The sequence below is a fragment of the Dasypus novemcinctus genome, chromosome 2, assembly GCF_030445035.2.
Source record: "Dasypus novemcinctus isolate mDasNov1 chromosome 2, mDasNov1.1.hap2, whole genome shotgun sequence".
NCBI lineage: Eukaryota > Metazoa > Chordata > Mammalia > Cingulata > Dasypodidae > Dasypus > Dasypus novemcinctus.
This window is the reverse complement of record NC_080674.1, coordinates 120,633,488-120,863,545: the sequence shown is the minus strand read 5'-3', so window position 1 is coordinate 120,863,545 and position 230,058 is coordinate 120,633,488. Positions and strand designations below refer to the sequence as shown.

At 38.3% G+C, this 230,058-nt stretch overlaps 2 protein-coding genes, 2 long non-coding RNA genes and 1 other non-coding gene across 8 annotated transcripts; 2 read left to right on the top strand and 3 right to left on the bottom strand.

Annotated features, from left to right (window-relative positions):
* Positions 1-13,732: 13,732 nt before the first annotated feature.
* On the bottom strand, positions 13,733-24,743 carry LOC139440179 (uncharacterized). The gene is made up of 4 exons (XR_011650310.1): positions 24,544-24,743; positions 19,429-19,652; positions 15,259-15,336; positions 13,733-13,921 (listed from the first exon to the last, which is right to left on the bottom strand). It is a non-coding gene; the product is annotated as an uncharacterized lncRNA (long non-coding RNA).
* Positions 24,744-49,893: 25,150 nt separating this feature from the next.
* Positions 49,894-105,025, top strand: CCDC112 (coiled-coil domain containing 112). 2 transcript variants are annotated; one of them, XM_004485125.5, is made up of 10 exons: positions 49,894-50,122; positions 72,424-72,545; positions 80,117-80,238; positions 83,457-83,546; positions 85,778-85,853; positions 89,599-89,989; positions 102,246-102,656; positions 103,312-103,407; positions 104,099-104,217; positions 104,458-105,025. In XM_004485125.5, the coding sequence occupies exons 1-10, from the start codon at positions 50,006-50,008 to the stop codon at positions 104,486-104,488; spliced, it is 1,575 nt and encodes a 524-aa protein (XP_004485182.2). In that variant the 5' UTR covers positions 49,894-50,005; the 3' UTR covers positions 104,489-105,025. The 2 variants fall into 2 exon arrangements, with proteins under 2 accessions (XP_004485182.2, XP_058133207.1); XM_058277224.2 differs by lacking the exon at positions 103,312-103,407.
* Positions 103,396-107,562, bottom strand: LOC105746976 (uncharacterized). Its single transcript, XR_001119171.3, has 4 exons — positions 107,249-107,562; positions 106,284-106,360; positions 105,199-105,261; positions 103,396-104,469 (listed from the first exon to the last, which is right to left on the bottom strand). It is a non-coding gene; the product is annotated as an uncharacterized lncRNA (long non-coding RNA).
* A 66-nt stretch (positions 107,563-107,628) lies between these two features.
* On the top strand, positions 107,629-171,918 carry PGGT1B (protein geranylgeranyltransferase type I subunit beta). 3 transcript variants are annotated; one of them, XM_058277230.1, is made up of 10 exons: positions 107,660-107,799; positions 121,982-122,100; positions 128,418-128,462; positions 138,051-138,118; positions 142,222-142,373; positions 143,754-143,886; positions 154,835-154,880; positions 162,609-162,793; positions 166,120-166,228; positions 168,055-171,918. In XM_058277230.1, the coding sequence occupies exons 1-10, from the start codon at positions 107,660-107,662 to the stop codon at positions 168,144-168,146; spliced, it is 1,089 nt and encodes a 362-aa protein (XP_058133213.1). In that variant the 3' UTR covers positions 168,147-171,918. The 3 variants fall into 3 exon arrangements, with proteins under 3 accessions (XP_012383960.1, XP_058133213.1, XP_012383961.1); XM_012528506.3 differs by lacking the exon at positions 128,418-128,462 and having other exon boundaries at positions 107,629-107,799; positions 169,717-171,918; XM_012528507.3 differs by lacking the exon at positions 128,418-128,462.
* Positions 145,689-145,791, bottom strand: LOC111766271 (U6 spliceosomal RNA). Its single transcript, XR_002798363.1, has one exon. It is a non-coding gene; the product is annotated as a U6 spliceosomal RNA (small nuclear RNA).
* Positions 171,919-230,058: the final 58,140 nt, after the last annotated feature.

The window sequence follows — 230,058 nt, the reverse complement described above, 5'->3', positions numbered from 1 at the left end:
ATGAGGGTTACTCTACCAGGCTCAGGTATCTTCTTTGGGAATGTAAACCAACTCTGTCCTGAGCCAGGGAGAGTTGGGGGAAGAGTCGGCCAAGTCAACATTGGATCCTGCTGCTATTCAGAAGCCTTTTTCATGATCCAGCACTTGCCCTGTTACTACAGTCTTTTATCTGTTTTCTGGAGCTTAGATAAAGATGTTTCTGCCCGTTCTTCTCATTGTTTAAAACTTTTATGGGGGGATTGATCCCTGAAGTATTATACTCTGCTGTCTTGGTTGATGTGTGCCAGCAATATAGTTGTTAAAAGTCAAAAGTGCCCCTCCCTAAGGGATAATATTTATTCCCCATAGATAAATATACAGAGGTATGGTTTATAAAGGAAGGTGTTAACATCTCAGTGGAGAGACAACCGTTCATACCAAGTCCTATCTCTATTTTTTGACTAAGAATGCAGTACAATTTGGGAACCTGTTAGAGAGTCTTAAAATCTTAGAGGAGAGTTCTTTCCCAGTTATTGGCACTTCTTTTTTATATTACTTGGGAAAATCTACTAAGTAAAGAAATTTATAAACATTGCCCTAGCCAGCAAGGCTTTGGAAGTGAATATTAAAAAATAAGTACATTTTTAAAAGAGTGTAAATGGCTGAGCTCCAGGCATTTCCCTGATTTACATGATACATGGAAGTGCCATCAGGGAAGTGGGGCAACACTTCTGAATTTCATTTTAGAGGTTAAGAACTGGTATATGTCAGAACTCAACTAATTTAACATACTGGTGCCCAAATTATAACCTGTATCCTTCACCTTAAGCAATGCTTCCTTGTGGCTATACTTCAGGGATGCAAGAAAGTACAACTGTCTCTGATCTCCAATGCCTCAGACTCATAAGGACCTTTTGTTATTTATCATTCTGGCATTATTTCTTTAAGAATATTACACTCCATAGCAAATACCCAACAGAAATGCCCCTATTGGTTGCACAAAGAAAGTTTGAATCTTCCTTTTTTTTTTTCTTCTTTTTAAACTTTTTATTCTATAGGGTCTCCCAGGTGGACCAGGAATGTGTCCTGCTCTTCTGTGGCCCAAGAAGTTTAGTTACTTTTGTATGTTTTTAGTTTCATGTGTCCCATTGGGGCCATATTGATTCTATTTGGTTATTAGAGGAAGCCAAAAGATCTAAATGGCCTTTTCTGAATGTCAAGGCAAGGTTCCTACAAAATCTGTAGGGTCTTGATCTTTAATATTATCCTCCCTTTACATAAACTATTGTCTCCCCCACATACACTACCTTTGTATTATTGTTATTATCAACATTATCATTTATATGAATTAATTCTTTCATTGTTTCAAGTGACATAAAACCAAACTCAAACTGGCTTAAATCAAAATGTGAATTTATTGGCTCGGGAAGCTGAAAAGTCCAGGAGCTGGGCTGGCTTCAGACCTGGCTGGATTTAATGCTGTCAACAATAAACTGAAGCATTTTTAAAAATTGTTAAAGTTTATTTGAGCAACAAATGACTCACAAACTGGGCAGCACCAAACCAAAAGTGGTAAGGAGCTCCTCCAAGGGAGTGGAAAGGGGAAGCTGTAAGGAAATGTTCTGACTGGCTGATGTTAAGTTTCCAGTTTACATAATGGGGGCATATTACAAAGTGGGAAGCACATATACATTGATTAGTATGGTATGCTTGTCCATTCTTACCAGCTCTCTCCACTGGATCCAAATTGGTCTATCATCAGGTGTTGGTTATCTGCAATTCTGTAGGGAGAGTTCCATTGTTCCATTTTCTTGAAAGGTCCCTGGAAGTCAATTGTTTTTGTCCTTTGGAAAATCCTTTTATTTTACTTAACAGCTAAGTAAAATAATACCAGGTCCTCGGCACTCAGTTTCTCTCTCTTTTTACTTTTGCTGCCTACTATTTTAACTTCATTTTCACTCTACATTTGATTTCCTTCATTGGTGACAATTATCATTGGAGGGCTCTGGCCTTATCTTTTTTCTCAAGTTCCAACTCAAAATGAAGAGGTTCTTTTCTAGTTGCTTCTGAAAATGTCTTGAAATTGACTCTGATTGGACCTGTTTAGCTCATGTGCCTGACCATGAAGCAATCATTTGGACCAAGGAATATGCAACACATTCATTGACTTAGGCTTAAGTCGCATATTTGGGCCTTAGAACAAGTGGGAGGAACTTCCAGTGGGAGGAGCTGTGAATCTGCAATGGGAATCAGGAGTTGTTGGAGAAGGGAAAATGAATGCTAGGGAGGTAAACAGCAACTATTAATGTTTTTTATTATCATCGTAATTCTTTTCAGCTACGATTATGTTTATGATTCCACTTAATCTGTAGTCCCTGATATATAGTAGTCATACTGTATGTGTTGAAGAAATTTTTTTTTACTAATGATAAACATGATTAATTCCATTTTCTGAATTGCTAGTCAGACAAGATTACCAAGCATCAGATGCATAAAAGAAAACATTACTCCCTTGAAACATAAATAATTCATCAAATTTTAAACCAGCTCTTCTTCAGACCTTTATTATTAGGCTGTTCTGATTCCATGGGCAGCATTTGCAAGTTATAAAGTAAGGCATAGTTTATATTACTACATAAATAGATCATTTTAAATATTTCCCCAGGCGAATGAATCTGACATACTTCATTTGCAGCCAAATTGGAATGCTTCCAAAATGCATTTTCGGATGCTGCAAATGCACCTCCATTTTGGTGCCTCATTCATTGTCTTCTCACTCTCAGGAAGTCAGAGCAGAGGTGAGAGGGAAGAGGGGAAGAAGCTGTTAAGTCAGCTCCAGCAATGCTCGGGTGGTATGTTCTTTCTTTTGCTTTTCCATTGCTTAATTTCCACCACTCTGAATGTGAAAAGAGACAACTCATCACAATCTAGGGCCACAACTTTTAGTAAAGGATGTAAGAGCGCACAGAATATCTTGTCAATAGTAGTATCTCAAGTCTCCCAAGGGTAGTACAAAGGATGGTGTGTACCTAGTACTATCTAAATTCATGGAGACAAATTAATGCATAGCTAGCATATAAATGCAGAGCAGAGTTAACTCATTATGTACAATGAAGGCCTTAGGGCATTAGATAATAGTTCTCTCAGAGAACCCTAAGTAGAAAGTCTGAGTTAGATGTTTGTGTACCATCATTTTGTTTGATTTGAGTACCTTACTCTCTGTTGAAAAAAAGGTTAATTATTTCTCAGACTATGAACAGAGAATCTGCCAAATGTATATTAAATCAAGATCTGCCAAATGTATATATCAAATATATATTAAAAAATAACATGAACGTTCATGTCCTATGTATTGTATATGTTCAATATATATCTATGTATACATGTGTATATATGCAAATATATAGAAATGCTTATATGTGTGCATACATACACACACACTCGGGAAGGAACAAGCAGTAGCCTTCCTTGGAGATGGCAGAAACTGCTAATGAACAGCAAGATAGCAGTACAGTGTTAGCCCAAATAATGGTATAGTCAGCTTCATCCTCAGGCCCTGCCTCCACCATTGAGTGCCCCATCACTTTAAGTCTGCATGGATAAGGACAGGTGTTTTCCTCCTTGGAAAGCATCTTGTGGATGCCCTCTGCTTTTGTGGCTATGGTGGTTTCTCCACATTGTCCTGAGTCTAATGAATAGTTGTATAAAATGGCAGCTTCCCACTGAACTAAGAGGGATTTGTCAAACCAAAGAATGACTCAGACAAGTCCAGCTTGGTGAGTAAATGAGTGTTTATTGAGGGGCTTACATGGGCTCCTCATCCTTGGCAGCAGAAGATAGACAACAGTTCTGAGCTACATTGTCCTTGCCTACCAAGAAGTTGGTGGTTCTTTTATCGTGGTTGCTAAATGCAAGTGAGGCATAAGCGTAACTCTAAAATAATGCAGAATTTTGCTCAAGATTGAAGGCACCTAACATTTAAAGATGTTTATCAAGGCATGCAAGGGTGTGTGTGACTTCTACAGAATGCTTCTTTGATTACAACCAATGAAGCAGATGCTTGTATTGTTTATGAAAGGAGGTAAAGGTTAGATAGTTACAGTTTTACTGACTTTAAGATCTACTTATTCTTAGGCAATTGTTTCCTGAGCCATGCCTCATGATTAGTTGAATCTAGCTTACAGTTTAATTTAAGGAAAGGGCAGTAAGACTTGGGGGATGCTAAGTTACTTTTGCCACAACACTTCAGAGAGGAAAGTCAGAGGAAATCTCAGAGAAACCCCATATTTGCCACCTTCTGCCAGCCCAAAACGGCAGTCCTGCTAGTTGGGAAAAGGCTCTTTCCAACCTATAAGAGGCTAAACATGTGTAATTGCTTTGTCATTTTTACTACCTTGTTCCTTGGCCATGCAATAACTGAAAATACTCCCACTATGTCTCTATCTACAGTGTCTTGGAATGAGAGCTCTGGAGAAGTGTATAGATCATGGAATATTCTAGCAAAGTTATAGAAGGTGTCAGAATTACTGGGCCTTCTCTGCACTTGGCCACTATATAAAAGAGCTGCCAAAACCCCACAGTTACAAATGCAGGTTTAGGTAAGGATTCTCTTCTCTTCTCTATGAAGCCCACAGAATAACCCATGCTCTCCCTTATGCACAGGTCAGAGGTGAGTTGGACAAACTGAGTTTATATAATGCCTTTTGTCTGGATACTTTAAAATACTTCCTTGGGAAGAATTCTGGAAGGAAGGGTCAGAGAGATGGGAGGGAAAAATCAAAGCTCGGACCTACAGTCTCAACCTGATTTTATAACAACACACTGAGAAGAAATGGTCTATCATGTCAGTTAATATGTGTGCATTTTTTTCTTCTCTTAAAACTGGCAAAATACTTCCCTGGGGTAACTTAGCAAAATACAGCATTCAAAGGACTTAATAAATTAGTGCTGCAGAAGGAGATTATGACTCACTGAAGGCAGTTTGATTGGTTAGCAACTTTTCAAAGCTGATTTTTCATTAGAAAGATGCTAGGAAGCTGGGAATTAATTGGGAACAAAACAAACTGGCAAGGATAAGTGAGTACAACTGCTAAATCAAACAAATAATGACTCATCTGATTTCACTGCAGCCCCTCTCTGTTAAAGCTGCCTGGACCTCACTGCCTGTTTGCATTTGTGAAATACAAATAGGTTTAGAAGCATTCTTAAATGGTAGATTCACTTTATGCCTGTTCCCAACCCCTAAGTCTGCCCTAAGAGTTGGATTTAGGAGAATTAATAAAACCTGCTCAAACATTCTATGGTTAAAATACATATTTAATTCTTCTTCCTTTTTAAATTAAAATTAAACTGACCTATTTCATAGTCCTGGCCTAGAAAAAGATAGTGTACCTGCTATTCTGGTGATATCGGTACGAAATATTTGCTAACGCACAAAACAAACACATAGAGCAATTTGAAATGAGATTTTTAAAAAATCACCGATCAGGATAAGAGTCTCTTCCTTTACTCTTGCATCTTTTTTCTCCAGTCCTAAATTTTCCATAGGAAAAAAATATAAAACAACAGAGAAAAATAACAAGAAAAATAGTAGTGTGTGAAAATATGGAAAACCTTCCTTGACCAAACAGTGGCAATTCTATCTGTGTGGAAACTATAGCATTTATTCCTGCACTAATTCACTATTTATTAAGCATTCAATGTGCAACTGCTATTGAAGAGATCCAAGCAAAATGACTTAAGAAGGTCATGGGTCAAAAACGTAAATGGTTACAGGACCTAAGCAGGTGTCATGAATAAGTGATTGTGACCAACGTATTGGGGGGGATCAAGGTAAATAGGAGCGTCGCTCTGTCTAGGGCATTTTAATTTAATTTTAAAACTCCAGGGTCATGTTGTGGGCTTCCAGTTTTCCACTCTAGATCATAGAGAGAGAAGTTAATTCTTATGGAAGTGATAGACAAAATGAACCTCGAAGAGTGAGTAGGATTTCAATAAGAGGAAGAGCAGGAAAGGACATTCTAGCCTGAGAAAATTTCTTGAACAGAAATCTAGGATGCAATGGGAAAGAGGCTATGTGAGTAGGGTGATGTCTTGAGTTCCAGTGTGAGAAATTTAGAGCTTTAGAAAAAGACTATAAGAATAAGTATAAAAGTGAATATTTATTTTGAATAGGATGGTCCAAGTAGGCAGGCCTTGAAGCTAAGCTTCACAAAACCCACTACTGCAGACCCTACATTAAAACCATCACTGGAATCTGCGGCCTCTATGTTCAAAAATATATCCAAAATCCAACCACTCCTTGTGATATCCACCACTTGTCCTTCAGACCTAGGCACCGTCAGCTCTACCTGTGTCCCTGTGGTGGTCTCCTAACGGGTCTCTCTACTGACACTCTTGCCCTGCTGCAGTCCATTCCACAAACTTCTGGCAGAATGATCTATTTAAAATCTATATCACATCATTGTGCATTCCCTTCCTCAAAATCCTTCAATGACTCCCCATCGCATTTAGAATAAGATCCAAAATCTTTCCTATTGCCTCCAAGGTCCTAATATACACACCCTACTTACTTCTCAGGCATAATTTTCTGCCACCCACCCTACTGACCATTCAGCTGTAGCTACATTGACTTCCTTGATATTCCTTTACCAAGTAAAGCATTCTACTGCATTCAGGCCTTTGCATTTCTTTTTCCTCCACCTGGAACGCTTTCCCCCTAAATATTTACATGTCCTCCCACCCCCTTTTTATTCAATCTTAACTCAAATCCAACCTCCTTACTATCCTATCTTAATGCACCATCCTTTAATCTCTATACCCTAACTTCATTTACTTCTTCTTCATAGCAGTTATAGCTACTTATTTTATGATTTATTCACTTGTTGTTGTTTAGTGCCCCTCCTAGAATGTAAACTCCATGAAGTTAAGGATTTTGCCTGTTTTATTTACTTCTATTTTCCCAAGACCTAGAATAGTACCTGGCAGAGAATAGGGTGAATCTTCTTGGGAGGAAAACTACAACATCCAAGACCTCTACATGTTTTCAAACACAATGTCTAGAATTTAATATAAAAATTTTTTCCAGGCACACCAACAACCAGGACCAAAAGAAAAAAGAGACAATAAAAACTAATCCACAGATGATCTAGTTATTGGAGTGATCATATACTAACTTTATGTTGTGTACTTAAGATGTTCAAGATAACAGATGAGAAGATAGAGAATTTAACTAAGAACTCAAAGGAGAAGCAGTAAGACTGATAGATTAATTCTCAGGAGATATAATGGAATCCAGAAAGTTATTGCTTTAAAGTGCTGAAAGAAAAAACACCTGCCAATCTAGAAATCTATAGCTAAAAAAAAAAATTCTACAAATCAAGGCTAAATAAGAGTAATTTTTGGACAAGAAAATCTAAGAGAATCTGTTATCAACAGACCTGCTTTAAAACAAATACTAAACAAAGGTACAAGGAAAATGATTTCAGACTCATGCAAACACAAAAAGGGCAATAAGCAATGAAAGAATTTGTATAAATGAATACCGTCTACTAAAAAAAAATAGTCTTGTGAAATCTAAAATATATATGAAGAACTGAAATTCTTCCAATGATAACTCAAAAGGTGGGAGAAGGATAAATGAATTTAATGTGTTCCACTATCCTATCATCATCTGGAAGTACTGGAAATAGTAAAAGAATGAATCTATACTAGACTAGAATATAAATAATTCAAGGATACATGTTGTAATCACTCTACCTGTCTCTCTCTCACTCACTCTCTCTCTGTATATCTAGAGAGTTGCACCCACACACAGACAATGTACACACTAACAAGCTTAAAGAATGGGAAAAATAGAGTAATAAAAATTTTACTCAATCCAAGCAAGGCAAGAAGAGGAGAAAAAGAAATATCAAACAAGTGGGATAAATTAAACAAACAAACAAACAAAGTAAGACTGCTGATCCAAAACAAATATTTCAATAATTATATTGAATGCAGAATCTACCATATGCTACTTATAAAAGACATACTTTAAATATAAGGAACCAAAAACCTTGAAAATAGAAGAATGAAAAAGGATATATAGTGCATACGGTAACCAAAAACTGGTTAACTATATTAATATTAGATAAAGTAGGGACTTTTAGGCAAAGATGGTATGCCAGTTGTCAATTTATTGTCAGTTTAATTAATTTATTGCAGTTTATTGACTGTTTATCTTTTTATTTCCAATTTATTGACACTTAGCTCCAGATTCAACCTTTGATACATACTCTGCCATAGGACAGAATTCCTTTAAGCATCTCTCCTTTCCAGTGAGCACGATGTTAAGCTTTCTCAGCAGAAGGTGCCAGAAGGACATGGCAGGAGGAAAGACCTCTCCTGCTTCTGGTTGCTGCCTGGTAGGTCAGTGGTGTGGGGGTGAGGACATCCAGTGGTGCTCTGTCCCAGCTGTGTACCCAGAATACGCAGTCCCTTGAGTAGCTTACTGTCTCAGCCTAACCTTTCAACAACCCTCTCAACAGGGAGGGCTTCCTGCCTGGCGAGTGCATCCTGACTCTTTCAGCAGAGCCACACAGCTTGCCCTCTAGCCTGGAGGGTTCCCCTAGAGTAGGGGTTCTTAACAAGGGATCCATGAGCTTGAATTGAAATTCAAAAAAAGGGAAACGGACTTTGGCCTAGTGGTTAGGGCGTCCGTCTACCACATGGGAGGCCCGCGGTTCAAGCCCCGGGCCTCCTTGACCCGTGTGGAGCTGGCCATGTGCAGTGCTGATGCGCGCAAGGAGTGCCGTGCCACGCAAGGGTGTCCCCCGCATGGGGGAGCCCCACGCGCAAGGAGTGCGCCCGTGAGGAAAGCCGCCCAGTGTGAAAAGAAAGAGCAGCCTGCCCAGGAATGGCGCCGCCCACACTTCCCGTGCTGCTGATGACTACAGAAGTGGACAAAGAAACAAGACACAGCAAATAGACACCAAGAACAGACAACCAGGGGAGGGAGGGAGGGAGGGAGGGAGGGAGGGAGGGAGGGAATTAAATAAATAAATAAATCTTTAAAAAAAAAAAAAAAGAAATTAAAAAAAAACATTATTCTTGTAAGGACATGTTGGTGAGGGTGCGATATATTTATTAAAGAATACACAGTATAGCGTGGACTTAGTAAGGGGTCCGTGCTTTTCACCTGACCAGCAAAGGGGTCTGTGGAACAAAATAAGTTAAGACCCCTGCCCTAGAGGCCCTGCTCCTTCTTTATGCCCACAGCACCCATTGCTGAACCCCAGCTCTTGCTTGCACCCTGGAGCACTGTTTCCTACTTTCTTAATGGCTGCAGACCAGCTCTGGTTGGGAAAACCGCCAGTGAACTTTGCTTTCCATTGGGCTGAAATATACTCCAGTGAATGTGCAAACCCCTTCCAAATTTGTCCTTCCTTAGATACTCTCTCTCTCTCAACCCTTGGGTACCATATAAAGTTTTCTTATACCTTATAATCATTATTATGTCAGAGTTTAATCAGTCTTTATATTAAACTTCTACTGTTTAATCCATGGTATTTTTATCTCTTCATTGGACCCAGACAGATACCAGAGGATCATGCATATTGGTAAAGGGTCATTCCAACAGAAAGATAAAAATTCTAAATTTGTATTTAGGTAATAACATAACTTGAAATTACACAAAGCAAAAATTAATAGAACTAAAAAAAGAAATGAAAAATTACCTAATTGACAATCATTGTGAGAATTTTTAAATACCTCTCTCAAAATCTCATTGAATAAGCAGAAATCTATAATGAAAAGATAACGAGAAAAATCCCCAAATATTTGGAAATATACTTCCAAAATAGGTATAACCTTGTGAGACTTTAAACTTGTTTTAAATGATGCTGCCTTTTTCAGTGTGTTTGAAAAGATTCCCTTTAAGTTATCTTCTGATCTACTTATGGGTCATACCGAAAAAATGGACTCATTACTCAATTTTTACCATCTCATATATTATTAAAATCGATGTATGGCCCACTTCAAGTCCCTTATTCACAATATTTGATGCTAAATGACTTTTGGATAGGTCTGAAAATCAGATATACATCTGAAGGAGGATGGTTTGCTAGGCAAAAATGCTAGGGAATTTTTAAGTGGCCTGCCTTCACCACTTATTTATCTATGCCTCAGTTTCCACACATATAAAATGAGAGAGTTTGATTTGAAAGCCTCAAAGAGCTTTTGAACTCTTAACATTTTATGAGAGTGAGTTCTGAAAATGTACAAATATTCTATATTTTTAGTGCATTTATTATTTTGGACTACCAGAAAATACTGTCAAAGACCTTCCACTAAACTAAATGCAAATGTATAGTCTTCATTTACATTGATTATTAGTTGAACAAAGAGGTATGAAGAATCTATGTCATCTGTTTCTGAGACAGTGGCTAATGCTTGGATTTGAGAGTGACAGTGGGATGAATAGAAAGTATGTTTTCCTTGTACAGATCCCTAGGAAGTGTTGGGATAATGTAAAAATGCCAATGACAATGTTTAAAATATTCCTGAGATGAATTCAAAACATGGTCATATATATTTTCACAATGTTAAGAAAGTGAGGGACCTCTCTTTAAACAGGTTTCTGGTCATGTAATCTGATTTCAGCTGTCCAACTTACCACCAGCTATCTTAATAAATGATTTTATCAGCTATATTCTATTTTTCTTTCTCTATATTAATATCATCATTATTAAGCTAGATGGGTATGTTCTTAGTAAGAGTGGGGAGAATTCTCAATGAATGGACAGAAAAATAACACAGACCTATGTAAATTTTTCTTTGAAATTCTTAGGCTATTTATTATTTCTAATAAAATAATTACTAAAATTTAAATATAACCTTTTACAGTTTGCAAAGAAAAAATTTTTTTTTCATATTTATTTCGTTCTTGGGAGCACTATGATGCATAAGAAAATGTAGGGACAACCTGACTTTCAGTTCTAGTGTGGCTGTTTACCTGCTCTGAGTCCTTGAACTAGTGTAATGCTTTAGTGGATGCTTTTGATGGTGAGTAATGGAAATCCAGACCTAAGCAAGCTTAAACAAGAGGGAGATTTGCAGTTCATTAACTGAAAAAGTCCAAAGGGCAGGCAACTGTCAGGGTCATCTCAGTCCAACAGCTCTCTCTCCATCTCCCTGTGATTGTCTTGACTCTGCCCTCCTCTCTGTGTCAGATTCTTCCTCTGCCTGATGGTGAGATGGATTGGCAATTCTAGGCATCATACTTGCACACCCTAGTATAACTGTAGCAGTTATTAAAATACTAAAATACTTTAGTATCCGTTGATAAGTAGTCTTTGTTCTGAGCCCGCTTAGTGCCCCCAACATGCAGCTGCTGGGCATCTCCCCCAGGACTTTCCCACAATCCAGCACCTACGGGGTGATATATGGCATAACACAGAACTACCAACCTTGCTTTGATTTTATGTCCAGCACTCATAAACAGTATATATCAATTAAACACCTCACTATTACCCCTGCTGACACACATCAACATTTGAATGAAGAGAGTCTATCTTCTTCTATGTCTTTATGTAAGAGCAAAAAACCTTCTTTCTCAAAAATCCCTAGTACACTGATCCTCAAGTCCCTTTGCCCAAACTGGATGACATATTCATTTCTGGGCCAGTTCCCATGGTCATGAAAATATCATGCCTTATTAGCTTAGAATAAATTTCTAAAATTGATCATATGCAAAGGAGATAGGCTCACCCCTAAAGCTAGAAGAATGGATGACTTCCTTGCTGGGTACAAGAGAAGAGGATACTGGAGCAAAATCAGTGTTCAACTGAAAAGTGAGAAATGGATGCTATGAATGCAACCAACAATGCCCACTCTTTTAATTCCCATATCATCTGTTATAAAATGGGGAACATGTTATTTGAATAACAATGTTGTTGCAGGGATTAAGTAATGTCATCTGTCATATAACTTAGAACAGAGTCATTATTGGTTCTTATAGGTACTCAGTAAATGGTGGCTAACAACAATAAAAACAGTCATGATGATATTGCTATTGTCAAGAATTGTGAAGGGTCAGAGATTTTACACTACTTGGAAGCTTAGCTGGTTAGCCACAATTTAATGGAACCTAGTAGAGGACACAAGACTACTGGGTCACAGGCAAAGAACTTTATTACTTATAGCAGTAGCAAGAGTATCAGCATCTTCTTGTGCTCGTTCCTTGAAGATGCATGGTGTGTTAGTAGGGGACCAAATATTCCTGTGACCACATCTGAGAAGTCTCAATAGATGAAGTGAAACTTATTATTTATAACTGTTATCCATGCCGCATTCACATTTTAATGTTCACTGATAATGGGCAGCACTAGGTGGAATGTCTTAAGGATGACACAGGTTAGTATAGATTCTATCACATAGACGTATAACCCAACAGAGCTCTCAACAGAAACTAGATCATGTTTCCTCACCTTAAATTGAATGTGCTTTTAAAGGCATGAAGGAATATGGAGAAAGGGGGATGGGTGTATCCAGGAAGAGAGAAAAATGTATAGAATGTATAACAGGAAGAGATCTATAACTACCAAACCCTATTTACTTAACAGTAAACAAAATTTTAAAGTTTCTCTAAATGTACAACAGTACTGGATCTCTACTTAAGTACCATGGCATAATCTGAACTTTGCTTTACTAATTCCAGCGCGTGCAACTCCAATGGACTTTGGAGTCAAACAGATATTCCAGAATCGGCTGTTTATTAGTTGTGTGAGTTTGCACAAGTTTCACAACATTTCTATTCCTTAACTGAGAAAGTAGAGATAATAATAACATCTGCCTCATAGGGTCTATATGAAGAGTAAATGGTCAGTTCTGAAAAGTACTTAGCATAGAGTCAAGTAAATATTGTCAGCAAATGTTAGCTGCTATGCTTGTTAAAAACATTGGTGATGATAGTCTTGATATATGGAAACAAATACGTCCTGTCTTTCATCTTTATTTCTCACCGGACACATATGGGACATAGGGCCACTCCAAAAACCATCTCTATATGGTAAGCTTAGACTGATCATCAAAGTGATGAGGCATCCCCAAGACTCAGTGCCGCCTCTATTCCACCGTAAGGCCTCTCTAAGTAATGCATCTGTCCATTTCCTGGACTCTGTGCAACCACAGAACCAGTTCCCAGCTCCAGGAGATAGGTGAAGACTGCAATAAACAACTTACAGTAAGTTGGATATGCATCCTTGTTTCACCTCTTATGAGTCTATAAACAACAACTTCTCAACAAGAAATTATAATATTTAAATAAACCATGTAAACACATTTTCTAACTAGCAGTGTTTCTGGCCCACATTAAGCCCTCAATAATTATTTATTCTTTTCTTTCTGTCTCTATTGTATTAAGGTGAAACAAATGTTTTCCCCAAGTGGTAATCAAGCTGTCACTTCTGGGGAGCTGGAGAGAAGCAACTATTTAAGCTAATCTTAAGCTTTTTAAACCTAAATGACCAAAGAATCACCCAGGGAGCCTGTTAAAAATGCTTGCTCCCCTAAAACTAAAAAAACAACAAAAAAGTTAAGGTAGTTCTTGAAAAAGAAAATGATGGATCCCAGGTCCCTCCCATACAAATTTTGATTGTATAAATCCAGGGTGGTGCCCTGAATCTGTACTTTTAACAAACTCTACAGGGGGTTCTTTTGATGTAGGCTGGCCATAATTTTGACTATGTACCAAATGTTTTTGTCTTAACTGTTTAATATTTTTTCCGTTTTCCCATTTTAGACAATAAGAATTTTCTTTTCAAAATAATATGTAGAACAATGGCAGAAAGGAAGGCAACACTTCTGTTTCCACTTCGAGTCCATATTTGGTTATCAAGGTCTAGAGTTGACATTTTTTGAATAAAAAGTAAATTTTCCAGTGCTCAGAAGGTTCAATCTTGGTCTGAGAAGAGAGAAATGGAAGGATTGTTCTGATCTTAAGACACAGATACACATGAGAGGAAAAGGCTATCAAAGAATAATGAAAAGGATTTCACCAACTATAAAGAACACAAGCCATTAATGTGGTCAGTAAGAATTCAAGTTCTTATACAGGTAAATATAGAAGTGATAGTTATATATTTAGAAGAATGAAAATAGACCCTCAAGTTCTAATTATTTTAAACTGAAACAATAAGTTATCTTCTAGATTTGGGAAAAGAAAAATCAAATTTAGATAAAATTATATTGGTCCACCCTCTTTCGTGGTATAATATGGCACATCACTGCCTGATGGCAGTGGCTGTCAGTTCTTCCCTACAATACAGGACTTGGAACAAACGGGGGTATTATGGCCTATTCCCAGCTGGCTACTTCTAAGAAATGAGGGAATACTTTGACAGAGACTCTGTGTTCATAAGGAAGTTCCCTGTTCTTTATTCAGACTCATGCACATCTCTGGAACTGTTTCAACAACAGAAGTTCCCATTGCTTAAGGATGGTAAGGTATAAACAGTTTGCTGAATGCCCAGATCATCTTATAATATTGAAAAAAATTGTAATGTAGCTGTGAATCAAGTTTCAAGCTGTTGTACCATTTATTGGAAAAAAAAGTATGCTTCTTTAATTCATCCCTCAAAGGTCTAATGAATTTATTTGCTCCTATTTTGAGCCTAGCTTCAAACAACATACCCATTAACCTTGCTATCTTTAAACAAGGGGGAAATCATTAAATTAAATGAGGAGGAAACACTCAGAAATATAAGAATGAACAAGTTGTTACTTTTTCTGAAGTCAGCTTTTGAGGGAAGTGACCTAGAGGGCTGAAATCTCCAAGCCATCACACATTTGCGGGTGAACATGGAAACCGTGATATGAAATTAGTGACTTCCTTAACCAGGAGGAAGGAAACTGATTTACAGCGCAGAGAAGGGAGAACAGCCTATGTGCACTTCCACAGGTAACCACCTTCTCTACTCTGTCTTCCACAGCTCCTAATAGGAGAAAAATCTTCCTCCAAAAACTTCTTGAATTCTATCACAGATGACAGTTTGTGTAAGTTGCTGGTTCAAAAGCTTCCAGTAATATATTTTTTTATATAAAATAGAACACTGTTTGCCAAACATTTTCAATCTATAAAACAAGTGTGAATTTTCTGGGACCTAATTTCCATACATACCTCTTCTCCCTTGCCCTCAATTAGCCGTAGCCATCCAACCATCTGCCCATCCCCTCCTTCTCACTCTCAGACTCATTATTCAGATCGACACTCTCCCAGCCCTTTCCGCCATGATTACTTACATGTCTAACTTCTTTCTCCCTCTGTCCAGAGATTATCCAAGGAAAGTGATGAAAGTCCAAAGCTGTGGGTAACTGCATCTTCAAGATATATTACAATTACTCTATGCATTCATGAAAATTATTGGGTATGAGGAAAAAAACAGATGGTAATGATACATTTAGTAGTGCTTGTCTTGTGTCCTGTCATGTTTTAATTAATTTAATCCTCAAATCAGCCCTATGTTTATTATACCCATTTTACTTAGAAGTAAGTGGAGAAGGAGAAAGGGTTAGTAACTTGCCCAAACAGGTTTGGAGCCAGGATTGGAAGCCAGGCTACAGAAGCATGCTACAGGAGCCAGGATTGGAAGCATGGCTACAGAGTCTATGCTTTTAGCCATTACCTGAACGGGAAGATTAACCAGCCGTGTACAAGGTTTGCATTTAACCCCCATCCTTCTGGCCAGACCTTAAATGGATCGTGTGACTTGAATTGAATGGGGAATGAATAAAACACAGAGGCTGTTACTCAGAATCAAGAAAACTAGACTCCTTCAACTGAGAGTCCTCAGAGGATGCAGACAATAATGTTAAGTGTGATGCTCCTTTGACCTGGGTCCTGGAAAATATGCCTCTTTATTTCCTGAAAAACAGGGCTCTATAAAAGAGTGATTGTCATTGTGCTGAGCAGACCTGCCACTAAGAAAAGAGAAAAGCTTCATACCACTTTTAGGTGTCAAGAACAGCCCACCCCCGACCCCCACCTCCCCCATTATACATGTGTTGATTCAGAGGGCATGTGCTGTTTTCTACCCAGCTCTGCAGTCTTGAACTTGCTCAGATTCTTTCCCTAAGTCAGAGGTACCAGAAGTCCATCTCATCCACCCCTGTTCTCAGCATGTGGACTGCTGAGTGCCTGGTTGGGTAGTGATCCTTCTGAACTGTGAGGAAATTATGCAGATGGAGGGATTTTCTTCATTTAAGAAACTGGATTCTCAAGGCACTGAGTTTAGCAATGGGAGATGTTCACTTGAAAGAAGGAAGACACATTTCTATTGGAACCTGGTCCAGCATGGCACTTGGGCACTCATACAATGACATTCACAGTCATCTTTCTTGTAGTCCACTCACTGGGTACCTCATGGACAGCAGTCTCCCCTTTTTTAATGTGTTCCAGGATCAGACTCCAAGTACTAACTATAAGTTATATCTGTTTTAATCACTTCTGATATATATAACTTCACAGAAAAATCACTAGCTGTTGTTATTTTCCTTTCTGCTTTTTCTATCCCTTCTCTGTCTTTTGGTCTCTTATATAATGAAAGCTCAGGGTAACTTCTGGTGTTTGAGGCAGCAATTCACTCCCCTCCACTGTGTTTTAATAACAGTACTGCTGATAATTTCTATACTTAAACACAATGCAGAGTCTGTTTATCTTTGACAAGTATAAAACCTATTTCGTGAAAACCAAATCAAATAAAAACATATATTTATGTTTACATATGTGTATTAACAAGGAGAAGAGATGACAAGATATACCCGAGGCCCTGAAAATTGGTTATCTCAGAAAGGGAAATAAAAGTTGGGGGTCAGGGAAGGTAGAGATTATAATATTATTATCTTTACACATCCTTTTATTATTTCACATGTCACAGTAAGCATATATTATTTTGTAAATTAAGTAAAAATAAACATTTTAAAATGAAAAAGTGGACTTCCAGTAAGATGGAGTGGACATGCTTTTCCCTATTCCTCTCACTACGTACAACTAAAAAACCCTCAATACTATATATAAAAGAAACATAAGATGACGTTGAAAGGTGGAGAGAAGAAGGCAGATTAGCTAGACACAACAGGAATGCGGGGAACAACTCAGTGTTTTGTTCCCTGGCTATTCCTTTTGCCTCATATATCCAGACTTGGAGCTGAAGAAGCTGGGAACATGGAAATGACAACAGAAGCAGACAGAAAAAAAAGTCTAACAAAATTCTCCCTCTAGCCAAAGGACTAGGAAAGGGGCAGCCTAAAGTGACAGAAAACTTGTTAACTGCTCTACTTCAGCCAAGCACCAAAGAAAACCGGTGTCCCCACCTCAACCCATGCCAGCAAATTTCAAATAGAGAGCCTAGACAGTTCCCTCACCAGACTGTAGCTTGGTATCCCATGCCCCTCCCCTGGAGTGGTTTTGAAGAAAACCAAGTAGGGAGCCAGGACTTTAATCCCTGCCAGGCTGTAATGAGCCCCTCCCTCCATGGTGTCAGTGGAGAGCCTAAACTCCAACCACCGCTGGGAGTTATGAGACACCCTTGCCTCTCCCCACTGGGTTCCTGTCAGAGGAGGCCTAGTGAAGGGTTAGCATTTTCACCACCACCCAGGGGTAACATGGATACCTCCAAGCATTAGTGGAGGAATAATGAGGGATCCCAGTCTTTTCCAGTCAGGGAGGCATCAGTAGAGGTTTAGTGAGTGAGTTGGAACACCCACACATACCCAGCATCAATGAAGAGCACCAGCCCTCTGCCAGATGTCTATGAAAGTTGAGTGGGGAATCTGGATTTCTAATTCCATCAGGGAGAAACAAGACAGTGATCCCCTTTTCCCTTCCTCAGTAGTATCAGAGGAAGCTAGTTAAAGTAGAGGTTTAAATGAAATCAAGAACCTCATAACATTATACCCCAAATGTCCAAGTTTCAATCAAACCAGGAAATCTCAAACTGAATGACAAAGGTCAACATCGAGACAACAGACATGATAGAAATAGATGATAAATATTTTTAAACCAGGCATCATAAAATTTTTCTGGATTTTTCTTTAATTCGAGAAATCATGGGTTATAGAACAATCATGTATAAAATACAAGATTCCTATATACCACCCTATGATTAGCACCTTGCATTGGTGTAGAACATTTGTTATAATTGAGGAAAGCACATTTTTATAATTGTACTATTAATTATAGGCCATAGTTTAACTTAGGGTTCACTGTGTTCTACAGTGCCATGGATATTTTTTATTCTAGTAACATAGATGCAACTAAAAATTTCCCTTTTAACTATTTTCAAATATATTTTAGTGCTGTTAATTGTGTTCACAATATCATCCTACCATCCCCACCATCCACTACCAAATTTTCCATCATCTCAAATACAAACTCGTACATTATCAGTCCTAATTCCCTATTTCCTATTCCCAATCTATCCCTTGGTAACCTATTTCTAAATTCTGACTCTATGAGTTTCCTTATTCTAATTAGTTCATATCAATGAAATCATACACTATTTGTCATTTTGTGTCTGGCTTATTTCACTCAACCTGATCTCTTCAAGATTCATCCATGTTGTCCCATGTATCAGGATTTCATTCATTTTTATGGCTGAACAATATTCAAAATGTGTCTATGCTACATTTTGTTTATCCAGTCATCTATTCATGGACACTTGAGATGCTTCCATCTTTGGGCAATTGTGAATAATGCTGTTGTGAATATTGGTGTGCAAATATCGGTTCAAGCTCTCACTCCCATTTATTTAGGGTATATACCTAAAAGAAATGGGATTGCTGGGTCAAATGGTAATTCTATATTTAACTTTCTGAAGAACTGCCATACTGTCTTTCAGAGAAGCTATACCATTTTATATTCCTAACAACAAGGAATGATTGTTCCTATTTCTCCACATCCTCTCCAACACTTGTAATTTTCTATTTTTTAAAAATAGTAGCCTTTCTAATGAGAGTGAAATGGTATCTCATCATGGTTTTGATTTACATTTCCCTAAGAGCTAATGCTGTTGAGCATTTTTTCATGTGTTTTCCAGTCATTTGTATATCTTCTTTGGAAAATGTCTATGCAAGTCTTTTGACTATTTTCTCATTGGGTTGTCTTTTTGTTATTGAGTTGAAGGATTTATTTATATAGTCTAGATATTAAACCTTTATCATATTTGTGGTTTCCAAATATTTTTCTCTCACTGCATAAGTTGTTCTATTGCTATCATGATAAAGTCTTTTGAGGTGCATTAAAAACATTAAAATTAATGTTTTTAATTTTGATGAGGTCCCTGTATTAGTCAGCCAAAGAAGTACTGAAGCAAAGTACCAGAAATCTGCAGGTTTTTATAAAGGATATTTATTTGTGGTAGAAACTTACAGTCACAAGGCCCTAAAGAATCCAAATCAAGGTTAATTCCTTACCAAACTCTATTGCCATATGTTGAAGCAAGATGGCAGGCAATATCTGTGAGGGTTCAGCCTTCCTTCTTCCTCTTAAGGCTCTGTGGTTCCAGCTTCTTCGGGTCTCAGCTGTAAGCTGGCAAAAGGCTCATCTCTCTCCTCAGGGCTCTTTTCTTTCCAGGCTCAGCTGCTCTGTTCTCATCACAAGGTCAGCTGTAGACTATCAGGCTCATCTCTGTAGAAAACTATAGACCAATAAATCTCATGAATATAGAAGCAAAAGTTCTTGGAAAAATATTAGCAAATAGAATTCAGCAATATATTAAAAGAATTATACACCATGACAAAGTAGAGTTGATTCCAGGGATGCAAAGTCTCATTTAATATTTGAAAATATCAGATGGCCCCTCTTTGGAAATGGTGTTTATGTGTGATGAATCTGGACTCAGATGGGATCTCTCTTCATAAGACTTTCATGCTAATGTGCTGAAGGTGCAGTTAGTGTTGGGGTTTAAGATATATTTAGGGGATTTGAATCTCTGGACTGACAATGTGATAGCCAGGTCCTGAGCCTCAACAGACTCCAGCACCTACAATCTGATTCATTTTCTCACCACACTCAGCTAAGATGGAGTTGAAGAAGGACAACCACCACACCATGGAGCCTAGAGTGATTACAACTGAAAGTGGGAGGATTGCATCCAGCATCCATGTGGAATCTGAGCCTCCTCTTGACATAGAGGTGCAATGGACACAACCAATCCAATGTCCACATAGAAAAGGTGGCATTGGATTGGGAAAAGTGGACATGGTGGCTGATGGGTATGGGGAAAGGCAGGAAGAGATGAGAGGTGGAGGCGTCTTGGGGACATGGAGCTGCCCTGGATGGGGCTTCAGGGGCAATCACCGGACATTGTAAATCCTCACAGGGCCCACTGGATGGAATGGGGGAGAGTATGGGCCATGATGTGGACCATTGACCATGAGGTGCAGAGGTGCCCAAAGATGTACTTACAAAATGCAATGGATGTGTCATGATGATGGGAATGAGTGTTGCTGGGGCGGGGGGGGAGAGGTGGGGTGGGGGTGGTGGGGTTGAATGGGACCTCATATATATATATTTTTTTAATGTAATATTATTACAAAGTCAATAAAAAAATAATAAAAAAACAATAAAAAATATTTGAAAATAAATCATATTAACATATTAATCATATTAACAGGTGAAGAAGAAAAATCAGAATCCTATCAATTGATGCAGTAAAGACATGTGACAAAACTCAACCCTTATTGATAAACAATTTTCAGAAAAATAGTATTAGAGGGGAAAATCCTCAACTTTATAAGAGCATCTACTAAAATCCTACAGCTAGTATCATGTTGAGAAACTGAACACTTTCCTGTTAAAATTGGGAACAAGGCAAAGTCATCTGCTCTTTCCACTGTTATTCACATAATGATGGAAGTTCTAACCAGTGTAATAAAGCAAGAAAAGGAAATAAAAGGCTTACAGATAGGAAAGGAAGAAATAAAGTCTCATTTGCAGGTGACATAATTGTCTAAATAGAAAATCCAAGGAATATACAAAAAAAAAGAATCTCTAAGAAGTAATAAGTGAGTTCAGTAAAGTCATGGGATACAAGACAAACATACAAATTCAACTGTATTTCTGTATACTAGAAATAAACACATGAACACTGAAATTAAGTGTTTACAATTACAATTTACAATCCACAAAATAATGAAACACATATTTATAATTAGAACATACACAGGATTTGTGTGCTGAAAACTACACAATGCTGATTTTTAAAAATCAAAGAAAATGTAAATAAGTGCAGAGACATACTGCGTTAATGGATTGGAAGTCTCAACATAATAAAAATGTCAATTCTCTCCAAAGTGATATACAGGTTTAATGTGATTACTATGAAAATCCCTTTTTTAATTTTCATAAAAACTAAGGGCTGCAAAAGGCAATATACCAGAAATGGGTTGGCTTTTACAATGGGGATTTATTAACTCATAAGTTTACAGTTCTAAGGCCATGAAAGTTTCCAAATAAAGGCATCATCAGGGAAGCAAATTTGGCTCAACTGAGAGTGCATCTGCCTACCATATAGGAGGTCCAGGGTTCAAACCCAGGGCCTCCTGACCTGTGCGGTAAGCTGGCCCACGTGCAGTGTTGATATGCGCAAGGAGCACCATGCCACACAGGGGTGTCCCCCACATAGGGGAGCCCAGGCGCAAAGAATGTGCCCCTGCAAGGAGAGCCACCCTGTGCAAAAAGAAAGTGCAGCCTGTCCAGGAATGGCACTGCACACACGGAGAGCTGACCCAGCAAGATGATGCAACAAAAAGAGACACAGATTCCTGATGCTGCTGACAAGAATACAAGCAGACACAGAAGAACACACAGCAAATGGACACAGAGAGAAGACAATGGAGGAGGGGGTGAGAAGGGGAGAGAAATTTTTTTTAAAAAGGCATTATCAAAGGTGCTTTCTCCTTGTGCTGCAGGTGTGATCAGTCAGGCTTGTGGACGCATCATCAGAAGATGTGCAGTTATGGGTGATCATCCCTCCCCTCTCCTCTGGAATGTATTGGTTTCAGCTTCTGGCTAAAATAGTTCTTCTCAGCCTCTGTGTTCCATTTGATTCCAGCTTCTGGTTCACAAGGCCTTCTGCTCAGCTTCTGGTTTCCTCTCTGTCTCTGCAGCTCTTTTCTGTGTCTATAGCTTTTAATGCCTTCATTTATAAAGGGTTTTAGTGAGAGGAATAAGACCCACTCTGGGCCATGCAATCTAATCAAAGGCCCTTAACTGAAGTAATTTAATCAAAAGGTTCCAACTAAAATAGATTTACATGCACAGGAATAGATTAGCTTTATTTATTTAGTTATTTTTCTTTATTTTTGCCCCCCTCATTTGTACTCTCTGTCTGATCATCTTCTTTTGAGGAGGTACCAGGAACCAAACCCAGAGCCTCTCATGTGGGAGTGACCTACCTCCGCTCCCTGTTTGTTTTGTCTCTCATTGTATTTCCTCGCTGTGCCTCTTGGTTGTGCCACTTCACTACATCATCTTGTTGTGTTGGCTCGCCATGCCAGCCTGTTGCATCAGCTCACTATCTTGCTCATCTTCTTTAGGAGGCACCAGGAACTGAACCCAGGACCTCCCATGTGGTAGGTGGAAGTCCAGCTTTTTAAGCCATATCCACTTCCCTAGATTAGCTTTAAGAACAGAATTTTCTGGTGTCCACCAAAGACTCAAATTGCCACAAACCCAATAAAATATTTTATATAGACAAGATTATTTTAAAAGGTATATGAAAATGCAAAGTAACCAGAACAGCTAAAACACTTTTGAAAAAGAATGAAGTAGGAAAAATTAGTCTACTCCATTCTACAACTTATATAGCTACGTAATCAGGACTGTGTGGTATTGACAGAGGGATATACTTACTGATCAATGAAACAGAACAGAGTACCCAGAAATGGATTCCCACAAATACGCCCAACTTATTTTTGACAAAGGAGCAAAAAACAGTTCAATGGCAAAAAGATAGCCTTTTCAACAGATGGTCCTGGGCAACTGGATGTCCATAGATTTTTAAAAAAAGAACTTCAACCTAAGTCTCATACCATATAAAAATATTAACTTAAAATTGATCATGGACTTAAATGTAAAATATAAATCTATGAAACTATTAGGAGAAAACATTCAAGATCTAGGACTAGTCAAAGAATTTTTAGATTTGACACCAAAAGCACAATCCGTAGAAGTAAAAAATTGATAAATTGAACCTCATCAAAAAAAAAAATTTTTTTTTTTCTGCAAAAGACCCTGCTGAGAGAATGAAAAGACAAGCTACAGACTGGGAGAAAATGTTCGCCAACTACACATCCAACAAAGGACTAGTATCTAGAATATATAAAGGACTTTCAACAATAAAAATTAAATAAATGAATTAGAAAATGTGTGAAAACATGGAGGCATTTTACCAGAGTATAAAAAATGACAAATGAGCACACAAAAGGATTTCAACATCATTAGCCATAAGGAAATGCAAATTAAAACTTCCATGAGATATTACTGATATTACTTATCAGAATGGCTAAAATCTTAAAATAGTTATAACACCAAAGACTGGTAAGAAATGAACTTACTAATATGTGCAACAGCCTGGATTATGCAACAGAGTATTATCCTGGACGAAAAAAGGCAATCCCAAAAGGCTCACACTTTATATATTTATGTAACATTATTGAAATGAAAAAATTACAGAAATGGAGAAAAGATTAGTGGGGATAAAGAGGGAGTGGGGCAAGAGTGAAGTGACCATGGCTGTAACAGGGAAATGAGGGATCCTTGTGGTGAAGGAAGTATCTTGTATCAATATCAATATCAATATCCTGGTTGTGATATTGTATTATAGTTTTGCAAGATGTTTCCATTGGAAGAAACTGGGTAAAGGGCACACAGGATCTGCATGTGAATCAGCAATACTCTCAAAATAAAAATTCAATTAAGGAAAAGGTTAAAAAGTAAATACAGTCAATAGTTAAGTTCAACATTTACTGGAAAACTGCACTCAATCTACTTATAAAGAATTAGTACATAATTTATCTACTTTCCTTTGAATTTTTCTACCTGTTAGACATATAATCAACTACTCCTTATCCTTTCTCCCTAAATAAATTTTGGGTCCAAGGTGAGGAAAAGAAGAAATTTATCTTGAGATCTATTATGATCCTACTAAAGTATTTCCCATATCTCCCTCATGGAAGCTAGGATCAAATCAAAAGGACCAATGCCTGCCAACCTTCCTCAAAATAGATGACATTAATAGATAGGGGAGAGAAAGAGAGAGAGAGAGAGAATGGATGGAAGGGAGGGAGGGAGGGAAGGAAAAGAAACAACAGAAAGGAGATCAAAATGAATCTTATGTCAGAAACAGCATAAGCTAATCAATCACGTTGTAACTTTTCTGGTGAGATAAGGTTGTTTTCAGGGAAAAGGGACAAGTTAAGCACCAATCCCAGAGTCTACAGTACCATTTCCTAGTTCCTTAGGCATAAACATCCCCAGAGTGGAGGAGGATAATTCATCAAGCAGCTAGGTCTTTATCAACATACCTCTTAAGAAAATTCAGCTTTCTTTGTTTTCATTTTCTACTTGATTGTGAGTTAGTCTACTATGTGGCCTGGGAGAGTGGTGTGTGCCCTGTGCAGGCAACCAGTTGTAGCTCTCAAATCAGTTACATTTCACATTTTAAGCTATCAAAATTCTTTAAAAAAAAATAATCTCCTTGTCTTGTATGACGAGGTAATATGAAGTAGCCACCCAGATGTGACTGCTTTTGAAAGAATCAGTAAATACAATTTTGGATCCAGAAATTCAGAAAAATGGACTCTGACCCTGAGGTGACTTTAGCTATGAGGTCCTGCATGAGGAATGAGCAGTCTTACTTCCAGTAACTCTTAGCCACAGATGCTACTTACATTTTCATATTTGAAGGGTGGATGTCCTAGTTGACACCATCAAAGCCCAGCTGAAATCCTCCAAGGAGACATGATGGAGTTTCAGAATCAAAGAACAGCAGCATATGGAGCAGCAGCTCTGAAAAGCATAGAGATCTCATTGCATTATCTTTTCAAACTCTACTAATGTTTTAGGGAATTTTTTCACTAAACAACAGGGGAGGTTCTTTTCTTGACAGGCTTGAATAATTGTTTTTAATCAGTTAGTGAAAGATTCAAGAATCCAAAAGAAAACACCAGCTCAAAGGATTTTTCAACAAAGTTCTTTTTGTTTGTTCTACACATTCACTGCTTTCTCAGTCCTCTGCTGGCAGTCTCCTTTTTGTTGTTTCAAGGGTCTGAGCAACAGAAATACCCTGTTTCAGGAAAGGTAGAAATGAGAAGGTTAGCCACAAAATCTGTGGACAAAACCCAGTTGCTGCTTTTTAAGCGTGGTGTCTGCTTCACATTTTTATAATGGTGTTGGTTGACCGATGACATCTAGTTATAGCTTTTCCTAAGGCAGGGTCCAGGGTGAAGTGAGTGAGGTGTTTATGGCACACAATTTAAGGAGGCACTCTCACTTTCAGGACCATGCAAGTCAGAATAAATGTCTCCTTAAATTTTCACCCCAGGTGCCTGACTCACCTCACCTTAGTTCCAGCCCTGGATTTTTTAATTCCCTGAGTCTGGTTGTTCTTCTTCCTGATAGAAATATCACAAAATAGCAGGATTGCATAATTTCTTAAGACACAAACTGGAACATCATTTTTCTCAGAAGCAAATGGCCAACGCTTATATATTGGTCTCTAGGAACACTAGTGATATGTGATCAAACAATCACATATCAGTTAGTGAAGGAAGGACAGATGAAGGAAGGACAATTGCATGGTAAATGCCAAGAAGCGGGAAACGGACTTTGGCCCAGTGGTTAGGGCGTCCGTCTACCATATGGGAGGTCCGCGGTTCAAACCCCAGGCCTCCTTGACTCCGTGTGGAGCTGGCCATGTGCAGCGCTGATGCGCGCAAGGAGTGCCGTGCCACGCAAGGGTGTCCCCCGCGTGGGGGAAGCCCCACGGGCAAGGAGTGCGCCCGTGAGGAAAGCCGCCCAGCGTGAAAAGAAAGAGCAGCCTGCCCAGGAATGGCGCCGCCCACACTTCCCGTGCAGCTGACCGCTGACGACAACAGACGCGGACAAAGAAACAAGATGCAGCAAATAGACACCCAGAACAGACAACCAGGGGAGGGGGGGAAATTAAATAAATAAATAAATCTTTTAAAAAAAAAAAAATGCCAAGAAGCCCCCAGACTTGTGAGGGTAGGATTCCTTGTACATCCAGTAGAACTTAGGTAAGTCCAGATGGAGCATGGGCAGAATCCAGAATCTCTGTTGCTGAAATGGAAAATAGGAAGTTGGGATAGCTCTCATCACAGAGAAGGAAATGGGCACCAGGGAGGAAAATTTTGCCTCAGCATTCTGTGGACCAGTACTTGGGAAAACTTATCAAAAAGACTACAAGATCATTGAAATGAGTCTTCCTGAATTTTCCTTTATCTCTTCCACCTTGCCCAAGAAGACTATTATTTAGAATAATTATAAATGATTTTGTCTCACATGTCATATTAGTGTCCTGAGTCTAAAGTTTTACAGATGAATCCTGAAGACCCAGAGGCTTCAAGTACAATCCTTAGCTGGCTCTTAAAACTGATTCTACTTTTATGGAAAATTCCACTCTTCGGTTATTACCTTAAACTGATGTCTGAGTCTTGTCTCTTCAGCAAAGACAATGGTGGCCACCATCAACCATCAGCTCTGTCAATATCCAGCTGTTAACATCTGTAAATGTCCAGCTTCTTACCTGCAAATACTAGAATCCATTCTAGTTAGGTTAAACAGAAAAGGAATGTATTAAACAATATGAGGACCAGAAAACCAGGCTTGGATGCCAGAGAGCCAAAAACAACAGAGCAAGGAAAACAAAGCCCAGCCACGCTCATCACTGTTCCAGCTAAAACGGCCCATCTGCCACTCGTTGGCACCGACTCTGCTTAGGGCTGGACACCTGAAGCTGTCAATGTTTCTGAAGAAGCACATGCCTCAGCCATCACGCAGTTCCCACATACAGATTCAGGGCTCATGTGGGCATGTCTGATACAAGAAACCCTTGCCAGAAGTCAGCATTCTGGCCACAAGGGAGTCTGGGAATGAGAGATTTGGGGCTTCTATTTTGGAAAGGCAGAACATTTCATATCGGAAATTACCAAAATGAAGTTTTCTCAAGGTTCTAGGACAGGTCAACTGATAAATGTCCACCATAATCTAGAATGGACTGGTTTACATTGAGTATAGTGAAATTATACCAAAGCTGACTAAGAATACCAGAGGAGTTTTGAAAAATGCTCACTCCTTTCTCTTCTTTGACTCAGAATCTCCAGGGCCAAAGTCTGAGCACATTTATTTTTCAAAAGCTCTACAGTTGTTTTAAAATGAAACTAGAGTTGAAGACCACTGGTTAAGACTCTGTCATTATGGTTTGTAATCTCAAATTGTTTAAATTTACAAATAGAGATCAATAGCTACAAAAGAAGAAAAAAAGACAACTTGCCATATTTAATTATCCTTTATTTTACATTGTTTACAAGGGAAAATAATTTTCACTGTATATGGAATTATGAATATTCACATTAAAGGAAGACAATCTATTGACTTGAGGAAAAATATTCTTAGGCCTAGAAAAGTCATAACTGGCTTCACTTTAAACACTGCCTCTCCATGAAGCTCATCCAATTCTCCCTGAGAGTTTGTGGGTCTAGAGAACTCTAAGGAGTATCACCTAGCAAGAAGTTTATTATAATTATTTCTTTCACTTCTCTAAATCCAGTAAACTCTTAAATCCTTAAGTTCATTGTCTTTTTTTTATCTTTGTATCTCAAGCAGATGAAACTGTAGCACTGAAATATTGGGATGAACTTAGGCCAAATTCTGAGGATTTGGGCCATGACTTCTAAACTTAAATATTCATTTCTAATATCCTATAAATCTCTAGCATAGAACCATATTGGTTATTTTACCAAGTGCCAGGTGAAAAAATAAAGCTAAGAGGTTGTTCTCAATTTTCTACTCTTAATCAAAACGTTCATCAAGTAACTTTACCTTATTGTAACTCTACTTAAGTGATACCTTTTCAATTCTAGACCAATCTGTTCCAAATGATACTCAAGTCAAAGTATGATTTATAATGCAAATGTTTAAAACTATAAGTTATAAGACTCAGAAGAGGTACAGTAAGAAGTACTGTTCATCCAAACTCCATTAATTATAAGTTCATGAAATCTAGTACTTCAGATTTTTGAGATGTCTGGTTTCCTCTATTTCTTAAAGTTTTTAAATTAAAAACTCACACAATATGCAAATATATTCTAAGTGTTGTAAAAGTTCAAGCTATAAGTAGATAGAGGAAGAAGATAACGACTGCTAACAGTTTGATATCTGTCCTTCCCGATAATGTTCTATGTATTCATATAAATATACATACACATATATATTTACATATATATATAGAAATAAATAGCCATTGGATTTGTTTTTACATAAGTGCAATCGGGTTTTATGGGTTCTGCTATTTTTCTTTTAAAACTTAACACATTATCATGGAGATATTTACATGTTAGTACATGATACTTACATGTCAGTCCAGATTCTTTTTCATTGTTGTGAATATATTACATAAATATATCAAAATTCAACCACTCCCCTAATGAGCATCTTGTTCATATTCTTTGTGCATGTATACAGGTATTTTTCTAGAGAAAATGTCAAGAAATTATTGAAAACTATGCACATTTAAAAGTTTGATCCATACTGTCACAATGTAAAGCCTGTATCAATAAACACTTCCAATAGTGTATGTGTCTCATTTCCCCACACCCAGAATACAGCGTCTCTAACTTGGAGAACTCACCAGAGTTGCTCCCACTTCTGCAGCAATGCTCTCCGAGAGGGTTATGAGCTATAGTTTCCTCCAGCAAAACAATCCAGTATTCTTTCTGTCCTTCAGGGAATTCTTCAAAATTTCTGGTCCAATAAAGGCAATGATTCCTTTTTCCTGTGTTTATTACACACTTTTTAAATTTTAAAAATATGTATCCTATATATGCTACAACATGGATGAACCTTGAAAACATGCTAACTGAAATAAGTCAAACATAAAAGGACAAATAGTGTATGATTCCATTTATAAATATCTGGGGCCAAGGGAAGGGAATGGGAGAGTAATTGTTTAATGGGTACAGAATTTCTGTTCCGGCTGATGAGAAAGTCTTAGTAATGGACAGTGTACAATTCAGTGGCATTAATTACGTTCACAAGGTTGGTGAATTGTACACTTAGAAATAGTAAAAGTGGCAAATTTTATGTTCCACATATTTGTTACCACAATAGAATTTTTTAAAAACTATACATATCCTGTTAATTGTAGGGATCTAGGGAAGTAGGCACATGTATTCAATCTGTCCTCTAGTTCTAATCTCTATGCTTTTTTTCGCTCTACAAACAGGGACAATAAGTAGTAGTCGAATGAGAAAAACTTCCTAAGACTTTACATAAAACTCTCTAGGAAAGTTTCCTCTTTTGAAAATCTCCGACCCTGAAATCTGCCAGTGGGCTCTGTGAAACATCATCGGTAGTACTAGTTCTGTTGAATGCCTCTAGCTGTGGGCCATGGGGTAGAGGATGAGATTATAGTCATTAGAAACTCCTAATGGATAAAAGGCTTGAAATTGAATCCTGGCCAAGTATCAAAGATGCCCTTACAGCAAGGGCGAAAGTTCTCTCTCTTGACAATGTATAACTTTCCATTTGTTTTTTTTTTTTTCTTTTTAATGTTGAATATATTTATTATATTCCTTTCATCTAAGAAGCTAAAAAAAACAGAACAGAACAAAATAAAACAAAAACTCACACGATGCCAAAGTAAGAAAGAAAGAATACAGAATGATTTTGTAGTCTCTCTCTCTCTCTCTCTCTCTCTCTCTCTCTCTCTCTCTCTATCTATCTATCTATCTATCTATCTATCTATATATATATATATATAATGATTTTGGGAGCAATAAAATCTACTTTCAAATATTTGCCCATTTTAAAAAGTGGCTAGATGACCTCACGTTCCATATCAAACTCTCAACTCTAGACATGATCATTCTGTTTTCTATTTTAAGCCCTGAAAAAGAATCTAAGCAACTACTTTGTCCAGCTGGTTTATGCCTTGAATTGCCTCTGTTATGACATGGTTTTCACCTGCTTCAATCAGGCATTAGGATTTCTGGTCACAAGCTCCACACTTAAGGCTGGATCTCAACAAATTTGTGACACCTAGGGATTTTTTTTAAGTCCCCTGGTTTCCCGGTTCGGTCAATCTTTTCCTTCCTCTGTGCTTTCTTCTCTCTCTCAGCTTTTAAAAAATTTCAGACTCTTTATTTAGATTTAGGCACAAATGACTAGTAACAGCTTAAACTCTTACCCCTTTAAAAACACCTGCAGTGTAACATGAATGCCAAAACGATGGGGTCCTGGTGTCAGCTGGCAGTCGAGGCAGGACTGCCAAGTAGGTACGGTGTAGCCTCCTTTATCTGCCCACCTAAGTACCACTTCCATCTTTGCAGCAGGACTCTCATCCCACTGAGGTCAACAGGATAACGGTTTGAGCTTCCTAGGATCAGAGAAGAGGCAAGAGCCAGTGGGTCTTTGTACAGTAACTGCAGGGGCCTCTGCAGGAGGGAAGTGGTGAGAGCAGGTCCCTCTCCACCCCTGTGCTTCAACCAAAAACAATTGTGGTTTTGTGGTTTTTTCAGTGTAAAATGTTTGAAAAAGGAGCTCTCAGGAGAAAATAAGGACTGAAAACAATGGTGAAAGAGATTAAGTCTCTCTAGAATGGAAAAGATCTGGATTCTAATTCTTGCTTCCTGGAGGTCAGGTAAGTTCACAGGGCAGTATGAATTAAGTTACTCAGTGCCACACCTGAAATCTTTACCCTACAGTTGCCTTCCAAATCAGGCTACATATCTGTAGGGGAAGGAACCAGTCTAATTCCATCCTAGTGGCAGGAAAGATAATGCATAGATGGAAATGTATAGATAGGAAAGATAACAGTATGGAAAACATTTAACTTCTTTTCAAAGTTTCCTCAGTTTCTTCATCTGTAAAATGGGAATGAAGAGACTGACTTCACAGGGTTGTTGTGCAGACTGGGTAAACAACGTATGCAAAGATCTCTGCCCAGTGTTTAGCCCACAAGTCTATATGTGTTGGCTTGTCATAAAACATATACTTTCTGTACCACTCTCCAATCTCTTTACGTGTGATCCCCTTGTCTCCCAACTGGACAGAAAGTGCTTGGATGGAATTATATGGCTTATCCTATCCCACTAAACTCTCAGCTCTTTCACAGCACCCAGTACACTGGCAAATAATGGGTTCTCAACAAATAATTGTCGACAGTCAAAAACATTGCAACTGCGACCGTGGGCTCTTTTTTCACATTTGACCTTTTGCACTCTATGAAATAGTGCCACCCTGTTGTCCCATTTTCCACTTGTTCTTTATATATAGATGCTACCTTTACTTCTAAGCACTTTTGATTTTATTTTTTAAAAGAAGTTTCTTGGAGTTGATGCTTTGGTCTATCTACATGAAAACTTATGGGAAAAGAAGGAATAAAAATCAAGTGCTTTTGTGGTTTCTTTTATTTACTTTTGAGCCTACCCAATAAGAGCTTATATTCTCAGCTCTGAAACTATAGGGTATTAGAAGAATCTTTTAGTTTCACTTTGCTTTATATAAAAGAGGAGAAAAACACATAATGGGTATCCCTTGAGTACTGTGGAGACTGTCTTGTTTTTATAAGATTAGAGAGATAAAGATCAACAAAGATCAACTACATAGAGTACATACAATCATAGAGGGACAAAAAGAAGACTACATTCTCTTCCACCATTGGATGGATTTTAAGTTAAAAATAGATCAGATGTAACATTAATTTTTAAATTTACCATACGGTAAGTTAAATGATTTAATAAAATTTTAAAATATGTGTAATAAGTATGTATAAATAAATTGCAGTTACTATTGAATAACAAAGGAGTTCTCTTCTTTAACATTGCCTTAAAATAAATAAAATGGGACAGTCCTAATGGAATATAGCTTGGCAGTTTCTTATGAAATTAAACATGTGCTTTCTATACAAACCCAGCAATTTCACTTTTGGGCATTTATCCCAGAGAAAAGGAAGTTTATGTCAAACAAAAGCAAATACATTAATATTCATAGTAGATTTATTCATGATATCAAAAAACTGGAAACAACCCAGATGTCCTTCAATGAGTAAGTGATTAAGAAAACTGTGGTACATCCATACCATGGAACACTATTCAGCAATAAAAAGGACAAATTATTGATACTCACAAGTTGGATGGAGCTCATGGGAACTATGTGAGTGAAAAAAAGCCAATCTTAAAAATTATATATCTTATGACCCCATTTATATAACATTCTTGAAATAACAAAATTATTGAGACAGATAACAAATTAGTGGTTCCCAGGGTTTAGGAAGGGAGGGAGTGGCTATAAAAGGGTAGGAGCCTTGTGGTGAAGAAACAATTCTGTATCTTGATTGTGGTGGTGTTTTCCACTAATCTACCCATGTGATAAAATTGCACACACGGAGCATGCACACAAGTATGGGCATGTAAAACTGGTGAAATCTGAATAAGCTCTGTGGATTCTAACAATGTCAATTTCCAAGTTTTGATACTGTATTGTAGTTATATAAGATGATACCATTGGAGGAAATTGGGTGAAGGGTACATGAGACCTTTCTGTGTATGATATTTTTGCAACTTCTTATAAATCTATAATTATTTCAAGTAAAATTTTTTTAAAAACATAAATATAAAAGCCCTACACAAAATTCCTATTGCATACATTCGTTCTTCAATAGATATATATAAACAGGGAGCCCTATGACATTACAATTTATGTAAAGAGAGTGAGTTTTGGGATTAAAAAAGTAACCCAAAGGACTATGTCTTTGGCTTAGTCTGTTAACACAGGTGGAATAGATTTTATAATAAAAACTTGGCTCTCCAAAATAATAATTAAACTTTAACGCTAAATATTTTTATTACTCTCTTAAAAATCCAAGAGGGCTTCCCAGAACGACTATTAAAGAACACATAAATTTACCCATATTTTCAGAGAAGAAAATGAAGCATAAATGAAGCGTAAAGTTTCTCACTATATGCATATTATATACTACAGAATTTTTGCTATCCCAGAAATTCCTTATTCTTCACAATTACCTGTGTTTCTTTCCCTATCCATGTGATCCTCATCATAATCACATGACATATGTAGAGGAAAACACAGAAGCAGAGAAATCTTGGGCTGACAATACTGATTTTGTCTATGAACTGCCAAGATCGTCACCCATACCCAGTCACAGATCTCCCCAGAATCATCGGTATCCTTCAAATACTATTCCAAAAAGACACAAAAATATTGAGTGACTTGTCAGTTTCTCCAGAGCACTGTGTTGGCACCAGCAGTGAACTGTTGGTTCATTATACTACATTCCCCAACATTTTATTCTTCAGCAATCCTATGAGGTAGGCCTTTTATAGATAAAGAAACCAAATAAATCATACATCTGTCAATGAAGTCTGTAAATGATGAACCCTGAGAATTAGTCCTGGCCCAGCCGTACTCACAGTGATTCAGGCTCAATCTCCGGAGACACTGCATTTGAGTGAATCTGAGTTCTAACAAGATATGAGCCATGTGATCCAAGCCAATCATGCAAGCTCTCTGTGCCACAGATTCACATCTGTAAATAATAATATTGGTTATTATTGAGGATCCAATAAGTTAATATATGTAAATAATTTAGATCACAGGTCAGCAAATTACCTCCTCTGGCCAAATCCAGTCCATTGCCTGCTCTTGGAAATAAAGTTTTGTTGGAACATAGCCACACTCGTTCCTTTATGTATTTTCTATGACTGCTTTTGCACTACAGTGGCAAAGCTGAGTATTTGCAACAGAGATTGGATGGCCCACAAAGTCAAAAATATTTACTATCTGGTCCTTTACCTAGAAAAAGTTTGCTGACTCCTGATTTAGATGAATACTTAGCAAAAACTAAGTGCTCTGTAAGTGTTGACTATTGCTATTGTTATTGAAGTCCACCTCTCCATTGAAGGCCTGGCCACAGTTCATCTTCAAATGATTTATACTTCTGTCCAATTCCCAGGCTTCTCACTTAGAAAATTCTAACTGGTCATGTAGCCTGGTAGAACAAGGTTTCTACTTCCAGGAAAAGCCAGAGAGTCACTTTAATTACTCAAATATAGCTGACCTATCAAAAATGTCTTAGTCTTTGCCCTGGTTGCAGTATGGCTTTTTCAGATCAGATAAGCAAACAAATGTATTTGCTAAGAAATCCTGAGGCAAAGGACTGATGTTCCCCTCTATTAGGTCATTATGGTTAATGTTCTCTGTGGGTCAGAAAGATTGTAACCTAAAATGCCTTGTTAGTTTTGGAGGTCAAGTCTAAAGATGAGGAAGAATAAGATTAGCAAAAAATAGAAAACAAAATAAAAGTAATAATTCTTTCACAGATACAGATAAAACTCTTGGATTAGTTGGTTTCAGCCCAAACTTCCAGCCCATTCTCCACACAGGATGCAGAGTGATCTTTGAAAACACAACTCAGATTATGTTTCTTCCTTGACTAAAATCTTCCAGCTTCTCATTTTAGCATAAAATCCAATTCCATGATCCTACTCTATCTGCTTCTCTGACTTTGACCTGCCACCATTCTCCCTGTTGCTCAGTAGGACCAGCTGCACTGGCCTTCCTTTGTTTTAGCACTTGTCAAGCAGGCGCCTGCCATAGAACTTCTGCACTGGCTTTCCTATATTTTTCCCTGTCTGAACATTGTGTCCTCACCTTGTCATAGAACTGGTTCCTGCTCATCTCTTGGTCTTTGCTCAAATGGCTCTGAGAGCCCTTCCCCAACCACTTTCTTTCAAGACCACTCACTCACATTCTTCATCACATCCTCCAGTTCCATTTCCCCTGTCACCCTCATTGCTAACTGAACTTTGTTGTCTTACTTGATAATTGTCTGAAAGTCTCAGCTAGAATGTTAGGTCTGGAAAACCATGGAATTTCACCAAGATCTAGCAGGGTCTCAAGAGGTCAGTGTTGAGTGAATGAATTATGAATGAATGAATAACCAGCAAGGATTTTATGCCAGAATTGAAAAATAATGTCTGAGGTAGGAAATAAGACATCTTTAGGGAAAGTTAATTCAGGTCAAGGAGCAGTACATAGTTAGAGTGCAATAAGGTGACAGAAAGACGGTGTCAAAGACAATAGAACTCTTCAGAATACGCTTTAGAAATGCCTTTTCCTACATGCCTCCTATCTTCTACCATTCCAGGCAACATGCGGAAGGCCTGTGAAGGTGTGTTTTAACTAGCAATTACATTCATCCTTATTCATCAACCTACTCTTAAGACAAACAGACAAATGGAATTAGCCTAAATGCTGAATTCACCAAAGGCCTAGGGGAAATGTTTCCCTTTGCTGTCTCTGGAATCATGGTAAAAAATAAGCCTTAAAAAATCAAGTCCTTTTTTTCAGAAAAGCAAAAATCACTTAAAATACTCTTTGAAATCTTTGTTTGTGTTTCCATCTCCAGTCTCTTAAAACAAATGGAAATTTCACTGGGGTGCTAAGGCTACTGTGAAAACAGGCATTGGGTTTTTCAGGAACATCTCCTTGGATCAAACCTGTAGTTCATTTGGAAACACACAGGAATATTATAATTGAAAATGTATTTAAATTTGCATACGATGCAATATGTTCACAACTGAGATGTGTGAAAGTTTCTAGATTAACCTTAGTAATAAAAAGAGGGGAGAATTAATATAATTTGTTGTGAATTTAGAGAAAAACTACATACAATACATGATACATTTAGATGAAAGAAAAGCTTAGCCTGATTACAAACCACATGATTTAAATCTGGAAGTTTTAAATGTTAAAGAAAATATGTGAAATAATTACAGTCTCGACCAATTTTTAATAGTTTTCATGTAAATTATTTACTGTCTATATGGACAGACCTAGGAAACATTAACTCTAGCAAGAATTCAGAATTTCACATAGACATAGAGTTGAGTGAGAATTTCCAAGTGGGGCAGATAAGAAGTATGGCTTCCAGTAGGATTATATTTTCATTGAACTGAAAGTGAATTGGGCCCAGATTTTATTGAAGAAAATTAAATATTGAACATATATGCAACATAATGCATTTTCCAAATGGAGTTTATAAATAAAATAGGTTTTTTAAAATCTATTTGATGGATTGGGAAGATTAGTCTTCCACAAGATAACACATTTTTTTTTACAGAGAACATATCCTGAGACAAATCTCTGAAAGACAAAACAGAAGTACAGGAAGGATTGGGGTCTTCTTTGCCAGCAACTTGTTATGCACTGGGTGTCAGACACTGCGCAAAAAGCTTTATACACCTGATCTCATTTGAACCGTACCAAAAGGGGAGTGAGTGTAGCACAGTGGTCGAGTGTCTGCTTCGTTCAATCCCCGGTACCTCCTAAAAATAAATAAATAATGTCCTGTACAAATAACCATGCCAGCCAGTTTGGTGAAGAAACAAAGCTCAGAGAGTTCGACAATGTACCTTAGGTTCATACTGCTAGTGCAGATGGAGGAAGAACCTAGACTCTAGAGCCCACTAGCTCTCAACCACCTCACTGGGGCCTCTCTCAATCAGAAATGATTGAAATCAGACATTTCAATCAGAAATGTCAATAAAATTTGAATCTGACAAGATGTTGTGGTCCATTTGGCTGTTTTCCTAAAGCTAATTGCTCAGATTCACTGGACAAACTTCAGGTGATTTGAAGGGCTCATTTTGATCACAGCAGAGAGATTTCTTTCTGTTTTTTACTATGAGGCTTAACACAGATGAACCATTGCCATTGAAGAAGGCTTTCTGGATCCGTGGGCACTATGACGAAAGGGAGGGCTTTTGGGGACAGGTACAAGACATCTACATTAAAGATTCTTTTCATTTAAAGTTATGAAATATTTCAAATAGACAGGAAACAATATGAAATAATACAATAGGTGCCTGTGTATCCACCTCTAAGATTAAGCAGATGTTAACTGTTGGGGCAGGGGTAGAGGTATATTTCTTTCCAATTCTGAGATTTCCTTTTCTGTGCAGGGAGCTCAACTATTAACCTACTCTTGGATTCTTGCTGATGTCTCAGTTACTACTGCTCATGGGAGTTGGGGGGTTCCTTCCTGAATGGCAAGTTTGGGAATAGGATCTACTTATGCTGAATGCTAACCCTTGCTCCCATCTTCTTTTTTTTTTTTTAATTAATTAATTAATTTTACTTTATTTATTATTTTTCACTCTTTATTTTGAAATACTTTCAAATTTAAAGAACAGTTACAAAAATAATACAAAGCTCATTCAGAGAATACCGATATATCCCTATCTCGCCAGATACACAATCTACCAATTTTAACATTTTGCTACATTTGTTGTATCCTTCTATTTATTAATTCATTTTCTGCACACTTGAGTGTAGGTTGCATATGTCATACTCCTTGAGCACTTAATACTGCTATGTATACTTCCTAAGAACAAGGACATTCAATTGCATGACCACTTTGACCCAGAAATGACAAATTTACCTTCCATCGGTGAGAACCAGTGCTTCTAAATGGAAACCCAGGAAATGTAGATGGTAGTTGGGCAGCCTCATCACAGAGATTACTTTACCCATGGAAGGGGAACATAAAATTTTGGAAGACAATTGACCATTTCTGCCAAAACACCTAAAAGTGATGTTGCTGGTTCTTTTAAATAAGAGTTATTTACCCTGAGATTTTATATCCTGGTGTCTTTTTCATAGTAAGCATGGTGTTACAGGCTTGTGAGGTTTGGTAGCAGCAGAAATATGTAGAATAACTACTGGCTTCGATCTTGCCATAGTATATGGTGGTATGTAGAATGAAAACCATCATTTTGGCTATAAATTATTGGCAGTGGGGCAATGGGAGGACAAGACAGCAGATTCTCACTGTCACTTTCCAAGACTTTGACTGAGGCTTTGACAGAGTCCTCAATTGCTACAATGACCAGCCACCCCGCCAGAAAATATCTGATCAACTTTAAGGAATGGAACAGAAGATCTAATTGATTTTACCAAAAAGTTATTCCAACAGAAGTTTCAAGGGTAGGGATCAGGGGATTGGGTATTAGGGGTGGAGGTAAACTAACATTCCCTTCCTAGATGTTTGAATTTGCTATGTGAATGTGTGTGTTTTTAACTGTAAGAAAGAGAAAGGTACAGTAGTCAGTCCTACTGCCTACTGAGACTATCTACTGAGAATGCAGTTCCAAACCAAGGATTAAAATCTAGTGAAATCATAAATTGAAAGTAAGGGAAAGCCAGATATTACCGACTTAATACTGTTGTTGCTTTTTTAAAGGAGTCCTTCTTAACCTGGTTTGGGATACAGCCCACCTCATCAAAATCAGCCAGTCCTTATGAAGGTGGTTCTCAGGTGGGGGCCACATACCAGGACCAGGATGAGAAGCCTGAAACTTGAGCAAGGGGCCTTGAGCAGAGAGGGATGAGAGGAGTAATAGGGGGAGCAGAATATTCCCAGGAATGCAGTCACAGAGTGGTTTGCTTTAGACAAACATATCTTTATAAAACTATTAAATGTGGTTTTGCAATCATGATTGGTGACTAGTCCCTTTTGTGCCCAGGAGAAAATATAAAACAGTTTAGTTTCATGTGTTCTGTTTGGAGTAGTGTTCTCCAAACTACTTAGGACCTTCTTGCCAGTTAATGCATTCTGCATTAAAATGTCTCTGCCCTAAACCTGCCCTAAACCTGACCCAGAGCTCCCTTTCTTTCACATCCTTGCCCAAAGGGTAGCCTAAGAGACCACTGAGGGAGAGGAGCGGTGATATTATCCCTTGTTGGTTCTGATATGAACCCAACCCACACTCCCTCATTTACTCTGTCATCCTCGGGGGATAGTAGTGCTGAATCAAAGAGCGAACTGGCAGCCAATTTGTGCCATTATAATCTTCCACTCAAGAGGAAAATTAAAGGAAACCAAAAGAAAGGTTTGCCAGCATCTTCCTAACATGCTTAAAGGAATAAGAATTCCATAACAATTTTAATAACTTGTGATCTTTGCATAATACTGCTGAGACACACCTGGGGCATAAACAGAGACTTTATGGAGTGATACTTTCCAAAGATTGCTGTGGGTTGTAACTTCAGTTTTTGTTTTTCTTACAAATTCACTAAGTTGTCTAATCAAAAGGAAATTCTTGACATCGCTCAAGGCTAAGAGACCAGGGAACAAAGTCAGGGCTGGGAATAATGACCTGGTTTCACTAGCTGTTACAGGAAAAGAACTGATTTATAGGTCACTGTTTTTTCTATCAGAAGTGTCTAACTAAATTAGGTTACAGCCTGCAGGTCCTTCACCTGTCTTTCGTATAAATAAAATTCCCCAAGAGTACCTCTCAGCCCTATTCATTGGATGACTGACACAAAGTCATTTGAATTATATAAATTATCTTTTTTTTTTTTTCTGGTTTCAGGATAGACTTAGTTCCTTCAAAAGGGTCTGATATGAAAATTTGATCAAGGCTAAAGGTGATACATAAAATGGTCTCTGAAAGTATCCTTCTATGTCTAAGATTCCAGCACTCTATAATTCTAGGATATAGGATAGAAATAAATGAGATATACTCCACATAAATGAGCAGATCTAGGATTAGAAGCGATGACATAATTTGAGGACAATTCAAAATTTATTTTTTGACCACATGTATATTTTAGAGTTCTTAGATTCAAATAACAAAACCTTTTCTCTCAGTGGGGGCCAGAACATCAATCATGGATGCTATAAAACCAGGAGCCCCATGCAAGTTACACAGCAGATGGTTTCGGGGAACTGCACCGCTGCTGCCCTGGGCAAAGGTGGTCCAGCTCTCGCCCCACGGTGGACACTAGAAGCTACTGCTAGAACCTCTGCCCCTGCTCTCTGGAAGATGCTCTGTCTCCCTTTACCTAACATGTTGGATTCTGGGATGCACCTCAGTCATCTCTGCATTGGAGTTCTTGATTAGGTAGGGCCAATTGGTGGCGCCTAGGCTCTATATCCACAAATTGAAGAGGTTAAGAGAGTTTCTGACTTCTTTGGAAAGGCCAAAACTCAGAAATTAGGTCATTCTCCAAATACAGGACAAAATAAGTTTTTGGGTGGCCAAAAGACATGACAGATGACTACTTCAGTGAAGTAGTATGACCTCAGCTTCCCTAGCTGCCTGGAGAAGCCTGGTCACACCTAATGCCCCATGGAGCAGAACTTTGACCATTGGAGATGGGGAATGGCAGAGAGCTGGCAGATATTCCTTTCCTTTCCCGTCTCCTGACGGGCTATCCTGAGGTACAAAAGCTCATTTGGTCTCATTGAACACATCCTCATAAGAGGGAGAATTAACTATACTTCCTACTAACTAGTGGCTGACTGAAACCTCTTTCACTTTGCCCTGGCCTTACTCCCCTTTTCCCTCACTCTTGCTTTTCTGGAGTTACACTTCCCAAAAAAGTGGAAGCTCATAAGCTTTGCCCTAAGACTCCGGTTTCTAAGGGAACCCAGCCTACATAAGTATCATATTGTAGATGCACTGTATACTTACTAGGGTCTTTGCTTGATCTCTCTGACCAGCTTCAATGATTTTCCTTAGCAAACTAATAATAAAGCTCATAATAATTTATAAGCCTGCATTTGGCACAACTGTCACTCATGCTGAAAACATTCTACTACCTCTAATTTCTTTTTGCCTGATGTGCAAATTAAGAATATTCATTGGGGGATTGGTATGTGAGGGAGGGGGCGGAGAAGTCTATCAGATTCACTGAGCGTCTCCTCACTTCTAGTTCAGCTGCTTCATTCTTTGCTATAGCCATGCTGAATTTCTTGTAGTCTACTAACCAAGCCGTGGTGTCATTTCTCTGTGCCTTTCTTTGGGTTATTTTCTCTTCTAAGATGCCATTTGCCATTCTTTCATTAGTAGTATTAACTGTTTATTGTCCTTGAAAATTAAACTTGGGTGTCATCTCCTTAAGCAAGTCCCCCTGAGGACCCTACCACAACTCTAATTTATGTCAAACTGTGTGTTTCTGTAATACCCTGTGCATCGTATTTACATGGGCCTCACTGGAATTGAGCTCTTGGTCCATTAGCCTATCTTCACTAAGAAGAGGAAAGTTTCTTGAAGGCACAAACAATGTCCCATTTGACTTTGTAGCCCTAGCATTGAGCATTGTAACTAGCACAAAATGATCCTACAGTATTAAGTTATTGAATGAATGAATGATGTTTGTGTGGAATAACTGATTGCACTGACTGAATAGTTTCAATCAGGGTCCCTGTGCCATGTTGTGGCAGTGCCTGGAAAACTCCCCTAACCCCAGCCTTTCTCTGGGTGGAAGTGCCACACCACTTTTCCACCCACCTGTGAGATAGTAACTGCACTGTATATTCCAGTTGAAAAATCTCTTTAATTCCCCTAAAGGAAGAAAAGTCGATGAAAGAGCTCTGTCACATATTTTGTTGGTTCATGAGGGAGTAAGCGAGGAAGATTTAAAAATTGAATAGCTACTCACGAAAACAAGGAAAGTATAATTTCACCTAGGACTCATCTCATAGATACTAGGGGTTTTGTCATTCTTGGTGAACAAAAAACGTTGTTAAGGAGAGACATTTAACTCTTCCTATCTCTACAACCCTCTGTCCCTGAGGTCTAAAACCTTCATTTCAAATACTTGTCCAAATATGTCCTGACTTTTGGTTTATAAAATATGTGTTTATTCATTTATCCATGCATCCAATTAACAAATATTTATTGATGCCTTTGATGGGCCTGTTCTAGGCATAGGGATGTAGCAACAAACAGAACAAAGATTATCTCACATGGGCACTTGCATTCCAGTAGGGGGAGGAGTACAAATATTGTAATCTGTATTCAGTAATTCTTTCTTTCAACAAATATTTATTAAGTGCTGATGGGCTCAGTGCTAGATGGTGGAGGTACAGGAGTGCCGCATGGAGGTTACTCTTTAGAAGAGAAAAAGGATTTAACCAAATCATCACACAGATAGATAATAACAAATGGTGATGAGTGTTATGAAGGAAAAGTCCTGAGTCCTGCAGGATCAGTACTAAGAAGAAAAGCAGGGAAGGGGTTGTTGAAGCGCCTTCATTCTAGACAAAGTCACCAACATACTCAAAGCAAGGGATACTGGCACATTCAGTTTGCTGAAAGAAGCCCAGGGGACCTGGAAAACCAGGGGAGAAGGAGAGTGAAGCAGGAAAGGTGTTCAGAGGTCAGATCATGCAGAATTTTGTAGGTTATTTAAGGAGTCTGGTCATATCACACATATTAGGGAATGATGGATCGTAGAAGATGGAATGAGGTTGTTGGTAAAAAATTAGTTCATGAGCTTCAAAGTTGCTAGTCTCTATTCTTTTGGCTAATATTTTAGTGGATGTAGCTGAGGTATTTTTTTTTTTAAGATTTATTTATTTCTCTCCCCATCCCCCTGCCCCCATTGTCTGTTCTCTGTATCCATTCACTTTTCTTGTACGGGATGGCTCTCCTTATGGGGCACGCTCCTTGCATGTGGGGCTCCCCTATGCTGGGGATAGCCCTGCATGGTACGGCACTCCTTGTGCTCATCATCACTGCACGTGGGCCAGCTCACCACACAGATCAGGAGGCCCTTTGTTTGAACCCTGGGCCTCCCATGTGGTAAGTGGATGCTCTATCAGTTGAGCCAAACGTGCTTCCCATTGAGGTATTTTTTTGTTTTAACTATTTATATCATAGAAATTGGTAATATTGAAAAAAACTATTGTAACAATTTTCCCTAAAAAGAATTCTTAGATGTTCTGTAAAATGTCAGAAATTGAATCTATTCCTAAGACTAAATGTGTTCTGGCTGTGTTTGAGAGTCTGAACGTGAGAGGAAATATGTTTTTTATTTTGTCAGTGGTTCATCTAATATGCTCCTTCCTACCCCTACTACTGATATTATCATAACAAGAACATTTTAATTTTCACGAATAAATAATGAAAATATTTTTCTTTTTAGAATCAAATATAGCCTCTATTCTGTGGCTGACTGTTTCTCAGGTGACATCTGGTGGATAAAAACTGAAATGCAGTGTTACATAGTTCAAGAAAGGTGAGGATCTCAAATTCCATGGGTAGGAAATCATTAAGGAATTCGAGTTGAATTGGTTAAAGATCAATTTTGTTTGTGTATTTGGCCTTCTATTATTCACAGTAGGTAGACTTCATGGTATAAGATGTGATGGAGAGAACTCTAGAGTGGGATTTGACAGGCTTTACATCTTACTCAAACAAATGGCTTCACTAAACAGCTTAATGACTTGATTTTGTCATTGCTTCCAAAGTGAAGAAACAGGTTACCCATAGAAGAACAAGAATCAGATTGATATCACACTTCTCAGTGGCAAACTGGATAGAAAAGACAATAGAACAATATTGTCAAAGTTCTGAAGGAAATTTTCTTTATAACTCAAGTTCTCTAAGGACCCAAACTTTCCTTTAAGTGTGAGCAAAATCAAAGCATTTTCAGACATGCCTGAAAAAGCTAACCTTCTACTAGTCCTCTTGAAAAAGATACTCATTTAAAAAGCCATCTTTATCATAACTAAATTCTCATATGTTTCCATTCTGGCCTTTACACACTCTATTCCAACAAACATTTGGTAGAGCATATCCCCCACCATTGTTTTTTTTTTTTTCTTTCTGAAATTTTCTGAATATTTTTGTTTGTTTCTTTCCTTATATGCTTTAGAACAAGCTTATCCATTTGAAATTTCTATTTATATGTTTGTTATGCTAATAAATTTATTAACATATTCTCTCATAATTCACAAATGTAACAGTGATCAGGCAAAATGATTACTTACTAGAATGGAGCTTTCATTTCAGTTTATTTTTTAGGTATTTTCTTTCTTTTTTTTTTAAGATTTATTTATTTATTTCTCTCCCCTCCCCCCTCCACCCCAGTTGTCTGTTCTCTGTGTCTATTTGCTGCATCTTTCTTCTTTGTCCGCTTCTGTTGTCGGCGGCACAGGAAACTGTTTCTTTTGGCTGCGTCATCTTGTGTCAGCTCTCCGTGTGTGCGGCACCATTCCTGGGCAGGCTGCACTTTCTTTTGCGCTGGGCGGCTCTCCTCACGGGGCGCACTCCTTGCACGTGGGGCTCCCCTATGCAGGGGACACCCCTGCGTGGCAGGGCACTCCTTGCGTGCATCAGCACTGCGCATGGGCCAGCTCCACGCGGGTCAAGGAGGCCAGGGGTTTGAACCGCAGACCTCCCATGTGGTAGATGGATGCCCTAATCACTGGGCCAAGTCCGACTCCTAGGTATTTTCTTTTTTGCTATTGTAAACTGGATCTTTACTCTCATTATGTTTTCCAACTGGTTATTGTTTGTATAGATGAAGGTAATTATTTTTGCACACTATATTTAGTACCAACCTCTTCAGAGTTATCATATTGTTTGCCAGAGATTTATAATTGAGTCTCTTACATTTTCCAGATATACAGTTAAATGTAAATAGTAATTGTACCTGTCTTCCAATGTTGTTTATACCTCTTATGACTTTCTTTTGTCTAATTGCATTGCTTAAGCCTCCAGAACTATGTTACATAATAGAGGTGATCATAAACATCCTTGTCTTATTCTTGTTTTAATGGGAATCTGCCTAGTATTTCCTCATCAAGCATTGTGCTGGCTTTGGGAAAATATGCATCTTTCCTGCATTATTAAGATTTCTAAAAATCAAGTGTGCATATTGAATTATAAAATGCTTTTTCAACATATTTGGAGAAAACCAAGTAATTTTTCTCTCTTTTAATCTATTTTTGTCAGTCAGAGTTCAGTTGCAAAAAGCAAAAAGAGACAATACAAAAATCAACTACTAATAAATAACTGGAGAACTGGAGGAGGAGCAGGTTCTCTAGGTGTAACTCCCCAAACCCTATTGAAAAACTGGCCCACCAAAGGACCTAAAACCTCTATCACAGTCAGAAAGTCACTCTCCCATCCTTTAGCTCCAGCAGCATACCACCTTGTAAACTGGAAACAAGAAGCTGACACCAGAATTCTTAGCTCCAGGAACACACCTTCTTATCGCTCACCTCTGGATCAAGAAATTGATGCTAGACCCGTTAACTCTAGAATCTCACCATGTCTGCCACAATCTATAAAATATGGATGCCTTAGGCGCAACCACTTACCCTATTTTATTGAGTTCTGAAATCAAGGTTCATGCAAGTGCATCTGATTGTCCAAACATAAATCACCTTGTGGACTCTAGCTGCAAGGAAAGTGAGGACTCTTTCCTTTCTGGTCTCTATAGTATAGAATGGCAGACGATAAAGATGCTGAGTGAGTCAATTGACACCTTATGAATACAGTGAGTAATATCGAATCATTCTTGCAATCCTGAGGAAAAACTGTTTTTCTTTTATTTATTTATTTTAAAGATTTATTTTTAATTTTATTTCTCTCCCCCCACCCCCACCCCATTGTCTGCTCTCTGTGTCCATTCGCTGTGTGTTCTGTGTCTGCTTGTATTCTCGGCGGCACTGGGAATCTGTGTCTCTTTTTGGTTGCATCATCTTGCTGTGTCAGCTGTTTGTGTGTGTGGTGCCACTCCAGGGCAGGCTGTGCTTTTCTCATGCAGGGCGGCTCAATGCAGGGCACACTTCTTGTGCATGGGGCTCCCCTACTTGGGGGACACCCTTGCATGTCATGGCACTCCTTGCACGCGGCAGTGCTGCGTGTGGGCCAGCTCACCACATGGGCCAGGAGGCCCTGGGTTTGAACCCTGGTACACATGTGGTAGGCGGATGCTCTATCAGTTGAGCCACGTTTGCTTCCCTGTTTTTCTTTTAATTCTTCTATGATGCTGTTAGATTCAGTTTGCTAAAATTTTGGTTAATGATTTTACATCAATATTCATAAGTGGTTTTTGTCAGTAGTTTTCTTTTTTGTGCTCTTGCTCTCAGCTTTTGGTTACAAGCTTACCCTAGTTTCATTACTAGAATTTGGAAGATTTCCTCTTTTATCTCTGCTCCGGAACAATTTTAAAAGCTCATCTAGGGAAGCGGATTTGGGTCAACTGACATACTGTCCGCCTGCCATATACAAGGTCCATGGTTCAAACCCAGGGCTTCCTGACCCATATGGTGAGCTGGCCCACGTGCAGTGCTGATGCACACAAGGAGTGCCGTGCCACGCAGGGGTGTCCCCCACATAGGGGAGCCCCGTGCACAAGGAGTGCACCCCACAAGGAGAGCCAACCCACATGAAAAAAGCACAGCCTGCCCAGGAGTGGTGCCACACACATGGAGAGCTGATGCAGAAGATGACACAACAAAAAGAGACACCAATTCCTGGTAAGATTGGCCTATAAAACCATCTGGGCCTGGTGGTCTTTGACAAAATTTTATCAGTCTAATTCCTCTCATGGTCTTTTGCAGGATTTTCCTAGTTTTCTTGGCTTGTTCATTTTTGCATAGGAACTTTAGACTCATTAGTCTACATTGGTGGAAAATTTGATATTTTTACTGGAATCACATCAAATTTATTTGTTAAGTTGGGGAGACCTAACATATATGACAGCATTGTCCTGTCTGTGAACAAGTTATGCATTTACATTCATTAAGGTATACTTTTGCATCTTTCAACACTAGAGACATTTTCTCTTTTAAGCCTTTTCCTAAGTTTTAAAAATCTTTTTTATTGAATCTCTAGATCAGATTTCCCCTGCTTTTATATCTACCAGTTGGTTATTGTTTGAATAGCTATGAAGACAAGTGATTTTTATTTGCTAAATTGTTGTATTATTACTTTAATCAATTCCCTTATTTGTGATATTTTTAGAATATTTTTAGGATCTCCATTTATACTATCATATTAGCTGCAAATGGAGTTCATTATCTCTTTCTTTTTAATTTTTATACCAAATATTCCAGACAGGAAGAAGGAAGAAGATTGTCATAGTTTGGGTTCCACTGGAATCAGACTGTGAGGCATGGTTTGAGAAGAGAGATTATTTGGAAATGATTCCCGGTAACTCCTTTGATCCAGCAACACTACTGAAGATATACTTTCCCGAATATGAAATATTTAGGCATCATTACTTGCAAGACTGGAGATCACCCAAATGTCTATCAGTACATGACTGATTGAATAAATTCTAGTATATCTAAACAATAGAGTGTTATGCATCTATTTAAAAAGAACAAGATTTCCATGATATGTTCTGAGGATATGTTTGGCAGCAAGACTTCTCAAATCATACTTTGTCATATAGCTTTTACTTTACATATGTTATAAATATTTTATATATTTTTTAAAAATTAAATCAAGAAGAAAAAAGAGGAAATACTGAAATTGAACACAAATATGAAATGTATATATTAAATTGATTCCATAACCACACAGAAAAAAGTCTGATTTAAGAAAGCTTTTGAAAAAAAATACTCTGTATAACTGTATATCCTGCACTAAGGAGCAAAAATAACCCACAAAAATCTTGCAAAACAGTCTACAATTTTGCTCAGTAGGTTTACTGTTAGTGGTAATAACAGTTAACTACATCATTGTTACAAGATAAAACATTAAGTAAATATATTAATATTTTAAGAACCCAAGATTTTCATTGTAAGAGAAAAGACGTTAAGGAAAGAAAAACCTATGATGTTAAGTTAGAATTGGAACAAATTGTAAAAAAATGAAACTATATTAAAAAAAATATGTTTCATAGCTCTTACCACTGAAGGGGCCTAGAAAAGAAGACACAGGCAGTTACCCAATCTGCATGTAGAAGACCAGTCTTGGTTTTCTGTTAATGAGATTCTTAACCCTTTAGAGGGATTTTCCATCCTTATACATCATAAAAACAAAACAAAATACAACAACCACTTTAAACACAGGCGGCATCTTGCTTATTTTCCCCACAATCACTTACAATGTCTGTTCCAGCGGTCTGCCGTACAGAAACCACTTAATTTCAATTGTTGACTGACTGATTTTCTTCTTTGACTGCACAAGAGCTCATGTAGTGCTGTATCAAAAGGCATCTTCTCAGATGAGAGATAAGTACACAAGTTACAGGGATTTTACCTTCCTAATACACCCAAACTACCCATTTCCTCCTACTTCTCAGGGGAAAAGGAACATCTTCTCCGTCCAGATCTACCAACCAACCATCTTGTGCTGCAATTTACCTGAGCCGCACTCTCACCCTTCCCTCTTCTCGTCAGGAAGAGTCTGTGTCCCTGTCAAAGGCTGAACTTTCTGCTCGTGTCTTGGACTCTTCCCTTTCTTGCCTTCATGAGGGCTTTGACTCCCTCTTTTTTCAAACTATCCCTCTCCACTCTATCATTCCCATCAGTAGTGTACAAACACCCTCTACTAGTTCTCACCTTGAAACACAACAAAAAAGATCCTCCTTTGATACTACATCTTCCTCCAGCTACCTCCTCATTTCTCCCATCAGTAAGACTGCAAACTTTATCAAGAGATGTCTAAAGACGCTATCACTAGTTCCTCATCTCCATTCTCTGCAACCCACCCAGCCAGGCTTCTGTCCTCACCACCCTACCGAAAATCTTCTTGTCAGAATGGCAATGGCCTCCCTATTGCCAAATCCAACCATCGTGGGTTTTTTTTAGATTTATTTATTTATTTATTTATTTATTTATTTATTTATTTATTTATCTCCCCTCCCCCCACCCCAGTTGTCTGTTCTCTGTGTCTATTTGCTGCGTGTTCTTTTTTGTCCTCTTCTGTCGTTGTCAGCCGCAGGGGAATTCGTGTTTCTTTTTGTCGTGTCATCTTGTTGTGTCAGCTCTCCCTGTGTGTGGCACCATTACTGGGCAGGCTGCACTTTCTTTCATGCTGGGCAGCTCTCCTTATGGGGCGCACTCCTTGCGCATGGGGTTCCCCTACACGGGGGACACCCTTGAGTGGCAGTGCACTCCTTGCCCGCATCAGCACTGTGCATGGGCCAGCTCCACACGGGTCAAGGAGGCCGGGGGTTTGAACCACGGACCTCCCCATGTGGTAGACGGGCGCCCTAACCACTGGGCCAAGTCTACTCCCCAACCATAGTTTTCTTGTTCTCATCCCACTTAATTTCCCAGCAGTGGACCACACAATTGCTCATTCTCTCCTTCTCGAAACACTTTCTTCAGTAGACTTCTGCTTTTCCTCCTTTCTCACACACCTCTACTTCTCAGTCTCCTCCTCGTGTCCTCACCTCTTTTGGGGAGTCCCAGGACTCAGTGCTCAGACTTCAATTTACGCTCTTCCTGCGTGATCTCATTCATTCTTATTTTAATATCTTCTACATGGGGCTGAAGGCCATATTCACACCTTTAGCTTCAACCTCTTTCCTGGGCTCCAGAAATATATTTCTCCAGCTGCCTGTTTAAAATCGCTACCAGGACAGTCTTTGGGGACAGACCACCTAAGTTTGTACCCCAGCCCCAACCTGTGTGATCGGTGTTTCTTCATCTTATCCGTGCAATAGAGGTGATAATAGAACCTACCTCAAACGGTTATTTTAAGGATTAAATGGGAAGCGGGACATAAAGCACTTTGAACAGAGCTGGCACAAAGTAAATGTACAATAGATCTGCCCTCGCCCCGCCCAGCCCCACCCCACAGCCCGGCCCCGCCCCTCCCGCGACGCATCTTGGTCCCGCCCCGCCCCGCCTCCGGGACGAGCCCCGCGGCGGAGCGAGCCCCGGCGAGGTCGGGGACTGTGGGAGCCTGGAACCCGCAGATCCTGGTGGCCGGAGCGGTCCGAACGCATCGGCGAGGAAAGATGGCTGCCCTGACGACAGTCGTGGTGGCGGCGGCGGCCACCGCGGTAGCCGGGGCTGTGGCGGGGGCGGGAGCGGCCACCGGGACCGGCGTGAGAAGAGCGCCGGCGTCGCAACAGGTAAACCGAGAAAATGGCCTAGGGCCGCCCAGGTGACGGGCGTGGGGCCAACTGGGCTGCAGGATCGAGAGGCCGTACGAGGTTCCCCCCCCCCCCCCCCCCCACTTCCCTGAACAGGTGTCCCCTGGAGCTCTCCTCAGACGACCGGGGACGCGGGAGGCGCGGTGGTACCCTACCTTTGTTTGGGGCCTTGCACACATCGGGCGTTGGGCTTTGTTGACTTGTGCGTTTAACAGGTTTTAAAGGGGCACCTCCATGTGGTGGAAGGAGGTTTTGGACCCAAGGAAGACCTGGGTAAAATAGTTATTCTCTCAGCGACTCAGCTTCTTGTTTTAACATTGAAACTAATTATATATGCCTCCCCAAGTCTTGAAAATTAGAGATGCCTAGAAAGCCACTGGACTGTGTTTGGTTGGAGAAAGACTGGGGGCCCATTCATTGGTGGCTGCTTTTATTACTGTAGCAGGTGCTGGGCATACAATGAGAAATAAAATGTGGGATGGTCAGGGGCAGAGGTGTTTCCAAATATCAACTTGGGACAGACCACATTCTTCACTGCCAGGACTAGTGGGACCCACAGGAAGAATTGTTGAATCTTTTTGCTCTGACCAAGACCTTGACTCATTTCATTCTTTCACTGCCTACATCCAAAGCATAGCAATTCCTGTCTGCTCTACCATCAGAATAAATCCAGAATCCCAAACCATCATTTCTTCCCAGCTGATATAATTTCTAAATTAATTTGTCCTTCCATCCTTGCCTCCCAAGAATCTATTCTCAACAACCAGGGTAATTTTCTTCAATAATGACTCTTTTCTGCTGAGAACCCTCTGGGGAATTCTTATCTCACTCAAAGAAAAAGCCAAAATTCACATGGCCTTCAAGGCCTCTGCACTGCCCCCACCACCTCCCTGACACCTCATCTCCAATCCTCTACTCTGACTTTGCTGCAGTCATACCCATCTCTGTATGGTCCTTCAGACATGCCAGACACTCTTACTTCAGAAGCTCTGCAATTGCTGTTGCCTTTGCTTGGAATGCTTTTCCTCCATGGTCCCATGTCTTGCTTCATCACCACCTTCAGATCTCTTTGTTCAAATGTTGTCAGCCCTGTCATATATCCCACAACCTCTCCCTAAACTGAATCCTCCACCCAGCATACCTTGTCCCTTTTTCTGGTTTTATGTATTTTTTCCATCACTTTCTTCCAGATGGCATGTTAAATATTTTACTTATCAATATTTTTTATTGTCTTTCTTTCCCCATGAGAATGTAAGCTCCATGAGGGCAAAAATTGTTGGAAGTTTTATTAACTTCTATTCCCAGTGCCAAGAACTGGTTAAGTGCCTTCACTAAATATTCATGGATCAGTCTAAACCTGAAGGAAGGCTGTCATGAGCTGAGGACAGTTTCCATCTTTTTCCTCCTCCAAGGAAATACAGTATCTTTACTTGTGTATAGTTCAGGCAATTCTACCTCAGGCAGATTTTCTCACACATTCTTTTTTATTTTTTATGTTTATTTTTAAAATTTATATTAATATATTTTTATTACATAAGTTGGGAACCCACAAAACAATCATGTATGTGTGTGAAACTCCCATACAATACCCCCTCCCCAACATGCCACACCATTGTGGAACATTTGTTACAGATTATGAGAAAATATCATCAGGCTATTACCACTAACTATGGTTCATAGCATACAGTTGGCATATTCTTCCATACCCGCCCTATTAACATAGTACATCTTTGGCATTGATGCAGGAATATTACAGTACTGCTGTTAGCTATAGTCCATAGGTTACATTAATGGTATTTTTCCCCTGCTTCTCCACCTTCCCACAGCCCTGCAATAGTGATGTACATCAGTTCTAGTTCACAGAAGGACATTCTTGCATTTGTACTGTTAACCACAATTCTCATAAATGTCTGGGTTCTTCTATGTTATTCATTCCTAGATTATTTGCTAGCTTTTTTCTTTTTCTTTTTTTTTAGCAATTGAAAATACTTCATTTATTAATTTTTTTGATACTTAGATTACAAAAATGTTACATAAAAAATAAAGGGCATTCCATATGCCCTGGTCCCCACACATCCCTCATTTTCCCTTATCATCAACATCCTTAATTAATGTGGTACATTCATTGCAATTGATGAACACATTTTTGAGCATTGTCACTTAGTGTGGATTAGAGTTTACATTGATGATTATACTCTCTACCATCCGATTCTGTAGGTTATGGCAAGATATGTAATGGCCTATATCTGTCATTGTAGTGTCATTCAGGACAATTCCCAAGTTCTGAAAATGCCCCTGTATTATACCTGTTTTTCTCTCTCCCTGCCCTCAGAACTTCCAATGGCCACTGCCTCCACATCAATGATATAATTTCTTTCATTGCTAGAATCATAGTAAGTCTATAGTAGAATACCAGTAAGTCTACTTTAGTCCATAGTTCATTCCCCAATACTGAAGATTCTGGGATGGTGAATTCTCTTGGTTGCTTGGTATGGTAATTGCCCATTATCACCTCCTCATAGTTGTCCTGGGTGAGACCAATGACTTAGAGAGTAGGTGTTGCAACTCTTTTGAGCTTCAGCACCTAGCTAGCACATGAACAACCCACAGATTTAAGTCTCTTGGATGTACACCTAACAACTCTAGTACTAATAGGTTCAAAGAGAAGTATAGAAGAGCCATGTGTAGGGAAACCACAAGTGAGTCCAAGTCTGCCACACTGGGGAGCATAAATTCCAAAGTTGGGCCCACTGGCAAGGCACCAAACTCCTGAGCTATTTGCCCTGACTGTACTGTCTGGATGTCTCCAGTGCCCTGAGGAGCCCAGCTGTTTGGGGGTATTATCTACTTTGGCAGTCAGTGAGATCCTGCTGAGATGTGCATAAGCATAACCTCTTAAATGACCTCCCGGCTCACTTTGAGGTCTCTTAGCCATATAAACTCATTTTATTTTTACCTTTTCCCCCTTTGGCCAGGGTCTTTTTCCAGTTGCATTGCTAGTTGGTCCTTGGTAGTAATCCCTCAGTGCCAGGGAGGCTTATCCCTGGGAGTCATGTCCCATGCTGAGGGGAAGGTCATGTATTTATATGCTGAGTTCAACTTAGAGAGAGGCCACATTTGAGCAACAAGAAGTCTCCCAGGAGGCAACTATTAGGTACCCTGTAATACTAGGCTAAGTTTCAATTTCAAGAGTAAAGGTTCATGAGCACAGTCCTCAATATCAAGGGCCTGTCACTGGATTATCTTTCTTCATTAGTCATTGCCCTTGTATTCAGGGGATTCTAGCTGTTTCATCAGAGAATGTGGCAGAGCTCCCCAGGATGGGAATTGGATATTCCTTTAGTTATTGTGTGAATTTCCATCCACCCTGACAATGCCCCATCAACATTTGACACACATTTATATGCCTTATATGTATGCTCAGATGAGCTTCTTCCCATGAATCCCACATCGCTGATCACACATTCTCTTTAACTACCATCTTCATTCTTACACTGGGCCATGTAGCTCAGGAAAATCTTAAAATATATAAAGATATATAAAATATCTTTAAGGTATTAAAAAATATTTTTAAAAGCTTATGACTCCTGTGGTCTAATCATCCTCCTGAATTCCTCCATGAAATTTTTTGGCTTATCCTAGTTCAAGGTGATTTGTCCTCTAAATTCTTAGAACCATGTTTTGCCACCTAGTTTATGATTTTTACAAGTTGCCTGGTATTTTTATTGGTACAAATATTTATCGCTCCGCTATGGTGATTCTTGAGGTGCTTGCCCTCCCAGGGATTGGATGAGGACTACCTGTGGAGTGGTTCTCAACTGGAGTGAATTTTGCCTCCCAGAGGATATTTAGCATTGTCTGCAGACATTTTTGATTATCCCAACGGGGGGCGAGTGGGGGGGTGGGGTTGGGGCAGGAGTAGTATTACTGGCACCTGGTGGGTAGAAGCGGTCAGGGATACTGCAAAATATCCTACAATGCAGAGGAGAGTCTCCCACAACAAAGAATTATCTGGTTCAAAATGTCAATGGTGCCAAGGTTGAGAAACCCTGCTTTTTATTCTCTTTCAACTCTTTAGAGAAGGCAGAACCTCATAGTTGATAGTCACAGCAATAAATGGGGAGAAATTCCTCAAATGTGTTTGGGCTTTAAAAAGAGAATGAAATCACTCTGTACCATATTTTGAGATTCTTTGGGAGTTTAAGTATGTATCTTCCATCTTTGTACTGCCCCCAACACACCACACTTGAATACACATATAAATTCTTATGGTCTAACACTGAGCTTGAATATTTGTCATATGATTAAATAATTCGTTGTACATACTAACTCTGACAATGAAATCAAAGAATATTTTTTTGAGAAGAGACCATTTTCCTAACCATGACCTCAAGGAGTCTGTCTCCTGGCCAAAAACCTATGTGTGATCTTTCAAAGCCCCCACAGGTAATTACAAAGGCTTTACCTAGCAGGCCTCACATGGGAAACCTGCCCACTCCAAATCAGACTTGGTATACAGCCAATGCAACAACAGAGGGTTGCAGTCAAGGGCTTAGGTAACCATGGCAGCAGTGCTCTTATGCTTATCTTGTATTTGTAGCACAGGTACCTCTGCATAGACTTCTTTGTGGTGGGTTGAGGGTGGTTTGAAGACATTTTTCTCCATTCTGTCTCAGTACCAGTACTTTTCTACTCCTAGCTCCTGTCTACCCTCCAGCTCTACAAAACAGTAGGAAGCTTTTGTTCAGGGCTCTCTTGGTAGTAAGATGATACCCATATCTGTGCTGATCCATCTGACCCTTCCCTAGTGCTCTTCTTTGGGGAAAATGTAATAGTGAGGGGAACTGCATTTTCTGCCTTTTGCTTTTGCTGTTGCAATGAGTGATTTAAAGACTTGGCTGTTTATTTTTTCCTTGTTGTTTTAACCAGATACTTTGACACCTGGTAGCTCAGCTCAGTTCTTAGCTCAGTACAGCTTTTTAAAAATTATTATTTATTTTTTAAAATTTCTTTGTCTTTATTTTTTTTAATGTTACATTCAAAGAATATGAGGTCCCCATATACTCCCCCATCCCCCTTACCCCACTCCTTCCATAACAACAACCTCCTCCATCATCATGGGACATTCATTGCACTTGGCGAATACATCTCAGAGCACTGCTGCACCACGTGGTCAATGGTCCACATTATAGTTTACACTCTCCCCTAGTCCACCCAGTGGGCCATGGGAGGACATACAATGTCCAGTAACTGTCCCTGCATGGGACCACCGCAACTCCTAGTCCTGAAAATGCCCCCACATCACATCTCTTCTTCTCACTCCCCACCCGCAGCAGCTACCATGACCACTTTCTCCATCTCAATGCTACATTTACTTCCATTACTAATCGCAATAGTTCCAGAATAGAATATCAGTAAGTCCACTCTAATCCATACTCTATTCCTCCATTCTGTGGACCCTGGGATGGTTATGTCCACTCCACGTCTATCTCGAGAGGGTGCTTAGATTCCACTTGGATGATGGATGCAATTCTCCTGTTTGCAGTTGTAGGCACTCTTGGCTCCCTGGTGTGGTGGTTGAACTTCTTCACCTCCCTTATAGCTGGCTGGGGTAAGTCTATTGAGGCTCAGGGTCTGACTATCACATGGACAGTCCAGAGATTCAGGTCCCCTGAGTATACACTAAACCTCAGCGCCAACCACAGGTCTGGTAAAAGTAACAGGAGAGGCTTGTGAACAAAGATCACATCTGAGTCCAACTCCATCCCACTCAGGAACACAAACTCCAAAGTAGGACCAACTGACATGGCACTGAAATCCATCTACCATGACCATAGAACCTGTGAGTCTCTGTAGCCCTCAGAAGAACTAATACCTGGGGTTGTATCTACTTTAGCTGTCTCTGGGACTCTGCTAAGGGTACATAAGGGCAACCCCTCTGATGACCTCCCAGCTCTTTTTTGGAGACTCATAGCCATATAAACTCATTTGTCCTTTCATTTCCCCCTTTTATTCAAGGTCAAAAAGCATTTTTAACTCCTGATATTACATATAGACTGAGATATTCTGCTGGTCTGAGTTGACCCTTTTATTCAAGGTTGTTCTCTGGCCACATCATCCACTGGTACTTGGTAGTAATCCCTCAGCACCAGGGAGGCTTATCCCTGGGAGTCATGTCCCACACTGGGGGGAAGGCAATGCATTTACATGCTGAGTTTGGCTTCAAGACTGGCCACATTTGAGCAACATGGAGGCTCCCAGAAGGTAATTCTTAGGCTCCCTGCAGCCCTAGGCCTAGTTCTTATTTCAGGCACACAGACTCACAAGCATAGTCATTAGCATCAAGGGCTCATTGTTGGACCATCCTTCCTTATTGCTCTTAGCCATTGCACTCGGGGGATTGTTGCTGTCCATTCGGGAATGCGACAGAGCTCCCCCAGCCAGGAACTCAGCACTCCCCCAGCTGTCATTCCCAACTGTAACCACTATGAAAATATCCAAACATTTTTATGCACCCTGCATATATACTCTGGAGAACTCCCTCCCAACCATGAGCCCCCTACCAATAACACCCCACACTAATATTCCTCCCCTGCCACTAACGAACCTCTCTGTGGTCCAAAACCTCCCTGAAAATGAATCCCAATATATTGCCGGGTTCCATTAATAGTAAAATGGAATATAGTGATGGGTTTAAAGGTTAGATATAGAATACATACTAATTTAGAAAAATTAAAGTAAAAATAAATTGGGATATCAAAAAATTAAAAAGTGAAAAGCTTTGTTTTTGATGTTTTGCCTTCCGTCACTGCAATAAGTGTTGCTCTGTATGCCCATTGGCAAGGCAACTTCATCCATCTCTTTCTGTGCCTACGTCCTTTTTCTTTTTCTAATTATTAAGCTTGTCTTCACAAAAGTTTTAGACCACAGTAATTCATATATGCAATATATGGTACTCCCACATAAATTCAACATCAGACACTTTGTCCCTTCCTCAGCAATAATCTTTTTACATGTTCATACTATATTTACTGCAACTGATGTACAGATATTGAGACAATAGCTTTCAAACAAAGTTACACTTGGGTTTACGTTGTGGTTTATATTTTAGACTATACAATTTTCTAAATTTTTAGTTATGTTTTACATTATGATTTACATTTTAGCCTATAGGCCCCTATACATTTTTGGAGTAATTTAACATGTCCTGTATCCATCCTTGCATAATCTTGTGGAACATTTCCATTGTGTCTCAGTTACACTGATTCCACCTATTCAACTCCTCTTTCCTCCTCCCCTCAGGGCCCACCGTGACAATCACTCTTCATTGCTTGAAGGACCATTTTCAGAGATACTTGCAACAATGCTGAGGGCTTCACATGCTCGACTGCCCTAATGCATTGGGAGCCACCATTTCTCTCAAGAGATGCAATTCCCTCTATTTGAGAACATCAGTTCTCCCCAGGATATGGGTATACCTTCACTCTCATTGTATGGATCTCCATCCAATGATATAACCACTATGACAAAATGAGCTCTCACACACCCCCTAGAAGCCTGTCCTGTGTCAGATTCTCCCCTTTAAGCATCTTAAACAGGTAACCTTCCTTATTATATTTTTGAAAAAGTTTTCTCAACATTATACTCTCAACCACATACCTGACAATCTCCTATGTTCATATGTTCCCCCAACCTCCCCCCAATTTCTTGGGACATATTACCCATTCTTCCAACCCTAGCCCCCTCAAGCCCACAAAGCCCCACCCAATGCCCCCATTTTATCCCTTCCCTGTACAAATACTTACCTCCAGCTTATCATAGATTTCACCCAGGTAGGTGTCAGCTCACAACCTTCCTCTACCCCCAAATTCCTTTAAGCATATCACCCGGTCTCTAGTTCTCTGAGGCAGCTTGGTTTACTTATTTCGTATCATTGAGGTTATGTAGTATTTGTCCTTCAATGCCTGGGTTGCTTCACTCAACATAAGGTTCTCAAGATTCATCCATGTTATCACATGTGTTTGTACTGTATTCCTTCTTATAGCTGAGTAGTATTCCATTGTATGTATATACCACTTTTTATTTATCCATTCATCTGTTGATGGACATTTGGGTTGATTCCAACTTTTGGCAATAGTGAACAATGCTGCTATGAACATTGGTGTGCATATATTGGTTTGTGTCCTTGTTTTTAGTTCTGCTGGGTATATACCCAGCAGTGGAATTGCTGGGTCATATGGCAGATCTGTAGCCAGTTTTTTGAGAAACCGCCAAACTGTCCTCCAGAATGGCTGGATCCTTCTGCATTCCCACCAGCAGTGGATGAGTGTTCCCATTCCTCCACATCCTCTCCAGCATTTGTAGTCTTCTGTTGTTTTCATAGCTGCCAATCTTATGGAAGTAAGATGATATGTCATTGTAGTTTTGATTTACATGCCACTAATCATAGAGATTTGGAGCATTTTTTCATGTGATTTTTAGCCATTTGTATTTCTTCTTTGGAGAAGTGCCTGTTTAAATTTTTTCCCATTTTTTAAATGGTTTGTCTTTTTATTTTCAAGATATAGGAGTTCTTTATATATGCAGGATAGAAGTCTTCTATCAGATATATGGTTACCAAATATTTTCTCCCATTGTGTATGTTCTCTTTTCACTTTTGTGACAAACTCCTTTGAGGTGCAGAGGGCTTTAATTTTGAGAAGTCCCATTTATCTATTTGTTCTTTTGCTGCTTGTGCTTTGGGTATGAAGTTCATGAAGCCATTTCCTATTACAAGGTCCTGTAGATGGTTCCCTACATTGCTTTCCAAAGTCTTTATGGTCTTAGCTCTTATATTTAGGTCTTTGATCCATCTTGAGTTGGTTTTTGTATAAGGTGTGAGTTGGTAATCCTCTTTCATTCTTTTACATATGGATATCCAGTTCTCCAGGCACCATTTGTTGAAGAGGCCATTCTCTCCTAGTTGTGAGGGTTTGGTGGCCTTATCGAATATTATATGACTGTATATATGAGGATCTATATCAGAACTCTCAATTCGGTTCCATTGGTCAGTGTGCCTATCCCTGTGCCAATACCATGCTCTTTTCACTACTGTAGCTTTGTAGTATGTTTTGAAGTCAGGTAGTGTGATTCTTCCAATATTACTTATCTTTTTCAAAATGTCTTTGGCTATTTGGGGCATCTTTCCAAATAAATTTCATAGCTAGTTTTTCTAGTTCTTTAAAGAATGCTGCGTTGATTTTTATTGGAATTGCATTGAATGTGTAGATCAGCTTTGGTAGGATGGACATCTGAATAATATTTAGTCTTCCTATCCATGAACAGGGAATATTCTTCCATTTATTTAGGTCTTCTTTGATTTCCTTGAACAGTGTTGTGTAGTTCTCTGTGTATAAGTCTTTTACATCTTTAAATTTATTCCTAGGTATTTGATTTTTTTCTTTACTATTGTGAATGATATTTGTTTCTTGATTTCATCTGAGATTGCTCATTATTGGTGTACAGAAATGCTACTGATTTTTGCACACTGATCTTATAACCTGCGACTGTACTGAACTCATTTATGAGTTCCAGAAGCTTTCTTGTAGACTTCTCAGGGTTTTCTATGTATAGGATCATGTCATCTGCAAATAATGAAATTCTGACTTCTTCCTTTCCAATTAGGATGCCTTTTATATCTGGTTCTTGCCTCAGTGCTCGAGCAAGTACTTCTAAGACAATGTTAAATAGAAGGGGTGATAGTGGGCATCCTTGTCTTGTTCCTGATCTTAGAGGGAAAGATTTTAGGATTTCACCATTGTAAATGATGTTGGCTGTGGGTTTTTCATATATACCCTTTATTGTGTTAAGAAAATTTCCTTGTATTCTGATCTTTTGCAGTGTTTTTATCAAGAAAGGGTGCTGTATTTTTACAAATGCTTTTTCTGCATCTATAGATATGATCATGTGATTTTTTTCCTTCAATCTGTTTATATGGTATATTACATTGATCGATTTTCTTATATTGAACGATCTTTGCATACCCAGAATGAATCCCACTTTGTCATGGTGTATGATTCATTTAATGTGTTGTTGAATACTATTAGCAAGTATTTTGTTGAGAATTTTTGCATCTAGGTTCATTAGGAAAATTGGTCTGTAATTTTTCTTTCTTGTGGTGTCTTTGTTTGGCTTTGATACTAGGGTAATGTTGGCATCATAGAATGAGTTAGGCAATGTTCCTTCTGTTTCAATTTTTTAGAAGAGTTTCGGCAAGATTGGCGTTAGTTCTTTCTGGAATGTTTTGTAGAATTCACCTGTGAAGCCATCTGGCCCAGGGCTCTTTTTAGTTGGGAGGTTTTTAATGACTGATTCTATTTCTTTACTTGTGATTGGTTTGTTGAGATTGTCAATTTCTTCATCAATAGAGACTGCTTATTTCTAGGAATTTCTGCTTGTTTCTAGGAATTTGTCCATTTCCTCTAAATTGTCCTTCTTGTTGGAATATAGTTTTTCAAAGTATCCTCTTATGATAGTCTATTTCTGTGGGTTCAGTGGTGATATCTCCTTTCTCATTTCTTATTTTGTGTATTTGCATCTTCTCTTCCTTTTTCTTTGTTAGTCTAGCTAAGGGTTTGTCAATTTTGTCAATTTTATTGATCTCAAAGAATCAGCTCTTGGTTTTGGTTATCTTTTCAAGTGCTTTCTTATTTTCTATTTCATTTAGTTTTGCTCTTATCTTTGTTCTTTCTTTCTTTCTTCTTCCTTTGGGGTTACTTTGTTGTTTTTTTCACTAATTCCTCCAAGTGTGCAGTTCTTCAGTTTTAGCTCTTCTTTTTTGATGTATGAATTTATGGCTATAAATTTCCCTCTCAGTACTGCTTTTGCTGCATCCCATAAGTTTTGTTATGTTGTGTTATCATTTTCATTAGTTTCAAGGTAGTACTAATTTCTTTTGAGATTTCCTTCTTGACCCACTGTTTTTCTAAGAGTGTGCTGCTTAATTTCCATATCTTGTTGCAAAATCTGGGCCTCTGCCCCTTGCAGATTTCCAGCTTCACTCCACTGTGGTCAGAGAAAGTATTTTATATGATTTTGATCTTTCTGAAATCATTGAGACTTTCTTTGTGGCCTAGCATATGGTCTATCTTGGAGAATGATCCATGTGCACTTGAGAAAAATGTATATCCTGCTGTATTTGGGTGTAATGTTCTGTATATGTCTATTAGGTCCAACTCCTCTAATATACTGTTCAAAGTTTTTGTTTCTTTATTGATTCTCTTTTGAGATGTTCTGTCCAAAGTTGATAGTGGCGTATTAAAATCTCCCACTATGATTGTAGATGCATCTATTCTTTCACTTAGTTTTTCCAGTGTTTGCCTCATGTATTTGGTGGAACCCATGTTAGGAGCATAAATGTTTATGATTGTTCTTTCTTCTTGCAAGATTATCCCTTTCACTAATATGTAGTTTCCATCTTTGTCTCTCACAATTGTTTTGCATTTAAAGTCTATTTTGTCTGATATTACTATAGCTACTCCTGCCCTTTTTTGGTTATTGTTTGCTTGTAAGATTGTTTTCCAGCCATTCACTTTCAACATCCTTGAATCTCTGGGTCTAAGATTAGTTTCTTGTAGATAACATATAGATGGGTCATATTTCCTTATCCAATCTTCCAGTCTGAGTCTCTTAACAGGTGAGTTTAATCCATTGACATTTAGTGTTATTACTTTCAAGGGATTACTTTTATTAGCCATATTTTCTTTGGATTTGTGTTTGTCTTATGTTATTTGATTTTTTTTTTCTCTTTTTGTCATTTTAGTTGATCTTACACTCTCCTCCAACTCTGTCTCTCCTGTTTGTTTCTTTCCTCCTGCAGAACTCCTTTTAGTATTTCTTGAAGGGCAGGTTTCTTGTTGGCAGACTCTCTTTAGTTTCTGTTTATCTGTGAATATTTTGAACTGTCCATCATTTTTGAATGCTAGTTTTGCTGGATAGAGTATTCTTGATTGGAAATTCTTTTCTTTTAGAACTTGACTATGTCATACCACTGCCTTCTTGCCTCCATGGTTCCAGATGAGAGATCCACATTTAATCTTATGGAGCCTCCCTTGTATGTGATGGTTTTCTTTTCTCTTGCTGCTTTTAATATTTTCTCTTTGTCTTTTGCATTGGATAATTTGACAAATATATGTCTTGGGGTAGGCCTGTTGGGATTTGTGCTATTCAGGGTGTGCTGTGCTTCCTGGTCATGTACATTCATGTCCCTCAATAGATTTGGGAAGTTTTCAGCCATTATTTCCTCCAACACCCCTTCTGTCCCCTTTCCCTTCTCTTCTCCTTCTGGGATGCCTAGAATATGTATGTTTTTGCATTTTGCATTGTCATTCAGGTCCCTAAGTCCCTGCTGGATTTTTCCTATCTTTTTATTGATTAATTCTACTATCTGTTTGATTTCATACGTACTGTCTTCCACATCACTAATTCTTTCCTCTGCCTCTTCAAATCTGCTGTTATTTGCTGAGAGTGTATTTTTGATTTCTTGGATTGTGCTATTGATCCCCATCATCTCTGTGATCTCTTTGTGCATGATCACAATTTCTTCTGTATGCTCTCCAATTGTTTTTTAAATATGCTTAATTTCTTCCTTCACTTCATTGAATTGGTTCATGACACATTTTGAGAGCTTTAATTACTTGTTCGGTGTTCCACTTCTCTTCCTGGTTTTTAGTTTGTTCATTGTATTGGGCCATGTTTTCCTGATTATTGGTATGGTCTGTAGTTTTTTGTTGCTGTCTGGTCATCATTTTATCTTGTTGGGTTTATTCTGTTGATTATCTTCTTCTTCTAGCCATGGAGTTTAATTAGTTGTTGTTTCTGTGTGCAAGTTAAGTCTTCTCTTTGTCACTTTTTTCTTCTTACTCTGTTTCCTTGTTGTTGACTGAGTTCCCTCAAAGGAAAATATTAGGTCCAGAGAAAGCCAAAAGGGTAAGAAAAGAAAAGTATCATAGTATTTATAGTGAATGTTATCAGAAGAACCATGTGAGATCTAGGAGAATGGATATAGAACTCATGGAAGCTGTGTATAGTTATAACCGTAAAAAAGTAGAGTATCTATAATGAGGTATTAAACTTAATATGGGGAGAAATATATTATGAATTTAGAGGTCAGTGTGGTCAGGACAGAGGGAAAAAGAAAAAAGAGGACAATAACATAAAGAGTGAATAAATGATAGAAAACAGATTAGAGGTATTAGAGATAAAAAGTCCGAAATATTGGGGGCTAAACAGAGAGAGGTGGAATGTAAGAGACAATAAATGATGGAGGAGAGAGTGATGTAAAGGAAAGGGGATAGTGTTGGTAGCCAAAATCAGTACACAGAGAAAAGAGAAAATTGAGGATGAGGAAGCACAGCAAATAAGAACTGTTGCCTGCAGCACTAATATGAAAAAGGGGGGGGGGGGGGGGGGAAGGAGAAAGAAAGAGAGAAGGAAAAAACAAGCAGAGAGAGGGGAGAAAAAAGAAATAAAAGGGCAGTGGGGGGATACAGAGAAAGAGAAAACAGACCAAAAATGATCAGACAAGGCCTCAGGCATAGAATCCTCTTTGCAATTGAAGAAACTGCTGAGGAGTCTGACCTTCCCCCTTTCTCCCTTCCTCAATTCCTTCTCTCCCAGGGCAGCAGGAAGGCTGCGTGTGGGCTCCTGTAGGAAATTCAAATGGGTCCCTGGTGAACCAACTCACCTGAGAAAATAATGACTTAATTTCTCAAGAGAGCACCCACCCCTTGCCAGGAACCCTAAATATGCTATTGGAAGCCTGTAAAGCACGTCCTACTGTCCCTCTCCCTTAGGTGTGCTACAAGGGGGCTGGTTAATTTTCTGACTCCACCTTCTCCCAGACCAAGTTTCCTATCCCAGGGCATTTAGGTAAATTGGGCTCTCACCAGATTTGCCTCTTCTCTATTCCTAGGCTCTCCCCAAGTCAGCTAATATCTCCTCCAAACTCTATAAAAGGGGGGACCAGAAAATTGAACCTGCACTCCTTGGCCCCTCTGCACCTCCCACCTAAATTCTCCCACTTCCGGAGTTAGTCCGCATCCAGAGTGGCAGGGCAATGCCGGATTTCCGGCAGTGCTGGGTTCAGGAAACAGAGGCCCCGGAGAATGTGGACTCAGGGTATTTAGCATGGGCCACGGGGGTTCAGGGGACAAAGGCTTGGGGTTCACACATTTGGGGGACACGGGGCTTGGAAACTCCGCCCCACAACTGTCAGTTCTCAGTGAATGCCGTGGCTCTTAGCCCTAGGGGGAAAGGGATTTACCGTCCCACGGCTTCCGCATTCAATGTTAGAAACCTGCATTTCTACCTTGAGCAAACACCAATTCTGCTGCAGTCTTTCCAGATCCATGTCCAGATACCTCCTGCCCTGCAGGTTCCCAAAACAGCCTGCTCTGGTAGGACTCCGTCACCACACAGCCGGTCTTTTTTTTTTCAGCACAGCTTTTGAGAAACTCGTGATATTAGAAGTGTCCACTAAAATATCCAAGTTGCCCTTAAACTATTAATATTTTGGAGTAATTATCTCTGTATTTTTAGAACTATTTTTTATTGTCAGTTTCTACAAACTCCTGGAAGTAAAGAATTCCATAAATTTTCCACCAATTATCAGAAGTAATTCTGTATGCTATTTATGCTTTTTACTCTGTGTGTGTGTATGTGCCTGTGGATACATACATACATATATATACATATTTTAAGAAGTACCAGGGATTGAACCTGGGACCACGTACATGCAAAGCAGGTGCTTAACCACTGAGCTACACCCACTCCCCTGTTCGAATGTTATTTGTTCATAACTCCCTTAGCCATTATCTTTCAAGACTGAAGACTACTATTCTCTTTGCTCTGCTCTCAAATGCCATTTCCCTCTTGATCTCAACTCACCATTCTCTTGATCATTTTCTCTGTTAAATTATGAATTTCTTAAAGTATCTGTAACAGCATCACACTACTATACATACGGGTTCTGTGTATGGATAAGGCTATGTATTGTGTTTTGTGTCTAGTGACCTTACCTCTCTTGCCTTGAATTTTGTGACCTTTGACTGCCTGGAGTATCCCTTCTGTGATAATCACATTTCTTCTCTAACTCTAAATGATTACTTGAGACATATTCCTCTAAAAGTCCATGCAAATGCAGAGGACTCTGTGTATGCCCAGGTATGATAGGCTGAATAATGCTTTCCACCACCACTACCAAAAAAATGTCCATGTCCTAATCTCTGGAACCTCTAATGTTGCCCTAATGGTAAAGGGGATTTTGCAGTGTGTTTAAGTTAAGGGTCTTGAGGTGGAGACATTATCTTGGATTATCCATGTGTACCATTGTAATCACAAGTGTCATAAGAAGGAGGCAGGAGGACCAAAGTCTGTAGTAGGGGTAGGACGACGGAAGCAAGATGCACCAAGAAAAGCAGATGGCCTCTAGAAACTGAAAAAAAAAAAAAGTCAGGAAAATGTATTCTCCTTTGAAGCTCCATTTTTTTAGTTTCTGACATTTAGAACTATAGAACTATAAAGAAAAAAAATGTGTTGCATAAGCCACTAAGTTTAGGGTAAACTAAGTTGTGTGAGTTTGTTACAGGGGCAATAGGAAACATGCCAGGAAAAGACCTGAGAATGTACTAGGCTTGTAGCTCACTTTGAGGCTCTGCACAAACAGGAAGTGAAGGCTAAGGAAGAATCGTAAGCTGCCCACCAGAGTGTTGAAGGCATGCCACAATGTGAAAACACACTCCCCCAGAAAAGAGTAGGAGACTTATTGGTTCAGGGCATTTGAGGAAATCTCTGACCAGTCATTAGCTGGCCATTAAGCTAACCAAGAAGCGACTTCTGTGACCACACATAAAGATTACAGAAATTATGGGATTAGCACAGGAAAAGCAATAAAAGAACAAACAGTAACAACAAACAGCAACAATAACAAACTGAGAGAGAGAAGAGTTTCATTTCTAGAATTAAATTACAAGACATGCAAAGAAACAATAAAGTATGGCATATACACAGAAACAAAGGAATCAATAGAAACTCTCCCTGAGGAAGAATAGCCCTTGGATATTATGACGGTTTGATGCTGTGTGGTCCCTGGAAAATCATGGTCTTAAAGCTAATCTATTCCTGTGGGTGCAAACCTAATGTAAGTAGGACATTTTGATTAGGTTGCTTCAGTTAAGAGCTTTTTGACTAGGTTATTTCAGTAAAGCAAGGCCCAATGTGGGTCTTAATCTGCTTACTGGGGACCATATGTCAGAGGAGTCTGGGATCACTGACAGCTGGTCTTCAAGGAGAAAGCATCTCCTCATGATGCCTTGATTTGGACACTTTCATAGCCTCAGAAATGTATGCTTGTAAGTTAATAAATCCTCACTAAATGCTAACCCATTTCTGGTATATTGCATATTGGCAGCCTAGCAAACTAAAGCAGATATAATAGAAAAAGTATTTATATCAGATATTTTTAAAATGTTCAAAGAACTTAAGGGAATTATGAGAAATATGTCTTACCAAATTGAGAATTTCTATAAAGAAATGGGAATTATTTTTTTAAAGTGCACATTAATGCAAATGAAAAATTCAGTAGAGGTTTTCAACAGCACATTTGAACTGGCAGAACAAAGAACATCAAACTGAAAGATGGGTCAATTGAGAGTATCCACACTGAGAAAAAGAAAAGAAAAAAATTAAGAAAAATTAACAGAGCCTTGGAGACCTATGGGATACCATCAGGTATACCAACATGTGCATAATGAGAATACAGGAGAAAAGGAGAAATAGAAAGGGGCAGAAAGAATTTTTGAAGAAATAATAGACCCATACTCCCCAAATTTGGTGTGAAACAGTCTATATACTGTTGGAGCACAGTGAATTCCAATTAGGATAAACTCAAGAAATCTATACCTAAGTACATCATATTCAAATTGTCGAAAGAGAAAGAACTTGAAAGCACCAGGAGAAAAAAGACTCATCAAATACAAGAGAGCCTCAACAAAATTAACAACTGATTATTTTTCAGAAGCCTTGGAGGCCAAAAGGCAGTGGGATCACATATTCAAAGTACTGAAAGGAAGACTGTCAACCAAGAATTCTATATCCAGCAATACTGTCATTCAAAAAACTGAAGGAGAAATTACATTCCCAGATAAACAAAAATGAAGAGAATCCAGTGCTAGCAGACCCACCCTACAAGAGTTACTAAAGAGAGTTCTGTAGGCTGAATTAAAAGGACACTAGACAGTAACTCAAAACTATATGATTAAAAAGCACTGATAAAGATAAATACATAGGTAAATGTAAAAGTCAGTATAAATTTATTGTTTGTAATGAATTGGGTTTTTTTCCATAAAATAAAGGAGGGAACATTCTCAACTCCTTCTATGAGGCCAGTATTACCCTAATACAAAAATCAGATAAAAACACAAGAAAAGAAAACTACAGGTGAAGATTCCTCATGAATAAAGACACAAAAGTCCTTAACAAAATTCTAGCAAATGACATCCAACAGTATTTTGAAATGAGTATGCACATGATCATTTGGGAGTTAGCCCAGACATGCAAGGTTGGTTCAGCATATGAAAATTAATGATATAAAACATTTAAATAGAATAAATAACAAAAATCATATGATCATTTCAGTTAAGCACAGATAAAACAATTGACAAATTCCAACATTCTTTCATGATAAGAATTTTTAAAGTCTTAAACTAGGAGTAGAAGGGAACATCCTCAACCTGATAAAGACATCTAAGAAAAGCCCACTGCTAACATTGTACTTGAAAATCAAAGATTGAAAGCTTTCCTCCTAAGATTAGGAACAAGCCAAGAATGTCTGCTTTTACACTTTTACACTTCTTTTCAATGGAGGTTCTAACCAGAGCAACTAGACCAAGAAAAAAAAAAAAAAAATGAAGTAATGAAGGGAGGGAGGCGGGGCAGGAGGAAGAAACAGAGGGGAAGAGAGAGAGAAAGAAAGAAGGGAGGGAGGGAGAGAGGGAGGAAAGGAGGGAAGGAAGGGCATCCAGATTGGAAAGGAAGAAGTAAAACTATTCACAGGTAACATAATCTTATATATAGAAAATCCTAAGGAATCCACAAACATACTATTAGAGCTAATTATAATAGCATTCAGCAAGATTGCAGAATACAGATCAGTATACAAAAATCAGTGGCTTTTTCTGTACACTAGCAATAAACAATTTGAAATGAAATAAAAAAACAAATCCATTGACAATAGCTTGAAAAAGAATTCAAACATAGAAATAAATTTTATAAAGGGGATTGGAAAACATAAAATTGTTAAGACAGCATTACTTCCCAAATTAACTTACAGATTCATTAGAATCCCAGTTGAAATCCCATTTGCCTTTTTTGCAGAAATAGACAAGCTGATCCTTAAAATCATGAAGAAAAGCAAGGGACAATGAACAAAGTTGGAGGACTTACATTTTCTCCCCCACCCCCACCCTCCGATGATTCCCTCTTTTGCTCATTTTTTGCTTGTTGTCTGCTCATTGTTTTTTTTTGCTCATTGTCTACTTGTTTCTTCTTTAGGAGGCACCAGGAATCAAACCCTTGACCTCCCATGTGGGAGGCAGGCCTCCAACTGCTTGAGCCACATCCTCTCCCTGCTCATTTTGTTTTTGCTTGCTGTCTGCTCATTGTTTTTTGCTCATTGTCTGCTTGTTTTTTGCTTGTTGTTTTTGTTTGATGTTTGCTTGTTGTTTGTTTTCTTTAGGAAGCACAGGGAACCGAACCCAGGACCTCACGTGTGGGAGGCAGGCACCCACCTGCTTGAGCCATATCTACTCCTGACTTTCTGATTTCAAAAATTACTAACAAAGCTTTTGTAATCAAACAATGTGGTACTGGCATGAGGATGGACGTATAGGTCCAGAATTGGTAGTCCAGAAATAAACCCTTAACATAGGAAATTGGTTTTCAACAAGGGTACTAAGACAGTTCATTGAGGGAAAGAAAAATCTTTTGTATGAATGATACCCACATCCAAAAGAGTGATATTGAAATCTTACCTCATACCATATACAAAAATTAATTCAAAATAGATCAAAGATCTAAATGAAAATGGCTCAAAGATCTAAATGTAGGTAGGAGGTAAACTCTAAAGCTCTTAGAAGAAAACTTAGGCATAAATCTTCATGACTTTGAATTAAACAGTGGTTTCTTAGCTATGACCTAAGGCATAAGCAACCAAAGATAAAACAGATAAATGGGACTCCATCAAAATGAAAAACTTTTTTGCTTGAAAAGACGCTATCAAGAAAATGAAAACAACTGAGAAGATGAGAGAAATTTTTGCAAATCATGTTTCTGGCAAAGGGCTTATATCCAGAATACATACAGAAGTCTAACACCTCAACAAAAAAAGATAAATAATCCAATTTAAAAATGGGAAATAGAAAAGGAAGTGAGTAGACATTCCTCTAAAAAATGTCCAATAAACAAAAGATTCCTGACATCATTAGTCATTAAAGAAATGTGAATCAAAATAAGATACCACTTCATACCCACTATGGTGACTTTAATAAAAAAGATGGACAATAGCAAGTGTTTGTGAGGAAGTAGAGACTTTGGAACCCCCGTAATTTCTTGAATGTAAAATAGTGTAGCTGCTGTGGAAAACAATTTGGCAACATAGTGTTACCATATACCCAGCAATTCCACTCCTCAGTATATACCCGAGTCCATAGCAGCATTATTCAATAACCAAATAGTAGAAATAATCCAAATATTCATCAACTGAAGAATGGATAAACAAATTGTGGTATATCCAAACAATGGGATATTATTCAACCATAAAAAGGTATTGTCTTAATTTGTCAGACTAATATGACAAATACCACAAAGTGGTTTGAATTAAACACAAGAATTTTTGGCTTATGGATTTGGAAGTTAAAGTCCCAGATCAAGGCCATGTTTTCCCCTGAAGTCTGTAATATTCTGGTGCTGGCTTGCTCCAATCACTGGGTTTCCTTTGTTTGTATCTCTAATCTCCCATCACATGGCAATCTCCCTTTCCTTGTTGTCTGCTCTTCTGGTTTTCTGCTTACTTCTAGTTTCTGGCTGTTCTCTGTCTGACTCCATATGAATTTCTTCTGCTTATGAAGGACTTGACTAATATGCATTGAGGTCCATCCTGATTCAGTTGGACCAAACTTAAACAGGATATTAGAAGATTTTTCACAAGTGAGTCCATGCCTTAACTGATAATACATCTTGATAGGGTCCTGTTTACAAATGGGTTCACACCCACAGGAACACAGATTGCAATTAAGAACATGTCTGTGGTTGGGGTACATAATTCAGTGTACCAGAAGAAAGTAGTATCATACCTGCTTTTGTGTCCATTCTAGCTGATCAAAGAACCCCTCCTTCCATTATATCCATTTCAGCACTATTTATCCCTTAATAGCACTTATCATTGTTGATGATTTTTTTTCTTTTTTAATCTGCTTTTCCCCACTAGATTTTAAGGCAGGGTCCATGTTAGTGTGGGTCATCATTGTTTCCCTTGTGTCTAGTGCAGCACTTGTCACTTTGTAAATTTTCAATATGTTTAGTAAATGACTGAATAAAACAAAGAGATTTTTTTTGGTAACTAGTCCTTGGACACTTAATATTTCCTACTCAATAATATAGCATTTTAAGATAGATGTGCCTTCTTCCACAAAATATATATATTTTTCTTATACTAAGCATTTTGTTGTATACTGTTGCCAGTGTTAAAAAATAATTACCCTTGTGAAACAGAAGCTCATGAAAATTCAGAGAGGTAGATGATAAAGACTGACAAAAGTAGAAATTTGTATAGTATGGCACATGTGGTACAGGGTTAAGCTTTTGTACAGACTTCAAATTTAGCCCTCCTTTGAATCCTGGTTCATGAAAAGTGGTTCAGAAAACCTTTGAAAGATTCATTTTACTACAAAGAGGAACAAACTTCCTGGGGTCTAAAAGGGTTTGTACTTGAAGATACTCCAGTCAGCAGGCCATCATGTTGAGGATTCTGCAGACAAAATTGTTTCAAGTCTGCAGCAGTCTGGGAAACCTTCACGTGGTTGAGCCCAGCCTCCAGCTGGAGCTGCTGAACCACTTTCTTCATAGTGGTTACGCTTGAGGAACCAGACAAGGCGCACATAAGAACAAGGAAACTAGTCGGGCCTAGGATGTCTTTTTTAAAGTAAATAAGATTGGTGACAAAATTATCCCCAAGAACGCTATTATTGACATTTTTAGCTCTCTGAAAAACATTCCACATTTATTTAACCCTTACCATTTCCCCTCTGCCTAAGCCTTTTCTCCCCTTCAACAAAATGGCTCACCCAATTGCATGGGGATTTCATTTTGTAAATATATGTTAAAATATATTACATGATTTGAGCTCAGGGCAGTGAATTTACTTGGTGATGATATTTTCCCCAATGTTATTAAAATTAAATTGCATTTCCCAACTACTTTTCAATCTAGGAGATGCACCCTAGAAGCATGCAGAAGTCAATGAACGCTGGACTTGATTTCAAAGAAATGATAATAGATAAATTCAGTGTTGTATATATCCGATTAGTTATTTGGTTTATTTGTAGTCTTGGTAGATGATTTGCTTCTAGCCTGTATCCATCATTGCATTATCATGCAGAACAATTCCAGTATCCCAAAAATGCCCCATGTATGCCTATTCTTCCCTCTCCCTCCCCTCAGAATCTCTGATAACCACTGTCTATATCAGTGTAAAAGTTCTTGCGTTACTAGAATAATAAGTCTTCCTTAGTCCATAGTTGCATTCCCTGCTTGTAATTGTTCATTCCTCAATCTTGAGGATTTTAGGATGGTGATGCCTATTCTGTTTCTGATTGAGAGGGAGCTTAGATCTCATGGGGCAGATGGATGGAACTGTCTTGCTTGCAGTAGTAGATTCTCTCTGTGTTTTTTTTTAAAATGGGCATTGTCCATCACGATTCTTTTTTTGGTTGTCCTGGGTGAATCCGATGAATTGCACAGTAGGTGTTGGCTACAACTCTGCTATGATTCAGGGCTCCACCAACGTACAAACAGCCAAAACATTTAAGTCTCTGGGACATATATTTAATAGAAAATTTGGTTTTCAAGTTTTGAAGTGGAATAATTCTTCTAAGTGACAGTTTGCTTTAGATGAGTACATCATTTCATAAGTGTAGGAATGGCTATTTTTATTATTGATGATAAATTTCTTTTTGTTCTTTATACAGAATGATGGCTGTTTTAGTACTCCATGTGGAATTCGAACTTTTCAACTTCAAAACTGGAAGCAGAAAGCTAGTCGGACTAAGAAAGCAGAATTCATACGGACAGCAGAAAAATTTAAAAATCAGTAAGTATGTCTTAATTTCTTAGGAATGCTGTTAAAACCACAAATTGAATGGTGAAGACAACAGAAATTTAATGTCTCATCATCCTGGAGGATAGAAGTAAAAATCAAGGTGTCAGCAGGGCCTTCTCCATCTGAAACCTGTAAGGCAGAATCTTTCATTGCCTCATCTAGTTCTGTTATTTATTGGCAGTTCTTGGTGTTCTTGACTTTGTAGATGTGTCACTCCAATCTCTGTTTCCTTCTTCTTCACATGGCCTTCTCCTTAGTGTCTGTCTCCATGTATCCAAATTTTCCCTCCTTATAAGGACACGAGTAATATTGGATTAGTGCCCACCCTAATCCGGTTTAATCTCATTTTAACTAATTTTGTTTTCAAAGACCCTGTTTCCACATAAAGGTACATTAACAGGGCTAGGGGTTAGGACTTGAGCCTACCTTTTGGTGGACACAGTTCAACCCATAACAAAATGTAAGAACATTATCTTCAAATAACATTACTAGCCACTTTATAATAGATGTTGTAAGGTGAATTTGATTCTATCCTGTCCAATTCCACATTGTTACAAAATTCTAGTCACTCATTAAAGATGGTGGGTATGAAATGAACAAATGAAAATAGACTAATTTATGGTTGATTATTATTATTATTATTATTTTTTTTTTAAAGATTTATTTATTTATTTAATTTCCCCCCCTCCCCTGGTTGTCTGTTCTTGGTGTCTATTTGCTGCGTCTTGTTTCTTTGTCCGCTTCTGTTGTCATCAGTGGCACGGGAAGTGTGGGCGGCGCCATTCCTGGGCAGGCTGCACTTTCTTTTCACGCTGGGCGGCTTTCCTCACGGGCGCACTCCTTGCGCGTGGGGCTCCCCCACGCGGGGGACACCCTTGCGTGGCAGGGCACTCCTTGCGCGCATCAGCGCTGCGCATGGGCCAGCTCCACACGGGTCAAGGAGGCCCGGGGTTTGAACCGCGGACCTCCCATATGGTAGACGGACGCCCTAACCACTGGGCCAAAGTCCGTTTCCCTATGGTTGATTATTAAGTAGAGTTATTTCCAATTTATTTATTTATTTTATCATTTTGAATTGGCATATTTCAAGGGAAACAAAATAGCTCTTTCTTTTGGTCTCATGTAGTAAATAACAGATTGGATACATTTTTAACTTTTCAACTATGGCTCATCTACTCAGTAAATATTTTTCAGTGAGTTGGTTTAATGAAGAGTTTATAGCCTTGAGTTGTTCTTTTTTTGTTTTTTATTTTGTAATGAGTGGCTTTAGTTAGTCTTCCTCCCTTGGTCTCTGCCCCACTCAGATCCATCCTTTATATTATGGCCAGAGTAATTGGAAATTTTCCATTTATTTTACTTTTTAATGTGAATATGTATATATTTAAGTGATATTTGTTGAATGTTTAATATTTTCACCAGCACCATGAGAAATGATAAAAAAAAATACTAGAATTCAGAGCTTTATTAAAGCGCTGCTTTGATTTTATGCAGTATTGATTTGCCAGAGAACTCAAGAGAAAAGGACCCTATTGTTAAGAATAGTTTTTGTACTGGAATTACTGGCGGTTCTCTGTTCAGAAATTCTACCAACAAAAAAGCATACTGTTTGAATTTTGAAAAGTTGTTCTATATTTTGGCCTTGGGAAATTTGTGTTCTCCTTGCATTTATATAATACTTAAGTCTTTAATACCCAGAATATGAAAACATTCAGTTTCGTTTTCCTTGGTTTCCAAAATGCATTACCATAGAGAGAACTGAGGAGGTTAGGAGGCCTGGTTTGTGTTTCTCTCTAAATGAGGTAATATTCACCAAATAGCTAATGTCTGTAGATATCAGCAAACTAGTAGGTTATGCCCACATAGACACATTGTCTACCAATAGTCCTAATTAGGATTTCTTCATCTGCTTTAAGGTTTGGCAAAAATCACATTGAAGAATGTTATTTTTTCCCCAAATGATTTCATTGAATACAAAGATTAAAAATGCATAATTTGTAATAATAATCCTGTTTTATTTTTAGAAGAGGTAATACATTCACATAGTTCAGAAATCATGATATATCAAAGGGTATACACAGAAGTTCTCTGTATCACCCCTAACCCTAGCTACCCAGTTTCCCTCCTCTCAGAAAACCACTGTTGTTAGTTTCTTGTCTCTCTTTCTACAGATATTTCATACTTTTAAGGAAATAGAAATACGTATTCAGAGTATATAGCATGCTATATACTCTGTTCTGTATCTTGCTCTTTTTTTTTTAAAAATAAACTTAGTATATCATGGATACCAAGGAATTATTGATTTTGTCAGACATGATAATATTATGGATATGTAAGTCACATATCAAAAACCTTTAGAGATGCATGCTGAAGTATGTTGGGGTGAAATGCAATGACATAATGGGATTTACTTTAAAATACTTAAGCTGGAAAAAAAAAAGTCTAGATGAACCAAGAGAGGTAAAATTGTTGAATCAGGAGGATGGATATATGAAGGGATCTGTTTACCATTTTCTACTTTTGAGTTTATCTGAAGATTTTCATATAAAAACATTTTTTTAAATTAAAAAAAAGCATATCTTGGAGATCTTTGCCTTTCAATAAATAGAACACTTTACAGCTGCATTGTATTCCATCATATGAATGCACCCTAATTTATTCAACTTGTCTCCTGTTGATGGACACTTAGGTTATATTCAATCTTTTATTATAAACAATGCTGCAGTTAATTTCAGGATCCACATATATCCACATTATTTTGCACATGTATGAGCATATCTTCAGGATAAATTCCTAGAAGTAGAAATACTGGGTCAAAGGTATATGCATTTTCCTCCAAAGACAATTATACAATTCCACCAATAGTATATGAGAAGGACTGCTTCCCAACAGTCTTGTCAACAGAATATATTATTCAAACTTGTGATTCTTTGCCAATCTGATAGGTGTAAATGTTACTTTAGGATAGTTTCCATTTGCATTTCTCTTATAATGAATAAGGTTGAATATCTTTTCATAGAATGGAAATTTGGTTCTATTAGTACTTTTTTAAAATAATTAATTTATTGACATATAGCACTCAGACATAAACATACATAAACAATAAGTATATAATAATAGTTGTGAACTTACAAAACAAACATATATAACAACATACAGGACTTTCATAACTCACCCTACCACCAATAACTTGCATTGTTGTTAAACCTTTTTAACTAATGATTAAAGAGCATTGTCAAAATATTACTACTAACCAAAGTATTTTCCCCTGACTAACCCTATTATTATTACCTTTATGTCATTTATATATGAACATACATAAACAATTAAGTGTATAGTAAAGGTTGTGAGCTTACAAAGCAAACATGCATAACATCATAGAGGTCTCATACATCAGCCTTCCACCAACACCTTGCATTGTCATGAGATGTTTGTTACAAATTTTGAAAGAATATTGTCAAAATCTTACTACTAATCATAGGCCTTATCTTACATTTGGTGTGTTTTTCCCCCAACCCCCACTATTATATTTTTTAAATATACTTTTTATGACAGAAGTTGTAAACTTATAAAATAATCATGGACATGTGCAGAATTCCCAAACAATAACCTTCCATCAACACACCACACTGTGGTGGAACATTTGCTATAGATAAGATAATATCATCTATTGTTACCATGTCCATAGTGTACATTTGGCTCACATTTTCCATACTGCCTCATTATCAACACAGTACATCTTTCGCATAGATGCAAGAATATTATATTATTACTACTAACCACAGTCCATAGGTCACTCCACATGTATTTTCCCCATGCTTCTCCACATTGCCAGCACCCTGCAGTAGTGATATACATTTGCTGTAGTTCACAATGGATACTCTCGCATCTGTATCATCAACCATAATTCTCATCCACCTCTTAGTTTACTGTGCTATTCATTTCCTAGATTATTCTCTAGCATTCTGTCAATTGGCATTTATAGACCTACATAACCATTTTCAGTCAGATCCCCATTTATAAACTAGCTGTTACTCACTGTGTATTACCATCAACTCTATACATTTCTACACTTTTACAGTAAAGCTAATTAAAACTTCTACATACATTAAACATCAGTAGTCCACTCAGTCCTCTTATTTCCTTAAAGAATCCACCACCTACCACCAGGTCTTGAAGACATTTTATTATAATTTCTAGAAGTTTTATGGTTCTGCTTTTTAGGTTTTTGATCCATTTTGAGTTAATTTTTGGATAAGGTGTGAGATAGGAGTCCTATTTCCTTCTTTCGGCTATGGATATCCAGTTCTTTCAGCACCATATGTTGAATGGATTGTTCTGCCTGAACTGTGTCTATTAGTACTTCTGAATGTCTTTTAGGTTAATATTTCTTATCGAGCGCTTATTACTCTGTCAGGAACTGTAGCACACAACTTACTGTCACTATACATCCTGCGTCCATGACAGGGATTACTATTTGATAACAGTAATTCCCCCATCCTTCAACCAGAGCCTAGATGGGTCTCCCAGGCCTCAACAGAAGATTCCAGTAGCTACTCTATATCCTTTAGAGTTGATGCCTCTATCTTAGATAGTTGCCCCTCAGGCTGTGTGAAGGCCAGTTGGCAGAGATATTGCACCTCTCATTAAATCCAGGATTAGTGAAGAAAAAAAAATATTCAAATTATTTCCACCTTATGAGAAAGAAAACAGGTATTGATTAAATTAATTTATTTGCCCAATCAAAAAATTCCCTTGGTAGTATTTGTTTTGTTTTGTTTTTTCTTACCCCAGGGCACAAACTAACAATTAGAATTCATTACTATATACAGAATAAAACCACAGAGCAAAGGTGAGATGAAAGAAGCTTTGAAGTGGGTTTGGAAGATATCCCTTAAATATATTGAATTTGTCTTTGTAGATTTTTCCTTCTTTCAAAGTTTTGGTTTAATAATAACTTGCATTCCCATAGCACATTTTCTACTGTAAAAAGATCTCTCAAATATATTATCATTTGATATTAATAACAGCTTTATTATTAGGTTGGTGCTAAAGTAATTGTGGGGAAGCGGACTTGGCCCAGTGGATAGGGCATCCGTCTACCACATGGGAGGTCCGGGTTCAAACCGCGGGCCTCCTTGACCCGTATGGAGCTGGCCCATGCGCAGTGCTGAGGCACACAAGGAGTGCTGTGCCATGCAGGGGTGTCCCCCGCAAGGAGTGCGCCCCATAAGGAGAGCCGCCCAGTGCAAAAGAAAGTGCAGCTTACCCAGGAATGGCGCCACACACACGGAGAGCTGACGCAGCAAGATGACGTAACAAGAAGAGACACAGATTCCCGTGCCGCTGACAACAACAGAAGCTGGCAAAAGAACATGCAGAAAATGGACACAGAGAACAGACAATGGGGGGGGGGGGGGGGGAGAGAAATAATAAATAGAATACATGTTTTAAAAAAAAGGATTTAAAAAAAAATTGTGGTTTTTGCATTGTTGAAATTTGCCATTTGATATTGAAATACATTCTTAATAAATGTGATTATGTTATATATCATTTTAATGTGCATTTCTCACTTTATGCTTTTTTGCTAATGACTTATTATTTGCTGTTTATTTTATATTTATTTTAGACTATGGAAATGATGTTAGACCAAAAGCAAATTCAAGAGATTTTCTTAGTTGAGTTCAAAATGGATCATAAAGCAGCGGAGACAACTCACAACTTCAACAATGCATTTGGCCAGGAACTGCTAACGAACATATAGTGCAATGATGGTCCAAGAAGTTTTGTAAAGGTGAGAGCCTTGAAGATGAGGAGCATAGTGGCTGACCATCGAAGTTGACAACAACCAATTGAGAGCAGTCATCAAAGCTGATCCTCTTAGAGCTACATGAGAAGTTGTCGACGAACTCAGTGTCAACCATTCTATGATCGTTCAGCATTTGAAGCAAATTAGAAAGGTGAAAAAGCTTGATAAGTGGGTGTCTCATCAGCTGACTGAAAATCAAAAAAATCGTTATTGTAAAGTGTCATCTTCTCTTATTCTACACAACAATGAACCATTTCTCAATCAGATTGTGACATGCAACAAAAAGTGGATTTTATATGACAATCGGCGATGACCAAAGCACTTCCAAAACCAAACTTGCACCAAAAAAGGGTCATAGTCGCTATTTGGGTTTCTGCTGCTGATCTGATCCACAGCTTTCTGAATCCTGGCAAAACCATTACATCTGAGAAGTATGCTGAACAAATTGATGAGATGCACCGAAAACTGCAGTGCCTGCAGCCAGCATTGGTCAACAGAAAAGGCCTAATTCTCCATGACAACGCCCAACCATGTGTCTCACAACCAACACTTCAGAAGTTGAACGAATTGGGCTACAAAGTTTTGCGTCATCCACCATATTCACCTGACCTCTTTCCAAATGATTACCGCTTCTTCAAGCATCTCAACAACTTTTTGCTGGGAAAACACTTTCATAACCAGCAGGATGCAGAAAATGCTTTCCAAGAGTTCATCGAGGGAAGTGGACTTGGCCCAGTGGTTAGGGCGTCCATCTACCACATGGGAGGTCTGCGGTTCAAACCCTGGGCCTCCTTGACCCCTGTGGAGCTGGCCCATGCACAGTGCTGATGCATGCAAGGAGTGCCCTGCCACACAGGGGTGTCCCCACGTAGGGGAGCCCCACGTGCAAGGAATGCATCCTGTAAGGAGAGCCGCCCAGCGCGAAAGAAAGTTCAGCCTGCTCAAGAATGATGCCACCCACACGAAGAGTTGATGCAGCAAAATGATGCAACAAAAAAAGAAACACAAATTCCCCTGCCGCTGACAATAACAGAAGTGGAGAAAGAAGAACACGCAGGAAATAGACACAGAGAACAGACAACTGGGGTGGGGGGGGGGGCGGGGATTGGGGAAAGAAAATAAATAAATAAATCTTTTTAAAAATTTTTAAAAAAAGAGTTCATCGAATCCCGAAGCATGGATTTTTATGCTACAGGAATAAACAAACTTATTTCTCATTGGCCAAAATGTGTTGATTATAATGATTCCTATTTTGATTAATAAAGATGTGTTTGAGCCTAGTTATAATGATTTAAAATTCATGGTCTGAAACCTCAATTCCTTTTGCACCAACCTAAATACTAGATAGCTGCTGTTACTTGGATTTGATCAGGAAGTTCACACCAGGACAGGTTAAACATCTCGGCTACGATTACAAAGTTAACAGTACCTACTATGGAAAGAGTTATCAACAGTGATGACCATTTTCAAGTCACAGTGAGATTGAGTTGGAATGGATAGCCAAAGGCTTCTGTATTTTAGAACAAGTCTATGACAATATTGACTGTATTTTCTTAAATTAACATTTTATAATTTAACAATTCAAATTACACATGCTTTTACTTTAATTTTACTCTTTTATAACTAATATTTTGACTCCTTTGCCTTATTAGTCCAATAATTATATTTTGACTCCAAATTTTTATGATTATCCTCATATTAGAAATAATTAAAAATATATTTATCATACTTATGCTATGTGTTTCTTTCTCTAAAGAGTTATTAACATAGAAAAAGATAAACACAGTCATTTCTACAACCAAAAAAGTGACTTCAGAATTGAGCATAGTATGCTGGAAGACTTGGAAAATAAATTGATTATCAGCAGGAAAACAGAAAGTAAGTTGAGTTAATGATGAACTAAAAACTGTTGTAATTTGCCTTATAATTTGTCTCTGTGTATTGACTGTTTTATTATTGTTTATGAAGATGCTGTCTAGTTGGTGATAAATTTGTCTTTTTGGAATATGTATTAACTCTTTGAGGTCACAATTTTATCAACCTAACTGAATTTGTTAGGAAAGACAGGGTTTTGGTTTTTGGTTGCTAAACCAGTGAATGCTATTAAAATTTCTTAATGAAAAACTGATTCCTGTGCTGTCTGAGCTTAGCTTATCAACTTGACATTGTTGACTAAGCTCTAGATGAAGTAAGCATCAAAGGATCCAGAACCTACACTTAATAATGGTACTAAGTGATCAAGTCACATAATTGCTTATACCCGAGTTATTTTGTCTGATATAAAACTGATCATTCCTACCTCAGAACACCTGTTCTTTGCATCCAGTGAAATAATATATGAGAAAGTGCCTTGTAGATTGTATAATTAATATACTTTGTTTATTATGAATGTTAATCATTTCAACATTGTACTAAATATTGGCCTTTAAAAAATTCTGTGAGAATGCCTGTTTCATTGTAGAATTAATCGATTGCAAAATCCTTATAATAAAAATTACTTATCAACGCTTAAAGAAGAAATAATGGCCATCAGCTATATTAATCAGCCAAAGGGATGATAATGCAAAGTACCAGAAATCCTTTGGCTATTTTAAAGGTTATTTATTTATAAATAAATACATTTATTTTATTTTATTTTTTATTTTAGATGCTTACAGTTATAAGGCTCTAAAGAGTCCAACTCAAGGTACCATAAGAGGTGCTTCCTCACCATTGGCTGTTGTCACATGTTGAAGCCAAATGGCTGCCAATATCTGTGAGGGTTCAGCCTTCCTCTTTCCTCTTAAGACCCCATGGGCCCAGTTTCTTCTGATCTCAGGTGTTGGCTGGAGGGCGTATTTCTTTCTGAGCTCAGCTGCCCTGTTCTCTTCACAAGGTCCACTGTGAATCAAGTGAATGACTCATCTCTTTAATGACTCATCTCTTTTCTGGGGCTGCAGGATCAAAGATGACAAGCTCTCTTCTCTTCCATGTCAATGGAGCTCTTTCCATTCCTTTGTGTGTCTTCTCCTCTCTTCTTGATTGAGTGTCCATTTATATAACCCACAAAGGGGGTAGGACTCAAACTGAGTAGCCCTAATGAATCAAAGCCCTAATCTTAACATAATTTAATCAAAGGCATCTCAACTGACTCTAATACAATCAAAGAGTATCACACCCAGAGGAATAGACCAGTTTACAAACATAATATCTCTTTTTGGAATTCATAAATAATATAAAACTGCCACATCAACTAAATTATAAGACTCATTATGTAGAGATGATACTGCTTACAGTTCTTCCTTATAGCCAATTAAAAGAATTCCCTAATATATTTCCACCTTTCAGAATGTAAGATTGCTGTATTTTAAAAATTCATCTTTTAATTGGCAGGTAGTGCCAAGAATCATTCTCCCTCTTCTGTTGGAATAATAGCAGGACTTAATATGAATTCAAAATTTCTATTTCTCTACTGTCTTTGACTCAGAGAGAAATCTAGGCATCCTCAATTTAATATTTTTAAAATTTTCCTTAGTTCTTTTATAGACAGCTGACAAAGGCTGATCTTAGTTTTTCTCAGTCATGCCATTAAGTAGAGTGTTTCTATTTTGTACATTTTTAGGCCACTTGATTTTTCCATTTTTTAAGACAACTTTATTTTTACCTTTGTTCTACAATTTACCCTCTCTCTAATAATATTTGGTATTTGTTTTATCTAGGAGATAAAGAAATTCATTGTTCTTTTCTGGGATATAGAAGTTTTCCTTTTGTATATTCAGCCTAGAAGTAGTAAATAATCTATTTCTTACCTCAAATATCATGCCATAATTTTAGCCTACTGCAATTATGTAATATTGTACTTAAATGATTGCCTATACAGAGTGTCAGTTCCAAATGCATAAATAAAATAAAAATAATATTTGCCCTATGGTGGTATCATTGTAGTTGATCAACCTATGGCAGTAACAAAACAACAAAAACACTTTCCTAATTAGTCAACTTTTACTAGAGAAGTGTCCCGACCTACAGTTCCAAAATAAGGCCCCATAAAATATATTGGATAAAGTTTCTGTTTTTACAGAACTCTTGAATTTAAATAAAAAATAGAGCAAGCCAAGGTCACATGGAGGTTTATTTTAGATATTAGCACTGTGTCCAAGCCTGTAGGTCAATTTTTTAAAAATTGCTTTTAAGGACTTTTAAACACATGCTAACTGGTGAAAAAGTTGGAAAAACTTTAAAAAGGGGGTTAATGAATAAAGCAACCAAAGATAGGAAAGTAATATTACTACTATATATATGTATATCAATATTAATATATATGACATTAGCCTAGTAATTTAAATAAATACTACTTCAAGAAAAAAATATGAAAGAATTCAGTCTTTCTGCTGCTGATAAAGAATATCTGAAAATGTCTGTGAGACCTTCATTTATTTTCCAGGTGATTTCTGTGGACTTAATAGTTTACTTCAGTCTGTCCTTTGGTTGACCTCGGCAACTTGTGACACAGATGCCACTGAATGGTATCTGAGGCAGCTCCTCAAGGCCATGACAGTGACACCAGTGGGTATCACCAGTCCCTGTCTTAGAGGATGTAGTTAGATGGTATTAATTCCTGGATGGGAAGTGTGTCAGTATTCGTAGAATTAATATGGTTAGATAGGTTTAATATTCCTAAAATAGACTTATAGAACAAATTCTATTTCTATAATTTATATGACAAGAACGAAAAACAAATTTATAATAACAGGAAAGGAGATAAAAACAGGCAAAGAACAAAAGATGACTAAGCCTAAGGTACTGATCCATGTATTTAAACCATGTCCGATAATTCAGTCCTCACAGAGTAAAAAACAACAGACATTCCTTTAGTAAATCATAGTAAAATTTAATTCATTGTCAGCTTTTAAATATTGGAAGAAATTGAGAGATACTTTATTTAGAACAAGTGTACTTAAAGTGTTCAGGTTGTATTGAAACCATCTTTTTTTATTTATTTACCTTCTCTTGATTATCATTTTCTAAGTGATTGTGATTAGTTTTACATGCAGAATCCTGAGTTGTAACCATATTTGTCATAGAATTACTTTAAAGGACATACTTCTTCCTTATAGGAACAAAAATTCAGCAACAACTGGCCAAAATACATAACAATGTAAAGAGACTTCAGCATCAGTTACAAGATGTGAAGCCTACACCTGATTGTAAGTAAATTTAAATTCTATATTTTCTTACGTATTAATATTTTCTGTTGTTCTTTGGGACAATTTATACTTTATAAAATAAAATGTTTGTTTTTCTATTTGGCATAAATGGAGCTAGACCCTACTTTATTGGGTGGAGATTAGCAAGGAAATGTTGAAGAACTCTAATACCTGGCATTTATGTAGTCTCTTTACTATTAAAATGCTTTCAAATCCTTGTAAACTAGGAGATAGGCAGAAAAATATTAGTGTAATTTATAGGACGGAGAATCTGATGACTGGCAAGGTTAAAATTCAGCTAAATTAAGAGGAAAACAAACTGATTTTCCTGATTCATAGTGCAGTGCTTTTTCCTTCACCTTATTTGCTTTTTGAAATAATTGCCTTTCAGAGGCATTTCAAATACATAAGGAAAAGGGGACTTATTCCTTAAATAGTATTGGGGCAAATGCTAGTCATATGGGGAAAAAAAACAAAACAAAATTGTATCCCTATCTCCCTCCATATACAAACATTGATTCCTAAAGGAGCAAAGCAATATAGTAGAGTGATAAGATGTATGGACTTAAGAATTAGACAGATGTCAGGTTGAATACTGTCTCTGCCATTTATTAGTTGTGTGATTTTGGGCAAGTTACTTGATGTCACGGAGCTTCTATTTCCTCAGCTTTAAAATGGAGATTATTATAGGACGTCTGTTATGGGGTTGCTGGGGTGTACATATAAAGTTCTTGGTGTAGTGCTTATAACATAGAAGCACAAAAAAGGTCAACTGTTACTATTATTATATTCAATAAATTATTTAATATAATTTCTAATAAATATTTATAATTAACTTATTAAATAAGTGAAACCATAAATATACTAGAAGAGAATGCAGGTTAACATTTTAATAATCTTTATTATATGCTTTTTGAAACATTCACTTTTTTATCATTTTTAAATGATTTTTTTAACAAATCAATTTTATTGATACATATCAATAAAGCATACAGTTCATCCAATGTGGACAAATCAGTAATATCTGTTATAATTACATAGTTGTGCATTTGTCACTTCAAATCATTATTAGAGCATTTTCACTACTTCAATAATATAAAGATAAACAAAAAACAGACAAGAAAATTCTTTACCACTCAATCTCTCTCTGTTTCCTGTGCTGTACATAGCTGCTACTTCTGGCTATTCTTGCACAATTATTTTTTTATTTATTGAGCAGTTTTATTGAGATATAGTTACATACCATTCAATCTAAAGTGTATAATCAAGGGCTTTTAGTATAATCACAATGTTGTGTATTCATCATCACAAAAAATTTTTCAAATTATTTTTTAAGAATGACAAAGATCAGAAATTAGAGACAGACATATTTGACTATTTAAAAAACACACCTCAAACCATAAAGCAAGGTTGAAAGACAAATTAGGAAAAATATTAGCAATATATAAGATACTTATAAGGATAATTTCCATAATATAACATGTCCAATTAGAGAGACAAAGGTGAATAACCTAATAAAAAATGGATGCAGGTTATACAATGTACTTCATAGCAAAAGAAATACAAAAGCCATATGAAAACATGCTTAGGCTTAACAATGATCACAAAAATATCAATTAAATCATTTTTTCCCATCATTTTGGAAATGGTTAAAAGATAAATAGGAAGGAGGTTCTCTTAGGCACTGTTTGGAACTGTAAGCTGGTAGAACCTTTTTAAAGTATAATCTGACATTAAGAATATACTGTAAAGTGGGCATACTTACTGATTTAGCATTTCAAGTTTTATTAACTTACCCTCTAAAAATACTTAGATAAGCATGCAAAATATTTATTCAAGGATATTCACTGCAGCATTGTGTACATTTAAAGGTTTATTGATTGGAGAATTGATTAAATGACTTAGCATAGATTTAGACAATGAAATACCATATAGCCATAAAAAGAATGAGGTAGTACTATATAGCTATATTCCTTTGGAAAGTTAACCACAACATTTTGTTAAGTAAAAACTGCAAGTCACAAAACAGTATATATAGTATGAAACAATTTTTATACAACATAATAATAATGAAATATATACACAGAAAAATTTTCAATAACTAAAATCAGCTTTTGAGTACAATTTTCTTATCCTTTAGGCTAAGAAATGTTTTAAATTAGGAGAACATTTCATTTTTTATAGCCATAATAAAATATAACATAAAATAATTTTTCCATGTTTTTTAACAGTTGTTGAAAAGCTCAGAGAAATGATGGAAGAAATTGAAAATGCAATTAACACCTTTAAAGAAGAGCAGAGGTTGATGTATGTTTGAAATTTACATTAATATAAGATTACTGACCTTTTTCTATAACTCTCCTCTAAGTTGCTATATACAGTTATTATGTATTTAATATGAATCGTACAGAAAAGTAATTTAATATCTTTCTTCTGTTTTCAATTTTAGACCCTTTTCATGTTTAAAATCTCAAATGAGAATTTAAAAGGTGGTATTTTTCTGAGGAAATTCTTTTAAGGCTTATATTAATAGATGTTAATAAAGTATAGTGTAAAATTTGGACATCATTACACTGTAATTTGTAATAGGTTAGAAATCTAGTAAAGGAAAGAAGAGAACATAAGAGAAGTTTAATTTATATATGACTCTCAGAAGAAAATAAAATCATCCAGTAACCTTGATAAATTTGGGTATAAACCTTAAGACATTAGGTTGTCATTTGCTAAAATTTCTTTTAAAACTTTCTCAGAAAACATTTTTTTATTTGTAAAACATTTGATTTTCAGAAAGTCATTGAATCAAGCAGGTTTTCCATTGGTACTATACTTCATTTATTTATTTATTTTTAAGATTTTTATTTATTTCTCTCCCCTTACCCCTCCACTGTTGTCTGCTCTCTGTGTCCATTCACTGTGTGTTCTTCTGTGTCCACTTGCATTCTCGTCAGCGGCACCGGGCATCTTTGTCTCTTTTTGTTGTTCATCTTGCTGCGTCAGCTCTCCGTGTGTGTGGTGCCATTCCTGGGCAGGGTGCTCTTTTTTCGCATGGGGCGGCTCTCCATGCGGGGTGCACTCCTTGCACATGGGCCTCCTCTACATGGGGGGCACTCCTGCATGGCATGGCACTCCTTGTGTGCATCAGCACTGCACATGGGCCAGCTCACCACACGGGTCAGGAGGCCCTGGGTCTGAACTCTGGACCTCCTATATGGTAGGTGGATGCTCTATCATTTGAGCCATATCCATTTCCTATAATACTTCATTTATACATTATCATCCAGAAAACTCCTTATGAGGAATTGTGCATTTAAATGACACTACCTTAAAAGTAACTTTCTTTTGTGGAAAGCACTCTAAAATATATTCCTCCTCATTAACTATAATATACGTAACATAATTTAGCCATTTTATAATGGCTCAAGGGTTATAAGGATAAATGTTACACTAGTCTCCAATACAGTAGTTCTCTTGGGCAGTTGATAGTATTTGACATGACTGGCCACTACTTTATTTTCTCTACTCTATTCATTCAGAATCAATTGTCAGATTTATCTTATTGATATTATACTTACATGAAGTAGCCATCTTCTCCCCTTTTTTCCTCCTAGTCTTCTAATATGCTATTTGAATCTGCTATAAACTGAGAAAGCAGATAACAAAATTTAACACTGTCTAAATCTACACCATTCAATATAGTGGCCACTAGCTACATCTGACTATTAAATACATTTAAACTAGTATAAAAATAAATAAATAAAACTTCAATTCCTCATTCATGCTAGCCACATTTCAAGTGCTCAATAGCCACATGTGACTAGTGGCCATATTAGAAAGCACAGATATAGGACATTTCCATTCTCAAAGAATTCCCTTGGATAATGCTGGTCTAAATATTAATAAATGAGTTCTGAAGGGTTCTTCCATTTAAAATACATTTATTTTATAGTATTTTTCCTATACTTAGCTGTTTTGGCCACATCTGGGGGCTTTTGCAGCTTTCTGGGTTCTACATAGTTATTTATGTATAGTGTTATTTTTTCTGTTTGGCAGAATTTTCTAGAAATTTCCTCCATTTGTGAGAATTTTCTGGAAGAAATAAAGTATGATAAGTTTGGATACTAAATGAAGGAAATGTGTGACGTGAAATACTATTCCAAGTCTAGAGAAAGGCATGGATTCAAAAATAGAGATGTTGGAAGCAAAGACTCCTAAGGAGATTAAACATGTTGTCACAACTTACTGATTTATTGTGGTCATGCATCACAAAATCATGAGCTGTGTTATAATATAACTTGATAAAGTACCTACTGCAGTTGGTCAATTATTTAATATAAATTAGAGATGATCCAAGATTATCCTTACAATTATAACAGTCTCTTTCATTTGCTATCTTTTCTGGAACCAGAGAGAAAGTAATGGAATTATAGGTGGCATTCTAGGTATTGTGTCCTGGAGGTAAATCTGTGGGATTAGGTCATTCATGTGAACATCACTGGAAAATATACGTAACAGAAGAGAAGTTTAAGACTGCCATTGGACCAGAGAAAATAGGTACCAAGCAAAAGAGTATTAAGAGATAAAGAAGAAAAGTTATGCCAGGATAGATTGTTGAAATGTGGGGAAACTAGTGGTGAATTTTAAATTTAATATGGAGAACAAGGAAATATAATTAGAGGAAATAAGTCACAGCAATGGATACGAAGATAATGATAACTACTTTAAACTCAGTCAAGTAATAAAATTGGAATACTAGTAAAGTTAAAGCAGCTTTTAAAAATATCTCACCCACTGTTACACAGTGTAGAGGAAAAGAGAAAACATTGTATTGAGAAAGGTGGATTGGCAAAGCTTTTACCATTCATCACTTATCAACTAGGATCACCACTTTGCATTGAATAGACAAGCCTAGAACTAAGACCTTTTCAGTTGTTGTTCCTTGCATTAGGAAGTGGATAAGTCCGGGAGCTCAGAATGTTGCCATTCTTTTCAACAAACATACTCCAAACAGTTAATAATCATAAGACACTGTACAACATAAGGAAAAGTCATTCGGAGTCAGTGGCAGCAGTCCATTCTTCCTCCAAATATTTCAGATCTTTTCATCTCTCTCTACTGCACCTGCCACCACCACCATCGCTCATCTGGACTTCTGGAATAGTTCCGAACTGGTCTCCATGATTCCATTCTTATTTCTCTCCAGTTCCACATGCCACTCAGTAGCTAGTCATCGTAAAACATACATTGAATAATGTGACCCTCCTGGCTCAGAATCCTTTGGTGGCCTGCATGACCTGACCCTTGTGTAACTCTTCCACCTCTTTTATGCTCATTTACTTATCTTTATCCATTATGCTTCAGCCATAGTAACTTCTTATAGTGTCTCAAACTCACCTAACTTTTTCTACCTTACAAACTTTGACCTTTGTTTACTATTGAACCCCCCTTTATTTACTTAGCTAATTACTTCTCATCTTTCAGTTCTCAGCACTCCTTTGTAAGGGTTTCAGAGAAGCCTTCTGTGATCCCCAAATCCTCTGTTTCTCAGAGATTCCTATATTTTTCTTCATAGCTCTCATTATAATTTGCATGTAGTTAAACCCCAAACAGTGACAATATTGTGTATTTAATGCCTGTCTCTCCCACTAGACTATGATGGCAGAGGCCATGTTTATTTTCCTTACCACTATATTCCCAGGACTTAGTACAGTGCTTGGCACATAGTAGGTACTCAATAAATATTTAAATTAATGAATGCATGCAGTAACTTTCTATATCTACATAATTTCATCAACATCCTGAAACTAGTAAAAAAAATAAGACTGAAGCAAGCAAATATTTAAGAATAAAGGCTGGGTTAGGACAGCTGAGAGGTTAAAAAGGAGAAAAGAGGAGACCTCAGCAGGAGAAAGAAATAGAACATAGGAAAGGGGATGGGATGGGATGGAAAAGATGATGTGAAAAGTGTCAAGAGTAGTTAAATTTGAGGAAAAATGAAAAGTTAATATGGACTGGTTTGTACTTTATCATTCAAACTTTATTTTTAAAATTTTAGATATGAAGAACTTATTAAAGAAGAAAAAACAACTAATAATGAGTTGTGTGCCATATCAAGAAAAATGGACACATGGGCTGTGGGTAATTCAGAAACAGAGAAACCTTTCAGAGCAATGTCAAGCAAAGTTCCTATAGACAAAGTAACACCAAATACTCTTCCAGAAGAAGTGATAGAGTTTGAAAAATTCCTTCAGCAAACAGGAGGACGACAAGGAGGCTGGGATGATTATGATCACCAGAATTTTGTAAAAGTGAGAAACAAACATAAAGGAAGGCCAACATTTATGGGAGAAGTTCTAGAGCACCTTCCTGGAAGAACACAGGATGACGTTCAACAGCATGAAAGGTGGTATCAAAAATTTCTGGCTCTAGAAGAAAGAAAAAAAGAGGTAATCCTAAAAGATTAACAGCTATTGTTCATTTTATGTTTCTATGCTGTAGGCACTGTTCTAAACTCTTAAACATACCATTAACTTTACAACTATACCATGAGATATTTTTATTTTTTCTCCCATTTTATGTAAATTGAAACTGAGGCATAGAGAGGTTAAGTAATTTACCTAAATAATGGGACTACCTCATTTGTACTTCCTCAAGGCCAAACATTTATCCCCCAATAAATAATACAGTCAGCCAGAAAATTTCTGATTGTGGGCAAGCCCAAAATGTGTGTAATTCAGATCTACTCAGACTTGGGAAAAAAATCATCTTACCAGGAAAGACCACATTGTTTTGAAAAACAATCTCACAAATACTTTGTATATATCTCTTTTACCATGTGCTATAGCATATTCTGTATTCTATTATTTATACACGTTATCTCACCTACAGTAGTGCTACTTAAAATGTAGTCCCTGAACAAAATTTTGGTTGACAAACTGTTACTGGTCCACAGTAAGATAAGATCAGTGTGCTAGAATCAACTACCCAGGAAGCACACTATTTGGTTCAGTTGACATTTGTTCACAGAAAACTTTTTCAATGAAAGAAACAGTGCACTGATTTACATTCTCGCAGGATTTCCTTATAGTGTTACGAACTGGCACTTTGAGTAGCACAATGTACTAGATGGCATTTGGTATTGTTTTAATCATCCATGGTTCCCCATCACATTCCTTGCATATAGTACATGTCACAAGGATTTCTTTAATCAATTAATGTTGACTGAATAATGTACCATGAGGAAATATTATGAAATAAGTGTTAAAATCTTGGTGGTGGGGGAGTAATTCAGTGGATGCATTCTTTAAGAGACAGAGAAGGCAGTTAGAATTTTTAAAAAATATATATGCCCCTATATAATGCTACTGAGCTATTTTATTTTTAAATTATTTTATGTTTTCACACTTATGAAGCACTATGTGCCAGGCACTGGCTCATTTAGTCTTAACAACAACTCTATGAGAAAGATACTTCCTATTACTTTACAGATGAGCAAGTTTAGCAGCTCATCTAAATCATACCTTATAAATGGCAAAGCCAGAGTCTGGTCCCAAATAGTCTGGTTTCAGAGGCCATGCTCTTAACCACCCTGCTTTTGAATCCTTTTTTGATATCTGACCAGAGGACTGTCATTCAGAAAGTACCCAATGCCTAAAAAGAGGATTTTGAAGCATGAGTGAGGTGATTAGAGCAAAGGGATATTGCCTATGAAAGTGAAAGAGCAGGTAAAGAGAAGGAGGAGTCTATGAGAGGTACAGTCCTTGTGAGCCTGGAGATTTAGAGAGGAAAAGGAAGGACAAAAGAATAAAAGCAACCATTATTCAGTATTTTAAAAGATAGCTTAAAAAAATACAGTAAATTTTTTTTCAAAACAGAAATAGAAAAAAATTGCATTAGTTTAAAAAATAACACCTTTAAAACCTAAGCAACCAGCATCCTCCTGCAATCCATATTCTTTCTAGAAAGATAAATTTGAGGTTATACTTTTTAAAATTTTTATTGAGATTTCCTTGAATGCCAGGAGCTAATAAAAATGAACAAAAAGAGACTCCACTCATCTCCCAGTCTTTGCACATTGTCTCTGTGCTGGGCCAGCCTTAACACTGAGCCTAAAGAACTGCCTGTGGTAAAGGTCTAGATTCTTCTCAGGTTCTTTTGAGCATAAATCTTGCTGTACTAACATACATGGCCTTATAAATACCCCTGTATGCATGAACTCTCCAAATACCTAATTTTCCCTAGGAAATTTTCCACAGCCTTTCTCCTGGGCCCCAGGAATTATTTTATGTCTCGGCCAGAATATTTTGCCCCAGATGGCTGTGGTTTGATTGTTTTCTGCCAGCATTTTAGTGACCATGCCAGCCACATTTCCATCCAAAATGAATTCAGGGACAGGTGAATATAAGCACCTTGAATCAGTCCTTCAGGCAGTCCCCAGACATGCTGGAATAAACAGACATACACGCCAATCTAGGAATTTGTGGTGCTCTGCTCCCTTTGGAACCTGGAACCAGGGACTCACATTGGGAACAGGAGCTGCCACTGTGCTGATAAGAAGGGAGTAGGGAAAGGGCTAGTAAAAACGTCATGAGGGACATGAGACTTCCAGGGAAGATGGTGCAGTATTAAGCTCCAGGACTTAGTCCTTACACCAAAACAACTATTAAACAGACAGAAACTGTCTGAAACAACTATTTGAAACTCCAGAGGCCAGAAAAACACTGTTCAGCACCCAGGGGAGAGTGGAAGAGGCTAATAAATTATGGTAAAGAACCACAATTTATTCTGCATGGCAGCTACCAGTGCCCATTCCCCACTCTTTGGCATGCCACCACAGGGTCTAGTCCCTGGTTAGCTGATGCTAACAGAAATGGACATAAAAATCCTCTTCCCCAAGAATAAGGGTATGTATGGCCTATCACTGATCATGGTTTTTGACTAGAGAACTTGGATTGCTGGGCCTGGGCTCTGAAGGCAACTTGTTTCAACCCACTGCAGACAAAAGTGGTGGCAGCCATGGTTTCAACCTTGCCCTGGACAGAGGCAGCAGGAGCCTATGTTTCAGCCATCCCCCAATGGGTGAAGATGATAGAGATTTAAAGACACAGGGGTTGGGAAACGGACTTTGGCCCAGTGGTTAGGGCGTCCGTCTACCATATGGGAGGTCCGCGGTTCAAACCCCGGGCCTCCTTGACCCGTGTGGAGCTGGCCATGCGCAGTGCTGATGCGCGCAAGGAGTGCCGTGCCACGCAAGGGTGTCCCCCGCGTGAGGGAGCCCCACGCGCAAGGAGTGCGCCCGTGAGGAAAAGCCGCCCAGCGTGAAAAGAAAGAGCAGCCTGCCCAGGAATGGCGCTGCCCACACTTCCTGTACTGCTGACGACAACAGATGCGGACAAAGAAACAAGACGCAGCAAATACGCACCGAGAACAGACAACCGGGGGAGGGGGGGAAATTAAATAAATAAATAAATCTTTAAAAAAAAATAAATAAAAAAAAATAAAGACACAGGGGCTTTCTCAAAGCTGAAGGGCTGCATTTGCTGTGCAGGCCAGGAAAGTTCAGTTTTTGGGTGCCACCTCCACAGGGCACTTTGGAGCCATTATACACACCCTTCGTGGATCCCTGTTTGGCCAGGAATTGGAATTGGGAAAGTCCTTCCCTGGGGTGACACTCCTGCCAGAATTTGCTTCTAGACAAAAGCAGCTTAAGACAATGAAAGGAGTATGAAAAACTATATAGAAAGACAGTCTGGGACAAGGGCCTGCCAGCTTCTGATACCCTGGAAAGGGAGGTTTGTCCTCTGGGCAAGGGGGGAGACTACCAAGCTCCTGTAAATAGGGGAAGTCCAAAACAACCAGCAGCCAAAAACCCAGGACAAAACAGATGCCCCATAAGACAGGGAAAACCCTGCATAGTGTATTCTCTTTGAGCAGGAAGACTGATAGGAAGGCTGAAGCTCAAGAAAATCTCTGTCTTATCACCAGCTGTTTTAAATTCCAGGGAGTAAATAGCTAACATTTTAAAATATTACAACATTCAGTGTGCAGTGAAAGTAAAGAAGCAGGAAATGATGGTTCATCCAAAGAAAGAGGATAAAAATACAGAAAACACCAAGTAAGAAGGTAAGAAAATGGACATACCAAAGACAAAGTCTAAAAAATTTATCTTAAAAATGCTTCAGGAGATGAAGGAAATTATAGCGAAAGAAGTACAGGATATCAAGAAAACAATGAATGAGTAATATGGGAATATAAGTAAAGAGAGAGAATTTTTAAAAACGAACCAAACAGGAGTTGAAGACCACAATAACTGAAATGAAAAATGCCCAGGAGGGTTTCAAGAGGAGAATGGAGCTGGCAGAAGAAAGAATCAGTGACTGTGAAGACAAGATGCCTGACTTGAGTCAGGCTGAGAAGCAGAACAAAAAAAGACATTAAAAGCAAAAACTCCCTATGACAGCTATGGAATACCATCAGGGCACCAATATATGTGCTATGGAAGCCACAAAAGAGAAAAGAGAAAGGGGCAGAAGGAATAGCCAAAGAAATAACAAAAGAACTTCCCACACTTACCTAAAGATGTGAATATGGATATCCAAGAAGCTCAGAGAAAACTGAACAGGATAAACATGATGAAAAATATACCCCAATATATATTAATTACACTGTCAAATGCAAAAGAAGAGGAGAGAGTTTGGACAGCTGCAAGAGAAAAGCAACATATTACATACAAGGGAATCCCAATTAGGTTGAGTGCCAATTTCTCATCAGAAACCATGTATGCAAGAAGGTAGTGGGTTGCAATACTTAAAGTGCTGAAGGAAAACAACCGCAGCCAAGAATTTTACATGTGGCAAGACTTTCAAAAATAAAGGAGAGACTAAGACAGTCTCAGATAAAAGCTGAAGGAATACATCACCACTAGACCTGCCTTACAAGCAGTGCTAAAGGAGTACTTCAGACTGAAAGGAAAGGACACTAGACAGTGGTTCAAAGCAGCATAAAGATATAAGGACTATGGTAAAGGCAACCATTTGGGTAATTATAAATGCCAATATTATTGAATTGTTTAGTATGTAACTCCATTCTTACTTCCTACAGGTACTAAAATATAAATGTATAAAAAGTAATGATAAATCTAGGCTTTGGGGCATACAAAGTACAAAGGTATCAGTGGTAACAAGTACAGAAAACAGGTATGGGGACAGAAGGGTATAGGAAAAGTATATGTGCATACTATTGAAGTTAAGTTATTATGAAACCAAATATAATTGTTATATTTACAGAATGTTAAATTTTACCTTTATGATAACTATAAAGAAAATAGAAGAAAAATATATCCAGATAGAAATGAGAAGGTGCTCAACATGGTGTAACACAAGAAAGCAAATAAATACAAAAGTAGGCTTTAATGGAATTAAGGGACAAAAAAGGTGTAAGACTGACATAGGCAAAATGGCAAAAGAAAGTCCTGTATTATCATTAGTGACTTTAAATGTAAATGGATTAAACTCTCCAATCAAAAGGCAGAGATTGGTAGAATGAAAACATACATGACCCAACTATATGCAGACTGCAAGAGACTCACCTTAAAGTCAAAGATGGGTAGGCTGGTGGTGAAAGGATGGGAAAAAAATATAGCATACACGTAGTAATCCAAAGATAACTGAGGTGGCTATACTAATATTGGATAAAGTTAAAACACTTATGAGGGTCAAAGATGGTCATTACATACTGATAAAGGGGGCAATTTAACAGGAAGGTATTACAATTATAAATATATATGCGCCTAACGGCAGAGCCCAAATTATAGGAATCAAATACTGATAAATTTGAAGAGAGAAATTGACAGTTTTACATTAATAATAGGAGCTCTAAGATACCACTTAAAAAATGGATAGAACATCTAGTCAAAAGATAAATAAATATAGGACTTGAATGATACACTAAACCAACTAGACCTAGCAGACACATATATAGAACACTGTACCCAACGAAAACAGAATACACCTTCTTAAGTGTGCATGGCTCATTCTCCAGGATACATCATACTTTTGGTCACAAAAAAAGTCTCAATAAATTCAAATATATTGAAATTGTACAATGTATATTCTCTGACCTTAATGGAATAAAGCTAGAAATCAATAACAAAGGGAGAAAGGAAAAATTCACAAATACGTGGAAATTAAACAAAATACTCTTAAACAACCAATGGGTTAAAAAGGGAATCAGAGGCAATATCAGAAAATATCTTGAGATGAATGAAAATGGAAATACAGAATTCTAAAACCTATGGGGTGCAGCAAAGGCTGTGGTGAAAGGAAATGTAGCTCTAAATGTTTACATTAAAAAAGAAGAAACAGGAGCAGATGTGGCTCAAGCAGTTGAGCATCTGCTTCCCATGTGGGAGGTCCCAGGTTTCGTTCCTGGCACCTCCTAAAAGAAAAACAAAAAACCAACAACAAGCAAACAAATGAAAAGACCAACTCAGGGGAGCCATCGTGGCTCAGTGGCTGAGTGCTGGCTTCCCATATACAAGATTCCAGGTTCAATCCCCAGCCCCAGTACCTCACAAAAAGATTTCAAATCAAAGACCTAAACTCAAAACGGGAAGAACTAGAAAAAGAAGAGCAAATTAAACCCAAAACAATCAGAAGAAAGGAACTAACAAAAATTAAAGGAGAGATAAATTAAATAGAAAACCGAAAAAGCCGTAATGATGGAATATCAACAAAGCTAAAAGTTGGTTCATTGAAAAGATCACCAAGCCTTTAGCTAAACTGACGAAAAAAAGAAAGGATATAAATAACAAAAATTGGAAATGTGAAGGGGATATTACTATGGACCCCACTGAAATTAAAAAAAAAATACATATGGAAACTCTGAACAACTGTATGCCAACAAATTAGATAACCTAGATGAGATGAGATGGACAAATTCTTAGTAACACAAATCACCTACATTAACTCAAGAAGAAACAAGGTCTCAACAGACCATTAAAGGGATTGAACCAGTAATTCTCCCAACAAAGAAAAGCCCAGAACCATATGATTTGACAGGGGAATTCTACCAAACATTCCAAGAAGACTTAACTCCAGTTCTGCTCAAATCTTCCAAAAAATTGAAGAGAAAGGAACACTCCCTAACGCATTCTATGAAACCATCTCATTCATACCAAAGCCAGATAAAGATACCACAAGGAAAGAAAACTACAGACTAATATGTCTTATGAATATAGATGCAAAAATCCTCAAGAAAATACTAGCAAACCAAATCCAACAACTTATTAAAAGAACCACAATTAAGTGGGATTTATCCCTATTAGACAAGATTGTTTTAACATAAGATAATCAGTTAAGTAATATACCACATTAATAGAATCAAGGGGGGAAAATGATCACCTCGATACAGAAAAGGCATTTGTCAATTCTGATAAAATTTCTTGATAAAAACACTTAGAACTCGAGGAATAGAAGGAAACTTTCTCAACACAATAAAGGGCTTATAAGAAAAGACCACAGCTAACATCCTATTTAATGCTAAAAGAGTGAAAACTTCCTCTCTAAGATGAGGAAAAAGACACAGATGCCCACTGGCACCACATTATTCTCTATTGTACTGGAAGTGCTTGCCAGAGCAGTTAGGTAAGAAAAAGAAATAAAAAGCATCCAAATTGGAAAAGAAGAAGGAAAATTTCCCCTATTTGCAGATGATATAATCCTATATTCAGAAAATCCTGAAAAATCCACAACATAGCTCCTAGAGCAAATAAATGAATCTAGGAAAGTGGTGGGTACAAGATCAGCACCCCAAAGTCAGTAGTGTTTTCTATATACAAGCAATGAACAATTGGAACAAGATATCAAGAAAAAATTCCATTCACAATAGCAACTAAAATAATCAGATATCTAGGAATAAATCTAATCAAGGATATAAAGGGCTTATACACAGAAAACCACAAAACACTACTGAAAGAAATTAAAGAAGGCCTACATAAATGGAAAGATATTCTGTATTCAAGGACTGGAAGACTAAATGTCATCAAGATGTCAATTCTACCCAAAATAATTTATAATTTCAATGAAATCCCAATAAAAATTCTAACAGCCTTCTTTACAGAAATGGAAAAGCCAATCATCACATTTATGTGGAAGGATAAGGAGCCCTGAATAGCTAAAGCCAGTCTATTGAAAAAGGAAAATGAAGTTGAAGGACTCACACTTCCCAATCTTAAAACTTATTACAAAGCCACAGTAATCAAAACATCATGGGGGGGAAGTGGACTTGACCCAATGGATAGGGCATCCGCCTACCACATGGGAGGTCCACGGTTCAAACCCGGGACCTCCTTGACCCGTGTGGAGCTGGCCCATGTGCGGTGCTGATGCGCGCAAGGAGTGCCCTGTCATGCAGGGTGTCCCCTGCGTAGGGGAGCCCTACACGCAAGGAGTGCACCCCGTAAAGAGAGCCGCCCAGCACAAAAGAAAGTGCAGCCTGCCCAAGAATGGCACCTTACAGAGAGCTGACACAGCAGGATGACGCAACATAAAGAAACAGATTCCTGGTGCTGCTGCTAAGGATAGAAGCAGTCACAGAGGAACGCACGGCGAGTGGACACAGAGAGCAGACAACTGGGGGGGGAGGAGGAAGGATGGAGGGGGGAGGGGAGGGAAGGGGGGAGGGGAAGGGAAGGGCAGGGAGAGAAATAAAAAATAAATATTTAAAAAAAAAAACCATCATGGGGAAGCAGATGTGGCTCAACTAATAGAGCGTCCATCTACCATATGGAGGAGGGTCCAGGGTTCAGTCCCCAGAGCCTCCTGACCCATGTGGTAAGCTGGCCCACGCGCTGCACTGATGTGCACAAGTAGTGCCGTGCCATGCAGGGGCTCTCTCATATAGGGGTGCCCCACGCACAAGGAATGCGCCCCGCAAGAAGAGCCGTCCATGTGTAAAAAGTGCAGCCCACCCAGGAGTGGTGCCACACAAGAGAGCTGACGCAGCACTATGATGTAACAAAGAAGAGACGCAGTTTCGCAGTACTGCAGGATAATGCAAGCGGACACAGAAGAACACACAGCAAATTGACACAGAGAACAGACAATGGGGGGAAAGGGAGAGAAATAAATCTTTAAAAAAAAAAGAGGAGTGGGAGTTGATTGTGAAAAGGGCTCTCATTAAAAAAAAAAAAAGCACATCGTGGTACTGGCACAAGAACATAAATAGCCCAGCTGAATAGAATTGAGAGCTCAGAAAACCCTCACATTTATGGCCAACTGATTTTTGACTAGGTAGCAAAGCCTACTAAATTGGCAAAGAATAGTATCTTCAACAAATGGTCCTGGGAAAACTGGATCTCCATTTGCAAAAAAAAGAAGGACCCCTATCTTAAACCATATACAAAAATCAACTCAAAATGGACCAAAGACAGATTTTAATGGCACAGACGGATTATAATGAAGCACTAGCTAGCAATGCATTTGTAAAAAGCCTTTGACCAAAAGGGGGAAATACTAAATACAAAGAATTTTTATGACTAAGAGATTTCAAAGCAAGTTGGGAGTTCATTCTAGAGGTTATGCTTATGCACATCTTACAAGGATCTCACTGACTGCTACAGCAAACAGGGCCTCAAGCAGGGGGCATCAGAGACATCTAGACTCTACAGGCAGGGCAGACAACCCCAGGAATTAGGAACCCTGTCAGTGGGCCTTATCTTGGTGTATCCCCCCGAAGTATTGGAATTGGATTCATTTATAATTTTCCTACACATGTTTCTTACACCCCTTTTATTTGAACCTATAATTAGTACTATACCCATTAAATATATGTTCCAGAGATGGAAATCTTCTGGCTGTCCATATGCTGGTTGAGCCCTGTATCTCAGCAGAGTTGCAGCCAATACCTACCCTTGAATTTATCAGACTGACCCAGGACAACTAACAAAAGGATGATGATGGACAACATTCATCCCCCAAAACAGAGATTACCTACAACTGCAAGCAAGACAGTTCCTCCTACCTGCCCCATGGGATCTAAGCCCCCTCTCAATCAAAAGAAGAGTGGGACTCACCGTCTCCAAATCCTCAAGATTGAGGAATGCAACTATAGACTAAAGTAGACATTATTTATTATTCTAGTATAGAAGAACCTGTAGCATTGATATAAATGCTACGGTCACCAGAGGTTCTGAGGGGAGGAAGAGGGAAGAATGTGCATTTTTTGGACATTAGAATTTTTCTGCCTGACATTGTAATGACGGCTACAGGCCATTATACATTTTGTCAAAACCTATAAAATTTTAGGGTGCAAAGTGTAAACCATAATGTAAACTATAGACCGTGGTAATAAGTAGCAATACTTTAATGTGTTCACCATTTGTAACAAATGTACCACACTATTTAAAAATGTTTTTAATGGGGAAAAGTGGGAGAGGGGGAGGGGGTGAAGTATATGGGAGTCCCCTATATTTCTGATGTAACATTTATATACTCTAAAGCTTCTTTAAAAATAATAATAGAAGTGGATATCCCACATGGGAGGTTCCAAGTGCAGTTCCTGGTATCTCCTGAAAAAAACAAAAAGAAACAACAAGCAAACAAATGAAAAAACAGCCAAAGGAAGCTGATGTGGCTCGGTGGTTGAGTGCCAGCTTCCTGCATGTGAGGTCCTGGGTTCAATCCCCGGCCCCTGGTACCTCAAAAATAATAATATCATAATAGTAATAATAAAGAGAGTTTTTTAAAAAAATGGCTCAAAGAGCTAGAACTATCAAACTCCTAGAAGAAAACATAAAGAAGCATTTTCAGGACCTTGTGTTAGATAGTGGTTTCTTAGACTTTACACCCAATGCATAAGCAACAAAAGAAAAAATAGATAATGGGACCTCAACACAATTAAAAACTTTTGTGCCTCAAAAGACTTTATCATGAAGGTAAATTACAATCTACACAGAGGGAGAAAATATTTGGAAACCAACATATCTGATAAATGTTTAATGGCCAGAATACATAAAGAAACCCTCCACCTTAACAACAAAAAGACAAACAACCCAATTTTAAAATAGGGGAAAGATTTGAACAGACATCTCTCCAAATAAGATATAAAAACATCTAGAAAGCATATGAAAAGATGCTCAACATCATTAGCCATAAGGGAAATGCAAATCAAAACCATACTGGGATACCATTTCACACCCATTAGAATGGGTACTATTAAAAAAACAAAATAACATGTTGGAAGGGATGTGGAGAAATAGGGACACTAGTCCCATTCTTGGTGGCGCGTAAAATGGTGCAGCCACTGTGGAAGACAGTGTGGTGGTTCCTTAGAAAGGTAAGTATAGAACTTCATATAACCAGGCAATGCCACTTATAGGTATATACCCAAAAGATCTGAAGGCAGGAGCTTGAACGGATATTTGCACACAAGTGTTCAAAGCAGTATTATTCACAATTGCCAAAAGATGGAAGCAACCCAAGTGGATTAATGGATAAATAAAATGTGGTATTTACATGCAATGGAATATTATTCAGTCATAAATAGGAATGAAGTCCTGATACATGTGACAACATGGATGAACGTTGAAGACATCTTGAGTGAAATAAGCCAGACATGAAAGGACAAATATTGTATGATCTCAGTGATTGAAACAATTAGAATAAGCAAACCTGCAGAGTCAGATTCTAGAATATAGGTTATCAGGGGATAAGGTGGAGATAGGAATCGGAAGTTAAAGCTTAAAATGTACATGGTTCCTCTTTGGCATGATGGTAGTGTTTTGGTAATGGATGTTGGTGACAGCTTGTCTATCAAAATCAGTATACCAGAAATGGGTTGGCTTTTTACAATGGGGATTTATTAGCTTACCCTTACAGTTCTGAGGATGTGAAAACATCCAGATCAAGGCATCATCAGGTGATGCTTTCTTCCCAAGGACCAGCTGCTGGCAATCCTGGTCTCCTCTGTCACATGGCAAGGCCCATGGTGGCATCTGCTGGTCTCACCCTTCTCTTCCAGGTTTCATTGCTTTCAACTTCTGGCTTCTGTGGCTTTCTCTCTCTCCCTCCCTCTGAATTACATTCTCTTATAAAGGTCTCTAGTAATGAAGATTTAGCCCTTAACTTAAGTAACCTAATCAAAAGATCCTACCCACAATAGGTTTACACTCACAGGAATCGATAAGCTTTAACTACATGAATTCTGGGGTCCATATAACCCCAAACCATCACAGAAACAGAATAAAAAAAATTTTTTAAGTCCCTGGAACTACACTACACAAACATGGACTTTAATTAATAGTACAATTATAAAAATTTGCTATCATCAATTCCAACACATGTTGCACAATAATGCAAGGTGTCTGTGGTAGGGTGATATACGGGAAGCCGATGTTTGATGCATGATTGTTCTGTAAACCCACAACTTCTCTAATAAAGGGGGGAAAAAAACGAACAACAACAACAAAGGCTTTCCTAACATTTTTAAGTTGCCCTTTGCTTTATTCGGTCTTTGCTTGATTGCTGTAAACCTTTGACTATTTTCCAGAATTCTGAGAAAATTTATTCTGAGAATTTCTACTTATTTTTCAATGTTTCTATGGGATTTTACTATACCATCATGCTGATGTCACTCTTGCTTTATTTTAATATAGTTTTGCTGATTTAAACATAATTTTTTGTTACTCCTTTTTTAATCATTTAGTCTATTCAGAATTGGAAAAGTAAAAAGCAACAAAAAAAGGAAATTTTCAAGTTAAAGGAAAAGGCAGATGATATGCCTATGCTTTTTCATAATAAACAAGAAGATAATCAAAAGCAAAAGGAAGAACAAAGAAACAAACAAAAACTGGCAGTTGAAGCTTGGAAAAAACAGAAGAGAATAGAAATCTCAATGAAACACACTTCTCAGTTAAAAGAAGAAGAAGAAAAAGAGAAAAAGCAACAGAAGGAGCGCCAACGCCAATTTAAACTAAAAGTACTACTAGAAAGTTACACCCAACAGAAGAAAGAACAGGAAGAATTTCTGAGGCTTGAAAAGGAACTAAGGGAAAAGGCAGAAAAGGCAGAAAAAAGAAAAACTGTTGCTGATGAAATTTCCAGGTTTCAAGAAAGAGTGAGTATATATTTTTCCTAAATAATTTTTAAGTGCTATACATGAAAGTATTACTTCAGAATCATGTTCAGCAAAATTTTATAACTGCTTTTTATATTGGTCCTGTACAGCCTGATAGCATTAGTTTACCAAAATGAGCAAGCCATATTCCCTAATTTCTAGTAGTTTATATTAGTGGGAAATACAGACGTGCAAGTAGGAGTTTAAGTATAATGTGGTAAATAGTGTGTCACTGAAGTCTGGACAGAATAGTACTTTTTTTGTTTTCAAAGGAAGCTTATGCAATTACAGGGGTCAAAGAGGAAGTGATCCTTGCTGTGGAGTCTTAAAGGAGAAGTAAGGATAAGGAAAGGGGAAATCTTCCTAGCAGAGAACAGTGGGTTTTGTGGGGGAAACTAAGGACTTAAATCTCATCTATCAAAAGCAAAGGAGTTTTAGACTGGACCATAAGCAAATCCCTAAAAGAAAGTGATTCAGAAAGGATATGCATGTATTACATTCATATTTAGAGAAAATAAAGCTATTAGCTTTTGTTAGAAGGTTAATATTGGGGAAGTATTGATATTTAAGAAAACTTAATTTTACTTGCAAACAATCAAACTTTGGACAAAATTCTAGTTAAATTTTTACTTTCTTGGTGGTATATGTTTTTTAGGATTTACATAAACTTGAATTGAAAATTCTAGATAGACAAGCAAAGGAAGATAAAAAGGCAGAAAAACAAAGACGACTGTCAAAATTAAAAGAAAAGGTAGTTTTTATTGACATTTTTATTATTGTCATAATTACCTGATTTATCAATATACAGACATCAAACCCATATTCTTAATATACAGCTTTATTCCTGCACCATCTCCTTTAAATTTCATTCTTATTTAATTTTTTACATATTAGGAAGCATAGCTTAGTGCAATTTATGGAACTATTGGTTGAATTCTAATATTTCATATTATAAGCAACTCTTTTTCTCTCACCCTAAATTATTTCTCTTCCTTCTCACCATCCTTTTCTTCATTCTTGCGATATGAGTGTCTGTTTTAGACCTATGGCAGCTATGTGCATTGCTTAATCTCACTGGTAATACTCAGAACTAATGATGTTTTTGATCCTCATGGATAAAGTACAGTACTTACAGGTGGTTATTTATCCTAAATTTATTATTTGACTACATCACTTTCATGCTTAGTTGCATTAAATTTGCCTTATAATATGAATAGAAAAAATTAGAAATAGAACTAGAAAAATACACTAAATAACAGTTTATTAACAGAGTGATGTAGTCTAGATTTTGTAGCTCATTTTAGCTGTATAAAAGAGCATAGTAATAATAAGTTCACTGTCTACAAGGTTAACAGTTTCATTACTGTTTAGCTCATATAAAAATTATTTCTTAAAACTGCTTTCTTTTACAAAGGATCTTACTCATTTTGTTCTGATTATAGGTTGAAAACAATGTTAGTAGAGATCCCTCTCGGCTTTATAAACCTACCAAAGGTTGGGAAGAGCGGACCAAAAAGATAGGACCAACATGCTCTGGGCCACTTCTACATATCCCACATAGGTAAAGAAACATTAGAATGGGTGTTCATACTATAATAGTTTAATTAACTGCACATTTATATATGTTAATTTTTTTTTTTGCCATTTCTGACTGTATATTTTACAATAAAAGCTTGGAAAAACAAATCTATCTATATACATATATATATTTAAGATATTTAAACTACTTAAATCTGTTTGGATTTTTTGTTTGTTTTCTATTAATATATGTTTACAATTTCTCTTCTCTTTTTTTCCTTAGGGCTATTCCAACCTGGAGACAAAGAGTATAGAGAAGAATATGAGATAATGAAATTGGTAGTCAGTAGATGAGAATGTTAGCATATTCAATTATACCAGGAAATAGAGTAACTAACCATATTCTTTAAATATCACTAGCCCAATCAGATTGATTATTAATTGTATTACATATGAATTGACAGGTATTACGTTCCATGCTAGCTTTGTCATTAACGTTTCCTGTTCGGTCTAAAGACAGTATTTACTATTTAACTCATGTTGGGCTGTTATTGATACCAGATGTTATTTAAATGAGTTTATGTTTCATTTATATGCACAGAACATTTTGAAGATATTTTGTTTTTGTCATGGCATAAAATAAATTGGGACATAAAGTGACATTTTTTAAACCAAAATTTTGTAACTTTTAAAGTTTGGAGGTAAGTTGGCTTGAATAACAGAAATGTAAAGCTTTTTGTTGTTGTTCCTAGTTATGTAATAATAAGATAGTACTTTTTCTAAGTTCAACAAATTGGTAGTTTGGCAGTTAACTACATATTTGTGTAATAAACATTTCGTATTTGTTTGAAGCATGTTTTGTTTTAATATAGAGAATATTTATTTTTAAAATATGCCTCTTGCCTCACATACCTTACTAATTATATATTATTGATAATAATCTTTTTTGCTTTCTTCAGTTATTCCAAATTTCCCTTCAGCCTTCCTGGACTTCACACATTTATAAACTTTTCATGTCATTTACCTCTTCTGGCTGATGCAATTTTGTTTTCTGCTTGTTTTCTTCAAAATATAAAAATTCTTTGTTCTGCAACATTATAAGAAATAAGCTAGCTTTAGAATACTATAATTTCTCTTGATGGCATTTAAAGTGGTGTAGAATTGTTAAATTAATATCCATTTGGTCAGAAGGGTTAATTTAAAAATACAGTTTTTGTACCTACAAATACAACTTAATTCAACTTAACTTTTCATATAAAATCCTATTCACTGACTTTAATTAGTTCCCTTCTGATAGGAAAAGTACCATATACATAATAAATATACGAAAATTGTTTCTTATAACTTTCACCTTAGAGTATCTTTATTTCTAATTTGATAATTTTAAGTTAAATAATGTTGTTAGAAATTTGCTGTTAGTAGTGGTCAAAGCCTTTTCTTATTTCATAGTTAATATTCAGAGTAGATTGCTTCCAAATTTTGGAAGCTGAACTCTGATAAAATTATTAATGCAGAATGAGAGAACTGACATAAAACATTCTTGATCAGGAATGCCCATTTATTTATTTTATTTGTTCTCTATAACTTTTTTAAATGATTTGAAGCAGTTTAGAAAATATAGAACAGGACATCAGAGTTTAAAAACAGAACCAAACAGCTACAAGATACAGAAACATAAATTTTTTGTGTGTTACTTTCTAACATGTTGCTTTTTGTTACACATATATGCAGCTTTCAATTTCTGGGCATCTAAGGTAAGCATACTGTGTGATGTGATTCTTATGGCTTTTGGTTTTGTTTTCAGTTTGATTTTTTAATGAAAAAGCATGGAAGTTCCTCTGAAGAAATTAGTCTAACTGAATCTGAAATAAATGAGGAATTGATTATATGGGTCCTTTATATAAGATATTAGAGAAACATAATTGATACAATGTTTTCATTATGGCTCATAAGAGACATGTCAAATAAGCATGCGCCAACATTCCCATACTTTGAAGGCTTGAGATATTCTTAATTAATCATGTAGAGTAACATTCTATGTGGGGGTTAGATTCTGTAGATAAAAAAAATTTTTATGGTCACAGTCACCCCCAAAAGCCCTTCACTTACCTAAGGGATATATTATCTTTCAATGAGTCCAACGTAAGTTTCTCCTCCCCAGTTGGATTAGATTGCTGGTTCTTGAGCTGTAAATCAAATGAAATACTTGATTTCCCTTTAATGGCTATTTGAATAGGACTGTATTTCCTGAACATGTATAAATTGTGCATACTAGACTCTATTAAGTTAAATTTGTATTATATGATTCTACTTTGAGTACCTTCAAGTATTTGCCAATGTGTGAGAGAGAGAAAAATCTTAATTATAATAGGGTGAAAAAACTCCTTTAGACTACATATATCTGAAAGGCAAGGACTGTGGCCCCCATATCTGTACAGAAGCACCAACACCCATACTGGACAGTTTAATGCAATATTTATTAAAGATATATAGGTAGAACTATGAATAAGTAGTTACTAGTACCTAGAATTATGGAAGGCACTTAGGAGTGCTGAATAAGTATAATTCCAGATCAAAGGGTTCCTTTTTTAAGAAATGCGTTTTCTCTCTCTTTTTTTTTTAAAGAAATGCATTTTCTAAGAAAACCAACAATTAAAATTATATCCAAACTTCTTATGTGGCTGAAACAACTTAAATCTTTTTTTTTATTTCTTTCTAAAAAAGCATGTTCAATTTTTAGTTGAAATTATTTTGCAGTTGCAAATTGATGCACCATTTAAAAATTTTTGCTTTTATGCTGGATGGCACATTGACTCAAGCAGAGTAAAATCTGTAAGACGTGTGAAAGAAAATGATGCAGTCATATATATATATACACACATGTATGTATATGTTATGTATGTACGCGTACATACACGTGCATATATGTATGAGATTCCTCGTATTTCTAAAGAACAGGAAAGTCCTTAAACTTCTGCAGTGTCGATACTTAATAAGTATCTCCACCTTTGATTTGTAGCTTTGATTTCCTTATCCATTCAGCTAAAAGCTGTAACCTTCCAAAAATGTCTTACCAAATTTATAGCAACCCATCCGTGTTTTCGGAGACGATCTATCCCCAAGTTCTTTGGAACCATGATTTCCTCAAAGCGAACTTGAAGCTGTTGACCTTGTGCTCACTCCCAAATATCGAACGTGGAAGGATTTGTGGGCTGAACTTTACAAAGACTGGGAGGCGTTTCAAAACCTTTGCGGCTTGGAGTATAAAAGGTTGGTCGTACGCTACCTAGGGATAAATCTGAGAAAGTGCTGCATGACGCTTTCCATTAGGCGCACTTTTAGTCCCACTAGGGAGCCTGGACCTAACGCGCGCCTCCGTCCCCGCCTCTGCCGGATGGTCGCGCTCCTCCACTGCCAGGTTACCCCTGTTTCGTACCGCGCTACAATTGCTTCCGGATCACGGCAGGCGTCGTTTCCGGAGCAACATGGCGGCCACGGAGGACGATCGGCCGGTGGGCAGTGGTGAGGGAGAGCGGCTGGATTTCTTGCGTGATCGGCACGTGCGGTTCTTCCAGCGCTGCCTACAGGTCTTGCCCGAGCGCTATTCTTCGCTCGAGACCAGCAGGTAACTTGTGGCTACAGTCAGCGGGGCTGGAACGCGTCCCTGGCCCCAGCGGAAAGACGCAGCGAAGGCGGACAGCTAACCCGGCGCCCGCGGGAAACTGCGCTGCCGCCCACCCGCCACCAACCCGGCGCCTCCCCCTCTCAGACGGGTTTGCAGAGACCTTCACTTGCCCGAGCTACGGCGGGAGGGTTTGGGGAGTTTTAAATCGAGAGGTTTTGGAATCTCCAGTTTCCGCATTTTCTACTTCACAACCATTTTTTCTTGTCAACTATGAGCTTTCTTTTTACTCCCTCTCCCAGATCCTGTGAGTCAACACGCTAAGTATTTGAGACAGTTCGATTTTCGCCTGGTTACGTCCGACTGTGAAAGGAAAAAGACCAAGCATTTGACAGTGTGTTATAAAGAACCTTTCCTGTGCTTCCCTTTCCTCTCCGAAGTCATTAACTCTTAATTGAAAAAGGCTATATGGTGTTTTATGTATAGGAACGAACAGCAGAGTCAGAATTTACTTTCTAGGAATTGTAAATCTAATGGTGGGAGAAGATTGGCAAAAAGAGGTGCTGTATTGAATGAAACATCTTTTTAAAGTGTGTATGCAGTAGACTGGTAAGGTTGGAGTTGGCTGAGGAGTGTGATTTGGCAGAAGATAAGAAACTGCCTTGGGATGAGAAGGACGAAAGGAGGAGGCTTTCTTTGCTCTGCATTGCTGTGTTTTGAAACGAGGCTCCAAAACTCCATATTCTGAATGGGGAAGAGACAGCAGATTGTTTTTGCTCTGATCTTTCCTGGCATTTTCTGAACTGTGAATCTCTGGTGTATTTTGTTCAGTGTATCACTTAATCAGTTTTGACAGTTTTGTAGATTACTTTTGGGCACGTAGTCAAAAAATACTTGTCAGCTGAAGTACAGCTAAACGAGAAAAGAAATTTCAATAGAGTTCTATGCTATGTTGGTGAGGGTTCTGTGGGAGCATATAGGAAGGACAGGTACCTAATTAAGATTTCTTTTGAGAGGACTTCCCTAATCTTTGCAAAAGAGATTCCCCACCCACACCCCATGACCACCAGAAATTACATATTTATTGTTTTACTTATTTTAATAGCATTCCTTCACACTGGAATGTAAACTTCACGAAGATAGAATCCTTGTCTATCTTGTCCACTTCAATAACTTTAGGGCTGCTCTGTCCAATACGGCAGCCACTTGCACATATGACTTTTTAATTTTTAAATTAATTAAAATTTTTTTTTAAATTTTTTTATTTTTTATTGACTTTGTAATAATATTACATTAAAAATATATATGTGAGGTCCCATTCAACCCCACCCCCCCACCCCCCCTCTCCCCCCCCCCCCAACAACACTCGTTCCCATCATCATGACACATCCATTGGATTTGGTAAGTACATCTTTGGGCACCTCTGCACCTCATATACATTGGTTCACATCATGGCCCATACTCTCCTCTATTCCATCATGTAGGCCCTGTGAGGATTTACAATGTCCGGTGATTACCTCTGAAGCACCATCCAGGGCAGCTCCATGTCCCTAAGACGCCTCCACCTCTCATCTCTTCCTGCCTTTCCCCATACCCTTTGTCCATTATGTCCACTTTTCCCAATCCAATGCCACCTCTTCTATGTGGACACTGGATTGGTTGTGTCCATTGCACCTTTATGTCAAGAGGAGGCTCAGATTCCACCTGGATGCTGGATGCAATCCTCCCATTTTCAGTTGTAATCACTCTAGGCTCCATGGTGTGATGGTTGTCCTTCTTCACCTCCATCTTAGCTGAGTGTGGTAAGTCCAATAAATCAGATTGTAGGTGCTGGAGTCTGTTGAGGCTCAGGATCTGGCTATCACATTGTCAGTCCAGAGATTCAAATCCCCTAAATTAAATTAATTAAAATTAAACCAAATAAGAAAGTCAGTTTACAGTGTCACATTTTAAGTGCTTAGCCACAATGGCCAGAAGCTACTGTATTTTTCTATAGGAATATTTCATAGTTTCAGGAAGTTCTCTTGGACTGCATTGCACCTAGGTCCTTGAATATAAGTGACATGTTGAGAAGTAATACTAAGTAATTGCTGTTTGTTAAAGTATGAAGAGATTCTTGCAAAAAAAGTGAAACATTGTTTTTATTTGTTTCTTCCTAATTATTGGTTGACTAGCAGAGCCCATACCTAGACTTAAACTAAGATTTCTGAAATCCATTTCATTGATTGTAGTGATATGGGTTGTTAAATATGCAGATAAATCACATTTAGATTTTTATGGGGCTTAATTTTATGTGAACTCCAAATAAATTGAATAAGAAATCTTCCATCCTATTGTTAAATTGTGATTGTTTGAACTTGGTTTGTAGCTATCATTATACGTCTGTGGGTGCATTTTCAAAATGCAATGTGTTTGAGTCATCTATAAAATTCCATCTTGGACAAACCCATATTAGACTAATGCATGTTGGCGGTAAACTGTGTAATTCTATTGAAAGCATAAATAAAACAGCAATAATTGTCTGGTTTAATAACTAACAATTGATTTAATAATGTTAGTATAGTTGTAGGGTCTACACCAGGCATAATAATTATTAAATAAAGGATGTTTAACACCTTGGTGCCTTGGTAAAGAGATATTAATTATATTCTCTTTTTTGCCAAATTGTCACTTGGGTAGAATATTTTTATTTAATCAATTTTGGTTTTCTTAGAGCTCACTTAATATTTATGATATTTATGATATTTATGATAATCTGCATGTATCAATTTTTGTAGTGATTTTTAAAATTTTATTTTTCTCTCATCTGATTCACAATATTTACTTTCCTTATTTTAGTAATAAGTTCTTTTGTGGTGTATCTAATTCATAATTTACTTTAAGATGCTTGTGAAGAAGCTCCAATCTTTTAAGCAAGTATATACTGATAACCAGAGTTTTAAGACAAAATAATATGTTGACTGTCATAATTCTCATCCAGTTTTGCATAAGCATTTATTTACTGTCTACTTTGTGTCTGGACTTGGGGATATAGTGTTAACCTATGATTTCAAGTGTTTCTGTACTCACTTCTTTTTATAATGAATCTGAAACAGCTGACACTTAGGAAAGGTACCCTTGAACGGGAAATTTAGGCACTTATATGATCCACCATTTTGGCGAAATTATTCTATTCCCATTTCCCTGACAAACAGAAATGAATGATTTCTGCTTTTCTATTAACAATGGCTCTATAAAAATAAAAAATATTGTTTCATTCAAGGTTTTTCTTTTTTATTAACTTCTGAAAGGTGGTAGTTACTAGTTAACTAAAATGTTAGATAATAGCTCAGTGAATATTAAACATTAGATTGCACTTTATCAGTTAACAGGTTGCTTTTATTATGAGTGGTTTAGAGAGCTTTTTGTGGTTTTGAGTTATTGTTGCTATTTGTATTTGTGTAATGGGAATTAGAGTAGGCCTTTTTTCATTGTGTAATAAAATATAGACCACTTTCTAATGTTATTTTTACTGTTCTACAGAAAGGGTTTAGAAATTAACTCATTTTGCAAAGCATTCACAATCTAACTAGTTTTCTATTCTCATTTTTCCCCCAAGTGTCCTGCTACCTACCATACCCCACCTTCTCTGTCCTTTCATTCCCTCCTGTAGCTCAAGTACATCACAGTCTAGCAGTGAATTTCTCAAAGTATAGTGGTGATAATGGGAGCCTCTTAATATATAACATCAGAGTATTACTAAAATGCACATACGTGGACCCTCCCGAGATCTGCTTTGTTGGAATCTATGTGTGGGCGGGAAAGTCTGCATCTTAACAAGCATCCCAAGTGGTTCTGATACATACAAGTTTGAGAACTATTTGCCTGATAGGAGAACCAAATATACAAACAGGTTATTGTGCATATGAATCACCTGGTAGTCCTGTTCAAATGCAAATTCTTATTGCATAGATCTGGGCTGAGATTTGAGATGCTGAATTTCTAGCAAGGTGGTTGAAATTGCTTGGAGTTTTGTGTACCCCAGAAAAGCAGCATGTTCTTATCTTAATCCATTCCTGTGAATGTGAACCTCTTGTAAGTAGGACCTTTTGATGAGCTTACTTCGGTTAAGCTGTGGTTGGCCTTAATCAGAATGGGTCTTAATCCTATTACTGGAATCCTTTATAAACAGAATGAAATGCAGATCAGGGAGAAAGCCATGGGAAACAAGAAATTGAAATTCAGCGGAACCCAGAAGAGAATGGAGAGGCCAGTAGAGGCTGCCATGTGAATGGCTTTGTGATGGAGGAGCCAAGGACCAAGGATCACTGGCAACCAACCCTAGAACATCAGTCTTTGTAAAGAAAGCATTGCCTTGATGATGATTTGGACTTTTTCCTAGCCTCAAATCTGTGAGCTAATAAAATTCCCATTGGCTTAGTTGCCCGTTACATGATATTTGCTTGAGCAGCCAAGGAAACCAAAACAGATTTTAGTACCAGAAAAGTGGGGTGCTACTATAGCAAATACCAAAAATGTAGAAATGGCTTTGGTGTTGGGTAATGGGAGGGGTTGGAGGAATTGACAGGTGACTGATAGAGAAAGCCTAGATTGCTTTGAAGAGACTGTTGGTAGAAATATGGATGCTAAAGGTACTTCTAATGAGGCTTTAGAAGGTCATGATGAATGTCCTAGAGGAAAGGTGGTCCTTGTTTTAAAGTGGCACAGAACTTGATGAAATTGAGTTCTGATATTGGATGGAAGGCAGAACTTGGAAATGATGAACTTGGATATTTAGCTTAGGAGATTTCTAAACTAAATGTGGAAAGTTGAACCTGGTTTCTCCTTGCACTTATAGTGAAATGAGAAAGGGAAGGGGTTAAGTTGAGAACTGAACTCCTGGGGACAAAGAAACCAGAAATGGATGGTTTGAAAAATTCTGAGCCTGTTCAGATATGTGCTCTGAGACCAGAGACAGAAGCAGTCCTGTCAGGGACCTCTCTGAGCTTCCAGAAAGCAAGTCCCCCGAATATTGGACTCCATGTGAGGGTTTAACTGAAGAAGGAACCAGACAGCAATTCCATGTAGGTTAGGATTGGAATTGCAGTTACCCAGGAGGAATCTGTGGAAAGTCCTTTTTTCTGATGATTTGGTTGCCTGTGAACTACATGCAAAGCTGACAAGTTTTTTTGTGAGGTTAGTAAGACAGGAACCACTGCCAGCCTGGACTAAAAGGGACCAAGAAGGGACAAACTGAAGGAAGAATGGCTTCAGCATTAGAACCATGGAAGCCAAAGTCTGGCAAAGAGAGCAGGCCCCACCCATGTGTGTGGAAAAGGCAGGTCCACTCCTGTACATCTGTCCTGGCATTTGGAGGAGACAGGCCTTCCACCCCATTGTTCAGGAAAAGTGTGCTACCCCTAAAACTTGGAGGTGGTGGGGCCTGTGCCCCAGTGTTTGGGGAAAGCACGGCCACTGCATTAGCACTTAGGAGGGGTGGAGCTGCAGCTCCATTAGGCTCAGAGGATAAAACATCAATCCATAGATGACTGATGACCTTAAAATCTAATTGATTTTGCCCAACCATATTTTGGAATTGTTTGGGATCTGTGAACCCTGTTTTTCTTCCAGTTTCTCCCTATGGGATTGGGAATGTCCCTTCATTGTATATTGAAAGCAAATAACTTGATTTCTAGATTTCACAGGTCCACAGACTGAGGGATTATGCTCTAGGACAGAATACCTATAACCAGCTTTGATGAGACTTGGTACTTAGCACTGTTTCTGAAATGACTTAAGGTTTATGGGATATTATGATGGCATGAATGTATTTTATATGTGGAAAAAGCATGTCTTTTTTGAGTCCAGAAGGTGGAGTGTGATAGTTTGGAGCAGTAAGTACCCTAGAAAAATATGTGCTTAAACTTCATCCATTCCTGTGATTGTGAACTCATTATAAGTAGAACCTTTTGATGAGGTTACCTCAGTTAAGGTATGTCTCACCTCATTTTGGATGGGTCTTACTACTATTACTAGAGACCTTTTAAAGCAAAATGAAAATTATACACAGAGAGAGAAAGCCATGGGAAACAAGAAGCTGAAATTCAGTGGAACCCAGAAGAGAATGGAAATGCCACCATGTGCATTGCTATGTAATGGAGGCACCAAGAACCAAGAATCGCTGGCAGCCAGCCCCAGTACACCAGTCTTCAGGAAGAAAGCATTGCCTTGATGATGCCTTCATTTGGAATTTTCTTAGTCTCAAAACTATGAGCTAATAAACTCCCATTGTTTAAGCTGACCCATTCCATGGTATTTGCTTGAGCAGCTGAAGAAACTAAGCTGATGCTAATGCTACTGATCCCTGATCATACTTAGAGCAGAAGGCATTATAAAACTGTGGGGAAGCAGATGTGGCTCAAGCAAATGAGCTCCCACCTACCACATGGGAGGTCCCAGGTTTGGTTCCCAGTGCCTCCTACAGAAGATGAGCAAGACAGCGAGCTGATAAAACAGGCTAGCACAGCAAGCTTATGGCAACAAGAGACACAAGGAGGAAAACGTAATGAGACCCAACAAAGCAGGGAGCAGAGGTGGCTCAAGTGATTAGGTACCTCCCCTCCCACATGGGATGCCCTGGGTTCAGTTCTCAGTGCCTCCTAAAAAAGGAAGGAGCACAGAATGAACAGACAGCAAGCACAAAGCAATGAGGGTTTGGGGAGAAATAAATAAATAATAAAATGAAACAGTGTTTATATTCAGTGATTGTGCTATTCCAGGTCATTAAAGGAACACCTGATTAGCACAACCTGAAGAGAGACAGAATCAGAGAATGCTTCCTGGAGGAAACAATATTGGAGCTAAATATTAAAGAGTGTGCGTCTGTTGTTCGGGGGGAAGGGTATTTTTATAGGCAAATGGACAATAAGAGAGTGTTGAGTGGAGAAACTTGTCAGTTACCTAACAGCTGTTCAAAGTATCAGGTGGGTGTGATAGGAATTTATTCTGGAGAGGTAGACATGGGCTAGATCTTGGAGGGTTTTGTGTGCGATGTTAAGGAACTTGAATTTAATGTTATAAGTGATGGGAATTTGCCATACGGTAGATTATCAGGATCAGATGTGCATTTCAGAGTGATCTCTGGATTTGAGATTGATCATTTTACTGAGTGACATAAGACCAGAACCAGAGACCAATTAGGAAACTGTTCTTTTAGTCCAAGAGAGAGGTGCTGGGGCAATGAAAGTAGGGCTTGAAATTTAACAAGAGGAAAAGTCCCAGGATTCTACTGTTGGGGCTGCCATCTGTTCTAGAGATCAAGAGGCAAAAGGAACAGGTTTAAGAAGGAAGATGTCTGTAATAGCACTAATCACATAACTACTTAGTTATTTCTCATAACTGGCTTTAGGTGAGAAGGTTTGTTTTACTCATTTTTGTCATAACACCTTGTCTGTAGTTGATGGTCAGTAAATGTTTTATTGAATAATTATGGTAGTAGAAAAACTATTTTGTATGTTAAAAAAATTCCGAAATGTATAACTGTTGTCACACTCAAAAATATTTACCAGATGAGTCAGCCATTAACAGATATTATAGATGAAAAATAAGGCTTAAAATTCTAGAATTCACGTTTTCATTCATTCATTCCATAATATCTGATGGGACTTCTGTGGCACTAGTATTTTAACTTCATGATTGATTTTAATGTGCGTGCCAAGCCTTTGACTTTCTCTTTGCCACTGTCATCAGTATTATTGAGCACCTGTGTACCTATTTCTTAATGTAGCTTCTTGCTTACAATTTTAGAACTCTTTACAATTTGATTTAGTCATAGCCCCATTTGAGATCTGTGGAACAAGTTGCTACATGGTGTGTCCTTGAAACACAGGCTTAAGTTACAATAAATGATGGCTTTATTACTTACACAGCACAAAGGGTCAGAAGAGCAGGGGGAAGAGATCCTACTGTGGCTGGTCTCCCAGGGTGACTAAAACTGCTCATTCCTGGTCAGTAGATGTTCAGGTCATTTTGCATCAGAGAAGAGAGACAAACTATGCTACTAAAGTGTGGTATTTATCCACTCTGGAGGGAGGAAATTCTTCCACTGAGAATTCCTTCTTTGATTAGCCTCTGGGGCTGCTTGTTTCTGTTTTCCAGGGTTAAGGTCTGGCTGGGCCTTTTCATTAGATTTAACATCTCCGCCAGGTTGTGGAATGAAGCAGATTGAGAAACATCGATGCACAATAGAGGAAGAGACTGATAGTGAGGGGTGGTAGGTGAGGTCTGGGCGACGACCCTGGCTAGTCATGTGTCCATGACTTCCCCAGCAACATCTAGGCAGGAAAAGAGTCTAATGTTAAAGAAACTTGGAGTTTCCAGTAAAAGGGCTTTACAAGTAAAGGACAAAGCAAGTGATCCCATAAATCATTGTTTCCAATTATACCCCCAAATTGTCACTGATCTACCCTGACAGCACACCTCGTTTAGTAGCATAAGAAATTAATATCAGTAACTAAATCCTTTTTCTACTGCCCAGGCTCTTCCTCTCCCCTTTTTTGGGTACTCATTTAATTCTCCCTTCTTTTGTGCTGCTATTTATGATTGGAAAACGAGATTTTTTTTTTTGGAGACATTAGTTTACCCCTCCTATCTGCAAATTGATCTACTGGGGAAACAACTTTTTTTAGCGGGGGGGGGGGGAGTTACTTTTTCATTCATGTAAAAAACACTTTTTATATGTACAAAGGTATTGTTGAATGTAGGAGAAAAGGCTGGAAGACATGGCTTACTGCTTTGGCTTTTCAGGACAAAAGGGTTTTCTGTAAAAAAAGTAAAAACAATGTCACTGGGAAAGGGATGTGGCTCAAGCCCTCAGGTACCTGCCTACCACATGGGAGGTCCCAGGTTCGGTTCCTGGTGCCTCTTAAAGAACACAAGCAAGACAGCAAGGTGATGGGACAGGCTGGTACGGCAAGCTTACACAACAAGATGACAACCCAATGAGGAAACACAATGAGAGACACAACAAGCAAAGAGCAGAGGTAGTTCAAGTGATTAGGCACCTCCTTCTCACATCGGAGGTCCCACCTTCAGTTCCTGGTGCCTTCTAAAAAGAAGACAGACACAGTAAGTAGACAGCAAGCATGAAAACGAGGGAGAAGGAGAAATAAAATAAATCTTTAAATAATAATAATTTCACTGGCCTGGGTTTTAGGAGCATGCAATGGCAAATTACCCCTAATATACCTACACCAGGGTGGTTTGCCCAGCAGTTCACACCCCAAGTAGCAGTATAATCTGAGCACCATAAAGCCTGACATTATTTCTCTTACAGGCCTACAGCCCAGAATTCTTTTGTATTTCTTATGATTTACTCTGGAATGATCAGGTAGAGAATGCTTTTCTTATTTTAGAGAGACACTGGATGTTTGCCCAGAGTTTTCTTGGTTCTTTATGCTGTACGGTTCCCTTGGGGCCTCACTTTTTAAACAAGCTATTCATTATAGCTATTTAATCCTGGAAGCCCAACTGTCTAAACTGCTATGATTTTAAAATTGTAGACTTTCTGGAGCCATTAGATATTAGGTGTGCCAGATTAAAAAATAATTTACCACCAGATGATTGAGTTATAGTATTTGGTACTTATTATAAATGAAATACATCCATTTACAAAAGCAAGTAAAATGAAAATGGATCATTCAGATAGCACTTATATACTGATAACAATATGACTTTAGAGAAAAGTTTCTTAACCTTAGCACTTTTGAAGTTCTGGGCTGCATAATCCTTTTTTGTATAGTACTGTTCTGTGCTCTGTAGGATGATGAGTAGCATCCCAAGCCTGTACCCACTAGAAGCCAGCAAGTATCCTTCCCCCAATTCTCTCCAGACATTGTGGAATGTGCCATGGGGAGCAAAAGTGCATCCACTTAGAACTTCTGCACTATTAGAATCACCTGTAGAGCTTTTTGAAGAAGTTTTTTTTTTTAAAAAAAGACCTCCAGGTGCCCAGACCCCACATCCCACTCAGAGATTCTGACTTCGTGGTTCTGAATTTAATTGTTATGGAGGCCTGGATTTACATAGGTTTGGTTGTTAGTGGTGTCGTTTGTTTTTAAGCTAATTCTAATATCTCTACAGAGGTGCTTCTCCTGTAGAGGAGAACACACTAGGACTTAAATTACACTTTTATTGAGCCTCAGGCAAACTACTTGAATTCTTTGGACTTCATTTTCATCTGTTTGAGAATTAGAGAGCTGAACTAGATAATTTCTGAAGTTCTTAATTTAGAAAATAATACCGATTTATTGTTTATACCCCTTTGGGTATATTTTCTTATGTAGATTTTATTGACAGGAAAATCTTTGTTTTATCCACCCTCAAGTCCCTCATATTCTCCACTTTTATCTCTTCCTTTTTTGAATAACAATGCTTTAGTGAATTAATTTATTAGATATTTAATTTTATCTGACTGTAAAGATAATCCACTTTATGGATCACAGTAAAACTGAAAACCCTGTTACTAGAGCTCTCCAGAAGACTTAGATGTAGTATTCCAAGTCTTATTTATTAGTTAATTCAGTAAATATTTGAGTGCATACCAGGAACAAGGCAAATTTATCTCATGAGACAGTTGCCACCTAGAGCAGTGATTTTCAAACTTGGCTTTTATATGTCTAAAGAATCATTTTGTTTTGGAGAAAAGTTCCCCTGGAAGAAAAAAGGTTGCCACTCAATGAACCTGAGAAGAGGCCTGGTAAAGTATGGTTAGATCCTATAGACATTTCCCCCAAATCAGGGAAAACACCAATAGTATCTTCCATTTATTGAGCGCTTGCTTGTGGGCCGGATAAGCACAGTAATGGTGTAAGGTGTAGTAGCGATTTTTTAGATGGAAAAACTGAGACTTGGAAAAGGTTAGCTGTTTTGCCCAGAGACATATGGCTGGAAATTGGCAGACGTAGTATTTGAACCCAGCTCATTTTACTGCTAAGTGAGCTCTGAACTGCTGTGTAACACTACCTCCCAATGTAAAGGGATTCTCCTGCCCTTGATTTCATCCTGGTCTTATCCAGATAAATCACCTCCCCAATTTAGTTGGATTTTAGGAGGTTATTAGACTTAAATTGGGATAATATATGAGAAATTTCCCAATGCATTACCCAGTGCATGGTAGCAACATCTCACTAATGCAAGTTTCCCAAATGTTTATTGTTTTTAAATGTACCATTTTCCCATTATTTTTAATTTTTGCCCTAAAGCTTTGGTTAGAATTAAAGTACTCTTGATTTCTTCTTTTGTCTAAATGGATGCCAGCCTTTTTCAATCAGGGATCAGAGAGAGAATTAGCCTTTAAAAATTGTGACTATTTTCTCATTTCTCCTAAAGTTGGTACATAGCTATATTCCATTCTAAATATATAGGAGAGAAGTTAATTTATTATATACTATGGATATCTTAAGGCATTAAGACTTAATCCTCTCCTGGAAACTTGGTTGTAAAGAGTATGGAATGCTTCAAGATTTTAAGATTTCAGACCAGATAATTTGAAGTATTAATTTATTAGTATTAGTCATAGAAATTATTAGAATATGTAAATATAGCAGAGCTCAAGCAAGCAACATTTTAAGATTGTATTAGTCATCCAGAGGGGTGCTGATGCAAAATACCAGAAATCTGTTGGCTTTCATGTAAAGGGTATTTGGGGTAGAAGCTTACCAGGCCACAAAGCGTAAATTACTTCTCTCACCAAAATCTGTTGCCACATGTTGAAGCAGATGGCTGCCAACATTCAACCTGACTCTTAAGTCTCCCTGGTGCCAGCTTCTTCCAATATCAGCTGTAGGCCATCAGACTCTAGACTTTGTCTCTCTTCCAGGGATTCGATACTCTCTCGGTCAGGCTTGCTTCTCTCCACAAGGTCAGCTGTAGACTATCAGGCGAACTGCTCATCTGCTAACAGCTCATCTTTCTTCCTGAGGGCCTCTGCTCTGTCCGTAGAGCTGCTCTGTCTCTATTCCTCTGTGTTCTTCTGTGTGTTTGCTTCATGGGCTCCAGCTTAAAACTCCAGTTAACTCTTCTGCCATGTCGTTTTCTGTTGAAGTGGCCCAGTCAAAGCCCTAATCATAATTTAATCACACCCAGAAGAAAAGACCAATTTACAAACATAATCCATTATTTCTTTTTGGAATTCTTTAACAATATCAAACTGCTACAAAATTGCATCTCAATATGATAGAAAATTATATGTTTCAAAGTTTTTATTCAAAAAGCAACCGTAGAGCCTGTATGAGTAAAAAAATGGTTCAGCCCAAAACTGAAAAGAAAAAAAAGCTATGTTGTTCATCTAGACCCTCTGTTCCTTTTTATGATACCTATGATCTTTACTCTCTGGTATCTTCCTCATCTCCCCACCCTCCAAAGTGGCAATGCCAACGCCTATTCCAAGTGTTCTTAGCTGTGTGAGGAAGTACCAGTACCCAATTCACAGCCTTCACCCCACTTCCCACGGTTTGGAGGGGCATCTGAGTACATCGTATACTTGGTCTGGCCAACTGACCTGGAGACTTTTCTGAATAGAAATTTTGAAGTTCTGCAAAAACTTTAAAACTGATCCAAATCTAGGTCAAGTAGGTGAGACCAGGAAGAGGGTACAAAGTCTTGCGTACCTGGTTAAATAATAATAATAAAACAAATAAGCAATAACAATAAAAATGGGTGGCAAAAGGTATTTTGAGATTATGGTTGACTATGAATTCAGACTGCCAACAGTTCGGAGAGACTGCAGAAAGGTTAAAGCTTTGTTAGAGATGCTAATGAAAGCCTTGGTTGCAGAACTAGGGGGGAGTGATTTCTAATCACAATAGCAACAGTAACTCCTTAAACAGTCCGGACAAACTGAAGTTTCCTGATAAACTCCCTCCACTCAACCTTCACATTCCCCTCAAAAGGACAAGGGTAGTAGTTATGGGATCATATTGGTTTGGAAAGGGAGTGGATTGAGATTAGGGATGTTATTGGAATCATGGAGTCTAACTCCCATGAAATATAACCAATAAAATCTACCAAATGGCAAAAAAAAAAAAAAAAAAAGCAACCATTGAGATACTGAATTTTATATGAAAGCCCAAAGTTTAGAGTTCTGATTAGTGCACAAGGTTGAGGAAAATGGAAGGTGTTATCTTAAGAATTTTTCATTCAATCAAAAAATGTACCCCTCTGGAAAAATGAAATAAAAATGCATTTGTATTTTAAAGTATTCCTTATCCCCCAAAGTTTATTATGATTTTTTCCCCAAGAAGTCACTATTCATAAAATAATTTGAATAAAGGTAGTTTATATTAACATTCCTCAAGAATTAACTAAAAGTTATAAGTGTAATTGCTCTTGACAAAGGAGTGAAAATTGAGATTTTTATATATTTTCCAACTTTTTGTATATATTTATATTGGTCAGGTTGTAGTGGAGAAATTCGGATAGGCGCAGTTTCGAAGGCCAGGACACGAGAATACCGAGAAGGAAGTTGGTTTATTTCGACCGGCCGGGCTCGGCGGACTCTTGTCCTAATAAAAACCGAGCCCCGAACAGCCTTTTCCAGACCCTTTTATACAGAGGATATAGGATTAGGAAGACTAACAGTGATGGTAAACAGACCTTTGGTTAGGTTCTTCAGATCTTAGTATCAGATAGGTTATTTCCTCCCCGTGAGTTACATATTCTCCACATCCAAGCCAGTTTGGATTAGCATATCTTCCACATCGTCTGGAGGCAGCCCTGAATACACACTCAGTCTCACATCCCTTCTGAACATTCAAAGACTTTAGGGCCTATATTACTTATTTGGCCATCTTGGAGACTAGGTACTCTTGGAAATAATTTTGTTTTAATGCACAGGCTATATCAAGGTGAAGGGAATTCCCTCTCTTAAATATTCTTTTGGCCTTCAGGTTGCTGATATGCTGCTTCACTGGTTTCATGTATGTCTCAGTTGAGTAGGATTGGTTTCCTTCCTCCTTAACCCTTTAAATATCCCTTTTTTAAAAATTTTAAAGGTTTTGCTGATATTAAATTTAAGATTAAGTTTTTATTGGCTTTTGCAAAGTTGGAATATTGTTAAATTATTGTAATATTAGAATGAGTTTATTTTTCTGGTGTCTTGATAGTTAAACAATGGAATTTTACTCTTTTTTTTTTATTTTTCTTTTAGGTTGACAATTGCATTTTTTGCACTTTCCGGTTTGGATATGTTGGATTCCTTAGATGTGGTGAACAAAGATGATATAATAGAGTGGATTTACTCCCTGCAGGTCCTTCCCACAGAAGATAGTGAGTGAGTTTTTAGCATTTTATTTTTAGTGTTACTGTACCTGGACTAACAGGCCTTAATGTTTATTCATATATTATTAACACATTTTGTTCATCTGTGTTTTCCTTGTAATGCAGCACTCTCAGTTCCTTCAACTACAGTGCTTAACAGTCTAATAATTAATCCCTTAAGAGACTAATTTAGAGTTATCTGGGATTAAATAGGGTTGGTAACTTCCATATATCTAAAAGCTTTTGCTGGGTTGTACTCTTGTATATTTGCTTTGCAAATTTTTCCTTTGTGTTTTCCCAGTGAGCAGCTCTCAGACAGTGGCTTTAGTGAAGCTGTATCAGTGGGACAGCCTTACTACTACTCCTGTCCCTTTGTCTGGCAAGGCATTGTTCACAGTGTAGCCCCATTCCATATGTACTTCTTCATTGATGACTGCTTGTTTAATACTTGTATTTGGTATTTATGTTTGATTAGTTCTTCAACTATGTGTTTACCCTTTTTCATTTCTAACCATTTTTTTGGTATTGTCAGAGAAAAACTCTTTACCATGCGAGAGTTTCTTTTTCAGTCTCTGATCATTTTCCTAATGCTTTCTTAGAGTTCTTATACTTTAGTCATTTTTATATTTCTTAAAAGTTGAAGGTTTTGATTAATAAAGTCTCAAAAATTCACGAATTGGCCAATCGACTGAAAACACACAAGTTCTGTAAACTCTTTTATTCACTTTAGGTATAAAATAACATATATTTAATTTATATATTTTAGAAACTCGAATCTTAAAAAAATCAAGCAAATAAAATCCCAGAAAATCACACAATTTTTTGTCAGTGGTCACCACTTACCTGTCTTACAAGGGTGAGCACTTGTAAAGTAACAGTGTAGTTCATTGTTTGGAGAAATCCTAATATAAATCTTACCCAGATGAACTGAAAAATAATAACTTAGATGGATTGTTTTGTTTTTGTTGTAAGAAAGAAGCTTAATTTATTAACAGAATCTCTTGACCCTTGAACATGTGCCTTTCTCCTTTAGTGATCTTGAACTTCATAGTTTGTGTTTTTAGGTAATTTAAAAAATTTCTACCTTTTGACATATTCTTGTCAAAATATGATTAAGGATTTTGAATTAGGTCTATCAAAATTTAATGCAAATATTTAATTCCTTTTGAGCGGTTACATGAAGAAGCATATATGATATATGTCAGTAGTTATACATTTTAACATGTTGGCGAGTAGGATTTATTGAGATTTTGGCTAAGAGCATGCCACTAAACCTATGGAGATGGGCTGTAAAAATTTAAAAGAGATGGACCTTATTCTCAAACATCTTATGACTGAGGTGACATCACAGTTCCAGTCTGTGGTGATAATTCCAGTCACCTGCAAAATGGAAGTAACTAACAGCTCTGCCATTTCTTATCAGGATTTTTTCCCGGGAATATTTTTTAAAATTAATAAACATACTTATTTATTTTTAATTGTAGTAAAATATACATGGCATAAAAATCATTTTAACTATTTTAAGTGGACAGTTCTTTGACATCAAGTATATTGACAGTATTGTGTCACTATTACCACCATTTCCAGATATTTTCATCATCCCAAACCAAAACTCATTTAGCAATTATTCCCCATTCCTCCCTATCCCTACTCTTTATAACCACTATTCTGCTTTTTATCTCTATAAATTTGCTTATTCTAACTCAGAAAGATGTCTTCAAGATTCATCTATGTTGTAGCATGGACCAGTTCTTCATTTTTTTTTACAGCTGAATAATATTCTGTTAATGGATATACCCAATTTTGTTTATCCATTCATCTGTTGAAGGACAGTTGGATTGCTTCCACCTTTTGTATTATGAATAATGATGCAGGGAACATTGGTGGAGAAATATCTGTTCGAGTCCCTGCTTTCATTTTTTTCAGATATACACCTGCACCATTTTAGATTGCCACTAACAATATATGAGAGTTCCTATTTCTCCACATCCTCACCAGCACTTCTTATTTTCCATTTGTTTAGTAGTAGCCATCCTAGTGGGTGTGAAGCAGTATCTCGTAATATTAATTTGTATTTTTCTAATGGCTAATGATGTTGAACATCTTTTCATATACTTATTGGCCATTTGAATATCTTCTTTAGAGAAATGTCTATTCTAATCTTTAATGCCTTTTTTTTTAGATTGGGTTGCTTGTCTTTTTGTTGTTGAATTGTAGGAGTTCTTTGTATATCCTGGATATTAAACCCTTTTCAGATATATGATTCCCAAATATTTTCTCCCTTCAGGTTGTCTTTTTTTTTTTTTTTTTAATGGCGGTACTGGGGATTGAACCCAGGACCTCATACGTGTGAAGCACATACTCAAATACTGAGTTACATCTACTCCTCGATAGTATCTTTTGATGCACTAAAATTTTTAATTTTAATGAACTTCATTTTTCTGTTTTCTTTTGTTTCTTGTGCCTTTGGTATAAAATCTAAAAATCCTTTGCCTACTATAAGGTCCTGAAGATATTTCCCTCTGTTTTCTTGTAAGAGCTTTGTAGTGTAACTTTCTTTTTGTATTTTTAAATTGCAGATTTATTTAGATTTTTCATTATGTGTTATCCATAATACAGATCTAGATTTTTTTTAAGTATTTCATTTGTTGGAAAGGATGATTGTACAACTTTAAGATAAATGATGATCTAATATAGAAAACTTTTTTTTTAGCAAATCAATTTTATTGATACATGTTAAGCATAAATTCATCCAAAGTATACAATCAGTGGTATTTAGTATAATCACATAATTGTGCATTCATCAACTTCAATCATTATTAGAACATTTTCATTATTCCAGTAATAAAAAACAGACAAGAAAATTCCTCACCTATCAATCTCTGTATTTCTCCTGCTGTATGTAGCTCTATTTCTGGCTGTTCTTGCACTATTTGTTTATTAAGCAGCTTTACTGAGATATATTCACATACCATATGATCTATCTCAAGTGCATAATCAATGGCTTTATTTTTTTTTACCTGTTAAAAAGTCCTTAATTGTAAAATTGTAAAATAAATAGAAAAATAGATGGAAAGAAATTACAAATTTTAAAAGAGAGTGCAGGGAAATGAATGTGGCTCAAGCAGTTAGGTACCTCCTCACCACATGGGAGGTCTCAGGTTTGGTTCCCAATGTCTCCTAAAGAAGCTAAGCAAGACAGTGAGCTGATACAACAAAAAGATACAATAAGAGACACAGCAAGCATGAGTAGAGGTGGCTCAAGTCATTTGGTGCCTCCCTCCCTCATGGGAGATCCTGGGTCTGTTCCTGGTGCCTCCTATTAAAGAAGATGAGCACATAATGAACAGACACAGAGAGCAAACAGAGAGTGCAAACAAAGGAAGGGGGCGAAATAAAGAAAATAAGTCTTAAAAAAGTAAAGACTGCAAGGCAAGGTTTGATTTAATATAATCAATTATTAAAAAATAGCATAGTACCCACCTTTATAAATGTAAATGTTATTCAAATATTGCAGAAATTAATTATAATGTGATTTTAATTTTTATATTACAGCTTTAACTATTAAACATAATAATCGTTAAAAATGAAATAAATTATTGGTTATTTAATTTCCATTTAGGCCATAATTCTTTCTAGATAATGAAATTCCTAGTTGGGAATTCTTCACATCTTATTGGAATGAATTACAGCTGATAATAGTTTGCCACCTCGTAATTTTATGAGGCAGAAAAGCTAAAAATCTTGTTCAACAGTAGCTATGCTAAATCATTATTGATCCCAATAGATTATTTTAATTAAAGAATATGAATAAGAAAGGGTTAAAGAAAAATGAAGTATCCAAAAATATATCTCTTCTCTAGGCCTTCTCAATTAAAAGCAAGTGTTTATTTTGTATGAAAAAAATTATAGAATATTGGTAACAGGAACAATTTACCAGTTGCACTGAGTAATTATTGTTCACATACTATAAAGTTACTTTACATTTATCTGGTCTACTCCAGCGCTTTCTTGGCTACTGTTGCATGGAATACCTTTTTCCAACCTTTCACTTTTAACTGGTTGTGTCCGTACATCTGAGGTGGGTCTCTTGTAGACAACATATAGATGGCTCATATTTTTTTATCCATTCTGTCAATCTGTGTCTTTTGATTGGGGAATTCAATCCATTAACATTCAGTTATTACTGTAAAGGCATTAATTACATCATCCATTTTGTCCTTCAGCTCTCTGTTATATCATTCTTGTTCTTTAGTTTACCCTTCCTAATAATCTCCATTTCTAAATTCTTCTCCAGATCTGTCACCCTTGTTTTTTCCTTTCAGGCTGCAGCACCCCTTTAGTATCTCTTGCAAATCTGGTCTTCTGTAACATTTTTTATCAGTTTTTGTTTGTCTGTGAAGACTTTGAACTCACCCTCATTTTTGACAGACAGCTTTGCCAGATACAGAATTCTTGGCTGCCAGTTTTTCTCTTTCAGTACCTTTGTGTATCATACCACTTTCTTTTTTCCATGGTTTCTGATGAGAGAACATCACTTAATCTTACTGAGTTTCCCTTGTATGTGATGCTTTGCTTTTCTCTTGCTGCTTTCAGAATCCTCGCTTTATCTCTGATAGTTGTTATTCTGTATAGAGGTGTCTCGGCATAGGTCTATTCGGATTTATTCTGTTTGGGGTGCACTGTCCTTCTTGGATATTGGTATATATGTCCTTCACAAGAGTTGGGAAGTTCTCAGACATTATTTCCTCAAAAATTCTTTCTGCCCTATTTCCATCATCTTCCTTCTGGGATCCAATTAGGTGAATGTGTGTTTTGCATTATCATTCAATTCCCTGAGACTCTGTTCCATTTTTTTCCTTTCTCCTCTCTTTCTTTTCTCCTCTCTTCAGTTCAGATGTTCTGTCTTCAAAATCACTAATTCTGTCTTTAGGCAATTCAGATCTGCTCTTATGTGCCTCTAATATATTTCTAATCTCATTCGTTGTGTCTTTCATTCCCATAAGATCTGTTACTTTTCTTTGCAGGCTTTCGAATTGTTCTTGATGCTCTTTCAGTTTCTTCTTATTTGTTTTGTTTTATCTTTTCTTATTTCCCAGTGTCTTCTTAATATCCTTATTTCTTTAGTCATATTTTCTTTAGATTCCTTTAAGTGATTTAAGAGAGTTGTGTGATTATCACTGATTAATTGTCTTAATTCCTGTATTTCTTAGGATATTTGATTTTTTCTTTTGACTGGGCTATTTCTTCCTGTTTCCTAGTATGGCTCGTAATTATTTGCTGATGTCTAGGCATCTGAATATGTTGTGAATTTACTCTGATGGCTAATTTCTTCTTTTTTTCCCACAGCTCTTCTTTGCTATTTGGTTCAACTTATTCTCAGTCTTTAAAATTGCCCAGCTTAAGTTTCAAAATTAGGCCAGGAATCCACTAATGGGGCACAGATTTTCTCCCAGGGGTTGGATATAGAGAGAGCGAGAAGTTTTTGTCCATGCAATTTCCAGACCCACCAGCAGATGGCACTAGTCAGTGCACTTTTCCACAGAGATGTTTCAATCTCAACTTTCCTGTGTTTTCTGTGTTGAATCTCCAGATTGGAGATGCAAAACAGGCTCTGCTGGCTGAATTCACTGAAGAAAAGCACCCTGATCTCCCCCTCCCTTTTCCCTTGAAACAGCTGACAGGGAGGAAGATATCTTTTCCACTCTACAGTGAGCCAGGGGTTTTACCCCAGCTTAATATCTTGGGGGTGGCGCAGGAGAGCCCTTCCCAGCTGCCGTGTGGGCTTGGTAACTCAGGTTTGTCATTTTGGCTTCTTCATCTTTCTGTCCCTCACCCTCCTGGGAGATGTGTAGCACTGTTCTGGTCTGCTGAACCTTATAGCAGGTGCCTTAAACAGCTTTTGGCTCTTTCTCTGTTGTTTTTGTGAGAGCATTCAGCTCTGCCTATTAGTCTGTCACAATCTTCCCACAGTCCTCCAGGAAACATCTATATAGTGTAACTTTTGTATTTTGGTTGTTAGCCCATTTTGAATTAATTTTTGTATATTTAAGACAGTTGATTTAAAATCTTTGACTATAATTTTAATGTGTGAGTTTCCTCTGGGATCGTTTCTGGCAAATTTGTTTTTACCTGTGAATGGACCGTACTTTTCTGTTTCTTTGTGTGTTTTGTAATTTTTTGTTGAGAACTGGACATTCTAAGTATTACATTGTTATAACTCTGGAAATCTAGTTCTCTCACTCCTCTGAGATTGCTAGGGATTTTGTTGTTGTTGCCTAGAGCTGTCAAATTGACTTTTCTGAGCTGTTTTTGCTCCCAAACAGGTAATGGAAAGAAACAAGACAAGACAACAGCAACAACAAAAATAGGTACTGTCTCTTTGAGACTTCTCTGCTGCTTTTGCTTGAAGGGTTTGGTACAATAGCTCCCCTAGAGCTGGCTCCTTGGTAATCTGAAGTAGCTATTTAACAGCAGTGATCAGCGATCATACCACATATCTCTGGATTTTGGAAGACTAGGTCCTTACAGTCCATCTTGGCACCAGTGAGCTGTACTAGGAGCCCGGGCTGCAGTCCCCACTGTGGCCTCCCTACCAGGAGATGGTAGCTGCTGCAGAGAGGGTAAAAGTCATCAGTGTTTATTCATTTTACCAGCCCTTTCCTCTAACTCTTCCCTGCATGTTGCAGTGTTCCACCAGACTCCAGAGTTTCAAAATAGTGGATTCAGACAGTTCCTGTCAGTTCAGTAGTTGTTTGGGGAGGACTAAATCCTGGACCTTCCTAATCCATCAACTTCCCACAATCCTCCTACCAGGATTAAAAAAAAAATAGTTTGTGAAAATCCAGGGTTTTTAGAAATATGAGACAGATATAAGGTAGTGTTATTGTGGATTCTGGGTTTTGTTACTCATTTTTTGTTATTGTTGTTACTAAAAATACATGCCCTAATCAAATTACACACTGCCTTTTCTTACAGAAATCCGACTCAAGTAATAAACATAGGGTACTTTTTCTGTAGCATCTTAAATTTTTGCTGAAATATATTTTCTATTATTTTCATAAAAAATTAAAACTGATATTCATTCCCCTGAAATAAAATAGCCACTGTCTGTATAGAAAACTTTGGACCAAAACAATTTGGTGACAGAATTCATACCATATAGTCTTCAGTTTCTAAAACATTGGTCAGTTTTGTCCATGCTTTACCTTTGTCTTTTCATTTTTAAGGACTATTTGCCATCTCCATGATTAAACTTGTTATTTTGGGTCTGCATTTTAATATGTATTTGATTTCTCCTACCATTATGTTAGTAAAATGACATCTTTATAACACTTTAATTCCCTTATACTTTTATAAAGCCTGCTTTTCTAATTATTTGATCTTTTCTTATAAGAGATTTGCTATTATCTGAAGTTTCATATTAGCCATAATAATTGTGTTCACTGCACACCTACCAGAATGGCTGAAATAAAATATTGAAAAAACAGATGTTGGCAAGAATGTGGTACAACTGGAATTCTCATACACACCTGGACTTTTTCAGCTATTTTGGAAAACTTATAAAACTCCAGTAGTAATACTATTAAGTAGTAAAAAGATTAAGGTAGATCTATATATGTATTGATGTGGAACTCTGTCCATCAAATATGGTTAAATGATAGATTGTGTGCCTATATACACAAAGCTGTTTTGATTTTGAAATAGTCTGTATGAATATAATGCACATGAAAAGTTTCAAAAGGATACATAAAAAATCTTCGTGGATGAGGAGGTAGATGGAAGCAGAAGTGGAGAGATTGTAGGATAAAATGCTACAAATTGTTGTTTGTTTTTCATCTTTGAATGTTTACTATATATATATATTTCTGTATTTAAATTAGAAAAGACCTTATCACATAACCAGTCTTCAAAATAAAACAAAAAGAACAATTAAAAACTAAATTTAAAAGTTAAGGTTATACACCGAGATTGATGTTTTATTCTATGGCAGAAATAATGCTGTATATTATTTAATGTTTTTATGATTTTCACAGCACTGTCAAATACATCATAACATTCATTCTTCAAGTAATCTGCTCTCCCCAGGGTTGGAAACTGAGAGTCAGAGTGATTAAGAGACTTGCCTGAGGACACGAACAGATATTAAGGGATAGAATTAGACTGAAATCAGCAACTTCTAACTTCAAGTCCCAATGCTGCTTTTACTCTTGAAGTATATAGGTCCCTAATGAAAACTATCATGTATGGCACTTAAGTACATTTTGAATATTTAATCAAAATTAACCCTGGCCACCACTTAATGCCAGGGTTTAAATACCCTAATGGTGTCATAGGAATAAGTGCAATAAGACTGTTGGGGAATTGGACCCTTCTCATTGACCCTTAGGAGGAAGTATTTAAGAAACACAAAGAATGGGGAGGATATAGTGCTTTCCCTTCTCTGATCAAGAGAATTTTAGAGCTAGAACAGAGTGTAACAGGAATATTATAGTCAAATCATTTTGCAAATAATGATACTTGTACTAATGTTTAGGGAGATTAAAATTTGTCTACAGTAATATAGCTAGTTAATGCTACAGGTATTAAAATATCTGTTGATATTTCCATTACATAATGCTGATTCAATGCAGTAGCTGCTGTGTTTATCATGTTTGTTTTCCTGTGAGATACAGATTTTGTCATGAGAACTCCGAGGCTCTTTTTATGACTTTAAAAAAAGAAAATCTGATATCTGTTCCTTAATAGGTCCCATAAAATATTAGAATTGCAATGTTGGAAATGTAGATAAGGCAGTTAATATTAAAGATAGAATGCTTAATGATATTTTTTAAGTAGATTCTTCAATTGGATTGCTAGTTTTTGGTTTTAATAACATTCTTAAAGTGTAAGTATAGTTTCATAGGCTAAATCAGGCATGTTACAAGTTTTGAAACTTCTAGAGCATGGGTTTTAAAAACATTGTAGAATAGAATGGGGGTGGGGGAACAGTCCTACAGTGGTTGGTTTATATGTCCCCAAGTGTTCCTAGTCAAATGCCTTATAGGTCAGTACATAAATTTTTTTCAGTCCAAACTGCAATTCTAAATTTTCAATTTAATTATTGAAGGAAGCAGTCAGTATTAAATCTCTAATCTCTGTGAAAGAAAGTCTCCCACATGCTTTCTCTGTAATTGGTCTAGGTCTAAGACCTAAAAGTAACTTGTGAAATTTAGAAAATAGGTATAGAGAAACATTTTTTAGCTATATGGTTTTTGGTTTATCTTGTCTTAAGTCTGTCTTGACATCTTTAAACAAGGATTGTATAAAAATAATCCAAGGGGAGTCCTTATTTTTCTTAAGACTGTGAGATACTATTTTTAAATTCCTAAAATAGAAATGTCCCTTTTTACAGAAAGAAATTGCCACATTCCTTATTTGAATTCTGTTTCCTTAGTGTAAAATAACTAACTTTTAAAATGGAGATTAGAAAGTTAAGACCATGATGAAATCAGATTTTGAGTTTTATTTAAGCAGCATGATCACTATTAATAGTGCTTTAGCCTAAGAGTTGTCCTTTATTAGAAACACCCAAATATAACTTTCAGTGCATTTTTGGTTTATCTTTCACAATGCAAGTGACTCATAGAAGAAGGAAAATATACTACTTTCTTACGAAAAATGACTCCACTGGCTAAAATAGATCTTGTTTAACTCTCAGTGCAATTTGACATTCTACACTTTTATAATTGTTTTCTTTAAAGAAAAAATAATTTTGACAATCTTTATATTGCTTATTGAGCATACAGTTGGTGTTTAATATGTGCTTAATAGTTTTAAATTGCACTATGACTCAATCATCAGGCAGGAGTCAGCTTTAGCTTTCTGGCTTAATGTCTTTCACTAAACACATTACTTCTCTACCTCAGATACTTACACATCAACATACATATACATATTACATCCATGTACATATTCCCATTTTGCTTCTCCTTTTCTTCCCATCTACCCAATTTCCATGGCCCTGAAGTAGTTGGATTTTTCTGCAATATTACTGTGTAAACTATTTCCATATAACAAGGTAAACTAGTTTGAGGTCATGGTTCTACAAAAAATGGAGAATGCATTCACCAAATTATTTCTCAGTTGTCACTGTGTATTACACAAAGATTGTTTTTCTTTTTTAAATATGGTTGTCTCCATCCTCAGAGTTTTGATGCAGGCCCAAGTGGCAGGAGTCATTTGTATTTTTTCAAACTTTACAGTTGATTCTGATGGACAGCCAGACCACACAAAGTTTTGCTACTACTGAATAGGAACACAAGATGGTGCTATTTAGTAACTGCTGAAGAAGTTTAACCTTTTACTCTAAATTCCAGTTCTAAATTTGGAATGATTTGCATATTTATACTTTAATGATTACCATGAGATAGATAGCTTACCAGAATTATAAATGAAAATATAATAGCAGACAAATCTTGACAGAACCAAAAAGAGTGCTGTTGAGTATTGAATCATGCCCCCTACAAAAGCTATGTTCAGGTCCCAGCCACCTTTGTCCTGTGAGTGTGAACCCATTTGTAAAATAGGACACTGGAAGATGTTATTAGTTAAGGCGTGCTCAAATTCAATCCAGTATGGCTGTAGCCATTATAAGCAAAGGAAATTGGCACAGAGAAGCCATGGAAGAAGCAAACTGGAAGTCGTCAAAACTTGAAAGAGAAAGGAGAAAGCACTGCTATGTGTGTTACCATGTAATGGAAAAGCCAAGGAACCCCAAAGATTGCCAGCTAGCCAGAAGATACTGATCCCAGGAGGACTTAAGCCTAGCTTCTATCCAACCATGAGCTAATAAATTCCTGTATTTAAGCTAACCCACTGCCTGGTATTTGTTTTAGCAGCTAGGAAACTAAAGCCTATGAATCTTTTAAGGTGGTGAAAATGGTACCATTTAATGAGCATCATTTTTTTAAAAATTAGGACTTAGGTGTATAACTGATAACTCAGCTAAATGAAATTTTTTTTTCTTGTTTTCTTACAGTATTTAATGTTAGCTTTCCATAAAAAATAACAAGATCTCTTTTTTTGTTTACACTGAAATAATCTATTTCCTTTATTCACCATGAAGTCCATAGGCAGTTCAGAAAAGGGCAAGAAATATTGCATTGTCTTTTTCTCTATACTACCACTCTGATGACTAAGATCGTAAGTGCTATTTTCACAATGACAGTATGTGTTCCTCTTTTTAAAAAGGAGGAAATAAAGGCAATTTTACTTTAAAGAAATTTTTCATTGATAAAGTGCATCAGAAGATGTAACTTTATTACTGTTTCACTTTCGTTAAAATCTAATTAACTGGTTTTAAATGGTTGCTGTTTATTAAACCCTGATCACTGTGCAGAGTCCTTTAACCCTTACAAGAATTCTGCATGATAAATGTCAGACCTTTGACACCCTGCTCACTGTACCTAACCATCAGTCAGAAAGAGAGACACCTGTTACCACCTCCAGAGACCGTGTCTCACTGCATGAAGGGTAGCAAATTGCATAATTTTTTTTTAAAGATTTATTTATTTAATTTCTCTCCCCCCACCCCCACCCCCATTGTCTGTCCTCTGTGTCTATTTGCTGCGTGTTCTTCTTTGTCCACTTCTGTTGTTTTCAGCGGCATGGGAATCTGTGTTTCTTTTTGTTGTGTCAGCTCTCTGTGTGTGTGGCACCATTCCTGGGCAGGCTGCACTTTCTTTCACGCTGGGCGGCTCTCTTTACGGGACGCACTCCTTGTGCGTGGGGCCCCCCTATGCGGGGGACACCCCTGTGTGGCACGGCACTCCTTGCGCCCATCAGCACTGTGCGTGGGCCAGCTCCACACGGGTCAAGGAGGCCCAGGGTTTGAACCGCAGACCTACCATGTGGTAGATGGATACCCTAACCACTGGGCCAAGTCTGCTTCCCCAAATTGCATAATAATGCCTGCCACCCACCGGGAACAGCAGTCCTAGGGTTGCAGCTCACTCCATGGTTTGCAGGTATCATGGGTCACCAGGAAAAGCACGGCTTGTACAGGCACTGGAGGGAAAAATGTTTATTCACACAGAGAAGAGAGTGCAAGGTCAGCTTCATTAGTGGGCCTTGTCACCCATGGCCAGTGGTCCTTATCAGCAGACTACATAGGGAATTCTAAGCACACCTCTGTGTCTCAGTGGAAGGATGCTGTTCCATTCTGGCCTGGACAGATACACCATTGGGGAGGATCTGGATGCCATAAGATGGACATACTTTAGCCAAACTATCTCTAGCAAGTATTTACATAAACTCATGGCAAAAGGGGAATGTATGGGCAATCCACTTCCTGCTGGGGGTTGTGTTTTACTTCAAGGCACTCTTGAGAAGGGAGTCAGCCTGGATTTATTTTCCCATTCTAGGAGCCAGTCTAACACAGTCCCGAGTACGGGACTTGGGAAAGACACAGGGAAGGACTACAGGCTACGCTTGGACCACCACCGACCATAATAAATAGTATTGTTCTTAGTACTAATACGGAGGGAACGGGCTCAGAGATTATTTGCCTATAGAAAACAGTGCTAGCAGAATAGGAGCTTGAGTTTTATTCCAAGTATCCAGGCTCTTAACCACAACCTCCTAACCTTATGTGGTATTTTTGATCATCACTATTTTTACTACTTTTCAGAAAAGTTGTTAATATAACCAAGCTAAAAACAGAGATGAACAGATAGAAATGCTTTCTTCCATTGAAAGTGAAAATGAGATCAGATTTTTATGGAGGACCATCAGCTAGTCAGTAGCTTAAAAGGATAACTTTAAAAGGCAACACTAAGGCAGGGCGGGGGAAGAAGAGACAATAGTGATTTAGAAAATATAAATTATAATAGGAAAACATTTTAGGCACCAGATAAAATATAGGTAGGGCCTAAGAAAATATACCTTTTGATACTCCCCTCCCAATCAGGGAGGGATTAAAACAGAGTTGATAAAAAGATAAAGGTATCCATGACTTGGTAATGAAAGGGTAATTTACTTCTACATTTGACATCTGATTTGGAATATGGAGGGTGTGGTAGACAGAATTTAAAGTTGTCTCCAGAGATTCCTGTTCCCAGGTTATTTAACCAAACGCTATTCTAAGTACTGCTGTGAAGGGACTTTGCATATGGAATTAAGATTACTAATTAGCTGACCTTATAATAATGGAGATTATCCTGGATTACCCAGGTGGGCCCAGTGTATTCACATGAGCCCTTAAAAGCAACAGAGCAGGGCAGAAGAGTCAGAGAAATGCAGTGGAAAAGGGCAGAAGAGAGATGCTGCAGCAAGGGAAGCCAGGGAGTTTATCAATGTGAGATGGATTTGAGTGCCATTACTGTATCTGAGACATACATGCAAAAAATACCAAGAGAGGCCTCTAGGAGCTAAGAGCAGTCCCCCGCTGACATGCAAAGAAATGGGGCCACACCGAAATGGATTCTGCCAACAACCTGAAAGAGCTTGGAGATGGATTCAGTCCCAGAGCCTTCAGAAAGGAATGCAGCCGTGCTGACACCTTGATTTTAGCCTTGTGGGCTTCATGTTGAACTTCTAACCTGCAGAACTGTGAGATGATAAATGAGTGTTGTTAAGTTTCTGTGGTAATCTCTTACTGCAGCGATAGAAAACTAATATAGAGGACAGAATTCACCTTTATCCGTACCATCCCACACCATCTATATTATCTTTATTCCCTTTCAGGTATTTTTGATAGTACTTTTTTGCTTAATTATGTGCATAATAATACACATAGGTTTTTGTTGTTTTTCATTTTTAGTTGGTTACAATTTTAATAGACTTTTAAAATAGTTTAGGTTTACTGAAAAATTGTGCTCTAAGTAGAGCATTTCCAGGTAAACCCACACACACACAAACACACATGCAGTTTTTCCTTTAAGTAACACCTTGAATTAGTATGGTAGTTTTTTATAATTGATGAACTAATATTCGCACATTATTAATGAAAAGTTCATATTTGCATTAAGGTTCAGTTTCTGTGTTGTACATTTCCATAGGTTATGACAAATGTATAATGTCATGTATCCACTATTACAATATCATAGAGAATGTGTTCCACATATTTATCCCTCTTCCCCTTCCTTCTAAACCTCTGGCAACCACTGATCTTTTTACTATTTCTATAATTTTTCTTTTTCCAGAATATCATATAGTTGGAATTATATAGCATATAGCTTTTTGACAGGCCTCTTTTACTTAACAATATGTATTTAAGTTTGCTCAATGTATTTTTTTTAGTACCTTGATAGCACATTTCTTTTTTACTGTTCAATAATAATCTGTTATGCAGTTGAACCACAGTTTGTTTATCCATTCACCTATTGAAGGAAATCTTGGTTGCTTCCAGTTTGGGACCATTATGAATAATGTCATAAATATTCATGTGCAAGTTTTTGTGTGGAAATAAATTTTCAATTCATTTGGTTAAATACCTAGGTGTGCAGTTGCTAGATCATGTGGTGAGCCTGTTTAGCTTTGTGAGAAACTACCAGACTGTCTTCCAAAGTGTACCATCTTGCATTCCTTCCAGCAAATAATGAGAGTTCCTATTGCTCCACTTTCTTGCCAATATTTGGTGGTGACAGTGCTTTGGATTCTAGCCATTTAATAAGTGTATAGTACATACATTTTTGTATCCTGCTTTTTCTCTTTTTCTCTCATATGTATTTCTCCGTGTTGTTACATAGTTACCCTAATTATTCCTTTTAATAGCAGTATAGTGTTCTTTGAATAGTTATATCATGTTTATTTAACCAGATGACTAATTGTAGATTTGCACCATTATAATTTTGCAGTGAGCATTTCTGGACATATGAACTTTCTCATATTTGAAGTTAGGGTAGATGCTCAGATATATGATTGCTGGGTCAAAGAGTATTTTTGTGACTCCTGTACAGATTGGCAAGTTTTAAATGACTTAACAATTTTAAAAAGCAAGAATGAGAGAACCATGTTCACTGAAACCATTATCACCATTAGGTTTTATCCTTTTTTAAATAAATGTTTTGCTAATTAGGAAAAGATGATTGGTGGAAAGTTTTAAATGTAGTGTGTTAAGTGTCCTAAATTGTTAACTATGTGTAAGCCACTATTCTAAGTATTTCAGGGGATGTCAACATGAGTACAGAATAATGCCCGATTTGAAGAAGCAGGGAAGTGAAAACCAGTTAGTATGAATTAATTAATTGCCTTCTTAAATTATGGATATAATTATTTTCTTTCTTTCAATTTACGTTCCTTTGACCTCTTTAAAAATGAAATTTTAGGTAGAAAAAATATTTGTTCAGTAAACACACCTTACATGAATAGGATCTGTGTGCTAACTTACAGTGTTCTGCATATCTCAAAGTAAAGCAGGTTATTGGGCTCAGAATGAAGGTCTGTCTAATACTAAAATACAGACCACACATTTTCTATATCTATAGAGCAGTTCATGCCTGTAGTTTGGGCACATGTAGGAAAGCAGTGAGTTAAAGTAGAAAAACAATGGATGGGAAGTTAGGATTGTAGATTCTGTTGTATAATTACCTTGAATATGTTGCTTAACCTCTATGCTTCTGTTCCTGTTTCTATAGAATGGGGGGGAATATAGCAATCATATAGGAAAAATGTATGAAAACATTCTATATAATGTGCAGTAGCTTACAAATAAAACATACTTGGAAATCATTATTCTATGACTAGTATGGGAATTAAATGAAGAAAGTCCTATAAAATCACCTAGAACAGGCCTAGCCTAGCACCTGGTAAGCATTCAGCATAGCTGGCATGAAAATGGAGACAGTGATAAAGCTTTGGTACTGAAATACTCTGCTTCTGAAAGAGTGTATATTTGAACTGCTTTAGGATCTGTACAAAAGTAGGATCTGTGCAATATTAAAAGAGCTTTTAAATAAGTAAATATTTTTGTTTTCTAGAATCAAATTTAAATCGCTGTGGTTTCCGAGGCTCTTCATACCTGGGTATTCCATTCAATCCATCAAAGGTTAGTTCTGTTTGGGTCTTAACTTGGCCATATATATTTCTCACTGTTGCTATATAGTTATCCTAATTATTACCTTTAATAGCAATAGAAAAAGAAGCCAGTAAACTTTTTCTGTATGTTAGAGAAGGACTTAATATTCTGTTCTCACTTCTTAGGAATAAAAGGCCCTTGACAAGGCCCTAATTGAAGTCCCCAGTAGAAATGACTTTGAACTTCTCCAGAGTTAGATGCAGAGCCTTTCATATCAGGATATGCAAGTGTAGAAGCAATGACTTGTCTTCAGTGAAACAGACCCAGATGTCTTGTTAAACTTTACAGGTGTTGCAACATGTGTACCAATTGGTACCAAAAATACCAATATTTTTCTGCAGTAGACAGCAGAAATAAAGTTAATTGTTTTCTCCAGAGGCTTCACAAAATAGAAACTTCCCTTAATGGCATCAGTTTCCTTTTTTTTTCCCCTTTACCTACAGGCAACACTACCATTCATACATAAACATTCTAAATGCCGTTACCCATAATAATAGTCTTATTTCCTCTTAACTTGTGCTAGAGGCTTTTGTCTCTCACTCTTTTTATGAAACATTGCATCATTCAGATCTGTGCCTTAAGGTTGTTATAAGAGGTCTGCTTTTATAATGGTTACAGGCCAGTATCTGACTACGTTAAGTACATCAAGATTTGTATCCAGTTGCAAGCTGAAGGCAAATGGTGTGTTGCCAGTTTTCCCATTAAGTGCCTCAAAATAGTGACTTTGGAGGTGACATGATTTGATAGAGATACCACTTCAACTTTCTTCCTCTGCCTCAAACCACAGACCAGCTTGCCTATAACAAGGTCGTATGAATTTACCAAAGGGTCTCCAATCATGTATGCCAATAGCATTTAGCAGGGAATGTAAAAACAAAGCATTCATTAGATCTGTCCTCTTTTTTTTCCATACATATAATATTTTCACCTGAAACCAGTCCTGAGTAAAGGTAGCTCTCCATTTTGTCATAATGGGCAGTGAATCTGGATGCCATGGCATTGGTAGTGATGATTGTTATGTAGAACCAGACCATGTACAAATGTTTACCTGTACTTGGAGAAAAACAGTGTTTTAATAACATTTTTTTAAGATCCCCTTCCCTACTTTCAAAATAACAGGAATAAAACTGAAGAAATAATTTTTGCCTTTGGTCCATAGAGTCTCCTGAAACCCATTTTTGACCCTCATTTCACCTGGACCCTTGGCATCTTTTGGGGAATTTAGTTCCCACTCCATGATGTGTTGTATTTCACCTGAATTCCAAATGGTAGAAGGAGCTAGACATTCCAGATAGAATCATACAGGCCCACAAGGAATTTTACTGAGAGTTGTCAGAGTCTGGGAGACAGACGAGGGGTTCTAGAGAATCTGAGGAGGCACACAGGATTGTCCAATACGGAGTGTATATAGTGACATTGCTTTTCTTCCGAAACCACCAAACCACCTACCTATGAACCACTGACTTACTGGTAAATGCCTGAGATCTTCATTGGCCACAGAGTGTATTTTGGGAAACACAGATGGGTTCCCCAAACCCACTTTTCTCACTATTTTTTTCACAAATTCCATGCTCTTATTGAATCTATATAGCATCCTTACTATGTACATTCCCCAGAATTTTCCTTCTCTGCTTTACGTGGAGTTTTTCTTCTGTCTATATTTCCTCCTCTCTATCTGTACCTCCCCATGTTCCTCTTTTGCAGAAAAGAATTCCTTATTTAAATCCATGTATTATTTATCTCCTTTTTGACACTTAGTACATTCTACTTTGTATTGTAATTATAATACTTAAGGAGATCTATCTTCTCCTTTAAGGTTAAGGTTTACATTTGATATATATTTTGTTACCCCATAGTGCTTTTAACATAGCAGATGTTCGGTTTAACTACCAAAAAATGAAGTATGCTATAATAGTTGTAAGATGGCTGTTAATAAGTGTGGACTAGAATAGCCAGGAGAATTAGAGCTTGAATTCTAAGGAAAGTGGTGTCAAGATGAAAATTTGTTTGACATATTTGTGGAACTATATTTAAAAGTTGGTGTATATAGGGAGTTCAGATTATAGAAGGTATTGAACACAATGCACATTTTTTTCTGTGAAGTTAGTGAGCAAGAAAATGAGGTGATTAAGTCACTGGTGATGCCAAGACCTATGGTCATAATTCCAAAGAAGTAGTGCCCTTTTGATGTTTATCTTACACTTACATCATCATCATCATCATAACTTAACAGCTTTATAGGTTGTAACTTTATTTAATCCTCACAATAACCCTGTGAGGCAGCTACTAATATCTCCGTTTTCCAGGACGAGGAAAATGAAGCAAGCCAACAAATAGCAGAACCAGGATGTGACGCCTTTCAGTAGTTGTGGAAGTTAACATTTCTTCTATAACGCAGAGGAATCTATTTTAACTAGTACTTTGTGGTTTTGTGTTTTAGTTTCCTGGGCTGCTCAAGCAAATGCCATGCAATGGGCTGGCTTAAACAATGGGTATTTATTAGGTCATGGCTTTGAAGCTGGGAAAAAAGTCCAAATCAAGGTGTCATCAAAGCAGTGTTTTCTTCCTAAAGATTAGTGTTCTGGGGTTGACAGCTGGTGGTCCTTAGTCCTTAGCTTATCACATAGCAATGCACATGGCCACTTTTCTTGGTTTTTCCTTTCTCCTCTGGGTTCGGTTGATGTTCACCCTCTGACTGCTCCCACTGTGGCTTTTTCTATGCCTGAATTTTCTTGTGCTTTTATAAAGGACTCCAGTAATAGGATTAAGACCCATCCTGATTGAGATGGGCCACACTTTAACTGAAGTAACTTCATCAAAAGGGCCTACTTAGAATGGGTTCAAACCCATAGGAGTGGATTAAGTTTAAGAACATGTTTTCTGAGGTACTCCAAACCATCACACTTTGGCACACATTTCAGTTTACGTTGCTAGCATTAGGAGAGCTTATTGATGAAACCAGACTGAAACAGGAGAAATGCATGAGAAAGATCAATTTAAAATAAGCTTATTCTATCTAAAATAAAACTTTCCCAAACTGAGAAATAAATTAGTTATATGTGAAAGCTGACTTTTTTTAGTGAAATCACCTTTTTAAAATAACTGATTAATAGGATTGGATGATTAATTGAAATTAATTGTAAAACTAAATGCTTTGTATTTTGTGAAATATAAAAGTATATAGCGTAATGAACAATTTCCAAATTTAGATTTTATCTATGCCAGTGCCAACTCCCAGGGCCTCTTGCAAGGACTCACATATTTATTAAAGCTTAAGAGATCATTGATAACTGTTTGCAGTCATCTCTTGTTTAAACAATCAAATCAGTTGCACTAATCTGACCCATGCTCTGGTACTGTGGGCTTCCTAGTTTGACTTCCCATCTCCGTGTGAGCAGTTGTTAGTCTAATAGACTTCATTCTGTAAGGTCATAGGCTTCATAAGACACTCTTTGCAGGCAGTACCTATTTGGGCTCCAGATTTTAAAAACCACGCTATTTTAATTATAGAGAATTTGTCAGTTTTCAGATTTTGAGATCTTTTTTGTATATCTTTTTTGTTTCCTTGCAAGTGTAAGTGCTAATTTTGATTAAAGACTCAAATAAACTGAATATAAGAGCAGAATGGTAAGGTTTTTTGACTGTATTGTTTCTCAGTCTTTTAATAAGGTGGTTACTAATATGGTGTTTAATTTAGATTTATACAGTATAAAATTTATTTCTTTTATAAATTTTGTCTGAAAGACTACATGCTTTTCTAACTTTATAAGGCTTAAACTAGAAATGATAGGGTTGACTAAATATGAAATTCAAGTAGTTTGGTTTATTTAAATATCAGAAATACTTCCATAAAAAGTCATCTAGGATAAATTTAAGTTTCATAGCCTGTAATATATGTGACCATAGTTGTATTGAGACTTATGTAAATTGGACGGGGGTGGGTTTCTCAATCTGATAGTATACAAATCAGTATAAGCAACATTTAATTTTACTGTTTACTAAAACCTCATGTCAAATTACTTAATGAAATAATATCAGTTTACTAATTAATATTATATCCATTTTGAATTTAGAATCCAGGGGCAGCTCATCCTTATGATAGTGGCCATATAGCAATGACGTACACTGGCCTGTCATGCTTAGTTATTCTTGGAGACGACTTAGGTCGAGTAAATAAAGAAGCTTGTTTAGCAGGCTTGAGAGCCCTTCAGCTGGAAGATGGAAGGTATGGGTCATTCTTTATTACTTTTTTTTTTTTAATAAAGAAAAATTTTTTGGAACTAAAAAGTGGGAACTAATACTATTAAAATTTCAAGGATCATGAACTTTTATAAGAACCACCTAAAGTTCACTATATACAGTTAAGTGCCTAATCAAAAAAAATCCAAGATTTCTTATGTGAATAAAAATGCAAGTAATCACAATAGCAGTATTCCTTTCATTCTCTTTTCATTTTTTTTAAACTGAGATGATTGATCTGTTAAAAAAGTGGTTGAATAGCTTCAGGATTAATATCTACTTTAGTTTACCTTCTGGATGAAAGAATGGATATTACAAAGTAAGCATACATTTAGTCTGAACTTTCATTCCTTAAAACATAGTGATTAGAAGAGGGAGGGATAAAACTTGAATATTATATCCTAGTGTAAGTAATTTTACTGACATTTTCAAAGGGTTGAAAAAGAAGTTAACAAGTTCAGTAATATTTGATGATTCATGTGGTGTGCCTAAAGAAGAATCTTGCTAGAGTTTTAAGGTGAAAAGAAAAATTGTTTTAACCTAGGAAGTTATCAAGTAGCAGTGATGCTGTCTAAAAAAAAAGACTTTACAAACAAATCCTGTATCGTCACATTTCTGTGCTCTTTCTACTAGTATCTCTCTAATTTTCCTGTTGGTGTTTTAAAGATACTGCTCTTGCTAAGGGAAAAATTAATATATCCAAATAAGATAAATTTACACTATTTGCAAGTATTATAAAATTAAATATTTACTTCAACCTGTACAGTGACCAGTATTTCATTATTTCAGTATAGTCTCTGATAACTGCTGTCTTATTCTTGTTTATAAATAAAGAAAAGATAAGAAACACAGAATTTTACCTCTCTAAAGGTAATAAAATAGATACAAATTAAATTGAAACATAAGCTTGATCAACTAACAGTTCTCAAAATATACATTTAGGAGAAAATTCACATAGCAAAACTTGGGCTTTGAAATTTCTTACTACCCAATAAGTCCCAGATTTTACCTGTGACGTTTTCTGCCATCATTTCTCAAGCTAGTGTGCCACAGCTGTCCCTGGCTGGGAGCAGATAAAACTTACTTTGAGTGGTGGCATCTAGAGGGAAGCAACTACTAGTGTTTAAAGCTACCCATGAATAGAACTTTGAAATGAAGTTCTGTCTGTGATTCTTTAGAGATGTTTTATATTCAAGTTAATAATCTTGTTCTTTATTGAATAGTACAAGTAGAATATGTTCTTTAAATCAATGATAGATTTGTTTGCGATAAATACATGAAGTAGGTGTTTCTAACCCCCCTCACCACCATGCCCCCACAAGAAATTAAAATTATATTACAGTATTAATAACGAATCTGTTTTCAGTTTTTGCGCAGTACCTGAAGGCAGTGAAAATGACATGCGATTTGTGTATTGTGCTTCCTGTATTTGCTATATGCTCAACAACTGGTCAGGCATGGATATGAAAAAGGCCATTGACTATATTAGAAGAAGTATGGTGAGTTATATTAAATAAATTGACTCTGTGTGTGTATTATAATCTAATCATGTTTTTAATAAATTGGTTCCTATAAAATTCAAATAGTATTGTAAATCATAATACTCCTATAGAAGTTTTCTGCTTAAGTTTCTATGTAAGATTTTTTTTTCATTTTGAATCAATTTATTGAAATATATCATTCATACATGAACATACATGAATAATAAGTGTATAGTAAAAGTTATGAACTTACAAAGCGAACATGCATAACATCATACAGGGCTCCCATACATCACCCACCACAAATACCTTGCATTGTTATGAAGCATCTTTAACAAATTATGAAAGAGCATTGTCAAAGTGTTAATACTAACTATAGTCTGTATCTTAAATTTGATGTCTTTTTCCCCAAAGACACCCTATTATTTTGTTGTTTTGTTCATAAAATTTAAGTATACTATCAGTGACATTTGGTATAATCACCAAGTTGCATTTTCATTACTCAAAAAAAAAGAAAATAATAAATCAATCATCATACCCATATGTTAGCACTACTAATTACAAATCCTATGATGTACTTTCACCATTTCTATTCATTTCCAAACATTTATAAACAACTTTTTACCAATTCTGTACAGATTAAACCTCAGCTTTCCATTCTCTAACCACATTCTGTTATCTGGTGACTTATATTCTAGCTATTAACTCCATCTGTTTGCTCATTATATTTAGTTCATAATAGTGAAATCATGCAATATTTGTCCTTTTGTACCTGGCTTGCTTCATGACTTAATTTCTTACAGCTGAATAATATTCCATTGTGTGTGTATACCACTGTTTGTTTATCCATTCATCAGTTGATGGACCCCTGGGTATTTCCAGCTTTTAGCAATTATGAATAATGTCACTATGAACATGGGTGTGCAGATGTCTGTTGGTGTCACTGGTCTCAGTTCTTCTGGGTATATCCCTAATAGCAGTATTGCTGTGTCACAGGGTAGCCCTATATCAGACTTTCTTAGGAACCACCAAATAGACTTCCACAAAAACTCTACCATTCTACATTCCCACCAACAGTAAATAAACATTCCTATCTCTCCACATCTTCTCCAGCACTTGTACTTTTCTGTTTTGTCAATAGTGTCCATTCTTGGAGGTGTGAAATGATATCTCATTGTAGCTTTGATTTGCGTTTCCCTAATAGCCAGTATTGTTGAGCATTTTTCACGTTTTTCGTTGCCATTTGTATTTCTTCTTTAGAAAAATGTCTATTCTGGTCTTTTGCCCACTTTTCAATTGAATCATTTGTTTTTTTATTGTTGATTTCTTGAATCTCTTCATATATCATAGATATTAGACCCTTGTCAGATGTGAGATTTCCAAATATTTTCTCCATTGAGTAGACTGCCTTTTTACCCTCTTCACAAAGTGTTTAATTTTGAGGAGGTCCCATTTATCTATTTTTTCTTTTGTTGCTTGTGCTTTGGGTTTAAGGTTTAAGAGAACCCTGCCTACTACAAGGTCTTGTAGTTGCTTCCCTATGTTATCTTCTAAGAGTTTTATGGTGCTGGCTTGTATGTTTAGGTCTTAGATGCATTTTGAGTTGATTCTTGAATAGGGAGTAAGGTAAGAGTCCTCCTTTATACTTTTGGTTATGGATATCCAATTCGCAGCACCATTTGTTGAAAGCACTCTTCTGAGTGGGCTTATCGAAAATCAATTGACCATAGAGGTGAGGGTATAGTTCTTTGACCTTTCAATTTGATTCCATTGATCAATGTGTCTGTTACGCCAGTACCATGCTGTTTTGTTCTTTGTTTTTAAATATGGACCACTTCATGAATTTGCATGTCATCCTTGTGCAGGGGTCATGCTAATTTTCTCTGTATCATTCCAACTTTATTATAGTGCTGCCATGCTGTTTTGACCACTGTAGCTTTATAATACACTTAAAGTTCAGGAAGCGTGCATCCTCCGACTTCGCTCTTCTTTTTTGGCATGTTTTTGGCTATTTGGGACCCCTTTTCCCTCCAAACAAATTTGGTAATTGGTTTTTCTATTTCTGTAAAGCACACTGTTGGAATTTTGGTTGGTGTTGCATTGAATCTATAAATTATTTGGTAGAATTGACATCTTCATGATGTTTAGTCTTCCAGTCCATGAATATGGAATGTCCTTCCATTTGTTAAGGTCTTTTTTAATTTCTTTTAGCAATATTTTGTAGTTTTCTGAATACAGATCTTTTATATTCCTGGTTAAATTAATTTGTAGGTATCTGAGTATTTTTGTTGCTATTATAAATGGAATTTTTCCTTGATTTTCTCCTCAGCATGCTCATTTCTAGTGCATAGAAATGATACTGATATATTCATTTTGATCATGTATCCTGCCACTTTATTGAATTCATTTATTAGCTATAATAGCTTTGTTGTAGATATGTTGGGATTTTATAAATATCTTGTCATCTGCAAATATTGAGAGTTTTATTTCCTCTTTTCCTATTTGGACACCTTTTTTTTTTTTCCTTGTCTAATTGCTCTAGCTAGAACTTCCAGCACAATGCTGCATAACAGTGGTAACAGAGAGCATTGTCTTGTTCCTGATCTTGGAACAAAAGCTTAAACCTCTCCCCATTGAGAACCATGTTGGCTGTGGGCTTTTCATATATACCCTTTATTATATTGAGGAACTTTCCTTCTATACCTATCTTGTGAAGTGTTTTTATCAAGATAGGATGCTGGATTTTGTCAAATGCCACATCTGCATCAGTCGAGATGATCATGTGGTTTTTCCATTTGATTTGTTAATGTGATGTATTACGTTAATTGATTTTCTTATGTTGAACCACTCTTGCATCCCAGAAAGACAGTTAATCATGTGGTATAATTCTTTTTATATGCTATTGATTCGATTTGCAAGCTTTTTTTTTTTTTTGAGAATTTTTTTGTCTTTGTTCTTTAGAGAGATTGGTCTGTAATTTTCTTTTTTTGTATCTTTATCTGGCTTTGGTATTAGGGTGATGTTGGCTTCATAAAATGTTTTGAGTAATTTTCCCTCCTTTTCAATTTTTTCGAAGAGTTTAAACAGTATTGGTGTTAATTCTTCTCGAAATGTTTGGAAGAATACACCTGTGAAACCATCTGGTCCTAGAGTGTGTTCTTTTGTCTTTATATATATATATATATATAAATTTTCCCCATTCCCCCATTGAATTATTGATTTCAAGCTTCATTCCATTACAGTCACGTTTTTTGTATAATTTCAGTCTTCTTAAATTTACCAAGAACTCTGTTGTAGCCTAACATGTGGTCTATCCTTGAGAGAAGGATCCATGAGCACTTGAGAAGAAAGTATAGCCTGCTTATTTGGAGTACAATGTTCTGTATATGTCTGTCAGATCTAGCTTGTTTATCATATTATTTAAGTTCTCTGTTGATCTTCTAATTGTTTTATCTATTGGTGTGAGTAGTGTGTTGAAGTCTCTAACTATTGTTGTACTGACATTTATTTCTTCTTTTAGTTTTCCCAGAGTTTGTCTCATGTATTTTGGGACACCCTGGTTAGGTGCATAGATGCTTATGACTGTTAGTCCTTCCTATTGGATTTTCCCTTTTATTAATAAATAATGGCCTTCTGCATCTCTTATCACTTTTTTTTTTGCATTTAAAGCCTGTTTTGACTAACACCAGTATAGCTACCCCTCTCTTTTGGTTACCATTTGTGTGAAATATCTTTTTTCAACTCACTCTGTTTGCATCCTGAGTCTAAGGTGAGTTACCTACAAGGCAGCATATGGGTGGCCTTCAACTCCATGACTTGACTTAGGAAATTTGTATGAACCTCATTGATTAGCTGTTTCAAGTCCTGTGTCTCATCTGAAGCTTTGATTTGTTGCATTCCCTAAGTCATATGCTTTTTCTTAGTATGGCTTGTAAGTTTTTGTTGATGTGTAGGCATCTCATTCAGATGCTAAGTTTACTCTGATGTTCAGTCTGCAGACTGCTTTTTGCTCAGTACATGGGGGGATGAGCAGCCGCTGTTGCTTTTCTAGTTCTACTCAGGATTTTCCAGCCAGTTGAGACTCCTTTCCTTCACTCCTCTCTCTTCTGGTTGGTGTCTCACCTTCTTCTTATGTCCTGAACCCCAGAGTGACCCTTTAGATAGTCTCTGCTTATACTACAGGTATTTTTTTTAGGAGAAGAATGATCTCTCTACCTCTCTAATCCTCCATCTTCTTGGAAGTTTCTCAGATTGATTCTTTTTTTAAGTTATTTATTATTATTGCCGGGCTGAATTATAATGCATTACTCTTCCACCAAGAATTTGGAAATAAGGACAATAAAATTGCTTTCTGAGTACATAGTATAAGAATAATACATGGAAATACTCTTAAAGGACAGATTGACTCCTTGCCCATTAAAATTTAAATGTAATCTGACTGTATCTAAAGAAACCATGTCTTTATCAGAAAGATATTTTTCAGCTTTAGAGGAAAAACAAGTAAAACCTCAAAGGCAAATGTTTAATAGCCTATGATGCAACCAGTGATTGCTGGGGAACCCTGGCCAGACATGGTGGAACATTATAGTATCTTTGATAGGATTTTGGATCACTTTTGTTCTTTTTAATACTTAGATGTGTTTTTTTTTAATCTAAGGTTTGTTTTAAGAAGACTATCAAGTAGAAAATGTTATTTTTCTGCATAGTAAATAGCAAGGAAAGCTTAGTCCCAGCCAGTATTATCCCTTGCTCTTCTTTTAAATTTTTATATGAAAGTGGAGAAACAGAATTGCTGCTTTCAATTTATTGTTTTGCAGATGTGAAGTTTTTTAGTTTTACAGATGTATATTTTAGGTAGTTTATTCCTCTTTTACTAGTCAGTATTTCAAAATGAAAATGTAAGTTCTTTGTGGAATGGAATTTTTTTTAGTAATTTTTTGTTTTTATTAGAGAAGTGAGCCTACAAAGCACACATGCATAACATGCAGAATTCCCTTACATCACCCCTCCACCAACACCTTGCATTGTTGTAGAACAGTTGTCACAAATTATGAAAGATCATCAAACTGTTACTACTAACTATGTATGTCATAGCTTACATTTGGTATATTTTCCCATACACCTCCTTGTTATTAACACCATGTATTAGTACTGTACATTTATTATAGTTCATGAGAGAACATTTTCATATTTGTACTGTTAACTACAGTCCATCATTTACCATATGGTTCACTGTGTTATACAGTCCCATGTCTTGTACAGTCCATCCAAAGTGTACATTCAGTGGCACTCACTTTTATCACAGAATTGTGTAGTCATTGCCTTGGTAAAGTTTTGGATGTTTTCCTTAGTCCAAAAGAAAAATCCTATACCCCCTTAAACCCTTTTATTGTTATCCCTTGGAATTGATATATCTTCTTTGCCATTCCTGCAAATTACAGTGTTACTATTAACTCTTATCCATAAGTTACATTAACTGTATTTTTCACATGTATCACCATATTCTTAACACCTTGTAGTAGGACATTCCTGTATTTATATTATTTTTAAAATCCTCATGTATCACCAAAATTGCTGTTATACAACCCCTAGATTATTCTTCAGCTGTCTTTCAATTAACCTTAACCTCCCTAGACTACCACTTTCAGCCACTATCACATTTATAAATCAGCAGTGTTATACTCATTATAATATGCCACCACCAACTCTGTCCAATACCACATATTTACAATCAATTGAGAATAGTACCTTCTTTGACATTGATGCAATAATATTACAATATTGCTGTTAATTATCATCCAAAAGTCATATTTATTGTATTTTTCTCATGCATTACCATATTCTTACCACCTTGTAATAGTGACATACATTTGTTAGTTCATAGAACATTCCTGTATTTGTACTACTAATCACAATCGTCATCCACCACCATATTCACTGTTATTTAGTCCGTAGATTAATCTCAAGCTTTCTTTAGTTGACATTTACATCCCTAGACTACCCCTTTCAGCCACAATCACATTTGTGAATGAGCTGTGTTAGTTACACTCACTATAATGTGTTACCATCAACTCTACCCTTTTCCACATTTAAATAGTCAAGCTAATTTAAAATTTCTACATACATTAAGCATCAGCACCTTTTCTAAGCCCTCATCCTATCTCCTAGTAACCTATATGTATTCTTCATATATAGTTCCTATTAGTATGACAATATTTATACAATATTGTATACAAATAAAGTATACAATATTTGTCCTTTTCTGTCTGGCATATTTCTTTTTTTTTTTTTTTTTTTTAAGATTTATTTATTTATTATTCTCCCCTTTTCCCCCGCCCCAGTTGTCTGTTCTCTGTGTCTATTCGCTGTATGTTCTTTGTCCACTTCTGTTGCTGTCAGCAGCACGGGAATCTGTGTTTCATTTTGTTGCATCATGTTGCTGCATCAGCTCTCTGTGTGTGCAGCACCATTCCTGGGCAGGCTGAACTTTCTTTCACGCTGGGCAGCTCTCCTTACGGGGTGCACTCCTTGCGTATGGGGGACACCCCTGCATGGGACGGCACTCCTCGTGCGCATCAACAGTGCGCGTGGGCCAGCTGCACACGGGTCAAGGAGGCCCTGGGGTTTGAACCGTGGACCTCCCATGTGGTAGACGGACGCCCTAACTACTGGGCCAAATCCGCTTCCCATGTCTGGCATATTTCATTCAACATAATGTCCTCAAGGTTCATCCATGTTGTCATGTGTGTCCCAATTCCATATGGAGGAATTGTTTTTAACTGAATACATAATTGTGGACCAGATTGTATAGAAATGTAGATAAATTTACATTTATTTAGCATAAATGTAAATTCTGGGGGAGCAGAAAGAACAGTCTTTTAAAGTTCTTAGAGGAATGGAGGTTTATGTTAGATATGGGCATGGGTAGTATGTACTTTAGGCTAGAATACTACAGATGTGATATTGTATTCTGAGTGCATTTTATTTGGAGGTACATGATAATGATTTGCCTTATCTGGTACTGTTGATGTTAACTTTGATCACTTAATTAAGGTGGTATATGCCAGATTTTCCTCTGTAAAGTCACTATTTTTCCTTTTGCAGTTATTCAGTATCTTGTGGCAAGATATGTTAAGACTATGTGAATATTCTGTCCCTCATCAAACTTTTTTCCCATTAGTTTTAGTATCCATTGATAATTTTTCCATTTGTTATCATTTTTCTATAATTTTTAATAGACATTCTTCTTTTTGATGAGCAGATATATATATTGTTATTGCCTTCTTTCTTCCTCAAAAGATAGCATACCATAGACACTTTTTTTGCAATTTTTTTTCACCTAATATTGTATCTTGAAAAGTCAGTCATATCAGTTCTTAGAGATTTTCCTCAAACTTTTTTACAGCTTCATAGTACTCCATTATATGGATGTACCATAGTTTTTTTCAACCATTCTATATATATAGTATATATTTTCCAATTACAAACAATGTTCAAGTTAAAACCATCTGCATATGTGTTTATGTATTATTGGAAATTTAGCTTTAGGGTAAATTCTGGGTAGTGGAATTGCTCAAGCAAAAGGTACATGCAGGGAAGTGGATGTGGCTCAAGTGATTGAGCTCTCACCTACTACATGGGAGATCCCATGTTCGGTTCCCAGTTCCTCCTGGAAAAGAGCAAGACAGCAAACTGGCACGATGGGCAGGCCTGACGAGCTGATGCAACAAAGAGACCCAAAAAGAAAGACAATGAGAGACACAACAAACCAGAGAGCTGAGGTGGCTCAAGCAATTGAGTGCCTCTCTCCCACATGAGAAGTCCTAGGTTGGGTAACGAACAGACACAGAGAGCATATAACAGATGGACACAGTGAGCACAAACAATGAGGGGGAGGAATAAATAAATTAAATAAATCTTTTTAAAAAAAAGGTAAATGCAGATGCAGTTTTATTAGACATTGACAGTTTTCTCTCCAAAAAGGATAGACCAATTTGTATTTTTATCAGTTGTATTTAAGAGTACCTGTTTCTCTACTGCCTCGCCATTGAAATGTATTGTCACACTTTTAATTTTTGCCAATCTGATGGGTGAAAAATAGCCTCAGTGTATTTTTAATTTGCATTTCTTTTATTAAAGAGTGAGGTTGACCCTTTTCTTAACTCATGGACTGTACAAAACCAGGTCACAGGCTGTATTTAGCTGGATTTAGTTTATGGGTATTAATTTACTGACCCCTGTCTTAGATTCACTATTAGTTCTAGTCCATTATTTTATTTTTCTTCTTTAGGTACTCCAATTTTGTGTATATTCTTCTTTGCTTGTCTTTCATTTCAACTATTTTCTCTCTGACCCTTTTCACTTCCTTCTTTATCTCATTTTTATTCTCCTGGTGGTTTTCTGTCTCTTGTCAGTATCTCTTATTGTGTTTTCATTTGAGGCTGTTATCCCTTGGGCATCTTGTAGTCTTCATTTCTGAGAGTTTTTTTCCTCTTTTTTTCCATTTCTTTCTTAAAATCATTTAACTCTTTGTATTTCTTCCTACCATTTGTCTATTTCTGTTTTAAATTTTTGGAATTCCTTTTCAGAGTGATTTTTCATATTCTAAAATGTTTGTTGATATTTAATTGCATTGAGGGGACTGTCAGTTTTCTTCAGCTTGTTTTTTTTGTATTTATTTTTTTAATATTACATTAAAAAAATATGAGGTCCCCATATACCCCCCACCCCCCTCACCCCACTCTTCTGTTTTATGTTGTTTTCTTCGGGGAAAGGAGAGTCATTTCATATACAGAGATATTTTCATTCCATCCCATTTGCTATATTTTCATTTTAAAATTACTTTGCATAGATATAGTCTCTTTGTTTATCCATTTCATGGATATGATTTTTTTCCTACAAGTATTCCTAGTTTAAGGATGCCCTCTTATCAGTGCTGTAAAATATGATTTCCTTAATAAATGACTTTTCTTTAGCTGGGGAAAGGTTATATGCTTTACGATTTGGCAGGGAGAGGAAGGTTCTCCTTTGATCTTTCCAGTTTTCCTTTGTTATTCTATCTCCAAAGGACGTTTCACCCTTCGCTTTTCCCTTCCAGAAGTTATGCCCTTTTCATACTGCCACTTTGCCTTGTACTATTTTTTAAGTCCCATCTCTGTAGTTAGTGATCTATTCTACCAGTACCCTCTCAGCTCAGGCATTCCTTTTGGTAGTTTTATATGGTCATGCAGGACCATAGTGATAACTGTACAGTTATTTTAATAATCAGTGGGGAAAATTCAGTTGTTCCATGACCTTTAAAAGTTTTTGCTAAACCATTATAAAAATTCTTACTGTCTGTTTTAAGTATATAGGGAAATGGAAAAAAAAAATTATAGAACTCATTTATTTAGTACACTGTAACTTAAAACATTAGAAACATTGAGAATGAAAGCGTTTTATTTCTTTGAAAAAAAACTTATAATTTGAGCAATGCTTTGCCTTCTCATCGTATAATTTACAATATGGAGTGAGCATCTTTTCTATGCCTTTGTGAATTATCATACTCCTTTCTAAGTTTGAATTTTATTCTTTGCATTTTTAATATTGTGAAATATCTCCAAAAGTTCCTTTAATGTGAAGTTTTTGCCAACCTCACTGCGTCAGGTATACCTTCACCCTTTTCATCATAGTCACTTTCCTCACTTATGTAGATAAGTTCGTTTTCACTTAGTTCTTCTGGCTCCATATCTAAAGTTACCAAAACAGTGGCATTGTCAGCATCCCCATGGTGAGCTATTTCTTCTATAACTTACATTTACATTTTATTTTTTTCCTTTTTTTAATTTTTTTCCCATTTATATTTTATTTTAGCTTCCCTTATAACATTATCACTTTTTTTTCCCTTGAACTTTAATCAGTAGTGGCCACTTCCCTCTCTCTTATGGTAATGAATTTTTGTAAAATGTCTTGTGAATTTCTCACTGGGAGACAGAGACAATACAGCCACACATTTTACTGTCTGTGTGACCTGAATAACATGTGCAGTGACCAATTGCTAACAGTCTTTGAAAAAAGTGACATGATGTGCACTGACCATGATGAGCATCTGTCATTTGCCTAGTGATTTGTAGACTGCAAAACTAGCAGCGAAGTTTATACTTTATGTGGTTACTCAAAATTCATATACCACAGTAACTGAAGATTGAACCATGTTTTGTTATTTAAGCAAACCGCAATAGTAGAATTCATGCATATTGGCCTGTTCAAAGTGAGGACTGCCTGTATTTTCACACTCAGAGTGGACTTTCTCTTTTAGGCAGTGATTTTAGATCAATCTTATACTTGCTGTTAGTTCCCCTCCTCTCTCTTCCTCATGATTTTTCAGACTGCCCTTGTTCTCTGCAAAGATAGGTGCCTGAGTGTGAGTAGTGGATTGCTGGAATTTGATTTTTCTACAGACAGGTAATTTGAAGTATAAGTATGTCTTTTAGTTTTGCTAAGGTTTTTATATAATTTTAGTGTTATTGTTCTGTTTTGTTTGGAAAGGATATGTGGGGAGTTTCAAATTTAGGCAGCTGCCAATCTTTGACTACCCAGAAGTGCTTTAAAATAGATTTTTTTCATGATTAAATTTTTTATGACTGTAAAATCCTTGTATTTTTCTTCAACTCATATATGCATGACAGTGAGAGATGATTGAGGGTTGGGGCTTTTTATTGGGTAGAAACTTAATATGTAGGTACCATCTTTGAAAAGTTTATTCTCAGAATGTGCCCTACAACATGCACTTACTGATTTGACTTCGTGAATAAGACAAGATTGGGTACTGAAAAAGCCTTCCTCACTTTCTTTCTTTGGGGGAAGAAATGCATATTTTGGAAGAAATGAAGTAGAAATAACAAATTAGATTGGGGTAAAAGTTAGCATAATAATAACTTATTATCATTATTTCTCCATTAAACTGAAAAATGTTTTTCTTTTTCAGTCCTATGACAATGGTCTGGCACAGGGAGCTGGACTTGAATCTCATGGTAAGACATCTTAAAATAAATGTATAGTTTCCTTGTTTCTTTAAATAACATTTTGGTACATTCTGCATAGAGAACATCAGAATTTAGTCTAAATCCTTGGTGCAACCTTACTGTCTTTCATGTTGCTTCTCTTTTTTGACACCGTTGTGCCTATTTGAAGCCTCCTCTAGATCAGTAATTAAGATGTCTTATATCAGAAATGTTCATACACTGTTTTCTCAATTATTACTACATTGTATTATCCGGGGCTAATTTTTTAACATATTGTTAGAAATCAACAGATTTTCTTCTTCGGCATAACTCTAAAAGGCTAGACTGAAAATAGATGCAAGATATTAACACGATTCCATGAATTTGTGAAGAATTGAAAATTTACTTACCTTCTTTAATATACTTATCCTTAGTCATATTCATAAAATACTTTGCTGGATAGCATATATTCACTATATACATTAGCATGATCTCTTTTTTCACATTTTCCCCCACTGTGGCAGAAATACAATAGGGAGATCATAGTTCAGCACATCAATAGCCTGATCACTATCTAATTGAGTATTTCTATTCAGAAGTAAATAAGAGTCCATTTCCATTCTCTTTTAAAGGAGGCTTTGAGTGAACCCCTTCAGTTTCTTCTTCATCACAGCAGTTTTTGTGTGCTCATCTGTTGTCTCCTTCCCTCTGCCAGCTTGGATAGAGTAGAACAGAAGATCAATATTCAGGACTCAACTCTGATATGTACTTAGTTATGTGACCCTGACTCATCACTTAATCTCTGAGGGTTTCCTCATCTACAGAATAAAAATAATCCTATCTTTCTTTAAAATTGTTGCCAGGATTATAAAAGACAATTATATAGGGTAAGTGGTTTATATACTATAGAACATGTACAAAAACATTTTTAATATACATTCTTGACCCCTTATCCTTGTATGAATTTGGTCTCAAATTGCTTGTCCTATTACTTATCTCTTTCCTCTCTCACATCTTCATTCTCTCCTTCAATTTAGGTATTTGTAGAGTACATAATCACTGAGGGGCATATAGTAAGCTGTATTGGATTTTCCTTTGAAGGCATACTATAATTAAGAAACCATAATTCTTGTGTGTGCCTGAATGAGTCTATTTGAGATTGGGGGTTGGGGGAGCTGACAATAACAATTATGTTACTGGTCATCACCACATGATAAGGAGGGCTATACTTGTAGTTGTACAAAGAGGAAACGTGGCAGCTCTAAGAATTCCTGCAAAGACAAGGGTCTGGTACTCACTGTTATAGATGGTGTTAATGAGCACTCTGGCTGAGAAGACAACTCACCACACCAGGGGACCTGTGGGATATACACTGTTGTTTGGAAGAAGTTGGAGTTATGTTTTCTGGGATATGAAATGGAGGATGCCTCTCAAATATGATACTCTTTAATGGATCCTTTCAGGAAAAAAATCTTCCTTCTTGAGTCACACAAGTAGTGATTTTTAGTTGGTATGACTTGATTAGGATTGCACCCATTAGGATCATCAATGATGGACTAAGGTTCATGAAAAGCTTATAGTTTGGGAAGCGGATGTAGTTCAAGTGGTTGAGCACCTGCTTTCCAAGTACAGGGTCCTGGATTTGGTCCCCAGGATCTCCTAGAAACAAACAAATGAAAGAAAGAAAAAATAAAACACCTCTCATTGGGGAGTGGATGTGGCTCAGTGGTTGAGTGCCCACTTCCACTTCCCATGTACAAGGTTCTAGGTTCAATCCCCAGTACCTCTGTTAAAAAAAAAAGCTTACATCTTCCTTTTTTCCCTCTAAATTGGTGTGGCAGTTTGATATTATTTATGAATTCAAAAAGAGAAATTGGTGATGTTTGTAAACTGGTTGGTTCCTCTGGCCTTGATACCCTTTGTATTAAATTCAAAGGTTATGTTTACTTGAGTAAATTAAGATTAGGGCTTTGATTTAGCCATGTCAGTAGGGCTTTAATTCCCCACCCCCTTGGTGGGTGGGTACTCAAACAGAAAAAGACAAGGCAGAGGAAGAGAGACAGCTCTTTAGACATGGCAGAGGCTTCAGGAAGAAAGATGAGCCTGATAGTCCATAGCTGACCTTGTGAAGAGAAGAGAGCAGCTGAGCCTGGAAAGAAATGAGCCCCAGGGAGAGAGATGAGCCTATACCAGCCTACAGCTGAGATCAGAAGAAGCTGAGACCACAGAGCCTTAAGAGGAAGAAGGAAGAGTGAACCCTCACAGACATCGCCTACCATCTTGCTTCAACACATGGCAAGTGACTTTGGGTGAGAAGGTGCCTCTTATGGTACCTTGAGTTGGACTCTGGGGCCATGTAACTGTAGACTTCTACCCCTAATAAATACCCTTTATAAAAGCCAACAGAGTTCTAGTACTTTGTATCAGCACCCCTTTTGGCTAACTAATAAATACAGTTGGTTTGGTAGGTTTGAAATCTAAAATCCTAGAGGAGGGTGTAGCAGTTTGATATGGTTATGAATTCCAAAAATAGATATTGGGTTATGTTTGTAATCTGGTCTGTATCTGGGCATGATGAGTTATGATTAGGGCTTTGATTTGGCCATGTCATTAGGGCATTGAGTCCCCACCCACCAAGGGATAAAAGGCATGGCAAAGGACAGAGTTGGGGGTTTTTGATGTTGGAGTTTGATGCTGAAGCCTTAACCTGGAGCCCCAGGAAGAAAGCTCACAGAGGAAATAGAAGCAAGCCAGGAAAGAGAAGCCAACCCCAGGAAGAGAGGAACCCTGAGCCCAGGAAGAAGCAAGTTCTGGGAAGAAAGGAACCTTGAACCCAGAGAGAGGCAAGACCCTGGAAAGGAGGAACTCAAGAAGCCTGAAACCTTGCAGCTGTTGGCAGCCACCTTGCTCCAACATGTGAAAATAGATGTTGGTGAAGGAAGTAAGTTGTTTTATAGCCTGATATCTGTAAGCTCCTACCCCAAATAAATACCCTTTATAAAAACCGACCAGTTTCTGGTATTTTGCATCAGCACCCCTTTGGCTGACTAATACAGAGGGCTTACCAACTAGAGTCACACAGTATACTGGTGTACCTCAAATGAGTTATGGGTGTGCCAAGATATTGCTCCCTCAATCTTTGGAGCAACCAGGCAGTGATTTGACCTGGATGACTGAAGTCCCTGATAAAGTTGCCTGTAGCCAAGAGTACGCTCTTCAGTTTACCAGAATATGCCCTACAGTTTGTATTTATGTGCTGTGAGATTTAGACAGATTGGGAAATACTACCGTAGAGGACTTTGGAATACCCATCTTTTCTCCCTCATCACTGTCTACACTGGCAAGTGATAAAACCTCTTCCTAAAAGTCATCTCACAGTTTGACCCACCCCATCAAGTCATCATGTTCACCCTTTTCCTTCCTTTTGTTGTTACTACTCTTGAAAAAGTGGTCCAGATACAATACTCTCCCTTCCTTACAGCTTATTCTTTAATTTTCTATATAGTCAGAATACCAACATTTCAACTCCAATGTCTTTTTCTCATTTTTCATCTTCAGCTATCGAATCATTTGAGGCTATGAACCTCCCCTTCTTTCTTGAAATACTGCATTCTTGCTGTCCTTCCTGCTGAAAAATTATTCCTGGCTCCTTCACCGTCTTTATTTCTTTCTCTTAACTCTTTACCATAGATGGATCTTGTGGAAAGTTTTCTCCTCAGACTAATTTTCTTCTTTTCTTTTTCCTAAATCTCAGAGCTTTTTCCTTGCTGTCCGTTCTATATAGAATCCCCCACCCCCACCTCCAGCATACACCTGGCTCTCCCTCACATCCATCAGATGTTTGCTCAAATGATATGTTTTCAGCAAGCCCTTCCCTAAGCCCCTATTTAAAATTACACACCACCCACATACTTACCCCCTGTTTAGAATCACAAGTCACCCACCTACTTACACATCATTCCCTAGCCCTTTTTCTGGTTTTATTTTTCTTCATATCACTTATAGCTTATAAATGAACTATATTTTGTCTGTTTGTCTATAGTCTGTCTCCCTCCACATTATTTGAACATCAGGAGAACAGAAATTTTTACCTGTTATATTCACTGCTGTATGTCTTACACCTATATAACGTGCTCGGCACATAGTTGAAATGAGTTAACAGATGGCTTCATCAATTATATTGTTAATTGGCACCCAAAACTGTTTCCAAATCTATATTTCTGCTTCGACATAATCCCTTTTCCATTTGTCTGCCTCTCATATCTACCTTAATAATCACTTCAGCATCCCAAATTGTATATTTTTAAAGCCCATTTTCTCCTTCCTTCTTCCCAAGTCTGTTACTCTTCAGTAATGTGGGAAAACTATTAGATATACTGGCTTTTCAGGGGAAGCCATATTTGGTGGTTTAATCTCCTTCTGATTTTTTATTTGTTTGTTTTTTGTTTTTCATTTTTGCTAGTCATACCATTTGTCCTCCATAAATCACAAATTAATAATCTCTGATCCACAGACTAAAAGGAAGATAACTTATTTATTAAGCAGCTGCTGTGTACCCCCCAAGGCTAGACAACTTTGTATTAGGATTAAATCTGAGAAGCAAAACCACTATGAGTATTAAGAATAAATGATTGATTATAGGAATAAAATTTTACACAATTGTGGGAAAAGATCCACAGTTGTGGTGGATTGGGGAAAAGTCACTGACCAGCCCTCCTGAAGTACTGACACAGGTGCACCAGTCATACCTTGCGAAGGAATCTAGAAAGCCAGGCACATCAAGCTGCCACAGTGCTACTGCTGTTGTAAAACCTGTGAAAGGCTGTTGCTTCTATGTTATTTGTGGGCCTGGGGTAAAGAACTTGGATGCCAAGGATGGAGGAGTGTAAGGGCTAGCTGGAATCTCCCACCACCTCTCTGCACTTGTCTCTTACCTCCTCTAACCAAAATCACAGTAATGACTCCTATTCCCCTTCTCACTCAAATTTCTTTGTTTTCCAACGCTAACTCCAGTCCATACAGAGAAGAGGATTCTGGGAAATAGAATTCCAGCTTAGTCAAATTGACACAGTATAAAATCACCACGTTATTGTCATTTACTTAGAGAAGTTAACATACCTAGGCCCACATGTCCCCTAAGTGCCATAATCTACTTTAAACCCTGTACTTATTCAGCAATATCATTCTGCCCATATTTAGATCATTTAGTTTAGTATTTGAGGTCCTGCATAATCCAATTCCAGCTTAGTTTTCAAAACTCACATGTGAATGATCCTTCTATGCACCCTAGGCTGTAAATAAAAACTGTTACCCTAGCGTTCTCCAAATGTTCTCACCTCTGGATTTTGCTAGTATTTGTCTGAAATACTTCAGCTGTACCTGTTTCTCCTCATTTCTCTTTCCCTAACCTTCACAGTTTTGCCCAAGCTTACTTCTGAGTTACCATTTTCAAAATCTGGTGATTTGGGGCAAAGTTAAAAGTGTTTTTTACTTTCAGTTATGCCAGTTTGCTTTAAAGAATCCTAAGAAGTGCTTTGGAGGATAACATTTAAATGCTTCTTTTTACTTTTTGGTAGGTAGTTTTAAAGATTGCATACTATATATTAGAGGCTTTATCTTGAATGATACAATAATTCCTGAAGTCATAGCTAGGTTGTTATGGATGAGAGTGAAACTAATGAGTAATTGAAGAGGAAATAGTATTGATAGCTGCTTAACAGAAATTAGTCTAAGAGATGATGGTGAATTTGTTTTACTTTTCTATTTTAGCTTACTAAAGACCAAAATTGATTTCTCAACTAGTGGGGGAAGAAGATTCTGAAGATTAAACAGTTCTTACTGGCAGTGACTCTTTGAATATGATAGCTGCTTTGAGTTTTCTAGTGGAAATCCACTTCTTTCTTTTGCTAGAGAGTACATCCAAGATTTGTAACACCAAAATGGAAGTTAGAGAATAGACCTGTTTTAGTTTGCCAAAGTGCTGCTGATGCAAAGTACCAGAAATGGGTTGGTTTTTATAAAGGGGTTTTTTTGGGGGTAAAAGTTTATGGTTCCAAGGCCATGAAAAGTCCAAACTCAAGCACCATTAGAGATGTTTTCTCACCAGAGTGAGCTACTGTTGATCCTGGCATGTTGCCATGTGATGAAGCAGGATGGCTGCCAATTTCTGCCAAGGTTTCAGCCTTCCACTCTGGGCTTACCCGTTCCTCTTGAGCTGCTTCGTGGGCCCAGCCTCTTGGGGCTTCGTGCTTAAGCAAATCCTCTCTCTTACATGGCAGGGTCAAACTTGGAGCTTCCTTTTCCTAGGTCTGTCAGTATCCATTTATATCAGACCCAGCAAGGGGGCAGAGACAACCTGAGTCATACCTCACTGACATAGTCCAGTCAAAAGTCCAAAAGCAATCTAATCAAAGTCCCCTCAACTGAATTTAATGCAATCAAAGGATATCACACCCAGAAGAATAGAGTCGTTAACAAAAATAACCTTTCCCTTTGGAATTCACAAAAACAATCTCAAGGTCCACTGGCCTAATAGCAATCCATTTAATTTGCTGAAATGAATAAAAATCATTAGGTGGGGTTGTAATAAATTAGAAATAGAGGTATTTCCAGATGTATGGAGTTGACAACAAATAGCGCTAATGGAAAGTGTTGCTTCTCAAAAATATTGACTTTTCATTTCCTGAGAAAAGTGATTACCTTTGTCAGTTTATTTCCCGTTGCTGCTGTAACATTTTACTGCAAATTTAGGAGCTTTAAAAGACAGAAATTTATTCTTTTATAGTTCTGGAGACCAGAAGTCCAAAGTGAGTCTTCTAGGGCTAAAATCAAAGTATTGGCAGGGCTGTTTCCTTCTGGAAGTTCCAGGAGAGAATCTATTCCTTGCCTTTTCCAGACTCTGGTACCTGCTGACAGTCCTTGGCTTTTCGCCACATCACTCTAATTTCTGCTTCATAGTCACATTGCCTTTTCTATCTGTCGTCTTATCTCCCTCTGCCTCCCTCTTATAAGGAAACTTTTGATTATATTTAGGGACCATCCAGATAATCTAGGATAATCCCCCCATTTCAAGATCTTTGACTTAGTCAAATCTGCAAAGTCTCTTTTGCCATATAAGGTAACATTTGCTGGTTCCAGGGGATTAGTACCTGGATATCTTTGGGGGCCATTATTCAAGCCACCAGAGTAAGTATTGATATATTTTTAAGTCTTGGGTGCATATATTGTTTTCTTTTCTCTCTCTCTCCCTCTCTACACCCTCCCCTCTCTTTAAACTTTTCTTCCTTAAAAATTCTTAAGCTGGCTAGTTACCATATCTGCCTACCAGCTGCTACCTTGTTTACATTATATCTGAAAATTAATCTGTAGCTGAGGCAGATAGTACCTCAATTCATACACAAAATGCTGTCTTTAAGGGAAATAAAATCAGACTCAGATGGTAGGGTCCTGGGCAGCAGTCAGTACAACATAGATTTTAGTTCAACTCTGCAATTAACCAGGTTTTTTTAAACAACTTTCTTAATCTCCCCCAAGTCTTAGTTTTCTCTGTAAGTAAAATGTTCTGTTAACTTCAAATTTGTTTATTCTTTTATATCGAAGACTTTAGTGTTTAATAGTGATTTTAAATTTTAATTTTTTTATATTTAAATTAGTTTCAGTTCACTCTTTTCTAGAATTTTTTATTTCCCCAACCATTTTGTATCCTTTTCATAGGCATCTAATTTGAATTTTGAACCACTGTGTGGTTTTGATTCACAGGAGGATCAACTTTTTGTGGCATTGCATCACTGTGTCTGATGGGTAAACTAGAAGAAGTTTTTTCAGAAAAAGAATTGAATAGGATAAAGAGGTGGTGTATAATGAGACAACAAAATGGTTATCATGGAAGACCTAATAAGCCTGTAGACACCTGTTACTCTTTTTGGGTAGGAGCAACTCTGAAGGTAAGAGAAATGATAAAAATGAGAAACCTATAATCCATGTTCATATAAAATTTGCTGAAGGGCTTGGTCTTTATAAAAAGCATAAAATATTTTTAGATTTAGGCTACTAAGTTCTTCCTGTTACTCTGGCAAAGCTATACTCCTGTATGGTTTTTCTATAGACTTCAGTTATCTTCTGGATTACTTGAAATTTTCCATTCTTATAAAATTCAAAGTGTCCCAGAACTTATAAAAAGAAAGTATGTATAAGGCCATAAAAAAAACTTCTTACCAAAACTGACCAGTAGCCCCTCTAGTGCAGGGATCTGTCTGAAAATGATACTAATAAAGGCTTCCAGGAAGGTATTAATCTTAAAAGATAAACCATGGTTCATTCCTTTAAAAAAACATTTAAAGTTTTCTACTATTTGTTAATTTGTCAAAAACTTTCTGAAACTTGTTTGGTATGCACATGTGTTTTTCTATATCTCTACTATTTATATACCTATTTCTGTAAGGATATTAGCCACTAAATACCCATAGGTTTTTTGTTTTTGCTTTTTTTTTTAAAGATTTATTTATTTATTTCTCTCCCCTCCCCTCCACCCCAGTTGTCTGTTCTCTGTGCCTATTTGCTGCATCTTCTTCTTTGTCCACTTCTGTTGCTGTCAGCGGCACAGGAATCTGTGTTTCTTTTTGTTGCATCATCTTGCTATGTCAGCTCTCCGTGTGTGTGGCGCCATTCCTGGGCAGGCTGCACTTTCTTTCACGCTGGGTGGCTCTCCTTACGGGACACACTCCTTGCATGTGGGGCTCCCCTATGCAGGGGACACCCTGCATGGCACAGCACTCCTTGCGTGCATCAGCATTGCACATGGGCCAGCTGCACACAGGTCAAGGAGGCCCAGGGTTTGAACCGCGGACCTCCCATGTGGTAGACGGACGCCCTAACCACTGGGCCAAGTCCGCTTCCCCCCATCGGTTTTTTTAATCTTAAAATTACCTTTTCACCTTTAAGTATCACTTAGTTCTGGTATTCTGGAATCTAACAAAAGTTTATGTTCATCTTCTGTATAATACCCCAAATTTTTCTTATACAAAATTCTTGCATATGGTTTGAAACAAATTCAGAATAGAGAATGACTTAAAATGAAGGCAGCATCCTCCCTGACTCCCCCTACCTCCAGTGCCATTCCTCAGATATACCAATTTTTTATTTATGGGGATTTTCAAACATAGTCAAAGTAGAGATCTGTAGAGAGACTAGAAGCAGAGAGAATAGTATAATGAACTCCCAAGTGTCCATCAACACTGGTTGATCAACAATTTTCACCCCAATGCCAGCATTCCTTTGTCTATACTCCTATCCAGTTCCCTCTGACTATTATTTTGAGGCAAATCCCAGAAACCATTTTTTTCTATTATCTGGAAATTCTTCAGTATAATTTCTGAACAAAAAAATTTTTAAAAACATTCCTTTAGTGTTGTTATCATACCTAAAAAAATTAGTTATAATTCCTTATTATCATCTAATATCTAGCCAGTGATGATGTAAATTTCCTATTGCATCACGTGAAGAGGCACATAATATCTGGTTGTCTCTCCTTTTCAGATCATTGGGCACCAGGGTTGTCAACATGATTCATCCATTATAGAATTCAACCATTTTTGTCAAATGGTTTTAGCAACCATCCTTAGATCAGTTATGTCATTAGGGGATGCAAAACGGTGATATTCTAATTCTGTCATTCTTTTCTAAATGTAGTAACAAGAATCTTTTGTAAAGAACTTTATCAGTTGTACCCTGATGTATAGTTTTGAGAGAGAAGAACAGATAAATACTTCTTTGTCTTATTGTTATTGTTGTTTAAAAAAACAGTGTTTCCTAGCATTCCCTGAAGATTTCCAATGAAATGTTTGAGCTTTAGTTTTTTTTCTTTGAGTATCATTGTGAAGCAATAAATTTTGTGTTTTAATCCATTACAGTTCTTTTTGATGCTCAAATTTTCCTTTCTTTAGCTAGTATAGACTCCTTTAAGATGACTTCTGAGTCTTTTTGATATGACCCCAGTTACTTTTATTCCAACTTTGATTTGATTTGATATTTAATTTTTTCATCATTTTGATAAAATAATTAAAAATTAAATATCACATCAAGTAAAAGTGTTTTAATTTTTATTTTAAAACTAAATATTATGGATTTCTTGATTTATTACCTAAAGACATAGCTTTGATTCCCAACTATAAAAAATGAAAATTTAACTTTCTCATTTTCTAGCAAATTGTTACTGGTTATATAATTTTAGTTCTGAACCTTTTCTCCTCCCCTTCTACCTTCCAGTTCCATCAGTTATTTTTAATGTCAAAGTTGTTAACTTTCATATATTGTTCAGTAACCATAATCAAATCAGCACTTACTATGATAGGGTAAATAATGTTCATTGCCGAACCAGGTATAGTGATAAGATTATAGTTCTTTTTATATAATGAATGACGCACTCTGTTCAAGAGTCCTTATGTTATGTTACTTAAAATAAATCATGTTTTTTGTGTTTATTATTTATACCATAGCTTTCTTACAAGTTTTATTCTTCTTGGAATTCCTAATTACTTTCCTTTTTCTTTCTAAGAACTAAATAATGCCTTCTTCCATTAATCACCAATATTTTCCATGGCTCACTTTGATTCATTAACACACTTTCATCTGCTTTTCTGTCTTACAGAAATTTGTTGAACTCTTCTCTACTATTCACCCCTCCTGTTTTCTTCACAGTTTTTTTATTTAATTTTTTCTTAATAGAATCTTGGAGAGAAGTCAAATGCATGGAGCTAGATAGTTTTTTTGTGTGTTGCAATCATATTTTCTTTCACCTTTTATCTTTCCTAATAAAAGAACTATAATTTTTTTGTTTTGTTTTTACTATTCTCAAACAACCCTGTCTCAAGCATCTAGTTTATAATTTTTCTTGCTCTTTCTTGCAATAGATCAAAATCCTATCACAAGAGTTAAAATATGGGTGATAAAATTATACTTTTTAAAGACTGATTAGGTTGAGCATGTTGAGAAAGTTTTATTTAGAACCTAGTTTAAAGTGATGCAAAGAGCTTACTCTGACCTGGCTCAAAAGAAGGAAATGGTAAGTAGGTCGAGAAAGGGAGAGTGTATTTGATAAGATGATTTTTTAAAAAGGTAATATGGTTGGCTAGTTTCAAGTGCTCCAGTCCCTAGAGTCTTGATCTGAGCACTGTAGTTAGAGAAAAACATATTTAAATTATACATGTCTGAATTTTGAGCCAAAGGTTGATGTGAAAGATTAATGTCAATAAATTTATACTTGTTGTTTCAGCTCCTGAAAGTTTTCCAATACACTAACTTTGAAAAAAATAGAAATTACATCTTATCAACTCAAGATCGCCTTGTAGGCGGATTTGCTAAGTGGCCAGATAGTCATCCAGGTAATTTTCTTTAATATGAATCCAGAAAAACTTTTCTTTTGTTTATTACTTAAATAAATAGATCATCGAGTATCTTTGTCAGAAAGGGTATATGATAGAAAATGTAACCAGAGTTTTAAATTTCCTGTGTGTAAAAAAGAAAATGGTAGATTGTTTTAAGTTTCATATCGCTTTAAAGTAGTGGTGGATATGAAGGAAGGAATTGGTTATCAAGATGCATTGGTATAGTTTGCTTTGTTTTTTACTTTTTTTTTCTTCTCTTATATTTCACTTGGAATGTTTTATTTGAGACTTGAAGGCAGATAGTCTTGAGTGGGTCCTGTCTAAAATAGAGAATCATTTGGCCCATCCCAAATCATCAAGGATTATAAGCTATGACTGGAATTAAATAGAATAAATCAGTCTGAATCCAAAAAGCAACCAGTTCTTACTCTTTGCAAAAGTCATTAAATCTAAAATCTTGAATACAGTTGTCCCTAGGCAGGATATCTTGCCATCTGAACTCCCACCATTCACTTCTCTATAATTCAGAATCCGAAGAGCTTCAGACAATGTGATATTCCATGCCTTCTAAATTCATAAGTAGCAGAGATGTAAAGAGCAAAAGATTCTTGTATTTCACAAGTACTTTCAAATGGGTTTTTTGGAGACAATAAAAAATCTCTGTTGATAGTGGCATTTAAAATATGTAGATAGTTCTGTGTTTCTCAAATCTAGATAGGCCTCATGCCTAAGCTGCATATTCTAATATAAAACTACCTCATCAATAACTACATGAATGCCATTTATAGGCATCTCACACCCAGCCTGCCTGCTCAGCTCATCATCTCCATGCCTTAGCCTGTGCCCAAACCTTGGTGGCACTAACTATCCAAGTTCAGGTCTAGGATTCTGCAGCATCCTTATCATTAGTCTTCCTGCCTCTAGTCTAGTTCCCCTCATATTTACATTGTGTATGTGTACATATGCATGTGCTTATCTGAGATTGGGCCCAAGGCTTTCTTCAGATTCTCAGAGGGATCTCTAACAAGAAAAAAGTTAAGAACCTCTAAACTAAACTTTTCTATAGCATCTATTAAAATTGTTCAAAGACTGGGAAGCAGCTCTGGCTCAATCAGTTGGGCTCCTGTCTACCATATGGTGACTCAGGCTCAGCCACATGCTGCGGAGAGCCACTGGCCCAGGCACTGAGGAGTGCCGCCCAGCCAGCAAGTGCCGTAGAGACCTGACTCAGCAAGGTGAGGCAACAGAAAGGGAGACAAGCAAAAAAAAAAAAAAAAAAAGCATACAGCAAATAGACACAGAGAGCAGGCAGCAAAACAAGCTGCGGGGTGGGAGGGGGGATAAATAAAAATAAATAAATACACAGAGAGCAGACAGCACGCAAAAAGCCGCGCAAGGTGGGAGGCGATAAAAAAAATTGTTCAAAGACTTTCTCAGCACTCAGAGCCACGTTCCTTGGTATGGCCACCAAGGCCTTCCCAAGATTTGGCTCCTTACCTACATCTAGCATCAGTGTTCTCCATCCCGCCAGTCCCTTCCTCACCTTATGTTCTCACCTCCAATAAAATAAGCCTTTTACAGGTTCCCCCAAAAAATAAATCTGAGAGTTTGTTAAAATAATTCAGAAGTGACATTTTTGATAAGCTGACAGAGTCTTATTTACTAGTATATAAAAGTAGATGGAAGAGGTGACTATTTTTGCAGCATTACAATAAAATCATGGTTTTTATTATCACCAGTTTTGAAAGTACCTCTTCAACTCGTCTCCTATCATAGAACATCTAGTTTGTTTTGCTTGTTGTTCATTTGTTTCTTTTTTTTAGGAACCAAACCCAGGGCCTCCCATGTGAGAAGAAAGGACTTGAGCCACATCTGCTCTCCAGAAAGCATTTCTTATATAAACAGTTTGAAATAACTTATTGAGTATTCATAACTTTTTAAAAAGAAAACTATTGAAGTTTTTTTTTTTTTTTTTAGAGAAATCAATTGCTAACTTTTAACATTTTTGGGAATACTCCGCTGAAATACTGGCTTTCTAGATATGTTGCAACATCTTCAAAGCCTATATACAATAGAACATAAAACGTCTTTATGTGATAAATTCAATTTATATGGAAAGAGATTCTTTGAAATTAGCTGATTCTTTAATATTAAAATCTAGTATCAGATTTGACAAAGGGATTTTATATACATTTATAAGAGAAATCTCTGAAAAGACCTGAAAAGGGATTAAGATGGATATGCATAAATGAAAAAGTTTTGTCATAAATGCCACTGAGTAAGCACAACTATTTGTCATTCCTATTTTGAATAGTAAATGATATTCAAACAAGTAAAATTCTTTCTTTAACTCTGACAAATTTTGACTTGGTAACATGTTTTGAACTTTAGTAGCTTATGAGACCATAAATGATGGCCTTATCAAAAATAGCAAAAACTCTTGACTGCTGCAGAACTGTGTTTTTCATGGTGTTCCCACAACTGCAGAGCTCTCTGCTCTTGAGAAGCCCATATAAGGCTCTCCAGCAGGAGACAGCCATGTGATTTCAGTGGCTGCTTTAATGGAAGAGGGTTGCTGCCCTGAAAGATGGGAAACTAGTGAGGCCAGAGCAGAAGAATTGTAATGGTATGAACACATTATTATAACCAAAGAGAATGTAAGTTTGTTTTTATTGTTGAGTCAAATATTTTTAGAATAACTGACATTACTCTATAAATAAAAAATTAAATACAGTACAGCATTCCTGAATGGATTATTTTATTTACATTCCTTTTATTCAACATACTATTAGGATAGTATAGTTTAGGAACTCTCACAGGTCTTTGGGGGACCAGGAGGAGGAGGAGGGGAGGAAGGAGGTCTGCCACTTAAGATTGAGAGATTTGTTTCCATTTTTTAAGAAATAAATCTTACCTTTTATGATATGTAGTTAAAGCCTTTTATTTATATATTCTGGAGTTAAGCGAAAGGGAAAATCTACAAGTGAGATTTTTGTGTTACTAGTACTCTTCCTCCCCTTTAAACTAGAGGATGATGGAATGATATTTTCATGAATATCACCTGATTTTGATTATCTGGTTATTAAAACAAATTAGTGTTTGAGACTTTGAGGAAGGAAATATTCCAAAAATACATTTAGCATTTTTCAAAATAAAAATTGTAATGAAGTGATGTGCAGGTTGATATGTAACTAAAATATTTTGTAGTGGGGAGCAGATGTCGCTCAAGTGGTTGAGCACCTATTTCCTAGTATGAGGTCCTGGGTTTGATCCCCAGTACCTCTTAAAAACAAACATGAAAAAAACAACTCTCATTGGGAAGCAGATGTAGCTCAGTGGTTGAATGCCTGCTTCCCATGTACAAGGTCCTGTGTTCAATCCCCAGTATCTCCTAAAAATATAAATACATATGTGTGTGTGTGTAGGTGTATGTGTGTATAGTAGCTTTAGAAGTAAGAATGCCTTTCATAATGTTTCATTTTCAGATGCTTTGCATGCGTACTTTGGAATATGTGGTCTGTCACTAATGGAGGAGAGTGGAATTTGTAAAGTTCATCCTGCCCTGAATATAAGCACACGGACTTCTGACCGCCTTCGAGATCTGCATCAGACCTGGAAAACCAAGGACTCGAAACAATGCTCAAAGAATGTGCACATTTCCACATGACTGACTTTAGATTGGGGGATGGGAATTTTGTAGCCTAACTGTAGCTCAAGGTTAAAAGCCATGTATAACCAAGTGTGCTCCCTTTTTACGAGATGGAGTCATACAATCAAATCTCATTCTGAAGTCACTTTGGGATATGTTCTTAACTCAGTAACCTTTGTACTGGGTTTCAAGAAAATCTTTGTTGAAGTTTGAACCATAGTGGACTCTGTCATGGTTCTTTAATGTTTATACTGTATTTCTAAGAAGTTCTTTGAGGCAAATTAACTGTATGTGTGTAGGTTATCTTTTTTAAAACTCTTCAGTACAAATGTCATATTATAAAATGTACACAAATATTCAGAACAAGTTTACACTTCATAGAGCACTGATAATTTTCCAGTGGGCACTTAGCATTTAAAAAGTTTAATTGCATAAGGTAGAAAATTGCTTTACTGAATTAAGTGTCTGGAGTTATTCTTTGAAAATAGATGATCCCATAATTTTTTTAAAGAAGAATGACTTATTTTGTTTCATTCTTAAGTGTGCCAATTAAACTTTTGTGATCTATATAAATATAATTAATAACTTCATAACAGGAATAAATAGACTTAACTAATACAATAGTTTTGTAAAGGGAGATTGTTTAATAGGACTGTTATGTTGCTGAGGAAAAAGTAATTTAACTGTGTGATTGTGAAAAGGAAAGTTTTGTGCTGTGCAGGTCATTTTTTTAGACTTTGCTGGAGTAATTCCAACTATGTTTGATTTTAATCTCAAAGCAGTAATTGCCTTTTTTTGCTTTCTGGGGAGAAAAACTTAGCTTGAAGGAAAGACATGTAGTGTTTTGGTTTATTTTTTTGAAATGTGTGATATTATAAATATATTTCTACTTTTATAACGGAGTTATTTTTAGCATTCGGATTTTTTTTTTAATTTGTTGCCCTCCATTTAAATGGTTTAGCTGCTCTCATTTCAAACTAATACTTTTCTAATATTTTCAAATTAAGTAAAAATTTATGTGTAAAAACAGAAGTACTCAAGAAAAGTCAAAGGTGCACCTCTATACATAGTCATTTATATTTTTATATTTTCAGGGAGGTGGAAGTGAAATGTAACCATTTAGGGGGTAGCAACTTGAGTTTCATCTTTGTTCATTTATTTTGTTTTGTTTTCTTATGTCAACTAGCAAATTGTAAAGGAGAGAGTGTAGGCTACTCTTCGTTAATTATCAATAAATCACACCCATCACTGTTGCTCAGTGACATTCAAAGAAATGCATCTAGTACTAAAGTGGAGAAGGGAATCTCTTCACTTAAGGAACTGGGTTTAAGTTTAAGTCTTGGTGATAACTTTTGAATTATTAGTTCTGCAAGTACCGATATAAAATGTAAATTACTAGCATCACTGTTTAGGTATTAATATATTTAATTTTATTTTCATTTCCTAAATAGAAAACAAAATACCTTCAACTAACAGTCCTTCCAAAGGGAAAACTAGTGTATACTTGGAGAAATGATTCATTTATTATTGGCATGCTTACTCTTAAACTTGTTTGCCAAAGTCACTTTTTTTTTTTAATGAGAAAAAATAAACTACATCATCTGATGGAGAAAAAGTTTAAAGTCATATCTTAGACATTGGGAGTTAAATTAGTGAATGTATATAAAGACTTTAAAAGTATATAAAAAGCATATAAGCCCAAATTATTTTTTTGAACCTCTATCAATGTTTTGAAGGTAAGAAACATAGTTAAAACTGACCATATTTATAAATGAAAGAGAATAATTCCAAGGTAAAAGTATTATCTGACTCCTTGTACAACTTAATAGTATAAGAATATAAATTATTATTCTAATTGCTATACTGTATGTGGCCTTCTTGTGAAATTTTCTTTCTTTATGGACCAGTGAATGTTCACATTCCACAGCAACACATTGATCAAAAATACTGGGCTGGTATGAATTGTAGAGGAAACTGTTTCTTTTTAAAATAATTATTTACGTGAAAATATTATTAATAAAGTAAATTATAAGCAATATTTCACATATACATTTTGTTCTTTAACAGTGGTGAAACAATGGGAAGGGAAGTATGATGTCCAAAACCTCAAATAACTATTCCCTGCCTTGTATTCCTGCTCCACTTTGGTATTTTTTTAAAGAAGATAGTAAAAGAAATTTTGTTTTGAGCAGCTACAGAATTTAACCTATTTGTGATCTACAGTGTTTTCATGATACTGTTAATAGCAATTATCACAGGAAATTTTATAGTATTGAGTACTCAATCAATAGAAATGGGAAAAAATAAAATTTAAACAACCAAGTCTTAACTAGAGGGGGGTGAAAAAAACAAAGAGAGCAGGAAGAAGGAATTAATAATAATAAAAGCATAAAGTACTAGCAGAAAACCAAAACAGAGCTGATAAATAACCAAAATCTAGTTCTAGGGGGAGAAGGGAGAACTCGGTAAAATAGACAAACCACTAGCTAACCTATTCAAAAAAAAAAGGGGGTAGGAGAGAAAGAACAAATGCTGAAAAATTTAAATGACAAGGAGAAAATCATAATTTTTTTAAAATTATAAAACTGAACAATTACATGCAAAAAAATTGAAAATGAGAAAATATTTGATTTCTGAAAAATACACTTTGCCAAATTTACCCGAGTAGATTCAGAAAGTCAAAATGAACTAATTACCCTAGAAGAAACAAATAGTTAAAGGGCCCCTTAGCAAAAAAAAAAAAAAAAAAAAAAATCAGCCTCAGATTGTTTCACTGGGATTTCTGCCAAACATTTAAAGATTAAATAATCCCAGTGTTGCTTAAACAATTCCAGAGGCCAGGAGAAGAATCTGGAATCTCAAAGTGCCAAAGAAAAGAAAAAATTTCCAAATTCATTTTTAAAGTGCATGTAATAGCATTGATTCCAAAAGGTGCACCAAAAAGAAAATTCTAGACCCATCTTTCCTAAGAATATCAATGTAGAAATCTTATTAGCAAACAATCCAACAGCACTTTTGAACGATAGTAATTTGTGACTGAGTTGAGTTTATTGTAGGAGTGTTAGGATAATTCAATATTAGATAATCCATTAATGTTCATGTTAAGATAGTTGAAGAGCAAAGTCATTGGATTATCTCCATCTTTCCAGAAAAGGCATTTCACAAAATTGAGTACTTGTCCATATTTAAAACAATAAATAGAAATCAATGAATAACATTTACATTGTGCTCAGTCCCAAAACCAATATCTTAAGTAAGATAATGTCAAAATAAAAAGTCAGGAACAAGACTTTAGTTGCCCACTGTTACCTCTACTATTTAGTATTGTGTTGGAGGTTTTAGGCAATGCAGTTAGATGAAAAGAAAACAAATACATTTGAATTTAAAATAAAGGTAAAAATCTCGATTTGCAGATATGATTATTTCTAGAAAACCCAAAAGAATTTGTTGAAAAATTACCATAAACCATGAGGGAATTTAGTAAGGTAGTAGATTATATACAGTTAAAATACAAATATCAATTGCTTTCACCAGACTCAAAAGAGTGTGCACTCTATGATTCCACTTATATGAAGTTCAAAGCAGGCAAACATCCCTATCATATCAGAAACCGGCACCCCCTTTTGCTCACCATGTCCCTCCCCAAAGGTAAGCACGATCTCTACTTACATCAGTTCGTTTTGTCTGTTTTTTTGACTGGCTCCTTTAGCTCAACAGGGACTAGAAGGGGGATCAGGAGTGCCCCTATGGTGCTGGTTCTGTTCTGTTCTATGATCTGGGTGCTAGTTACATAGGTGCATCCATTTTGTGAATATTTATCCAGCTGTACACTTATGATTTGTGTAGTTTTATGTTTGTATAATTATAGTTCAATAAAAAATGTTTACTACAAAGAATAAAAGACTTGATGTATATACATACTAACCTAAACAATATATCTTTAGTTGAAGAGAAGACCCCCTTTGTGATTACCAAAAAAGAAAGTTATATATATAAACCTAGTAAAAAGTGTCCAAAATCTATATGAGGAAAACTTTAAAAACAAAAAACAAACACAAAAAAATCTGAAAGACAAAAGAGTAGATTTGAACAAGTAAAAAGATAGCTCATGTTCTTAGCGAGGAAGAGTCAACAGCAAAACATTTTTCTCTTTAGGTTAATTTATAAAATTAATGTCATCTCAATAAAAATATCATGTTTTTATTTGAGAGATATAATGAATATGTCATTTGACTTTGAATTTTTTTTACACTTGGTATATGTTATTTTTATAATTTAAAATATTATTTAAAAAGTAAAAGTGAAAGTACTTTCCCCACTTCTATCCCCAATCTACACTTCCTAGATATAACCACCACTGTGTTATAAATCCTGCAGACCTTTATATTCTCTGTAAGTAGACATATATGTGAAATAATAGTTGAGCTATATGGTCTTTAAATATCTGCGTATTTAAGCACTAGTCATCCCAATATTGCATTTATAAAAATAAACACATAGGCATGAGATCATACTATATATACTGTATTGCAGTTTTTTTCTATTCAACAATATAGTATGAACACCTTTGAATATCTGTACTGTACTTTTAACAATCGCATAGTGTTTAGTTTGCTAGACTGCCAAAATGCAATGTCCCAGAAATGGATTGGCTTTTAACAATGGGAATTTATTAGTTTATAAGCTTACAAGCTCAAGGCTGAGAAAAGTGTTCAAGGCATCATCAGGTGATGCTTTCTTCCCAAAGACAGGCTGCCGGCGATCCTGGTCTCCTTTGTCATAATGGCAAGGAACATGGCAGCATCTGCTGGTCTCCCTTGTCTTCTGAGTTTTGTTGCTTCAGCTTCTGGCTTTCTCTCTCAGCTTCTGTGGTTTTCTCTCTTTTCTCTCTGTATTCATCCCATTTATAAAGGACTGCAGTAAGAGGACTAAGAGCCACGATGGGCATGCCCCAACTCAAGTAACCTAATCAAAAGGGCCTACCTACGATAAGTTCACACCCACAGGAATGGATTAGCTCTAAGGACATGATTTTTCAGTGGTCCATAAAAGCCTCAAACTACCACACATAGTATTGCATTGCATAAATACATCATAATTAGTCATTACCTTTTTTGCAATTATAAAAATACTACTATAAGGTCCTTAAAAATATATTATTGCTTATTTGCATGTTTTCTATGGGCTAAATGTATAGAAATGGAATTGGGTCAAAGAGTGCATGCTTTAAATTCTGGTAGCTTTTGCCAAACCACTTTCTAAAAAAGATGTGCATTCCACCTGGACACTAAGATCTTGAATATTTTTTTTTAAAAGGCTTCTGATAATAAAAACAACATATATTTGTAACTTATCAGTGTGGCATTGGAAAATACCCTAGTAGTTCAGCTCCTCGCCTTCATTTTACAGATTGTAAATCTAAGCCCCAAAGATGAAAATAATTCATGAAATGACAATGCTGGAATTAGAGTACCTAAAAATTTTCTGTCTCCAGGACAAAAATCCTTTTATGCTACAGCATTTCTTTGACTAAGGTGTTCATCCTCTTATCACTTCACATTTTTTCCAGATCATTAGTTCTAATAATTTTTTATTTAAGTTCTTATTAAAGGTTAAACTAAATTTAGAACTGCCATTAAAAGTGTTATGTGGAATTTCCTGAACTTATTGATAAAGCACTACAGTTAAGATGTCACCATTGGAGAAGATGGGTGATGGGTACATGGGACATCTCTGGTATTTTTGCAACTTCTTGAGTCTAAATATTTCAAAATAACTTTTTTGAAATTATATGCATGAACATGAAAAGTACATAAAATTCAGTGGAGAAACTAAAGTGAAAGTAAAGGAGATACATTATGAGCTTAGGCTCAAAGCCAATTTCCCTCTTATTTAATTTAAATGGGTAAGTCAGGGAGTTTGGTAGAGCTTTATGATGTCTCTAGGGAGTGAAGGAAAATCACTGAAATAATTTGATAGTGTACTTGGTAGCTTGCTAGAATGATAATGGATTTTCATCTTGCCATTTGAATTTCAGCAATTGAGTACTATATTAGAATATTCACAAATGACAGTCCTCTGCTACTGAACATTCTAGAAAATTATTCAATCGCTAAATGATAGAAATATGTACATGAGCAATATCTTTTACATTTATGACAATACTTATTGTAATATTAATATTTCTCATATTAAGGGACATATAGGTTATTTGCAATTCACAAATGTTGATGTGAACATCATGCTTATATTTATGTAGGATTTCCAGAAGGACATTTCTGGATTAAAAGATATATTCTTAAAAAAATACTGGTAGATACTGCCAAATTGCCATCCAAAAATGTATAGCCATTCACAAACTCACCAACAGGTCATTAGAGTACCTGTTTCCCCATATCCTCTGCAATTCTGGATATTATAATCTTAACATTTTTTTCCATTCTGGGTGGAAAAAAATGGCATTCCCTTGTTATTGAAAACAAGTTTGGGCAAGTTTTGGGGGTTTCTTTATTGATAGGTGCTATAAGAAGGAATGCTAATTATTGTATGCCTATGAAAATGAAATCAGAATAATGTCTCTCCATTAACATAGGACTTAGAAGAATCGTTTTCAAAGTGCCCTCTGCAGACAAGGAGTATTGGCATCAACTGGGAACTTGTTAGAAATGCAAATTATCTGGAGTCATTTTAGACCTACTGAATTAGAAATTCTGGGGGTGGGGCCAGCATGCTATATTTTAACAAGCCCCACAAGTGGTTCTGATGCACGCTCAAGTTTGAGAACTAACCACTGATTTAGGAAAAGCAGCTTGGGTATGAAGAACAAATGAGAACTCCGTAATTATTTGCAAATTTATACTTTTAAAGGTAGGGATTTTAGTCAACAGGAAGCTCCGTATGCTTTACCTTCACAACCCCAGACAAATCTAATACGATCTTAGACTGTGGTAGTAGGGTTGAAATATAAAAAATGTTCAGATAGGCAAAGAAAATATCACATTTATTTTCTTAAATGGATCCAGTTTTCATTTGCCTGTATTTTAGGATATCAAGGGGTGGGAGAAGCTAAGGAAAAGGGCCATTTGGACTTGTCAACTAACATAACCTCAGTCCCTTCTGATTTAAAGAGTGTTATTTGTTTGTTTTGAATCTTGCTGTCTATGTGAGATTCCTGTGGGGGTCAGGGAGCTTCTGTTTCAGGGTGCTGCTCTGGTCCCTGTACTGGTACCTGTTGAAGTGTCTGCAGCTGGTCTAGTCTGGCCTTTTGAGGTGGGTTACTAGCCATTTGCATCTAATTGCATGGTCCCAGCACTGTAGCCTATTTGCTACAATCCAAGACCTCCACCAGTCCAACTTATCTTTTTTTTTTTAAGATTTATTTATTTTATTTCTCTCCCCTTCCCCCTCCCAGTTGTCTGTTCTCTGTGTCTATTTGCTGCGTGTTCTTTTTTGTCCGTTTCTACTGTTGTCAGCAGCATGGGAATTTGTGTTTCTTTTTGTTGCGTCATCTTGCATCAACTCTCCGTGTGTGTGGTGCCATTCTTGGACAGGCTGCACGTTCTTTCATGCTGGGCAGCTCTCCTTATAGGGTTCACTCCTTGCGCGTGGGGCTCCCCTACGCGTGGAACACCCCTGCATGGCACAGCACTCCTTGCACGCATCAGCAATGCACATGGGCCGGCTCCACACGGGTCAAGTAGGCCCAGTGTTTGAACCGTGGACCTCCCATGTGATAGACGGACACCCTAACCACTGGGCCAAGTCCGCTTCCCATCCAACTTAATGACTCCTTGTCTTTACCTCCCAAACCCTCCTCCACACACATGTGCCAAGCACATGCTCACACACACTTCAAACATGTGCAGAAACTCCTAGATCTTCTTTAGGCCCAAAGATTGTCTCCATTTCCTCTAGCTACTTCCCATCCCATTCCAATACTGCCCTGAGCCACCCTGAATGTGGAGATGAGCCAAAAGGTTGTTTCCCCTAAGACTGCAGCCTCTCCTAGGCTGGGCCTGGGGAAGCAGGTCACAGGCCACCCCACAAAACACAAGTCTAAATATTTAAAAGTTATAAATCAAGCTAACAACAACAAAAAAATGATGTTCTGTCCTCCTAGATTGTCAGATATATCTTTTTAATGACAAAATTGAAAAGTGTATAAAGCAGCAAATCATGACAAATAATTGTGAATAGTCCTGTCTTCATTTCCTAGGGCTGCTGTAACAAAGTACCACAAACTGGAGAGCTTGAAACAACAAAAATGTATTGTCTCACAATTCTGGAGGCTAGAAGTCTGAAATCAAGGTTCAGCAGGGCCATGAGCCCTCTGAGGTCTGTAAAGAAGAATCTATGCCCCTCCTGGCTTCTGGTGTTGGCTTGTCAGCAATACATGACGTTCCTCCCTCTGTCTGTCTCCAATTCTCCCCTTCTTATGAGGTCACTAATTATACTAGATTAGGGCCCACCCTAATCCAGTTTGGCCTCATTTTAATAACATCTTCATAGACTCTATTTCCAAAAAGGTCTCATTCGTAGTACCAGGGGTTGAAACTTGAACATGTCTTTTTGGGTAACACAATTTAACCCATAACAAGATAAATCCAAAATTAATTTATTTTCCACTCAATGCCATATTTGGCAGTGTGTGCTGATGGACTATAGCAGAGTAGACAAAGGGAAAAGGTTTCTCCCTTACTTGCTGGCTCACCAAGGAACCAGGGCTCCCCCTAGTCACTGGGGATTTCACAGGATAAACATCTACTTTGTCTTATTGGTGGGGGGTTGAGGATATGGTTCTTTCACCTCCATTTGATTCTCCTCTCTTTCCCCACCCCCACCATTGGAGTACAAGTTTTTTCTTTATTCCACGCAGTCCCGAATTCAGGCAATCTTTGCTCATTGTATATGTCCAGCCTTCTAGCCCCACCAACATTACCCATTCAAGTGCCTCAAAAGATCCTGAAGCTGAAAGGCCAGGTTCAAATTTAGAAATCTGGGCCTCTTCAGAATTTCCAGCCATTGGCCAGCCCTCTCCCCACCCCAGGAATTCTCCCACACCTTGAAGAACTCCCTTGCACTTCTGAGGGCACCATATCCCCTTTTTCCAAGCTCCATATCAGCTCCTCCAAACAGTTGATCCTTCATCACATTTTCAAAATTGGGGTACACACCCTGGCAGCATAGTCCCATACAGGATCCAGGGAAGAAGAACAGGCAGGCGGGACAGGGTATTCCAGGATCCCTGGTACTGGGAGCATTGTCTAGAAAGGGGAGCTCAGGCCCCACAGATTCCTCACTTTGTGGGGAAAGGCACAGAAGTGCAAGGGCTCCTCTTGCATGGTTCTTAGGAGAACTGGCAGCCTCTGTGGTCTTAGTTTAAACCTTCATGCCTACCTGGACATTGCTACTAGGCATCCACAGCACCTCCTCTCCTCCACACCCTTCTTACGTCCTTTCACACATCCCCAGGACTAGACATAACAGAGTTCCTCCCCTTCATTTGTGGCAGGGACTTCCCTTTTTTTATTTCCTGAGTTCTCTCTACCTCTGATTTGACATATTAATTGGAGTTTAATAACTTAAAAAATCCTTTCTCAAATTGCAAAGACTGGCTTTCATGATTCTCGTTTTGCTCAAAATCAAAAGCTACATATTCTCTACCTTGCTGTCATACTCTCAAGGTAAATGGATGCCTCTGGTAGAACAGGAAATGAAAGGCAAAAAGCACACATTACCATTTTTCAAACTTAATGTTTCTCCCACAATAGTTTGACAGAAGTAGCTAAAATTAAGGCAGTGATGACACCATTATCCTCTCTATTGCCAAGATACCATAACAGTTCAAGGTACCATGCATGAAGAAGGTCAGAGGTAGGAAGATAAGGTGTTTCTGGGAACAACGAGAAATGGACCATATTTCTCATATCCAAATATGTTAAGGGCTATTCTGTAAAAGAAGGTTTGGATTCAGTGGCACCTACAGAATTTCTGTTTTGGAGGGGAGAATAGGGTGGCCATGAGTAAGAAGGTAAGACCTAGAGGACTTTCCTTGAGGTGATTTGCATGTCACTGTATTTTATTTATTGTGTATGTATTTGAAATGGATCTAAAGAGAGCTGGTGATGAGAAAACTTAATGTTAATTGCACACACCCTGTAGCAGTTTCATATTATTTATGAATTCCAAAAAGGAGGATTATGTTTGTAAATTGGTCTGTTCCTGTGGGTGTGATCCCCTTTGATTGTAGGAAATTCAACTGAGATCTCTTTGATTAAATTATGTTAAGATTTGGGCCTTGATTCAATCATGTCAGTAGGGTGGAATTCAGGGTTGAGTCCCTGCTCCGTTGGTGGGCTATATAAATGGACACTCACTCAAGAAGACACAGAAGAAGACACATGGAAAAGAAAGAGAGCTCCATAGACATAGCAGAGGAGAGAAATTTGATCCTGCAACCCCATTTGCCTGATAGATTACAGCTGAAGAGAACAGAGCAGCTGAGTTGAGGAAGCCTGGAAAGAAACAAACCCTATGCCAGCCTGTAGCTGAGATAGAGGAAGGCTGAACCCTCGCAGAGATTGGCAACCATCTTACTTCAACACATGGCAACTGACTTTGATGAGAAAAGCTACCTTGAGTTGGACTTAAGTTTTTACCCCAAATAAATATCCTTTTATTTATTTATTTTTTAAAGATTTATTTATTTATTTCTCTCCCCTCCCCCCTCCACCCCAGTTGTCTGTTCTCTGTGTCTATTTGCTGTGTCTTGTTTTTTGTCCGCTTCTGTTGTTGTCAGAGGCACAGGAATCTGTGTCTCTTTTTGTTGAATCATCTTGTTGTGTCAGCTCTCCGTGTGGATGGTGCCATTCTTGGGCAGGCTGCACTTTCTTTCGCACTGGGTGGCTCTCCTTACGGGGTGCACTCCTTGCGCGTGGGGCTCCCCTACGTGGGGGACACCCCTGCGTGGCACGACATTCCTTGCGCGCATCAGCACTGCGCATGGGCCAGCTCCACACAGGTCAAGGAGGCCCCGGGTTTGAACCATGGACCTCCCATTGTGGTAGACGGACACCAAGTCCGTTTCCCAAATACCCTTTTAAAAACCAACAGATTTCTGGTACTTTGCATCAGCGCCTCTTTGACTGACTGAAACATCTCCTTAGCCACACTTTGGCTCCACCAGTAACTGGGTTTTATCTCAAAACTTTTAGAATACACATAAAATAGTATTTGTTGGATAAAGGAATTAATAAATGAATGATTTGATATTTGAAAAATATGAAGAAAAACTTTGCAACATCAGAACTGCCTGAGGCTGAAATGGGTGGCCTCAGCGAGTTCCCTGCTGCTGGGGGAGGTGAAACTCAGGCTGGAAAGCAGGAATGGAGCACCAGGACTGCCATCTGGCAATCTACAGCCTAGCCCCACTATCTGGCAGCATTCACTTTGGATAGTGCAATATTTAAAACACACACAGACTTTAGAGCATCAACCATTTCTCCAAAAATTAAATGTTCTTACTGCCTAGCGTGTCCAAATTATACTTTCAGAGTAGACAAATCCTCCCAGTTGATAAAGGAAATTTCTCTAACAAAAAATTACCAGTTCATAAATGTAGAAGGAATGATGAGGTTTGAAAAATAACTATTTTGCAAACACTAATAGACTCTAAGCAGCAATCATCAATAGATACTTGTAACTATCAGGAAAAAAGTTGATGGAGAACTTTAAAATGGATGACAACTGCCACCACCTGAACACAGTGATCAATCTTGACATCTCTAAAGGTGGAACAACCTAACATTATGTACTTCCTGATATAAATGTAATATCAGGGACACAATAGAATCTATAAAGTCGTTTTGTCAATAAAGTTGATTCAATCCAATCAAGATCTAACTTCTAGATCTAACAAGGGAAATGGAAACAAGTAAAATGCACCTTGAGGAAGCAATCAGAAATAGCCAAAATGTAGGACAGCCTACAAGAACAACCTGGTTTCTTAAATAAGTCAATGGCATAAAAAAAAAATGGAAGGAAATAAAGCAAACTGTTCTAGATTAAAAGTAACTTGAGACAACAATCAAATGCAATGTGTGGTGGACATTTGTTCAGGTCCTGATTTAAATAAACTAACTTTTAAGACATTTTTAGGTAATTAGGTGAATTTGAATATAGACTAGATATTAGATATTAATTTTGTTAGCTGTGACAATGGTTATATGTTATATAAGAAAATCTCATATTGTAGAGATATGTTCAGAATTTGCATCGACATGATTTCAGAGTGTTAAAAAGACTGGTGGACTTCCACTTCCAACCAAAATGGAGTAACAGGGACTGGATTTACCCTCCCACCTAAAAATACTAATAACTTGAACAAAATATATGAGTCAGCAGTTATCAAGACATTGGTGATCAAGCAATGAAGCACAGTGACCCCTGAGAGACAGGACACAAAAAGATATGTCTTACAATTGCTCCAGCTTACGGCCTTGAGAGAGTTTCCAGGATACAACACAGGAAAGAGAGACCCAGATGGAGAAGCTGAAGCTGAAGTTTCTGGTAGATGAAAATGGCTAGAGTTTATAAGGCAGAGTACCAGGAAGGAGAGAGCTATACAGAGAATAAATCTGTCGAATTCTTTTTAGAGTATTCAATGTATGTGTGTAGGAGACTATCCAAGGCCAGGGGGGAAGCTTCACTCCCCTTCTTCCCCTGCCTGGAGTGGAGATGGAGCTGCATGTATGGGCAGCAATCTATGCTGTGTGGTTCCAAAATGACCACAGTTGTCCTGGTAGACTGACATAGCACTGGCTATATCAGGATTAGAGGGGATATTACCTGGAGCTTACCCAGTACTGGAAATAGCACTTATTCTAATCACACAGACTGGAAAGCTCAAAACTCACAGGGCATTGAGCAGAGTACTCAAAATGATCTTACCTCTTTAGGGAATAGTTAGCCCTTGATTAAGTGCTGCTCTAGTTCCACCTAACAAATCATAAAAGGAAGACCCCAAAGGTCAAACTGTTTTCAAGTTACTTAACTGTATCTGAGAACAAAGTTCAAGAATATTTGTAGGGATACAAAATATCCAAGCCCTAACAAGGTAAAATCATAATGCCTGACATCCAATCAAAATTTGTCAGGCAGGAGGAGGGGCAAGATGGTGGCAGAGTAAGGAGCTCCAAGACTCAGCTCATCCTACAGGGCAGTTAGTAATCACCCAGAGCTATCTAAAGCACCTGTTTGGGGGCCCCAGGAGACCAGAAGAGCATATGGAAGGAGGAGACTGCCCATCTGCAGAAAAGATTCATGAATAGAGCACTCCATGCCACAGAGGCCAGTGCCTGCAGTGCAAGCTGCCTCAGGAGCTATTCCATGGATGGAGTTGGATCTCCATTTCCCATAAACAGAAGAGGAAGAGACGGTTGGCACCAACTTCAGATACTGATTAGTAAACTCAGCTATCTAAAGTATAATCCTAGGAACAGCTAAAGTTTATACCTGTCCAAGTCAGAAAGTGGCCGGTAGCTGCCATTTTAACTCCACCTCTGGCATGAGGGGAAGTTGGGTTAACTGAAAATCACAGTGAAGTTAGGGAAGGGCTTCTTTTCACTAAGATCAGATTGTAGCACTAGCCTAAGCTCCAGTCCCACCTCCAGCAGGGAGAAAGCTGGGTGAACCTGCACCAGCCTCTCCTGGTAACTGCAGATCCTTTCAACTGGCACAGGCTGAATAGTCAGACACCTGGAGCTCCATCCCCTCACCACAATAGGATATGAGAGGAACTCTATTTCCTTGACATCTCTGGGCAACTGCAGGCACTTTTAGCTCATATGAACTTGTTCATTGAACACCTTTGATTCCATCTCCACCCCTCCACCTCCATTGGATAGGAGGGAGCTGGTGTTTCTTCAGCCTCTCTGGGAAACTGCAGGCACTTTCAGCCCACACAGACTGGATACTTGGATACCTGTAGCTCATCCCTGCTCCCCAATAGGATAAGAGGGGAGCTGTGTTTCCTCAGCCTCTCTGGGCAACTGCAGGCACTTTCAGCCCACCCAAACTGCTTTGTTGAGCACTTTCAAATCCATTGCCACCTCTGTCCACCCCCATAGGATAGGGGGAACTGGTGTTTCTTCAGCCTCTCAGGGCAACTGCAGGTGCTTTCAACCTGCACAAACTCATCTGTTGAACACCTATGGCTCCACGCCCACCCCCCAATAGGACAAGAAAGGGACTGTGTTTCCCCGGCCTCTCTGGATAACTGCAGGTGCATTTGACCCACACAGACTGAATAGTCAGACACCCTGCAGCTCCATCCCCACTGTCAAGTAAGATAGGAGGAGAGCTGGGTATCCGCAGCCTCTCTAGGCAATGGCAGGAACTTTCAGCATGCACAGACTGGACTGTTAGGTGCCTGTGGATCCACCCTCACCCCCTAAAATAATTGGAGGGTTCTGGTTTCTCCTCAGCCTCTCCACATAACAGCAGGTACTCTTGGCCTGCAGGGACTGAACTGTTGGGTGCCCATGGATCCACCCCTACAACCAAATAGAATAGGAGAGGGCTGCTGTTTCCTCAGTCTCTCTGGGCAACAGCAGGCACATAAGGTCTACAGGGACTGAACTGTTGGGCATCAGTGGTTCCATTGCTACCCCCTCAAGGTCAAAATGGAAAGTACTCCCTCAGCCTCTCAGGGTAACTGCAGGCACATTCAGCCCACACAGATTAGGCTGTTGGGCTCTCCAGAGGGTCCATCCCTACCCCCAGCAGGGATGAGGGGTCAGTGCTATATCAGTCTACCAGGATAACTGTGGTCATTTTGGAACCACACAACATAGATTGCTGCCCACACATGCAGCTCCATCCCCACTCCAGGCAGGGGAAGAAGGGGAGTGAAGCTTCATCAGTCTTTCTGGGCAACTACAGACCATCTTGGTATGCAGAATTTGAATTACTACACACAGCTATGGGTCTCTTCTGACCTCTGGCATAGGAGAAACGTGGGAGAAGCTTCATCAGTTCCTGGGGCAATGTGGGCAGTTTCAGCCTCAACAGCTTTCATCCCAACTTACATACTCAACTCCTATTACATAACCAGCAAGTGAGAAAAGGCAAGAAAGCCCTAAACTAAAGAGAGAAATAGCACTCAGACATGAAAAAAATTACAATGCATACTTAGAAACAAGACGATATGGCCAATTAAAGAAACAAGATAAGCCTCCTGATGACCTGGAGGAATTGAGGCAACTAATCACAGATGTTCAAATAAATCTCCTTATTAAATTCAAGGAGATGGCTAAAGAGATTAAGATATTAAGACACTGGGTAAGCACAAAGAAAAATTTGAAAGCATACAGAGAAAAACAGCAGATCTTTTGGGAATGAAAGCCACAATAAATGAAATTAAAAATGAACTGGAGTGAAGTGGATGTGGCTCAAGCAATTAGACTCCTGTCTACCATATAGGGGGTCCAGGGTTTGATACCCAGGGCCTCCTGGGGAAGGCAAGCTGGCTCGTGCAGTGAGCTGGCCCATTTGAAGTGCTGGTCCACTTGGAGTGCTGGCCTGCATGGAGTGCTGCCCTGCACAGGAGTGCTGGCTTGCACAGAGTGCTGGTCCACACAGAGTGCTGCCCACACAGGAGGGCTAGCCCATGCAGAGAGCTGGCACAGCAAGGTGATGTAACAAAAAGAGACACAGAGAAGAGACAATAAGAGATGCAGCAGACCAGGGAGCTGAGGCGGCTCAAGAGAATGTGTGCCTCTCTCCTACTCCAGAAGGTCCCAGGATTGGTTCCCAGAGCCTCCTAATGAGAATACAAGCAGACACAGAAGAATGGACACAGACAGCAGACAATGGGGGGGGGGGGAGCAGAATAAATTAATAGACCTTTAAAAATGAAAATACACTGGACACACATATAACAGCAGATTTGAGGAGGCAGAAGAAAGGATCAGTGAGCCTGAAGATGTGGCCTCCAAAAGCAAACATACAAAAGAACAGATGAGGAAAAGAATGGAAAAAAATTGAACAGAGTCTTAGGGAACTAAATGACAGGAGGCATGCAAACATACATATCATGGGCATCCCAGAAGAAGAAGAGAAGGGAAAGGGGGCAGAAGGAATATTTGAAGAAATAATGATAGAAAATTTCCCAGCCTTATTGAAGTACCTAGATATCTGTGTCCAAGAAGCACAACATGCCCCCTCTGAATAAATCCTAATAGACCAACTCTGAGACACAGACTAATCAGCATGTCAAATGCCAAAGATAAAGAGAGAATTCTGAGAACAGCGAGAAAAAAGCAATGCATAACAGATAAATTGACACAATAAGATTGTGTCAATTTCTCATCAGAAACCATGGAGGCAAAAAGGCAGTGGAATGATATATTTAAGGTACAGCAAAAGAAAAACTGCCAGGCAAGATTTTTATATCTGGCAAAATTCTTTTAAAAATGAGGGTGCATTTAGAAATGCACAGATGAACAGAAACTGAGTTTATACAAAGAGACCAGCTTTACAAGAAATACTAAAAGGAGGGAAACGGACTTGGCCCAGTGGTTAGGGCGTCTGTCTACCACATGGGAGGTCCGTGGTTCAAACCCCGGGCCTCCTTGTCCCTTGTGGAGCTGGCCCATGTGCAGTGCTGATGCGCACAAGGAGTGCCCTGCCACGCGGGGGTGTCCCCCGCGTAGGGGATCCCCACGCGCAAGGAGTGCGCCCCATAAGGAGAGCCACCCAGCGTGAAAGAAAGTGCAGCCTGCCCAGGAATGGCACCACCCACACTTCCCGTGCCACTGACGACAACAGAAGCGGACAAAGAAACAAGACACAGCAAAATAGACACAGACAACCGGGGTGGGGGGGGGGGGGGAATTAAATAAATAAATAAATATTTTTTTTTAAAAAAAAGAAATACTAAAAGGAGTGCTACTGCCTGGAAAGAAAAGACAGGAGAGAGAGGTTCGGAAGAGAGTCCAGAAATGAAGGTTATATCAGTAAAAGTAACTAAAAGTATCAAAATAGTGGTGAAACTAAAATATGATAGATAAAACCCAAAGGTCAAAAATGAGTGAAATAAGAAATGTTTTTACAATAATAACATTGAATGCTAATGGATTAAACTCCCCAGTCAAAAGACACAGGCTGGCAGAATGGATAACAAAATATGAGCCCTCTATATGTTGTCTGCAAGAGATTCCCCTTAGACCCAAGAATACTAATAGATTGAAAGTGAAAAGTTGGAAAAAGATTTTCCACACATGCAGTAACAACAGCAAAAAATGCTGGAGTAGCTATTCTTAGATGGAATAGAATTTAAAAGCTAAACTGTTATTAGAGACAAGTAAGTACATTATATATTAATAAAAGGGGCAATTCACCTGAAAGAAATAACAATCATAAATGTATGTGTACCTAACCAGGTACCCCAAGATATATGAGGCAAATACTGGCACAACTGAAGGGAGAAATAAATAGCTCTACAGTAATGGTTGGAAACTTCAATACACCACTCTCGGCACTGGAGAGAACATCTGGGAAGAGGATCAATAAAGTAACAGAGAGCTTGAATAATATGATAAATGGGAACTAAACCTACAGACATATACAGAACATTGTACCCCAAAACAGCAGGATATACATTCTCTTCAAGTGTTCATGGATCTTTCTCCAAAATAGACCATATTTTGTGTCACAAAGCAGATCTTAATGAATTCAACAAGATCAAAATTGTAAGAAGCACTTTCTCTGATCATAATGGATTAAAGTTGAAAATCAACAAGAGGTGGAAAATGGGAAAATTCACAAATCTATGAAGATTAAATAACACATTTTTAAATAATCAGTAAGTAAAAAGAAAATTCAAGAGAAATCAATAAATATCTTGAGACAAATGAAAACTAGAACACAACATATCAGAAACTATGGGATGCAGTGAAGGAATGTGAAGACAAAAATTTATAACCCTCAATGCTTACATTAAAAAAGAAGAAAGAGTTAAAATCAATGACCTAACTACACAGCTGGAGGAGCTAGAAAAATATTAGCAAACTAATCTCAAAGTAAGAAGAAGGAATGAAATTAAAAAGATCAGAGCAGAAATAAATAAAATTTAGAACAAAAAGCAATAGAGAAAATTAACAAAACCGAAAGTTGGTTATTCAAGAAGATTAACAAAATCAACAAACCCTTAGCTAGACTGACAAAGAGAAAACAGAGAAAAGATGCAAATAAATGAAATAAAATATGAAATTGGGGACGTTACTACTGAACCACAGAAATGAAAGAGATCATAAGAGGATACACTATGAACAGCTATACACCAAAAAACTAGACAAAATGGAAAAATTCCTAAGAATGTATGAACAACCTACACTGAACCTAGAAGAAATAGAAGACTTCAACGAATCAACCACAAGTAAAGAGACTGAAGCAGTCATCAACTTCCTAAAATGAAAATCCCAGGACTAGATGGTTTCATAGGTGCGTCTACCAAGCATTCAAAAAAGATTTAATACAAATCTTACTCAAGCTCTTCCAAAAAATTGAACAAAAAGGAGCGCTACCAAACTCATTCTATGAAGCCAATATCACTCTATTACCAAAGCCAGATAAAGATATTACAAAAAAAGAAAATATAGACCCATTTATCTAATGAATATGAATGCAAAACTACTTGCTAATCAAATCCAACAACACGTTAAAAGGATTATTCATCATGATCAAGTGGGTTTTATACCAGACATTCAAAGATCATTCAACTCAAGAAAATCAATCCATGTAGTACACTGCATATAAATAGAGAAGAAAAATTATATGATCCTATCAATTGATACAGAAAAGGCACTTTGACCAAATATAGCATCCTTTCTTGAAAAAATACAAGAAATAGGAATTGAAGGAAACTTTCTCAACATGATAAAGGCCATATATGAAAAACCCACAGCTAACATTGTACTCAATGGTGAAAAACTGAAAGCTTTCCCACTGAGATCAGGAACAAGACCAGATTGTCCACTGTCACCATTGGTTGTTCAATATAGTTCTAGATGTTCTAGCTAGAGCAATCAGGCGAGAAAAAGAAATAAAAGGCATCCAAATCAGAAAAGAAGTAAAACTTTTGCTATTAGCAGATGATTTGATCCTATATCTAGAAAGTGACAAAACAACTACAATAAAGTTGTTAGAGTTAATAAACAATTTCAGTAGAGTGTCAGGATACAAGATCAATATGCAAAAGTCAGTAGTGTTTCTATATAATTGTAATGCACAATGTGAGGAGGAAGTCAGGAAAAAAATTCCATTTACAATAGCAGCTAAAAGAATCAAATATTTAGGAAACTTAACCAAGGCTGTAAAGCACTTGTATTCAGAAATCTACAATGCATTATTAAAAGAATTCAAAAGAGACCTAAATAATTGGAAGAACATTCCATACACATGCATTGGAAGACTAAATATCATTAAGATGTCAATTCTACCCAAATTGATATAGAGATTCAATGCAATCCCATTAAAAATTCCACCAGCATTTTTTTAAACAAATGCAAAACACAATTATCAAATTTATTTGGGGGGATAAGTGGCCCTGAATAGTCAGAAACATTGTAAAAAGGATAAGCGAGGCTTTAAATCATATTACCTAGCTACAGTGGTAAAAACAGCATGGCATAAAGTTAGGCATGTAGACCAGTGAAATTGAACTGATGCTTGAGAAACAGACCCTCACATCTATGGACAAGTGATTTTTGACAAGCCTGTCAAACTCACTCAGCTGAGGTAGAACAGTCCACTCAACAAATTGTGCTGGGAGAATTGGATATCAATAGCCAAAAGAAATAAAGAGGAACTCTATTTCACATCTTATATAAAAATTAACTCAAAATAGATCAAAGTCCTAAATATAAAAGCAAGTACCATAAAGCTCCCAGAAGAAAATGTAGGAAAACATCTCGAAGACCTGGTGGTAGGTGGTGCATTTCTTAAACCTTGCAACAAAAGCATGAACAAAAAAAGAAAATATGGATAAATGGGACCTCCTCGTACTGAAACAGTTTTTTGATTCAAAGGACTTCATCAAGGTGAAAGGCAGCCCACTCAATGGAAGAAAATATGTGGAAACTACATATCTGACAAGGGTTTGATTTCCATTTTATACAAAGAGATCATACAACTCAATAATAAAAGAGCAAGCAACCCAGTGAAAAAAATAGGCAAAAGATTTAAATAGACATTTCTCCAAAGACGAAATACAGTAGGCGGACTTGGCCCAGTGGTTAGAGCATCCACCTACCACGTGGGAGGTCCACGGTTCAAACCTCGGACCTCCTTGACCCGTGTGGAGGTGGCCCATGCGCAGTGCCCAAGGAGTGTGCCCGGTAAGGAGAGCCGCCCAGCGCGAAAGAAAGTTCAGCCTGCCCAAGAATGGTGCCGCCCACACGGAGAGCTGACACAACAAGATGACACAACAAAAAGAAACACAGATTCCTGGTGCCGCTGATAAGGATAGAAGTGGTCACAGAAGAACACACAGTGAATGGACACAGAGAGCAGACAACTGGGAAGGCGGGGGTGGGGGCGGGGGGAAGGGGAGAGAAATAAATAAAAAATAAATCTTTTTTTAAAAAAAAGGAAATACAAATGGCCAAGAAGCACTGAAAAAAATGTTCCATATCACTAGCTATTAGGGAAATGCAAATCAAAACGACAATGAGATAACATCTCACACTGCATACGATGGCCATTATTTTTAAAAAATTAAAAAACAGAAAACAATAAGTCCTGGAGAGGATGTCGAGAAATAGAAACACTTCTTCACTATTGGTGCAATTGTAAAATGGTTCAGTCTCTGTGGAAGACAGTTTGGCAGTTCCTCAGGAAGCTAAATATAGAAGTGCCATATGATCCAGCAATTCCTCTACTAGGAATATATCCAGAAGAACTGAAACACTGTGACAAGAACAGACATCTGCACACCAATGTTCATAGCAGCGTTATTCACAATTGCCAAAAGAGGGAAACAACCAAAGTGTCCATCAACCAATGAAGGATAAACAAAATGTGGTATAAACATTTGATGGAATACTATGCTGCAGTAAGAAGAAAAGAAATTGGGACACATGTGATAACATGGATGAATCTTGAAGATATAATGCTAAATGAAATAAGCCAGACACAAAAGGACAAATATTGCATGATTTCACTAATATGAATTAATACTAAGAATAAATGCATTGAGTAAAACCTAGAGTATAGGGTATTAGAAGGTAAGAGGAGGGCTGAGAAATATTACTGATGCTTAATGTATATAGACATTTTAATTAACTGGATTGTAAAAGTGTGGAAAGGGATAGAGTTGATGGTGAGTAGCATCTGGTTTATAAACGGGATTGTGGCTGAAAAGGTTAGTCTGTTTACAGATGTAAATGTCATTTAAAAGAAAGTTGGAGAATAATCTAGGGACTGAATAACAGAAAACCCAGAGGTGGATGAGAATTATGGTTGATGTTACAGGTGCAAGAGTGTCCTTCTGTGAGCTAGAGTGGATGTACGTCCCTAATTGCAGGATGGTGGGAATGAGGAGAAGCCTGGGAAAAATACAGTTGGTGTGACCTATGGACTGTAGTTAATAGCAGTGCTGTAATGTTCTCGTGTCAATGCCAAAGACGTACTGTGTTGGTAATGGGGGAGAGGGAGTGGAAAAAGTGTGCCAAGTGTCTACTATGGATCATGGTTGGTGGTAATAGTCTGATGATATTATCTCATATCTGTAATAAATATTCCACCACAGTATGATGTGTTAGTCAAGGAGTGTTATATGGGAATTCTACACATGAATGATTGTGTAAGTTCACAACTGTTACTATACAATTACTGTTTATGCATGTTCATGTATTAATGATACACTTCAATAAAATAAAATAAAAAAATTTGTCAGGCATACAAACTTGGAAAATATGACCCAAAATGAAGAGATGAAATAAGTGTATGAATAAAGGGGGAAAAGGTAAAGACAAATGAGTTTATATGGCTGAGAGACGTCAAAGTGAGTCAGGAGGTCATCAGAGAGGCTTATGCATGTCTCAGCAGGATCTCATAGACTACCAACGTAGATACTACCCCAAATAGTGGGGCTCCTGAGGCCCTGGAGACACCCAGATCCTACAGTCATGGCAGGTTGCTCCAGAGTTTGGTGTCTTGCCAGTGTGACCTACTTTGGAATTTGTGCTCCTGAGTGTGACAGAGTTGGACTCAGACGTGACTTCTCTACACATGTCTCTTCTGTCCCTTTTATTTAAAACTATAGTTGGTGCTGGAGTTGGTAGGTGTTCGTCCTAGAGACTTGAATTTCTGGGCTATCCATGTGCCAGCTGGGCCCTCAGCCTCAGCAGAGTTGCAACACCTACTCTCCCGTCTTTGGACTCACCCAGGACAACTAACAAGGAGATGAAGATGGACAACCACCACACCAAGGAACCGAGTCTACAACTGCAAGCAAGAAAGTCCCATCCATCAGCCATATGCAACCAACGCCTCTCAATCAGAGGTGGAGTGGGCATCACCATCCCAGAATCCTCAGTATTGGGGAATAAAATATGGACTACAGTGGACTTACTGGTATTCTAATATAGAGTTATTGTGATTCTAGCAATGGAAGAAATTATATAATTGATGTGGAGACAGTGGCCATAGGATTTGCTAAAGGCAGGAGAGGGAAAAAAAGACATAATATGGGGGCATTTTCAAGACTTGGAATTGTCCTGAATGACATTGCAATGACAGATACAGGCCATTATATATCCTGCCATAATCTACAGAATTGAGTGGGAGAGAGTATAAACTACTATGTAAACTATAATCTATGCTTAGTGGCAATGCTCCAGAATCTGTTCATCAATTGCAATGAATGTACCACACTATTATGTGGGGAAGGGTGGGAGGTATAGAGACTGGGGCATATGGGAATCCCTTATATTTTTTACATAACATTTTATGTAATTTAAGTATCTTTTAAAAATAAAAAATATATAAAAAAGAAATAAGTTAATAGAAGCTAATCAAGAAATGACACAGATATTAGAATCTGAAGACAAGGACAAAAAAATAGTTATCTGCCTACATATTTTATGTTCAAAAAGATAGAAGAAAGGTTGAACATGTTAAGTAGAGACATGGAAGCTATGAAAAAGACCCAAATCAAACTTTTAGAGATGAAAACTATAATATCTGAGAAGACAAAACATATTGGATGGTCTTAACAGCAGATTAGACATTGCAGAAGAAAAGATTAGTAGACTTGAAGTTCTAATAACAGAAACAATTAACATGAAATACAAGGAAAATTATTTGAAAATTAAAAAAATCAGTGCTCTGTGGGACACAAAAGTTGGAAGGAGAATCAGAGAAAACATATGAAAAGACTTGAAAAATAATATAGCAAAATTAGATTAAAATATATATATAAACCCTCAAATCCAAGCAACTCTACAAATCCCAAGCACAAAAAACAAATTGCTCAAAGTCAGTAATAAAGAGAATATCTTAAAAACAGCCAGAGAAAAATAGACACAGTCCATATAGAATAAAGATAAGGATGACAAATTTCTCTTCAAAAACAATGCAAGTTTAAAGTACTAAAAGAAAGAAACTCTCAACCTAGAATTCTATGCCCACTAAAAATATTTTTTAAAAAGACTATTGCATTAGAGAGTAGAAAAGAAAGAAAAAAGGAACAGCTGGAAGTATGGCAAAATATTGTTAAATGTTGTATCTGGGGGCTGGTTTAATGGGCAGTCATACAGTTCTCTCTGAAAACTGTAATAATGCAAAGTTTAGGAAAATATTACTTTGAGAATAAGCAAACTCACAGTCAGGAGCTAGAATGTAGTTTACCAGGTAATGGGGTAGGGATAGGGAATGAGAAGTTAAGGCATAAAATGCACAGGGTTCCCCTTTGGAATGATGGAAATGTTTGGTAATGGATGGTGGTGATGGTAGCACAATATCGTGAACACAATTAACAGCACTGAAATATATATGTGAATGTTAAGAGGAAATTTTAGATTGTATATACAGCAACAGAATAAACATTGTAAAACATCCATGAAACTACATTATACAAACAATGAACCCTAAATTAAACTAGGGATTTTGGTTAATGGTACGATTATTAAAATGTGTTATCATGAATTGTTACAAATGTTCCACCCCAATGCAAGGGTGTGTGTGGGAGGGGAGGGGGGAGGGGAGTGTCCTGTATTTTGTGCGTGATTGTTCCTTAAACCCACAACTTCTCTAATAAAGAAAAAAATGTTAAAAAAAAGTTATTGAGCATCAAAAAAAAAAAAAAAAAAGTATTAATCTGAATGCTTTAGGCTGTTAAAGCTCTCTCCAGTCCCAGTTTCATCACTTCCCTGGGTTTTACACAGGGCTGCCTCTGGTTCTTCTGTAACCTGGATGACCCCTGAAGGCACTTCAGTTTGTAAAACAAAGCATTGACATGGCTATTCTCAACCTATAGACTTTAAGGGAAGTTTCATTAGCATCACCTAGTGAACTTCTAAATGTGTAGAATCCAAGGCCCCAGCTCTAAGCTGTCCATTCAGAAAGCTATGATGGAGGAAGGAATCTTTATTAAAGCTCCACAGTTAATTCTGATGAAGCCAGGTGTATCTGTATCTTGGGGTTGCAGTAACAAAGTACCAGAAAAGTAGTGGCTTAAAACAATAAATGTATCGTCTCACAGATCTGGATGCTAGAAGTCTGGGGTCAGGGCGTGGGCAGGGCCATGCTGCCTCTAAAACCTCTGGTGATCTTTTCCTTGCCTCTTCCCAGCTTCTGCTCGTTTGCTGGCCATTCTTGGCATCCCTTAGCTTGCAGCTGCAGCACTTCAATCTCTGCTTCCATTGACACCTGGATCTATTTCCATTCATCTGTATCCAAATGACCTTCTTCTTATAAGGATGACAGTCACATTGGGAGAGGGTTCATTCTAATGCAGTTTGGCCTCATTTTAACTAGTCACAGCTTCTAAGACCCTGATTCCAAAAAGGGCCACATTCACAAGACCAGGAGTTTGGACTTAAACATGTCTTGTGGGGGCACAATTCAACCCATCGCACTGTGCTTAGGAGCCACTATATTAAATAACTTGTAAGGTCCCCTCTAACATGGAGAGAACATGGTTTTACAGTGACTCAGGTGACTATTTAACACACTATGTCTCTTAAATAATAGCTGGGAGCAGTGTTCTTAGGAAGCAGTTAAATTGTTAAGTTCCTAGCAAAATTTTTCTTTTCCTGGGTGGTTCACCAGTAGTAGGAAACCTGAAGATTAAAAAAGAAAAACAAAACGATAGGAAGGAGGCAGCAGCTCTTGACTTTCTACCTCCAGCCTCACTGATCTAGGCTATGTCCAACTCTGGAGAAAGAAGATATATTTGTTGAAAGAAATTAAGATGTGGGGTTTAGTTCAATATTACTTATATTTAAAACATTTGTATTTCATCTCTATATCCTCAGAGATGAAATCAATAAAGTAGGAAGACTTTCTAAATGTAAGGCCTATTAATATCTAAGTAGGCAAATGAGTTTTAGGAAACACTGTCAAAGTCATTTCAGAAAAAAATTGTACTTGGAGAAGAAACACAGATTACAGAACAATAGAGACCAAAGTCAACTTATTTCAGCTCTCATTTCTACAACAGGCACGAACTAATATCTAACATTAGTGTCTAAATGAGTTTTCAGAGCTCACTCCAATTTACTACAATGAAATTTTAAGTTGTAGCAGATTGCAAACTGGTTTGTGGCTGTTGGATGTTTAATATTCATAAGATTTATGGAAGATGCAATGATGATTCTTTGCTGCTTATAAATATATAATGACATAATGGAAGGTATCCATTAAATGTTCATTGTCTCTATGGCATGTAAGTGGAGTGTGCTTTTCCTCAGAGCTCTATGATATTAGACCGGGGAGAGAGAGCTGCAAGGTGGGAACAATAATGAAGATGCTTGGCTATGTTAAAAACAAATGTTTTTCCCTCAAGTTCCTTGTTATTTCGTAGTACGGCATCTCATTTTGCATTATGTTTCATTAGAGTCTGAAGAGAAGGCAGGCCTTGTTCACTGAGAAAAAAACTGAGGAATTTAAAAATTCAAATATTGGTTTCTTCACCTACCAGCCTCTCAGTAATTTATAAACCTGGATTTAAATGTCAGGAGACCTAAAGACATTCATCCTCTCTCTCCTTAAACACACAGTGCAAGAAGTTTCAACACTAGATAACTGAGGAGGAAACTGATGGTTAGCCCAGCCAGCAGAACTAAAGGCTACAAAAAGGCAAAGATCACCTGCAGGTAACCACCACACTTTTCAACCAGTATGAGACAACTCTTTTTCTTTTCTATTGTTTTTTAAAAAAAATAAGCCATCATATGGCGGAAAAAATGTTAAACAAGACAAAAGGGATACTTGACAAGAAGGTCTCATTTTCACCCCTGAGCCCCTGTTCCCCAATTCCATCTCCAGAGACAAATGTGAGCACATATGTGTGCCTAAGTTTATACCCACAGTCTTACATTCAGTGATAAGTCAAAGAACAGCAGACCCAGCAGGAATTCAAATTTCTATTCATCTGATAAAACTTTCATTTTCCTATTCCAGATATCCACTACAAGTTATTAGGAAAAATGATCAGTGTAATCAGCTTTGTCTTATTTTGAGAAAGGACTAAAGGGTGACAACAAAATAACTAGTAAACCCATAAAATTTAATTAAACTAATAACTGGGATGTTCTAGAACAAGATTTTTATTTTTCAATTCCACCACCCCTGTGTTGCCATGGCATAACAGAAGATTTTAATTTTTAAACAGGTTAGAGTTGGGCTGCTGCAGACACCACCACAAGATAAAATGAATAAAGTCCCACTGCAGAGATGAACTGGAGCCAAGATTTCAGTCTCCAAGCGCTTAATGCTTGAACAGAAAAAGCTCTGGGCTATGCTGATGACCAATGTTAGCTACCTTTGGGTAACTACCGCTCCTTTGCCACTCTGTCATTTCTTAGTACAAAGCCAGATTGTGACCCTTACAGTGCAGACTGGTTATTTGTACTGGCACTGCTTCCCCATCATCTTCGCTTTAGAGAACAAATAGGAAATAATACTGGCAGGGCAACTGCAGTAAACCCAGGAAGGAGCTTATGGTCAGAATTCACCAGCCCAGAGACTCTAATTGGCCCAAATCCCACCTCACATTCTTCCTCTCTAAAGGCTGAAGGTATAATATCTTAACACATAGGATACAGGTCCATGTAGGTACTGGCCCTTGTTGGAACCCCAGTTTGTAATTATTTGCCACCTAAAGTGTGATCTGCAGACCAGCAGCAGTAGCATCTGGAACTGATGCTCAGGACCCACCCCAGGCCTATCAAATCAGAATCCACAGTTTAACCAGGTCCCCGTGGGACTCGCATGAATGTTGAAGTCTGAGAAGTTCTGGTCTACAGGGTAATGTCTCACTCCCTGGAGATCTAACTCCTACCTACCTTTCCTGCCCTCCTCTCCCAAACCAATCACAGCGATGTATCTATAATACCTGAAGAGAAACTCTGCTTTCTCTACCCTCTTTCCTTTGCAAAGGCTGGTTCTTGGTCTAGAATGCCCTTCACCTGTCCTTCTGAACTCACATCCTTAAATCTCAAAAGTCACCTCTCCCCTCTCCTAGCTGAACTAGGCAGCAGTGAGAGACTAGTCAATTATAAAATCTTACTTCTGCTCTCCTCTTCTTTAGTCCCCTTTCTGTGTGAGAACTTCTCACACTGTAACATAATTATGTTTACTGTCTATTTTCTCATGCAGACAGTGAGATCTCTGTTTCAGTGGCTTTGACTTACTCATCTTTGAATATCAAGGACATAACACAGCACACAGTAAGTACTCAATTAGTGCTTATTGGATAAATCAGTCAGGGAATCTTACCGGCCATTTCTGCCAAGAAACTATTTTCTCTTAAAAATGATTGTATATAATATTTATAAATCCTTTCAAAATAATTCCTCTGATTAGTGGTCAGTTTCATGTGCAAGATTATCATGTAAACCCATTTATTTTCCCTCAGGACAGTTAAAAATTATAGCACAACTTTCCAAGATAAAACATTTTAACTGTGATAAAGTTATAATAAAGAAAAATTCAATTATATCAAAATACGAGATGGAAAAAAAACTTCTGATAGGATGGATTGTCTACTAAAGCACTGTTCAGGCCTTTATTTTCTCAAAAATGTAAGACTAAATATTAGTTTTTCACTGTCCCTTTTCCATAAAGATATTAAGAAATCCTTCTTTATTCCTAGCTGGTCTGTATCCACTTCAAAACTCTCATTCTCATGCTGTGTCCTTTTCCCCCTCCAAACATTGTCAACTTACCTCCAGGCACATCCTCAGTTGACCTTCTTCACACACCTCTTTTTTAAAATGCACTCAGATGACGAGCCCATTCCATCACTTTAGGGAGGCTTGTAAAAGGAAGATTTTATAAGAGACCAATTTCCCCTGATGGCTAAACAATTATTGGTGTAATTTACTAAAGAATTGCATCCTGTGCGATAATACCAGGTGCTGAATAAAGCCAAGTAGATAAAATTTCTTTCCTCATCTGAGCTTAGGAAAGTGGGTGCACTTTGAGAGGAGTCGCTTCTAGAAAGTGGGAAGGGAAGGTGGTGAAAACAGAGAAGAGTCAAGAGGAAAGAGGAGGACCCCACAGCTGACTGCTCTCTGAATCCCAGAAAATTATATGGAAAGAGAGGAAATAATTTGAAAATCTATAGGAAAAAACTTAGCCCAGACTGATTTGGAGCTTCCTATCCCAAGTTTAGTGTATTGCTTCTCTAATACAGAGAACTAGTGTTAAGTGGAAAGAAAAAGCCTCTCGTATACATTTTTTTAAAGATTTATTTCTCTCCCCTTCCTCCCCCCCCCAGTTGTCTGTTCTCTGTGTCCATTTGCTGTTTGTTCTTCTTTGTCAGCTTCTGTTGTTGTCAGCGGCACGGCAATCTGTGTTTCTTTTTGTTGCGTCATCTTGTTGTGTCAGCTCTCAGTGTGTGCAGCACCATTCCTGGGTAGGCTGAACTTTCTCTCGCGCTGGGTGGCTCTCCTCACGGGGCGAACTCCTTGCACGTGGGGCTCCCCTACGCGGGGGACACCCCTGCGTGGCAGGGCTCTCCTTGCGCACATCAGCACTGCGCATGGGCCAGCTCCACACGGGTCAAGGAGGCCCGGGGTTTGAACCGCGGACCTCCCACGTGGTAGACGGACGCCCTAACCACTGGGCCAAGTCCGCTTCCCAAGCCTCTCAGATTTGCAAACTGGGCTTCGCACAGTGGCTTGGACAGAGGCCTAGAGGTGGAAGAGTTGACGTGCCTCCTTAATCCCTCATTTTCTAAGAGGGAGGAAAAGAGCCCTAAGGAGTAGTTCCCAGATCTAGCTTATGACATAAAGAAAAAGATGCCTATGCCTTACTACCAAGGAGTATAAAAAAATAGCATTAATCTCCCTTGTCCTGATTAGCTAATAGTTACTAAAAGCATAAGCAGCAAAAAATTCAGGTTGCCACCACTCTCCTAGGAGAGCCAACATATTTTCCAGAAAACCCTGCACAAATCTCCCTTCTCCATTCACACTTCAGAAACCCAGGAGTAAGCCAAGCTACTTGGACTGTAATTTTGCTAAGTATATATCAAAGCCCTTTCATGTTCTCAGAAGAACTAGACAACTGAATGGAAGATTTATGCCCTGCCAAGGAAATGAGATTTAGTGCAATCCCACTCTACCACCACCGACTTCATCCTTCACGCAAGCTTTTGGAGCTTGTAAGAAACCAGACTCAGCACAGCCTTCCCTCCCTCCACCCATGACACATTTTTCCATAACCAGGATCACCTGCACTTCAGGTTGAGATTTTTTTTTCCCCTGGAGCTTGATTTTATATAATAATGTCAGAAGTTTTCCTCTAATATTTTAAAGAAAATCACTCAGGCTGCAAATCTCAAAGACTTTACCAGTTTTCAAACCAAGACGATAGACTTTCTCAGACCCCTTCTGTTGGGCTAGGCACATTTCTCCCAAGCTCCCTCAGCACTCTTCACAGGTCTGTTACAGCACTTAGCTTCTTGGCTTGAAATGATCTGTTCATATATCTGTCTCACCCCAACAAGACTATAGGGTCTTTGAGCAGGGGACTGAATCTTATTCATTTTTGGACTGCCAGTTCTTACAATATATAGCAGGTGCTAATTTTTTTTCCTAATAATTCTTTTTTTTAATTTTTTCTTTTTCTTTAACTTTAATTTGTATATTTAATAACTGAAAATATGAACAATTAAAAACTAAAAAGAAAACACAGCTGAGTAAAAACATACATTTCTCAGTTAAATGTACTGGATGCCTATAAAAACTTTTTAAATCATACAATATGTTGCACAATATATTTGGTTCATATATTCCACTTCTTTAGGAACTGCCAAACAGTCCTTCACAGTGGCTGTACCATTCTACATTCCCACCAACCGTGAATAAGTGTTCCTATCTCTCCACATCCTCTCCAACACTTGTAGTTGTCTGCCGTTTTATTAGTGGCCATTCTGAATGTATGAAGTGATATCTCATTGTAGTTCTGATTTGCATTTTCCTAATCATTAATGATGTTGAGCATTTCTTCATTTTTTTGTGTTTTTTTTTGTCATTTGTATTTCTTCTTTGGAAAAATGTCTATTCAAGTCTTTTGCTCATTTTTAAATTAGGTCATTTTTATTTTTATTGTTGAGTTATAACATCTTTTTACATATCCTGGATATTAAACCCTTATCGGATATGTGATTTTCAAATATTTTCTCCCATTGAGTTGGCTGCCTTTTCATTCTTTTTACAAAGTCCTGTAAAAGTGTTTAATTTTGAGGAAGTCCCATTTACCTATTTTTTTCTTTTGTTGCATGTGCTTTGGGTATAATGTCCAAGAAACTACCACCTACTACAAGGTCTTTAAGATGTTTCCCTACATTTTCTTCTAGCAGTTTTATGGTCCTGGGTTTTATATTTAGGTCTTTAATTCATTTTGTTTTGTTTTGTTTTTCCATTTTGAGTTGACACTTATATAGGGAGTGAGATGGGGTTGTCTTTCATTCTTTTGGTTATAGATATCCAGTTGTTTCGGTACCATTTGTTGAAAAACCTGTTTTATCCCATTAACATTAATTTGGTAGGTTTGTCAAAAACCAGTTGACTGTATAGGTGAGGGTTTATTTCTTGGTTCTCAATTCTATTCCATTGATCAATGTATCTATCTTTATGCCAGTACCATACTGTTTTGACCACTGTTGCTTTGTATTACGTTTCAAGATCAGGCAGCAAAATTCCTCCCATGTCGCTTTTCTTTTTAAGAAGGCTTTTGGTTATTTGGCTGTACTTTTACTTCCAAATGAATTTGGTAATTGCCTTTTCTAATTCTGTAAAGTAAATTGTTATAATTTTGATTGGTATTACATTGAACCTATAAATCAGTTTGGTTAAGTTTGACATCTTCATGATATTTATTGTTCCAATCCATGAACATAGAATGTCTTTCCATTTGTTTAGGTCTTTTTAGATTTCTTTTAGCATTGTTTTGTAGTTTTCTGCATATAGGTCCTGTACTTCTTTGGTTAAATTAATTCCTAGGTATTTGAGTCTTTTTGTTGCTATTGAAAATGGAATTTTCCCCTGGTTTCCTTCTCCAATAGTTCAGTACTTGTGTACAAAAATATTACTGATTTTTGCATGTTGATCTTGTATCCTGCCACTTTGCTGAACTCATTTATTAGCTTATGTAGCTTTGCTGTGGATACTTCAGGATTTTCTAACTACAGGATCATGTCATTTGCAAAAAAGAGTATTACTTACTCTTTTCCTATTTGGATGCCTTTAATTATTTTTCTTGTCTAATTCACCTAGCTAGAACTTCTAATACAACATTGAATAACAATAGTGACAGTGGGCATCTTTGTCTTGCTCCCGATCTTAGAGGGAAAGCTTTCAACCTTTCCCCACTGAGCATGATGTTTGCTGTGGGTTTTTCATATATGTCTTTTACCATCTTGAGGAATTTTCCTTCTATTCCTATCTTTTAAAGTGTTGATATCAAAAAAAGGATGTCAGGGGAAGTGGATTTGGCTCAAGTAATAGAGCGTCTGCATATCACATGGTAGGTCCAGGGTACAAACCCAGGGCCTCCTGACCCATGTGGTGAGCTGGCCCACGCACACTGCTGATGTGTGCAAGGAGTGTCATACCATGCAGGGGTTTCCCACGCACAAGGAGTGCGCCCCATAAGGAGAGCCACCCTGTGCAAAAAAAATGCAACCTGCCCAGGAGTGGCGCTGTACACACAGATAGCTGACTGACGCAGCAAGATGATGCAACAAAAACAGACACAGAGTTCCGGTGCTGCCGACAAGAATGCAAGCAGACACAGAAGAACACACCACGAATGGACACAGAGAGCAGACAACCGGGGAGGGGAGGACAGGGAAAGGGAGAGAAATAAATAAAAAATAAATCCTTAAAAAAAAAGGATGCTGGATTTTTTTGAATGCCTTTTCTGTGTAGATTAAGATGATCATGTATTTTTTTCTCTTCAATTTATTACTGTGGTGTATTACATTGATTGATTTTCTTATGTTAAACCAGCCTTATATCCTCGGAATAAATCACACTTGGTCATGATGTATGTCTTCTGATACACTGTTGGATTCAATTTGCAAGTATTTTGTTGAGATTTTTTGCATCTATGTTCATTAGAGAGATTGCTCTGTAATTTTCTTGTAATATCTTTATCTGGCTTTGGTATTAGGGTGATGTTGGCTTAATAAAAGCAGGTGCTAATTGATGTTTATTGAATTGGACTGAACTGCATTAAAGTGGACTGAATTTAATTTAATTTATTTAAGCCAGTTTCCCTGCCCAGCCCATACTTGTACTAGGAGAGGTGAACAAACAGAGCCCCATCAGGTTTTTGTTGTTGTTGTTTAAAGATTTATTTATTTATTTATTTTCCCCTCTTCCCCTCCTCCTGCCCTGCTGTTTTTGCTATCTGTGTTGTCTTCTCTTCTCTTCTCTAGGATTCACCAGGATTCAGTCCTAGACATCCCTAATGTGGAGAGAAGTTCCCTGTCAATTGTGCCACTTAACTTCCTGGTTTCTGCTGCACTTCATCTTGACTCTCCCTTTGTCTCTCTTTTGATGCATCATCATCGTGCTGCATGACTCACTTGTGTGGGCCCTGGCTCACCATGCCAGCACTCACGCAGGCACTGGCTTGCCATGCGGGCATGCTTTCTCTTCTTTTTCACCAGGAGGCCCCAGGGATTGAACCCAGCTCCTCCCTTATGGTAGGCAGAAGCTCTACCACTTGAGCTACATCCGCTTCCCCCATTCAGTTATTTTTTTTAAGATTTCTTTTTTATTTATTTCTCTCCCCTTCCCTGCCCCCCAGTTGACTGCTCTCTGTGTCCATTCGTTGTGTGTTCTTCTGTGTCTGCTTATATTCTTGTCAGTGGCACCTGGAATCTGTGTCTCTTTTTGTTGTGTCATCTTGCTGTATCAGCTCTCTGTGTGTGCGGCCCCACCCCGGGCAGGCTGCACTTTTTTCACACTGGGTGGCTCTCTTTATGGGGTGCACTCCTTGCATGTGGGGCTCCCCTATGTGGGAGTGCATGGCACAGCACTCCTTGCACACATCAGCACTGCATGTGGGCCAGATCATCACACAGGTCAGGAGGCCCTGGGTTTGAACCTTGGGCCTCCCATGTGGTAGGCAGACGCCCTATCCGTTGAGTCAAATCCACTTCCCCCCATCCAGTTTTACTTTCACTCTAGTGATCTTCAGCAAACCAGTCCTATGCCAGAGATCTTATTACTGTATAACGCACCACTCATGAAATTTGCCACCTAGACCAGTAGAAACAATAACATTGTGTGTCCCTATCTATAAAGTGCCAAATCTCTTCAGAGGAGAGGAGGGGCTGTTGTGCTCAGGTGTTTCTATAAAGGAGAAGATAATATATCAGCTAGCTAGTAGACTCTCACAAATGTGACAGGACTTCACTAAATTGCCTCTGGTATATATTTTTAAAATTTTTAAATTTCTTTCTGTTTAGATTTACAGAGAAGTTGCAAAGATAGTGCAGAAAGTTTCCCAATACTTGGCATGCAGCTTCCCCTTTTATCAACATCTTACATTACAATGGTGTATCAATTAATAAACCAGCATTGCTACATTATTATTAACTACATTCAGATTTCCTCAGTTTTTACTGATCTTTTTTCTACTTCAGGATTCCATCCAGGACACCACATTACATTTAGCTGCATGTCTCCTTAGGCTCCTCTTGGCAATGACGGGGTCTCATTTTCCTTGTGTTTTTTAATGGCAATTTTATTGAGCTATACCCACATACCATTCATTCCCACCAAAGTGTCCAATCAATGTCTTTTAGTATAATCATAGAGTTATGCACTCATCACCACAATCAATTTTAGAACATTTTCATTACTCTAAAAATAAAAACCCATACCCCTTAGCAGTCATCTTTCAATCCCGCTATCCTTCCCCAACGCTCCATAACCACTAGTCTAATTCTGTTTCTATGGATTTATTTATATTTACATTTTATACAAATGGAACCCTACCATATGTAGAACTTTGTATCTGGTTTCTTTCACTTATCATAATTTATTTTTTTAATTATTGTAATTTCTTTTAAATTAGCGAAGTTGTAGGTTTACATAAAAGGAATGTAAACAGTATATCAATTCCCTAAACTCCCCTATTACATATACTTTGCATTGGTGTGTACCTTATTTCAATTGATGAAAGAATATTAAAATATTTCTGTTAACTCCATAGGTTGCATTAGGTGTATTTTCCCACGTACCACCTTATTATTAACACCTTGTAATATGATGTTTATTTGTTACAGTTCACGAAAGAACATTCTTATATTTGTACTATTAACCAGTCATCATCCACAACAGGATTCACTGTTATACAGTCCCATGTTTTATCCTCTAGCTTTCCTTTTAGTGACATATACAGCCCTAAACATCTCCTTTCAACTATATTCACACACATAATTCAGTGCTCTCAATTATACTTACAATAACATGCAACTGTCACCTGTGTCCATTTTCAAACACTTAAAACCAACCTAAAAAGAAATTCTGCACAAATTAAGCATCAGTTCCCCATTCTGTACCCCCATTCTATCACCTGATAATCTATATTATAGATTTTAACTCTGAGTTTGTTTATTATAATTAGTTCACATTAGTGAGATCATAAAATATTTGTCTTTTTGTGTCTGATTTATTTCACTCAACATAATGTCCTCAAGGTTCATCCATGTTGTCATGCAGCAGGACTTCATTCCTTCTTCCAGCTGAAAAATATTCCTTCATATGTGTCTTAGTTTGCCAAAGCACTGCTGATGGGAAGTATCAGAAATGTGTTGACTTTTATAAAGGAGTTTTATTTAGAGGTAAAAGCTTACAGTGCTGAGGCCTTAAGAGGGACTTTTTCACCAAAGTCAGCTGCGACGTGTTGAAGCAAGATAGTGGGCAACCTCTGCCAGGTTTTAGCCTTCCTTTCTGGGCTTCCTCTTCCTCTGAGGTTTTATGGGCCCAGCTTCTTCCCATTCTCAGTTTTAGGCTGGCATAGGGCTTGTCTCTCAGGGCTTCCTATATCAGTCTCAGGTCTCTTCCAAGTTCAGCTGTAAACTATCAAACAAATTGTCCATCTCTTCCCAGGGCTTCAGCTGTTTGATCCTTCTCCTTTCTGTCATATGGCAGGGTAAAAAATGACAAAGTTCTCTTCTCTTTGTGTCTTTCTGAGTGAGTGCCCACTTATATCAAACCCATGAAGGGCGCAGGGGTTCAACCTGAGTCAAACCTTACTCACATGGTTAAATAAAAACCCTAATTGTAATAGGTAATTTAATCAGACATCTCAGCTGAATTTTTTTTTAACTCCACTAGCTCTTTTTTTAAAGGATTGATTTATTTATTTATTTATTTATTTATTTATTTATTTATTTATTTATTTCTCTCTCCTTCCCCCCTCCTGCCCCAGTTGTCTGTTCTGTGTGTCTATTTGCTGCGTATTCTTCGTCTGCTTCTGTTGTTGTCAGTGGCATGGGAATCTGTGTTTCTTTTTGTTGCATCATCTTGTGTCAGGTCTCTGTGTGTGCAGCGCCATTCTTGGGAAGGCTGCACTTTCTTTTGCACTGGGTGACTCTCCTTACAGGGCGGACCCCTTGCGCGTGGGGCTCCCCTACGTGGGGGACACCCCTGCGTGGCACGGCACTCCTTGTGCGCATCAGCACTGAGCATGGGCCAACTCCACACGGGTCAAGGAGGTTTGAACCACAGACCTTCCATATGGTAGATGGATGCCCTAACCACTGGGCCATGTCTGCTTCCCTCAGCTGAATTTAATGCAATCAAAGGGTATCACACTCAGAGGAATTGATCAGTTTACAAATATAATCTTTCTCTTTTGGGGATTCATAATCTCAAACTGCCACTGCTATTCCAGCTCTTTTTTGGTTATTGCTTGCATGGAATAATTTTTCCAAGGTTTCACTTTCAACCTATTTGTGTCTTTGGGCCTAGGGTAAATCTCTTGTAGACAACATATAGATGGATCATACTTTCTCTTTTATCCATTCTGACAATGTGTCATTTGATTTGGGAATTTAATTAATTAACATTCAGTGTTATTGCTCTAAAGGTAGTACTTACTTCAACCATTTTATCCTTCAGTTTTTATATGTCAGAACTTACTGTTGTCTCTTTTTACCATTTTAGTTACCCATACTCCTCCAAGCCTCTCTCTGCAGTCTTTGTTTTCATCCTGTAGAACTCTCTTTATCATTTCTTGTAGGGCAGGTCTCTTGTTGATGAACTCTCTTAGTTTCTGTTTATCTGTAAGTATTTTAAACTCTTCCTCATTTTTGAAGAACAATTTGCCAGATAAAGAATTCTTGACTAGCAGTTTTTTTCTTTCAGTACCTTAAATATATATCATACCACTGCCTTCTCACTTCCATGGGTTCTGCTGAGAAATTGACAATCTTATTGCAGTTACTTTGCATGTGATAAATGTCTTTTCTCTTTCTGCTTTAAGGATACTCTCTTTATCTTTGGCACTTGACATTCTGATTAGTCTGTGCCTTGGAGTAGGTCTATTAGGATTTATTCTGTTTGGAATATGTTGTGCTTCCTGGATATTAATGTTTATGTCTTTCATAAGAGTTGGGAAATTTTTGACCATTATTTCCTCAAATATTTTTTCTAATTTTTTTCCCTTCTTTTCTCCTTCTGGGATGCCCATGACACATATGTTTGTGTGCTTCATGCTGTCATTCAAGTCCCAGAGACCCTGCTCAATTTTTCCCTTTCTTTTCTCTGTTTTCTGTCTCCAAGATTTTGAATGCCCTATATTCTAATTCACTGATTCATTCTTCATCCTGTTCAAATCTGCTGTGTATGCCTCTAATGTATTTTTAATCTTTTATTTATTTTGCCTTTCAATTCCATAAGTTCTGTTATGTTTCTTTTCATACTTTCAAATTCTTCTTCATGCTTACCCAATCTCTTTTTTATTTTTTAATCAATTTTATTGATAAATATTCATGAAGTATACAATCCATTCAACGTATACAATCAATGGATTTGGTATAATCACATAGTTGTGCATTCATCATGTCAATCATTATTAGAGCATTTCATTAATAAAATAATAATAAACAAAAAGACAAAGAACACCTCTATACCTCTATAATCTCCTCTCAGTCTTTCTATTCTTTCCCTAATGTAAATAGCTGCTATTCTGTTTCCATATTTCTGATTTATTTGTATTTATATTTTGTATCAGTAAAGACAAACAATATGTAGTATCATCTGTCTAGTTCCTTTCACCTAGTATATTTCCTTTTTTAATCCTTAGTGGAAGATTATTATTATATTACTATACATTATTGTTCCATAGTTTGCTTTGGTTATAGTTTTACCTGATATTAACATCTTGTAACATTAATGTACATTTGTTCAGTTTCAAAGACAGTCTTATATAATATATATTACTCATACTCATGTTTCATGAGTTTCTCTGTATTATATAGTTCTATGTTACACTTTTTAGCTTTCACTCTACTAATACACATGGCCTTAGACTTTCTCTTTCAACCACTGTCCTAACTATATATTAACACTACTACTCACAACCACTATAATGTGCTTTCATTATTTCTACTCATTTCCAAAGATTTACAATCCACCTCTTTAGCAATTCTGCTCAGATTTCCATTTTCTAATGTTTCTCTTTTCCGGTGATCTGGATTCTAGTTATTAACTCCATGAGTTTACTCCATATACTTAATTCATAGTAGTGCAATCAAACAGTATTGTCCTTTTGTGTCTGGCTTGCTTCACTCAAAATAATGTCCTCCAGGTTCATCCATGCTTTCATATGATTTACAATTTTATTACTTCTTACAGCTGCATAATATTCTATTGTATGTATATACCAAAAATTTGTGATCTATTCATTGGTTGATGGACACCTGGGTTGTTCCCATCTTTTGGCAATTGTAAATAACACCTCTATGAACACTGGTGTGCAGATGTCTATTCATGTCACAACTCTCAGTTCTTCTGGGTATGTACCTAGTAGTGGTATTGCTGGGTCACATGGCAAGTCTATATTCAACTTCCTTAGAAACTCCAAACAGTCCTTCACAGTGACCATACCATTCTACATTCCCAAAAACAGTGAACAAGCATTCCTTTCTCTCCACATCCTCTCCAACACTTATAGTTTTCTATCTTTTTAATAGTGGTCATTCTAATAAGTATGAAATGATATCTCATTGTAGCTTTGATTTGCATTTCCCTAATTGCTAGTGATGTTGAATATTTTGTCTTTTTCTTTTTTGCCATTTTTATTTCTTCTTTGGACAAATGTCTATTCAAATCTTTTGCCCATTTTTTTTTAGGAGGTACCAGGGATTCAACCCAGGACCTCATTTATGGGAAGCAGGCACTCAGTCACTGAGCTACACCTGCTCCCCTCTCCATTTTTTAAAAAAAGTATTTTATTTCTCCCCACCCCCTCATTGTTTGCAATTGCCTTGTCTCTTTGTAGTGTACTGGTCTTCTCTTTTTTTTTAGAAGGCACCGGGAACCAAACCTGAGACCTCCCATGTGGGAGAGAGGTACTGAATCACTGGAACCACCTATGCTCCCCTCCCTGCTTTGTTGTGTCTCTCATTATGATTTTCCTCTGTGTGTCTCTTGTTCTGCCATCTTGTTGCATCAGCTTGCTGTACCAGCCCACCACGTCAGCTTGCCATCTTGCTCATCTTCTTTAGGAGGCATTGGGAACTGAACTCAGACCTCCCACATTGTAGGCAGGAGCTCAATTGCTTGAGCCACAATCATTCCCCCCACCCATTTTTAAATTGGGTTGTCTTTCTACTGTTGATTTGTAGCCACTCTTTATAAATAATGGATATTAAGCCCTTATGAGACGTGATTTCCAAATATTTTCTCCAAATATTTCCAAATATCTTCCTGATTCAATGGACTTTTCACAAAGTCCTTTGAGACACAAAAGTGTATAAATTTTAGGAGATCCCATTTATCCAATTTTTCTTTTGTTGTTTGTGATTTGGTTGTAAGGTCCAAGAAACCAGCACTTACCACAGTATCTTAAAGATGTTTCCCTATATTTTCTTCTATTACTTTTATGTTCCTGGTTTTTATATTTAGGTCTTTGATTCATTTTGAGTTGATTCTTGTACAGAGAACGAGATAGGGGTTTTCTTTCATTCTTTTGGTTATGGATATCCAGTTCTCCCAACACCATTTCTTAAAGAGACAGTTTTGTCCCAGTAATGTGGAATCAGTTGGTTTATAAAAAACCACTTGGCTACAGAGGCGAGGGTCTATTTCTAGACTTGATTTGATTCCATTGATCAATGTGTTTATCTTTATGCCAATACCATGCTGTTTTATATGCTGTGTAGTATGTTTCAAGGTCAGCAGTGAGAGTCCTCCTACATCACTCTTCATTTTTAGGATGTTTTTGGCTATTTGGGTATCCTTTCCCTTCTAAGTAAATTTGATAATTGCCATTTCTATTTTTATAAAGTAGGCTGTTGGAATTTTGATTGGGAATACACTGAATCTATAAATCATTTTGGGTAGGGTTGGCATCTTCATTATGTTTACTCTTCCAATCCGCGAACACAGAATATCTGTGCATTTGTTTATGTCTTCTTTAATTACTTTTAGCAGTGTTTTGTAGTTTTCTGAATGCAGGTCCTTTGCAACTTTGGTTAAATTGATTCCTAGGTATTTGAGTCTTTTTGTTGCTATTGTAAATGGAATTTTTTCTTGATTTCCTCCTCATCTTTCTCATTACTATGTATAGAAATGCCATTGATTATTCTTTTTTCTTTTAGGAGGTACTGGGGGATTGAATCCAGGACCTCATACATGCAAAGCAGACACTCAACCACTGAGCTACATCCATTCTGCAAATGCTACTGATTTTTTGTGTGTTGATTTTGTATCCTGCCACTTTGCTTAACTTATTTATCACTTCAAATAACTTTATTGGAGACATTTTTGAAGTTTCTTTTTTTTATTTTTAATGGTGCTTTAGAATACACGAATGCTACATTAGAAATATAGGCAATTCCCATATACCCCAACCCCCCTTCCTACACTTTCCCCCACTAACAATATCTTTCATTAGTGTGGTACATGTGTTACGATTGGTAAACATATATTGAAGCATTGCTAAGCATGGGCTATAGTTTACATTATGGTTTACACTTTGCACCACACAACTTTACAGGTTTTGAAAAAATACATAATTGCCTGTATCTGTCATTGCAATGTCATGCAGAATAATTCTAATGTCCAAAAAAAATGCCCCATGTTACATGTATTCTTCCCTCTTCCTCCCCTCAGAACCTCTGGTGACCACTGTCTTTATATTAATATCAATATTATAAGTTCTTCCTTTACTAGAATAATAAGTCTACTTTAGTCCATAGTTGCACTCCCCGCTTATGTTTGTTCATTCCTCAATTTTGGGATGGTGATGTCCATTTTTCTTCTGATTGAGTGGGGGCTTAGATCCCACAGGGCAGCTGGGTGGAATTGTATTGTTTGCAGTTGTAGATACTCTGTTTTTGGGGGGAGGATGGGTGTTGTTCATCACCATCCTTTTGTTAGTTGTCCTGGGTGAGTCCGATGAACTGGAGACTCATCCAGTTGGTGTTGGTGTTTGTTGTAACTTCGCTGATATTCAGGGCTCAACCAGCATATGAACAGATTGAAGATGTAAGTCACTGGGACATATTTAACAGCTATAGTGCTAATTATAGGTTCAAACAAAAGGGGCAGAAGAACCATGTTTGGAAAATTATAAATGAGTTAAACTCTGACATTGGGGAGATTGGTTATCATGTATTCCAAGGTAAGGCCTACTGACAGGGTGCCAATTTCCTGGGGTTGTCTGCCCTGCCTGCAGTGTCTAGATGTCTAGAGCCCTTGGGAGCACCCCTCCTTAAGGCACTGCTTCCTGTGGCACTCAGAGAGAGCCTCCTGAAACATGCATAACCTTAACCTTGGATGACCTCCCGACTCACTTTGAAATCTCTTAGCCATAACAATTCATTTGTATTTAATAGTTCCCCCTTTTGGTCTAGGTCTTTTTCCAAGAGATCCTCTGCCTTTATAATCCTCCATCTTCCTGAAAGTCTCTGGTACAATTTTTAAGTTTCCTCTGTTTGTGTAGTTGTTTCACCCCTAGAAGAAAGTTTCCTTTCCTCTGTTCCTTCTCCAGGAAATTTGATCTGTTCTGTTTGTTTTTGTTTTTCCTCTACAGTTTTATTTTTAGCTCTCCTTTCATTGCCTCTAGCTGCTTTTGCCTAGAGGGTAAATCCCGGGAGCAGGGTCAGTGTGGTGGTTTGAATCTTTTGTGGACCCCCAGAAAATTATGTTTTTAAGCTAATTCATTCCCATGCATGTAAACCTACTCTAGATGGGGCCTTTTGATTAAATCCCTTCGGTTGAGAGCCTTTGGTTAGATTGTATGACCCAGGGTGGGTCTTAACCCTCTTACTGGAGTCCTTTATAAATGGAGGAATAAAAAAGCCACAGACACAGGAAAAAAATGAAAGAAAAAAAAAAAAACAAGAACTGCAGACACAGGGAGGAACCCAGGAGCTGAGAAAGAGGGGCAGGAGCCAGAAGCTGAAATCAAAAAACAGATCACAGAAGCTGAAAGGAAGCCACTTTGGCCAGAAGCTGAAAGCAGTGTGACCTGGAGGAGAGGTAAGAGACAAATAGACATCATTATGTGCCTGACTGCCCACAGTTGCACTCAGGGAGAAACCATCTCTTTTTAAAAAAAATTTTTTTTTAATTTTTAAAAGATACATAAATCACACAAAACGTTACTTTAAAAAAATATAGGAGGTTCCCTTATGCCCCACTTCCTACACCCCCCACTTTTCCCACATCAACAACTTCTTCCATCAGTGTGGTATATTCACTGCAATTGATGAATACATTTTGGAGCACAGCTACACAGTATGGATTATAAATGATATTGCAGTTTACACTCTCTCCCAGTCCATTCACTGGGGAGAAACCATCTCTTGATAATGCCTTGATTTGGATACTTCCATGGCCTCAGAACTGTAAGCTTTTAAATTAATAAATCCCCATTGTAAAAACCAAAGTTATATTGCTTGGCAGCCTGTAGTAAACTAAAACAAAAATTGGTACCAAGAGAGTGGGTGTGTGCTACTATGCAAGTACCAAAAATGTTGGAATGGTTCATAAATGGGTAAGAGAAGATTTTGGAACAATTGCAAGATGCTTGGTAGAAAAGGCCTGGATTGCTTTGAAGAGATTGTTGGTGGGATTATGGACACTAAAGATACTTCTGATAAGGCCTTAGGCAGAAACGAAGACTGCTTCATTGCAAACTGGAAGGAAGGCAGTCCTTGCTTTAAAGTGGTACAGAACTTGGCAAAACTGATGCCTGATAGTAGATGGAAGGAAGAATTTGAAAGGGATGAACTTGGATATTTAGCTGAGATTTCCAAACTAAATAGGCAAAGTATGGACTGCTTTCTCCTTATAGTAAAATGTGAGAGGAAAAGGATCAGCTGAGAACTAAGCTCTTGGGCACAAAGAAACCAGAAATTGATTGTTTAGGAAATTCTGAGCTTCTGGAAAATGAGTCCTGTCTGAGTCTGCCAAAGCGCTGCAGAGGTAGGCTTTTATAAAGGGTATTTATTTGGGGTAAAAGTTTATAGTTCCAAGGCTGTGAAAAGTCCAGTTCAAGGCACCAGAAGAGCTGCTTTCTCACCAAAGTCAGCTGCCATGTGTTGAAGCAAGCAGTCTCTGCCTGGTCTCTCCCCTCTGGGCCTTCTCTCACAGGCTCAGCTGCTTCCACTTTCTTACATATTTCTACTGCAGGCTGGCATAGGGCTGGCCTCTAAGGGCTTCAGTCTCAGCTGTTCCACTCTCTTCCCAATTTCAGCTGTAAACTATCAGTCAAATGGCCCAGTTCCTTTCTTGTCTTGTCTTGTCTTTCCTTTTCACATTTATGGCACCCCTTTTCAAGAGAGGGGGATAGCAGATAACTCATACTTTTTTACTGCAGTTTCTCAGTCTCTTCATCTCTCCCTTCCCTGGATGCTGTACAGTTCTCCCTTGGCCTCCAGAATCCCAGAAGAGTTGTTTCAGACATTTTCTGCCTGTCCATTAGCTGTTCTTGGAGGAAGAGTGAGTCCTGGAGCTCCCTACTCTGCCATCTTCCCTTTCCTTGTTCTTTTTTTTTTTCATTTCTCTCCCCTTCCCCCTCCACTGCCCACTGTCTGTTCACTGTGTCCATTCGCTGTGTGTTCTTCGGTGTCTGCTTGTGTCAGCGGCACCCAGAATCTGTCTCGTTTTTGTTGCACCATCTTGCTGTGTCAGCTCTCCGTGTGTGCAGTGCCATTCCTGGATAGGCTGCACTTTTTTTGCGCTGGGTGGTTCTCCTTATGGGGCACAATCCTTGCACATGGGGCTCCCCTACACAGAGGACACCCCTGCATGGCACGGCACTCCTTGCAAGCATCAGCACTGCACATGGGCCAGCCCATCACATGGACCAGGAGGCCCTGGGTTTGAACCTTGGACCTCCCATGTGGTAGGTGGATGCCCTATCCATTGGGCCAAATCTGCTTCCCTTTCCTTGTTCTTGATAACCTTGTTTGGGGAGTACCAGTTAGGAATTCTGTAGAATAACCCCTGAAATGGAAATTGTTTGATATGTTTCTCATGATTAGACTGGGTATTGGGGATAGAACATGTCCTGCACAAAAGGCATGTTCAGTTCCCAGCCCTAGGCCGTGGTTGTGAACCTTTGAAGATGTTATTAGGTCAGGTGTGCCCAAACTGAATGAGGGTGGGTCTTAATCCAATATGGCTGAAGTCCTTATAAGTAAAGAAGCCACAGGCAGCAGCCAGAAGCTGGAAGTCAACAGAATGCAGAAGAGAAAGGAGAAGACACTGCCGTGTGCAATGCCATGTGAGAGAAAAGCCAAGGAACCCCAAAGATTCCTGGTCAACTAGAAGATACTGACCCTGGGAAGAAAGCAAGGTTTCCAGCCTCTGAAACAATGAACCAATAAATACCGTTGTTAAGCCAACCCATTGTATGGTATTTGTTTTAGCAGCTGAAAACTGGGGTTACGTGTTTTGGGGAGGAAGACCTAAAAAATAAAGTGCTTTTTTTCAACTTTTTTTCCTACTTTAATATTTCTTAAAAATCCTGTGTCGATTCCCAAAACACCTTCTCCCCTCCTCTTCCTCCAAAAAAAAAAAAAAATACTATTACATCTACATCCATAGTGCCTCTTAGAATCAAGGCAATGAGGTACTATTCTAATATGTATTACTTGAAGTCATTCTTCTCCAACTAGATATTACTAGCAGGAGCGGCTTCCTCAGAAAAAATTCCCCTGGGGACAGCCTTAAATCCACAGTGCAGAGGCTCTCATGGGCTTTAGACCATAGTGAACTGAGAAGTGTGAACCAAAAGCAATGAACCTCACTCATGGAAGAACAATCCAGATGACTGACATGGTAGAAGACACTTCCTCAGGGATTTTATGATCCTTTGTGTGTAAGGAAAGATAAGAATGTGGACTATCAAGTGATAAAAATAGGACAACAAACAAATGCAGCTGGTCAAAGAAACACACCCAGGCCTTCTGGAATGACTGAGGCATGAAGAGTAAAAGCAGAAAGTAGAAAATTTATAAATATAGGACAGAAATAGTGGGATGGTGGCTAAAAGCCTGGGTTTTGGACTCAGGGTCTCGTGGTTCTGCTACAGCCTGTCCTGGTAACACTGGGCATTATTCAGATGTTTGTGCTTCAAAGTGACTATTTTTGAAAGGTGGATATTAACAGTACCTGCCTCATAGTGTGGGGATCAAATGGGATAATATGAGTAAGTACTTCCAGTGGTCAAATGCCTGATCCATAGTGAATGCTCAGTACATACTACCTACTATATTATTATATTAAGATTGGAGTGAAGATAATTGGAGAATTACCCTCAAATTAAAACCCTAAGGCTTATAAATAAAGTAGCTGAAAATAATTCAGACTTCTGAAAAGATTCACACACAATCTTCTCTTTAAAAACAAACAAACAAACAAACAAACAAACAAACAAACACCACCCTACTTACAACCCAAATGCACTTGCTGGTAGGAGGAGTCAATCACAGCTGGAAAAGGTTGCACTTAGACTTTCCCAGGAGCATGGCTGAGTCATTGCCCATACAATTCAAATTTGGAATCCTATTCAAAAGGCAGTGAATCAGGGCCAAGTCTATAGTGCTGCCTAGAACCATGAAATAGAATCAAGCAAACTGGCCCTCATTGGAACATTGACCTCAGACCCTGGTGGTGGAGCCAACCAGCTAATGACCCTCCAACACAAACAAGCTTCAACTTTCACTCTCATCTCAGAGCTCTGGTAGGATTAGAGGAACTCAGCTATCTGGAAGTGCTTTGTAATCTGTAAAATATTTTTAGTTAGAAGTATTAGTGGTGATTTTCTGTTAAGTTCTCTTTCCAAGCCTCTGTCCCTGAAGTATGTGACAAGAAACAATTTCAGTGATTTCTCCTCTTCATACACTCTTTCACATTTATACTCCAGGTATTATAGGTAGTAAAGTGAATAATAATGTAAATGATTCATTGAGCCCTAACTCTGTGCTAGTTACAATACAATAACTGCAATACAAGTTCCTCACATTTATTAACTCATTTAATGCTTTTAAGAACTCTCTGAATAGGTACTATTATAGTGCCCATTTTTATAGATGAGAAAACTGAGGTACAGAGAAGTTAGATGAATTGTGAAAGGTCCAATAACTAGAATGGACTAAGTTTGGTTGCATGTAACAAATAACATGGCTTAAATAAGATAGTTCAATTTTCTCTTTAGTAAAAGAAGACAGATGATACATAGTCAAGGGTTAGTATGGCAGCCCCACTATCCACAGAGACTCACGCTTCATCTCTCTTTATTCTCTAGTTATCTTAGTGAATGACTTCTGTTGGCCTCCGCTGCGGCACTGCAGGCGGGTCACTGCAGGCGAGTCGCTGCCGGGGATCGGGCCTACGCCACGGCCTGACCGGGGCGGCAGCGGGCGGCTCAAGGCTTGGGGGACGCGCGGTTCGATGGAGGAAAAACCACGGAGACGAGGTCTATGCGCAGGTCTGATTTTATTCAGGAAGTACATGGGGTTTTATAGTGTCATGGAGGCGGGGAGGTTGTGGGAGGGGCATGTCCGCGGGGCAGCTGAGGATTGGCTGCAGAGGCAAGGGCGGACCTGCGGTTTATGACGTAAGCCATTGATGGCAGAGGGGGTTGTTTCCGAGGTTGTGCCGGGGCGGATACGGGATGAGGGCAGTTGAAATGAGGCGGGGAGAACAGCGATCGGCTGGGAGGGGGAAGATAACAGTGGCTGGGAGGAGGGGCAGAGGGAGGCAGCAGCACAAACTGCTGCTGAGAAGGGCCATAATACAGGGAGGTTACGAGGAACAGGTGGGCAAAGTATAAGGAAGCGAAAGGCAGGGTGGGAGCAGGGGACAATTGCTCCCTCTTTCAAAAATAAGAACGCACAGGTTTTGTGGGATTGACATTTTGTGGGGAGGAAAGATGAGGGGGGTGAGAGGAGGGGAAATAGGAGAGAAAAGAACGAGGAGGGGCTACTGGCAGGGGGCGTGGGGGCACGAGGGGGGCGTGAGCAGAGGGGAGGGCGGCTGAAATGCCCGATTCCCCATGCGGAGGGCAGAGAACCCGTACCCGCAGCTCGAGGCGACCACGATGGGCCCTATCGATGGCCGCCTCCTGCCACCTCCGTGAGCCACACCTGGGCGTGCCGGGCCTCCTCGGGAAGGGGATGGCTTTGGGAGAGGACTAGGACAGCTGTGGCCAAGAGCCTTTGCCGCTCTCGGTGCTGGCGAACGGACTTGCGGATACAGCAGGCGAGGCCTAGGAGGAGGAGGAGAAGGAGGAAAAGGAAGGAAGGAGGCTGGAGGGTTGGAAAAGGGAGAGGAATTTTTGGAGCACGTCTCTAAGGAGGGAAGCTGAGAGGGTTGGGGGCTTGATGGATTCGAGGGTGAGGATGTGTTGCTGGAGGCAGTGGGTGTAGTTGAGGAAGGAGGTGTTGTAAGAGGAAAACATCCATTGGCGTAGTGCAAGGCGGGCGGTCACCGACGAGTTGACGGGGTGGGGGGTTAAGCAGAAGCTAGAGAGGGGCCAACGGGCATCACAGGTGGTGGTGGCTATGTCGTAGAGGGCAGCAACGTCAGCGGCGAGCAGGTCGATTTGCTGCTGTAGGTTGAATAAGGCTTGGTGGTGAAGGTAGTTGATGTTGCTTTGGTCGCCGAGGGCAAGGGCTGCTGCTGTGGATGCGTTGATGACGGCGGAGGCAGCGCCAGAAGAGACGGCAAGGGCCGCCGCCGCGGTAGTGGCGGCTGCGAGGGATGCGAGGACGGCAGCAGTAATGGCGGCTGTGATGCCAAAATCTCGGGGGTGGCGAGAAAGGGGGAGATCTACCAGCTGGGGGGCAACCCAGTCGGGGGAGTCAACGGGGAGCCACACAACGCGGGGCTGCATCACCAGAAAGGCGGAAGGGAAGGAAGAGTTCCAGTGGTTTGCGAGGCTGCAGTTGGTGAGGGTGGATTCGGAAGGAGGGGGGCATAAAAGGAAATAGTAAGGGTGTCGAACGAACGGGGTGGAGGTGAAGGTGACGTTGGGGGGAGGGGTTGTAGGCGAGGAGACAGTATGGGTGATAACCGAGACGTTGGCGTGGGAGACAAGGCAATTGGGGTGGCAGGTAAGGGCGCGGAGATCGAAGCAGGTGTGGGGGTTGCACAGGGACATGACGCTAAACGTGCGGGGGACCAGGGGGGAAACTTGGAAGGGGTTTGCATAGCAGGGGGTAAGGTTGTGGGGGTCGGAGATGTTGCAGGGGGCTCCGTGGAAGAGGCCACCAATGCGAGGCGTGGGGTAGAGGCAGGGGGTCCAAGGGAAAGTGGGAAGGCGGGCCGGCAGGGTGTCGGCGTGGCAGGGCTGGACGAGGGGCCGCATGAAGGGGTGGGAACTGGGCATGGGGGCGGAGTTGGTGGGGAAAAGCCAGGGACCTGTGACATTGAGAGCGGAGGCGTTGAAGGAGGAGTTGACATTGAGGGGGGAGGTGGGGGAGAGGTCAAGAGTGGCATTGGTGAGAAAAAGGCAGGAGTTATTGCGGGGGTTTACGCACAGGGAAAGGTTGGTGACGAACTGCAAGGCGTCGAGGGAAATAGGGATGGAGACATTTGGCAACGACGAGGAGACAGGAAGGGCGAGGGGGGTCGCAGCTTTCTGGGAGGAAGTCGCAGTTGGGGGAGTACATGGTGGGGAAGGTGGGGGAGTGAGGGGAGAGAAAGAGGAAACCAGGCGGTTGAAGAAGGGCGGCCCAAAGGGGCGTGGCCTGGGCTGAGGAGGCTAAGGAGAGCATAATGATAAGAAGGTGTAGGGGGGGGGGTGGTAGGAGGGCGCCGGGCAGGGGAGGCGCGAGCATGACGGAGAAGCTGGAGAATTTGCTGCTCGATGGAGGCATCTTTGAGGGAGAGACGGCTCAAGCGGCGGACAAGAAGACGACGTCGACGTCGCTCGCGGCGGGAGAGAGCTGGCGTGGTCCCTGCGGGTGATGGCGCGGGAGGGGCAGACTCAGGCTGGCTCGACTGGGCGACTGGAGGCGTCATCTGCAATGACAAGAGGAGAAAAACCTCACGGGGGGGGTGAGGTGCGGAGAGGGGCCATCATTATGGTAGGGGGGAATCATCAGGGGGAAGGGGGTCGGGAGGTGGAAGGTTGGCAGGGCCGTGTGGAGTGAAGGGCTTAACAAGACGAGCAGGGATCCAGACAGGCTGGGGTGCAGATTCCGGGAAGACGCAGGCAAATCCTCGCCCTTGGGTGAGAAGGGGCGCTGGTCCGGTCCACTTGCTAGTGAGCGGGTCGCGCCAGAGGACGAGAGGGGCCGGAGTGGGCCGGTAAGAGGGCCCCCAGTGCTTGTGGACGGGCGAAAGCCCCTCAGAGTCAAAGGTCATCAGGTTGTGCTGGATGAGCACTTGCGTGACTGTTTCACGTGGGGTGAGGCGGGGTTGAGTCTCTCTAGTCTTCTGGACGAGGATCTTGAGGGTTTGGTGAATTCTTTCAACAAGTCCTTGGCCTTGCGGGTTGTATGCGATGCCGAAGTGGTGGGTGATGTTGTAGAGCTTCACAAACTCGGCAAAGGCGGCGCTGCGGTAGGCGGGGCCATTATCTGTCTTTATGTCCCAAGGGACTCCCATGAAGAGGATGGCTTCCCGGAGCGCTTGAGTGGCATACTTGGCAGACTCTCCCGGGAGGGCGACGGCGTAGCAGAGGTGCGAAAACGTATCGATGGCAACATGAAGGAACTTCCATCGGCCAAAGGAAGCGACATGTGTGACATCTAATTGCCATCTAGAGTTGGGCCGCAATCCACGCGGGTTGACACCCTGGGGCTGGAGTGGCCCCAGGGGCAGCAAAGGTGCGCAGGAGCGGCACGCACGCACCAGATGTTTGCATGTCTCGATGGGAAGTTCTGGGAGGAGTCGATGGAGGGCGGGCGCACCAAGATGGAAGCGCGCATGCAAGGTCTTTGCCTGGTTGATAATGTCTCCTACGGCAGCTGCGGGGCTAAGGGCATTGATGGAAGCACCTTGGGCGGCCTGGTCAGCGAGATGGTTGCCGTGAGCCAAGGGGCCTGGGAGGCCTGAGTGGCTCCTAACATGGGCAATGAACCAGGGTTGTCGCCGCCTCTCTAAGAGGAGTTGAAGGTCAGCTAAGGCCAGGTTGATGTCCCGGTTGCTGATGCTAGCAGGCGGCAGGAAGGCCGCAAAGGCAAGGATACGAGAGACCTGCAGGCAGTAGAGACTGTCCGTGAAGATATTTACTGGCTGGTCCTGGAGGTATTGGAGAGCCAGAGTGACGGCTTTCAATTCGGCCACTTGGACAGAGCTGCTATGTCGGCGGGTGTGGCAGAGGGGTTGTGTGGAGTTTGGCTTGTAGAGGACTATAGCAAGGCAGTGCTTGGAGGCGTCAGTGAAGGCGATGGCGGCGTTGGGGAGTGGCTTGGAGGACGGGAACGGGAAATGGTCAGGAGCTGCGACGGGGAGCGTGCTGAGGCCTTGTATGAGGCGGTGCTGGGGGAAGTGATTATCGAATGGGCCGGAGAATAGGAGGAACAGTGCCTGTATATCTATGGAGTCCTTTAGCAAGTGAGTGACCTGCTGAGTTGTAAGGGGCCAAATGATGACATCTGGATGACGCCCGTAATGGTGGGTGGAGCGCTCAACAAGGGCGATGGCGAGCTGCGCGAACAGGACGGATTGGGGGGTGATTTTGCGAAGCTTGCTTTTGGCTAAATGGACCCACAGGAGTGGACCGTCCTGCCAGATGAGGCCAGTGGGGGTCCCACGGGTGGGAAGGACAAGTCCTGCGAATGGCTTGTCTGGGTCTATTCGCTGGAGCAAGCAGTCCATTAGGGCAGAGTTGACACAGCTCAGGGCGCACTCTGCTTCATACGACAGGGTGACCCTCTTTGTGGGTGCCTGTGATGGTGGGCCAGTGGTCTGAAGGAGCTGGAACAGAGGCTGCAGCTGATGTGTGGTGATTGGCAGCGACGGGCGCAGCCAGTTGAGCTGGCCACAAAGCTGTTGGAGATCATGGAGCGTCATGGTTTTGGGGACGTTTATAAGCGGCGCCATGGGTGTGACCGTTTCCGAGATTTCAAAGCCCAAGAATTGAAACGGTGGGTGGAAAACGGCTTTCTCTATGTTGATCTGAAGACCGATATCTTTCAGATTGGAGAGAAGACTGGCAACTATAGCTTGTAGTTTTGGCTCGCTCGGATGGGCTACAAGGATGTCATCCATGTAATGCACGATAGTGGCCTCGGAGGTTAAGGGCTCAATAGCAGTAGCCACAAACAGCTGGCAGATGGCAGGGCTGTTCTTCATGCCTTGGGGGAGGACTTTCCACTGATACCGTTTGGCAGGCCGGTGGTGGTTGGGCTGGGGAACAGTAAAGGCGAACCGTGGGCGGTCATCCGGATGCAGGGGGATAGAGAAGAAGCAGTCCTTGATGTCGAGGACTGCCACATACCAATCTCGCGGGAAGGCTGACGGGTGAGGCATGCCGGGCTGAGGAGAGCCCATGGGTTTGATGTGCTTGTTAACCTCTCGCAGGTCGTGGAGGAGGCGTGGCTTGCCAGATTTTTTGATGATGAAAAAAATGGGAGTATTGTATGGACTGGTGGAGGGCTCAACATGGCCAGCACGGAGCTGCTCTTCCACGAGGTCCTGAAGAATAGCTAGTTTCGGGGCAGTCATAGGCCATTGCTCCACCCAAATGGGTTCCTCTGTGTCCCATTGCAGAGGAACGGGTGCTGGAGGTCGAACGCGAGCAACGGCCAAAACTATTGGGGGGGCAGCGATGGCTGCGAAGTAAAAAGAACGGCACCTGACTGGTGAAGAATGTCGCGCCCCCAAAGGACTTGCTTGATATCCCTGAGAACCAGGGGACGGAAGAACCCTGACCGTCCATCGGTGTCATGCCAGGCAAGATCTTCAGCCGCCTGTTGCGAGGAGGACTGGCCTGTGGCGCCTACGATGACGGGTCCGGCTGTGAGTGGGAAGTCACGAGCTTGGGAGAGTGGGATGCAGGAGATTTCGGCGCCGGTGTCAAGAAGGCCGTCCATCCACTTTCCATTGACCTTGATGGTGAGGCGCGGCTGCGAAGCGGGCGACATGGGAACGGACCAGTGGATGCCTATGGGCGGGGCTGGCGCGGGGCGATTGGAGCCTCTTGATGGCGGGGCTGAGGCTTGCCCCGCTGCCCGTTTAAAGGCTGTCTCAGAACACAGCAATCGCGAGCCCAATGATACCCTTTTCCACAGCGCGGGCAGGGGGTGGAGGGCGGCCGGGCGGCAGGAACAGGGCGCGGTGGTGGCACCATAGGCTGGACTACGGGTTGCGGCGGAGCCGGAAGGTTGGGGCACTCCCGAGCGAAGTGGCCCAATTCGCCGCAGCGGAAGCAGGTGTTGGCTGTTTGGACTGCCGCGACAATAGCCGCTGCAAGCGCAGATGCTTGCCCAGAAACTCCGGAGCATGCGAGGACCCAGTCTTGGAGCGGCTTGTCACGAAGGGGACGAATGATGGCTTTGCAAGCTGGGTTAGCCCCCTCCTGCAGGATGTCCTTAACGAACGACTCGCGGGCTGCATTGCCGACGACTCGCCTCTCTGCAGCGGGCTGCACACGAGCTACGAACTCATTAAACGGCTCCTCGGGTTTTTGGAAAAGCTTCACGAGGGGCTCTGGGGTGGCCGCGGCGCACGAACGGAAGGCTCGAAAAACACAGTCACGGAGCTGGATGAAAAACCCAGGCGGGGTGGCAGTGTAGGCACTGGGATCGCCGTAAGGGCCGAACCCGAGAAATGCGTTTGCAGGGTAATGCACACACTGACGAGCATTGTCGGCAATCTGATTGTCGATCAGGACACCGAGATGGGCTCGCCAGTCAATGAATTGCCCGGGGGAGAGAACCGCTCGGGCTAGAGAGATCCAATCGTAAGGGATGCAGCGAGGGATGGTCATACGCTCGAGAAGGTCTTGGGCATGAGGGCTGGCAAGGCCATCCTCTTTTATCGCGTTGCGGAGCATTTGGATGTCTTTGGGAGAAAAGGGCACCCACGCTTGTGGGCTCTGCGGAGTGCGAGCGGGGTTGAGGGGGAACATCTGAGCCAGAGGCGGAGTGGGGGAGGTGAGAAAGGCGGTGTCGTACGCTGGTGGAGGAGGATTCACGACGCTCCTGCTATTGCTGGAGCAGGCGGGAGGTGAAGCGGGCCATGGAGGTGAGGCATGGGCGGTGCCACCGGGTGCCGGCCAGGAGGGCGCGGCGGCAACGGTGTTCCTGATTGGCCAAGATGGCGGCACGGTGACGTCACGCCTGACATCACTTCTGGCCTCGGGCCAAGATGGAGGAGTGGCCACGTCATTTCCAGGTACAGGCCAAGATGGCACCGGAGGCTCTGCCGGTTTAGCCGAAAATGGCGATCGGCAGGCATCCGGGACGGGACCGGATGGCGACGAGACAGGAAGAGGTGGGTAAAGGCGGGAAGAGGGCGCCGAGGAAGAAGAAGGAGGAGGTGCGCCATGTTGGCATTGTTTGCAGGACGCGGTGGGGGGGGGGGAGAAGGCGGGGGGTCGCCATGTTGGTTGGGGTCCGGATCGGAGGCTGTGGGGGGATCCAGTTCGAGCGTGGCCTCTAGCTGGGCGGACAGAGAACGAGCATCGTCGTCTCCATCAGGATCGCAGGTGAGAGGGTGGCTAGGCTCACAGGCGAGAGCGGAGGCAGGGGAGGGCACACCTTGGAGACAGGCGCGGATAGCGACGAGGGTCGGGATAAGGCCGGGGGGAAACTGCTTGCGATCGTGCTCCATAGCGGACGTCACCCGCTGAATTAAACGTTCGTAGGTCTCTGGGCTCCAGAGAGCACAGGTGACGAGCCAAGGGTTAAAGGGTAGGAGAAGGTCCCAATACCGCTGTAGCTGACGGAGAGAGACCTTCACGTGGTGAGTCTCTAAGAGGGCAGCGAGCAGGCGGACTTGAGGAACCTGACGGGATGAGAGGGAGGCCCCCATCGCGGCAGAGGGCTCAGGAGGGGGGTGAAGGGAGCAACGCCGGAGAGTCCCTACCTTGAGCGGCGGCACGGGAGGACGGCGATGGGTCCCGTGCGGAGGTTCAGCAGCGGGCTGGCCAGACGAGGGGCCGTAGCTGGGGTCCCTGTTCGGGTGCCACCTGTTGGCCTCCGCTGCGGCACTGCAGGCGGGTCACTGCAGGCGAGTCGCTGCCGGGGATCGGGCCTACGCCACGGCCTGACCGGGGCAGCAGCGGGCGGCTCAAGGCTTGGGGGACGCGCGGTTCGATGGAGGAAAAACCACGGAGACGAGGTCTATGCGCAGGTCTGATTTTATTCGGGAAGTACATGGGGTTTTATAGTGTCATGGAGGCGGGGAGGTTGTGGGAGGGGCATGTCCGCGGGGCAGCTGAGGATTGGCTGCAGAGGCAAGGGCGGACCTGCGGTTTATGACGTAAGCCATTGATGGCAGAGGGGGTTGTTTCCGAGGTTGTGCCGGGGCGGATACGGGATGAGGGCGGTTGAAATGAGGCGGGGAGAACAGCGATCGGCTGGGAGGGGGAAGATAACAGTGGCTGGGAGGAGGGGCAGAGGGAGGCAGCAGCACAAACTGCTGCTGAGAAGGGCCATAATACAGGGAGGTTACGAGGAACAGGCGGGCAAAGTATAAGGAAGCGAAAGGCAGGGTGGGAGCAGGGGACAGACTTCCATTCTCAAGCTCTCCTCATAATGTAAGATAGCTGTTGGAGTGCCAGGCATCAGCTCTGTTTTCAGTCAGAATGGAGGGAGGGAGAGGGAAAAGAGTTTCCCAAGAAGCCCTGATCATCAGCTTCCATTGACATCTCATTCACCATCCCATCTGCAATGAAGGCTGGGAAATGTGTTTTTCAGTTAGACACACTTCTCAAGGTCTGTAGCAAAGAAGAAGAAAATGAATATTGTATCCATACAACATAATATACTGCGTCTCCGACTAGAACTGTGGTGTTGACTGAGAGGTGAAGATAAAGCTGTATTACTGTTTCTACTTCCCACCTGCTATAGCTATTTTAATATACCAACAAGGTGGTATATACAATTTTAGAAATTAGATATTTACTAAGACTTCCAGCTTTCCCTTATCTATAATTAGAGTTTTAATTGAGAAGATTACATAACTTCAAAGTATAGATCATTATTTTAGACTCTTACAATCAAGAGCAAAAGAAAACAAGGTAGGTGGTATTTAGATGAAATAATTTTCCTCTTTAATTTTATTCTGAAATTTTAATCTGAAGTTGTTTTTTCCCCCTTAGACATTATTCTCACATCTCCTTTTTAAAGGATAAAGATGTCCAAAATGAAAGTTTTCATTTGTCATTTGAGGAAAATAAGGAAAAGAACATACGAATTATACAATTAAGGGACTTCTTAATTGGGCTATACTATACTTGACTGTGGTTGAAACTTTTCTTTTGTCCCCAGTTTCTCCAGTTATAAAGTGAATTCATTCATTGAATAGTTGTTTTGACTTACTGTGTGTTTGATACTTTATACTTAATAACCATTTCTGTTTCGTTGTTAACAAAATCATGGAATAATATGTCACTAATTATTTAAAATTTGTTAATCACTGAGTACCCTCACTATTAAATAGAAAGTATTTCTTTTCATACAAGTAAACCAAATTTGTCTTAATGGTATATTGTAAAAAGAAATTTTAAGCTCCTTTTGGAGTCATATGAGATACAAATTCCTTTCCTCCCCTCCCCTCCCCTCCCCTCCTCCTCCTCTCCTCTCCTTTCCTTTACTTTCCTTTCTTGTTTTATAAAGAGTATTTATTTGGGATGGAGGCTTACAGTACCGGGCCATAAAGCATAATTTACTTCCCTCACCAAAGTCTGCCATGGATTGGAGCAAGATGGCTTCTGATGTCTGCAAGGGTCCAACCTTCCTTTTCTTCTTAAGGTTCTGTGGTCCCAGCTTCTTCCAATATCAGCTATAGGCTGGGATAAGTCTTGTCTCTCTCCCAGAGCTCATTCCTCTCCAGGCTCAGTTACTCTGTTCTCTCCACAAAGTGAGCTGTAAACTATCAGTCTCTCTCCCTTCTGGGGCCTCTGCCATATCTATGGAGTCATCTCTATTCCTCTGTGTTCGTCTCCTGTGTGTTTACTTCCCAGGGCTCCAGCATCAAAAAACTCCAGCTTTCTCCTCTGCCATATTGTTTTTCTGAGATACAAATATTTCAACCAAGTACACATTTCAGGTAACAAAGCATTATATGCTACAAATCCAATATGGATATTGGGAAGGTAAATATTAATGATTTTCTCTTTTAAGAGTAAATAAACTGTGAAATATCTTTGTGAAATACAAAGATCTATCAAGCTGATGCAACTCTAAAATAGACATATCTGTAGACAATATTCCTCTCATTTATATTAATGTAGCCATATTCCTTCTCTAAGGAGATATTTCTAAATATTACCACTGTATTCCAGAAATACGTTAAGAAGAAAATCGTGATAGAAGAGTCTTCTACAGTGGAATGTGTTATCACAATACTTCCCCGACAGAATTCAAAATTGTGCATGTCACTGTAAATAAAGAATTATGACTTCAGAATTAGAACCTAAGGCTAGGTGTTATGAGTTATTTTCAGTTTTGTTACTGATTCTGATTACCTTCTGACACTACTAGACAAGACATTCAAACTACTGAATTTTTTATCGTTTGTTTGCTGGTGTGTATATCCAGCAGTGGCTGCAAGAAGAACCTCAGAACTTTTAGGAGCTTCTGTGCACCAACAAAAGACCTGTCTTAATGTTTTGGGCACTGGGGAAAAGGGCCATGAAAGTAGTTTGAATTTTTAAAATAGAGTGTATTTATTTAAAATTACAAAAGACACAGAATCCTCCATTTCAACTATCGACTCAAATAAGAAACAAATGAAGTAAAGCAGAGTAAATGAGAAGGGAAGCAATGAGAATTTGCAAGACTCAGGAAAGAGTGTATATTGGAAAGAAAGTAAACATAGCAGTTATTGAAAAGCAGCAAAGAAGTTAAGAGATGCAATTTTCAACATGCCTTCCTCTGTATGCCCTTGATCATATTCAGTACTGGTTCTTTTCTTTTTAAAAACACACTATAGCTCCTCACTTTGTTTCTGCTGGCTGTTTGCAGTTTGGAGACAGGTGAAAATGTACCTTTCTCTTGGCCAAAAGCTTGTCCTTCCTGCTCCTCAAAGTCAAGGTTATTTTTATAAAATGATATTTATGAATCCCTTTCTTAGCACTTTTTTTTCTGGAAATTTCCAGATATTTCCTCCCTCCATAATAGAACAACAGTCCTTGAGCCCTACTAAATACTTGTGTAATCAATAAATCAGTAACCTATATTGGTGTGGTTAAGATTCGTAATGTCAATTTAACGGAGATATGAACTATGTCCTTTATTTGGCACAAAAAAAAGGGGGAAATTTTTAAATATGCCTTTTTGGCAAAATTGAGAAAGAGATACACTTTAACATTTTTTGCCAGAGCCAATAATCTCTGATAATCGGAAAGCAGCCAGATCCTACATCAATTTTTACCTCTTAATACACCCCGTCTCTTCACTCACTGCCAGCAAAGCAATAGTTGATGGAATCTGCAATACTGTGAATCATTCCTCCTTTTTCCCTCTCCCTTCCCTTCCCCCACATGCAAAAAACAAATGACCCTCTAAAATAAATAAGGAACAGCAAGAAGGTGGCTCTTAGAGCCAGTCTGTCTATCTTATTTCCAGTACTGATAAGTAACTTCCTTTATCTCTGGCTTAGAACATATCAAAGCAATAATGCATTCAAGATCCTTCAGTCAGGTAAAAAATATTGATGCTCAGCTACGAGGCAGAAGGAATAATACAAAGTGGACCTGGACCCCAGGAAGATGACTGAGGTACTGCAGTCAGCTGCGAGGTTTTACAGCCTCACAAACAGCAAACCTTCGTGGCAGTAACAGAACCAGGCATGATGAGAGAAGCAGATCAAAGAAACTAAAAACGGAGTACATGATTAAATTATTTATGATGATGCTGTGGTTTATTGATCAGAGGCAGGTTTCTCTCTTAACCCTACTGTTCCCATTCCTATGAAAAGCTATCATCACTCAAAGTATTATGCCCCAATACATGGGGGGAGGCAGGAGAGAGGACTAGACAGGACCATAGCTTAGAAGGGACTGGTTATCCAATATAGTTCTACCATATCTGGTGACAAACTGGTGATCTCTTTCCCTATCTCATTTCCTAGGAAAGAAATGGTATATTATTTCACAGTGTACCACGCAGAAAAAAGTTTCTGCCCTATCTACCAATATCTTATTACCTCAGCATCCAACAACCCAGTAAGACTGAAACTACACAATGGAGGTAAAGAACAGTTTGCCTGAAATACAGGAAATCTCTTAGGCCGGAAACTTCAGCAATGAATGTTTGGGTCAACCCACCAGGCAAAAAATCATGGCCAGCTTAGGTATTTGCTGGAAGTAAAGGGAACATGGGAGGAGTAGTGGAAGAAGATAGTGATAAATACTAATCACGACCATGTGACCAGCTACAGAAATGAGGACTCTAGTGGTTGTGAATATTTCTTCCTTGTTTTGCTATGAATATATTTATATATGAACATAAAGAAAATATCTTAGTTTTCTTCTCATTCTTATACTCTTATCATATGACATTAATTTCATGTCATAATATTTAAGTAATAGGATATCAATTTTAAGTGTGAATATTACCCAAGGACTTGTACCCTATTCTGGAGAGATTTAGCATGTGTCTGGCTATATGCAGGACACTTGAGTATCGTTAGGTGAAAAATGTCTGTTACTGTTTTGTTTTGTTTTTTTAGAGATGAAATGGTTTAAGATGATGTGTATGGCTGCCAAGTTGACAAGAAGTGGACTGTAATGGTTAGATTCATGTGTCAACCTGGCCAGGTAATGGTGTCCAGTTGTTTGGTTAAAGCAAGCACTGGCCTGATTGTTACTGTGAGGACATTTCACAGACTTAAATCATCAATAAATTGATTACATCTATGTCTGATTACATCTACAATCAACTGAAGAGATTACTTTCAGCAATGAGAGCCATCTTATCCAATCATTTAGAGGTCTTAAAAGGAGAAGTGATTATTTCAGCAGTCAGAAGAGAGAATTTCCATCTCTATTTAGGCCAGGGGTTCTTAACCAGGGGCCCTTGGACCCCTTGGGGGTCTGTGGAAGGATTTCAGGGGGTCCGTGAGCTTGAATTGAAAATCCAAAAAAAACATTATTCTTAGAGGTGTGTTGGTGTGGGTGCCATATATATATTTGTATAGTGTGGACTTAGTATACTGATTTTTATTTTGATGTTGCATGTTCTGAGTGCAGTGCCTGCAAAAAAGTTGGTAAGGACAGAGAAGATGGTTTTATGATATTTCTAAATGTTTGCCGAAAATGACTGAACAGATGTTGAACTGTGTTAGGTTATCAGGTACTGAAATTATAGGAAAGTTGTAAAATATAATTTTGAATAATTCTAAAATTTAACTTAAAGACATGCCAATGTTGAGTGTCATAAAACTATCTGTCACTACATTCTGAGAAGGGGTCTGTGGTTTTTCACTTGACTGGCAAAGGGGTCCATGGAACAAAACAGTTAGGAACCATTGATTTAGGCCAACCAGTTTCTCTAGGAAAATTCATTGAAAACCATCAGAGTTCCCAGCTTGCAGCCTGCCCTATGGAATTTGGATTCATG

Coding starts and splice junctions, on each gene's coding strand:
- CCDC112 (XM_004485125.5), top strand. CDS start 50,006: ATGGCTGCCCTGACGACAGTCGTGGTGGCGGCGGCGGCCACCGCGGTA. Junction 83,547..85,777: donor TGTGAAGCCTACACCTGATT/GTAAGTAAATTT, acceptor GTTTTTTAACAG/TTGTTGAAAAGCTCAGAGAA. Junction 103,408..104,098: donor TGTCAAAATTAAAAGAAAAG/GTAGTTTTTATT, acceptor TTCTGATTATAG/GTTGAAAACAATGTTAGTAG.
- PGGT1B (XM_012528506.3), top strand. CDS start 107,660: ATGGCGGCCACGGAGGACGATCGGCCGGTGGGCAGTGGTGAGGGAGAG. Junction 122,101..138,050: donor GGTCCTTCCCACAGAAGATA/GTGAGTGAGTTT, acceptor TTTGTTTTCTAG/AATCAAATTTAAATCGCTGT. Junction 143,887..154,834: donor ACTATATTAGAAGAAGTATG/GTGAGTTATATT, acceptor TTTCTTTTTCAG/TCCTATGACAATGGTCTGGC.